The sequence below is a fragment of the Globicephala melas genome, chromosome 3 (genome assembly GCF_963455315.2).
Source record: "Globicephala melas chromosome 3, mGloMel1.2, whole genome shotgun sequence".
Taxonomy (NCBI): domain Eukaryota; kingdom Metazoa; phylum Chordata; class Mammalia; order Artiodactyla; family Delphinidae; genus Globicephala; species Globicephala melas.
In genome coordinates, this window is record NC_083316.1 from 155,465,973 (window position 1) to 155,752,739 (window position 286,767).

The window sequence follows — 286,767 nt, forward strand, 5'->3', positions numbered from 1 at the left end:
ATAGTCATATTTAGGATACAGTAATTCTGTAATGTGTTGTGTTAACAACTTAACTCTAGAATAAAGGTTAAAGGACAGAAATGTTAAAAAATAGATATAGCTATAACAATTTGTTAATGGATACACAATATTAAAAAAAGTAAATTGTGACACCAAGAAAAAAAATGTGGTGTGGGGAGTAAAGGGTAGAGCTTTTGTATGTGGATGAAGTTATGTTGTTATCAGCTTAAAATAGACCTTTATATCTAAAAGATGTTTTATATAAGCTTCGTTTTAAACACAAAGCAAAACCTACAGTTGATTCACAAAAGATAAATAAAAAGGAATCTAAGCATACTACTATAGAAAATCAATTCACAAAAGAAGATTGTAAGATAGGAAGAAAGGAACAAGGAAACTACAAACAGCCAGAAAACAATTAAGATGACATCAGTAAGTCCTTACCTATCAATACAAACTTTAAATGTAAATAGATTAAATTCTCTAATCAAAAGGCATAGAGTGGCTGAATGAATATAAAAGAGACCTAAATATATGCTGCCTATAAGACACTCACTTTAGATGTAAGGACACACACACACACACAGACTGAAAGTGAAGGGGTCAGAAAAGATACTCCGTGGAAACCAAATGAGAGCAGGTAGCTATACTTATATCAGATAAAATAGACTTTAAACTAAAATGGTAATGAGACAAAGATGGTCATTTTATAATGATAATGTGGTCAATTCATCAAGAATATATACAATCATAAATATATACACACCCAACATCAGAGCACCTAAATATATTAAGCAAATTCTGACAGATCTGAAGGGAGAAATGGACAACATTACAATAATTGTATAATAATAATAATAACAACACTTTCAACAATGGATAGGTCATCCAGGCAGATGTACCTAATAGACATATACAGAACATTCTCACTTTTTAAATGTCTTTTTAGGATAGAAGCTTTAAATTTTAACACAGTTAACGTTTCTCAATATTTTTTTAGGGTGCATGCTTTAGGTACATTGCTTTAAAAATTCCCACCACTCTGAGGTCAGGAAGTTGCTGTCCTATACCAGATTCTAAAACTTCTGCTGTTGTACTTTTCACACTTAGGTTTTAATCTACCTGGCACTGATGTTGATGTGTGGTGTGAGGTGGAGGTTAACTTTAATATTTTCCTGTTTATGTAACCAGTGGTTCCAACCCTGCTCACCAAACAATCCATCTTTTCCCACTGACCCACAGTGTTCTTGGTCACCCCCACAGGTCTACCTATGTGGGTCTGTCTCTGGGTTTTTCATTCTGCTCCACATGTTCTAGTGTTCTATCTGTCCATCCCTGTGCTAGTACCATGTTGTCTTAATTACTGCATCTTGAGGTTAATTCTTAGAACTTATATGTCTCTATAGCAAGCCAAGACCTTGAGATAGAATCTTGGCTATTTTTTAAAATTAATGTATAATTGACATACAACATTATATTAGTTTTGGGTGTACAATATACTGATTCAATATTTTTATATATTGTGAGATTATTACTACAACAATCTAGTTAACATCCATCACCATATATAGTTAACAGATTTTTTCTTTTCATGAGAACTTTCAAGATCTACCTCCTTAACAACTTTTTTTAAGCAGATAATTCTATTTATTTATTAAAAAATTTTAAATTAATGAATTAATGTTTGGCTGCATTGGGTCTTCTTTGCTGCATGCGGGCTTTCTCTAGTTGCAGTGAGCGGGGGCTACTCTTTGTTGCAGTGCTTGGGCTTCTCATTGCTGTGGCTTCTCTTGTTGTGGAGCATGGGCTCCAGGCATGTGGGCTCAGTAGTTGTGGCTCACGGGCTTAGTTGTTCTGTGGCATGTGGAATCTTCCCGGACCAGGGCTCAAACCCATGTCCCCTGCATTGGCAGGCAGATTCTTAACCACTGTGCCACCAGGGAAGTCCCTCCTTAGCAACTTTTAAATATGCAATACAGTATTATTAACTATAATCACATGGTGTACCTTATAGCCCCATGACTTATTTATTTTATAACTGGATGTTTGTACCCTTTGACTCCCTTCACCTATTTCACCGCCCCCCCCCCCCCACCTCTGGCAACTCCCAAGTGAGATCATGCAGTATTTGTCTTTCTCTGCCTGACTTATCTCACTTAGCATAATGCTCTCAGGGTCTATCCATGTTGTTGCAAACAGTAAAATTTCTTTCTTTTTTACGGCTGAATAATATTCCATTGTATATAAATACCACATTTTCTTTATCCATTCATCAGTTGATGGACACTTAGGTTGTTTCCATACCTTGGCTATTGTGAATAATGCTGCAGTGAACATGAGGGTGCATATATATATTTGAGTTAGAGTTTTCATTTTCTTTAGATAAATACCCAGAAGCGGAATTGCTGGATCATATGGTAGTTCTATTTTTAATTTTTTTGAGGAATCTCTATGCTGTTTTCCACAGCAATTGCACAAATTTACATTCTCACCAACAGCGCAAAAGGATTCTCTTTTCACCACATCTTTGCCAATACTTGTTATTTCTCGTCTTTTTGATAATTGCCATTCTAACAGGTGAGAGGTGATATCTCACTGTAGTTTTGATTTGTATTTCCCTAATGATTAGTGATGTTGAGCATCTTTTCATGTGTTTTTTTTTGGTCATCTGTCTGTCTTCTTTGGAAAAATGTCTGTTTAGATCCTCTGCCCACTTTTAAATTGGATTGTTTGTTTTTGCTATTGAGTTGTGTGAGTTCTTTATATATTTTGGACATTAACCCCTTATCAGACATATGATTTGCAAATATTTTCTCCCAATCAGTAGATTGCCTTTTCATTTTGTTGATGGTTTCCTTTGCTGTGCAGAAGCTTTTTAGTTCAATGTCGTCCCACTTGTCTATTCTTGCTTTTGTTGCCTTTGCTTTTGGTGTCAAATCCAAAAAATCATTGCTAAATCCAGTGTCAAGGAGCTCACTGTCTATGTCTTATTCTAAGAGTTTCAGGTCTTATATTTATGTCTTTAATCCATTTTGAGTTAATTTCTGTGTATGGTGTAAGACAGTGGTCCAGTTTTATTCTTTTGCATGTGGCAGTCCAGTTTTCCCAACACCATTTACTAAAGAGACTGTCCTTTCCCCATGTATATTCTCAGCTCCTTTGTCATAAATTAATTATTCCTGGGCTCTCTACACAGTTCCATTGATCTATGTGCCTGTTTTTATGCCTTTATCCTACTGTTTTGATTACTATAACTTTTACTATAGCTTGAAATCAGGGAGTGTGATGCCTCCAGCTTTGATCTTCTTTCTCAAAGATTGCTTTGGCTATTTGGTGTCTTTTGGGTTCCATACGAATTTTAGGACTGTTTGTTCTGTTTCTGTGAAAAACTCCATTGGATTTTTTAAAAAATAGGGATTACATTGAATCTATAGTTTGCTTTGGGTATGGATATTTTAATAATATTATTTTTTCAACCCATGAGCATGGACTATCTTTCCATTTATTTGTGTCTTCTTCAAATTTTTTTTCATCAGTGTGTTATTGTTTTCAGTGTACAGATCTTTCACTTTGTTGGTTAAATTTATTTCCAGGTATTTTTTTCTTTTTGGTTCAATTGTACGTGGAATTGTGTTCTTAATTTCTCTTTCAGATAGTTTGTTATTAGTATATAGAAATGCAACAAATTTCTGTATGTTGATTTTGCATCCTGCAACTTTACTAGCATCTTGGCTATTCTTGGTGCTTTGATTATTTATGTGAATTTTAGAGTCAGATTGTTTACAATCTGTTCGCACACACTTGTGCACACACACACACAATAGCATTTTGCTCAACACTGCATTAAATTTGTAGGTCAAGTTGGGGAAACTGCCATCTTAGTGTTATTGAATCTTCAAATCTATGAACATCATGTGTCTCTCCATTTGTTTAGGCCTACTTTGATGTCTTTCACAACAGTTGTATAATTTTCCTAAAGTTCTTATATATCTTTTGTTAAATTTATTCATGTGTTGTTAAAAATAATTTTGATACTGTTGCAAATGGTATCCTTGTGAAACTGCATTTATGTAAATTTTTGTTCACAGATGTATAGAAATAAATTTGCAAATGAGTCTTTTCTGTAAGTGATTTGGGGCTTTTTCTGTAGACAATCATATAACCTGAGGTGAACGAGAATTTTGTTTCTTTCTTGCAATCCCTACACCTCTACCTTTTTCCATGTCTTTCTGTGATGGATTGAGTTGGGTAGAGATGTGGTACCACACCCCATTTTTGATCTTAAGAGAGATGCCATTGTAATTTTACCACTTGGTCTGATTGTTGCTGAGGTTTTTTGGTAGATATCCCTTTTCAGGTTAAGATAGTTCCTTTTGTTTTTTGCGGTCCGTGGGCCTCTCACTGTTGTGGCCTCTCCCGCTGCAGAGCACAGGCTCCGGACACGCAGGTCCAGCGGCCGTGGCTCATGGGCCCAGCTGCTCCACGGCATGTGGGATCTTCCCGGACCGGGGCACGAGCCCGTGTCCCCTGCATCGGCAGGCGGACTCTCAACCACTGCGCCACCAGGGAAGCCCTAAGATAGTTCTTATAACTGGAAGTCCTAGTTTGCTAAGTTTTTTAAAAAAATCATGACTGGTTGTTAAAGTTTATTGATTTTGGGGGGGATATGAATTGAAATGATGATTGTGTTTTCTAGGAATTTGTCTATAACATCTAAGTTTTCAAATTGTTGTAATAACATTGTTCATAATATTATACTGCTTTAGAAAATAATCTATAATAAGGTATAGTTGATATGTAATAAACTGCATCCATTTAAAGTATACAATCCAATGAGTTTTGGAAAATATTCTATTTAAAAAAAATCATGCTGTACATTAAAAAAAATCTTATAACTGAACATTTGTACACTTTAACCAATATCTCGCCTTTTCCTCCATCTCTACAACGCCTACAAACCGTCATTCTATTCTCTGTTATTATGAGCTCAACTTAAAAAAAAAATTTTTAAGATTCCACATATAAGTGATACCATACAGTATTTGTCTTTCTCTTTCTGCCTTATTTCACGTATCATGATGCCCTCCAGCTCCTTTCATTTTGTCACAAATGGTGGGATTTCCTTCTTTCTTTTTGGCTAAATAGTATTTCATTGTATATGCATACCAAATTTATTTATCCATTCATCAGTTGGTAGACTCTTGGGTCATTTCCATGTCCTGGCTATTGTGAATAATGGTGCAATGAACATGGAGGTGCAGATATCTCTTTGAGATATCGATTTTGTTTCCTTTGGATAAATACCCAATAGTCAAGTGCTGGATCATATGGTAGTTCTATTTTTAATTTTTGAGGGTCCACCCTACTGTTTTCTACAGTGCTGCACCAATTTACATTCTGATCAACAGTGCACATCCTCACCAACATTTGTTGTCTCTTGTAGTTGGATGGTAGCCATCCTAACAGATGTGAGGTGATATCTCGTGGTTTTGATTCGTATTTTTGTGATGATTAGTGATGCTGAGCATCTTTTCATGTGTCTGTTGGCCATCTGTATGTCTTTTTTGGAAACATGTCTTCAAGTCCTTTGCCAGTTTTTAATCAGATTGTTTGTGGTTTTTTGCTCTTGAGTTGTGAATTCATTATATATTTTGGATATTAACCCCTTATCAGATATATGGTTTATAAATATTTTCTCCCATTCTGTAGGTTATCTTTTCAATTTATTGATTGTTTCATTTGCTATACAGCAGTTTCTAGTTTGATATAGTCCCACTTGTTTGTTTTTGCTTTTGTTGTTTGTGCTTTAGGTGTCACTCAAAAAATCATTTCTAAGACCAAGGAGAAATTTTCCTATGCTTTCTTCTAGGAGTTTTATGGTTTCAGGTCTTACATTTATGCCTTTAATCCATTTTGAGGTAATTATTGTGTATGATATAAGGTAGTGGTTCATTTTCATTCTTTTGCATGTGGATGTCCAGTTTTCCCAACCACACTTGTTGAAGAAACTGTCCTTTCTCTATTTTGTGTTTTTGGTGCTCTTGTCAAAGATTAGTTGACTGCAGATGTGAGAGTTTACTTCTGGGCTCTTGATTCTGTTCCACTGGTCTATATGTCTTTTTTTTAAATGCCAGTACCATTGCTGTTTCAATTACTATAGCTTTGTAACATAGTTTGAATCTTCTTATCTTTTCAATCTGTGCAGTGTTTGTAATTCTGCCATCACTTCATTCCTAATGTGGGCTATTTTTGCCATCTCCTTTTCTTGGTCAGTCTTGACAAAGGTTTGTCAAGGAAGCAACATGTAGTTTTATTTATCCTCTCTGGTTTCTCTTTACTCTTTATTCATTAATTTCTGTTCTTATCATTATTCTTTCATTCCTTATATGTTCTCTGTGTTTGGTTTGATGATTCTTTTCCTAGCTTCTGAAATTAGATGATTAACTTTTAGATTTTGGCCTTTCTTTTCTTCTACTCTAAGCTGTTAAGGCTGTTTCTTTCTCAACAGTATCCCATTGGTTTGACAGGCCATGTTTTTGATACGTTTTAGTTCTAAATATTTAAAAATTTCCATTGCAATTTTTTTAGCCCTTAAGTTATTTAGAGGTTATATCTAAATGAATGGAGCTTGTCTTTGTTTTGTTTTTGCTGAATTTTAACATTCTGGTCAGAGGCCATCAACTATGTTATGCCTTTCCTTTGAAGTTTATGGCTGCCTGCTGAATTGAACCTTTTCAAATGACCTCTGAACTTTGGTTACTATTTTCCCACAAAGCCAATTTTGTTTGCTGGTAATATAGCTGCATCAGTTTTCTTTTCGGTTATATTTGCCTTTTCTGTATTTTTCTGTTCTTTTTCTTTGAACTTTTTAATATCCTTATGTTTTAGGTGTGTTTCTAATGAAAAGCATTATTTAGATTTTTCTTGTTGTTATTCATCCCCAAATCTTTTCTGTTTGGCCAGAATACATATATGCACGTGTGCATGTATACACACACATACGTACGTTAATTCTGGGTCTGTTTCTACCACTCACACCCACAGCCATTAGTTTATGAACTGTGAGTCTTGAACTCTGTTGCTCAAAACCATTGTGTTCTTTCTTGTTTAGTGCTGTTGCTTTAGACTTATGTCCTGTACCAATCAGGGATTCCATGGGAGCTTTTCAGCCTCAGAATTATTTTAACTCCTAAAAACTTTCCTGCAGACCTCAAAGAGCTTTAGTTCCTGTGTGATAAATCTATTGATATCAAAACTGAGAAAATTTTAAATGTTTATTAATTCATTTAAAATAATAATAAGTCCATTATATGTTAATATAAATAACGTATTTTTAATGGAAAAACCCCTGTATTTTCTAAAACCAACAAAGAACAAAATGTAGAGGCAAGAGTGGCATTTATTAGTGTGCAAATCTCTTTAATACCCAGCTTCATACAGGACAGCTGAATTCTCTGCTCTGGAGTCCTGCAACCTTGGGACAATGCCACACTGGTGAGAGAGTAAGAGTGAAAGAGGCAACATGGAAACTGTCCGTACTGCTAGGTGTCTTGAAAGGGCTTCAGGGACCCACAAGTTGGTGGGACCACACTTTAAGAACCACTGCACTATAATATTTCTACTCTGATCAGCTTTTTATATTTGAGCTCTGATTAAGACTTCATTGAAAGAAACAACTCTGAAGGCAGGTTGAAAACTGCAGGGTGAAGGGGAATGCCTGAACCCCAGGCCTGGCACTCACTACTGCAATGAGGCTACTTCTGCCATCAGCCCAGATGGACCAACCTTGTGGCCTTCACCTTGGCCTTCCTGGTGACCCTCACCATAACCATCAGGTGGCTTTCACCTTGATCTTTATCATAGCCCTCGCCTTGGCCATCACTGTGGCCCTCACCTTGGCCCTCATTGTGGCCCTCACTATGGCCCTTACTTTGACCCTTACCATGACCCTCACTGTGGCCCTCACCTTGGCCTGGCCATGGCTCTAACCCTAACCCTCACCCCAGCCCTGCTCAGGCTCGGCCTCCTGCACAGCACACTTGGGGGGCTGCTGCTTCTCCTGTTGTTACAGGTTTTCTTTGTTCTAATGAGCCAGGCTGCATGCTGTCCACACTGCTCAGAGTTGGGACACAAAACACCAATTTAGGCAGCTCTGGGTCTTCTCCCGGCTTTGGTCCTCCTAGCATCTCTTCCTGACTGAGTTCTCCAGGATTCTGCTGTTCAGGCCCCCTCTCCTTGTCACGCTTGGCTCCCTCTGCCCAGGGCTGCATCTCCTGGAAGATCTCCCTTGTGGAGTTCCATGAGCAAAGCCCATTGGCTTTGTTTTCCTCTTTTAAAACTTACCTTGTTGTTATTTTTTAACTGCAAATGGGATGTGTGCCTGTTGAATACAACCTAATGGCACAGAAGCACATAGAGTGAAAAGCCTGTGTCCTCCCTTCCACCCTCCCGAAAGTCACTATAATTAGCCATCTGTGCTCACTTTCAGACAATTCTGTGCACTTACAGACATAGATTTATTTGTATGTTTGTGCCCACACACAGTGTTTTGTGTTGTACTTTTCCAAGCTTAAATGCAATTGTGTCCTCTATGTTCTGCAACTCACATTTCTGTACTGGGTACATGTGTTGTGAAGGCTAATTTCATGTGTCAACTTGAGTAGGCCACAGGGAGCCCAAACATTTGGCCCAACATGATTCTGGGAGTGTCTGTGAGGGTGTTTCTGGATGAGGTTAACCTTGAATTGGTGGACTGTATAAAGCAAGTGGCCCTCCCCAGTGTGGGTGGGCCTCATCCAATCATTTGAAGGCCTGAATAGAACATACAAGTGGAGGAAGAGGCAACTCTTCTTGTTTGGCTATTTGAGCTGGACATCAGTCTTCTGTCCTTGGACTTGGACTGGAATATTGGCTCCCCTGGGTCTCCAGTTTGCCAACTCAGATGCATATATATGTGCATGTTGGTTTTGTCTCTCTAGAAAACCCTGATACTGGTGTCTTCCCATGTCAGTGGGCGAGGACCTCTTGCATTCTTTCTATGACTGCATCCTGCGTTCGCCAGGTATGTCCTGCAATTTATTTGATTCTCCCCCCGGCAAGTGGGTTTGCTGACAATATTTTGCTGCCATGTACCACCTTGAACATCCTTGTATCTGTACTGTAGCGCACATGTGTAAGAATTCCTGCAACTCACACATGTGATAGGCATCCTTTCTGAAGTTTGTTTTTGGTATCTTCTTTTGGGCAGCCGTCATGAATTTTATTTTATTGTTATTATTTTGGCCACGCTGCACGGCTTGCAGGATCTTAGTTCCCTGATCAGGGATTGAGCCCAGGCCACTGCACTGCAAGTGTGGAGTCCTAACCACTAGACTGCCAGGGAATTCCCCATCATTAATTTGAATGTAGTCAAAATAATTATTTTCCTTTTAGGATGTCTGTTGTCTTATGTTTTGTTCAAGAAATTTTTGCATATATATGTTCTCAATTTTCTTCTAAAAACTGTGTTTTTTTTTTTTTTTTTTTGGCTGTGCCACACGGCTTGCGGGATCTTAACACCTTGACCAGGGATAAAACCCAGGCCCCAGCAGTGAAAGCGCCAGGTCTTAACCACTGGACTGCCAAGGAATTCTCATGTGTTGGTTCTTTTTTTTTTTTTTTTTTTTTTGAGGGATGTACATTTTATTGTAAATCTGAAATACTCTTCAGACAGAACACAATGTCTTCAGTCTAGGCTCTCATGGGGCTTACAGAGGAAACTGTGATTTTTGGATTAGGGGCAAGGAGAGGGACAGCACAGAGGATGAGTGCTTAGTTTGCCCAAAGGACCTCCTCACGAGTGCTCCTCAGCCAGCTTATCAGCTTTTGCCACAGCTCCTTCAATGGGTCCCACCATATAGAAGGCCTGTTCTGGGAGATGGTCATATTCACCTCCCAAAATCTGCTGGAATCCTTTGATGGCCTTCTTCAGGGGTACCACCTTCCCCATATGACTGGTAAAGACCTCAGCCACCTGGAATGGCTGAGACAAGAAACGCTGTATTTTCCATGCACGGGACACAGTTAACTTGTCTTCCTCAGAAAGTTCATCCATACCCAGGATGGCAATGATGTCCTGGAGGGATTTGTAGTCCTGTAGGATCTTTTGCACCCCACAGGCAACATCATAATGCTCATTGCCAACAATGTTGGGATGCATGATGTGAGAGGTGGAGTCCAGAGGATCCACAGCTAGATATCTGCCCAGTTCAGCAATAGCATGGGACAGCACTGTGGTAGCATCCAAATGGGCAAAGGTAGTGTCAGGGGCAGGGTCAGTCAAGTCATCAGCAGGCACGTAGATAGCCTGTACAGAGGGGATAGATCCCTTTTTGGTGGTGGTGATTCTTTCCTGCATGGTACCCATATCAGTGGCCAGGGTAGGCTGGTAACCCACTGCAGAAGGGATTCTGCCAAATAAAGCAGACATCTCTGAGCCAGCCTGGGTGAAGCAAAAGGTGTTATCAATAAACAGCAATACATCTTGACCTTCTTGGTCTCTGAAGTATTCAGCTACAGTCAGTCCAGTCAGAGCTACCCGGGCCCGAGCACCAGGCGGTTCATTCATTTGACCGTACGCCAGCGCGACCTTGCAGGTAGCATCTTTTAAGTTGATAACACCAGACTCAGTCATTTCATGGTATAAGTCATTGCCCTCATGGGTCCTCTTACCAACACCCGCAAACACAGAGTAACCACCATGGGCTTTTGCAACATTGTTGATTAACTGCATGATCAGTACTGTCTTGCCAACTCCAGAGCCACCAAAGAGCCCAATTTTGCCACGGCATAGGGAGGCAGCAGATCCCCAACGTTGATACCAGTAGCAAGAATTTCCTGCTCAGCACTCATCTCCATGAATTCAGGAGCCTCAGCATGAACAGCAGCAAATTGTTTGGTTTCGATGGGACCTCTCTCATCAATAGGTTCTCCAATGATGTTCATGATTCTATGCAAGGTCTTAGGGCCAACAAGAAGTTTGACTGGTGCACCAGAATCCAGGACTTTCTGGCCTCTAACCAAACCTTCTGTACCATCCATGGCAATGGTCCTTACCGTGCTCTCACCCAAATGCTGGGCCACCTCCCAAACCAGCCTGGTTTCCCTGCCTTGCACTTCCAGGACATTTAGGATGGGTGGCAGCCCCTCGTCAAATTGGGCGTCCACCACTGCACCAATGACCGCCACGACACGCCCAGTGGCGGTGCCCGCCTTTGGCGATAGATATGTTTGAGCAGCATAGTCTCTGGCAGGCTGGAGCGCTGCCGAAGCGGCCCGCAGTAAGAGCTGGGCTTGGGGTAGCGGTGCTGAAGGGCTGAGTCCCCGCAAGCCCTCAGAGGCTGAGGCAGCGGCACACGACCCACAAGTCCCAACATGGTGGAGCTGGGGTGGAGACTTTTAGTCAGGTTTTTAAATTCATTGCAGCTTGATTTTTTTAAATTGAAGTAAGTTTCGTATAACATAAAGTTAGCCATTTTAAAGTATACAATTTAGAGGCATTTAATACGTTCACAATGTTGTACAACCATCACATTTATGTAGATTCAAAACATTTTCATCACCTCGAAAGGAAACTCTATACCCATTAAGCAGTCACTCCCCATTCTCCTCCCCTAGACCCTGGTAACCACTAATCCACTTTCTGTCTCTGGATTCGCCTGTTCTGAACATTTCATATGAAGGAATCATATAGTTTATGGCCTTTTGTGTCTGCCTTCTCTAACTGAGCATGTTTTCAAAATTAATCCACATTGTACATGTTTCAGTATTTTATTCCTTTTTATGACTGAATAATATTCAATTGTAAGGATAGAGCACATTTTGTTTATCCATTCATCAGTTAATCAGTTGATGGACATTTGAGTTTTTTCCACTTTTTGGCTATTGTGAATAGTTGCTGTGAAAGTTTTTGTGTGAACATGCTTCAGTTTTCTTGAGTGCATACCTAGGAATGGAATTAAAGGGTCACATGGTAATTCCATGTTTAATCCACTTGAATTTTGTGTATGACACTATATTCGTTTCCTAGGGCTACTGTAATAAATTACCACAAATTGGGTGGCTTTAAAACACCAGAAATTTATTCTCCTATGGAAGTACAAAATCAAAGTGTCAGTGGGTCAAGCTCCCTCCAGAGGCTCTAGGAAGGATCCTTTCTGCCTCTTTCAGCTCCTGGTGCCCCAGGAGGTCTGGACTTGTGACTGTATCACTACAATCTCTGCCTTTGTCTTCACAAGGGCTTCTTCCTTTGAGTTCTTACATACATCATCTTCCCTCAGTGCATGTTTGCCTCTGTGTCTACATTTCCCCTTATAAGGATACTAGTTATTGGGTTGGGGCCCATCCTAATGACCTCTTGATTTGATTGCATCTGCAAAGACTCTACCTCTAAATAGCTCCCAAGCACAGATTCTGGGGGTAAGGACTTCGACATATCTTTTTCTGGGGATACCATTCATCCCATGATAGGTGCAAAGTAGTGATCTCGCTTTCATTTTTTTCAGAGAGCTGGTTGTCTAGAAAATTCTTCCCAGTCCTCTGGAGGGACATCTCAGTGTCTGAATGTGTGCAGGCCAGTTTCCAGGCTCTCTATTCTTCTCTTCTCTCCTATTCTATTCTTGAGCCACTGTCTTGTCTTGATTACTACAGCTTCCTAATTGAGCTCTCACATCCAAGAGTCAGTGATTAGAAAAATAGGGTCTGTTTCTTGCTTGGACAGCTTTCTCTGTTCTTGTGACCCTTTTATATGTGCTAACCTTGGCTCTGGCCATTGAAGGTCCAACAGTGACCACATGGAGGCCCTGGAACAGCTTTGTGGTATGCCCTAGAAATAACTTTGTCCAGAGCATGTCCAGCACAGCCCTGGGCCGAGGTGACAAGGATGTTGTATGAACTGATGCCCAGGAGAAAATAAGTTGGAGTCTTGAAGCTCTTTGGAAAGGCCAAAGATACGGGGGTTGAGCTGAAGAAACTGAGTGACTTTGTAGCAAAGCCATGGCTGTGAAAAGGTCCAGTTTCTAACCATGATAAAAGGGCAAGATTGCCAAGTTAAGTCACCCAGTTAATTGTGGCCCTTAATTTCTACTCTAGGAATTTGTGCAGCCCTAATATTAGCATTTGCAGGGAGGGAAGGCAGCTGTTGGGGGCAGGAGGCAGTTCCATAGTGGCTCCCAGGCCCCATGGTCTCTAATTTTAAACCATGAGAGGGGGAGGGAGGGCTCACAACTGTACTGCTGACACCAGTACAAGGGCACCCAGAAGTTCATTTTCCTTGGACACGTCAAAAAGATCTTCCACAAGCCTTTTCAAAGATTTGGCAAATACTTTGGGGCCAAAAAAATGTTTTTCATATACATACCCTGGCATTTATTTTAGTGGATACAGGATATATTATTAAAATCCTTGTGTTACTTTAAATTGTTTAAATTCTTTTTTTAAAACATAAATTTATTTATTTATTTATATTTATTTATTGTCTGCGTTGGGTCTCTGTTGCTGCGCGTGGGCTTTCTGTAGTTGCAGCGAGCGGGGGCTATTCTTCGTTGCAGTGCGCGGGCTTCTCATTGCGCTGGCTTCTCTTGTTGCGGAGCATGGGCTTTAGGCATGTGGGCTTCCGTAGTTGTGCCTCGCGGGCTCTAGAGCACAGGCTTAGTAGTTGTGGTGCGTGGGCTTAGTTGCTCCTCAGCATGTGGGATCTTCCTGGACCAGGTCTTGAACCCCTGTCCCCTGCATTGGCAGGCGGATTTAACCACTGCGCCACCAGGGAAGTCCCTAAATTGTTTACATTCTTATATCAGTGTTGCTTCCTGAAACTCTCAAATTACAGGATCATTTTTGGACTTTCACCCAAGTTAGTCATCACAACTGAATTCCTCTTGAACACTGTGAAAAAACTTCCAGGACTGATGAGAGAATTTCTAGAATTTAACCAATAGCATTACAATTCCCCCAGTAGGTGGCCTAAAGCGTTGCCCAGGATTTGAAGTCAATTTTAAGGATAGTTACTAATTTGAATAATAGTAACATAATTTCAAGCATGTTGTGTTTACTTTAATGTTCTGATTTGGCATTTTTTAAGATCCTGTTTTGTTTGATACGCTGTTTTGGTGGCAGAGAATGATGTACCCAGGAAGTCCGCTCTTTGCTACCTATCTCCACTGCCTTGTAGCAGTCATGGTTTCTGATGAGAAATAAGCTGTAAATCATATTGGGCTTCTCTTGTGTGTGGTGAGTTGTTTTTCTTGTGCATATATTAGTGCACTTAATGGTGTCCCACATTTCTCTAAGATTGTCTATTTTCTTCATTCTTCATTCTCCCTGTTCTTTGGATTGCATAATCTCAATCAGTCTCTATGTTCAAGTTCATGGATTCTTTCTTTTGCCATTGACATCTACCATTGGACCCCTCCAGTGTGTGTTTCATTTTATAATTTTTTTTTACTGCTGTTCTCTATTTAATGAGACATCATCATGAAACCTTCCTTTACTTCTTCCAGCATGGCTTCCTTAAGTTCTTTGAACAGTTATGATAGCTGCTGTGAAACTTTGTTAAGTACAACATCTGGTCCCTCTCACAGTTTCTGTTGTCTGTTTGTTTTTTTTTTCCTGCATATTGGTCACTTTGCTGTTCTTTGCATGTCTCATAATTTTTTCGTTGAAAGCCAGATATTTTAGGTAATATATTTTGGTAACTCTGGATACTGATTCCCCTACTTTTTCTCTGGGCTTGTTTTTGCAGTTGTTGGACCAGTTATTTGCTTAGTGATACAGCTAGACTCTTTTAGTGAGTCTGTTTCCCCGCCAGTGCAAAGCCTTTGGTGTCACTCCTCAGAGGGTGCAATTTAAGCATAAGCAAAGTCACCCTGGGATGCAGGGATTTTCAGAGGGCTCTCTGACTATCTCTTTCCTGATCCCTCCATTAAGCTGTTTCAGTTGATATCACACCCAGCTGTTGGGCTCCACTAACTGTTGGCTGACTGGTCTGCTGTTTTCAGCAATGCCCATAAACTGCTGCACAGTCTTCTGGCTAGTGTTCAGTTTTAAGGCCAGTCTCTGAGGTTTGTTCTTACCCCAGGAGGTTCTTCTTAGCTGTCTCTTTTTTTTTTTTTTTTTTTTGCCGTACACGGGCCTCTCACTGCTGTGGCCTCTCCTGCTGCGGAGCACAGGCTCCGGACGTGCAGGCTCAGCGGCGGTGGCTCACGGGCCCAGCCGCTCCGCGGCACGTGGGATCTTCCCAGACCGGGGCACGAACCTGTGCTCCCTGCATCGGCAGGCGGACTCCCAACCACTGCGCCACCAGGGAAGCCCCTTAGCTGTCTCTTTCCATGGTTCTCTCTGGTGAACTGGCTTGGTTTAGCTTTTTTCTCTTAATTAAGAGGAGCTACTGTTTTCAAGAGCACCCTGAGGCTTGAACATTCCTGCACTCTGTTTCAAATGAGGTCAGTTCCTTTGTGGAGAGCTTTGGAGCCCTCTGTGAACTGCCTTTCCCCTGGGAAGAATCTGTGAGCTAATGCTCTTGTCAACGGCAGCCTCTGGTCTTCTTGATTTGCTTCTCCTGGTGTGGAACCTCTGCTCTATGAGTGATTTGGGGTCGGGATAATCAGGACCCCCATATGTTCAGTCTACCATGCCTCCATTCAGTGAGTAGGCACTGCATAGGGGAAGGGTGCCCCCAAAATCTCAGCCACACTCACCAGGAATTTTGCTGCTTCAGCCTTGGAGCTGGAGGGAATGAGAAATGCTGGTGGCCTGCCCCCTTGGTAAGATGCCATACCCCCTGATGAGGAGCTGAAGGGAGAGGGACCCCCATCTTCTTGGCCATACCCACCCCAGGTGGAGTTCTGTCAAACAGAGCTGGGGGTCGTTTGGGTCAATCCCCTCAGACTCATCATTCTTACCAAGTTTTAGTAGATTTTCTTGAATCAACATCTCTCCTTTTGCTGTGTGCGCTGAGGACAATTTTCTGAGATTATAATTTCTTTTTATTATTATTATTAGTGTTCACCAGTTATACGTGTTTTGCTGTGGAGTGGGTCTGCAGAGCTCGTCATGCTGCTATCCCAGAAGTGGACCCTCTGAACCTTGTTTCTGAACTAAGGCTGATGCCTGTGGTTCTCAAACCTCAAGGTGTTGGAAGAGGCTTAAAACCCCTGCCACCTGACGATTGGACTGTTTTGCAGTGATGTGAATATCATGGGGTAAGAAATGGGAGATGACAAAGGAGCCTTCTCTCTATGAAGCCCCACAAGGCTTTGTAGACTTGTTTTGGAGAAATACCAGCCTCATTCCAACGTTGGATGGACGTTCAACATAGCTGTGGATGCCGATGCACCTCCCAGCATTATTTGCAAAATTATGTGATGGTTCTTTAGTCTTGGTTACGAAATCTTTTAAAGGGCACAAGAAGAATTCTTCCAGAGGCATGAGGTCCCAGGGAGAGGTAGAGCCTTTTCGCACTAGGTAATTTCTGCAGGTGACTAATATTTTGCAAGCAAAATAGCTATTTATTTCAAGTGCTCAACATTTACAGTATTCCATTGTATGATAGCATGTTATCAGATGTTAACAGAATCAAAGTTTGAAATACTAACTTGAATTTTTAAATGGATATAAAGGATGGCTGTGGGTATGCACGTAACATGATCAATCCTTGTAACTTTATGGTATTATTTTTTCACATGTGTTAAATAAGTGTATCCTCAGTAAAGTTTTCTTGTTACTATTACAATGCCCCTTAAGATTTTAGAAGTAGATGGATCCAGGGGTGTTTTCCAGCAACTACAACCCATTCCCACATTCTCAGTGGGTATGAGCTGGGTGTCCAACAATTTGACTCAATTCTGACACTAACTATCTGGAGATAGCGTCAGACCCCACAGGTTAAGGGCTTAGTCCCACAAGGCCACCCCCATTTCAGATGCCAATCGCAAGTCCAGAGCCACCCACACTTCTGACCTACTGGCTATACATCAGGGTTCCCATGACCCCCTTCTCAGGTTCAGTCATTTGCTAGAATGGTTCACAGAACTCAGGAAACACTTATGTATTTTTACTGGTTTATTATATAATAAAGGAGATCAAAGGAGGTGTGATCAATTATTAACTCCATTTCCAGACTCTCTTTCTTCTCTGGAGAATGGGGGTGGAGTGGGGTTGAAGATTTCAAGCTTCTAATCACAGCTTGATTTTTCTGGTGACCAGCCTCCATCCAGGAAGCATCCAGGAGCCCGCCAAGAGTCACCTCATGAGAACAAAAGACAGTCCTATCACCTGGGAAATTCCGAGGGATATAGGAGCTCAGTGTCAGGACCCAGGGACAAAGACCAGATATATATTTCTCATTATGCCACAGACCCTGAACTGTTTTAGCTACCCAGCTGCCCAGTACCTGACCATGAACTCTCTGATGAGGCTTGGTGGTGTGCAGACTTGGTTCTCAGTAAGATTCAGCAGTTGCTTCTGAGTCTACCAAATTAAAGTTGTTTAATCCATTAAAAATCTTTTTATGAAATTCTTTGTCATGAGGATGTGAAAACTACAATTTTGAGCATGCAGGTGTCGCCTTTCCAATAACTGCTTCTGTAGTTGGTGTCTTATTTCGGGTTGCTGTGGCCAAATACCATAGACTGGGTGGCTTATAAACAGCAGACATATATTTCTCACAGTTCTGGAGGCTGGAAGTCTGAGATCTAAGTCCTGGCAGTTTTGGTGTCTCGTGAGAGCTTGCTTCCTGGTTTATAGGCGGCCAACCTCTTACTATGTCCTCCTGTGGTGGAAGGGGCAAGGGAGCTCTCTGGGGTCTCTTTCATAAGGACACTAATCGCATTCCTGAGGGCTCCACCCTCATAACCTAATCACCTCCCAAAAGCCTCACCTCCTAATATCAACACACTGGGGGTTAGATTTCAGCATATGAATTTTGGGGGAACACAAACGTTTAGTCTGTGGCAGCTGGTTTAGCTCCCAGTGTCATGCTGTGCTGCCCCTAATTGATGGAACAACATGTAGTCTAAAAACAGCCCCCTCTGAGAGTCCATTAGGTCTGCACTGTGGACTCAGAGCTCTCTCAGATTCCATCTGGAATAAAAGGATCTCTAAATTTGTTCCTGCCTGGGTTGCCAATGAAGAAAGGCACCAAATTGCTCGTCCCAAACACACACCTGTTTGAATGGGAGTGGGCACAGCTGACTCCCCATGGGAGGGACAGCCTTCGGGGTGAGACTGAAGGTCAGGCCCCCCTGCAGGTGAAGGCCCCTTTCTCCACTCATGAGGCCACCAGACTATCTTAGGAGGGAGGCTGAGGCTGTGACTTTGCTTTCTTTGGGTTTGGCTCAGGTAGGATTTTAAAATTAAGCCAACACGTTTCCTGCACACTTGTGATATGCTAGAGATAAACATATAAGACTGCATTCAGAAAATATGCGTGATTTTAAAAGGCCTTTGCCAATGCCTTCAGCTAAGACAGTATATAACCGGTGTTGAGAGATGTGTGTGCATTGCCTTGGTGGGGCAGAAGAGCTTATAGCCTGCACCTGAGAAACAGATACAAAATCAAGGTGCACTTCCTTAAGGAGGGTCTGTCCTGGGGCATTAGGGTCCCCAGCGCCTCTGCCTTCGAGTGTCTGTTCCCCATCTGTCCCTGTCTTTCCTTTCGTATAAAAGCTTTGCAGAATTCTGAACACAGAATAACCCCTGCATTATGTCATTTTTCTTCTAAACCTCGGCCAGAAGTACCCAGATGTAGACCGGATGTAAGCATTTGAATGATGTGGCCTCTGTTTTGCCTGATGGGCATGGAGCCTTCATTGTTACAAACACCTACAATTCAATCTTACAGTGACAGAAGTGAGCTTGTATTTCATTTGGTAATTTTCCAAACAATTTACTTTGTTTGAGAAAGTAACATTTCCTTTAGATTTCTCAATTATGGCATTAATCAGCCTAAGTTTGTAATGGATGATTTTTTTTTAAAAAAGTGGCATCCAAAAATAAAAATGAGGAGGCTCCAAACTTTGGTCTTGAAATGGAAACAAAAAGGATAACCCAGTTTTGAACTATGTTTAGGAGAATGAGAGGATTGGAATCAGAGATCTTTTCCACCGTAATAACATTTTATTGTCGTTGTATGAACGTTACGAAGTAGTCTGATGTGTATTACTACAGAGAGGAGCAGACCAGGGCAACATACGGAAAAAGACAGAGATCTTCTTATCTTTATGGTGCAATTTAACACACATTAATAACATTGTGAATAAGGTTCTATTTTCAAAAACTGAATTAGGTTGTTTACATAAGGGAAATGATGTTAGTTTTTGAGGTATCTATTGTCGATACTTTACTATATGTCTATCAAGACTTTACTATCAATCTATTGTGTCTGGTGTCTATTGTCAGTACTTTACTCGGGGCAGAATCAACTTTATTTGCTCCAAATAGATTTTATTTTGATCCTGAAATATTACTGGAGAACGTTTACTTTGAAGTGGGATATCTGTATTAAAGCTAGTTGAAAAGAAAACTGGTGTTTCCATGAAAACATTGCAGCATCACTTTACAGAACGCTTTATTTAGAATCTGCATTTCCCACCCCCGCGACAGCTGGACTTTATCTCTTGCGTGGTCTTGGTGGAGTGTCTACTCTGATCCACTCTTGGGTCACCTTTGTGGGGGGGCTGTCAGTAAGGGGCGGGTGAGGAGACCTGCACCCCAGGGAACTCCCACAGCCACTTAGTTTCTTGGAACTCATTTTTGTCTTTCACTTCTTTTTTTTTTTGCTACACTGTGCAGCATGTGGGGGTCTTAGTTCCCCGACCAGGGATCAAGCCCTGCCCCCTGCTGTGGAAGTGCAGAGTCTTAACCACTAGACTGCCAGGGAAGTCCTGTCTTTCACTTCTTTTTCTTGCAAAGGAATACATGCTTGGTGTTCAAATTTTAAATAATATACAAGTACGTCAAGTTAAAACTCCCCCACTTCTAATGATAACCACAGTTATCAATTTACCAAGAGTTTTCTGGATGTTTTTCTCAGTCCTTTCGTGGTTTCTGACGTTGGAACGTGGGTGATGGTGGGCTCCGTTCCTGCCCTGGGCACGTATTTACTCCCTGGTGATGTCTCGAGGCTTCTCCACTAAAAGCCAGTCTTACCTACACCGACCCTGATGTCAAGCACGATCCATTTTATTGTTTTCTCTGCTGTCAGTTCTCCTAACATCTTGGAAAGCTGTCAATCACTGAGACAACCTTTTGTGGCCGTTGCTGAGGAAATCAGGTGCTTCATCTTCCAGATAACTGTGGTGTCTTGTGTAGCATTTTCTTGAAACCAAGTTTGGGCCTCACCATTTCTTGCACTGCACACGGTGCAATTTTGCGATAACCTCCTCTCAGTAGCACTTGTCTTGTCTCTTGGGTTTTGTAGCCGCCTTGCCGTGGGCCTGGCCCCTGGGCAGTTGGGGTCCTTGGACTGGAGAAAGCAGTCCCCTATCTTGGGGCTCACTGTGGTCCTGGCGGGGATGCTAAGCTCAGGCCTGGAGGTGACTGGCACACATCCTGGAACGAGGTCCCCAAGTGGGGACCAGGACAATTCCAGCCTTGGCCTGGGGTGTGCACTCAGATCCAAAAGGAGACAGTCCACCATGTGGATGGGAAGACAAATGGGGTGCTGATAAGCCCCTCACCCCTTTGGTCTCTCTCCTCTGGATGTGAGTGTCCCTGGAGCTCTGGCCTTGCCTCTCACAGTGCCAGCTCTCCTTGTCCCCGGGGGCCCACGGATGCCTTCTCCCAGAGGCCCGTCCAGCCCAGTACGCCCAGAGCCAGCTCCCTCTTCTTGGTGGCCCCCCCACTTCCACCTGATGAGCGAGGCCATCACCTGTGCAGAGCCAGGCCTGGTCGCTAGCCTCTCCCGCTGCCGGTCTGCATAGCTGGTGGTCAGCAGTCAGCCCAGGATATCCCTTGGGTTCCTCTCTTCCTCCTGGCCCCTCAACCCCAGGCCCCTTTCTAGTCCTGCCATGGGGAGGACATCCTGGGGCTGTTTCCGGGGTCTGCACTTCTGAGCTCAGGGTCCCAAAGGTCCTGTGGACAGACGAAGGCCCCGGGAGGTCTCTGCGGGTCCTGCGATCCTCACCTAGGCTGTCCTGCCTGGCAGGGCCTCCCTCCCTCGTGTTTCTGGCACATTCTTCTCCCCTGCTTAGCTCTGGCCTCAGCTCCTCTCTGACCCTCCCCCTGCCCCTCCTCCCCCTCCCTCAGCTTCCGGCTGCAGGTTTAGCCTCTTGTGGCCAAGGCGAGGTGGTGGGCACACCAGAAACCAACAGAGGCTCGGGGAAATGCGAGCTCCTGACTTTGGATTGTTTTTGTTTCATTTGATTACTTAATTTATTCACTGACATGATGTGTTTTAGAGTTAGGCCTGTGGATACAATTCCAGTTCATTTTTTAAACTGATGTGTATCGATGACACAATCATTTCTTTATCCATCATAATATAGGTGGGCATTAAATTCTTTCCAACGTTTCTCCACTAAAAGCCATAGTATGATTTAAAAACCCTTATCTACCTACATACGTGCAGAATTTTCACCTGGTCATCTCTCTTCAAACTTTTTGCTTTTTCACCCTGCCCCCATGACCCCACCAAGGAATTTTTAACCATTTACACGATTTTTCAAAACCAAACTCCAGATTTTATTTGGATTTCACCAGCTTTCCCATTAATGTCCCCTTTTTTTTTCTTTTTTTTGCGGTACGCGGGCCTCTCACTGAGGCAGCCTCTCCCGTTGCGGAGCACAGGCTCTGGACGCGCAGGCTCAGCGGCCATAGCTCACGGGCCCAGCCACTCCGCGGCATGTGAGATCTTCCCAGACTGGGGCACGAACCCATGTCCCCTGCATCGGCAGGCGGGTTCTCAACCACTGCGCCACCAGGGAAGCCCTAATGTCCCCTTTTTGTTCCAGGATGTTATGCAGGCTGTGGTGATACATTGAGTTGTTACATCTCCCTGGTCTTGCAGGCTGTTTGTCATTTATTCTCAGGAGAAACTTGGTTAAGCACTGTCATTTGTATAAAGATAAGCAAATCATTCTAACTTCTCTGAACCTCAGGTCTCTCTGCAGTAAAATTTTCAAAAACACCATTTTGGGGAAGATCCAATAAACTCTTGATATGAAACACTGCAAAGTGTTATTGTGTGTTTGTTTTCCATATGGGAGTTTGCATCTCCTTCATCTGTGTTATTCACAAGCTGGTCGAGCATTTAAAACATTCAGAAGGGAAATGAAATCCTCTTTCTCCCCAGAATATACAACTTCATCTTCACAATTGCACTGGAACCACAGACTTTTGACATGATCACACAGGACTTGTACATGATAACATTTGAGACACCCTGGGAGACCCACTTGGTTTTGCATTTACTCTACTCATGGGAATGTTAGCACAAGAGTCTCAGGCCAGGTAGAGAAGATAGATAGGGCCCAGGACCCTTGAAGCCTGTGGTCCCCCCAGATTGACAGGTGGGTGACTCATAGTCCAAGGTGACCTGGTGGGTGATGTTATCCACTCTCCCTGCCAAGGATGATGAGGGTGGACGATGCAGTTTCCATGGGGTGCAGCAAGTATGTGGATTGTTGAAAAATACATCGGTTGGGCACTAGGCACCTTCTCTGCAGAGATGGAGAACACCCAGGAGAGCTGACATCTTTCAAGTGCACAGTGATGTGTAGGTCCATTGGCTGTAGCTGGTGACCAGGGATCTGTCTGCAAGCAGAGTGGGGTCGGGCTGGTCCTAAGAGCAGCTGAGGCATGGAGGTAGATCACAGGACAGGGAGGGAGGACAGAAGAGGAGGAGGGTGAGCTGTGGAGGACCACAGGCAGGGAGGGGGATGGAGGGGGGTGATGAATGGGGTTACATGAAGTTATGGGGTTGGCCCCCATGGTGGGATTATTGCCCTTATGAGAAGAGGAAGAGACATCAGAGCTCACTCTCTCCGCCAAGTTGGGACACAGAGAGAACGTGCCATCTGTTTACCAGAAAGAAAGTCTGTTAGCCAACATGGAACCTGCCAATACCTTCATGTCGAACTTGCAGCCCCTAGAACTCTAAAATAAATGTCTATGTTTAAGTCCCCCAGTCTGTGGTCTTTGTTTTGGTGGCCTGAGCTGACTGAGACTTTGGGTAGCTCAGGTACTGGTCTGTGCTCAGAGCCTGGGTTTTCCCACTGGATACAGGCCTGGGTGTAGAGGGCATAGATGGGTTGAGGACGTGGTTCAGCCCCCAGGCTGCGGGTACCGGGCAGGAACATAATGCCCTGGTGCTGGCTCAGGAGCAGGGGGTGATGGTAGGCAGAGAGCAGCTCCGCCACCGCCTAACACTGGTGGGTCAGCTTCTTCCCAAGAGAGGCCCCAGGACTCTTACCAGATGGCCTTCTCTGGCTCCCCATTAGGCCCCTGCTAAGCGAAGCCCACCTTCTCTCCTCGGTGGGCCCAGCACCCCATTCACCCTGTCGCCGCACTGGAGTCATGGGGATGGGGGGCAGCCATCCTGGGGCGTGAAGCATCACGTGCCACCCACACCACCTGCCCCCGTCCTGCCTGCCCACCCCTTGGGGCTGGGTCCCTAGTCCCTGGGGAGTGAAGGTCTCAGGATGGGGTGTCAGGGACCCTCACTCCCATGTAAAGATGCCATGGACACCCAGCCAGGCCAGGTGCTGCCTGGAGTGACCAGGGATAAAGAACCCACCCCAGTCGCATGTGTGGTTAGGGTGGAGGGGCGCCGACCCTTGGGCATCTGTGCTGGGCTCCTAGCTGCTTGCCTCTACCAAGAGGCTGCAGGACTCTCAGGTGACTGGTCATCTCGGGGTGGTTCTGTTCCCCTCTGGGGGATGGTCCTGGGTGCTCCTGGGGGTGGTAATGGATCCCCCATTCTCCTTCCCTCCCTGCACTCCAGGACGCTGGTCTGAGCAGGGGTCCTCACGAGTTGGGGCCCCTGCCCTACCTGCAACATTACTGGAACACACAGGCCTCCTCCTCCCCCAGCCGCCCCGAGCCTCTGCCCTTTGCCTCCCTGGGGCCAGGGGTGAAACCAAATCTGGGGCAGTGACACCCAGGCTATTTTGGAGCTCGGCTGGGCGGGCTGGTGGCGGTGGGGGCGGGGTGGGGGCGGGCCCAGTCTCCTTCAGCTGATAGCACCCGCCTGTCCTTTTGTCCCTGTCCAGTTTGAGAACCGGCAGGAGTGCGGGCTGCTGGGTGGGAACGTTGTCGGTCCTGGGCCCTCGGAGGGAGGTGAGACCCAGCAGCCCCTGCCCCAGCATCTGAGCGCCTCGCCTGGGTGCTGCCCAGTGCCCCTGGTAGAGACAGGTGAGGAGGCAGAGAGCAAGCGGGGTGGGGGGCCATCCAGTGTCCCTGAGGACGGCTCTGCTGAAGGTCATGGCTCTGGGGGATGGAGGGACCTGGGGTAAGGTTTCAGCCAGGCGGTGCTGCTCCTGGGGTTGGGGCCATGGATTCTAGCCCCTGCCCCATTGGTGAGCTGAGTCAGACCCTCATGTGGGGAGGGAGCAGCTGGGGGAGGAGGGGGGCGTCAGAAGCACCCACCTCCTCCTTTGCCCAGTGCCCTGAGGGTCTGGCTGGCCCTGCCCCCAGCTCTGTTGAGATGGATGCCCGCTGACAGCTGGGGCTATTTTGGGCCTGTTGGCTCAGCGGAGGGGACAGCCAGAGGGCCAGTGACACCTGACTCCAGGAAAGAATTTCCCCTGGAGTTCAGGAAGCTGGAAGGCCCAGGGGTCTCAGGGAAAGGCACAGACTGCGGGAGCTTCCCTTTGAAGTCTTTTCTGGAAGGGTGTGGGGGCCACAGGGTTGGGGGCAAACTGGGGGGACAGGGCTTCTGGGAGGGGGCCGCCCAAGGTTCTGCTCTGAGGCTGTGAGCCACTTCCCACTCTGGACTCATCTGGAAAATGGCCCAAGACCCACAAGGACCCCGAGTTCTGGAAAAGCAAGGGTGGAGGGGCTGTGGGTGTGGCATGGGTCAGCCACAAGGCTCCCTGGCAGGCTTGCAAGGGGGGAGGGTCTTGGCCTCAGAGTGAAGATCCTGCCAGTGCCAAGCTGGGGCCTCCAAGGGGCTAAGGAGCCCGAGTGGGGTCCACAGGGAACTGCCTTCCCAGGTGGGCATCTGTGAGAGGAAGAGGCTTCCTTGAGAAGCTGGGGTTGAGGTCCTGGCCCAGTGTCTCCTCCTGAAACTCCTGTCCTTCCCTTGTGGCTGCAGCTCCAGTAGCCCCAGCCCCCAACATGGCAGGGGGAGGAGGGGGACACTGCAGGTGACCCTATGCCCAGAGGGGCCTTGGGTGGTCACTGCCCCACACTCAGCTTGGATGAAGGCAGCTCCAGAGTCCTGGGGCATACCTTGGGGTGCCTTGTCCCTGCTTCCCAGTGGGGATGCCTGCCTGGTATGGGGTGTCAAGGGGTGTCTTGTCTGGGTGAGCCCCCTTAGACCTCCACGGGTCTGCCGCAGTGAGGGTGGGGCATATAGGCCCTAGACAGGGAGCGCATCCCCGGTGGCTTTAGAGGTTCTTGGGGTCTCTGCCCACCCTTCTGCACCTGCTGAGAGCTGGCTCCCCCTGAGCCTGTGCAGAGATGAGACCTCCCTCCCCATCCCTGTCCTCCTGGCCCCCAGAGGCTGCCAGCTGTGGAACTGGCCCCCTGTCCCCTGCATATACTCACTTATGAGCTCAGAACAGTTGTCTCCCACAGCTGCTCTGGGTGTGGCAGGGGGAGGATGCCACGTCCTGCCTTGGGGAACCCACAGAGCAACTGTGTAATTCAGGAGGCGGTGGTGTGCTGGGAAGAGCCCAGAACTCAGGGCCCTGGGGAACTGGTGTCAAAGTAGTCTTTCCACAGAGGGACGCTGAGGCCCAGGAGGGTGTCCATGGAGGCGGGTGGCCACCTGCCCAGGTCCTTCCCAGGCCAAGAGCCCAGCCAGGCCGTGGGGGAGCTGGGGGCGGGGCAGAGGTGCTGACTGCACAGTGAGTCAGCAGCATGGTCCCAGCTCACCTCCTTGAAGGGGATTAAGGGGATTAGGTCCTAAATCACAGGATGGGGAGCTGGAGGGCCTGGGGACGTCGCCCCATTTGTCCCATGGTGGGCATCCCATGCTGATGGCCCGGCTCTTGGGGTGAAGAGAGTTAAGGCACTTGGGGACAGCCCAGGGCCCCGTGGGGTCCATTTGTGTTGGCTCTCTTTACAGAAGCCCCTGTGTAGGCAAGGCCCAGTTTCACCTCACCCACCTGTGCTGGAGGCCAGCGGTGCCCAACCTGGAGTGGGCAGAGGCCAGAGTCAGCCTGGGGCCTTTGGCATTGATGGCGCCAGCCCCATCCCTGCACAGTGTCCAGTCGGCAGAGCCACAGCCAGTGGAGCCTCAGCTAAGATCTGCAGAGTGACTACGTTACCTGCAGGAACCCCAGTTGGGCCTGGCTAGCCGGCCTGCCCATTCTCAGCCTGGAACTCCTTGCCTCTTTCTGGGGGATTCTCTGATTGTCCTCCACAGACACACCATTGACTGACTGCCCCTGCCCCTCCCCATTCCAATTCCTGGGGGAAGGAAGCAGGCACTCAGGGTGAGGAGGGGTGGGCAGCCCTGTGTGCTGGAGGAGCCCGCACCCCACAAGCTGCAGGATTTCCATTTTTTGCTCATTGATGAGCACACCCCCTCAGGGGTCCAGAGGAGGAGGGGGATCCCAGGAGAGGTGAGATGTGACCTGGCCCAGGACAGCTTCAGGCGGGACAGGCCCTGTGTAGAGGGCTCTCTGTTGTGGAATGCCCAGTGAGGAGGGCTAGGCAGCTGTGCACACAGCCTGCAGTGGAGCCCAAACGCTTGGGTGGGGGAAGTCACCGAGGTGGGAGGATGGGGAACAAAGCAGACATGCCAAACAGATGGCTCGTACGAGAGTCTGCTGGGGTGAAGAACCTGTGACCTCTGGTGTGCCTTAGAGAGAGGGGACAGGCCAGTAGTGGGCACTTACTGTGAGCTTCCACAGCCAGGCCCTGTCAGAGTGCAGAGAGTGGCCTCTCTGTGACTGGGGGAGACTAGGTAGGTTGGAGTTTCAGACTCTAGGAAGCAACAGTGTGTGGGGAGGGGACAGGACACCTACTGGCAGGTGGAGTGGCCCAGGTGGGACAGGGAAGGAAGGTCTTTGTGATGAGGTACAGCGTGGCACATGCCGCACAGGGAGGAGGGCAAGCTTGGTGCTGGTGTGGTGTTTTGGGACAGGTGCTCAGCTGGACCTTGAGTTGGGGCAGCAGGCCTGGCGCTGGGACGAGAGGGAGGAGACGCTCCTGCCAATGAAAAAGAGCCCATTTGGTGGTGGTGGGGGGGTGGGTCCAGAAAGAGGCAAATCGACACTTCTGGACCACCATACCATCTGGTGATGCTACCTGCAGGGGTGGGGTGTGTCAGGGGAGACGGCACCCGGATGGGGAAGAGGGGCCATGTGGAGGGCTTTACCCTGGATTAAGCTGGATTTTTCAGGACAGGTGAAGTGGCCATGTGGGGAAAAGGCGAGGGGCTCTAAGCACAGCAGAGTCTCATCCCCACTCTGTCCTTCCCCCTCACACCACTCGCAGGTTCCCTCACCTCCCCCGCCCCCACCACCATGGATCACTCCTCGTTCAGTGGTGCACCTCGCTTCCTAACCCGGCCCAAGGCCTTCGTGGTGTCGGTGGGCAAAGACGCCACGCTGAGCTGCCAGATCGTGGGCAACCCCACGCCGCAGGTCAGCTGGGAGAAGGACCTGCAGCAGGTGGAGGCGGGCACTCGCTTCCGCCTGGCCCAGGACGGCGACCTGTACCGCCTCACCATCTTGGACCTGGCGCTGGGTGATAGCGGGCAGTATGTATGCCGTGCGCGCAACGCCATCGGCGAAGCCTTCGCGGCGGTCGGCCTGCAGGTGGACGCCGAGGCAGCGTGCGCCGAGCAGGCACCCCACTTTCTGCTGCGGCCCACATCCATCCGCGTGCGCGAGGGAGCCGAGGCCACCTTCCGCTGCCGCGTGCGCGGTTCGCCGCCGATGTCTGTGAGCTGGGCCAAGGATGGGCGGCGCCTGGGCGCGCTGGACGCTCCCCGAGTGCGCGTGGAGGCGAGCGGCGAGGCAAGCGCGCTGCGCATCCTGGCTGCGCGGCCGCGCGACAGCGGCACTTACACGGTGCACGCGGAGAACCCGCTGGGCGCCGCTAGTGCCGCTGCCGGACTTTCAGTGGACAAGGAAACAGACGCAGACTGCCCACCTGGGGCCTCCACAGCCATGCTCCTGGCGCACCTGCAGCTGCGGCGCGAGGCCATGCGCACCGAGGGCGCCCCGGCCTCGCCACGCAGCGCCTGCACGCGCACCTGCACGGTGACTGAGGGCAAGCACGCGCGCCTCAGCTGCTTCGTGACGGGTGAGCCCAAGCCTGAGATAGTGTGGAAGAAGGATGGGCAGCTGGTGGCCGAGGGCCGGCGACATGTGGTGTATGAGGACGCGCAGGAGAACTTCGTGCTCAAGATCCTCTTCTGCAAGCAGTCAGACTGTGGCCTCTATACTTGCACGGCGTCCAACCTCGTGGGCCAGACCTACAGCTCCGTGCTAGTCGTCGTGCGAGGTGAGCTCCTGGCGCCGGGCACGAGGTCACTGTGCGCAGTGAGCACAGGCAGAGGCTCCTCCCCAGGCCTCCTGTCTTTTCCTTCCAGCGTTGGCTGCTGCTGCCATCTCCCCACCCTGTGCCTGTCTGGTAGAGGAATCCGTGGTTGGAGGTCTTGGCAGCTCTCGCTGTTCTGTTCCATTGTCTGTGTGAGAGTAACACGAGTATACAACAAAGTGCTTTGTCACTAACACCCCCTCCCTCTGGGAGATGGTCAGGGTGCCCAGTGGCTGAGCCTGCTCTCTCCAGGCTGAGGGTGACCTGGCTCTCCACCCCTCCTACAGGATGCTAAGGGGGTCTCCCTGGCAGAGCTGGAAGGAGGGCAGGAGCAAGGACAAACCTTGCACTGTCGGAGGCCTCAGGCTGGGGCTGCACCAGGGTGCAGCTTGAAGGTGGTTCTGGGTCAGTGTGCAGGCTCATGTCCAGGTCTGGGGGCTCCCCCAGGGCACCGGGGCAGCTGTTATCAACACCATCAGAATTCGCTGGAGGGCTGTTTACTCTTGTTTCCTAAGACCAGCCTCTTGAAGTGGTTGGAGTCCCACCTCCACTTTTTACCAGCTGTAGGATCTCCAGCAGGGCGCTTCAACCTTTGTGTGTGTGCCTCAGTTTCCTCGTTTTTCACACGGAAGTGCGCTCCTGGAGTTGAGCGATTCCGCAGGCCAGTACTTGTCCAGTGGCCTCACTGCTGTGTGAACCCAACCCATCCTGCCTGTCCAGGACCAGCCTAGGGGCCTGCTCAGTGGGGCTGCTTGCTGTGGCTTCACCTGCCTCATTTCTCCTTTTCTCTTCCAGACTTCTCCTTATATTTTGGGCGGGGGGCTCTTTCCTTTAAGTTCTCTTCCCTCTCCTCTGTCCTCCCTCCTTTTCTATACCCCTACCTCCCTCTGTCCCCTCCTTACAGCTCCTCTGCCCTCCCACCCACCACCCTCTGCCCCCAAAGCCCCTCCAACCCCTGTCCTGGCTCCCTGCCTCCACCCCAGCCCCTCCGTCCCTTTACCCTGCCCCCCTCCTTCCGCTCACCCTCCTCCTCGCCCCCTGACCGCCCCCTCCGTCACCCCTCCTGCCTGCCCCTCTTCCCTCTCCGCGCCCCACTCACCTGAGCTCTTTTTCTGCAGAGCCCAAGGTGCCCTTCAGAAAGCGGCTGCAGGACCTGGAGGTGCCAGAGAAAGCGTCGGCCACGTTCCAGTGTGAGGTGCCGCAGCCGCCCATGGAGACTGCGTGGTATAAGGAGGAGACGCGGCTGTGGGCCGGTGCCAAGTACCTCATCGAGGAGGCAGGCGCTGAGCGCCGGCTGACCGTGCTCAACGTCACCTCCGATGACGATGCTGTGTACATCTGCGAGACGGCAGAGGGCAGTCGCACGGTGGCCGAGCTGGCGGTGCAAGGTGGGCAGGCAGGGGGCCCAGGGACTGGGCAGGGTCCGGGTCTCACAGGAGCTGGGCAAGCGGCGTAGGTAGTGGGCGGGTGGGGTGGGCAGGACCCTGGCACGAGGGGTGCGTCAGGGAGGGGCGGGGTGGGCACTCGGGGGACAGGGGCGGGAAGGAGGTAGGGGTGGGACAGGCCTACAGGGGTCTCTCTGACCAGTTGCAGCCCTTCCCCCTCCCCTTCCCCACTGCTCCTCTGCCCACCCCAGGCAACCTCCTTCGAAAGCTCCCGAGGAAGACAGCTGGGCGAGTGGGAGACACGGCCGTGTTCTGTGTGGAGCTGGCCAAGCCAGAGGGCCCCATCCACTGGCTGTGGAACCAGAAGGAGGTGGTGGCCGGGGGCCGAGTGGCCATTACTGCCGAAGGCACGTGCCACACGCTGACCGTCTCCCAGTGTAGCCTGGACGATGCCGGTGAGGTGGCCTTTGTGGCTGGGGGCTGCCGGACATCCACCCAGTTCTGCGTGTCAGGTAAGGGCCTAGGGAGTACCTGTCACACAGAGGATACACTGCCCACAGTCCACTGGGCCCTGCTCTGAGTTGTCGCCTGTTGTGGGGAGCGCCGTGCGGGGCAGGGAATGCCTAGGTTGTAGCTCTGGTTCTCTGGGGCTCATGGTTTGTTTGACACCCTCCTCCACTGTGGTCACACTAGGCATCTGCAAAGTAGGAGTCCTGGTGGCCCCCCACCCTGTGAACCAGATTAGAAAGTGCAGGTTGTTCTAGAAGCACGGCGTGTAGGGGGTGACATCGCGGGTGTGTCCTCTTTCTGTGGCCTTTGGTGTTGAGATTGGCTCCCCCAGGATCAGCCCTTTGCTGGGGATAGGGACCCTGCACGTGGGTCTCAGCACCCTTGGAAGGGTCATTGTGCCTTGCCTCAACCATCATCCAGCCCAAGATCCCCATGGAGTCAAGGCTGAGGACTGGAAAGAGTTCCTTTCCAGGCCACATGGACAGCTCAGGGTGGCCCCTGAAGCCCGGGCACTCTTTCCACTGCAAATGGCCACACCTGAGACTGGGGTTATGGGCTCACAGCGTCCTCTTGGGCTGGCAGTCCCCTTGGGCTGAGGCCATTTCAGACCACCAGGGCAGTGCCCCTGGGGAGGGCTGGGAATTCTGTGACAACCCCTTTATCCTCCTGTGACCCTGGAGCCAGGGCCTGGGGAGGGGGCTCCCAGCTGTTGACATGGGCCCGTGCTCTGCTCAGCCCCCAGAAGGCCGCTCCTGCGTGCTCCTGAGGCCCCTGTGGTGAAGGCCAGGACAGAGAGCTCTGTGACCCTTGGCTGGTCGCCACCACCCCATGGGGACCGCCCTGTTGTTATCGATGGCTACCTGGTGGAGAAGAAGCGAGTGGGCACCTACCCCTGGAGCCGGTGCCATGAAGACGAGTGGGTGGCAGTGCCTGAGCTGACTGTGGCTGGCGTGGCCGAGGAGGGGGAATTCCAGTTCAGGGTGTCAGCTGTGAACAGCTTTGGCCACAGCCCCTACCTCGAGTTCCCGGGAACTGTACACCTGGGTAAGTGTGGAAGGCTCTGTTCTCCCCGGCACCCTGGTAGCAACCTGTGGGGCCATCTGCCCCTGAATCACCCAGACCCAGAGTGTGGCTCAGGCTTGGAGAGGCCAGAGTGACTCATGGGTCCTCCTTACGGTAGTGGGGTGGGCCCAGGGTCCTGATGCTCTTGAAGACTTTTTTGTGGGAAGGCCAGGGGACCCAAAGACAGGACTCAAGCCCCCCAGGAACCTATCTGTATCCACCAGCCCCCGGGCACTGGGCTACACAGCTGCCCTGCCACACTGGGTTTGTGGGATCTGAAGGGGATCTCGGGTGGCTGTAACTTGTCCTCACTCCACCCTGCATCTGACTTTTGCTCGCGGTCTCCATGCGCTTGTCCAGTGGACTTCCTAGCGCAGGGGTTATTTGGGCCCAGGCATTGGAGGAGAGGAGGGCAGGGGCCCAGCTCCTTCCTGAAACCCCCATCCCACAGCCCCGCAGCTGGCTGTGAAAACACCTCTGAAGGCGGTAGAGGCAGTGGAAGGCGGCGAGGTGACCTTCTCTGTGGACCTCACGACGGCCTCAGCGGGGGAGTGGTTCCTGGACGGGCAGGCCCTGAAGGCCAGCAGCGCGTACGTGATACACCGTGACGGTACCCGGCACAGCCTCACCATTCGCTTGGTGCCCGTCAGCCTGCACGGGGCCGAGCTCAAGTTCGTGGCCAATGGTATCGAGAGCAGCATCCGCATGGAGGTCCGAGGTAGGGAGACCCCATCCCCTGACCCTGGGGCCCCTCTGAGCCCCGTTTCCTCCAGGAGTGGGGGCGGGATGGGGTCCCTGGGGTCTCAGGGCTCGGAAGATCTGTCATTGCTCCTGGGGCAGGCGGGCTGCCGGATGAAGTGGGGCCAGGTGGTGGGGTGTGCAAGGTCCCCGGGTGTGAGTGGAAGAGGGGCTAAATTGTCCCCGATGGCGCCAAGCTTCAATTCTCTGTCTGTATGCCCCCCTTCCCTTCCCCTTCTCCCCTCCTCCCTCTTTGTTGATTCCTTGTACGCCACCTCTTGTCCTGTCTCCGCCTTTCTTGCCTCTCTGACTCCCCTCCACCATATCTGGCTCTTCCCCCTCTGTTCACTCTGCCTCGTTCCACTCCCCCCTGTCCACTTCCCCCTTCACCCACACCCCCTTTTTCCACCTGTCTGTGACTTCCAGCAGCCCTGGGGCTGACGACCAAGGGTCCGGCAGCAGCAGTGGCAGCACGGGAGGTGCTGGCCCGGCTGCACGAGGAGGCCCAGCTCCTGGCCGAGTTATCGGACCAGGCTGCAGCTGTGACGTGGCTCAAGGACGGACACGCACTGTCTCCAGGCCCCAAGTATGAGGTGCAGGCGTCAGCCGGGCAGCGGGCACTGCTAGTGCGGGACGTGAAGCGAGAAGACGCAGGCCTGTATGAGTGTGTCAGCCCCGGGGACCGCATCACCTACCAACTATTGGTGCAAGGTGACACCAGTGTGTGTGTGTTCATGTCCTCCCTGGGCCGCCGCCGTGGCCAGGGCCGCACATTCTGTCCCCCAGCTCTGGATGGGCTCTGGGGAACCTGGGTAGCAGGAGCCGCTGTTCTCTGTCCCCGTGGGGACGGTGGGGGATCAGGGGCTCTGCCAACCCCCTGAGGAGGGTGGGGAGTCAGATAGGCTCAGATGACCCTGTGGGGAGGGCAGGGGTGTGTGTGGGGTGCTCAGCCCATGCTATGGAGACAGTAGGGGGGTGGGATGGAGTCAGGTGACCATGTGGGGAGGGCAGGAGTCTGGGCAGCTCTGCTGACCTTGTGAGGAGGGTAGGGGGTTGGGCAGGCTCAGGTGACCCCTGAGGGTAGGGTGGGGAACCAGGGACCCTGCCAACCCAGTTGGGAGGGTAGGGGTCAGGGACTCTGCTCAGTAGGGGAGGAGCTTCCTATGAGTGGGTGGCACTTGGGTGGTTGAAAGTCAGCAGCTGAGGCTGGCCCTGTCTCTGAAGGGGCCTAGGTTGGGGCGAGGGCCAGTGTCTCCCATGATCCTGAAGGCCTGAGCCCCTTCCCCTGCTAGTGCCTGGGCACGTGTGTGGTTAGGGCTCTGTCGGCCCCCTGACCTGCCCATGGGCCCTTGTAGGCCTCACATCCTGTTTTGCACAAGGACACGGCTGGTGGCTGTGTAGACGCCATGGCCGGGGGCTCAGCCCACTTTGAATACCAAACTTCAGAGGCCCACATGTGTGTACACTGGTACAAGGATGGGGTGGAGCTTGGTCACTCCTGCCGGTACTTCTCACAGGAGGACATGGGCACTGGCTGGTGGCTACCTCAGTCACCGTGCAGGATGAGGGCACCTACTTGTGCCAAGTGGGCGAGGACTCTGTGGACTTCCGGTCGTGTGTCTGTGGTTAGTGCACTGCCTCCCAGGCTTGGTGTGTGGGGAGCAGGTCTGGCTGCATCCAGCTGTGCGGCACTTGCAAGGCCAAGCTGTCTCTCCCTTCATTTCTTCTGAGAATACTTGGGGGTAGGGGCAGTTACTTCTGAATCTGGGTGAAGAAACGACCCATGAAACTAATATATATAGGTGAAGAATGCAGGCCTGGAAAATAAAAGATAAGAAGGAAATTTAAAGCCCTTGTCCTCTTTTTAAAGATGAGGAAATGAGGCAGAGCAGACCTAGAAAGTGCTGGAAGTGTCCTTGGAAGGTTAGATTTGGATCTTGGTGAATCTGAGGCCCTGGCTCTTTCTAGAAGCCATTGAGGTCTCTTGGCAGATTCTCCAAGTCCAGTTCTGCCCCATCTTGGCCCTCAGAAGGGTCTCTGCCATGCCGCCCATGCCTCCTTCCATCTGAGCACAGGCACTGGGGCTGGGCTGCCCATCATGGAGCTCTGAGGCTGCTTCCCATCACACCCAGGAGGGGTTGGGGTACCTGGACCAACTGTGCCCATGGAGGGTTCCATGTGCAGCACCTCATCACAAAGGATCCTCATGGGGGTGGGATCCGAGGCTGCCTGGGGTCTAGAGCAAAGCTCTGTCATGGCTCCAGGACTCGGGAAACCTCACCTTGGCAGAGCCCCTGCTGTGTATCCCTCCCTGTTGCCAGAGCCCTCGGCGATGTTTGCCAAGGAGCAGCCAGCACTCAGGGAGGTACAGGCCGAGGTGGGGGCCAGTGCCACACTGAGCTGTGAGGTGGCCCAGGCCCAGACGGAGGTGACATGGTACAAGGATGGGAAGAAGCTGAGTGTGAGCTCAAAAGTGTGCATGGAGGCCAAGGGCTGCACCCGGCAGCTGGTGGTGCAGCAGGTGGGGAATAGGGACGCTGGGGAGTACAGCTGTGAGGCCAGGGGCGGAAGGTGCTCAGCTGACTCATCAGGCCCATATCAGTTATACAAATAACCCCAGAACTTAGTGGCCCAATGGAACAGTCTGTGGGCAGGAATTCAAGCAGTGCTCAGCGTGGGTGGCTCATCTCTGCTCCACCTGGTGTTGACTGGGACAGGAGGATCCAGTCTGGCCTCATTTGTGTGTCTGATGTCCCAGTCAGGGGGCTGGCTGTGATGACAGGCCTCTCTCTTCTAGTGATGTTGTCTGGGCTCATTCCTGTCTGGGACCATGCTGTTCTCTCCTCTGGGGCTATGCTCTCCTTGTGACATCTCGTTCTCAAGGCCTCTTTCTCCATGTGGGTAGCCTGAGCTCCTTCATCTTCTGGCTGGGTTCCCTTTAGGGATTAGGAGATGCTACAGGGTTTGTTAAGATTTGTTTTCACCAGTCCCAGAATATTACATTCTGTGTGTTTTATTGCACAAAGCCAGACATAAGGCCAGCCTAGTTCCAAGGAGTTGGAGAAGTAGACCTCACTGTTGATGAGAAGTCCCCTGGTTAATTGGGGACAATTTCTAACAATCTACCACAAGGACACAGGCTCTATCTGTCTAGATCTTTGCTTTCTTGAGCATAAGATAAAGATCTTTCTAAAGCTTATTGCCTCATGGTCACAAGATGGCTTCCCTAGCTCCAGCCACCATGTTCAAGGTGGGAAGAACATGTAAGGATTGTGTGTGTGTTTGTTTTTTTCCTTTTCACTGCTGTGCAGTAAATTATCACAAACTCAGTGGCTTAAAATAATGCCCATCTGTTAGTTCACAGTTCTATAGATCAGAATTCAAGATGTGGATTCTGGATTCTCTTTTCAGGGTCTCAAGGGCTGGAATCCATATGCCATCTGGCTGAGTTCTCTCAGGGTCCTTTTCCAAGCTCATCCAAGTTGCTGGCAGAATTCATTTCCTTGTGGTTCTGGGTCTAAGGCTATTTCCTGGCTGGCTGGCAGCCAGGGGCTGCTCTTAGGTCCTTTGCCACATGGCCCCTCATGTCCATTCGCTCTTATGCTCCAAATCTCTTTGGCCAGGAAGAACCCCCTCCCTTCTAAGGTCTCACCTGATTAGGTCAGGCCCAACCAGGATAATCTCCTTGTTAATGAACTCATAGTCAACTGATCTGGGACCTACATTCCTTCTGCAGAATCCCTTCACAGCAGTGCCTGGATTAGTGTTTGGTGGAATAGCTTGGAGAAGGTGCATGCATACGGTGGTGCACGGATCTTGAGGCAGTCCTACCTAGCACAGGGTGTCACCTGCTCTTTCTTCTATTCAGAGAACAGATGCTCTCTGAGGAGCCCACAGCAGATTTTCCCTATGCCTCCTAGTACTGTGTGGGTCCGATGGCCATGCCTTGCTCAGACACCTGGGAAAGTGAGTCCTAATCTTCCAGCTTCAGCAGTGGAACATTGAGGGTGGTAGAGGTGGGCATCTGGTGGTGTGGCTGGCCTGGTTCTGCTGAGGGATCTGTCCTGCGGCACTGGCCCATGCCCACATCAGGGTGGCTGTGCCCTTGTTTTGGACACTGACTTCGAGGCAGGCTGTGGAGGGATCAGAGTGAACATGGTCAGACCTCACTCCTGCCTCTTAAGAGACAGGTGACCTTAGGCAAGTCGTCAGTGTTGTGTCCCCCTGAAGTCTGTCTGGAAACTCAGAATGTGGCCTTAACTGGAAATGGGGTCTCTGCAGACAACATCAAGGAAAGGATCACAAGATGAGATGACCCTGGATTAGGGTGGGCCCTGACTCCAATGACAGGTGTCCTTTGAGAGAAAGAAGAGGGATATTCGTGATACAGATACACAGGGACATGACCAATGACAATGGAGGCAGAGATTGGGGTGATGCAGTCACAAACCCCAGGATGCCTGGAACCACCAGATTATAGCCATCCTGGTGGATGTGAGGTAGTATCTTATTGTGGTTTTGATTTGTATTTCCCTGATGACTAATGATGTTGAGCATATTCTCATATGTATTTGGCCATTTGTGTATCTTCTTTGGAGAAATGTCTATTCAGATCCTTTGCTTGTTTTTTAATTATTTATCTTTTTATTACTCAGTTGAAAGAGTTCTTCGTATATTCTGGATAGTATAGCCTTATCAGATATATGATTTGCAAATAGTTTCTTCCATTCACTTTCTTAATTGTGCCCTTTGGTGCACAAAAGTTTTAAAATTGTGATGAAATCTAGTTTATCTTCTTTGGTTGCTTGTGTGTTAGATGTCACATCTAAGAAATCGTTGCCCAATCCAAGGTCAAATAGATTGACACCTATGTTTTCTTCTAAGAGTTTTCCAATTTTAGCCCTTGTATTTAGGTCTTTGATCCATTTTGTGACAATTTTTGTGTATGGTGTGAGTTAGGGGTCCAACTTCATCCTTTCCATTGGATATCCAGTTGTCCCAGCACCATTTGTTGAAAAGAATTTTTCCCCATTGAATTTCTTTGGCATCCTTGTTGAAAGTCAATTAACCATTAATTAAATATTTACTTCTGGACTCTCAATTTTATTCCATTGATATATATGTCTACCACAGTCTTGATTATTGTAGCTTTGTGGTATGTTTTGAAATTGGGAATGTGAATTCTTTAACTTTTTTTTCAACATTGATTTGGCTATTTGAGGTCCCTTGCATTTCCACACGAATTTTAGGATCATCTTTTTAAGTTTTGCAAAAAAGGCAGCTGGTATTTTGATTGGGATTGCATCAAAATGTGTAGGTCAATTTGGGGTATATTGCCATCTTTTTATTTTATTTTAAAATTTTATTTATTTATTTTTGGCTGCATTGGGTTTTTGTTGCTGCACGTGGGCTTTCTCTAGTTGTGGCGAACAGGGGCTACCCTTCGTTGGGGTGCACAGGCTTCTCATTGCAGTGGCTTCTCTTGTTGCGGAGCACAGGCTGTAGGCATGCAGGCTTCAGTAGTTGTGGTGCTGAAGTGGGATCTTCTTGGACCAGGGATTGAACCCATGTCCCCTGCACTGGCAGGCAGATTCTTAACCACTGCACCACCAGGGATGTACCCAAATGACTGGTATCAGATTTCTTTTTTTTTTTTCAGTACGCGGGCCTCTCACTGTTGTGGCCCCTCCCTCCCGTTGTGGAGCACAGGCTCCAGACACGCAGGCTCAGCGGCCATGGCTCACGGGCCCAGCCACTCCGAAGCATGTGGGATCCTCCCAGACCGGGGCACGAACCCATGTCCCCTGCATCAGCAGGCGGACTCTCAACCACTGCACCACCAGGGAAGCCCCAGATTTCTTTTTTAATTTTATTTTTTTGGCTGCACCATGTGGCATGTGGGATCTTAGTTCCCTGACCAGGGATCACACCCGTGCCCCCTGTGGTGGAAGCGCAGAGTCTTAACCACTGGACCACCAGGGAAGTCCTCTTTGCCATCTTAACAGTGTTAGTCTCCTAATCCACAATATGAGATGACTTTCTATTTATTTTGGTCTTTTAAATTTCTTTCAATTATGTTTTATAGTTTTTAGTGTGCAGGAATTGTGCTTATTTTGTTAAGTTTGTTGCTAAGTATTTTATTCTTTTTGATGCTACTGTAAATGGAATTTTGTTAATTTCATTTTAAAATTGTTCATTACTAATGTATGGAAATAGAATTGATTTTTGTATATTGGTCTAGTATCCTGCAGCTTCTCCAAATTCATTTATTCACTCTATTAGTTCTTTTGTGGATGCCTTAGGATTTGCTATATACAAATCATGTCACCTGCAGGTAGTTTTACTTCATTTCCAGTCTGGATGCCTCTCATTTTGTTTTTGATTACTGATTAAATCTCTTTACTTGTTATAGGTCTACTCAGATGTTTTTCCATTTATTCTTGTGTTAGTTTTGATAGTTTATGTGTTTCTAGGAATTTCTCCATTTCATCTAGGTTATCTAGTTGGTGTGCAGTTGTTCATAGTATTCTCTTTTAATCCTTTTTTTTTTGGTAAGGTCTTTATTGATGTCCCCAGTTTTTTTTTTCCTGATTTTAATAATTTGAGTCTTCTATCTTTTTTCTTGGTCAGTCTAGCTAATATTTTGTCAAGTTTGTTGATCTTTTCAAAGAACCACCTTTTGGTTTCCTTGGTTCTTTCTATTGCTTTTGTGTTCTCCATTTCATTTATCTATGCTCTAATCTTTATTTTTTTCATTGTTCTAAGTTTGGGTTTAACTTAATCTTTTTCTCGTTTCTTAAGGTATGAAGTTAGGTTATTGATTCGTGATCTTTTTTTTTAAGATAGGCCTATAACTTATAGCTATGGATGGCAGGAAACTGAGCACTGCTTTCACTGCACCTCATAAGTTTTGGTATGCTGTATTTTCATTTTCATTTGTCTCAAAATATTTTCTAATTTTCCTTGTAATTATCCTTTGAGTGTGTTGTTTAATTTTGACACACTTTTTTTTTTAACATCTTTATTGGGGTATAATTGCTTTACAATTGTGTTAGTTTCTGCTTTATAACAAAGTGAATCAGTTATACATAAACATATGTTCCCATATGTCTTCCCTCTTGCGTCTCCCTCCCTCCCACCCTCCCTATCCCACCCCTCCAGGCTGTCACAAAGCACCAAGCCAATATCCCTGTGCCATGCGGCTGCTTCCCACTAGCTATCTACCTTACTACGTTTGTTAGTGTGTATATGTCCATGACTCTCTCTCGCCCTGTCACAGCTCACCCTTCCCCCTCCCCATAACATCAAGTCCGTTCTCCAGTAGGTCTGCGTCTTTATTCCTGCCTTACCCCTAGGTTCTTCATGACATTTTTTTTTCTTAAATTCCATATATATGTGTTAGCATACGGTATTTGTCTTTTTCTTTCTGACTTACTTCACTCTGTATGACAGACTCTAGGTCTATCCACCTCATTACAAATAGCTCAATTTCGTTTCTTTTTATGGATGAGTAATATTCCATTGTATATATGTGCCACATCTTCTTTATCCATTCATCCGATGATGGGCGCTTAGGTTGTTTCCATCTCTGGGCTATTGTAAATAGAGCTGCAATGAACATTTTGGTACATGACTCTTTTTGAATTTTGGTTTTCTCAGGGCATATGCCCAGTAGTGGGATTGCTGGGTCATATGGTAGTTCTATTTGTAGTTTTTTAAGGAACCTCCATACTGTTCTCCATAGTGTTTGAACCAATTCACATTCCCACCAGCAGTGCAAGAGTGTTCCCTTTTCTCCACACCCTCTCCAGCAGTTATTGTTTCTAGATTTTTTGATGATGGCCATTTTGACTGGTGTGAGATGATATCTCATTGTAGTTTTAATTTGCATTTCTCTAATGATTAATGATGTTGAGCATTCTTTCATGTGTTTGTTGGCAGTCTGTATATCTTCTTTGGAGAAATGTCTATTTAGGTCTTCTACCCATTTTTGGATTGGGTTGTTTGTTTTTTTGTTATTGAGCTGCATGAGCTGCTTGTAAATTTTGGAGATTAATCCTTTGTCGGTTGCTTCATTTGCAAATATTTTCTCCCATTCTGAGGGTTGTCTTTTGGTCTTGTTTATGGTTTCCTTTGCTGTGCAAAAGCTTTTAAGTTTCATTAGGTCCCATTTGTTATTTTTGTTTTTATTTCCATTACTCTAGGAGGTGGGTCAGAAAGGATCTTGCTGTGATTTATGTCATAGAGTGTTCTGCCTATGTTTTCCTCTAAGAGTTTGATAGTTTCTGGCCTTACATTTAGGTCTTTAATCCATTTTGAGCTTATTTTTCTGTATGGTGTTAGGGAGTGATCTAATCTCATACTTCTATGTGTACCTGTCCAGTTTTCCAAGCACCACTTATTGAAGAGGCTGTCCTTTCTCCACTGTACATTCCTGCCACCTTTATCAAAGATAAGGTGTTCATATGTGCGTGGGTTTATCTCTGGGCTTTCTATTCTGTTCCATTGATCTATCTTTCTGTTTTTGTGCCAGTACCATACTGTCTTGATTACTGTAGCTTTGTAGTATAGTCTGAAGTCAGGGAGCCTGATTCCTCCAGCTCCTTTTTTCATTCTCAAGATTGCTTTGGCTATTCGGGGTCTTTTGTGTTTCCATACAAATTGTGAAATTTTTTGTTCTAGTTCTGTGAAAAATGCCAGTGGTAGTTTGATAGGGATTGCATTGAATCTATAGATTGCTTTGGGTAGTATAGTCATTTTCACAATGTTGATTCTTCCAATCCAAGAGCATGGTATATCTCTCCATCTATTTGTATCATCTTTAATTTATTTCATCAGTGTCTTATAGTTTTCTGAGAACAAGTCTTTTTCCTCCTTAGGTAGGTTTATTCCTAGATATTTTATTCTTTTTGTTGCAATGGTAAATGAGAGTGTTTTCTTGATTTCACTTTCAGATTTTTCATCATTAGTATATAGGAATGCCAGAGATTTCTGTGCATTAATTTTGTATCCTGCCACTTTACCAAATTCATTGATTAGCTCTAGTAGTTTTCTGGCAGCATCTTTAGGATTCTCTATGTATAGTATCATGTCATCTGCAAACAGTGACAGCTTTACTTCTTCTTTTCCGATTTGGATTCCTTTTATTTCCTTTTCTTCTCTGATTGCTGTGGCTAAAACTTCCAAAACTATGTTTAAGAGTGGTGAGAGTGGGCAACCTTGTCTTGTTCCTGATCTTAGTGGAAATGCTTTCAGTTTTTCACCATTGAGGATGATGTTTGCTGTGGGCTTGTCATATATGGCCTTTATTATGTTGAGGAAAGTTCCCTCTATGCCTACTTTCTGCAGGGTTTTTATCATAAATGGGTGTTGAATTTTGTCAAAAGCTTTCTCTGCATCTATTGAGATGATCATATGGTTTTTCTCCTTCAATTTGTTAATATGGTCTATCACATTGATAGATTTGCGTATATTGAAGAATCCTTGCATTCCTGGAATAAACCCCACTTGATCATGGTGTATGATCCTTTTAATGTGCTGTTGGATTCTGTTTGCTAGTATTTTGTTGAGGATTTTTGCATCTATGTTCATCAGTGATATTGGCCTGTAGTTTTCTTTCTTTGTGACATCCTTGTCTGGTTTTGGTATCAAGGTGATCGTGACCTCGTAGAAGGAATTTGGGAGTGTTCCTCCCTCTGTTACATTTTGGAAGAGTTTGAGAAGGATAGGTGTTAGCTCTTCTCTAAATGTTTGATAGAATTCGCCTGTGAAGCCATCTGGTCCTGGGCTTTTGTTTGTTGGAAGATTTTTAATCACAGTTTCAATTTCAGTGCTTGTGATTGGTCTGTTCATATTTTCTATTTCTTCCTGATTCAGTCTTGGCAGGTTGTGCATTTCTAAGAATTTGTCCATTTCTTCCAGATTGTCCATTTTATTGGCATAGAATTGCTTGTAGTATTCTCTCATGATCTTTTTTATTTCTGCAGTGTCAGTTGTTACCTCTCCTTTTTCATTTCTAATTCTATTGATTTGAGTCTTCTCCCTTTTTTTCTTGATGAGTCTGGCTAGTGGTTTATCTATTTTGTTTATCTTCTCAAAGAACCAGCTTTTAGTTTTATTGATCTTTGCTATTGTTTCCTTCATTCCTTTTTCATTTATTTCTGATCTGATTTTTATGATTTCTTTCCTTCTGCTAGCTTTGGGGTTTTTTTTTTTGTTTTTCGTTCTCTAATTGCTTGAGGTGCAAGGTTAGGTTGTTTATTCGAGATGTTTCCTGCTTCTTAAGGTGGGCTTGTATTGCTATAAGCTTCCCCCTTAGAACTGCTCTTGCTGCATCCCATAGGTTTTGGGTCGTTGTGTCTCCATTGTCATTTGTTTCTAGGTATTTTTTTATTTCCTCTTTGATTTCTTCAGTGATCACTTCATTATTAAGTAGTGTATTGTTTAACCTCCATGTGTTTGTATTTTTTACAGATCTTTTCCTGTAATTGATATCTAGTCTCATGGTGTTGTGGTCAGAAAAGATACTTGATACAATTTCAATTTTCTTAAATTTACCAAGGCTTGATTTGTGACCCAAGATATGATCTATCCTGGAGAATGTTCCATGAGCACTTGAGAAAAATGTGTATTCTGTTGTTTTTGGATGGAGTGTCCTATAAATATCAATTAAGTCCATCTTGTTTAATGTATCATTTAAAGCTTGTGTTTCCTTAATTATTTTCATTTTGGATGATCTGTCCATGGGTGAAAGTGGGGTGTTTAAGTTCCCTACTATGAATATGTTACTGTTGATTTCCCCTTTTATGGCTGTTAGTATTTGCCTTATGTATTGAGGTGCTCCTATGTTGGGTGCATAAATATTTACAATTGTTATATCTTCTTCTTTGATCGATCCCTTGATCATTATGTAGTGTCCTTCTTTGTCTCTTTTAATAGTCCTTATTTTAAAGTCTATTTTGTCTGATATGAGAATTGCTACTGCAGTTTTCTTTTGGTTTCCATTTGCATGAAATATCTTTCTCCATCCTCTTACTTTCTGTCTGTATGTGTCTCTAGGTCTGAAGTGGGTCTCTTGTAGACAGCATATATAAGGGTCTTGTTTTTGTATCCATTCAGCCAATCTGTGTCTTTTGGTGGGAGCATTTAGTCCATTTACATTTAAGGTAATTATCGATATGTATGTTCCTATTCTCATTTTCTAAATTGTTTTGGGTTCGTTATTATAGGTCTTTTCCTTCTCTTGTGTTTCTTGTCTAGAGAAGTTCCTTTAGCATTTGTTGTAAAGCTGGTTTTGTGGTGCTGAACTCTCTCAGCTTTTGCTTGTCTGTAAAGGTTTTAATTTCTCCATCAAATCTGAATGAGATCCTTGCTGGGTAGAGTAGTCTTGGCTGCAGGTTTTTCTCCTTCATCACTTTCAGTGTGTCCTGCCACTCCCTTCTGGCTTGGAGGGTTTCTGCTGAGAGATCAGCTGTTAACCTTATGGGGATTCCCTTATGTGTTATTTGTTGTTTTTCCCTTGCTGCCTTTAATATGCTTTCTTTGTATTTAATTTTTGACAGTTTGATTAATATGTGTCTTGGCATATTTCTCCTTGTATTTATCCTGTATGGGACTCTCTGTGCTTCCTGGACTTGATTAACTATTTCCTTTCCCATATTAGGGAAGTTTTCAACTATAATCTCTTCAAATATTTTCTCAGTCCCTTTCTTTTTCTCTTCTTCTTCTGGAACCCCTATAATTCGAATGTTGGTGCATTTAATGTCCCAGAGGTCTCTGAGACTGTCCTCAGTCCTTTTCATTCTTTTTTCTTTATTCTGCTCTGCAGTAGTTATTTCCACTATTTTATCTTCCAGGTCACTTATCCATTCTTCTGCCTCAGTTATTCTGCTATTGATCCCATCTAGAGTACTTTTAATTTCATTTATTGTGTTGTTCATCGTTGCTTGTTTCATCTTTATTTCTTCTAGGTCCTTGTTAACTGTTTCTTGCATTTTGTCCATTCTATTTCCAAGATTTCGGATCATCCTTACTATCATTATTCTGAATTCCTTTTCAGGTAGACTGCCTATTTCCTCTTCATTTGTTAGGTTTGGTGCATTTTTATCTTGCTCCTTTATCTGCTGTGTGTTTTTCTGTCTTCTCATTTTGCTTATCTTACTGTGTTTGGGGTCTCCTTTTTGCAGGCTGCAAGTTCGTATTTCCCGCTGTTTTTGATGTCTGTCTCCAGTGGCTAAAGTTGGTTCAGTGGGTTGTGTAGGCTTCCTGGTGGAGGGGACTAGTGCTTGTGTTGTGGTGGATGAGGCTGGATCTTGTCTCTCTAGTGGGCAGGTTCACGTCTGGTGGTGTGTTTTGGGGTGTCTGTGGCCTTATTATGATTTTAGGCAGCCTCTTTGCTAATGGGTGGGGTTGTGTTCCTGTTTCGCTAGTTGTTTGGCATAGGTTGTCCAGCACTGTGGCTTGCTGGTCGTTGAGTGAAGCTGGGTGCTGGTGTTAAGATGGAGGTCTCTGGAAGATTTTCGCCGTTTGATATTATGTGGAGCTGGGAGGTCTCTTGTGGACCAGTGTCCTGAAGTTGGCTCTCCTACCTCAGAGCCAGAGCCCTGACTCCTGGCTGGAGCACCAAGAGCCTTTCATCCACACGGCTCAGGATAAAAGGGAGAAATAGTAGAGAGAATTAGTAGAAGTATGAGGAAAGAAAGAAGGAAAGGAAGGAAGGAAGGAAGGAAGGAAGAAAGAAAGAAAGAAAGAAGCAAAGAAGGAAAGAAGGCAAGAAGGAAAGAAAGGAGGGAGGGAGGGAGGAAGGAAGGAGGGAAAGAAGGAAAAAAAGACAGAAAGAAAGAAGATACAGTAAAAATAAAATAAAGTATAATAAAGTTATTGAATTAAAAAATACTTATTTAGAAAAGAAAAAAGGGACGGATAGAACCTTAGGACAAATGTTGGAAGCAAAGCTATACAGACAAAATCTTACACAGAAGCATACACATACACCCTCACAAAAAGAGGTAAAGGGGGAAAAATCATAAATCTTGGTCTTGGAGACCACCTCCTCAATTTGGGATGATTCGTTGTCTAAAGGAGGGAAGGAAGGAAGGAAAGAAAGAAAGAAAGAACGAAGGTAAAGTATAATAAAGTTAGTAAAATTAATTATTAAGAAAAGAAAAATTTAAAAAAAACCATGGACGGATAGAACCCTAGGACAAATGGAAGCAAGACTATACAGACAAGATCTCACACAGAAGCATACACATTCACATTCACAAAAAGAGGAAAAGGGGAAAAAATCATAGATCTTGCTCCTAAAGTCCACCTCCTCAATTTGGGATGATTGGTTGTCTATTCAGGTATTCCACAGATGCAGGGTATATCAAGTTGATTGTGGAGCTTTAATCCGCTGCTTCTGAGGCTGCTGGGAGAGATTTCCCTTTCTCTTCTTTGTTCTCACAGCTCACAGGGGCTCAGCTTTGGATTTGGCCCTGCTTCTGCGTGTAGGTCGCTGGAGGGTGTCTGTTTTTTGCTCAGACAGGACGGGGTTAAAGGAGCCGCTGATTCGGGGGCTCTGGCGCACTCAGGCCGGCGGGGAGGGAGGGGCACTGCGTGCGGGGCGGGCCTGCGGCGGCAGAGGCTGGCATGACGTTGCACCAGCCTGAGGCCCGCCGTGCGTTCTCCCGGGGAAGTTGTCCCTGGATCCCGGGAACGTGGCAGCGGCGGGCTGCACAGGCTCTGCGGAAGAGGGGTGTGGAGAGTGACCTGTGCTCGCACACAGGCCCCTTGGTGGCGGCAGCAGCAGCCTTAGCGTCTCCCGCCCGTCTCTGGGGTCCGCGCTTTTAGCTGCGGCTCGCGCCTGGCTCTGGAGCTCCTTTAAGCAGCGTTCTTAAACCCCTCTCCTCGCGCACCAGGAAACAAAGAGGGAAGAAAAAGTCTCTTGCCTCTTCGGTGGGTGCAGACTTTTCCCCGGACTCCCTCCCGGCTAGCCGTGGTGCACTAACCACTTCAGGCTATGTTCAAGCCGCCAACCCCAGTCCTCTCCCTGTGCTCCGAACGAAACCGAAACCGGAGCCTCAGCTCGCAGCCCCGCACGCCCCGGCGGGTGAGCAGACAAACCTCTCGGGCTGGTGAGTGCCAGTGGGCACCGATCCTCTGTGCGGGAATCTCCCCGCTTTGCCCTCCGCACCCGTTGCTATGCACTCCTCCGCGGCGCCTAAGCTCCCCCCTCCGCCTCCCGCAGTCTCCGCCCGTGAAGGGGCTTCCTACTGTGTGGAAACTTTTCCTCCTTCACAGCAGGTGCAGGTGCCGTCCCTATTCTTTTGTCTCTGTTTTTTCTTTTGCCCTACCCAGGTACGTGGGGAGTTTCTTGCCTTTTGGGAGGTCTGAGGTCTTCTGCCAGCCTTCAGTAGGTGTTCTGTAGGAGTTGTTCCACGTGTAGATGTATTTCTGGTGTATCTGTGGGGAGGAAGGTGATCTCCGCGTCTTACTCTTCCGCCATCTTCAAGGTCCGCCTTGACATACTTTTGAATTTTACAGTTTTCTTTCTAGTATTGCTGTCTAGTTTCATTCCATCATAATCAAAAAGATTCTTTGTATGCTTTCAGTCTTTTTAGATTTATTGAGACTTGTTTTATGGTCTAACATGTGGTCTGTGTTAGAGGATGTTCCATATGTGCTTGAGTAAAAATGTGTCTTCTGTTGCTGTTGGGTGAAGTGCCCTCTGTAAGTCAGTTAGGTCTAGTTTCTTGTATAGTGTTATTCATGTCCTATTTCCTTATTGATCTGTCTGGTTGTTCTATCCATTATTGAAAGTAGGGTACTGAAGTCTCTGACTATTCTTGGAGAACTGTCTATTTCTCCCTTTAATTTTTTAGTTTTTGTTTCATATATTTTGGAGCTCTCCTGTTAGTTGTGCTTATGTTTATAGTTGTGATATCTTCTTGATGAATTGACCCTTTTAATCAATATATAACATCCTTAATCTATATCTGTATATATTAAATATAATGTCTTGTAATGTTTTTTTCCTTTTGTTTGACAGTATAGCCACCTCAGGTCTCTATTGATTGCTATTTGTATGGAGTATCTTTTCACTTTCAACCTATTTGTATCTTTGGATCTGAAGTGAATCTCCTGTAGACAGCATTTTAAAAATTCATTTTGTATTAAGTTAATTCTTATAAGGAAGTGTTTCCTTCTGCTATTTTACTCTTTGTTTCTTATATGTCATATCTTTTTGCCATTATTTTCTCCATTATTGTCATTTATGATTAATTTATTTTTTCTAGTGTGCCATTTTTGTTACTTTCTCATTTCTTTATGTATATGCACATTCATTTTTTCTTAGTGATTACCCTGGGGATTGTCATTAACATCTAACTTTGTAATAATCAAGTTTGAAATTATATCATCTTAGTTTCAATAGAAAACCTCTGCTTCTTTACAGGTTTTGCCCCAAGCTGAATGTTGTTAATGTCACAAGTTATGTCTTCATACATAGTGTGTCCGTTAACTTTATAGTTTTATAATTATTGTTTATGCATTTGTATTTTAAGTCATATAAGAAATAAAAGGAATTATCTAAGCACCAGAAGAATGATCCAATATAAATGAGAGTTGGAACTTACAAACAAGAGCAGTATTAGAAGATCAGAAGTTCCACTCAGGAACTTCAGATGATAGAAAAACCATCTGAAAGAGTATGTCAAATAAGTCTACTTAAAATGATTAAAGATATGTATGGAAGACTAGAAAATGTAAGAAAAAGTGAAATACTAGGAAAAAGAACAGGCAGATTTAAAGAACCAAATGAAATTTCTTGAATAAGAAACACAACTTTTGTAATAACAATTCAGTGGAGGGATAAACAGCAAATTAGACATAGCTGAAGATAGAATTATTGAATTGGAAGATAGATCTGAGAAAATTACTCAGGATGAATCACAAAGAGGTAAAAAATAAGAGATAATGACAGACATAGAGAAGAGAAGTAGAAGGCCACACGTATGTCTAAAAGGACTTCTAGGAGAGACTAGAGATAATGAGGAAGAGTAATGAAAGTAATGTGGAGAAATTTAAGAAATGGTAAAAGATATGAATCCTAAACTTCAAGATTCATAAGAAATAATGGGAATTGTAAAAAAAAAAAAAAAAAAGTCACAGCTAGTGAATTCCAGAAGTCCAAAAACCAAGAGGAGATCTTAACCTCCAAAGGGAAAAAAGATTAATGGGATGATAGTTATTCTTCCTGTAGATTTTTCAACAGCAATGAAGAGCACAGAAAAGATGTTATAGTCTCCAAAGCACTGAGGGAAAATAACTGTTGATCTAGAATTCTGTATCCAGCTGAACTATCATTCAAAAGTTAAGTTAAATACAGACATTTTCAGAGAGTAAATTATCATTCGTAAAATCTCACTGAAAGAATTACCAATGAATATACTTTATAAAGAAGAAAATCAAGTCTAGAGTAGTAGAATGGGTTCTAGAGCGTGGTTCCCTACCTTTTTTTGCACCAGGGACCAGTTCTGTGGAAGATAATTTTTCCACGGACCAGGGAGGGGGGATGGTTCAAGCGGTAATGTGAGCTATGGGGGGGGGGGATGGTTCAGGTGGTAATGCAAGTGATGGTTCAGGCGGTAATGCAAGCAATGGGGGGATGGTTCAGGTGGTAATGTGAGTGATGGGGAGCAATGGGAAGCAATGGGGAGCAGCAGATGATGCTTTGCTTGCTCACCCACTGCTCACCTCCTGCTGTGAGGCCCAGCTCCTAACAGGCTGTGGACTGGTACTGGTTTGTGACCTGGGGGTTGGGGACCTCTGTTCTAGAGTAATGTGATGTCAAGCAAATAGAGTAAGTTAATAAAAAGCAGCATCTGATTCCCAAGGCCAAGGATTTGATTACACTAATGGTGACTGGCCTGCTAGAAGTTGTAGACTGCATTAACATATTAATGTTCCTGTGACTCAGGGGTATTGCCTGTTCTTGGTGACATGGTATAAGAAATTCTCCCTGAAAATACCAATGCTATGATATGCCAGCCACAAATTATGCCTCTCTTTGTTAGGGTAATTATGAGATCACAGGTGCTAAGTAGATGCCAGAGCCTGAACTGTAACATATACCAGTGTGAAAATTATTGAACTGGGAGCCTTCGGATTCTGAGAACTAACCTGTTCCCTGCTTTGTATATCTTCTGAGTGTGAAGTTCTCTGTGTTGAGAAAGCTAGGAATAGGACTGGCTTGTGGCCAAGGCATCATGGTTTTGAGATCCGGAAGGTGGGCCCTCATCCAATTCTAGAAATTTGATTGTCTCGTCTTCCTCCCTGTCCCCAGAGGCCACACTGATATTTGCCAAGGAGCATCCAGCATGCAGGGAAGTGCAGGCTGAGGTGGGGGTGAACACCATGCTAAGCTGTGAGGTAGCCCTGGCCCAGACAGAGGTGATATGGTTCAAGGAGGGAAAGAAACTGAGTTCAAGCTCAAAAGTGTGTGTGGAGGCCAAGGAAGCGCTGCACCCCGAGGCTGGTGGCGCATCAGGTGGGCAAGGTAGATGCTGGGTGAATACAGCTGAGAGGCCAGGGGCTGAAAGATCTCCTTCCACCTCAACATCACAGGTGGGTTCCTTGAGGTCCTTCTTATGTTCCTCAGCTTAATTATTAGGGAGTAGGGGTGTGTGATCATGCCACCTAAAAGTGTGTTTTCTCACAAAACTTACCACATAGCAGCTAGCGGGTATTAATTACATGCCAAGGGCCAGATTTTATGAAGTGCTTCTTGTCTTTTTACTTGTCTAAACTTCACAACCACCTCATGAAGAGGAATTCTGATTATTCCCATTTTAAGATAAGGCACAAGGAAATTCCATAACTTGCCAAAGTTCACATAGCCAGAGAATTACAGAGCCAGGATTTAGGCCCAATATTGTGAGGGCTATTTTCTCTGGTTATCAAATTACAGTTTAACAATCCCCTGCCCATATTTAAAAAAATTTTTTTTAAGAGACTATTCCACTGTCTTCCAGATTCCATGTATTTTTTTTGGACTATCTACTGTCATATATATTATGTTCCCTCAAGGGTCATTTTTTTCTTTTCCTGTTGTTTTTAAGGTATTGTTTTTGATTTTGATTTTCAGCAGTTTACATTGATGAACCTAGGTGTGATTTTCTTTGTATTCATCCTGGTTAGGGTTGCAGAGCATTTTGAGTCTGTGGAGTTTTGTCTTTCCTCAACCATAGAGTGTGGTTTCTCACATGTCTCATATGTATCTCTCTTTCTCTCCACCTCTTAATTTTTTTTCTCTCTCTGCTTTAGTCTGGATATTTTCTTTAGATCTGTCTTCCAATCCACTAATTTTCTATTCTTCTATATCTAATCTGTTGTCAAACCCATTTATAGTGTGTTTACTTTCAGTTATTGTATTTTCCAGTTTCATAATTTCCATTTGTTTAATTTCTTATAGATTCTAGACTCTGTAGTAAAATTTTTGTATTTGATATATTTTCTTTTCTTTCACATTAAAGAAATATTATCATGGTTATATCCTGGTCTGATCATCTGATATTGCTTTTCTTTGGATTTCTATTCACTCTTGTCCTTGGCATGCCAGTGAATTTTCAGTTGACTGTCAGACATCGTTTGAGAAAACTTTTTGAATATGGATGATGTTATCTTACTTCAGACAGAGGATCAGTATTTCCTTTGCTAGGGAGGGAGAGAACAACTAAGAACTTTAGTCTCTTCAAGGACTGCACTGACTCAAGGCTGCATTACCGTTTTGATCAGGGTCATCTATCTCTGGTTTGCCCCCATTCCTGGGCATAGTCCTCCAAGGATTTCTACAGAGACTTGGGGTATGGAGGGGGGTCTCTTTTCAGGCAGACACTCAACTCTAATCTCTGTCTCTGGTAATGCAAGGTGCTAAAAAGTCTGCTCTAGTTTTCAGAGGTTTTCTGCTTGGCTTCGTAGTCTCCTGGGCCATGCAGTTGTGGAGCTCATCAAACATCTTGAGGGGAATGTGGCTGAGTGTGGGGCTCAATTCTACCAGATCTCTTCTTCCTGGAGGCTTGGCTCCTCAATCTCTAACTTTATCTTTCTGCTTATACAAGGTGTACATAGCCTGACCAGGTTTCCTGTTTCGTAGTAGCAGCCCTATGCCTTTTAGTGTCATGCTGTACTAAGGAGCAGCAGTGTCCAGAGGAGAAAATCAGATGCCCAGTGTGGTTCCCTTTTACCTTCCTCACTCACTTCACATCTATCCTTCTAGGAGAGCCCTGGCCCTAGCTCTCATCTCCGTTAGAATGACTCCCCTCAGCTTTCATCAAAGCTGCCTCCCTTTTATCATTTAGCACTTCACCTAAACATTACTCCTCACCAAGATTTTCTCTGACCACCAAATCTAAGTCACTGCCAGTCCCTTCTCTCTAGCGCATCACTCTGTCTTATTTCATCACAGCATTGACCATAGCATTAAATCATTGTCATGTTTGTATGTTTGTTTGTTTTTCCTCAGTAGAAGGTAAGATCTGTAAGAACAGAGACTGTGTTACTCATGTTTCCAGCTATGGTATAGCATTCCCAGCACCACCATAGTGCCTGCAGATAATGGGCCCTCCACTGACATTAGTTGCATCAGTGATTGAATGAATGAATGAATGAATGACTGCATATACAGCATGGACTCTCTGAGATCCTATATGTATTTATACATATAGGGGATACAAGTGCACACAACCCAACCTGCCTGCCAGAGGTGACTGTCACATGGGAAAGACAATGAACTAGCTGTGACAGATGCTAGAATAACTTTGGCCACTTTCCTCCAGCCTTAGGAATTGACCTTGTGTCAGAACATCACCAGAATGTACACTTGAGATATATGTTTGTAAACACAACTCTACACCTTCCTGGGCACATGGCATCACTGGCTCCAAGGAGAAAATTTACTGAACTCTTTTAAGTTTTGGTCTCCCAGGCTGGTACCAGCTTTGTGTCTCTGACACTGTGTCTCCCTTTCTGTGCCCAGAGTCCTCTGCGGTGTTTATCAAGGGACAGCCAGCACATAAAGAGGTGCAGGCCGTGGTGGGGGCCAGCACCACACTGAGCTGCGAGGTGGCCCAGGCCCAGACGGAGGTGATGTGGTACAAGAACAGGAAGAAGCTGAATTCAAGCTCAAAAGTGCATGTGGAGGCCAAGGGCTGCACCCGGAGGCTGGTGGTGCAGCAGGTGGTCAAGGCAGATGCCGGGGAGTACAGCTGTGAGGCCGGGGGCCAGAAGGTCTCCTTCCACCTGGATGTCACAGGTCAGTCCTTGGAGGTAGTAACTTAGTCTTGTGTGGAGGTGATGGGACTGGCTTGCATCCCCTAACAGACCTGATGTTCTTCCCACTAGACTTCATCTCTTTTAGCCTTCCGTCCTCCCACCTCCCATTTTCATACCCATGGCTGGACCAAGGGAGGCTGGATGGGTAGGCTGTGAACAGAAGGGATAATGGTGTTCCTATAAACCCTGAGTGGTGTTTCCACACAGTAATGCACAGTCTTCAGTTCCCAGCATCTGCCCAGAACCTTCTGGGTATTCCTTGGTGTCTGGAACTCTGGTTCTGTCTTGCACTTGGGGTCTGAGGTAGACCAGATGTCTTTTAACTGTGGGTATGTGAATTTGCTCCTCCTGGATGTCCTGACAGCTCCTAGATGCCGTCACCTAGCAACGCATGTGGGTTCACACTAGGGAGAGATGTTTGAATTTCATGAAACCAGGACAAGGGGAAATTTCTGCCACACAGTCATACTTGGATTTATCTCAAGACTGAACTATGGATTATCAAAGTTTTAGGTGTTCTGAACACTCTTTCTTCCTTGCACGTGGATATAGAAGTTATCTGTGCATCTACATGTAACAAAATCTAGATCCATTTTTCTTGCAATATGTGTGCAAAGTAAACAGAGACCAGAGGGTTGGTCGATATGTGCCTGAGATATGCACATGTGAGGTCTGGAATTCTCTTTTCAAAGCAAATAGTGATTTCCTTTTGTTTTCTGTTAGAACATTCTATGTCAGAATTCCCTATGGAGTCTGATTTATAGATTTAGACTTGGAGAGGAATAGTAGCTTCTCCTATACCAACATGTATATATCTTTTAAGAATGGTATTTTAGAAGAATATGACAATATTTTTTCATGGCGATAAGTGTGAAAGTTTTGACAAATTGATCAGATTCTTAGAAAACTATGTAAAAAGTGACACAAGAAACATTCAACAACTCAAGTAGTCCTATAATCTTTTTTTTTTTTTGCGGTACCTGGGCCTCTCACTGTTGTGGCCTCTCCCGTTGTGGAGCACAGGCTCCGGATGCGCAGGCTCAGCGGCCATGGCTCACGGGCCTAGCTGCTCCGCGGCATGTGGGATCTTCCCAGACCGGGGCACGAACCCATGTCCCCTGCATTGTCAGGTGGACTCTTAACCACTGCGCCACCAGGGAAGCCCAGTCCTATAATCTTTTAAATAATTGGAACCATAACGATAAATCTTCTCATAGAGAAAGATCTAAGCCCAGTAGTTCCACTGGTAAGTTATATGAAATACTTTGGAAAGAAAATCCATGTTCATGGATATTCTTCTAGAGAATAGAAAGTGGAGATAAACAGTCTCTGATTTGTTTCATGTAGATAGCATAACATTGATACAAATATCTGACAAAAATATTTTAAGAATTAAAATTACAGACCAACCTATTATGGATATCAAGGCCAATATCTGAAACAAAATATTATCAAAATAAATTTAACAATATATTAAGAGGAAAATTGGTAATACACTGTGATAAAAGTCATAGTCCAGAAATGCAAGGCTGTTTAAACACTGGAAACATTAGCAAAGCAATCTGTTCATGACATGCAGAATAAAGTATTTGGAAAGATTTGGCATTATAAATACAGAAAAAAAGTTTAATAAAGTTGGCATCAATTCATGATATAAAATTCTTAACGAATTATAAATAAAACAGTTTGTAATCTGATAAATGACGCTGCAGACAAACCAGCTAATTGCACACAAAAAAGTGAAAGTTTGAAAGTTTGTCTGTGAGATAGCGAACCAGACAAGGAAGCCAACTGTTACTACTTTTAACCAACATTGTACAACAGAGATAGGAGGAAAAGAAAGTAAAAGACCTAAACGTGTGAAGAAACAAAAGTTGAATTCATGGATAATATGATTAATCCAAAGGATAAATTATGAGACTTAATAAGATAGTTGAGAATGATTACCATGTAAAAAAATCAATATGAAGAAAACACTTCTACGGCTACATAGTAGCAACAAACATCTGGAAAATGAAATTTTTAAAAGAGTTACAATAGCATCAAAAGAATCATTTTCTAATTCCAAATCTAACAAAGGGTGGTGAGAGGCTCTGTGTGTGGGGGGGAATTATTAAAAATGTTTTGAGAGACAGTTAAGAAGTTCTAAATAGTTGGGTAGAAATCCAGGGAAGAATAAAAAATGTTCAATACCAATTAAAATCCAAACAAATGTTTGTTTAGTGGGGATTTTGTAAATTCAGAAGTAAATTGCTAAGACCATGTACAGTCAATACACTATTGAAGAAGAGCAAAAAGTGAGTTATTTGCTATACCAATATCAAGATTGTTATAAAGCTATAGTAATGAATACAATAGTGTCTCATTGCAAGGATAGATACACAGACCAAGGGACCAGAGTAGTGATCTCCGACACAAATCTGCACGTGAATGGATGCCCACATTCCCCTGCTCCTTTCTTTTTAAAAAAATGTGGAATCATGCAAGGAGTAGAGACAACATGGTTTTAATAAATGACACTTAAACCATTTAACCATATAGAAAAACGATTAGGCCAGTAATTCATATCCCCCATGGTCAACTCATGTTGGGTTAAACACCACAGAATAGAAGGGAAAATCATAAAACTCTTAGATGATAACAGATGGTTTTAATTACCTCAGACTAAAGAATGATTTCTTTCTTTTTTAAAATAAATAATTAAGAAAAATTTTATTTATTATTTTTGTCTTCGTTGCTCCATGCGGGCTTTCTCTAGTTGCGGCGAGATGGGGCTACTCTTCACCGTGGTGTGCGGGCTTCTCACTGCGGTGGCTTCTCTTGTTGTTTAGCATGGGCTCTAGGTGTGAAGGCTTCAGTAGTTGTGACTCGCAGGCTCTGTAGTTGTGGCTCACGGGCTCTAGAGAGCAGGCTCAGCAGTTGTGGTGCACGGGCTTAGTTGCTCTGCGGCACGTGGGGTCTTCCCGGACCAGGGCTCGAACCTGTGTCCCCTGCATTAGCCGGTGGATTCTTAACCACTATACCACCAAGGAAGTCCCAAAGAATGACTTCGTAAAATACAAGTGCACTAACCATAATGAAAAAAATTTGACGTATTTGACTACCGTAAAACTAAATATGTGTTGATAGATTCATCAGAAGATAGCATGAAGTACTGAAAAGGCAAACCACACAGATGTGGAAGACATTTAGAACACACACACTTGTCAGTGCCTAGCATTCGTATGTATAAAAATGTCCTTAAAGTGAACATACAAATGGCAGACAGTGCTATTGAAAATAGGGCAAAAACGTTGAGCAGTGACACCACAGAAGAGCAAACACTGATGACCAAAAACATCAGAAATGGGTCTTTATTTTGAATCATCACAAAAAATGCAAAAGAGTGCCACAGGAGGTACATTTCACTCCCACCAGACTGCTGACAATGAGAGTAGGTGAGGGTAGCACTTCAGCAAACCTCATTCACTGCAGATGAGAACATGCCCTGCACTTTCCTGTGGGAAAAGACTCTGGCCTCATCTGGGAGGGATGAGGAATGCACCCATAATGACCCCACAGTTTCTGTCCTAGAAGAATTGTGCAAAGAGGAAGTTTATCAGAGTATCCGCATCAGATGCTTGTACCAAGTAACAATATGAAACACTTAAATTGTACTAGCAATTCCCACAACACAGAAAAGTGAATTCGTGGTGGGGTAGAAACCCAGTGTAAAGGTAAAAACAAAAAACCCCACCGATGATACCGTGGTTTCTTTAAAGACTTAGGTAAGGAAACATTTCTAAAAAGAACACAAATGCTCCAAACTCAAAGCGCTGAAATGGACATCGGTGACACTCTTGAAGGGAATAACTTTGATTCATTGGAGGACCCGATCACATAGTGAAAATGGGAGTCCCACAGTTGGGAATAACTTAGAAAGCTAGCAATCTGTCCTTCTCTAGTATTTCAATGCATAAAGAGTGCCTAGAGATGGAGAGAAGAGAGAGTCTACTATTGGTGAGTAGGCAAAAATATGAATTAGGTCCCCAGGAAGAACAAAAGAGTAATGGGGACCCCGGTCATTCGGGGAAAGGCGCTCAGCTTCTTTATTCCTCCGACAATGGAAAAGAAAGCCACGGGGAGGTGACAGCACTCCCCAGGGATTGCCACAAGTTGACCGTACTAAGTGTAGGCCAGGGCACCGCGCCTCACTGATTTCCATGGACTGCAGGTGCAAAGTTCCCTGCTTAGGCGTATGGAGAAGACTGTGGCCCCATCTGGGAAGGATTGGGAACACTTGCGTGTGACCCCGCAGAAGCCATGAGCAGGGGAGAAGTCTCCTCAAAAAGCGCACCCGCCCCCAACCCCCCCACCCCCCGGACCAGCTCACGTGGACCCGGGGGAGAATGCGTCACTTGTGTTACTTGTCGCTAAAAAAGGCAGGGGCACTTCTGAGGGGCACGCAGCTGGTGAAGAGCCTGGAGAAGTCTCCAGCTAGGTCCCCGCCCCACCTCCGCACCCCTCGCGCCCGCCTGTCCCATGGCTCCCCACTCAGGTCTCTTTTGCCCAGGGCTGCTTTCCTGACTGAGATGGTGTCCTTGACGCATGTATCCCTCCCTGTCCCCAGAGCCCAAGGAGGTGTTTGCCAAGGAGCAGCCAGCACGCAGTGAAGTGCAGGCCGTGGCGGGGTCCAGTGCCACGCTGAGCTGCGAGGTGGCCCAGGCCCAGACGGAGGTGACGTGGTACAAGGATGGAAAGAAGCTGAGTTCAAGCTCGAAAGTGCGTGTGGAGGCCATGGGCCGAGGGCGGCGGCTGGTGGTGCAGCAGGCGGGCAAGGCAGACGCCGGGGAGTACAGCTGCGAGGCCGGGGGCCAGAGGGTCTCCTTCCACCTGGATGTCACAGGTCAGTCCTGGAGGAGGATACTAAGCCAGCCTATTTGGAGGTGATGAGGGGACGGTCTTGCGGCCTCCCCAGACGGGTGTTCACTCGCCTGTAGCCTCCCAGTCTTCCACGTCCCACATTTATAGCTATTTTTGCCCAGGGAAGGATGGATGGAGAGTGTGGGCGTGGAAGGAACAGGAGCCATTTGTGTCCACCTGTCTCCATGCAGTAAGGCCCAGTCATGGTGTCGTAGCACCTGCCCCGAGCCTTCCTGTTGTTCCTGGTATCAGGACCCTGGCTCTCCCTAATGCTTGGGGTCTGAGGTAGGCCTGGGGATATGTGACTTTCCTCCCATGGTACGTCTTTCCTGACACCTACCGCATGCCTCATGCCAGGTCTTGGGTTGCCAGATGGGGTTTCAATTTCATTGATCGCAGATTAGTGGAGATGTTGGCCACCCAGTTCCGCTTGGAATTATCTTAGGAGTGAACTGTGGATGGTCAGATTTGAGGATACTGCGATGCCCTTCCTTCAATTTCCTGGATAGGGAAGCTCCGGTTGCCTGTAGGTAGCAGAAGATAGGCCAAGTTTGTTGTCATGATCTTGCAAAGGGAGGAAGAAAGGAGGATTGGAATAGAGTCCCCTGTGCTATTTAGGGTGATCTTCTTAAATGCAGTAGGATTTTGCCTTTGTCTTCAAACAGTTTGGATGCTGCGGGTCAGTATTCCCAATGGTGTTATATTGATGAATTTAGGAACGGAAAGGAAAACGTCGCTACTGACCCATCGGTCTGCTTTGCTAATGAGGAGTTAGTGTACTAGCAGCAGACTCTGACTGGCAAAGCAGTCTTTATTTCGTTGCATTTTCCTAAAGGTTAGTGAGTGTCGCTGCCTCGTGGCTGGAACATAGGGCAGTCTATGAAATCAGGTTACTCGTCTTCTGTGAAGAGAGCCTTCATGCTGAGTAGGGGTGGGCTGCCATTCCACATTGACTGCTAGGTGTCAACCCGTAACTGTTTGAGACCGTGTGACCGTATGATTATTTATGGGTGTGTATAGATATCCCGGATCCGAGAAGGCATTTCTGTAAAATGTGGCATTTGGAGAGTATTAGAGAGTGTTCTAAGATAAAAGCTTTGAAAAGTTGTGAAGTTTGACTAAATCCTGGACAACTGTATGAAAACTGACACAAGAAGATGTAGAAAACTCAAAGAGTTGTATGACTTGTCAGTCAGTAGGACCAATAATGAAAAATCTTCCCAAGAACTACCTGGTACTTCTCTGGTACAGTCTACAAACTATCCTGGAAAACTGTTATTCCATGCTTGTGGAGATGGTCTTAGAGATAGAAAAAGGAGATGCACTCCATAAGTCTCTTTAAATTCAGAACATGATATCGACGCATACCAGAATCACTGAAGAAAGGCAGGAAGGATGAATGAAATTCCAGACATATGTATTACAAATATCACAGCCAAAATCATAAATGAATTGTTAGCAAAAGGAATTCAGCCATGCGTCCACAGGGTGGAGTCAGTGATGAGAGTCCTAGTCCAGGATTGCACGTTGTGTTGAAGGTTGGCAAAGTTAATATATATAAAGCATGGAATTAAGAGTTTGAATGCAAAAGGATGTGGTCCTCTGAACGAGTAGAGAATCAAATGCTTGATGAAATTTGATCATCCCAAATCCAGGCAAAAAATGTGAGAAAACTGAGCACCAGTTCCTGTCATATAATTCTTAAAATACTGTGCAAAAGTGTTTTTGGGCCGCCCTGGTAGCCCAGTGGTTGAGAGTCCGCCTGTCGATGCAGGGGACACGGGTTCGTGCCCCTGTCCGGGAGGATCCCACATGCCGCGGAGTGGCTGGGCCCGTGAGCCATGGCCGCTGAGCCTGTGCGCCATGGCCGCTGAGCCTGTGCGTCCGGAGCCTGTGATCCACAACGGGAGAAGCCACAACAGTGAGAGGCCCGTGTACCGCAAAAAAAAAAAAAAAGGGCTCTTTTTTTAACGTTATAATAAAATTCCTCCAACAACAACAACAGCAACAACAAGACCAGCATCCCGCTTAACGTGTCCCTGCCAATCTTTGATGTGAGGGAGAACACACGTGGGCCTCTGTAGTCACTGAGCGGATTCAGGAAGAGCATAAAATCACTGGCAAAGGGTTTAGAAAAACTCAAGGTAGAATTTGCTGATGATGTGATTATCAACTCAGTCTGATGGATCAATTATTAGGCTGTGTACGATTGTTGAGTAAGATTAGGTTGTAAGAGAATGAACATGCAGAAGACATTTCCACAGGTAAGTCCTGGTGAGAAACGCTGGGCAAGTGAAACTTTTGTGAAAGAGTTAAAATGGCACAATTGTATCATGTTCCTAATTCCAGATCTGATAAAAGGTGCTACCAGACTATGTGGGGAAATTAGTACACATTCTTGAGAGAGAGTCAGAGGTTTCCATCGATGCAACGTAATCTGAGGAGAAAAATCAGAGATGTTGATTAACAATGAAAATCGAAGCAAATTTGTGTTTTGGGTGGTCAGATGGTAGAATAGCAGGCAGATTCCAAAGACAAGGGACAGCCAATGGGCTATTTGCTTGCAGAAACGCGGTAGGAGCCCTTCCTGGGAGCCATTGTCAAGAATGTTCGTGAGGCTATATAGTTTTCAAGATAAGGGGATCCCAGTGTGGCGATATTTACCGCATCAGAGGAACGTAGTAGTGAGGTCAGAAATAGGTCTTTGCAGCAGTATTTTCCTGCACTACCACGGACAAATCCCCCCTCCGTCTGTCTCCCAGCCCCCTCCCCGCCGTCACAATTTTATCTGTTGCTGTGCTGTGCGTTGGAGGAGTCGAGGAGGGATGTTGTCTTCATAAATAGTGGTTGGACCACTTACCCATAGGGAAAACTTAAACTGTACTGACAATTCCCAGCACACAGAAAAGTACACTCATGGTGGGTTAGAAACCTCAGTGTGAAAAGGTACAAACCAAAAGACAGTCCGGTGATACCATGGTTTCCTTAAGACCGAAGGTAAAGGAAGATTTCTTAAATGGAACACAGATGCTCCAAAATGAAAGCGTGCAATGGACATAGGTGACACTATTGAAGGGAAAAACTTTGATTCATCGGAGGACTCGATCACACAGTGAAAATGCGAGTCCCATAGCTGGGAATAACCTTGAAGGCTAGCAATCTATCCTTCTCTAGTATTTCAATGCATAAAGAGTGCCTAGAGATGAATGGAGAGAAGAGAGGGCCTACTATTGGTGAGTGGGCAAAAATTTGAATAGTTGCACCACGAAGAACAAAAGAGTAATGGGGACCCCAGTGTACGCGGAAAGGTGCTCAGCTTCTTTATTCCTCAGACAGTGGAAAAGAAAGCCACGGGGAGGTGCCAGCACTCCCCAGAGATTGCCACAAGTTGACCGTACTAAGTATAGGCCAGGGCACCAAGCCTCAGTGATTTCCATGGACTGCAGGTGCAAATTTCCCTGCTTAGGCATTTGGAGAAGACTGTGGCCCCATCTGGGAAGGTTTGGGAACACTTGCGTGAGACCCGCAGATGCTATGAGCAGGGGAGAAGTCTCTTCAAAAATCTTACCCTCCCCCCACCCTCCCACGCCCCGGACCAGCTCACGCGGACCCAGGGGAGAATGCATCTCTTGTTTTACTTGTCGCTGAGAAAGGCAGGGGCACTTCTGCAGGGCACACGGCTGGTGCAGAGCCTGGAGAAATCTCCAGCTTGGCCCCCACCCCTCCTCCGCACCCCTCGCACCCGCCTGCCCCACGGCTCTCCACTCAGGTCTCTTTTGCCTGGGGCTGCATTCGTGACTGAGATGGTGTCTTTGACCTGTGTATCCCTCCCTGTCCCCAGAGACCAAGGTGGTGTTTGCCAAGGAGCAGCCAGCACGCAGTGAAGTGCAGGCCGTGGCAGGGTCCAGTGCCACGCTGAGCTGCGAGGTGGCCCAGGCCCAGACGGAGGTGACGTGGTACAAGGATGGAAAGAAGCTGAGTTCGAGCTCCAAAGTGCGTGTGGAGGCCACGGGCCGAGGGCGGCGGCTGGTGGTGCAGCAGGCGGGCAAGGCAGACGCCGGGGAGTATAGCTGCGAGGCCGGGGGCCAGAGGGTCTCCTTCTACCTGGATGTCACAGGTCAGTCCTGGAGGAGGATACTGAGCTAGCCTATTTGGAGGTGATGAGGGGACGGTCTTGGGCCTCCACAGACGGGTGTTCACTCGCCTTTAGCCTCCCAGTCTTCCACGTCCCACATTTATAGCCATTTTTGACCTGGGGAGGATGGATGGAGAGTGTGGGCGTGGAAGGAAGAGGGGCCATTTGTGTCCACCTGTCTCCATGCGGTAAGGCCCAGTCATGGTGTCTTAGCACCTGCCCAGAGCCTTCCTGTTGTTCCTGGTATCGGGACCCTGGCTCTCTCTAATGCTTGGGGTCTCAGGCAGGCCTGGGGATATGTGACTTTCCTCCCATGGTACATCTTTCCTGACACCTACTGCATGGCTCATGCCAGGTCTCGGGTTGCCAGATGGGGTTTCAATTTCATTGATCGCAGATTAGTGGAGATGATGGCCACCAAGTCCCGCTTGGAATTATCGTAGGAGTGAACTTTGGATGATCAGATTTGAGGATACTGCGACACCCTTCCTTCAATTTCCTGGATAGGGAAGCTCCAGTTGCCTGTAGGTAGCAGAAGATAGGCCAAGTTTATTATCATGATCTTGCAAAGGGAGAAAGAAAGGAGGATTGGAATAGAGTCCCCTGTGCTGTTTAGGGTGATCTTAAATTCATTAGGATTTTGCCTTTGTCTTCAAACAGTTTTGATGCTGCGGGTCAGTATTCCCCGTGGCATTTGTGAAAGAGTTCAATGGGCACAATTGTATCATTTTTCTAATTCCAGGTCTGGTATAAGTTGCTACGAGACTATGTGGGGAAATTAGTACACATTCTTGAGAGAGAGTCAGAGGTTTCCTTGGACGGGCAGTAATCTGAAGAGAAAAATCAGAGATGTTGATTAACAATGAAAATCGAAGCAAATTTGTGTTTTGGGTGGTCGGATGGTAGAATAGCAGGAATTTTCCAAAGGCAAGGTACAGCTAATATGCTATTTGCTTGCAGAAGTGCGCTGAGAGCGCTTCCTGGGAACCGTAGTAAAGAATTATCGTGAGGCTATATAGTTTTCAAGATGAGGGGATCCCAGTGCGGCGATATTTACCGCATCAAAGGAACTTAGTAGTGAGGACAGCAAGAGCTCCTTGCAGTAGTGTTTTCCGGCACCACCAGGGACAAATTCCCCCTCCGCCCCCTACCCAGCCCCCTCCCTGCCGCCACAATTTCATCTGTTACTGTGCTCTGTGTTTTCAGAAGTTGAAGAGGGATGTTGTCTTCATAAATAGTGCTTGGACCACTTACCCATAGGGAAACATTAAACTGTACTGACAATTCACAGCACACACAAAAGTACACTCGTGGTGTGTTAGAAACCTCAGTGTGAAAAGGTACAAACGAAAACAGAGTCCGGTAATACCATGGTTTCTTTAAAGACGGAAGGTAAGGGAAGATTTCTTAAATGGAACACAAATGCTCCAAACTCAAAGGGCTGAAATGGACATCGGTGACACTCTTGAAGGGAAAAACTTTGATTCATCGGAGGACTCGATCACACGGTGAAAATGCGAGTCCCACAGCTGGGAATAACCTTGAAAGCTAGCAATCTGTCCTTCTCTAGTATTTCAATGCATAAAGAGTGCCTAGAGATGAATGGAGAGAAGAGAGAGCCTACTATTGGTGAGTAGGCAAAAATATGAACTGGGTCCCCAGGTAGAACAAAAGAGTAATGAGGACCCTGGTCATTCGGGGAAAGGCGCTCAGCTTCTTTATTCCTACAACAATGGAAAGGAAAGCCACAGGGAGGTGCCGGCACTCCCCAGAGATTGCCGCAAGTTGACCGTACTAAGTGTAGGCCAGGGCACCGAGCCTCACTGATTTCCATGGACTGCAGGTGCAAAGTTCCCTGCTTAGGCGTATGGAGAAGACTGTGGCCCGATCTGGGAAGGTTTGGGAACACTTGCGTGTGATGCCGCAGAAGCCATGAGCAGGAGAGAAGTCTCTTCCAAAGCGCACCCTCCCCCCACCCTCCCACCGCCCGGACCAGGATACCTGGACGCGGGGGAGAATGCATCACTTGTGTTACTTGTCGCTGAGAAAGGCAGGGGCACTTCTGCAGGGCACACGGCTGGTGCAGAGCCTGGAGAAGTCTCCAGCTTGGCCCCCGCCCCACCTCCGCACCCCTCGCACCCGCCTGGCACATGGCTCCCCACTCAGGTCTCCTTTGCTTGGGGCTGCCTTCCTGACTGAGATGGTGTCCTTGACCCATGTATCCCTCCCTGTCCCCAGAGCCCAAGGTGGTGTTTGCCAAGGAGCAGCCAGCACGCAGTGAAGTGCAGGCCGTGGCGGGGTCCAGTGCCACGCTGAGCTGCGAGGTGGCCCAGGCCCAGACGGAGGTGACGTGGTACAAGGATGGAAAGAAGCTGAGTTCGAGCTCCAAAGTGCGTGTGGAGGCCACGGGCCGAGGGCGGCGGCTGGTGGTGCAGCAGGCGGGCAAGGCAGACGCCGGGGAGTACAGCTGCGAGGCCGGGGGCCAGAGGGTCTCCTTCCACCTGGATGTCACAGGTCAGTCCTGGAGGAGGATACTGAGCTAGCCTATTTGGAGGTGATGAGGGGATGGTCTTGCGGCCTCCACAGATGGGTGTTCACTTGCCTGTAGCCTCCCAGTCTTCCACGTCCCACATTTATAGCCATTTTTGCCCGGGGGGAATATGGATGGAGAGTGTGGGAGTGGAAGGAAGAGGGGCCATTTGTGTCCACCTGTCTCCATGCGGTAAGGCCCAGTCACGGTGTCTTAGCACCTGCCCAGAGCCTTCCTGTTGTTCCTGGTATCGGGACCCTGGCTGTCCCTGATGCGTGGGGTCTGAGGTAGGCCTGGGGATATGTGACTTTCCTCCCATGGTACTTCTTTCCTGACACCTACCACATGGCTCATGCCGGGTCTTGGGTTGCCAGATGGGGTTTCAATTTCATTGATCCCAGATTAGTGGAGATGTTGGCCACCAAGTCCCGCTTGGAATTATCTTAGGATGAACTTTGGATGGTCAGATTTGAGGCCAATGCGACGCCCTTCCTTCAATTTCCTGGATAGGGAAGCTCCAGTTGCCCGTAGGTAGAAGAAGATAGGCCAAGTTTCTTGTCATGATCTTGCAAAGGGAGGAAGAAAGGAGGATTGGAATAGAGTCCCCTGTGCTATTTAGGGTGATCGTCTTAAATGCAGTAGGCTTTTGCCTTTATCTTCAAACAGTTTGGATGCTGCGGGTCAGTATTCCCAATGGTGTTATATTGATGAATTTAGGAACGGAAAGGAAAACGTCGCTACTGCCCCATCGGTCTGATTTGCTAATGAGGAGTTAGTGTACTAGCAGCAGACTCTGACTGGCAAAGCAGTCTTTATTTCGTTGCATTTTCCTAAAGGTTAGTGAGTGTCGCTGCCTCGTGGCTGGAACATAGGGCAGTCTATGAAATCAGGTTACTCGTCTTCTGTGAAGAGAGCCTTCATGCTGAGTAGGGGTGGGCTGCCATTCCACATTGACTCCTAGGTGCCAACCCGTAACTGTTTGAGACCGTGACACCACAGGATGATTTATGGGTGTGTATAGATATCCCAGATGCCACCAGGCATTCCTGTAAAATGTGGCATTCGGAGAATATTAGAGAGTGCTCTAAGATAAAAGCTTTGAAAAGTTGTGAAGTTTGACTAAATCCTGGACAACTGTTTGAAAACTGACACAAGAAGATGTAGAAAACTCAAAGAGTTGTATGACTTGTCAATCAGTAGGACCAATAATGAAAAATCTTCCCAAGAACTACCTGGTACTTCTCTGGTACAGTCTACAAACTATCCTGGAAAACTGTTATTCCATGCTTGTGGAGATGGTCTTAGAGATAGAAAAAGGAGATGCACTCCATAAGTCTCTTTAAATTCAGAACATAACATCGACACATACCAGAATCACTGAAGAAAGGCAGGAAGGATGAATGAAATTCCAGACGTATGTATTGCGAATATCACAGCCAAAATCATAATGAAATGTTAGCAAAAGGAGTTCAGCCATGCGTCCCCGGGGTGGAGTCAGTGATGAGAGTTGTAGTCCAGGATTGCACGTTGTGTTGAAGGTTGGCAAAGTTAATAGATATAAAGCTTAGCATTACGAGATTGAATGCAAAAGGATGTGGTCCTCTGAACGAGTAGAGAATCAAATGGTTGATGAAATTTGATCGTCCGAAATCCAGGCAAAAAGTGTGAGGAAACTGAGCACCAGTTCTTGCCATATAATTCTTAGCATATTGTACTAATGTGTTCTTTCTGTAACGTTATAATAAAATTCCTCCAACAACAACAACAGCAACAACAAGACTAGCATCCCACTTAACATGTCCCTGGAAATCTTTGATGTGAGGGAGAACACACATGGGCCTCTGTAGCCACTGAGTGGATTCAGGAGGAGCATAAAATCACTGGCAACGGGTTTAGAAAAACCCAAGGTAGAATTTGCTGATGATGTGATTATCAACTCAGACAATCCGATGGATCAATTATTAGGCTGTGTACGATTGTTGAGTAAGATTAGGGTGTAAGAGAATGAACATGCAGAAGACATTTCCACAGCTAAGTCCTGGTGAGGAACGTTGGGCAAGTGAAACTTTTGTGAAAAAGTTAAAATGGCACAATTGTATCATGTTCCTAATTCCAGATCTGATAAAAGGTGCTAGGAGACTATGTGGAGAAATTAGTACACATTCTTGAGAGAGAGTCAGAGGTTTCCATCGATGCAACGTAATCTGAGGAGAAAACTCAGAGATGTTGATTAACAATGAAAATCGAAGCAAATTTGTGTTTTGGGTGGTCGGATGGTAGAATAGCAGGCAGATTCCAAAGGCAAGGTACTGCCAATGTGCTATTTGCTTGCAGAAGCGCGGTAGGAGCCCTTCCTGGGAGCCATTGTCAAGAATGATCGTGAGGCCATATAGTTTTCAAGATAAGGGGATCCCAGTGCGGCGATATTTACCGCATCAGAGGAACGTAGTAGTGAGGTCAGAAATAGCTCTTTGCAGCAGTGGTTTCCTGCACTACCACGGACAAATCCCCCCTCCGTCTGTCTCCCAGCCCCCTCCCCGCCGTCACAATGTTATCTGTTGCTGTGCTGTGCGTTCGAGAAGTCGAGGAGGGATGTTGTCTTCATAAATAGTGGTTGGACCACTTACCCACAGGGAAAAATTAAACTGTACTGACAATTCACAGCACACACAAAAGTACACTCGTGGTGGGTTAGAAACCTCAGTGTGAAAAGGTACAAACCAAAAGACAGTCCGGTGATACTGTGGGTTCCTTAAGACCGAAGGTAAAGGAAGATTTCTTAAATGGAACACAAATGCTCCAAACTCAAACAGCTGAAAAGGACATAGGTGACACTATTGAAGGGAAAAACTTTGATTCATCGGAGGACTCGATCACACAGTGAAAATGTGAGTCCCACAGCTGGGAATAACCTTGAAGGCTAGCAATCTGTCCTTCTCTAGTATTTCAATGCATAAAGAGTGCCTAGAGATGGAAAGAAGAGAGAGCCTACTGTTGGTGAGTGGGCAAAAATTTGAATAGCTGCACCAGGAAGAACAAAAGAGTAATGGGGACCCCAGTCATACAGGGAAAGGTGCTCAGCTTCTTTATTCCTCAGACAGTGGAAAAGAAAGCCACGGGGAGGTGCCAGCACTCCCCAGAGATTGCCACAAGTTGACTGTACTAAGTGTAGGCCAGGGCACCGAGCCTCAGTGATTTCCATGGACTGCAGGTGCAACGTTCCTTGCTTAGACCTATGGAGAAGACTGTGGCCCCATCTGGGAAGCTTTGGGAACACTTGCGTGTGACCCCGCAGAAGCCATGAGCAGGGGAGAAGTCTCTTCTAAAGCGACCCTCCCCCGACCCCTCCAACCCACGGACCAACTCATGAGGACGCGGGGGAAATTCATCTCTTGTGTTAGTTGTCACTGAGAAAGGCAGGGGGACTTCTGCGGGGCACACGGCTGGTGCAGAGCCTGGAGAAGTCTCCAGCTTGGCCCCCACCCGCCTCCGCAACCCTCGCACCCGCCTGGCCCACAGCTCCCCACTCAGCTCTCTTTTGCCCAGGGCTGCCTTCCTGACTGAGATGGTGTCCTTGACCCGTGTATCCCTCCCTGTTCCCAGAGCCCAAGGAGGTGTTTGCCAAGGAGCAGCCGGCACGCAGTGAAGTGCAGGCCGTGGCGGGGTCCAGTGCCACGCTGAGCTGTGAGGTGGCCCAGGCCCAGACGGAGGTGACGTGGTACAAGGATGGAAAGAAGCTGAGTTCGAGCTCGAAAGTGCGTGTGGAGGCCACGGGCCGAGGGCGGCGGCTGGTGGTGCAGCAGACGGGCAAGGCAGACGCCGGGGAGTATAGCTGTGAGGCCGGGGGCCAGAGGGTCTCCTTCCACCTGGATGTCACAGGTCAGTCCTGGAGGAGGATACTAAGCTAGCCTATTTGGAGGTGATGAGGGGACGGTCTTGCGGCCTCCATAGACAGGTGTTCACTCGCCTGTAGCCTCCCAGTCTTCCACGTCCCACATTTATAGCCATTTTTGCCCGGGAGGAGTATGGATGGAGAGTGTGGGCGTGGAAGGAAGAGGGGCCATTTGTGTCCACCTGTTTCCATGCAATAAGGCCCAGTCACAGTGTCTTAGCACCTGCCCAGAGTCTTCCTGTTGTACCTGGTATCGGGACCCTGGCTGTCCCTGATGCTTGGGGTCTGAGGTAGGCCTGGGGATATGTGACTTTCCTCCCATGGTACTTCTTTCCTGACACCTACCACATGGCTCTTGCCGGGTCTCGAGTTGCCAGATGGGGTTTCAATTTCATTGATCGCAGATTAGTGGAGATGTTGGCCACCAAGTCCCGCTTGGAATTATTTTAGAAGTGAACTTTGGATGATCAGATTTGAGGTTTCTAGGATGCCCTTCCTTCAATTTCCTGAATAGGGAAGCTCCGGTTGCCTGTAGGTAGCAGAAGATAGGCAAAGTTTGTTGTCACGATCTTGCAAAGGGAGAAAGAAAGGAGGATTGGAATAGAGTCCCCTGTGCTGTTTAGGGTGATCTTAAATTCATTAGGATTTTGCCTTTGTCTTCAAACAGTTTTGATGCTGCGGGTCAGTATTCCCCGTGGCATTTGTGAAAGAGTTCAATGGGCACAATTGTATCATTTTTCTAATTCCAGGTCTGGTATAAGTTGCTACGAGACTATGTGGGGAAATTAGTACACATTCTTGAGAGAGAGTCAGAGGTTTCCTTGGACGGGCAGTAATCTGAAGAGAAAAATCAGAGATGTTGATTAACAATGAAAATCGAAGCAAATTTGTGTTTTGGGTGGTCGGATGGTAGAATAGCAGGAATTTTCCAAAGGCAAGGTACAGCTAATATGCTATTTGCTTGCAGAAGTGCGCTGAGAGCGCTTCCTGGGAACCGTAGTAAAGAATTATCGTGAGGCTATATAGTTTTCAAGATGAGGGGATCCCAGTGCGGCGATATTTACCGCATCAAAGGAACTTAGTAGTGAGGACAGCAAGAGCTCCTTGCAGTAGTGTTTTCCGGCACCACCAGGGACAAATTCCCCCTCCGCCCCCTACCCAGCCCCCTCCCTGCCGCCACAATTTCATCTGTTACTGTGCTCTGTGTTTTCAGAAGTTGAAGAGGGATGTTGTCTTCATAAATAGTGCTTGGACCACTTACCCATAGGGAAACATTAAACTGTACTGACAATTCACAGCACACACAAAAGTACACTCGTGGTGTGTTAGAAACCTCAGTGTGAAAAGGTACAAACGAAAACAGAGTCCGGTAATACCATGGTTTCTTTAAAGACGGAAGGTAAGGGAAGATTTCTTAAATGGAACACAAATGCTCCAAACTCAAAGGGCTGAAATGGACATCGGTGACACTCTTGAAGGGAAAAACTTTGATTCATCGGAGGACTCGATCACACGGTGAAAATGCGAGTCCCACAGCTGGGAATAACCTTGAAAGCTAGCAATCTGTCCTTCTCTAGTATTTCAATGCATAAAGAGTGCCTAGAGATGAATGGAGAGAAGAGAGAGCCTACTATTGGTGAGTAGGCAAAAATATGAACTGGGTCCCCAGGTAGAACAAAAGAGTAATGAGGACCCTGGTCATTCGGGGAAAGGCGCTCAGCTTCTTTATTCCTACAACAATGGAAAGGAAAGCCACAGGGAGGTGCCGGCACTCCCCAGAGATTGCCGCAAGTTGACCGTACTAAGTGTAGGCCAGGGCACCGAGCCTCACTGATTTCCATGGACTGCAGGTGCAAAGTTCCCTGCTTAGGCGTATGGAGAAGACTGTGGCCCGATCTGGGAAGGTTTGGGAACACTTGCGTGTGATGCCGCAGAAGCCATGAGCAGGAGAGAAGTCTCTTCCAAAGCGCACCCTCCCCCCACCCTCCCACCGCCCGGACCAGGATACCTGGACGCGGGGGAGAATGCATCACTTGTGTTACTTGTCGCTGAGAAAGGCAGGGGCACTTCTGCAGGGCACACGGCTGGTGCAGAGCCTGGAGAAGTCTCCAGCTTGGCCCCCGCCCCACCTCCGCACCCCTCGCACCCGCCTGGCACATGGCTCCCCACTCAGGTCTCCTTTGCTTGGGGCTGCCTTCCTGACTGAGATGGTGTCCTTGACCCATGTATCCCTCCCTGTCCCCAGAGCCCAAGGTGGTGTTTGCCAAGGAGCAGCCAGCACGCAGTGAAGTGCAGGCCGTGGCGGGGTCCAGTGCCACGCTGAGCTGCGAGGTGGCCCAGGCCCAGACGGAGGTGACGTGGTACAAGGATGGAAAGAAGCTGAGTTCGAGCTCCAAAGTGCGTGTGGAGGCCACGGGCCGAGGGCGGCGGCTGGTGGTGCAGCAGGCGGGCAAGGCAGACGCCGGGGAGTACAGCTGCGAGGCCGGGGGCCAGAGGGTCTCCTTCCACCTGGATGTCACAGGTCAGTCCTGGAGGAGGATACTGAGCTAGCCTATTTGGAGGTGATGAGGGGATGGTCTTGCGGCCTCCACAGATGGGTGTTCACTTGCCTGTAGCCTCCCAGTCTTCCACGTCCCACATTTATAGCCATTTTTGCCCGGGGGGAATATGGATGGAGAGTGTGGGAGTGGAAGGAAGAGGGGCCATTTGTGTCCACCTGTCTCCATGCGGTAAGGCCCAGTCACGGTGTCTTAGCACCTGCCCAGAGCCTTCCTGTTGTTCCTGGTATCGGGACCCTGGCTGTCCCTGATGCGTGGGGTCTGAGGTAGGCCTGGGGATATGTGACTTTCCTCCCATGGTACTTCTTTCCTGACACCTACCACATGGCTCATGCCGGGTCTTGGGTTGCCAGATGGGGTTTCAATTTCATTGATCCCAGATTAGTGGAGATGTTGGCCACCAAGTCCCGCTTGGAATTATCTTAGGATGAACTTTGGATGGTCAGATTTGAGGCCAATGCGACGCCCTTCCTTCAATTTCCTGGATAGGGAAGCTCCAGTTGCCCGTAGGTAGAAGAAGATAGGCCAAGTTTCTTGTCATGATCTTGCAAAGGGAGGAAGAAAGGAGGATTGGAATAGAGTCCCCTGTGCTATTTAGGGTGATCGTCTTAAATGCAGTAGGCTTTTGCCTTTGTCTTCAAACAGTTTGGATGCTGCGGGTCAGTATTCCCAATGGTGTTATATTGATGAATTTAGGAACGGAAAGGAAAACGTCGCTACTGCCCCATCGGTCTGATTTGCTAATGAGGAGTTAGTGTACTAGCAGCAGACTCTGACTGGCAAAGCAGTCTTTATTTCGTTGCATTTTCCTAAAGGTTAGTGAGTGTCGCTGCCTCGTGGCTGGAACATAGGGCAGTCTATGAAATCAGGTTACTCGTCTTCTGTGAAGAGAGCCTTCATGCTGAGTAGGGGTGGGCTGCCATTCCACATTGACTCCTAGGTGCCAACCCGTAACTGTTTGAGACCGTGACACCACAGGATGATTTATGGGTGTGTATAGATATCCCAGATGCCACCAGGCATTCCTGTAAAATGTGGCATTCGGAGAATATTAGAGAGTGCTCTAAGATAAAAGCTTTGAAAAGTTGTGAAGTTTGACTAAATCCTGGACAACTGTTTGAAAACTGACACAAGAAGATGTAGAAAACTCAAAGAGTTGTATGACTTGTCAATCAGTAGGACCAATAATGAAAAATCTTCCCAAGAACTACCTGGTACTTCTCTGGTACAGTCTACAAACTATCCTGGAAAACTGTTATTCCATGCTTGTGGAGATGGTCTTAGAGATAGAAAAAGGAGATGCACTCCATAAGTCTCTTTAAATTCAGAACATAACATCGACACATACCAGAATCACTGAAGAAAGGCAGGAAGGATGAATGAAATTCCAGACGTATGTATTGCGAATATCACAGCCAAAATCATAATGAAATGTTAGCAAAAGGAGTTCAGCCATGCGTCCCCGGGGTGGAGTCAGTGATGAGAGTTGTAGTCCAGGATTGCACGTTGTGTTGAAGGTTGGCAAAGTTAATAGATATAAAGCTTAGCATTACGAGATTGAATGCAAAAGGATGTGGTCCTCTGAACGAGTAGAGAATCAAATGGTTGATGAAATTTGATCGTCCGAAATCCAGGCAAAAAGTGTGAGGAAACTGAGCACCAGTTCTTGCCATATAATTCTTAGCATATTGTACTAATGTGTTCTTTCTGTAACGTTATAATAAAATTCCTCCAACAACAACAACAGCAACAACAAGACTAGCATCCCACTTAACATGTCCCTGGAAATCTTTGATGTGAGGGAGAACACACATGGGCCTCTGTAGCCACTGAGTGGATTCAGGAGGAGCATAAAATCACTGGCAACGGGTTTAGAAAAACCCAAGGTAGAATTTGCTGATGATGTGATTATCAACTCAGACAATCCGATGGATCAATTATTAGGCTGTGTACGATTGTTGAGTAAGATTAGGGTGTAAGAGAATGAACATGCAGAAGACATTTCCACAGCTAAGTCCTGGTGAGGAACGTTGGGCAAGTGAAACTTTTGTGAAAAAGTTAAAATGGCACAATTGTATCATGTTCCTAATTCCAGATCTGATAAAAGGTGCTAGGAGACTATGTGGAGAAATTAGTACACATTCTTGAGAGAGAGTCAGAGGTTTCCATCGATGCAACGTAATCTGAGGAGAAAACTCAGAGATGTTGATTAACAATGAAAATCGAAGCAAATTTGTGTTTTGGGTGGTCGGATGGTAGAATAGCAGGCAGATTCCAAAGGCAAGGTACTGCCAATGTGCTATTTGCTTGCAGAAGCGCGGTAGGAGCCCTTCCTGGGAGCCATTGTCAAGAATGATCGTGAGGCCATATAGTTTTCAAGATAAGGGGATCCCAGTGCGGCGATATTTACCGCATCAGAGGAACGTAGTAGTGAGGTCAGAAATAGCTCTTTGCAGCAGTGGTTTCCTGCACTACCACGGACAAATCCCCCCTCCGTCTGTCTCCCAGCCCCCTCCCCGCCGTCACAATGTTATCTGTTGCTGTGCTGTGCGTTCGAGAAGTCGAGGAGGGATGTTGTCTTCATAAATAGTGGTTGGACCACTTACCCACAGGGAAAAATTAAACTGTACTGACAATTCACAGCACACACAAAAGTACACTCGTGGTGGGTTAGAAACCTCAGTGTGAAAAGGTACAAACCAAAAGACAGTCCGGTGATACTGTGGGTTCCTTAAGACCGAAGGTAAAGGAAGATTTCTTAAATGGAACACAAATGCTCCAAACTCAAACAGCTGAAAAGGACATAGGTGACACTATTGAAGGGAAAAACTTTGATTCATCGGAGGACTCGATCACACAGTGAAAATGTGAGTCCCACAGCTGGGAATAACCTTGAAGGCTAGCAATCTGTCCTTCTCTAGTATTTCAATGCATAAAGAGTGCCTAGAGATGGAAAGAAGAGAGAGCCTACTGTTGGTGAGTGGGCAAAAATTTGAATAGCTGCACCAGGAAGAACAAAAGAGTAATGGGGACCCCAGTCATACAGGGAAAGGTGCTCAGCTTCTTTATTCCTCAGACAGTGGAAAAGAAAGCCACGGGGAGGTGCCAGCACTCCCCAGAGATTGCCACAAGTTGACTGTACTAAGTGTAGGCCAGGGCACCGAGCCTCAGTGATTTCCATGGACTGCAGGTGCAACGTTCCTTGCTTAGACCTATGGAGAAGACTGTGGCCCCATCTGGGAAGCTTTGGGAACACTTGCGTGTGACCCCGCAGAAGCCATGAGCAGGGGAGAAGTCTCTTCTAAAGCGACCCTCCCCCGACCCCTCCAACCCACGGACCAACTCATGAGGACGCGGGGGAAATTCATCTCTTGTGTTAGTTGTCACTGAGAAAGGCAGGGGGACTTCTGCGGGGCACACGGCTGGTGCAGAGCCTGGAGAAGTCTCCAGCTTGGCCCCCACCCGCCTCCGCAACCCTCGCACCCGCCTGGCCCACAGCTCCCCACTCAGCTCTCTTTTGCCCAGGGCTGCCTTCCTGACTGAGATGGTGTCCTTGACCCGTGTATCCCTCCCTGTTCCCAGAGCCCAAGGAGGTGTTTGCCAAGGAGCAGCCGGCACGCAGTGAAGTGCAGGCCGTGGCGGGGTCCAGTGCCACGCTGAGCTGTGAGGTGGCCCAGGCCCAGACGGAGGTGACGTGGTACAAGGATGGAAAGAAGCTGAGTTCGAGCTCGAAAGTGCGTGTGGAGGCCACGGGCCGAGGGCGGCGGCTGGTGGTGCAGCAGACGGGCAAGGCAGACGCCGGGGAGTATAGCTGTGAGGCCGGGGGCCAGAGGGTCTCCTTCCACCTGGATGTCACAGGTCAGTCCTGGAGGAGGATACTAAGCTAGCCTATTTGGAGGTGATGAGGGGACGGTCTTGCGGCCTCCATAGACAGGTGTTCACTCGCCTGTAGCCTCCCAGTCTTCCACGTCCCACATTTATAGCCATTTTTGCCTGGGAGGAGTATGGATGGAGAGTGTGGGCGTGGAAGGAAGAGGGGCCATTTGTGTCCACCTGTTTCCATGCAATAAGGCCCAGTCACAGTGTCTTAGCACCTGCCCAGAGTCTTCCTGTTGTACCTGGTATCGGGACCCTGGCTGTCCCTGATGCTTGGGGTCTGAGGTAGGCCTGGGGATATGTGACTTTCCTCCCATGGTACTTCTTTCCTGACACCTACCACATGGCTCTTGCCGGGTCTCGAGTTGCCAGATGGGGTTTCAATTTCATTGATCGCAGATTAGTGGAGATGTTGGCCACCAAGTCCCGCTTGGAATTATTTTAGAAGTGAACTTTGGATGATCAGATTTGAGGTTTCTAGGATGCCCTTCCTTCAATTTCCTGAATAGGGAAGCTCCGGTTGCCTGTAGGTAGCAGAAGATAGGCAAAGTTTGTTGTCACGATCTTGCAAAGGGAGAAAGAAAGGAGGATTGGAATAGAGTCCCCTGTGCTGCTTAGGGTGATCTTCTTAAATGCAGTAGGATTTTGCCTTTTCTTCAAACAGTTTGGATGCTGCGGGTCAGTTTTCCCCGGGGCGTTATATTGATGGATTTAGGAACAGAAAGGAAAACGTTGCTACTGCCCCATCGGTCTGCTTTGCTAATGAGGAGTTAGTGTACTAGCTGCAGACTCTGACTGGCAAAGCAGTCTTTATTTTGTTGCATTTTCCTAAAGGTTAGTGAGTGTCGCTGCCTCCTGGCTGGAACATAGGGCAGTCTATGAAATCAGGTTACTTGTCTTCTGTGAAGAGAGCCTTCATGCTGAGTAGGGGTGGGCTGCCATTCCACATTGACTCCTAGGTGCCAACCCGTAACTGTTTGAGACCGTGCGACCATATGATTATTTATGGGTGTGTATAGATATCCCAGATCCGAGAAGGCATTTCTGTAAAATGTGGCATTCTGAGAGTATTAGAGAGTGTTCTAAGATAAAAGCTTTGAAAAGTTGTGAAGTTTGACTAAATCCTGGACAACTGTTTGAAAACTGACACAAGAAGATGTAGAAAACTCAAAGAGCTGTATGACTTGTCAATCAGTAGGACCAATAATGAAAAATCTTCCCAAGAACTACCTAGTACTTCTCTGGTACAGTCTACAAACTATCCTGGAAAACTGTTATTCCATGCTTGTGGAGATGGTCTTAGAGATAGAAAAAGGAGATGCACTCCATGAGTCTGTTTAAATTCAGAACATAACATCGACGCATACCAGAATCGCCGAAGAAAGGCAGGAAGGATGAATGAAATTCCAGACGTATGTATTGCGAATATCACAGCCAAAATCATAAATGAATTGTTAGCAAAAGGAATTCAGCCATGCATCCACAGGGTGGAGTCAGTGATGAGAGTCCTAGTCCAGGATTGCACGTTGTGTTGAAGGTTGGCAAAGTTAATATATATAAAGCATGGAATTAAGAGATTGAATGCAAAAGGATGTGGTCCTCTGAACGAGTAGAGAATCAAATGGTTGATGAAATTTGATCATCCCAAATCCAGGCAAAAAATGTGAGAAAACTGAACACCAGTTCCTGTCATGTAATTCTTAAAATACTGTACAAAAGTGTTTTTGGGCCGCCCTGGTAGCCCAGTGTTTGAGAGTCCGCCTGTCGATGCAGAGGACACGGGTTCGTGCCCCGGTCCGGGAAGATCCCACATGCCGCGGAGCGGCTGGGCCCGTGAGCCATGGCTGCTGAGCCTGCGCATCCGGATCCTGTGATCCGCAACGGGATAGGCCACAACAGTGAGAGGCCCGTGTACCGCAAAAAAAAAGGGCTCTTTTTTTAACGTTATAATAAAATTCCTCCAACAACAACAACAGCAACAACAAGACCAGCATCCCGCTTAACGTGTCCCTGCCAATCTTTGATGTGAGGGAGAACACACGTGGGCCTCTGTAGTCACTGAGCGGATTCAGGAGGAGCATAAAATCACTGGCAACGGGTTTAGAAAAACCCAAGGTAGAATTTGCTGATGATGTGATTATCAACTCAGACAATCCGATGGATCAATTATTAGGCTGTGTACGATTGTTGAGTAAGATTAGGGTGTAAGAGAATGAACATGCAGAAGACATTTCCACAGGTAAGTCCTGGTGAGAAACGCTGGGCAAGTGAAACTTTTGTGAAAGAGTTAAAATGGCACAATTGTATCATGTTCCTAATTCCAGGTCTGATAAAACGTGCTAGGAGACTATGTGGAGAAATTAGTACACATTCTTGAGAGAGAGTCAGAGGTTTCCATCGATGCAACGTAATCTGAGGAGAAAACTCAGAGATGTTGATTAACAATGAAAATCGAAGCAAATTTGTGTTTTGGGTGGTCGGATGGTAGAATAGCAGGCAGATTCCAAAGACAAGGTACAGCCAATGTGCTATTTGCTTGCAGAAGCGCGGTAGGAGCCCTTCCTGGGAGCCGTTGTCAAGAATGATCATGAGACTATATAGTTTTCAAGATAAGGGGATCCCAGTGCGGCGATATTTACCTCATCAGAGGAACGTAGTAGTGAGGTCAGAAGTAGCTCTTTGCAGCAGTGGTTTCCTGCACTACCACGGACAAATCCCCCCTCCGTCTGTCTCCCAGCCCCCTCCCCGCCGTGACAATTTTATCTGTTGCTGTACTGTGCGTTCGAGAAGTCGAGGAGGGATGTTGTCTTCATAAATAGTGGTTGGACCACTTACCCATAGGGAAAAATTAAACTGTACTGTCAATTCACAGCACACACAAAAGTACACTCGTGGTGGGTTAGAAACCTCAGTGTGAAAAGGTACAAACCAAAAGACAGTCCGGTGATACCGTGGTTTCTTTAAAGACGGAAGGTAAGGGAAGATTTCTTAAATGGAACACAAATGCTCCAAACTCAAAGGGCTGAAATGGACATAGGTGACACCATTGAAGGGAAAAACTTTGATTCATCGGAGGACTCGATCACACAGTGAAAATGCGAGTCCCACAGCTGGGAATAACCTTGAAGGCTAGCAATCTGTCCTTCTCTAGTATTTCAATGCATAGAGATGGAAAGAAGAGAGGGCCTACTGTTGGTGAGTGGGCAAAAATATGAATAGCTGCACCAGGAAGAACAAAAGAGTAATGGGGACCCCAGTCATACAGGGAAAGGTGCTCAGCTTCTTTATTCCTCAGACAGTGGAAAAGAAAGCCACGGGGAGGTGCCAGCACTCCCCAGAGATTGCCACAAGTTGACTGTACTAAGTGTAGGCCAGGGCACCGAGCCTCAGTGATTTCCATGGACTGCAGGTGCAACGTTCCTTGCTTAGACCTATGGAGAAGACTGTGGCCCCATCTGGGAAGGTTTGGGAACACTTGCATGTGACCCCGCAGAAGCCATGAGCAGGGGAGAAGTCTCTTCTAAAGCGACCCTCCCCCGACCCCTCCAACCCACGGACCAACTCATGAGGACGCGGGGGAAATTCATCTCTTGTGTTAGTTGTCACTGAGAAAGGCAGGGGGACTTCTGCGGGGCACACGGCTGGTGCAGAGCCTGGAGAAGTCTCCAGCTTGGCCCCCACCCGCCTCCGCAACCCTCGCACCCGCCTGGCCCACAGCTCCCCACTCAGCTCTCTTTTGCCCAGGGCTGCCTTCCTGACTGAGATGGTGTCCTTGACCCGTGTATCCCTCCCTGTTCCCAGAGCCCAAGGAGGTGTTTGCCAAGGAGCAGCCGGCACGCAGTGAAGTGCAGGCCGTGGCGGGGTCCAGTGCCACGCTGAGCTGTGAGGTGGCCCAGGCCCAGACGGAGGTGACGTGGTACAAGGATGGAAAGAAGCTGAGTTCGAGCTCGAAAGTGCGTGTGGAGGCCACGGGCCGAGGGCGGCGGCTGGTGGTGCAGCAGGCGGGCAAGGCAGACGCCGGGGAGTATAGCTGTGAGGCCGGGGGCCAGAGGGTCTCCTTCCACCTGGATGTCACAGGTCAGTCCTGGAGGAGGATACTAAGCTAGCCTATTTGGAGGTGATGAGGGGACGGTCTTGTGGCCTCCATAGACAGGTGTTCACTCGCCTGTAGCCTCCCAGTCTTCCACGTCCCACATTTATAGCTATTTTTGCCCAGGGGAGTATGGATGGAGAGTGTGGGCGTGGAAGGAAGAGGGGCCATTTGTGTCCACCTGTCTCCATGCGGTAAGGCCCAGTCATGGTGTCTTAGCACCTGCCCAGAGCCTTCCTGTTGTTCCTGGTATCGGGACCCTGGCTGTCCCTGATGCTTGGGGTCTGAGGTAGGCCTAGGGATATGTGACTTTCCTCCCATGGTACGTCTTTCCTGACACCTACCGCATGGCTCATACCAGGTCTTGGGTTGCCAGATGGGGTTGCAATTTCATTGATCGCAGATTAGTGGAGATGTTGGCCACCAAGTCCCCCTTGGAATTATCTTAGGAGTGAACTTTGATGGTCAGATTTGAGGCTAATGCGACGCCCGTCCTTCAATTTCCTGGATAGGGAAGCTCCAGTTGCCCGTAGGTAGCAGAAGATAGGCCAAGTTTGTTGTCATGATCTTGCAAAGGGAGAAAGAAAGGAGGATTGGAATAGAGTCCCCTGTGCTGTTTAGGGTGATCTTAAATGCAATAGTTTTTTGCCTTTGTCTTCAAACAGTTTGGATGCTGCGGGTCAGTATTCCCCGTGGCATTTGTGAAAGAGTTCAATGGGCACAATTGTATCATTTTTCTAATTCCAGGTCTGATAAAAGTTGCTACGAGACTATGTGGGGAAATTAGTACACATTCTTGAGAGAGAGTCAGAGGTTTCCTTGGACAGGCAGTAATCTGAGGAGAAAAATCAGAGATGTTGATTAACAATGAAAATCGAAGCAAATTTGTGTTTTGGGTGGTTGGATGGTAGAATAGCAGGCAGATTCCAAAGGCAAGGTACAGCCAATGTGCTATTTGCCTGCAGAAGCGCGGTGAGAGCGCTTCCTGGGAGCCGTAGTCAAGAATGATCGTGAGGCTATATAGTTTTCAAGATAAGGGGATCCCAGTGTGGCGATATTTACCACATCAGAGGAATTTAGTAGTGAGGTCAGCAAGAGCTCCTTGCAACAGTGTTTTCCGGCACCACCAGGGACAAATCCCCCCTCCGCCCCCATCCCAGCCCCCTTCCCCGCCGCCACAATTTCATCTGTTACTGTGCTCTGTGTTCGAGAAGTTGAAGAGGGATGTTGTCTTCATAAATAGTGCTTGGACCACTTACCCATAGGGAAAAATTAAACTGTACGGACAATTCACAGCACACACAAAAGTACACTCGTGGTGGGTTAGAAACCTCAGTGTTAAAAGTAACAAACGAAAAAACAGTCCGGTGATACCATGGTTTCTTTAAAGCCGGAAGGTAAGGGAAGATTTCTTAAATGGAACACAAATGCTCCAAACTCAAAGGGCTGATATGGACATTGGTAACACTATTGAGGGGAAAAACTTTGATTCATCGGAGGACTCGATCACACAGTGAAAATGCGAGTCCCACAGTTGGGAATACCCTTGAAAGCTAGCAATCTGTCCTTCTCTAGTATTTCAATGCATAAAGGGTGCCTAGAGATGAATGGAGAGAAGAGAGGGCCTACTATTGGTGAGTGGGCAAAAATTTGAATAGTTGCACCAGGAAGAACAAAGAGTAATGGGGACCCCAGTGTACGCGGAAAGGTGCTCAGCTTCTTTATACCTCAGACAATGGAAAAGAAAGCCATGGGGAGGTGGTAGCACACCCACCAGATTGCCACAAGTTGACCGTACTAAGTGTAGGCCAGGGCACCGAGCCTCACTGATTTCCATGGACTGCAGGTGCAAAGTTCCTTGCTTAGGCGTATGGAGAAGACTGTGGCCCCATCTGGGAAGGTTTGGGAACACTTGCGTGTGACCCCGCAGAAGCCATGAGCAGGGGAGAAGTCTCTTCCAAAGCGCACCCTCCCCCCACCTTCCCACCGCTCGGACCAGCACACGTGGACCCGGGGGAGAATGCATCACTTGTGTTACTTGTCACTGAGAAAGGCAGGGGCACTTCTGCAGGGCACACGGCTGGTGCAGAGCCTGGAGAAGTCTCCAGCTTGGCCCCCACCCCACCTCCGCACCCCTCGCACCCGCCTGGCCCACGGCTCCCCACTCAGGTCTCTTTTGCCCAGGGCTGCTTTCCTGACTGAGATGGTGTCCTTGACCCATGTATCCCTCCCTGTCCCCAGAGCCCAAGGATGTGTTTGCCAAGGAGCAGCCAGCACGCGGTGAAGTGCAGGCCGTGGCAGGGTCCAGTGCCACGCTGAGCTGCGAGGTGGCCCAGGCCCAGACGGAGGTGACGTGGTACAAGGATGGAAAGAAGCTGAGTTCGAGCTCGAAAGTGCGTGTGGAGGCCACGGGCCGAGGGCGGCGGCTGGTGGTGCAGCAGGCGGGCAAGGCAGACGCCGGGGAGTACAGCTGCGAGGCCGGGGGCCAGAGGGTCTCCTTCCACCTGGATGTCACAGGTCAGTCCTGGAGGAGGATACTAAGCTAGCCTATTTGGAGGTGATGAGGGGACGGTCTTGCGGCCTCCACAGACGGGTGTTCACTCGCCTGTAGCCTCCCAGTCTTCCACGTCCCACATTTATAGCTATTTTTGCCCAGGGGGAGTATGGATGGAGAGTGTGGGCGTGGAAGGAAGAGGGGCCATTTGTGTCCACCTGTCTCCATGCGGTAAGGCCCACAGTGTCTTAGCACCTGCCCAGAGCCTTCCTGTTGTTTCTGGTATCAGGACCTTGGCTCTTCCTGATGCGTGGGGTCTGAGGTAGGCCTGGGGATATGTGACTTTCCTCCCATGGTACTTCTTTCCTGACACCAACAACATGGCTCATGCCGGATCTTGGGTTGCCAGATGGGATTTCAATTTCATTGATCACAGATTAGCAGAGATGTTGGCCACCCAGTCCCGCTTGGAATTATTTTAGAAGTGAACTTTGGATGTTCAGATTTGAGGTTTCTGCAACGCCCTTCCTTCAATTTCCTGAATAGGGAAGCTCTGGTTGCCTGTAGGTAGCAGAAGATAGGCAAATTTTATTGTCACGATCTTGCAAAGGGAGGAAGAAAGGAGGATTGGAATAGAGTCTCCTGTGCTATTTAGGGTGATCGTCTTAAATGCAGTAGGCTTTTGCCTTTGTCTTCAAACAGTTTGGATGCTGCGGGTCAGTATTCCCAATGGTGTTATATTGATGAATTTAGGAACGGAAAGGAAAACGTCGCTACTGCCCCATCGGTCTGCTTTGCTAATGAGGAGTTAGTGTACTAGCAGCAGACTCTGACTGGCAAAGCAGTCTTTATTTCGTTGCATTTTCCTAAAGGTCAGTGATTGTCGCTGCCTCGTGGCTGGAACATAGGGCAGTCTATGAAATCAGGTTACTCGTCTCCTGTGAAGAGAGCCTTCATGCTGAGTAGGGGTGGGCTGCCATTCCACATTGACTCCTAGGTGCCAAGCCGTAACTGTTTGAGACCGTGCGACCATACGATTATTTATGGGTGTGTATAGATATCCCAGATCCGAGAAGGCATTTCTGTAAAATGTGGCATTCGGAGAGTATTAGAGAGTGTTCTAAGATAAAAGCTTTGAAAAGTTGTGAAGTTTGACTAAATCCTGGACAACTGTTTGAAAACTGACACAAGAAGATGTAGAAAACTCAAAGAGTTGTATGACTTGTCAATCAGTAGGACCAATAATGAAAAATCTTCCCAAGAACTACCTGGTACTTCTCTGGTACAGTCTACAAACTATCCTGGAAAACTGTTATTCCATGCTTGTGGAGATGGTCTTAGAGATAGAAAAAGGAGATGCACTCCATAAGTCTCTTTAAATTCAGAACATAACATCGACGCATACCAGAGTCACTGAAGAAAGGCAGGAAGGATGAGTACAATTCCAGACGTATGTATTGCAAATATCACAGCCAAAATCATAAATGAATTGTTAGCAAAAGGAATTCATCCATGCGTCCACGGGGTGGAGTCAGTGATGAGAGTTGTAGTCCAGGATTGCACGTTGTGTTGAAGGTTGGCAAAGTTAATAGATATAAAGCTTAGCATTACGAGATTGAATGGAAAAGGATGTGGTCCTCTGAACGAGTAGAGAATCAAATGGTTGATGAAATTTGATCGTCCGAAATCCAGGCAAAAAGTGTGAGGAAACTGAGCACCAGTTCTTGCCATATAATTCTTAAAATACTGTACAAAAGTGTTTTTGGACCACTCTGGTAGCTCAGTGTTTGATAGTCTGCCTGTCGATGCAGGGGACACGGGTTCGTGCCCCGGTCCGGGAAGATCCCACATGCCGTGGAGCGGCTGGGCCCGTGAGCCATGGCCGCTGAGCCTGCGCGTCCGGAGCCTGTGATCCGCAACGGGATAGGCCACAACAGTGAGAGGCCCGTGTACCGCAAAAAAAAAAAAAAAAAAAAAAAGGGCTCTTTTTTTAACGTTATAATAAAATTCCTCCAACTACAACAACAGCAACAACAAGACCAGCATCCCACTTAACGTGTCCCTGGAAATCTTTGATGTGAGGGAGAACACACGTGGGCCTCTGTAGTCACTGAGCGGATTCAGGAGGAGCATAAAATCACTGGCAAAGGGTTTAGAAAAACTCAAGGTAGAATTTGCTGATGATGTGATTATCAACTCAGACAATCCGACGGATCAATTATTAGGCTGTCTACGATTGTTGAGTAAGATTAGGGTGTAAGATAATGAACATGCAGAAGACATTTCCACAGCTATGTCCTGGCTAGAAACGCTTGGCAAGTGAAACTTTTGTGAAGGAGTTAAACTGGCACAATTGTATCATGTTCCTAATTCCAGGTCTGATAAAAGGTGCTATGAGACTATGTGGGGAAATTAGTATACATTCTTGAGAGAGAGTCAGAGGTTTGCATCGACGGAGAGTAATCCGAGGAGAAAAATCAAAGATGTTGATTAACAATGAAAATCGAAGCAAATTTGTGTTTTGGGTGGTCAGATGGTAGAATAGCAGGCAGATTCCAAAGGCAAGGTACAGCCAATGTGCTATTTGCTTGCAGAAGCACTGTGGGAGCACTTCCTGGGAGCCGTTGTCAAGAATGATCGTGAGGCTATATAGTTTTCAAGATAAGGGGATCCCAGTGTGGCGATATTTACCGCATCAGAGGAACGTAGTAGTGAGGTCAGAAATAGCTCTTTGCAGCAGTGGTTTCCTGCACTACCACGGACAAATCCCCCCTCCGTCTGTCTCCCAGCCCCCTCCCCGCCGTCACAATTTTATCTGTTGCTGTGCTGTGCGTTCGAGAAGTCGAGGAGGGATGTTGTCTTCATAAATAGTGGTTCGACCACTTATCCATAGGGAAAACTTAAACTGTACTGACAATTCACAGCACACACAAAAGTACACTCGTGGTGGGTTAGAAACCTCAGTGTGAAAAGGTACAAACCAAAAGACAGTCCGGTGATACCGTGGTTTCCTTAAGACCGAAGGTAAAGGAAGATTTCCTAAATGGAACACAAATGCTCCAAACTGAAAGCGTGAAATGGACATTGGTGACACTATTGAAGGGAAAAATTTTGATTCATCGGAGGACTCGATCACACAGTGAAAATGGGAGTCCCACAGTTGGGAATAACCTTGACAGCTAGCAATCTGTCCTTCTTTAGTGTTTCAATGTATCAAGAGTGCCTAGAGGTGAATGGAGAGAAGAGAGGGCCTACTGTTGGTGAGTGGGCAAAAATTTGAATAGTTGCACCAGGAAGAACAAAAGAGTAATGGGGACCCCAGTGTACGTGGAAAGGTGCTCAGCTTCTTTATACCTCAGATAATGGAAAAGAAAGCCATGGGGAGGTGGTAGCACACCCACCAGATTGCCACAAGTTGACCGTACTAAGTGTAGGCCAAGACACCGAGCCTCAGTGATTTCCAGGGACTGCAGGTGCAAAGTTCCTTGCTTAGACGTATGGAGAAGACTGTGGCCCCATCTGGGAAGCTTTGGGAACACTTGCGTGTGACCCCGCAGAAGCCATGAGCAGGGGAGAAGTCTCTTCCAAAGCTCATCCTCCCCCCACCCTCCCACCGCCCGGACCAGGATACGTGGACGCGGGGGAGAATGCATCACTTGTGTTACTTGTCGCTGAGAAAGGCAGGGGCACTTCTGCGGGGCACACGGCTGGTGCAGAGCCTGGAGAAGTCTCCAGCTTGGCCCCCACCCCACCTCCACACCCCTCGCACCCGCCTGGCCCACGGCTCCCCACTCAGGTCTCTTTTGCCCAGGGCTGCTTTCCTGACTGAGATGGTGTCCTTGACCCATGTATCCCTCCCTGTCCCCAGAGCCCAAGGTGGTGTTTGCCAAGGAGCAGCCAGCACGCGGTGAAGTGCAGGCCGTGGCGGGGTCCAGTGCCACGCTGAGCTGCGAGGTGGCCCAGGCCCAGACGGAGGTGACGTGGTACAAGGATGGAAAGAAGCTGAGTTCGAGCTCGAAAGTGCGTGTGGAGGCCACGGGCCGAGGGCGGCGGCTGGTGGTGCAGCAGGCGGGCAAGGCAGACGCCGGGGAGTACAGCTGCGAGGCCGGGGGCCAGAGGGTCTCCTTCCACCTGGATGTCACAGGTCAGTCCTGGAGGAGGATACTAAGCTAGCCTATTTGGAGGTGATGAGGGGACGGTCTTGCGGCCTCCACAGACGGGTGTTCACTCGCCTGTAGCCTCCCAGTCTTCCACGTCCCACATTTATAGCTATTTTTGCCCAGGGGGAGTATGGATGGAGAGTGTGGGCGTGGAAGGAAGAGGGGCCATTTGTGTCCACCTGTCTCCATGCGGTAAGGCCCAGTCACAGTGTCTTAGCACCTGCCCAGAGTCTTCCTGTTGTTCCTGGTATCGGGACCCTGGCTGTCCCTGATGCGTGGGGTCTGAGGTAGGCCTGGGGATATGTGACTTTCCTCCCATGGTACTTCTTTCCTGACATGTAGCACATGGCTCTTGCCGGGTCTCGGGTTGCCAGATGGGGTTTCAATTTCATTGATCACAGATTAGTAGAGATGTGGCCACCAAGTCTTGCTTGGAATTATTTTAGAAGTGAACTTTGGATGGTCAGATTTGAGGTTTCTGCAATGCCCTTCCTTCAATTTCCTGAATAGGGACGCTCCAGTTGCCTGTAGGTAGCAGAAGATAGGCGAAGTTTGTTGTCACGATCTTGCAAAGGGAGGAAGAAAGGAGGATTGGAATAGAGTCCCCTGTGCTATTTAGGGTGATCGTCTTAAATGCAGTAGGATTTTGTCTTTGTCTTCAAACTGTTTGGATGCTGCGGGTCAGTATTCCCAATGGTGTTATATTGATGAATTTAGGAACGGAAAGGAAAACGTCGCTACTGACCCATCAGTCTGCTTTGCTAATGAGCAGTTAGTGTACTAGCAGCAGACTCTGACTGGCAAAGCAGTCTTTATTTCGTTGCATTTTCCTAAAGGTCAGTGAGTGTCGCTGCCTCGTGGCTGGAACATAGGGCAGTCTATGAAATCAGGTTACTCGTCTCCTGTGAAGAGAGCCTTCATGCTGAGTAGGGGTGGGCTGCCATTCCACATTGAATCCTAGGTGCCAAGCCGTAACTGTTTGAGACCGTGCGACCATACGATTATTTATGGGTGTGTATAGATATCCCAGATCCGAGAAGGCATTTCTGTAAAATGTGGCATTCGGAGAATATTAGAGAGTGCTCTAAGATAAAAGCTTTGAAAAGTTGTGAAGTTTGACTAAATCCTGGACAACTGTTTGAAAACTGACACAAGAAGATGTAGAAAACTCAAAGAGTTGTATGACTTGTCAGTCAGTAGGACCAATAATGAAAAATCTTCCCAAGAACTACCTGGTACTTCTCTGGTACAGTCTACAAACTATCCTGGAAAACTGTTATTCCATGCTTGTGGAGATGGTCTTAGAGATAGAAAAAGGAGATTCACTCCATGAGTCTCTTTAAATTCAGAACATAACATTGACGCATACCAGAATCGCTGAAGAAAGGCAGGAAGGATGAATGAAATTCCAGACGTATGTATTGCGAATATCACAGCCAAAATCATAAATGAAATGTTAGCAAAAGGAATTCTGCCATGCATCCACGCGGTGGAGATCAGTGATGAGAGTCCTAGTCCAGGATTGCACGTTGGCCTGAATGTTGGCATCATTAATATATATAAAGCTTGGCATTAAGAGATTGAATGCAAAAGGATGTGGTCCTCTGAACGAATAGAGAATCAAATGCTTGATGAAATTTGATCTTCCGAAATCCAGGCAAAAAGTGTAAGAAAACTGAGCACCAGTTCTTGCCATATAATTCTTAGCATATTGTACAAAAGTGTTCTTTTGTAACGTTATAATAAAATTCCTCCAACAGCAACAACAGCAACAACAAGAGCAGCATCCCACTTAACGTGTCCCTGCCAATCTTTGATGTGAGGGAGAACACATGTGGGCCTCTCTAGCCACTGAGCGGATTCAGGAGGAGCATAAAATCACTGGCAAAGGGTTTAGAAAAACTCAAGGTAGAATTTGCTGATGGTGTGATTATCAACTCAGACAATGCGATGGATCAATCATTAGGCTGTGTATGATTGTTGAGTAAGATTAGGGTGTAAGATAATGAACATGCAGAAGACATTTCCACAGCTATGTCCTGGCTAGAAACGCTTGGCAAGTGAAACTTTTGTGAAAGAGTTAAAATGGCACAATTGTATCATGTTCCTAATTCCAGATCTGATAAAAGGTGCTAGGAGACTATGTGGGGAAATTAGCACACATTCTTGAGAGAGAGTCAGAGGTTTCCATCGATGGAACGTAATCTGAGGAGAAAAATCAGCGATGTTGATTAACAATGAAAATCGAAGCAAATTTGTGTTTTGGGTGGTCAGATGGTAGAATAGCAGGCAGATTCCAAAGACAAGGTACTGCCAACATGCTATTTGCTTGCAGAAGCGTGGTGAGAGTGCTTCCTGGGAACCGTAGTCAAGAATTATTGTGAGGCTATATAGTTTTCAAGATAAGGGGATCCCAGTGCGGCGATATTTACCGCATCAGAGGAACGTAGTAGTGAGGTCAGAAGTAGCTCTTTGCAGCAGTGGTTTCCTGCACTACCATGGAGAAATCCCCCCTCCGTCTGTCTCCCAGCCCCCTCCCCGCCGTCACAATTTTATCTGTTGCTGTGCTGTGCGTTCGAGAAGTCGAGGAGGGATGTTGTCTTCATAAATAGTGGTTGGACCACTTACCCACAGGGAAAAATTAAACTGTACTGACAATTCACAGCACACACAAAAGTACACTCGTGGTGGGTTAGAAACCTCAGTGTGAAAAGGTACAAACCAAAAGACAGTCCGGTGATACCGTGGTTTCTTTAAAGACGGAAGGTAAGGGAAGATTTCCTAAACGGAACACAAATGCTCCAAACTCAAAGGGCTGTAATGGACATCGGTGACACTACTGAAGGGAATAACTTTGATTCTTTGGAGGACTCGATCACATAGTGAAAATGGGAGTCCCACGGTTGGGAGTAACCTTGAAAGCTAGCAATCTGTCCTTCTCTAGTATTTCAATGCATAAAGAGTGCTTAGAGATGGAGAGAAGACAGAGCCTACTGTTGGTGAGTGGGCAAAAATTTGAATAGTGTCACCACGAAGAACAAAAGAGTAATGGGGACCCCAGTCATACGGGGAAAGGTTCACAGCTTCTTTATTCCTCAGACATTGGAAAAAAAAGCCACAGGGAGGTGCCAGCACTCCCCAGAGATTGCCACAAGTTGACCGTACTAAGTGTAGGCCAGGGCACCGAGCCTCAGTGATTTCCATGGACTGCAGGTGCAAAGTTCCCTGCTTAGGCGTATGGAGAGGACTGTGGCCCCATCTGGGAAGTTTTGGGAACACTTGCGTGTGACCCTCAGATGCTATGAGCATGGGAGAAGTCTCTTCAAAAAGCGCACCCTCCCCCCAGCCCCCCACTCCCCGGACCAGCTCTCGCGGACACGGGGGAGAATGCATCACTTGTTTTACTTGTCGCTGAGAAAGGCAGGGGCACTTCTGCAGGGCACACGGCTGGTGCAGAGCCTGGAGAAATCTCCAGCTTGGCCCCCGCCCCACCTCCGCACCCCTCGCACCCGCCTGCCCCACGGCTCTCCACTCAGGTCTCTTTTGCCCAGGGCTGCCTTCCTGACTGAGATGGTGTCCTTGACCCATGTATCCCTCCCTTCCCCCAGAGCCCAAGGAGGTGTTTGCCAAGGAGCAGCCAGCACTCAGTGAAGTGCAGGCTGTGGCAGGGTCCAGTGCCACGCTGAGCTGCGAGGTGGCCCAGGCCCAGACGGAGGTGACGTGGTACAAGGATGGAAAGAAGCTGAGTTCGAGCTCGAAAGTGCGTGTGGAGGCCACGGGCCGAGGGCGGCGGCTGGTGGTGCAGCAGGCGGGCAAGGCAGACGCCGGGGAGTACAGCTGCGAGGCCGGGGGCCAGAGGGTCTCCTTCCACCTGGATGTCACAGGTCAGTCCTGGAGGAGGATACTAAGCTAGCCTGTTTGGAGGTGATGAAGGGATGGTCTTGCGGCCTGACAGACGGTGTTCACCCTCCTGTAGCCTCCCAGTCTTCCACGTCCCACGTTTATAGCCATTTTTGCCAGGGGAAGGATGGATGGAGAGGGTGGGTGTGGAAGTAAGAGGGGCCCTTTGTGTCCACCTGTTTCCATGCATGAAGGCCCAGTCACATTGTCTTAGCACGTGCCTAGAGACTTCCTCTTGTTCCTGGCTCTCCCTGAGGCATGGCGTCTTAGGTCAGCCTGGGGATATGTGGCTTTCCTCTCATCATATATCTATCATAACACCTACAACATGTCCTCATCCGGCAGCTCATGCCGCGTCTTAGTTTGTCAGATGGGGTTTCAACTTCCTTGATCCCGGATTAGTGGAGATACTGGTCCACAATCCAGCTTGGAATTATCTTAGGAGTGAACTTTTGATGATCAGATTCATGTTTCTGGGATGCCCTTCCTTCCTTTTCCTGGATAGGGAAGCTCCGGTTGCCTGTAGGTAGCAGAAGATAGGCCCAAGTTTTGTCACGATCTTGTAAAGGGAGGAAGAAAGGAGGAATGGTATAAAGTGACCTGTGCTATGTAGGGTGATCTTCTTAAATGCAATAGGATTTTGTCTTTGTCTTCAAACTGTTTGGATGATGTGGGTCGCTATTCCCCATGGCCTTGTTTTGATGAATTTAGGAACGGAAAGGAAAAATTCGCTTCTGCCCCATCAGTCTGCTTTGCTAATGAGGAGTTAGTGTACCAGCTGCTGTCTCTGACGGGCGAAGTAGTCTTTATTTCGTTGCATTTTCCGAAAGGTTAGTGAGTGTCTCTGCCTCGTGGCTGGAAGAATGGGCAGTCTAAGAAGTCAGGTTACTCATCTTCTGTGCAGAGAGCCTTCATGCTGAGTAGGGGTGGGCTGCCAATCCACATTGACTCCTAGGTGCCAACCCATAACTGTTTGAGACCGTGACACCATAGGATGATTTATGGATGTCTATAGGTATCCCAGATCCGACCAGGCATTTCTGTAAAATGTGGCATTTGGAGAATATTAGAGAGTGTTTTTAAATAAAAGCTTTGAAAAGTTGTGAAATTTGACTAAATCCTGGCCAGCTGTATGAAAACTGACACAAGAAGATATAGAAATCTCAAAGAGTTGTATGACTCTTCAATCAGTAGGAAGAATAGTGAAAAATATTCTCAAGAACTACCTCGTAGTTCTCTGGTACACTCTCCAAAATATCCTGAAAAACTATTATTCCATGCTTACGGAGATGGTCTTAGAGACAGAAGAAGGAGATGCACTCCATAACTTTCTTTATGCAAAGAATATGACGTAGGTACCAGAACCACACAAGAAAGGCAGGAAGAATGAGTGAAATTCCAGACGTATCTATTGTGGTTATCAAAGCCCAAATCATAAATTAAGTGTTAGTAAAAGGAATTCAATCATGTATGCAGGGGGTAGAGATCAGTTATGAAAGTCATAGTCTAGGATTGCACCTTGGGTTGAATGTTGGCAACATTAATAGATGTAAGGCTTGACATTAAGAGATTAAATGCAAAAAATGTGATCATCTCAATGAGCACAGAATCAAATATTTGATTAAATTTAAATGTCCTATATCGAGGCAAAAATTTGATAAAATGGAGCATCAGTTCCTTCCATAATATTCTTAGCAAATTGTATAAAAGTGTTCTTTTTTTATATTGTAAAATACATATACAATAGTAGCAACAGCAACATCCCAGTTAATGGGTATCTGGAGACCCTGATGTGAGTGACAGTACACTGACTAACCACTGAGTCAAGTATGAAGGATCATAAAATCACTGGCAAGAGTTTTCGTGAATCTAAAGTTGGAATATGCTGATGATGTGATTATCAATTCAGAGAACCTCCAAAATTATTTTTTGACTGTGTACGATTCTTGAGTAGGATTCGTGTTTAAAGAAGTCAATATGCAGAAAACATTTCTAAATCTAAGTTCATGGAAACATGGATTGTTGGGTGTATCCTGGAGGGAGAGAGGCAGTTCTTTTATATCATGGGTTGTTTTCCATGTAATAATCCTTAGTCACATTTTCCTAGCTTGTTCAGACTCCATTGGTGGTCTTTGGTGTCTGTCACTCTGGGTCTACCTATTGCATAGGACTGAGGTAGACGAGATATCTGTCCACTGGGGTTTTTGTGGCAGATCATCTAGATCCTTACCAAGAACACTTGAGGTTCCTGTTAGTAAGAGATGTTTCAATTCATTGAAGCAGAATAAGGGAAAATGTTGGTCACACAATAATACTTGGAATTATTTCATGGCTGAATTTTGTATTATAAAGTTTCAGGTGTCCTGGGACAGCAATTTTCACATTGATAAGTAAGCTCTCTGAACACAGATGGAGCAAAATATAGATCCATATTTTGCTGCAATGTGAATACAAAATTCACAAAGAACAGAGGATTACAAATTGATCAATTCCTAGAAACTATGGCAAAACTCACACAATGGAAAATAGACAAGTTGTACAGCCGATAATCATTTTTTTAAACATCTCTATTGGAGTATAATTGCTTTACAATGGTGTGTTAGTTTCTGCTTTATAACAAAGTGAATCAGCTATACATATACATATATCCCCATATCTCCTCCCTCTTGCGTTTCCCTGCCATCCTCCCTATCCCACCCCTCTAGGTGGTCACAAAGCACCGAGCTGATCTCCTTGTGCTATGCGGCTGCTTCCCACTAGCTATCTATTTTACATCTGGTAATGTATATATGACCATGCCACTCTCTCACTTCGTCCCAGCTTACCCTTCCCCCTCCCCATGTCCTCAAGACCATTCTCTATGTCTGCGTCTTTATTCCTGTCCTGCCCCAAGGTTCTTCAGAACCTTTTTTTTTTTTTTAGATTCCATATATATGTGTTAGCATATGGTATTTGTTTTTCTCTTTCTGACTACTTCACTCTGTATGACAGACTCCAGGTCCATCCACCTCACTACAAAAAACTCAATTTCGTTTCTTTTTGTGGCTGAGTAATATTCCATTGTATATATGTGCCACATCTTCTTTATCTATTCATGTTGATGGACACTTAGGTTGTTTCCATGTCCTGGCTATTGTAAATAGAGTTGCAATGAACATTGTAGTACATGACTCTTTTTTTTGGGGGGTGGGTACACGGGCCTCTCACTGTTGTGGCCTCTTCCGTTGCAGAGCACAGGCTTCGGACGCGCAGGCTCCGCGGCCATGGCTCACAGGCCCAGCCGCTCTGCGGCATGTGGGATCTTCCCGGACTGGGGCACGAGCCCGTGTCCCCTGCATCGGCAGGCGGACTCCCAACCACTGCGCCACCAGGGAAGCCCTGCATGACTGTTTTTGAATTATGGTTTGCTCAGGGTATATACCAGGTAGTGGGATTGCTGGGTCATATGGTAGTTCTATTTTTAGTTTTTAAGGGACCTCCATACTGTTCTCCATAGTGGCTGTATCAATTTACATTCCCACCAACAGTGCAAGAGGGTTCTCTTTTCTCCACACCCTCTCCAGCATTCATTGTTTGTAGATTTTTTGATGATGGTCATTCTGACTGGTGTGAGGTGATACCTCATTGTAGTTGTGATTTGCATTTCTCTAATGATTAGTGATGTTGAACATCCTTTCGTTTGTTTGTTGGCAATCTGTATATCTTGTTTGGAGAAATGTCTATTTAGGTCTTCTGCCCATGTTTGGATTGGGTTGTTTGTTTTTTTGATATTGAGCTGCATGAGCTGCTTGTAAATTTTGGAGATTAATCCTTTGTCAGTTGCTTCATTTGCAAATATGTTCTCCCATGCTGAGGGTTGTGTTTTCGTCTTGTTTATGGTTTCCTTTGCTCTGCAAAAGCTTCTAAGTTTCGTTAGGTCCCATTTGTTTACTTTTGTTTTTATTTCCATTTCTCTAGGAGGTGGGTCGAAAAGGATCTTGTTGTGATTTATGTTATAGAGTGTTCTGCCTTTGTTTTCCTCTAAGAGTTTTATAGTGTCTGGCCTTACATTTAGGTCTTTAATCCATTTGGAGTTTATTTTTGTGTATGGTGTTAGGGAGTGTTCTAATTTCATACTTTTACATGTACCTGTCCAGCTTTCCCAGCACTGCTTATTGAAGAGGCTGTCTTTCCTCCACTGTATATTCTTGCCTCTTTTATCAAAGATAAGGTGACCATATGTGCACGGGTTTATCTCTGTGCTTTCTATCCTGTTCCATTGATCTATATTTCTGTTTTCATGTCAGTACCATACTGTCTTGATTACTGTAGCTTTGTAGTATAGTCTGAAGTCCAGGAGCCTGATTCCTCCAACTCTGTTTTTCTTTCTCAAGATTGCTTTGGGTATTTGGGGTCTTTTATGTTTCTATACAAATTGTGAAATTTTTTGTTCTACTTCTGTAAAAAATGCCATTGGTAGTTTGATAGGGATTGCATTGAATCTGTAGATTGCTTTGGGTAGTATAGTCATTTTCTCAATGTTGATTCTTCCAGTCCAGGAACATGGTCTATCTCTCCATCTGTTTGTATTATCTTTAATTTCTTTCATCAGTGTCTTATAGTTTTCTGCATACAGGTCTTTTGTCTCCTTAGGTAGGTTTATTGCTAGGTATTTTATTCTTTTTGTTGCAATGGTAAATGGGAGTGTTTCCTTAATTTCTCTTTCAGATTTTTCATCATTAGTGTATAGGAATGCAAGAGATTTCTGTGCATTAATTTTGTATCCTGCTACTTTACCAAAGTCATTGATTAGATCTAGTAGTTTTCTGGTAGCATCTTTAGGATTCTCTATGTATAGTATAATATCACCTGCAAACAGTGACAGCTTTACTTCTTCTTTTCCGATTTGGATTCCTTTTATTTCTTTTTCTTCTCTGATTCCTGTGGCTAAAACTTCCAATACTATGTTGAATAAGAGTGGTGAGAGTGGACAACCTTGTCTTGTCCCTGATCTTAGAGGAAATGCTTTCAGTTTTTCACCATTGAGAATGATGTTGGCTGTGTGTTTGTCATATATGGCCTTTATTATGTTGAGGTAAGTTCCCTCTATGCCTACTTTCTGGAGGGTTTTTATTATAAATGGGTGTTGAATTTTGTCGAAAGCTTTTTCTGCCAGCTGATAGTCTTTTAAATAAATGGAACCATAATAAATAATCTCACAGCAGAAATCTAAACCCACTCACTCCACTGTTAAATTGTGCTGAGTATTCTGGAATGCAATTATTCCATGTTCATACAGATTCTTCTGTAGTATTGATAAATGGAATACACTCTCTAATTCATTTTATGTGTAGAACATATCATTGATACCAAAATCTGATAAGGTAAATATGAAGAAGTAACACAGTTTAATTTATTGATGATATCAAGGCTAATATCTTCAACAAAATAGTAGCAAACTGAATTCAACAGGTTATCAAGAGGAAAATACACTCTGAGAACAGTCCTATTGCAGGAGTGCAAGGTTTATCTAACACAAGGAACAGTAGAAAATGTATAGAAAGATTGACGTCAAGAAAATAAAAGAAAAATGATACTATTTCCCCAATAAATGGAGATTAAAAATACTCAATGAAATATAACATCATATATCCAGGAGAAATATTTGATAAAATTTAGCATCAATTCCTGCCATAAAATTCTTACCAAAGTATAAATAAAATGTTCTTCTTTCATTTAATAATTGGTAGTGTAGAGAAAACTAGCTAACATCGCACATAAAGTGAAACTTGAAAGCATTGCCTTTGAAGTAGGGAACAAGACAAGGAAACCAATTTTCACCACTGTAATGCTACATTTATAGCACAGTAAGGAGGGAAATTGGAACTCACAGATGATATGATTATCAGTTTAGAAAATCTAGAAACATTAATTACTACACTTAGTAAGAGAGTTGCGAAACATTACCGCATACAAAAATAATATAGAGGGCTTCCCTGGTGGCGCAGTGGTTGAGAGTCCACCTGCCGATGCAGGGGACGTGGGTTCATGCTCTGGTCCGGGAAGATCCCACATGCCGCGGAGCAGCTGGACCCGTGAGCCATGGCCACTGAGCCTGCGTGTGCGGAGCCTGTGCTCTGCAATGGGAGAGGCCACAACAGTGAGAGGCCCATGTACCAAAAAAAAAATACAGAAAACAGTTCTATAGCTATATACCAGAAACAAGAAACTGGAAAATGAAATTTTCAGAGTTACAATAACATTAGATGGGTCATTTTACCGGTTCCAAGTCTAAGAAAGGATCTTGAGACACTTTGTGGGAGAAATGATTAGACATTGTAGAGAGGCAGGCAAAAAGATACAAATAAATGGATACGAATCTATGGAAGACCTAGAAGTGTTCAATTCCCATTAAACCCCAAATAATAGGTCTTTTGGGTGTGAGAATATTGACAAGTTGATTGCAAAAGCCAGTCAAAGAACAGAATGAGGACATTTGCTCTAACCTAAATCAAGACTTTTATTTTAAGTTACAGCAGTTTGGACAAGTGGGTCTCAGTGCAGAGATAGATAAATAGCCCAAGGGACTGGAATGGTGAGTTCACGCTGAGGTGGAGAGAAAGGAGGGTCTTTTCATAAATGGTACTAAGACCATTAACTATATGGAAAAATAAAATAACACTGGAATCTACCTCCTAGAACACAAAGAACCAACTCCAGGCAGGTTAGAGACCTCTGTATGAAAGGTAGAACAAGCTTTTATCAGATAATAGAGGTTATTTAATGACCTCAGGATAATGAAGGATTTTTAAACAGAACATAAATGCAGAAACCACAAAGGACAAATTGATATATCTGCCTGTAACAGACTTAATTAAATAACTTAATTTCACCAGAAACATCATAAAGGAATGAAAAGGTAGAGCATGAAAATGGGGAGGACAGGTAAACACACATAAGCATCAACACTCTATAGCATTTATTTATATAAAGAGCTCCTAAATGAATATGGAAAAAACAGACAATGCTAATTTTGAAACTTGTGGAAAACTTGAACAGTGACACCACAGAAGAGTAAACCACAGAATGACCAAAAAATTCATAAAGATTCTTCACTTTGTGAATCATCAGGACCATGCAATAGACAGCCAGATGGTGTAAATTCACTCCCACCAGGTTGCCAACAGTCGACAATACTGAGAATAGGCAAGAGGGTGGAGTCTCAGGAACTCTCATTCACTGCAGATGAGAACATGACCTGCACAACTGTATGGGAAAGACTCTGGCCTCATCTAGGAAGGCTGAGGAATGCATGACTCTACGGCTCCTCTCCTAGAGGATTTGTGCAGGGGAGAAGTCTTTCCCAGCTTCTCACCGGAACAGCCTACATAGATCAGGAGAACGTAGAAATAAAGTGTGTCACTTGTTGCTGAGAAGGTGGTGGAGCTTCTCTAGGTCACACAGCTGGTGCAAAGCCTGGAGAAGTTTCCTGTCTTCCTGCCTTCCTGTTTAGTCGTTCTTTCCACAGTGCTGCATCTTGACTTAGATGGTATCTTTGACCCTATGCATCCCTCCCTGTCCCCAGAGCCCAAGGTGGTGTTTGCCAAGGAGCAGCCAGCACGCAGTGAAGTGCAGGCCGTGGCGGGGTCCAGTGCCACGCTGAGCTGCGAGGTGGCCCAGGCCCAGACGGAGGTGACGTGGTACAAGGATGGAAAGAAGCTGAGTTCGAGCTCGAAAGTGTGTGTGGAAGCCAAGGGCTGCACCCGGCAGCTGGTGGTGCAGCAGGCAGGGAAGGTGGATGCTGGAGAGTACAGCTGTGAAGCTAGGGGCCAGAGGGTCTCCTTTCACCTGGATGTCACAGGTCAGTTATTTGGGAGGGATGCTAAATTAGCCCTTTATGGAGATGTGACTGGCTTACAGCTGTGACAGACCCAGTGGTCTTTCCATCACATTTAATCTCTTTACATCTCCCATCTCCCCACCTCCCACTTTCATGCTTGTGCTTGATCCCAGGGACACTGGATGGGAAGGGTGTGTATGGAAGGAAGAGTGTCCCCTCTTGTGCACCATGAGTGGTGTTTCCATGTTGTAACGTTCCAGGTGATCTTTGGTGTCCAGGACCCTGGCTCCATCTTGCCCTTGGGGTCTCGAGTAGACCAGATGTCTCTCACCTCAGGATATGTGAATGTACTTTTGGATGTTCTAGCAGCATCCAGATTCCCTCACCCAGCACCATGCGAGGATTCGCCCTAATCAGAGACGTTTGTATTTCTTTGAACCTGATAAGGGGAAGTTTCAGGCACATAATCATACTTGGCATTACCTCAAGTCTGAATTTTGGATCAGCAAAGTTTTAGTTGTCTTGGGACACTCTTCCTTCCTTGCACATGGTTGTAGAAGTTATGTATGTACCCAAATGTTGCAAAATATAGGTTCCTGTTCTGTTGCAATGTCTGTGCAAAGTAAACCAAGAGAAGAGGGTTGGTAGATATATGTCTTTGATATGCACCTCTGAGATATGGCACATTCATCTGAAAGCAAATTTTGGTTTCCTTTTGTCTTTCAATTAGTATATTCTGTGTCAGTATTTCCCTTGGAGTTTGATATATAAATTTAGAAATGGAGAGTAGTAAGGAGCTTTTCTTACACTAGCATGCTTTGTTAAAGATGAGGTATGGTAGTAGCAGCCACTGACTGGTAAAGTGGTATTTATTTCATATCATTTCCTAATGACTCTTGTGTGTGTCTGTACCTTCTGGGCTGGTTCACAGAGATGTCTGCGAACTAACTTTAGTTCCCTTTTGTTAAGAGAGGTTAACCTCAAATAGAGATGGGCTGTGGTCCTGCATTGACTCCTAAGTGCCACCACATAACAGTTTGATATCGTATTAGTATATAATGATTCATAGGTGTATATAGATACCAAGAAACCCACTATGAATCATTTGACATTATTATAATAAAACACGATATTATTTCACACAAGTAAATCTGAAAAGTTTTGAAATAGTGGCCAATTCTTAGAAAATTATACCAAAACTTACGCAAGAAGAAATTAACAACTTGAACAGTCTAATAACCTTTTAACTAAATGGAAACATAATAAAAGAATCTTCTCATAGAACAAGATTAAGCTCAGTGGCTCTACTGGCAATTTATATAGAATATTCTGGAAAGAAATTATTCCATATTCATTGAGATTCTTTAAGAGAATGGAAAAGGGATATACATGTATTTTTGTATTTTTTTACATCTTTATTGGAGTATAATTGCTTTACAATGGTGTGTTAGTTTCTGCTTTATAACAAAGTGAATCAGTTATACATACACATATGTTCCCATATCTCTTCCCTCTTGCATCTCCCTCCCTCCCACCCTCCCTATCCCACCCCTCTAGGTGGTCACAAAGCACCGAGCTGATCTCCCTGTGCTATGCGGCTGCTTCCCACTAGCTATCTATTTCACATTTGGTAGTGTATATATGTCCATGCCACTCTCTCACTTCGTCCCAGCTTACCCTTCCTGCTTCCAGTGTTCTCAAGTCCATTCTCTAGTAGGTCTGTGTCTTTATTCCTGTCTTACCCCTAGGTTCTTCGTGACATTTTTTTTTCTTAAATTCCATATATATGTGTTAGCATATGGTATTTGTCTTTCTCTTTCTGACTTACTTCACTCTGTATGACAGACTCTAGGTCCATCCACCTCATTACAAATAGCTCAATTTCATTTCTTTTTATGGCTGAGTAATATTCCATGTATATATGTGCCACATCTTCCTTATCCATTCATCTGATGATGGACACTTAGGTTGTTTCCATGTCCTGGCTATTGTAAATAGAGCTGCAATGAACATTTAGGTACATGACTCTTTTTGAATTATGGTTTTCTCAGGGTATATGCCCAGTAGTGGAATTGCTGGGTCATATGGTAGTTCTATTTGTAGTTTTTTAAGGAACCTCCATACTGTTCTCCATAGTGGCTGTACCAATTCACATTCCCACCAGCAGTGCAAGAGTGTTCCCTTTTCTCCACACCCTCTCCAGCATTTATTGTTTCTAGATTTTTTGATGAGGGCCATTCTGACTGGTGTGAGATGATGTCTCATTGTAGTTTTGATTTGCATTTCTCTAATGATTAATGATGTTGAGCATTCTTTCATGTGTTTGTTGGCAGTCTGTATATCTTCTTTGGAGAAATGTCTATTTAGGTTTTCTGCCCATTTTTGGATTGGGTTTTTGTTTTTTTGTTATTGAGCTGCATGAGCTGCTTGTAAATTTTGGAGATTAATCCTTTGTCGGTTGCTTCATTTGCAAATATTTTCTCCCATTCTGAGGGTTGTCTTTTGGTCTTGTTTATGGTTTCCTTTGCTGTGCAAAAGCTTTGAAGGGGATATACATATATATATGTATATATGGAGATATACATATATATGGATATATATGGATATGTGTGTGTGTATATATATATATATATATATATATATATATGCTCTTTAACTCATTTTATGTAGCTAGCATATAGCATCGATACCAAAATCTGACAAAGAAAGTATAAAGAATTGAAATTACAGGCCAATCTTTTATGGATGTCAATATCAAAATCCTATACAAAGTATTGGCAAAGTGAGTGGAGCCATGCATGAAAAGCACAATACACTCAGATCTTAATCCAGGAATGCAAGGTGGTTCAACATCAGAACATAAGAAAAATCAATACAATCTATAATGTTAAGAAACTAAAAGAGAAAAAGCATGTTTTTACCTAGAAGAATGCAGAATAAAAATGCTTGATAAATTTTTTACATCCTATTCAGAATAAGAGTTTTATGAAATGTAGTAGCATGTATTCATGTTAATAAACTTCTTAATAAACTAGTAATAAAAGGATAGTTTCTTAATTTGATACAGGGTGCTAAAGAAAACCACAGCAAACATCACACTTATAGGGAAACCTTGAAAGCTTTTCTTTTTAACTGGAGCATTTCAAGTGGCTCCACTATCAGAACTCGTGTCCAACATTGTACAGCCTATAAGGAGGAATATAAAGCAATAAAATTTAGATAAAGTAAAAGTGGACTTCACCGATGATAAGATTATTAACGCAGAAGGTAGAAAAGGAAGAATTTTTAGAGTTAGTAAGGAAGTTAAGGAAGACTGCCACATACGAAATACACAGAAAACGCTTCTATGTTGATGTACTAGCAACAAAGAGTCAGAAAAGGATATTTTAAGACAATTATAATAGCATCAAAAGTATCATGCTTCTAATTCCATGTCTAATAAAATATGTTTAAGGCTTCTGAGGAGGATATTATTAAATACTTTAGGGAGACAGTGCTAAATGAATGGTGGGATATGCATGGAAGACACAAAGATGTCCACTCCTAATCAAAACCCAAAGAAAAGTCCTTTTGTGGGTGTGTCAAAATTGACTAGTTGATTCCAAGAGTCAAGTGGAACCGAAGCACTCATAAAGTGAGAGCATTTCATCTGCAAGATACCAAACTTGTTATAAAGCTACAGTAGTGAAGACAACTGGGTTTCAATGCAGGGATAAATACACAGAACAAAGGAACAGAATAGTGAGCTCTGAAACAGCCCCACACATAACCAGACTCCCCCATCCCTTTTCTGTTTTTTAACTCTGTAGTGCTAGTGTGTGGTATAGAGAAAGGATGGTCTTTTCATAAACTGTGCTAATACCATGTAACTGTATACATATATCTCTATTTTTATATCTATTCCTCTATAATAAAAATGGACATCTCCCTCGCAGCACACACAAACACCAACTCCAGGTGGGTTAGAGACTCCAATGTGAAAGATAAAGCAAGCTCTTAGCAGCTAATATAGATTATTTAATGACCTGAGGGTAATAAAAGATTTCTTAAATAGGATATAAATGCATTAATCACAAGGGACAAATTGACATACTTGCCTGTATTAAAACTAAGAACTATATCAACAGAAGACACATAAAAGATGACAAAACAAGTGACAAAGATGGAGAAGTTATTTACACACCCATAATTCTCAAAGTTCTAACATAAATATATAAAGAGTTCCTGAAAATGAATAAGGAAAAGACAGACAATGCTACTGCTAACTGGGCAAAAGCCTTGCAATGACACTACAGAAGGGCAAACACCAAAAGCCAAAAAGATCAGAAATGGTGCTCCACTCTAAATCATCAGGACCATGCAAAAGAGAGCTCAGGAAGTACAACTACCAGACTGCCAACAGCTGACAACAGCATGGAGCCTCAGGAACTCTCCTGCGCTGTGGGTGGGAACGTGCTCTGCTCAGTTGTGTGGGAAAGACTCTGCATCCTCTAGGAAGGTTGAGGTGTGCATGCCTCCTGATCCCACAGTTCCTTTCCTAGAGGAATATGTGCATGGAAGAAATCTTTCACAAAGTCCCCACTTGGAACAACATGCACAGATCAGTGGTAGAATGTATAGATAAATTGTGGGTACTTGTTGCACAACTAGCCCAGAGCCTGGAGAAGTTTCCAGCCCCCCTTCCCATCTGTCCAGGCCTTTTTTCCCTAGTGCTGCCTTCTTAACTGAGATGGTGTTTTTGCCTCTCTGCATCCCTCCCTGTCCCCAGAGCCTATGGTGGTGTTTGCCAAGGAGCAGCCGGCACGCAGTGAAGTGCAGGCCGTGGCGGGGTCCAGTGCCACGCTGAGCTGCGAGGTGGCCCAGGCCCAGACGGAGGTGACGTGGTACAAGGATGGAAAGAAGCTGAGTTCGAGCTCGAAAGTGCGTGTGGAGGCCACGGGCCGAGGGCGGTGGCTGGTGGTGCAGCAGGCGGGCAAGGCAGACGCCGGGGAGTACAGCTGCGAGGCCGGGGGCCAGAGGGTCTCCTTCCACCTGGATGTCACAGGTGGGTGCCAGGGTTGGGTGTAGAGGCTGAGCACCTGACAAATTGGGGGAAATTAGCACATCTCCAGCAGGGTGGGGGACATGTGTGTGTTGGGCCTGTGCTGGGTTCTCCTCTGATGCAGTCAGCCCCGGGGCGCTGTCCACTGGGAAGGTCCTTGAGTTGTGGGATGCTTGCCACAGCCCCTGGTCCGGGACACTCTTGGCATCTGCTTCCCCAGGTTCCTGCATCTCTCCATCACATCCCCACCTCTCCCAGCATGAAACCTGCCACAGGCTTTCTCAGTCATCTGCAGGCTGCTAAGGCCTGTAGTCTGCTGAAATGGCCATTCTTTGTCTGTCGTTGGCAAGGGGCACTGTTCCCATATTAAGTCTTCGTGGGCAGCTGTGGAGCCCAGTCCTGCTCTGAGGAGCTTCTGGCCTTGGATGCCCCTGCCCCCATTGGGTCTGGAGTCCCCGTCTCTGGCCTTGGGGCCCTGACCGTCCAGATGCATTGAGGTCAGCCCATTGTGTCGGCCTCTGCTCAGATGCCCATCCTATCCTGGGTCTGAGCCAAGCTGGTTTGTTGCCTGCTCCCGTCCCTCCTGGCTGCCGATGACATCACTGGGTTTCAGTGTCCTGAGGTGGCTGACACTGTCCCCGTCCCCAGCTGTGGCCCTTGCCCCCAATCCAGCAGCCAGTGTGGTCCTTCCAAGTGCTCCCCTGGGTCAGCTCTCACAGGGATGCTCTTGGGTCCCCACCCAGGGCCTTCCCCTTCCCCCTTCTCTGCCTTGGCTTTGCCCCCATGCTGGGCTGCTGGAGGCTCTCAGGCTGTTTCATCCCTCTCCGTCTTTGCCTGGTCTCTCCACTCCGCATGGGGGTTCTTCTACCGAGACCGTCCTCCTCTGCCTCCCTTCCTGGCCCTGCTCCCCACTGCTCTTCTGGAATTTTGGCCCAGCCCCCAGGCTGTGTCAGGGTCACTGTGTGCCTTACTTTCCCTGCATTAGCTGCTCATGGGGCCCATCTTCCCTTGGGGGTGGGGGCAGGGATCCTCGACTCTCAGCTTTTGGTGGGACAGAGCTTGTGGCCCCAGGTGGTCCCTCCTGGCTGCCCTGCACTGCCCCTGTGAGCCGGGATGGTGCCTGGCACAGAGTGTGGCCCTGTTGCATTCACTGTCTGGCTTGCTCAGCAGAGAGGCAGCAGTGGAGAGCTGGACCGCCCGGGCACTTTCATTTCAAGTCTTCTCCCACCACGTGGCCTGGAGGGGGGACGGGACCCAGGCCAGGGATGCGAGGGTCTCCCCTCTAATGCTTGTTGGTCACCCCCCGCCCCCGCCCCCCAGAGCCGGAACTTGAGCCCCCGACCCTGGAGAGACCCAGACGCAGGGAACCTCTGGTGGTCAGGGAACACGAGGACATCGTCCTGACAGCCACGCTGGCCGCACCCTCTGTGGCTGCGGTGACTTGGCTCAAGGATGGTGTGGAGATTCGCAGCAGCAAGCGGCACGAGACGGCCAGCCTGGGGGACACCCACACCCTGACCGTGCGTGGCGCGCAGATCCTGGACAGTGCCGTCTACTGCTGCCGCCTGGGCGCAGAGGAGCAGGACTTCCCGGTGCAAGTGGAAGGTGAGTGGGGCCACGGGGAGGCCGTCTGGGAACCCCTTGTTTGCAGCGTCCTGGAGTGGAGACTGGGTGAGGCTCAGGGCACACAACCGGGCAGCTCAGAGCTGGTCCTATGGCCCGAGCCCCACCAGGCTGACGTCCCCTCCCTTCCCCTCCCCCAGAGGTGGCTGCCAAGTTCTGCCGTCCCCTGGAGCCCGTGAGCGGGGAGCTGGGCGGCACAGTGAAGCTGGTCTGCGAGCTGAGCCCGGCACAGGCCCAGGTGGTGTGGCGCCGTGGGAACACGCAACTCCGGGCCGGCAAACGCTTCCAGATGGCGGCTGCGGGACTTCAGCGCTCGCTCACTGTGTCGGACCTGCGGGCGGAAGATGCGGGGGAGTACGTGTGCGAGAGCCGCGACGACCACACCAGCGCCATGCTCAGCGTGAGCGGTATGCGGATGCCGGGCACAGGGGCTGGGCCGCCCAGGTGGGTGGGTGGCTTGACGGAGCATTCCAGGGCTGCTTCCCGAAGAGGTGTCCTTCCGCGGCGTCTGCTAGGTGGGGGCCCCTGCCCCTCCTAACCGCCTCTCAAGTGGAGCTCTTGTCAGCAGTCCCCCGCGTGGTCAAGTTCACGTCTGGGCTGAGCGCAGTGGTTGCGGAGGAGGGCTGCGAGGCCACCTTCCAGTGCGTGGTGACTCCCAGCGACGTGGCGGTGACGTGGTTCCGGGATGACGTCAAGCTACAGTCCAGCGAGAAGTTTCTCATATCGCAGAAGGGTGCCAGCCACAGCCTGACTATCCTGGGCCTGGCCCTGGAGGATGCCGGCCAGATCACCGCGGAGGCTGAGGGCATCAAGACCGTGGCTGCCCTCCGGGTCCGAGGTGCGTGTGTGGGGCAGGAAGGACGCACCGGCTCCTCGCAGCAGGCGTCTCCTAATGGGCTGGTCCCAAGGTGGCATCCTGCTGCTGGCCTGTATCCAGCTCATCTGGCTGACTTCAGAGGACACAGGGTTTGTCAGCTGCAGAGAGAAGAGTAGGGTCAGACCGAGGGGCCAGGCACCTGCTCTAAAGGGGAGATGGTAAACTCCTGTAGGGCACACCTGGTTGGGGAGTGGGTGGAGGCTCAGACACTCCAGGGAGTCATCCTAGAGGAGACGATCCTTGCTGAGCCCAAAGGATGGCAAGGTGGGAGAGACTGGAGTGGGCAGCCAGTGCAAGCAGATGCAGACGATGGGGGGGCGCTTTGCTCGCTGAAGCCAGATTGCATGGGGGAGGGCCAGCACGTTACCTGAGAGTAAGTGGGAGCCGAGCCATCTCAGGTTCTTGATTAAGGGAGTAACGTGGCCAGATGCGCTTCTGCGGAGATCGTGGCACAGCCCGAGACTGGGAGAGTCACTCTAGCGTTTCTCTTCCTTAATGTGACGCATCCAGGGCCTAGTTAAAGCAGAGACTGTGGTGCAGCCGGCCTGGGAGCTCAGAGTCGGCCTGTCTCAGTGGCTCCCTGTGTCCCAATGCTCCTGGCCACCGGCCACACTTAGGAGTTCCAGGCCCTGGTGGGGGATGGCAGGAGTTGTTCAGAGCAGGGGAGCAGGAGGTGGGAGGGGGACTGGGAAAGGAGAAGCCCCCCTGAAGTGTGGTTTCCTTCCACAAAATTGTGCCTGTGCATGTGTGCAGCTGGGCCCTGAGTATGGCCAAGGCCTTGCCTAGCTTGGAGTCAGAATGTGGTGGAAGGCAGCTCTGCTGGCTGGGGGTTGGGGCAGGGTCCCTCTGCCCTGCTTTCCTGAGAGTGGCAGTGGCTGTAATGACCTCCCTCTCCTGTGACTCCAGAGGCCCCAGTGTTGTTCAAAAAAAAGCTGGAGCCACAGACTGTGGAAGAGTGGAGCTCGGTGACCATGGAGGTGGAGCTGACGCGGCCATGGCCGGAGGTCAAGTGGACACGCAACGCCGCGGCCCTGGTGGCAGGCGAGAATGTGGAGATACACGCCGAGGGCTCAAGTCACCGCTTGGTTCTCCGCAGTGTGGGTTTCGCTGACCGTGGTTTCTACGGCTGCGAGACAGCGGACGATAAGACGCAGGCCAAGCTGACTGTGGAAAGTGAGCAGCTAAGGGGGCTTGGCCTAGGGGTTGGGCATCGAGGAGTTGGGGAGGGTAGGGAATCTCCCCCTGGGGGCAGGGCCCTGGAAAAGGGGGAAAAGGGAAAGATGGAGGAAGGGGTGGACCTTCACTTGCAGGGGCCAGGGAGGTGGGGAAGGGAGTGAAGGAGGGGGCAGGCATCCACCTGGAGGGGCAGGCCTCCCCTTCCAGAGCACCTTGAGGCTCCCTGGGGAAGTGATGGGGGCTGGACCGAGGGCCAGGGTCTTGCTACAGTGGCTCATCCTTCCCCTTGTTCGTCCCATAGTGCGCCAGGTCCGGCTTGTGCGGGGCCTGCAGACAGTGGAGGTGCAGGAGCAGGGCACAGCCACAATGGAAGTAGAGCTGTCTCATGCTGATGTGGAGGGCAGCTGGACTCGAGATGGCCTTCGGCTGCAGCCGGGACCCACGTGCCAGCTGGTGGTGCACGGCCCCACCCATATCCTTACGCTGTCTGGGCTGCAGAGGCAGGACAGTGGCCTGGTTTCCTTCAGGGCGGAGGGCGTGCACACATCTGCACGGCTGGTGGTCACTGGTAGGTGGACATAGGTGGGGCGGAACTCACTCCAGAGCACCTGCCCCTGTCCCCAAGGTGGCCCAGGGAGGCAGCTATGGGCAGGGATATGGAATCCTGGAGGAGCGGGGGGCTCATTCCTTCTTTTTTTTTTTTGCGGTACGCGGGCCTCTCACTGTTGTGGCCTCTCCCGTTGCGGAGCATAGGCTCCGGACGCGCAGGCTCAGCGGCCGTGGCTCACGGGCCCAGCCACTCCGCGGCGTGTGGGGTCTTCCCGGACCGGGACACGAACCCGTGTCCCGTCCATCGGCAGGCGGACTGTCAACCACTGCGCCACCAGGGAAGCCTGGGGCTCATTCCGTTAACCAGCTGAATGATTCCAACCAGCTCAGGCCCTGTCCCCGCCCAGAGGCCCTGCTTCTCACCACTCCCGTCCTGTCTTTCCAGAGCTGCCTGTGAAGTTCAGCCGCCCTCTGCAGGACGTGGTGGCCACGGAAAAGGACAAGGTGGTCCTGGACTGTGAGCTCTCACGCCCCAATGTGGATGTGCGCTGGTTGAAGGTGCCTGGGAACTTGGACTCCTCTGCCCCCTCTTACCTCTCACCATGGGTGGGCGGGAATGGGACCACTCTGCTGGGCAGTTCCAGCACTTAACCTGGCCTCGTTCCTCCACAGGACGGTGTGGAGCTGCGGGGGAGCAAGACGGTGGGCATGGGGGCCCAGGGGGCCTGCAGGAGTCTCGTCATTTACCGATGTGAGCTTGGGGACCAGGGCGTGTACGTGTGTGATGCCCACGATGCTCAGAGCTCGGCCTCCCTGAAGGTGCAAGGTGAGGGCTGGATGGGTGGGTGCAAGCACCTCCTGGCCCCCCACTGCGTCACCCAGCAAGTGCTTGGCCCTCTGGCTCTGCTCTTGCCCCACCCATCCTGTACTCCCTCAGCAAGCTGGGGTGTGGGGTAGCAGTCAGATAGCTCTGCGTGTCAGGATGTAGCAGGGCCTGCTTCTTGCCCCAGGCCGAAATGTCCAGATCGTGAGGCCTCTGGAGGATGTGGAAGTGATGGAGAGGGAGGGTGCCACCTTCTCCTGCGAGGTCTCCCACGATGAGGTGCCTGCCCAGTGGTTCCGGGAGGGCAGCAAGCTTCGGCCCAGTGACAATGTGCGGATCCGCCAGGAAGGTGAGATGAGGACAGTGGGTGGGCTTCAGCAGGGCTTCTCCTCCTTCCCGCCCCCAGGCCACCCCTCCCTTTAGTGCTGAGTGGCCTTTGTTCCCAGGAAGGACATATACTCTCATCTATCGGAGGGTCCTGGTGGAAGATGCAGGGGAAATCAAATTTGTAGCACAACGGGCAGAATCACGAGCCCAGCTCCGAGTAAAAGGTAATGGCGGCTCAGGGCAGGGCATGGGCTGGACAGCGTGTGTGTGAACAAGCGTGTGCACTGAGTCTCACAGGGCTGAAAGGCCAGCTGTCCCTGTCCTGGGGTCCCTCCTGGAATGAGGACAGCAGTGATCCAGGAGGCGGGAAAGAGGGTATTCCCTCCTTGGCAGAAAGAAAGTGGTCTAGGGGAGGCAGCCTTGGGGTCTCCTTCTTTGTGTAAAACGGAGGTACCAATGAATTCTCCTTCCTGGGACTGCAGCAGGTGCTGGAGAGAACAGGTGTGAGGCCCTGGCAGGAAGTAAGCACACAAGGCTCTACCTGGTGGCCTTGATGACAGTCAAAGTGGCTGCGGGGCATGAGGGAGAAAGGGTCTAGAAACAGGTAGGGGGCAGGGGTGTGGGACATTTGGATGCATAGGGTGAGGGCAGGGTGCAAGGGATTCGGGGGCGTGCAGGATGAGGGTGGGGCTGTGTGGCGAGGGGACGGGCGGGGTGGGGGAGTGGGGCAGGCATGCGCGTGATGAGGCCCACTGGACGATAGCGGGTGTGGGTGTGTGCCCAGTGTCCTTGTGGTCAGATGTGAGTAGCGAGTCCCAGACTAGCCCGAGGGCAACGCTCGGCCTAGCTATCTGCTGGCTCTGGTGGGCGGGCCGGCATAGGCTGTTTAGCCTGAGCATGATGTCCCAGTCCGGCCGGTTGGAAGATGCACAGCCACAGCACCCAGCCCTGGGTGTTCGGGGTCACTGTGCACCTGCCCTGACCCTGCTGGGTGTACCCACAGAGCTGCCAGTATCCATCCTACGCCCACTGCGGGACAAGATCGCAATAGAGAAGCACCGCGGTGTGCTCGAGTGCCAGATGTCGAGGGCCAGTGCCCGGGTGCGGTGGTTCAAGGGCAGCGTGGAACTGCAGCCTGGGGCCAAGTATGAGATGGTCAGTGACGGCCTCTACCGCCAGCTAGTCATCAACGCCGTCCAGCCTGAGGACGAGGACACTTACACCTGTGATGCTGGCGACGTTAAGACCAGTGCCCAGTTCTTTGTGGAAGGTTCGGGCAGGGCTGGGTGGGCAGCTGTTCCTTTTTTCCGCCAGGGGAGGTGTTACAGCCTGTGGCACTCAGAGGTGGCCAGGTCTGAGAAGGACCTGACTGGGCGCGTTGGGTCACCCCAGGGAGGAAGTGAGCATGCCTGAGAGGGTTTGTTCCCAGGAAGTAACACCAGCCCTGCAGGAGGGGTGGCTGGTGGTGCTCCCCCGGGACTGCCCCAGTGACTGGCCGCTCGCCCACAGAGAAATCCATCACTATCGTGCGGGGCCTGCAGGATGTGACGGTGATGGAGCCCGCCCCTGCCTGGTTCGAGTGTGAGACCTCCATCCCCTCGGTGCGGCCGCCTAAGTGGCTCCTGGGGAAGACAGTGCTGCAGGCAGGGGCTGACGTGGGAATGGAACAGGAGGGCACGGTGCACCGGCTGACGCTGCGGCGTACCTGCTCCACCATGACCGGGCCGGTGCACTTCACCATTGGCAAATCACGCTCCACCGCCTGCCTAGTCGTCTCAGGTAAAAGTGTGCTGCCTGGCAGGTTGGCTGCAGATGGAGAGCGGGCAGGGCAGGGGCAGGTGTTATGGCCTTGTGGTCTGGCCTACTTTACGCAGTGCTTCCCTCTTTCCTTCCGCCACAGACATTCCCATGGTGCTCACGCGGCCACTAGAGCCCAAGGTGGGGCGCGAGCTGCAGTCGGTAGTCCTGTCCTGTGACTTCAAGCCATCCCCCAAGACCGTGCAGTGGTACAAGGAGGAGACACCCCTGGTGCCATCTGACAAGTTCAAGATGAGGCTGGAGGGCCACATGGCAGAGCTGTGCGTCCTGCGGCTCAGCCCCGCGGATGCTGGTGTCTACCGCTGCCAGGCCGGCAGTGCCCAGAGCAGCGCTGAGGTTACTGTGGAAGGTACAGAGCGAGGGGGCACAGGGCCACCAGAGGGTCTCTAGGGGAGGCGGTGATGGCGGTCGTGCTGAGCTGCCTGGTGTGCTCCTGGCAGTGCGGGAGGTGACGGTGACGCAGCCACTGCAGGACTTGGAGGTCACGGAGGAGGGCTGTGCCTGCTTCTCCTGCGAGCTGTCCCACGAGGACGAGGAGGTGGAGTGGTCGCTCAATGGGACGCCACTGTATAACGACAGCTTACACGAGATTACCCATGAGGGCCGCCGCCACACGCTGGTGCTGAAGCAGGTCCAACGGGCTGACACGGGCACCGTATGCGCCTGCTCGCCCAAGGTTATGGCCTCGGCCCACCTGGAGGTCAAAGGTGAGGTGTCCTTGTGGGGTCTCTGGGGACCCCTGGGATGTGCACCTGGCACCCCGAGGGCCAGAGGTGGCAGCTCGTCCCCTCAGTCGCCCACACCTTCCCTGCAGGGAAGCCGGTGGTGTTCCTGAAGGCGTTGGACGACATGTCCGTGGAAGAGTGGGGCATGCTGGCCTTGCGGTGCGAGGTCTCTGACCACCAGGCTCGTGTGGTGTGGCGAAAGGATGGCATGGAGTTGGGCCCCAGTGACAAGTATGAATTCCTGTACACAGCGGGCACTCGGGGACTCACGGTGCACAACCTGAGCAGGGACGATGCTGGCCTGTACACCTGCGATGTGGGCACTGATGAGACCCGTGCCCATGTCAGCGTGCACGGTGCGTGCTGCGGGGGCTCCAGATGGCGGGGCCAGGGCACTGGGGGCGGGGCTCTGGGCCTGGGGGTGCCTCCGCCTGGGGGGCCCACCCAACCCTCCGAGACCAGGGGCTGCTCTGCTGAGCCTGGAGAGGTCAGGGCAGGCTCCTAGGAGGCCCAGGTGCAGGCAGGTGGGCCAGGGATGATGGGCAACAGAGCAAAGCTTGGGAGACCAGACTGGCTCTGCTTGATAGAGTCCCAAGGTGTAAAGGATTCCACAGAGGCTGGAAACATTCGCTCTGCACCAGGGGATGTGTACAGGCAGGCACAGGGGCCACACAGGGGCGGTCAGGAGAGCCTCCTGGAGTGGGCGAGTGGGAGAGCCCAAGATGTCAGGCAGGGGGTGCCCCAGTAGGGCTCTCAGGCCGTGGCACAGCCTGGTGAAGGTGGCTGTGGGCAGGCCACAGGCTTTTCACATGCTCCTGCCAATCGGGGCCTGGTTCCCCAACTATAGGGTGGATGCCTGACGTCCTGGGTACATCACTGTCCTGGCTCCACTCCCGTAGTCCTGCTCTCTCTTGTGTGCATGGCAGGCCTGCTGCCCTGTGATCCCGTGGCTGGTCCCTGATGGTCTGGCCAGTGTTTGATGAGACAGGAAAGGGACAGGAAAGGGAGGGCGGTGTGGTGAGTTTGTCCTAGAGCTGGATTGCCTGTTCATTTGGGGTGCCTGTTCTTCTTCTGGAGCATAGAAGCTGGTGACACCTGTGTGCGGCGCTTATTCTCTCCACATTGTTCCATAGCAAATGTGAAGGTGGCCACCCTGGTCATAACGCATAGCTATCAGCCATCCAAACACCAAGGTGTGGACAGCTGGAGGCCAAGAGGACATTCACTGAGAGGGGCAGCAGGCCCTCTGGGAGTGGGATTGGGGACGGTGGGCTGGTCTTGTCCCTCCTGGGGTGTGGACTGGGGCTGCTACAGGCTTGACGGTGCCTGTCTCGAGGGGCAGACTTCCGTGGGCCTGGCTGGCGTGACGGCTGTCTCCTCTGGCCCACAGACCTGCACGTGGGCATCACCAAGAGGCTGAAGACAGTGGAGGTGACGGAGGGCGAGAGCTGCAGCTTTGAGTGCGTCCTGTCCCATGAGAACACTAGCGATGTTGCTGTGTGGATGGTTGGTGGGAAAACGGTGGGCAGCTCTGGCCGCTTCCGGGCCACACGCCAGGGCCGCAAGTATACGCTGGCCATCCGAGATGCTCTGCTGAGTGACGCCGGGGAGGTGGTCTTCTCTGTGCGGGGCCTCACCTCCAAGGCCTCGCTCATCATCAGAGGTGGGTGATGGCGGCAGTGGGAACCGACTGGCCGGGGCAGGTTGGGGGTCTGTCTCTAGGGGCTGGTTTGGGAGCTGCTGAGCCTGGGCCCTCCCCAGGCAGCCTGGAGCAGGGGCCTTGGGCTTGGAAGCCGGAAGGGGGTGCCTCTGGGGACTGTCTCCCCAGCCCCTGGTTGGCACCTGAAGGCATCTGTCAGAGTACCGGGGGCTTCTGGTCATCCAGGGGGCTTCCTTTCTAGGATGAGGTTCTGGAGGCTTGGGGCAGAAGCAGGGTTTCTGATCTTCAGTCCGTGATTCGACTGCTGTGGGAGCTCCCAGGGTGCATGACTCGTGAAGCCAGGGAAGTTGCCATTGGCATTTCTGAGCTCCTACTTCCAGCATGAGTACTTGGCGCCAGTGGGTAAAGCTCAGCCCACAGGCAGCGCTGGCCCATGGCCGTGCTTTGAGTCACAGGACTCTGAACTGTGCTGAGAACATAAGATTCTGTGGTCTAATCTTTCTCCCTCCCGGGGTCCTTCCCTGGTATTCCAGGGCTCTGAGGCCCCTGGGTCTGAGGTTCCAGAGTTGGAAGTTTTAGAGCTGTAGATTCTGTGGTCCCAACCTTCAGAGCCTGAAGGTTCCTGAATGCCTGCCTTGCCCTCACCCCAGGCATGGCTAGGGCTGTGGCCGTGGGTAGAGCTGCGGCCATGCTTCTTGGGCCACTATCTCTGTTCTTTTCAGAGAGGCCAGTTGACATTACGAAGCCACTGGAAGACCAGCGGGCCATGCTGGGTGAGGATGTGGTGCTGAGGTGTGAGCTGTCACGGGAGGGGTCCCCAGTGCGCTGGCTGAAGGATGGGAAAGCCATTCGTAAGAGTCGGAAGTATGAGCTTCTCATCGAAGGCACTCGAGCCATGCTGGTCATCCATGCAGCCTCACTCAAAGATTCTGGCGAGTACACGTGTGAGACGGAGTCTTCCAAAAGCACAGCCAGCCTCCGAGTGGAAGGTAACCCCCATGAGAGACCCTGGGACAGCCCCTGTGGCTTCTCTTTCCAGGCAGGAATGGAGGGGCGCCCAGCAGGGAAGGGGCTTGCTCAGGTCCCTGAGGTTCTGTGGGTGGGCCAGGAGAACCACCTGTGATGGGAGTGATTTCCTGTCCTGAGGGCCTACATGGGGTCTGCACAGGCCTCTCCCTCCCATCCATTCTCCCACAGAAAAGCCAAACCGGTTCACGGAGGAGCTGGCTGACCTGCAGGTAGAGGAGAAGGGCACAGCTGTGTTTGCCTGCAAGACGGAGCGCCCCGCGGCCTCAGTGACCTGGCGCAAGGGCCTCACAGAGCTGCAAACCTCAGAGAAGCATGCTCCCAGCCAGGAGGGCGTGACCTTGAGGCTCACCATCAGCGCCCTGGAGAAGGCGGACAGTGACACTTACACCTGTGACATTGGCCAGGCCCAGTCCCAGGCTCGGCTCCTGGTGAAAGGTTAGGCCCGGTCACCGTGCTGCTGCTCTCATTTGCACACTGTATTTCAAGGCCCATGGTGTGCTCAGGTGTAAGCTTTGTTTCAAGTAGACTTGGAGATGGGAAGAGATCAGAACTCTGCCTGGCCCTAGACAAACCCAGCCTTGGTTTCCCCATCTCCAAGGGGAGTTGTCCTGGGTGGTCCTGTCTCTGGCCCTCCCAGCTGGGCCTTGTGTAAATGAGTCAGCAGCCCTCATTTATTTGTGCCTCCATTTGCTGGATGAATGTTTCTGGAACCCTTCCAGCGTGTGCCCCTGCACGAGCTCTGCATGTACGTACATGCAGATGTACCGCCTCTGCTCCTGTGGAAGGAGACTTGCTCGGGGAGATTTTCAGGTTGGAGCAGCAGTTTTCACCTGGCAGGCAGGGTGAGGGTTATCACTCTCCCACTTCACAGATAGGGAGACTGGGCCTTTACTCGGGGTTGTTGGCTGGTTCAGGGTTGTAGGACAAGTAGACATCAGGGCAGGGTTGAGCCCAGCCCTCCAGATCCCAGGGCCAGTGTCCAGGGTGAAGTCAGGGGGAGGTCCTTCCTGGGGGGTCTCTCCACAGAAAAAAAACCCAAAAGAATAACAAAGAAGCCTCACTCTTGATTTCTTTCTCTTTTTCAGTGAAATACAGTGAATCCACTGAGCTCAGTGAAAACATTTTGGTAGCGCAGTAGAAGCACCGCTATCTAATGAAGTATTGGGTTGGCCAAAAAGTTCGTTCAGGTTTTTCCGTAAGATGCTACCAAAAACCCGAACGAACTTTTTGGCCAACCCAGTAGATGTTCATACTTTAAAAAAGTCAGAGTGTCCCATGATAACAACATATGGTCTTTAAAAACATTTAAAACACACAGACTTGTACCAGGCTAATAGTGTCAGCCAGAGCCTTTTCTTTGTGTATCAGTTCACGAATCAGAATTCCGTATCTCTTTTTGCGTACATCGCCCTCCTGATGTGCTATCTATGCTTTCTGGTGTGCAATAGCTTCAAGACACCTGTGAATGCAGAAGGAATCTGGCGGCCAATCTACCTCTATATTTATAACTTCTTCCTAAGGTTTTACCATACCTAAGACAACAGCAAAACATTTTTTTCTAGCGATTCACGTTGTCAGTCCTCCAATGCATTCGATTTAAATGTTATCATAGCCATGCATCTTTTTTCACACTCGTTTCTTCTGTTAATACAAAATTTAATTGCGTTAAGTGATTTCTGTGACAGGCATAACTGGCCTAGACAGGTTAGGGAGCACAGCTTCATGGAGGGGCCTTACAGTGGGTCACCTTGTGTGCTCTGCAGAAGGACCCCAGAGGTGGATTGGGGCTCACTGATGGATCTAAAACAAATACTTTTGGACAGTTCAACTCGGACCCACTTACCTTTTTATGTTTTGTCATTCGGAGCCCGTTAGAGTCATTTGCTCGATCTCTGTCGGGAGCCCACCCCAGGTCTTGGGAGCACCCTGTTTCCCTTGGCAGCTAGCCAGAGGGTCACTGACATGCCCGTTTGTGTCCCTGCAGGCCAGAAAGTGCTCATCACGGAGGACCTGAAGGACTTGGAGGTGCAGGAGGGCTCCTCGGCCACCTTCTGCTGCCGTATCTCCCCTGCCGACTACAAGCCCGTCCACTGGTTCTTGGACAAAACCCCACTGTCTGCCAGCAAACTCAGTGAGATCAAGGTCCAGCCAGGTGGCTACCATGTACTTACCCTGCGGCAGCTGGCCCTCAAGGACTCAGGCACCATCCATTTTGAGGCAGGCGACCAGCGGACCTCAGCTGCCTTGCAGGTCATAGGTAGGCTGCATGTGCCCAGTGCTGTCGTGGGGGCCAGTCTGTGTGACTAAGCATGCAACCTCAAGACAGTGGCTTGGCCACATGCTGGATGAGGCCCTGGGGCTTACAGAGAAGGCACCATGGACTTCCCATGGGCTGGGGCCTTTGATCCCAGGGAGCGGGGCTTGGGAGGCTGAGTGGCGCTATTTCAAGATGCGTTGTTGCACATGGTATGCAGAGGTGAGCTCAAGGTCAGTGTAGAGGCTGGGCCCACCCCTCTGGTATGTGGAGCCACACAGAGCCTGTCCTGTTCTCCCAGCAGCCCTGTCTGCAGCCCAGACTGAGGGGGACAGGTGGGCACTGACCAGGAGTGTTACCTGGTCTGCAGTGAGACCTGGGGCTTTTCCTGCAGGAGCCCACAAGTGTCATATGCATCCCTCTCTGTCTTCAGAGAAGCCAGGTGTTTTCTCCCGGGAGCTCACAGATGCCACAGTCATGGAGGGGGAAGATCTGACCCTGGTCTGTGAGACTGCTGCTTTAGACAACCCTGTGTGCTGGACCAAGGACGGGAAGGCCCTGCGGCCGTCGGCCCGGTGCCGTCTGAGCTATGAGGGCCGCCGAGCCCAACTGGTCATCACTGACACCACCCTTCAGGACGGTGGGCGCTACAAGTGTGAGGCTGGCGGTGCCTGGAGCAGCTCCGTTGTCAGGGTCCATGGTGAGCCCCTGGAGGGGGGTGCTGGGCAGCCTCCAGCCGCACTCTGGGCACCCCTGTTTCTTGTCTTGCTAAGGGCAAGGGGGACTCCGGGACTCTATCTGACCCTGTCTATCTCTGCCCTCTATGTGTGTGTGTGTGTGTGGGGGGTGGTGCTGTTCTGAGACTCCTTCTGTCCACCTGTATCTTTCCAGCAGTTCATCCATCTTGCTCTGCTCCCTACTGCCCATCTCTGGGTCTCTGCTGGTCCTGATAGCATCCCTCACCCTCTCTTGGTCTTCTGACCAGCAATCTCTTTTTTACTTCATTCCCAACTTTGTTTTGTGTTCTGACGTCGCCGTGTCTCCCTTCTCCCGGCTTGGCTCATCTCCATCTGTCTCAGTCAGCTTGGGTTCCGGGTAACAAATACCACAGACTGAGTAGCATAAAAAAAACATGTCTCCCGGTTTATTGTCTCCCAGTTCTGGAGACTAGAAGTCTGAGATCAAGGTGTTGGCAGGCCTGGCTTCTCCTGAGGCCTTTCTCCTTGGCGTGTAGATAGCTGTCTTCTCCCTGTGTCTTCACAGTCATCCCTCTGTGTGTGTCTGTGTCCTAATCTCCTTTTCTTGTAAGGACACCAATACTGTGGGATTAAGACCCACCCTAGTGACGTAATTTTACCTCAGTCTTCTCTTTAAAGACCCCCATCTCCAAATACGGCCCCATTCTGGGTCCTGAGGGTTAGGGCTCCAACAGATGAATTTGGGGGACACAATGTAGCCCATAACACTCCACCCTTCTCTGTTTCCTGCTGTTTGGCTCACCCTCCTGGAGAGGCAGAGATCTTGAGGTCACCGTCACTAGCCCCCAATGTAGACAGTGAGGTGGGCCTGCCTGCACCCTGCAGCTGCTGCTCTCAGCCATGCTTGACCACAGGGGAGACCCCTGTAGGAGGCAGCGGGGTGAGGGCTGAGCTGAGCTCATGCCTGTCCACAGCTCAGCCAGTGCGGTTCGAAGAGGGGCTGAAAGACGTGGAGGTACTGGAGGGTGGTGCTGCCACACTACACTGCATGCTGTCATCGGTGGCCATGCCCGTGGAGTGGCGTCATGGAGATGAGGTTGTGCAGCCTGGAGGCAAGTACAGCCTGCGGCAGGAGGGTACCATGCTGGAACTGCTCATCCGGGACCTGCGGCCTCAGGACAGCGGGCAGTACTCCTGCTGCTTCAGGGACCAGATAACATCGGCCAGGCTAACCGTACAGGGTAAGTATACTTACTCACTCTGCCCATGTGACCCTATGTGGTTCCATACAGCCCCTTTCATCCTTTGTGGGGGGATGAAGATGATGTCTGTGTCCATCGGACCTTGTTGCAGCCCTACCTGCTGAGTTCATAGGAAGACTGAGAAGCAAGGAGGCCACGGAAGGGACCACGGCCACGCTGCGCTGTGAGCTGAGCAAGGCAGCCCCTGTGGAGTGGAGGAAGGGGCCTGAGACCCTCAGAGCTGGAGACAGAGTGAGCCTGAGGCAGGATGGAGCCGTGTGTGAGCTGGAGATCCGTGGCCTGACCGTGGAGGATGCTGGGGAGTACTCGTGTGTGTGCGGGCAGGAGAAGACATCAGCCACGCTCACAGTCAGGGGTAAAGACCACATGTGACCACGTGGACTGGCATTTGGTGGCTGCCCATCACCTCTCTGCTCTCAGTTTCCTTTTCTACTCTGCTGTCTCACTATCCTTCTCCTTCCATAATTCTTTCATTGTCCCTGTCATGTTCCCTGTCTGCTGTGTGGCACATGTACAGGTTGGACCTTTAAATGTCACAGTCCACAGTGTGTACTGGGCACACCCAGCAGGTGGTCCATGTCCAGTTAGGTTTTGTATCTTCTATGAACTATCCACGTCCTGTTTCTTCTGCGTGTTCAGAGAGCGTGATAGTGTTTGTGTGTTTCTGACCATCTCCAGGCCTGCCTGCCAAGTTCACAAAGGGTCTGAGGAAGGAAGAGGCCATGGAAGGGGCCACGGCCATGCTGCACTGTGAGCTGAGCAAGGCAGCCCCTGTGGAGTGGAGGAAGGGGCCCGAGACCCTCAGAGCTGGAGACAGAGTGAGCCTGAGACAGGACGGAGCCGTGTGTGAGCTGGAGATCCGTGACCTGGTTGTGGCAGATGCCGGGGAGTACTTGTGCGTGTGCGGGCAAGAGAGAACAGCGGCCAGGCTGACTGTCAGGGGTAAAGACTGTGTGTGGCCACGTGGAGCAGTGGCTTCGTGTCTGAGGGCTTGATCATATCCTTGAGCTCTGCCCTGTCTGTGTACAGTCTTTCTCTTCTGTGTGCATCTCCTGCATTCCTGCAGCACGAGTCTCCCAGCACCTGCTTCTGTGAGGCTCGTCTCAGATAAAGAGCAGAGAATGTGGTCCTCCCTGCTCTCAGGGGCTCATGCCTGAGGGAGAGAAGGAGGGCACCCACACAGTACAAGAGTGGAAGTATGGTCCTCTTGAGGGGGCATGCCAAGAGAGAAGCTAGGAAGTCGATCAAAGCGTGGCCCTCGAGGGTGGGATGTCAAACGGGGTGTCAAGAGGTAGAAGCTGGGACATGCATGCTGGGCCATGGGAGAGTCATGATGGGAGGTCCTAGGTTCTGTTGTCCAGCTCCTGGTGGTTAGGAGAGGTGAGGCTGGGTGTAGGGATAGGGTGGAGGTGAAGAGGGTATGGACAGTGCTTGACTGTGGAAGGAGAGGAAGGAGGGGCAGGAAGAGCTGCACAGAGGCGCAGAGCCAGAGTCAGGAAGGGCAGGTAGACACCCATGCTGGCGTTGGGGTTCCTGTCTGGCATCTGTGGCAGGTAAGCTGGCTCTAGGCAACTGCCACAGAAGGGGCTCCATCAGGCGTGGCGTGGTGACCTGTGGCTGGGACACGGGATGAGAGGTCACAGTTTGAGGGTGGGGCACAGTCAGCTAGAGCAGGAGGGCTGGCCCATGTGTTTAGGGGCCAGTAGGGCCACTTCCTTTGTGGGGTGGAAGACGGCCAGCTGGGTGGATGTCCTTGAAGTGAGGTAGTGGGAGTCCCCTTGCATCAGAGCAGCCCACTGTGGGCATTTTGCCTGGTGTCTCCTTGGGGCCCCCCTTCCAACGAGTGCTTGTGTGGCCAGCATGGTGTCTGTGGCCCATTCCTTGTCTGCAAGCTCCAGAGTCCATCAGTCTATGTGTCCGTCTGACCTTCCCCAGGCCTGACCAGCCAATTCAAAAAAGTTATGAAGCGTGAGCAGGCCATGGGAGGAGCCATGTCCACATTCGTGCTGTGCTGTGAGCTGAGCAAGGCAGCCCCATGCAGTGGTGGAAGGGGCCTGAGACCCTCAGAGATGAGGACTCAGGACGGGGCTTTGCTGTGGTGTGGCTCGTGGCCTGGCAATAGGTCAGCTCCCTGTGTTGGGGGTCCAGGTCCTCAGGGGCCTGCCCTAGTGAGGGCCTAGGCACTTCCTGTGGGGGTAGCAGATGGGACAGAGGATGAGGCCACCCACCATGTCCTAAGAGGGTCCTGTGAGCAACATTGATGAAGGGGCCTGGGGGCATCTCAGCGCAGAAGGAAGGACAGCTCTGTAGGTGCACAGGGGCCTCACATCCTGGGCCCTGTTGGGCCATGCTCACAAGACAAGGTGGACCCTGAAGAGGGTTCTGGAGGCTGGGCAGGGCCGTCATGTGCACAGATACGCAGATCTTTGGGGAGAGGCCAGGCCACCATGCCACCTTGAACTTCATGAATGGAGTGCAGCGTCTCCAGCACAGAGACACTGGGCACTCATGCTGTTCAGACCCACCAGGAGACCACAGGGGATGTGGGCCTGGAGGCCTATCTCACAGTCAAGAGCAGCTTGCACTGCACGAGGCACCACCAGTGGCCAAGGAGCGGAGGACCCAAGTTGACCAGCTGCAAGCAGCCCAAGAGAGCTGCTTTTAAGAGTATGCAGGTCCCAAGGACACCTACTCCAGGACGACAGGCCAGGAGGAGGGTGGCTTTGGCTTCCCTTATAGCTGTGGTGTTCCTAGCTCTGTCAGTCCTGTTCAGGCCCAGTCACGCTGGGGCTCTGGCCCCAGCAGCAGCAGGAGTTGACAAGGCGGGAGCGCTGGTGCAAACTTGTGGGAAAGTTTAGGTAGCTCTCTTTGTGTCTCCGTCCCCAGATATATCCCTCAAGATCATAAAATTGCTAAGAAATGAGGCCTGGAGGGGGCCACAGCCATGGTGTGGTGTAAGCTGGGCAGCCTGGCATGTAGAGTGGGGGAAGGGGTCTGGGCCCTTGAATCTGGCATCAGATACACTCTGAGGCAGGATGGGCCATGGAAGATGCTGAGAGGACATCCCTTCTGATTACTGTCCCTTTCCATCCATCCTGTGGGCACTGTGGCCATTTCTATGTGTCTGTCCATGTCATGAGGTCCTCACTGAGGATTCCATTTCCTTGCTGGTTTGTATCTAGATGGGCTCAGCCTAGTCTGTCCTCTGCCCCCATGCACTGCCACCTACCCATGTGTCTGTGGGTCCAAGCTTTTATTCCTTATTTGCTCCAAAGTGTGAGTGTTTTATTGTCAAGTGTCCACATCCTGATCTCCCGAAATTCTCCAGAGAGTCTGATGTTTTCTGTGTCACTCTGACCCTGCCCAGCCCTGCCCACCAAATTCACAAAGGGTCTGAGGAAGGAGGAGGCCACAGAAGGGACCACGGCCACACTGCGCTGCGAGCTGAGCAAGACGGCCCCCGTGGAGTGGAGGAAGGGACCCGAGATCCTCAGAGCCGGGGACAGAGTGAGCCTGAAGCAGGACGGGGCCGTGTGTGAGCTGGAGATCCGTGGCCTGGCTGTGGCGGACACTGGGGAGTACTCGTGTGTGTGCGGGCAGGAGAGGACCTCAGCCACGCTCACTGTCAGGGGTAAAGACCACGTGAGGCCAAATGGACTTGTTTCCATGTCACCACCTCCCCTGTTGGATCCTGTGGCTTTCTGTATCTTTTCAACTGGATTCCCCCAGCTGTCTCATGGCTCCTGTTTCCCTGTCCAGTAGATGTCATGTCCAGTGCTTTGTGTTCTCTGTTCCCTCTGGGGCATTTGCCTCCATCACCATCTGTGCATTTGTCCACTTGTTCATACTGTGCTCTTTTGCAGTTTGTGTGGTTTTTGTGGTGTCCTGGACACAGAGTCCCCTGAGAGAGTCTGATGTTCTCAGTGACTTCTTAGCTTTCCTCAGCCCCGCCTGCCAAGTTCACAAAGGGTCTGAGGAATGAAGAGGCCACAGAAGGGACCATGGACATACTGTGCCGTGAGCTGAGCAGGATGGCCCCTGTGGATTGGAGGAAGGGCCCCGAGACCCTCTGAGATGGAAATAGAGGGAGCCTGAGGCAGGGTGGGGCCATGTGGGAGCTGGAGATCATGGCCTGGCTATGATGGATGCTGGGGAGTACTTGTGTGTATGCGGGCAGGAGAGGACCTTGGCCATGCCCACTGTCAGGGGTAAAGACCACGTGTGATCAAGCAGAGCCATATTTTGGTGTTCAGTTATTGACTTCATTGCCTCCATCTGCATTCATTCCACGTTCTCTCCCTGTCTCGGTGCCACCTTTTTTCCATAAGGCAGTGGAATCCCTTCCACCTTCCTGGGCTGTTGTGTGAACCAGAAGAAACCAGCAATTAAGCCACTTCCCACCCCTCGTGTCACCACTGGTACTGTCCTGTTGTCCTGTTGGAGTCTGTGTCTTTTCCTCCATCCTGTCACATTCTGCCCCCAAACTTCTCCAGAGAATCCGATGGTCTCCATGTCATTCTGACCCTTCTCAGCCCTGCCTGCTAGGTTAATACAAAGTATTAGGCCTGAGGAGTCCACAGAAGGGGCTGGGCTGAGGGAAGCCACCAACCACAGTGTGTCCTCGGCACACCCAGCACATGGCCCATGTGTGCTTGGGTTTTGTGCTTCCTCTGTGTTGTTCGCATCCTGCCTTTTGTGTGTGCTCACAGAGTGTGATTGTGTGTGTGTCTTTCTGACCAGCCCTGCCTGCCAAGTTCACAAAGGGTCTGAAGAATGAAGAAGCCATGGAAGGGGCTACAGCCACCCTGCACTGTGAGCTGAGCAAGGCGGCCCCTGTGGAGTGGAGGAAGGGGCCCGAGACCCTCAAACCTGGGGACAGAGTGAGCCTGAAGCAGGATGGGGCCAAGTGTGAGCTGCAGATACATGGCCTGGTTGTGGCGGACTCCGGGGAGTACTCGTGTGTGTGCGGGCAGGAGAGGACTTCTGCCACACTGGCCATCAGGGGTAAAGACTGCATGTGGCCACCTGAATGACTTCTCTCTGCCATCTGTTCTGTGCTCTCCCAACGTCACTGTCGTCTTAGGGTTACAGTCACCGTCTGTCTGATCCATCTCACAAAACGCACTGGCCAGCCCTGTCTAGACCTTGCGGGTACAGACCCAAGGGGCAGGTGGTGTGAGGACACCCCCAGGGAGGCATCATGGTCCAGGAGAGCTGCTCTGGGCCACTGGCACGTGGCTGGGGCTGTGGGTATGCATGGGGTCTCGACCTCAGGTGTGGAGTGGAGTCATTCATGTTAGTGACGGATGTGCACAGAAAGACTGAGGTGCAGCATTGAGGGGCTCAGGGAGCAGGTGGCCAGACAGGCCAGGCCCTCCTGTGTGTGGTAACAGCATTTGATTGACCTTGGAGATTGTATGGAGGCTCTGAAGAGCTCTGTCTCAGAAAGCTTGGGCTGTATAACAAATACCACATATAGGTGACTTAACAGCACACATTTATTGTTTCACAGTCCTGGAGGCTGGAAGTCCAAGACCAAGGTGTCTGCAGGGTTGGTTTCTTTTGAGGCTTCTCTGCTTGGCTTGTAGACAGCTGTGTTCTCCCTTTGTCCTCACCTGGGCATCCTCTGTGTGTTCCTGTGTTCTAATCTCCTCTTCTTATAAGGACACTTATAAGTCAGATTGAATTAGTACCCCCCCCGCCCGTGACCCCATTCTATTCTTAATTACCTCTATAAAGACCTTATTTCCAAATAAATTCACATTCTGAGTTCTTGGGGGTTAAGGCTTCAACATATGAATTTGAGGGGAGACATGATTCAGTCCATAATACTCTGTCATCTTGTCCCCCAAAATGCATGTTCTTTTCACATGCAGAGTACATTTACCTCATCCCCCAAACCCAAAAGTTTTAACCCATTCCAGTGTCAAGCTAAGTCAAAAATCTAATCTAAATCTCATCTAAATCAAGTATGTGTGAGACTAGAGTTATGATTCATCCTGAGGCAAAATTCCTCTCCAGCTGTGAACCTGTGAAATCAGACAAGTTATACGTTTCCAAAACACTTCAGTGGAACAGGCATGGGATAGATATTCCCATTGCAAAAGAGAGAAATAGGAAAGAAGAAAGAGGCCACTGGTTTCACAGAAACCCAGCATCTAGTAGGACAGATTCTGTTAGATTTTAAGGCTGGAGAATGATCCTCTGGCTCAATGCTCTGTCTCTGGGCCCACCAGAGTGGTGACCTCACCCCCTTGGCCCTGGACAGAGGTGGCCTGGCCCTCTGGGACCATGGATGCAGTGGCATCCCTGCTGACCTCTGAATTGCCATTGGGGTTATTCTTCCCAACTTTGAAGGATAGCACATGTTCCCAGCCGGATAGCTGTATTGACCCATCCTATAGAAATCCCAGCTTCCATCATTTTGTCCCTTCCGTGTCTGATTAAGTCATGGCTGGCAGGGTTTCTGCTGATATAAAATTCTCAAAAGCCTTGTTGGTCTTCTTTACAATTCACAGGAGTCCAAGCTTTCAGACAAGAGCCTTCCACACAGCCTTCCTGGATAATTCCATCTCTAGTCCTGACTTTGCTGAGGTGGCTGATTGGATCCAGGACTCACACTCATAATCTCTTTACTGAATGGTTTTCCAGCCACACCCTTGGTATTCTCTCTAGAACAGGCATTCTCATTTTTTTGCAATTTCAGGGGGCTGGAAAATTTCTAAATCCTCAACTTTTGGTTTCCGTTTGCTTAAATACTTCCTTCTTTGACATAACTCAGTTTTCTCTCACATTTTACCATAAGCAACAAGGAACAATCAGTCTGCGTCTTCAATGCTTGGCTTACGAGTCGCCTCAGCTAAATATCCAAGTTCACTTGTAAGTTCTACCTTCCACAAAACTCTGGGACACGTTTCAGCCAAATTCTTTGCTGCTTATTAAAGGATTGCCTTTCTTCCAGTTTCCAATAACACATTTCTCATTTCCATCTGAGGCCTCACCAGAAGCACCTTTAGCATTAATATTTCTACCCATAATCTCTTCAAGGCAATCTAGATTTATCTAACATGCACCTCAGAACTCTTCCAGTTGCGACCCATCACCCAGTTCCAAGGCTACTTCCATAATTTTAGGTATTTGTTACAGTAGCGACCCACTCCTGATACCAAAATCTGAATGGCTTAACAACATAACAGTGGCTTTAAACATCAGAAAAATTTTTCCTCCCAGTCCTAGGAGTTGGAAGTCTGAGATCAAGGTGTGGGCAAGGCTGGTTTCCCTCGAGACCTCTCTCCTTGGCTTGTAGACGGCCATCTTCTCTCCATGTCCTCACATGGTCATCCCTCTGTGTGTGTGTCTGTGTCCTAATATCCTCTCCTTACAAGAACACCAGTCATGTTGGGTTAGGTTCCACCTCAGTGACTTCCTTTTTCCTCAGTCACCTCTTTAAAGACCACATCCCCCAATACATCTACATTCTGTGGTCCTGGGGGTTAGGGCTCCAACATATGATTTCTGAGGGACACGATTCACCCCACAACAGGTTGTAACCAGGGTGGGCTCTGGTCAGCTATAACTTGTGAAGCTCACACTCTTCCTGGAGTTGGTATGGAGGAGAAGACTGCAGGTTGGAGGGCTTGGGGCATGGTTAGAATAGCTAGCTAGAATCCATTAGGGTCTAGGAGACCTGAGCTAGGAGAGTGCAAGTCCAGTGGGGTAAGGAAAGGAATGTGCGAGGTGGATGAGGTGGGGCCTGGTGTGGGCAGGGAAGGCATGCAGTGAGCCCAGATGTGGGCAGTGCTTGGATTGACACTCTACCTGGGGTGGGGAGCACAACTGAGGGATGTCAGTGGGGCACTTGATGTCATGACTGGAAGGTGCCTTCTGGGGGTTCTCCCAGGAGAGATGTACATTGCATTGTTGCATGTATGAGCTGGCAGAGCCTGGTTCGTACTCTGGGTGCAGACGAGGTCAGCGCTTAGACAGTGTGAATGGGTATAGGTAGGACAGATGCACTCTGAGAAGACAAGAGGCCTGGATGGAACCAGTCCCCTGCCACCCTGCACCTCACTGGGAAAGATGCAAGATGATCACACTGTCATATATGCATTGGTCTGTCTCTTCACATGTCCTCCACATTGCTGCTTCTGTTCTCATCCTGAATGTTCCGGTCATACGCCCAGTCCTTTTGAGGGGTTGATGGTTTCTGTCCATCTAACCCTCTGCAGCCCTACCTGCTCGGTTCATCCAAGATCTGAAGACCAAGGAGGCCACAGAAGGGGCCACTGCCATACTTCACTGTGAGCTGAGCAAGGAAGCCCCGGTGGAGTGGAGGAAGGGGCCCAAGGCCCTCAGAGCTGGGGACAGAGTGAGGCTGAGGCAGGACGGAGCCATGTGTGAGATGGAGATCTGTGGCCTGGTTGTGGCAGATGCTGGGGAGTACTCATGCGTGTGTGGGCAGGAGAAAACCTCAGCCATGCTCACCATCAGGGGTAAAGACCCGTGTGGCCAAGCAGAGCTGTCTTTTGGTGTCCAGTTATTGACTTCCTGGTTTCCCCCTGCACTCATCCCATCCACCCTTCTTGTCTCAGTGTCACCCTCTTCCTATAACTCCATAGAATTCCTTCCTCCTTCCTGGGCTGTTGTGTGAACCATGAGAAACCAGCTCTGAGCTACTTCCTACCCCTCGTGTCACTGCAGGTTCTGTCCTGCTGTCCTGTTGGAGTCTGTTTTATCCTCTGTCCTGTCATGTCTCCAAAGTTCTCCTGAGACTCTGATGTTCTGTGTTCATCTGACCCTGCCCAGCCCTACCTGCTGAGTTCATAGGAAGACTGAGAAGCAAGGAGGCCACAGAAGGGACCACGGCCACGCTGCACTGTGAGCTGAGCAAGGAAGCTGCTGTGGAGTGGAAGAAGGGACCTGAGACCCTCAGAACTGGAGACAGAGTGAGCCTGAGGCAGGACAGAGCTGTGTGTGAGCTGGAGATCCGTGGCCTGACCGTGGAGGATGCTGGGGAGTACTCGTGCATGTGTGGGCAGGAGAGGACATCAGCCACACTCACCGTCAGGGGTAAAGACCACATGTGACTACGTGGACTGGCATTTGGTGGCTGCCCATCACCTCTCTGCTCTCAGTTTCCTTTTCTACCCAGCTATCTCACTATCCTTTTCCTTCCATAATTCTTTTATTGTCCCTGTCATGGTCCTTGTCTGTTGTGTGGCACATGTACAGATTGGACCTGTAAAAGTCACAGTCCACAGTGTGTACTGGGCACACCCATCAGGTGGTCGGTGTCCAGTTGGGTTTTGTGTCCTCTCTGTACTGTGCACATCCTGATTCTTCTGTGTGTTCAGAGAGCGTGATAGTATTTGTTTCTGACCATCTCCAGGCCTTCCTGCCAAGTTCACAAAGGGTCTGAGGAAGGAAGAGGCCACGGAAGGGGCCATGGTCATGCTGCACTGTGAACTGAGTAAGGCAGCCCCTGTGGAATGGAGGAAGGGGCTCGAGACCCTCAGAGCCGGGGACAGAGTGAGCCTGAGGCAGGACGGGGCCGTGTGTGAGCTGGAGATCCATGGCCTGACTGTGGAGGATGCTGGGGAGTACTCGTGTGTGTGCGGGCAGGAGAAGACATCAGCCACGCTCACCGTCAGGGGTAAAGACCACATGTGACCACGTGGACTGGCATTTGGTGGCTGCCCATCACCTCTCTGCTCTCAGTTTCCTTTTCTACCCTGCTCTCTCACTATCCTGTTCCTGTCCTTCCATAATTCTTTTGTTGTCCCCATCATGTTCCCTGTCTGTTATGTGGCACATGTACAGGTTGGACCTTTAAATGTCACAGTCCAGTATTTACCGGGCACACCCAGCAGGTGGTCCGTGTCCAGTTAGGTTTTGTATCTTCTATGAACTATCCACGTCCTGTTTCTTCTGCGTGTTCAGAGAACGTGATAGTGTTTGTGTGTTTCTGACCATCTCCAGGCCTGCCTGCCAAGTTCACAAAGGGTCTGAGGAAGGAAGAGGCCATGGAAGGGGCCACGGCCATGCTGCGCTGTGAGCTGAGCAAGGCAGACCCTGTGGAGTGGAGGAAGGGGCCCGAGACCCTCAGAGCTGGAGACAGAGTGAGCCTGAGGCAGGACGGGGCCGTGTGTGAGCTGGAGATCCGTGACCTGGTTGTGGCAGATGCCGGGGAGTACTCATGCGTGTGTGGTCAGGAAAAAACCTCAGCCACGCTCACTATCAGGGGTAAAGACCCATGTGGCCCAGCAGAGCTGTGTTTTGTTGTCCAATTATTGACTTCATGGCATCCCCCTGTACTCATCCCACCTACCCTCCTCACCTCAGTGCCACACTCTTCCCATAACTCCACGGAATTCCTTCCCCCTCCCGGGCTGTTGTGTGAACCACGAGAAACCAGCATCTAAACTACTTTCCACCCCTTGTGTCGCTGCAGGTTCTGTCCTATTATCCTGTAGGAGTATGTGTCTTTTCCTCTGGTCTGTCATGTGCTGCCTTTGAAGTTCTCCCATGACTCTGATGTCTGTGTCTGTCTGATCATCCTCAGCTCTACCTACTGAGTTCATAAGAAGATTGAGTAGCAAGGAGGCCACGGAAGGCACCACGGCCACGCTGCACTGTGAGCTGAGCAAGGAAGCCACTGTGGAGTGGAAGAAGGGACCTGAGACCCTCAGAGCTGGAGACAGAGTGAGCCTGAGGCAGGATGGAGCCGTGTGTGAGCTGGAGATCCGTGGCCTGACCGTGGAGGATGCTGGGGAGTACTCGTGTGTGTGCGGGCAGGAGAAGACATCAGCCACGCTCACCGTCAGGGGTAAAGACCACATGTGACCACGTGGACTGGCGTTTGGTGGCTGCCCATCACCTCTCTGCTCTCAGTTTCCTTTTCTACTGTTGTGTCTCACTATCCTTTTCCTTCCATAATTCTTTTGTTGTCCCTGTCATGGTCCTTGTCTGTTGTGTGGCACATGTACAGGTTGGACCTTTAAGAGTCATAGTCCACCGTGTGTACTGGGTACACCCATCAGGTGGTCAATGTCCAGTTGGGTTTTGTGTCCTGTATGTACTGTGCATGTCCTGTTTCTTCTGTGTGTTCAGAGAGGGTGATAGTGTTTGTGTGTTTCTGACCATCTCCAGGCCTGCCTGCCAAGTTCACAAAGGGTATGAAGAAGGAAGAGGCCATGGAAGGGGCCACAGCCATGCTGCGCTGTGAGCTGAGCAAGGCAGCCCCTGTGAAGTGGAGGAAGGGGCCTGAGACCCTCAGAGCTGGAGACAGAGTGAGCCTGAGGCAGGACGGGGCCGTGTGTGAGCTGGAGATCCGTGACCTGGTTGTGGCAGATGCCGGGGAGTACTCGTGTGTGTGTGGTCAGGAGAAAACCTCATCCACACTCACTGTCAGGGGTAAAGACCCATGTGGCCAAGCAGAGCTGTGTTTTGTTGTCCAATTATTGACTTCATGGCATCACCCTGCACTTATCCTCCCTACCGTCCTCGTTTCAGTGCCACCCTCTTCCCATAACTCCACAGAATTCCTTCTTTCTTCTGGGCTGTTGTGTGAACCACGAGCAACCAGCATCTGAGCTACTTTCCACCCCTTATGTCACTGCACGTTCTGTCCTGTTTCCTGTTAGTGTCTGTGTCTTTTACTCCATCCAGGCATGTGCTGTTCCCCAGTAATCTCCGGAGAATCTGATGTTCCCCACACCGTCCAACCCTCTCTAGCCCTGCCCAGCAGATTCGTACAAACATGTGGGCTGAGGAGTCTGCGGAAGGTGTCACAGCCACACGTTGAACGGACTGGGCCGAGGGAAGCCCCAGTCCACAGCGTGTGCTTGGCACACCCAGCACATTGCCCGTGTCCAGTTGTGTTTTGTGTCTTCTCTGTGATGTCCACATCCCGTCTAATCTGTGCCTTTAGAGAGTGCTATAGTGTTTGTGTCTTTCTGACTTTCCCAGCCCTTCCCACCAAGTTCACAAAGGGTCTGAGGAAGGAGGAGGCCACAGAGGGGGCCACGGCCACACTGCACTGCGAGCTGAGCAAGGCAGCCCTTGTGGAGTGGAGGAAGGGGCCTGAGACCCTCAGAGCTGGAGACAGAGTGAGCCTGAGGCAGGATGGAGCCGTGTGTGAGCTGGAGATCCGTGGCCTGACCGTGGAGGATGCTGGGGAGTACTCGTGTGTGTGCGGGCAGGAGAGGACATCAGCCACGCTCACCGTCAGGGGTATAGACCACATGTGACCCCGTGGACTGGCATTTGGTGGCTGCCCATCACCTCTCTGCTCTCAGTTTCCTTTTCTACCCTGCTCTCTCACTATCCTGTTCCTTTTCCTTCCATAATTCTTCTCTTTTTTTTTTCAAAGTCCCCCTTGGTTTGTTTGTTTTTTTAACACCTTTATTGGAGTATAATTGCTTTACAATGTGTGTTAGTTTCTGCTTTATAACAAAGTGAATTAGTTATACATATACATATGTTCCAATATCTCTTCCCTCTTGCGTCTCCCTCCTTCCCACCCTCCCTATCCCACCCCTCTAGGTGGTCACAAAGCACCGAGCTGATCTCCCTGTGCAATGTGGCTGCTTCCCACTAGCTATCTATTTTTCCATAATTCTTTTATTGTGCCTGTCATGTTCCCTGTCTGTTGTGTGACACAAGTACAGGTTGGACCTTTAAATGTCACAGTCCACAGTGTGTACTGGGCACACCCATCAGGGGATCTATGTCCAGTTGGGTTTTGTGTCCTGTATGTACTGTGCATGTCCTGTTTCTTCTGTGTGTTCAGAGAGGGTGATAGTGTTTGTGTGTTTCTGACCATCTCCAGGCCTGCCTGCCAAGTTCACAAAGGGTCTGAGGAAGGAAGAGGCCATGGAAGGGGCCACGGCCATAATGCGCTGTGAGCTGAACAAGGCAGCCCCCGTGGAGTGGATGAAGGGGCCCGAGACCCTCAGAGCCAGGGACAGAGTGAGCCTGAGGCAGGACGGGGCCGTGTGTGAGCTGGAGATCCGTGACCTGGTTGTGGCAGATGCCGGGGAGTACTCGTGTGTGTGTGGTCAGGAGAAAACCTCATCCACACTCACTGTCAGGGGTAAAGACCCATGTGGCCAAGCAGAGCTGTGTTTTGTTGTCCAATTATTGACTTCATGGCATCACCCTGCACTTATCCTCCCTACCGTCCTCGTTTCAGTGCCACCCTCTTCCCATAACTCCACAGAATTCCTTCTTTCTTCTGGGCTGTTGTGTGAACCACGAGCAACCAGCATCTGAGCTACTTTCCACCCCTTATGTCACTGCACGTTCTGTCCTGTTTCCTGTTAGTGTCTGTGTCTTTTACTCCATCCAGGCATGTGCTGTTCCCCAGTAATCTCTGGAGAATCTGATGTTCCCCACACCGTCCAACCCTCTCTAGCCCTGCCCAGCAGATTCGTACAAACATGTGGGCTGAGGAGTCTGCGGAAGGTGTCACAGCCACACGTTGAACGGACTGGGCCGAGGGAAGCCCCAGTCCACAGCGTGTGCTTGGCACACCCAGCACATTGCCCGTGTCCAGTTGTGTTTTGTGTCTTCTCTGTGATGTCCACATCCCGTCTAATCTGTGCCTTTAGAGAGTGCTATAGTGTTTGTGTCTTTCTGACTTTCCCAGCCCTTCCCACCAAGTTCACAAAGGGTCTGAGGAAGGAGGAGGCCACAGAGGGGGCCACGGCCACACTGCACTGCGAGCTGAGCAAGGCAGCCCCTGTGGAGTGGAGGAAGGGGCCTGAGACCCTCAGAGCTGGAGACAGAGTGAGCCTGAGGCAGGATGGAGCCGTGTGTGAGCTGGAGATCCGTGGCCTGACCGTGGAGGATGCTGGGGAGTACTCGTGTGTGTGCGGGCAGGAGAGGACATCAGCCACGCTCACCGTCAGGGGTATAGACCACATGTGACCCCGTGGACTGGCATTTGGTGGCTGCCCATCACCTCTCTGCTCTCAGTTTCCTTTTCTACCCTGCTCTCTCACTATCCTGTTCCTTTTCCTTCCATAATTCTTCTCTTTTTTTTTTCAAAGTCCCCCTTGGTTTGTTTTTTTTTTTAACACCTTTATTGGAGTATAATTGCTTTACAATGTGTGTTAGTTTCTGCTTTATAACAAAGTGAATTAGTTATACATATACATATGTTCCAATATCTCTTCCCTCTTGCGTCTCCCTCCTTCCCACCCTCCCTATCCCACCCCTCTAGGTGGTCACAAAGCACCGAGCTGATCTCCCTGTGCTATGCGGCTGCTTCCCACTAGCTATCTATTTTTCCATAATTCTTTTATTGTGCCTGTCATGTTCCCTGTCTGTTGTGTGACACAAGTACAGGTTGGACCTTTAAATGTCACAGTCCACAGTGTGTACTGGGCACACCCATCAGGGGATCTGTGTCCAGTTGGGTTTTGTGTCCTGTATGTACTGTGCATGTCCTGTTTCTTCTGTGTGTTCAGAGAGGGTGATAGTGTTTGTGTGTTTCTGACCATCTCCAGGCCTGCCTGCCAAGTTCACAAAGGGTCTGAGGAAGGAAGAGGCCATGGAAGGGGCCACGGCCATTATGCGCTGTGAGCTGAGCAAGGCAGCCCCTGTGAAGTGGATGAAGGGGCCCGAGACCCTCAGAGCTGGAGACAGAGTGAGCCTGAGGCAGGATGGAGCCGTGTGTGAGCTGGAGATCCGTGGCCTGACCGTGGAGGATGCTGGGGAGTACTCGTGTGTGTGTGGGCAGGAGAAGACATCAGCCACACTCACCGTCAGGGGTAAAGACCACATGTGACCACGTGGACTGGTGTTTGGTGGCTGCCCATCACCTCTGTGCTCTCAGTTTCCTTTTGTACTATTGTGTCTCACTATCCTTTTCCTTCCATAATTCTTTTATTGTGCCTGTCATGGTCCCTGTCTGTTGTGTGGCACATGTACAGGTTGGACCTGTAAAAGTCACAGTCCACAGTGTGTACTGGGCACACCCATCAGGTGGTCGGTGTCCAGTTGGGTTTTGTGTCCTCTCTGTACTGTGCACATCCTGATTCTTCTTTGTGTTCAGAGAGCGTGATAGTGTTTGTTTCTGACCATCTCCAGGCCTTCCTGCCAAGTTCACAAAGGGTCTGAGGAAGGAAGAGGCCACGGAAGGGGCCAAGGTCATGCTGCACTGTGAACTGAGTAAGGCAGACCCTGTGGAATGGAGGAAGGGGCCTGAGACCCTCAGAGCTGGAGACAGAGTGAGCCTGAGGCAGGATGGAGCCGTGTGTGAGCTGGAGATCCATGGCCTGACTGTGGAGGATGCTGGGGAGTACTCGTGTGTGTGCGGGCAGGAGAAGACATCAGCCACGCTCACCGTCAGGGGTAAAGACCACATGTGACCGCGTGGACTGGCATTTGGTGGCTGCCCATCACCTCTCTGCTCTCAGTTTCCTTTTCTACCCTGCTCTCTCACTATCCTGTTCCTGTCCTTCCATAATTCTTTTGTTGTCCTCATCATGTTCCCTGTCTGTTATGTGGCACATGTACAGGTTGGACCTTTAAATGTCACAGTCCGGTATTTACTGTGCACACCCAGCAGGTGGTCCGTGTCCAGTTAGGTTTTGTATCTTCTATGAACTATCCACGTCCTGTTTCTTCTGTGTGTTCAGAGAGCGTGATAGTGTTTGTGTGTTTCTGACCATCTCCAGGCCTGCCTGCCAAGTTCACAAAGGGTCTGAGGAAGGAAGAGGCCATGGAAGGGGCCACGGCCATGCTGTGCTGTGAGCTGAGCAAGGCAGCCCCTGTGGAGTGGAGGAAGGGGCCCGAGACCCTCAAACCTGGGGACAGAGTGAGCCTGAGGCAGGACGGGGCCGTGTGTGAGCTGGAGATTCATGGCCTGGTTATGGCGGATGCTGGGGAGTACTCTTGTGTGTGCGGGCAGGAGAGGACCTCTGCCACGCTGACCATTAGGGGTAAAGATGGCCTTGTGGACTTACTTGGGAGCCTGTACTTGTGCCCTTGTCTCTTGTGCCCACACTGGCCCCCCATGAGTGCTTGCCTCCTCTGTGCCATGTGCAGTTTCTTTATGTCACCCTTGTGCTCCCCCGTTAGAGCTCTGTTCAGTGTCCTTGGGTCTGCGTACTGATCTCCAGCCAAATGACCTCACGTGGCTTACGCTTGCCGTAGGGAAAGAACTCCCACCTTATTCCCCTCCCTCCACCCGTCATAATGCAGTCAACTTTCTCCTTATACCCCAAAGCCTCTAGTCAGGATCTCACAGTCATGGCCCCGCCCTAGGGGTCCAAGGAGATCCCCCTGCCCCCACCTTGATGACCTGGAGAGATACAGGCCTGTCTGTGGGCTTCCTGGGTGGAGATCAGCATGAGAATAGCCTGGGTCAGATCCAGAGCTGCTCTCATAGCCCCCAGTTCAGTCCCTCCTTCCCCTTAGAGTGGACCCAGGCCCATGACTCCACTTCTACCCACAGCCTTCAGGAGCCCGTGGCATTGGGTGCTTTGGGCAGGTCGGGCAGCTGGGGTAAAGCCACAGGCCACAACTGGCCTAGGCCCTGGGTGGGTCTGACTGGGTTTTGGGGTGCCAGTCTCCTGGCTCGTTGTCTGGGCACCAGCCTCGGGGCTGACCTTCTCTCTCCCCTCCACCCCCTGACCCCCACCCCACAGCCCCACAGGTGGTGTTCAGGAAGCCACTGCAGAGCCTGCAGGCTGAGGAGGGCACCTCAGCCAGCCTGCGGTGTGAGCTGTCTGAGCCTAGCGCCGCTGTGGTCTGGAGTAAGGGTGGCCTGGAGCTGCAGGCTGACGAGCGCTGGGAGCCACAGCAGCGGGGCCACGTGGCGGAGCTGGTGTTTCGGGACTTGCGCCGGGAGGACACTGGAGAATACACCTGCACCTGTGGCTCCCAGGCCACCAGTGCCACCCTCACCGTCACAGGTGGGCCCCGAGGCTGGCCCCACGTACTGTGGGAGATTGTCAGGGCCGCACCTCCGCCCTGGAGGTGACATGGGCTCACGCGTGCAACGCGGGGCAGACCTGGCCTGAAGCTCTTCCCCCCGCTACCCCTCCGCCTTAGCTGCACGCCTTTGGGCCCCGCTGCCCTCATAGCTGCTCCTGCACCTGCCCTCATATTCTCCCTCACCCCTGTAGTTGCACCCGTGAGGTTCCTTCGGGAGCTGCAGGCCCAGGAGGTAGACGAGGGTGCAACTGCACACCTGCGCTGTGAACTGAGCCGGGCAGGTGCCAGCGTGGAGTGGCGCAAGGGCTACCTGCAGCTCTTCCCCTGTGCCAAGTACCAGATGGTGCTGGAGGGCACAGCCGCTGAGCTGCTGGTGCACGGTGCTGAGCAGGAGGATGCCGGCCCCTACACCTGCGACACAGGCCACGCACAGAGCACTGCCAGCCTCTCTGTCCGCGGTGAGCTTCCCAGGGCCCCTGGCCTCCCCGGGCCCCTCAGCCCCCATGGAGCTGGCAGGCGCCTTGAGTAGCAGCCCTAAGAGCCCCTCCCTGACCCCCCAGCCCCTAGGCCCACGTTTAAGACGGAGCTGCAGAGTGCAGAGCAGGAGGCGGGTGGTGTGGCCCGGCTGTGCTGCCAGCTGAATGACTCAGAGCCTGGGGCCCCCGTGCTGTGGCTCAAGGAGGGTGTGGAACTGCAAGGGAGTCCCAAGTATGAGATGCGATGCAAGGGGGCCACGTGTGAGCTGCTGATCCACGGACTTGAGGCCAAGGACACGGGCGAGTACACCTGCATGGTGGGCAGCCAGAAAACCTTGGCCTCCCTCACAGTCAAAGGTGAGCCCTCCCTGCCACACCCACTCCCCACATAGCTGCCTTGGGGGCACACCTGGCCCACCACGGTACCCCCTCTTGCCGGGTGCTGTTCTGGGGTGGCTGTAAGACCCCTGGGGTTACAAGCTTTCTCTGCACCACTCTGGAGCTGGCGCCCCTAGAAAAGAGCGTCGACGGTGAGGAAACCGTAGCCCTAAACACTGCCCTGCCTCCCGCCCCTGCCAGCAGGTGGGGCAGCCTGGCCTGGGCCTCCCTCTGTGAGCTCCTGCCTGTCTGTCCTGAAGGTCTTGCCTCCCTGGTGTCCCAGCCAGGGCAGGGCTGGCCACAGGTGAGGGAAGGAACAAAAGCAGCCCACCACCCCACAGTCCCTTGCCCGCTTCCTCCAGACAGAGGTGCCCCCAGCCCAAGCTCTGTCCCCAGTAGCTCAGTGTCGTGGTAGGGAGCTGTGTTGTGAGCCAGCTGGGTGATGGATCTCACGTGGGGCAGATAGAGGCTGTGTGGCAGGAGAAGAGCATGAGAGTGCCTGGGAGGGCTTCCTGGAGGTGAGTTGGGGCGGGGGGCATGGGAGCTTGGCCCAGGTGCTCTGACCTGGCTGGTAAAGGCCCCCTTTGCCCACACTCCAGAGCCCGAGGTGACCATTGTGCGGGGCCTGGTTGACACCGAGGTGCAGGCCGACGGGGAAGCAGAGTTCAGCTGTGAAGTGTCGCGGGCTGGGTTCGTGGATGTGGAGTGGCGCCTCCAGGGCCTGCCACTTCAGAGCAGTGAGGTGACAGAAGTGGCCGTGCGGGGGGGCCGCACCCACACACTGCGGCTGAAGAGCGTGACTCCCGAGGATGCGGGCACTGTCTCCTTCCGCGTGGGCCTCCACACGTCCTCTGCCCAGCTCACCGTCACAGGTAGCAGGAGCTGGGCCTCACTGCTCACTGCGCTTGGGGCCAGAACATCCAGGTCCTCCTTGGGCCAGGCCCTGTCAAGGGACAGTGATAGATGACAAGGTTTCCTGCCTTTGAGGGTGGGGAACTGGTGGTGAATGAGTGATTCTGGGGTGACCCAAGATGTTGGGGTAGAGTGGTGCCCAGTGTGCTTGTCTTCGGGGATTGGGGCAGGGGTGCTGGGGGCAGACCCTGGGGACTGGGAGGTGCTCCTGATGGTGGGGGAGGGGCATCCCAGACACAGAGGCTGATGCCATGCCTCTACCCCACCCCCAACCCATGCAGCCCGTGAGGTGACCATCCTGGAGTCCCTGCAGGATGTGCAGCTCAGCGAGGGCCAGGACGCCCACTTCCAGTGCCGACTGTCAAGGGCCTTGGGCCAGGAGGCCCACTGGGCCCTGGGAGGGGTGCCCCTGCAGGCCAACGAGATGAACGACATCACGGTGGAGCATGGCACACTCCACTTGCTCACCCTGCACAAGGTGGTGTTCCCCAGACCTGCCTGTGCCCCGCAATGCATCCAGGGGCCTTCCCACCCCCCAGGGGTGGGAGAGGGAAGGTTTCAACTCCAGTGGAAATGGGCTGGGGACTTGCAAAGTAGGGGTGGTTAAATGGCACTGCTGGGCTGATGCCCCCATCTCTGCTTCCACAGGTGACCCCTGAAGATGCCGGAACCATCAGTTTCCAAGTGGGCTCATGTCGCTCAGAGGCCCAGCTGAAGGTCACAGGTGGGCAGCCCCCTCCTACACCCAGCCTTCCTGCTTGTAGGTGTCCATGTTTCCCTACTCAAGGAACTGTTGGCAGGTGGTAAGGCCAGAAACCTGAGCCTTCCAGCAGTGATCTTGCTGTGGGGTGACAGTTTTCCACTCTTGACCACTAAAGCCACTGGAGGTGGGCTAGTGAAGATCAGCCTGAGAAATTCTGGTGTATGTTGGGTCCTTGTGTGGGATCAGTGCTGTGTGTAGGAGGGGAGATGGGGAGTCTGGCTGCTGGGGACCTGGGCCCTGAGATGGAGGCAGGGCCTTCTGGACTTGTACCCTCCATATAGCTACTCCTTGTGATGCAGGTTTGTGTGCTCTTGTCCACATTTACACACACCTGCATACCTGACAGGCTCCCAGATGTTGATACAATAGCACACCTGTGACACGTGAGTGGTTTGGGGCATAGTGTACCTGAGCCCAGACATGCAAGTAGGATTTAAGGACCTTCAACTTGTTATACCTTGTCCCCAGAGTTAGTCACCTCTGGATACCTGGCCATGAGAGACTCTCCCTTGCTGTCCTACTCCTGGTTCTCATACTGGTCCTGTCCATCTACCATCCACTGGCCATTCAACCCATCCACCATTTACCCATCCATCTATGCATGCATGCATCCATCCACCCCTCTATTCCATCCATCCTTCGATCCATCCGTCCATCCATTTATTCAGCATCCATCCATTCATCCACCATCCATCGTCCATCCATCCATCCACCCACCATTATCTACCATCAATACATTTATCCATCCACCATCTATCCATCATTAATTCATCCGTCTATCTGTCCATCGAGCCACCATCTCCCCATGCATCTAGCATCTACCCATCTGTCCACCATCTGTCCACCATCAATCATCCATCCATCCACCATCCATCCATCTAACCATCATTCTACTACCATCCATCCCTATGTCCATCCATTCATCCATCTGTCCACCATCTACCCATTCATCCGCCTATCCATCCGTTTATCCATCTACCATTCAGCCATCCCAGCCAGCCATCATTTATCCATTATCTGTCCATCCATCCACCATCCATTCACCCATCCATCCACTCACCCATCCATCCACTCATCCATCCACTGTCTGTCCATCATATATTTACTATCTACCTCGAGAGGGGCCATTTGCAGCTCTCGCCTCAGTGAGTCCCCAGTCTGCTGGGGGAGTTGTACATGGAGACAGTGTGTCCTGAGTCCCAGGTGTCCCCACCTCGAGTCTTCATGTGGCCTGTGGGGCTGGGAAAGTCTCCAGAGTGCAGTGCCCTCAAGTTGAGTGATGGGAAGGGGCAGTATCCTGTGTGTCCTGAGCAGAGTCAGGCCAGGAGGGGCCTCATGTATTCATCAGAGTGGGTGTCTGTGAGAGGCAGCATGGAGCTGGGTTGGGTCTTGCAGATCCCACTGAGGGAAGTGCCTTGGCCCCTCTCAACCCGGTGTCCCCAGCTGGGGCAAACTGGCTCATGTACAGACAGCAGCTATGGCTTCAGACAGAGAGCCATGAGCATGAGCTTGTGCAGATGGGTGGTTGGTGGGATACAGGGAAGCTTGGGAACTGTGCTGAAGATGGGAATGGGGAGCTGGTGGAGCAGGTTGGGGATACAGTTAGATGTGTGCTCTTGGGAGAACATGGAGGGGCTGGTGTGGGCCTTGGACTAGAGAGTTGATTGTGCATGCCTAGGAGGGACGTGGAGGGCTTCTGAGGGAGAGCCTGGCTGGGGCGGGTGTGCAGGCATCTGGGAAACCCCCTGGGCTCACGCCCTGCTGTGTGACAGGTCAGGGGGAAATTGCCATTTTGCATTAGGGCCCCAGAATCTTAGGGCCAAAGGGACCTTAGGGGACATCTGGACAAATGGCCCTCTGGGGATGGGAGAAGCATCTGCTTCCACACTCCCAGGAAGGAAGGCTCACTTCCTGAGCAGACCCCCTCCATCTCAGAGAGGTGAACCCCATGACCTCTCTTCTCTATCCCACACCGAACCCCATAAAGATGGCAGCCATGAGACTTGGGGCTTGTCAATTCTACCTTCTGAAAAGGGTGAGATGCAGGTCATTGGTCTCCTTTGATGAAACCGAACATGTTCTGAAGGGGGCTGTGAGGTGCAGGGGGGCTGAGCTGGCTTTCCACAGGCTATGGGTGGTCTTCGTGTCTCATTCTGTGAACAAGGTGTGCCAGCTGGCCTGGGTAGATTTCTAGACCCCAGCCCCAGGCTGCCTCCAGCATGGTGGACCTCAGGGTGGCCCCAGCTCCCCTCCTTTCACCCTCTTGCACAGAGGCAGCACCGTGCCTGGTACGTGGCTTACAGAACGTGGACGTCTTTGCGGGGGAGGTGGCCACGTTCTCCTGTGAGGTGTCCCGTGCGGGTGGGCCGGAGGCCCACTGGTGGCTGGATGGGACCCTGCTGCAGGACGGCCCCCAGAGTGCCATCTCCGTGCGTGATGGGACCTTCCATTCTCTCACGCTCTCAGGCCTGGGGGTCGCTGACTCAGGCACCATCACCTTCCGGGCAGGGCCCTTGGTCTCCAGGGCCAAGTTGTTGGTCAAAGGTACCAGCCGATGGAACCCTGCCCTATGCTGGAGCTTCTGCCCCTGCTGCCCCTGCACGCTTCCTGCGGGCTCCCAGGGTGGGAATTCAGGGACTGGCCTCCAGCACGCAGACTGGGCATCTCTCCGTGTGTACCATGAGTGCGCACTGTGGGCAGGCTGCAGTCCCACCTGGGGGATGAGAAAGAAGGCTGGACTCAGCAGTGAAACTGGAGGCCGACCCCATTCCCACCTGCTTATAGGGCCCTGGGCACGGCTGCCCACCTGGCCACCACTCTGCGGTTGCCCCTCCCTCAGTCACATGCCCAGAGAGCAGCCTAGAGGTGCAGGCAGCTTTCCCAGCCCCGGGCATGGCCTGCACTGTCCTTGCTTGTAGCTGCTTCCTGTGCTGTTGGCTTGGTCAGGGTCTTGCACCTTTACTGGGAAAGAGCTAGTCCTTGGGGAGGGTAGTGGGCTTCCAGGGAACCCCCTCAGCCCCCCTCCCAGTGAGGGCACTGGGCACTTCTGGCACAGCAGCCCAGTGTGGCTTCGACTGGCATATTTGTCAACTGGCTTCCTCCGTGCTCTTGCAGAATAAATGTGGACATTTGCCCAGGTCAGAGGGACAAACCGTTTGTTGATAGGATTTCAGCAGATGGGGATGGGATGGGAGCCCTGAGGGGGTGAGCGACAAGGCCCCTGGAGAAGGGATAAGTCAGGCTGGGGGTGCCAAGTGCCCCTCGGAGCTGTGGAGCCCGAACGGGCCCAAGGGCTTTCAGGAGTGGTTGTTGTGTCCTACTGGGGCAACATGTGCCCTGGGCTAGAGGAAGCGAGGGCTCAGGGGAAACAGTGGCTAGGAGAGGCCCAGTGGATGGAGACTGAGCCAACAGTCTGCTGTGGGCGGGGGTGTATGGGGGCAAGGTTTGCCCTACATGGAGGGCCCTGGGTCACCGGGGTGAGTCCCCCTTCTACCACAGCCCTGCTTTTGCTTGCCTCCGAGTCGCTGATGCTGACTGCAGAGGGTGGGTGGGCCGCAGTCACACTGCTCCAGCTGATGCGTGCCTGGCCTGTCGGCCGACAGATCCCACAGTGGAAGTGGTCAGTGCCATGCAGGACCTGGCAGTGGAGGAGGGTGGCCCGGCTGAACTCCTCTGCCAGTACTCACGGCCCGTGCAGGCCACGTGGACGAAGGACGAGCAGGAGGTGTGCGCTGATGGGCGCCGTGTCATCATAGAGCAGGACTGGACCGTGGCCAGGCTGTCCTTCAGGCCGGCCTTGCCCTGCGACAGCGGCATCTATACTTGTGAGGCCGCGGGCACCCGCGTGGTGGCCCTGCTGCAAGTGCAAGGTGAGGCCGTCTGGTGGGCAGCCCCAGGCCCAGCACAGCCATGGTGCTGCTCGCGTGGAGCCATAGTGGTGAAATGGCAGGCAGGGACAGCGTGCTAGAAAGGTGGGACCCCAGTAAGCATATCCTAGGCTCTGAGCCTACCCACCCAGACCCCTCCTCCTCCCCAGGCAGCCTGACAGGACAGCACAGCTAGAAAACACAAGGGCAGAGGCTGCTTGAAGAATCTGTATCCAGCACAGCCTGTCGGGGAGGGGTGGAGGTAGAGGCAGGCAGGGAGGCAGCTTCCAGGCACGCAGGCGGGTGGGCAGGCCTGGGACCTGTGTGGCCATAGACGGGGCTGTGTCCTAGAGCAGAGGAGGGCCACTGGCTGAGCTCCACGAATACTGAGCTCAGACCCCAGCTCTGCCCCTTCCCGGGCTGGTCACTCAGAGGACGCCCTGAGCCCCACTTCCCTACCTGCAACACAGCCAGGATACCCTATGGGGGGCCAGGGAGGGGAGACAATGGGCTGCAGCTCTGCAGGGGCGGAGGTGCCATTTGGCTGAAGCCACTGTCTAGTGGGGAAAACCTGAAATGTTCCCGGTGGTGAGTGAGCTGGCGGCTGGCAGGCAGTGGTCAAGGGGCCATCCAAGCTGGCAAGAGCAGGTGGGACCTGGTCTGGGCCACTGGCTGCCTGAGGTCGCTCACACCCCATTCACACACTAGTTCAATAACTTAAGTTTTTAAACACTATTTTTTTGGCCCCTGGGGGCACAGCAGTGAACAGACAAAACTCTCTCCCTTCAGGGGGTGACATTCCTGTGGGAGCTGAAGGAAAATGTGAGAAGAGCTGTGGGGAGGGGCTGCAGTGTGGACCTGGGCCTGAAGGAGGCAGCGGGGGTGGGGGCTTGTGGACATCTGGGGCAGAGCCTTCAGGCCTCAGGCAGGGAGTAGAGGACAAAATGCAGAGAAGCAGGAGATGTGGCAGGAGGGAGGCCTCAGGGGCTCACCACTGCTGCTTTAATATCTGGGCTTTTATAGAAATAAAGCAGCCTTGATCCTTGGATAGCAGCTAAGGTGGGTGAACTCCAGCGCTGATTGCAGGCCCAGCCTTCTCCCTGTCCCCGACCCATCTCATCGCGGCCAAGAGCAGCTGCAGCCCTGATGGGACTGGTCGCAGCCGTCCAAGCACAGTGGAGATGTGGGATGCACTCCTAGGTCCCCGTTAGTTCTGTCAGTTCTGACCTAGGGAGGAAAGGAGCCAGGGTTATGGGGGGGAGTCTGGTCTGTGATGTGAGCAGACCAGGGCCAGGAGGGTGGCAAGGAGAGGGATGTGGATGGGCCCCGTGGGTCCTCTGCTCTGAGATGCCCTCCCCTCTTAACTCCTCGGGGACCCCTGTCCAGAGTGGGCACCCCTGCCTGAGGGGTGTGTGGACTCTGTGGACGAGCTAGGAGGGAGCATCAGGGCTTTGTGCTGGTTCCATTCGGGGTGCATACCCCAGACAGCAGCTGGGGCTGTGGACCTGGAGCTTCGGCCAGGCTGCCACCCCCTCGGTGACCGCAGTGGCTCCTTGCTGTCGTGTGGGTCAAGGCCAGACCTCCCCAGCATCCTGTACAGCCTTGGGTGATGTGGTGCTCCTTTCCTGCCTGCCCTTACCCCTGCCTATCGCCCCCCACCTTGTTTTACATCCTTCACCCCACTGGCTTGGCTCCCTGCTACCCCCCTGCCACGAATCCCTTTTCAGTCCCATCTTGGTGTCCCCTCCTATTTCTTCCCTTGCCTGGACACCTCCCCTACCCATCCTCAGAGATCCACCTCATTCAGGAAGCCCCCGTGGACTTTGAAGCCCACTGGATCACCTTGGGTCCAGGTGGCCTGTCATGGGAATTGACTCTTGGAGGTGGCAAGCCCTTGGGGACCAGGCATTGAGCTGGATCTGGGGCTTGGCGTGCCCAGACCTGACATCATGGCTTCCAGGAAAAATGCATAGCTGCTTATGACTGACCCCTGGGCTGTATGTACAAGAGGATTAGGTCAGGCTGAAAACTGGGGCAGAGGTCTGTCTGATCTGAGTGAGTGAGGGGAGAGCCCGACAGGTCTGCCAGCCTGGCTGGGGGAGGAAAGGAATGGAGCACTTTTCCAGAGCCCCATGCTGCAGCAAAGCTGAGAGGCCTAAACCTCCGTCTGGGTTTGAGCCCGGCTGTGGCTGCCAGTGAACTTTCAGGCTGTGAACATTCGTGAGGCTTCTCACATGTGAGGTGGGGAGGACCCTCCTTCCCAGCCGCAGGTCTGGTGAGGGCATGGGGATGGGCAGGGCCTCGGGAAGACGCCCCCCACCTGACTGCATTCTCTTAGGCCCTTTGTCCTGACGGGGGCTCTTCCACGTGACTCTTGGGGGTGCTGGGCTGGAGAAGCCCTGAGAACGCCCTGATCCACCTTCTTTCTGCAGCCAAGAACACTGTGGTGAGAGGCCTGGAAAACGTGGAGGCACCTGAGGGCGGTGAGGCGCTGTTCGAGTGCCTCCTGTCCCAGCCGGAGGTGGCCGCCCACACCTGGCTGCTGGATGATGAGCCGGTGCGCACCTCTGAGAACGCCGAGGTGGTTTACTTTGAGAACGGCCTGCGGCACCTGCTGCTGCTCAAAAACCTGCGGCCTCGAGACAGCTGCCGGGTGACCTTCCTGGCGGGGGACGTGGTGACATCTGCGTTCCTCACAGTCCGGGGTTAGAGTTGTGGGGTCGGGAGGGTGGTCTGGGTCCAAGGGCGGAGGGTGGTTCTCTGCGATCCCTCCCACTGATACCCCACTGCAAGAGTGTGGGAGGGTGGGGATGTAGGGGGGCGGTCAGTCGCTGAGACCCCTCCCATGGGATCACCCACTGCAGGGATGCTGGGGGTGGAGCTGGGACCACAGGCTGTGTGTGAGTCTCTCAGACCCATCCTACCAAATACCACACGCTGCAGGGGGCGGGGGTGGGTGGGCTAGGGCCACTGTGTGGGAACTTGGGACTCTTCCACCTCTCCCACCAGATACCGGATACCTCACTGCTTGGGTGCAGGGGGAGGGGCTGAGGCCAGGGATGCAGGAGGCATGAGCCTCTTGGAACCCTCCCACGAGCACGAGATATCACACTGTGGGGTGCGAGGGGAGTGGGATCCTAGGAGGGGGCATAGGTTACTGAGACCCCTCTCACTGGATATTTGGCTGTGGGTAGTAGGCCAGGGCTGGGGCAGCAGGGGGGCGTGGGTCTCAGAGACTCCTCCCACTGGGTACCCAGCTGCTTGGTCAGGGGTGGAGTGCGGGGTTGGAGGGGGAAGCTGGGGCCTCTGGGAAGGGCATCGATTTCTGAGACTTGCCTACAGGAGCACGGGGTGGTAACCTTGGGGACGTTGATCTCTGAGGCCACTCCCACCTGAGGCTGGTGCCCTTCTCTTCTCGGGGGCGACGGGAGGGGGTGGCATGGGTGTCTCCGAGCCCCGCCCCGCCACAGGCCACCCCTTGGCCCCTGAGCTCACACTGCCACCCCGCCCCGCAGGCTGGCGCTTGGAGGTCTTGGAGGCACCCCGGGACGCAGCCGTGCTGGCCGGGGGGCGTGCCAGCTTCAGCTGCACGCTCAGCGAGACAGTGCCGGTGGGTGAGGCGACCTGGTACATAAACGGAGCCTCGGTGCAGCCTGACGACGCAGACTGGACAGTCACCGCCGAAGGCAGCCACCACACCCTGCTGCTGCACCGGGCCCGGCTGCACCACGCCGGCGAGGTCACCTTCGCCGCCCGTGATGCCGTGGCCTCTGCGAGGCTCACTGTGCTGGGTGGGTGGCTTGGGTCTGCCTGCTGCAGCTCGGGTCCAGGGCTCTCGGGGAGACAGGTCGGGGGGCAGGAGGTTTCAGCTTCAGAGGCTGCTGGGGGCTCTCCGTGGCCCCCCACGCTCGGTGGCCTCTGGGCACACAGTCTTCCTGTGACTTAAACGCTCCATCCTCGCCCCTTCAGAAAGGCCGGGCTGTAGGGCACAGCTGCTCACAGGACTGTGAGGGGTGGACCATACTGTGCCCCACCAGCAGACCCCAGGGTGGGCGGGGCTGCGGGTGCTGACTGCCAGCCGCTGCACTGACCTTGTGCCTCCTGCCCGCCCCCGCAGGCCTCCCCGATCCCCCAGAGGACGCCGAGGTGGTGGGGCGCAGTGGCAGCTCCGTGACACTGTCTTGGGTGGCTCCCACGAATGACGGCGGAGGCGGTCTCTGTGGCTATCGGGTAGAGGTGAAGGCAGCGGCCACAGGAGAGTGGCAGCTGTGCCACGAGCTGGTGCCCGGGCCCGAGTGCCTGGTGGATGGCCTGGTCCCCGGGGAGACCTACCGCTTCCGTGTGGCCGCAGTGGGCGCGGCAGGCGCTGGGGAGCCTGTGTACCTGCCCCAGACAGTGAGGCTTGGTGAGTTGCTGCCTTGGTCCTGGTTTATAAGGGTGGGGGTCCAGCCTGGAGACCTCAAGGCCTCTCTAAGCTGGGGGTCCCTGCCCACGTCCTTACTGATGCACCCCTCCTGTTCCTGACTACTTCTCCCAGCAGAGCCCCAGGAGCCCACGCCTGCACCCCCTGCCCCTGAGAGCCGGCAGGTGGCAGCTGGGGAGGACTTGTGTCTGGAGTGTGAGGTGGCCGAGGCTGGTGAGGTCATCTGGCTGAAGGGAACAGAGCGCATCCAGCCCAGTGGGCGCTTCCAGCTTCTCAGCCGGGGTCGACAGCAGACGCTGTTGATTCGGGACTTCTCAGCGGAGGACCAGGGCGAGTATCGCTGTGCCCCTGCACGGGACCCTGTCTCTGTGGCGGCTGCTGCCTTCCAGGGTATGTCTTCCAGGGCCCAGCGTGCCCAGTGGAGGGAGGAGCCCTGGGATGTGGAGTGGGCCAGCCCTTTTGCTCACTGGTTCTCTCGGGGAACTGCAGGAGGTCCTCCTGAGGACACTGCCTCACACCAAGAGAGACTGAGGCCCGGGGTGGGGAGATGCACAGATCCCTGTGGCTCAGCCTCCTGTCAGAACCCACATCATTGGCATCTGAGGTCACATCGCTCTCTGAGTGGGATCCTGGCCAATGCAGCCCTTGGTGCCCACTGCTGGTTCCTTAAAGCGTTGGATCCCTACACTCTGAGCCCCCTGCACTCTGAGCCCCCTGCACTCTGAGACCCCTGCACTCTGAGGCCCCTGCACTCTGAGGTCCCTGCACTCTGAGCTCCCCTGCACTCTGAGCCCCCTGCACTCTGAGCCCCCTGCACTCTGAGCCCCCTGCACTCTGAGCTCCCCTGCACTCTGAGCCCCCTGCACTCTGAGCCCCCTGCACTCTGAGCTCCCCTGCACTCTGAGGCCCCTGCACTCTGAGCTCCCTGCACTCTGAGGCCCCTGCACTCTGAGGCCCCTGCACTCTGAGCTCCCTGCACTCTGAGGCCCCTGCACTCTGAGCCCCCTGCACTCTGAGCTCCCTGCACTCTGAGGCCCCTGCACTCTGAGCCCCCTCCACTCTGAGCCCCCTGCACTCTGAGCCCCCTACACTCTCAGCTTCCCTCCACTGTCAGCTCCCCTCCACTCTGAGCCCCCTACACCTGCACTGACCCTGGCCTGGTGTTCCCTGTGGTCATCCCCTCCTGTGCAGGAGGAAGACTGAGGTCTGGGTTGATCAGGGGATGCTGAGGCCTAGAGAGGGCCATTCAGAGCCTCGAAAACCTTGTACGCAGGGTGCATCAGAACTCTTGGGGGCCCAGGCAGGCAGCAGAGGCCTATAAGGGGAACCGTGGTCAGTAGCTAAGGCCGGCCTGGGGTTATGGCTCTGTCCCTGCCTGACTGACCCGTTTCCTGCCCTCCTCAGTGGTGCTGACCCCAGAATCTGGAGATGAGGTCCCCACACAGCCCAGCCTGCCCCCTGAGGCGGCCCAGGAAGGCGACCTGCATCTCCTGTGGGAGGCCCTGGCCCGGAAGCGCCGCATGAGCCGAGAGCCTACGCTGGACTCCATCAGCGAGCTGCCCGAGGAGGACGGACGCCCTCAGCGCCTGCGGCAGGAGGTAGAGCAGGAGGCTCCCGACCTCTCTGAGGACTCTTCCACGGCTGACGAGCTGGCACGCACCGGCGAGGCTGACCTCTCACACACCAGCTCTGACGACGAGTCCCGTGCGGGCACTCCTTCCCTGGTGACCTACCTCAAGAAGGCTGGGAGGGCCAGTGCCTCACCACTGGCCAGCAAGGTGAGTCTCCAGCTTGACCTACAAGGAGAGGCCTGGGTCTCTTAGATCTTTGCCACTCTGTCATTCATCCACACATCATCTCTCCGCTCTTGTCCGTCGGTCCATCCACCATCCGTTTATCCTTTCTTCCATCCACCCACCATCTGCCCATCTGTTGGTCATTCATCTACCCATCCAGCGACCATCCACCTACCCATCCATCCACCTGGCTGTTAAAACTTCTTTTCTGAAGAGCTGGAACCTATCTCTCCTTGGTATTTCTCACAACTCTGTCCTGCTCTGGGGAAAGCAGTTTTAGGGAGGGTGGGCTTGCTTTTTGGAAGCAACAGAAGCCATCAGGCATTTGGCCTCAGTGAAGGTAGTGCAGTTGACAGCAGGGAGCAGGCAGCAGGCATGCAGGAGCAAGGCGTGGAGCTGGGGCAGGAGACCTGGGCTCTGCTTCCCCCTGCCCTGTGTGTGTCCCTACACGATCCTTTCCCTGTCCCGGGCCTCAGGTGCCCCACCTTATCTGTGCACACAGGTTGAGGCCACAGCCGCCCCTTCTGGGAAGCCACAAAAGCAGCAGGAGAAGCCAGCTTCAGTACCCCCACCACCAGGAGACCTGAGCGTTGGGGACTTGGGTGACCTATCCGTGGACAAGGCAGCAGTGAAGATCCAGGCTGCTTTCAAGGGTTATAAGGTCCGGAAGGAGATACAGCAGCAGGAGGGGCCTGTGTTCTGCCACACGTTTGGGGACACCGTGGCACAGGTGGGAGATGTCCTGCGTCTGGAGTGTGTAGTGTCCAGCAAGACAGATGTGCATGCCCACTGGCTGAAGGACGGTGTGCAGCTGACTGATGGCCGGCACCACCACATTGACCAGCTTGGGGATGGCACCTGCTCTCTGCTGGTCACTAGCCTGGGCCGGGCCGACGCTGGTCACTACACCTGTCAGGTGAGCAACAAGTTTGGCCGTGTGGCCCACAGTGCCTGTGTGGTGGTCAGTGGGATGGAGAGTGAGACCGAGAGTTCCTCCGGGAGTGAGCTGGATGACAACTTCCGCCGGGCCGCCCGGCGGCTGCACCGCCTGTTCCGCACCAAGGGCCCAGCAGAGGTTTCAGACGAGGAGATCTTCAGCGCTGACAAGGGCAAGGCAGAGCCCGAGGAGCCTGGGGACTGGCAGACATACCGCGAAGATGAACAGTCCATCTGCATCCGCTTCGAGACGCTTGCCGAGGCCCGCCGGGCAGCCACCTGCTTCCGGGACATGTTTGGCACGCTGGACAACAGAGTGGACATCAGCCTGTCAGAGCAGGGGCTGCATGGGGTGGAGATGCGCATTGGCAAGGTGGCCCCCACCCCTGCAGCGCCTCCGGAGCCAGTACTGGCCGCAGAGGCAGGTGAGTCTGCAAGCTGCCTGGGTCAGGGGTGGGGGGAGAGGAAGAGCGAAAGCGGCAGCGGTGACCAGTGTCAGCTGAAAACTCAAGGAGGTTTAGCTGAAGGGGCTTTAGCTTCTGGCTGTTCGCACATGCAGCCCACTGAGCTGGGAGGAGCCCTGACTTTGGGGTTAGACAGAGCTCAACTGAAGTCCCCGCTCTGCCTGCTACTGATTAGCCTCTCGGAGCCTCAGAGTTCTGTTCTGTGAAATGGATTCGGGAATACTGACACCCTAGAGTTTAGGGTTATTTTTCCCCCGTGAGGGTTTCAGATATAATCTGTACAAAAGGCGGGGTTCCACATAGTCCAGTGTGAACCCCATTTCCCACTCCAGCAACTAAAGTTAATTAAAAAGTCATTTCACTGTTTACTCGCATCTCCCTAGGAACAGCAAAGGGAGTATCGTTAAAAACCCACAGCATCATTCCTCCTCTTTAATCCTGAGCTACTAGCGTGCTTCCAATCCCAGACAACCAACCTTGGTCTTCCCTTTACTTCCCCTTCTTCCCCATTTCCTGTCTGCTATCTCTCTGGCCTCATGGTAGCTTGGGAACCAGGCTAATGAAGAGAGGGTTCTTCTAGAGCATGGGGAGGAGGGACAGTTGGCAGAGACAGAATTCTGTTTAGCCGCCCATTCTGTGAGCGCTCATGTGAATGGGTGCTGTGCAGATGACGTACATTGAACTGCTGGCAGCTGGGGCAACTTGGGGGAGCCTGAGGCTAACGTGTCGTATGCCCTGCCCGTCCCTCCCAGCCCCGGTGTTCCTGACCGAGCTACAGAATCAGGAGGTGCTGGATGGGTACCCCGTGAGCTTTGACTGTGTGGTGACAGGCCAGCCCGTGCCCAGTGTGCGCTGGTTCAAGGACGGGAGGGTGCTGGAGGAGAATGACCACTACATGATCAGTGAGGACCAGCAGGGCGGCCACCAGCTCATCATCACAGCTGTGGTGCCAGCAGACATGGGTGTCTACCGCTGCCTGGCTGAGAACAGCGTGGGTGTGTCCTCTACCAAAGCGGAGCTCCGCGTGGACCGTGAGTGCATGCTCGGGTCTGATGGGTCAGGGTGGGATCCTGGCTGGGAGAGGCAGTGCTGGAGACCATTGGCCTCAGGCCAGGCAGGATTTGGGGCTGGAATGTCTGTGGACGATGGAGTGTTCTCTTGGAGCCCCCTTGAGAGGTGGCTGGGCTGGGGAGGAACCTGGAAAGGTTTGGAGGTACCCCATGGGCGCAGTGGGTGGTTAATGGCACTGTGGCACAATAAGAAATATATATTTGGTCTTTGTCCCTGATTCCTGGCGGGCCTAGACAGCTTCAGCACAAATATATCCATCTGATTTTTGACAAAAATGCAAAAGCAATTAAATGGAGTAAGGATAGAATTTCAGATTCAAGGATGGAATTTCAAATGATGCTGGAGTAATTTGAACACTTGTAGTCAAAAATATGAACTTTGACCTTATGTGAAAATTAGCTCAAAATGGATTAAATACTTAAATGTAAAATATGAAGCTATAAAACTTCTAGAAAAAAGTAGGAGGAGATCCTCAGGACCTAGGGCTAGGAAAAGACTGCTTAGACTTGACCCATAAAAGGAAAAATTGGTAAACTGGACCTCCTCAGAGTTCAAACCTTTTGCTTTGAGAAAGACCAGGTGTTGAGGATGAAAAGCTATGGGTTGGGAGAAAATACCTGCAAATCACATATCTTATAAAGGACTAAAAAATATGTAAAGGAAAGCTCAAAATTAAACAATAAAATTTTTTTAAAAATCCACTTAGAATAGGAGCAAAAGACCTTTCCATACATTTCAAGGGAGAGGACATACAGAAGGCAAATAAGCACACGGAAGATGTGCCTGTTTTTATTTCCACTTCCCTGATGGGATCTCCCGTGCATTGCTGGTGAGAGTGTAAAGTGGTGCAGCCACTCTGAAAAACAGTTTGCAGTTGCTCACAAAACTATGTAGCTACTGTATGATCTAACAATTGCCTTTTTTGGTATTTATCCCAGAGAAATAAAAACTCAAATTCATAATAAAACCTGTGCCCAAATACTCATAGCAACTTTATTCCCAATAGCCAAAAACTGGTAATGACCCAACTGTCAAACTGTGGTATGGCTATTCTATGGAATACTACTTGGCAAGGAAAAGGAACAAATTATTAACATGTGCAACAATTATGATAAAATTTCATTTTATTGCATAAAGTTAAACAAACACACATATACTCAGTGGACTTCATGTGAAACTTGTGAAATCTGAACAAGATCGAGGGGTCATAGCAATGTCACCTTTTATAGCTATGAGACAAGTTAACATTGCTGGAAACTGGGTGAAGAGTAAATGGGATCTCTGTATTATCTCTTAGAACAGCATGAGAATCTATAATTCTGTCAACAAAAAGGAAAATAAAACTATTAAATATAACAAGTCTAGTATCTTAAATAAGACGAGATTTTCTATAATTACCTAAGTAGTTCCATTTCCAAGCTCTTTATTTTGCTATGTAGGTCTAGATTTCTATCTCGTAACACTTTCTTTCTGCCTGAAGGACATCTTTTAGCAATTTCTGTAGTGTGGGTATATCTGAAAAATGTCTTTATTTTGCTTTTCTTGAGGATATTTTTGCTAGGACAATTTTTTCTTTCCATACTTTAAAGATGTTTCTCCACCATCTATTAGCTTGCATTCTTTCCAATGAGAAATATGATGTCGTTCTTATCTTTGTTTCTCTGTACATAACTTATCTTTTCTATTGGGATTTAAAAGTTTTTAGATATTTGCACACCATAACATTCACCATTTAAAAATGTATAGTTCCGTGGTTTTTAATATATTCACAAGGTTATGCTACCATCTAACTCCGGAACATTTTCATCATCCCAGAAAGAAACCCCATACCTATTGACGGTCACTCCCCATTCCCCCTCCCCCAGCCCCTGGCAACCACTAATCTGTTTTCTGTCTGTGTGGGTTTGCCTATTCTGAATTTTCCATGTAAATGGAATTATACAATATGTGACTTTTTTATGTCTGGTTTTTTTTTTTTTTTTTTTTTTTGCGGTACGCGGGCCTCTCACTGTTGCGGCCTCTCCCGTTGCGGAGCACAGGCTCCGGACACGCAGGCTCAGCGGCCATGGCTCATGGGCCTAGCTGCTCCGCGGCATGTGGGATCTTCCCGGACCTGGGCACGAACCCGTGTCCCCTGCATCAGCAGGCGGACTCTCAACCACTGCGCCACCAGGGAAGCCCTACTGAGCTTGTTTCCAACGTCTATCCATGTAATAAATATCAGTGCTCCATTCCTTTTTATGGCTGAAAAATATTTCACTGTATATGGATGATTTATCCATTCATTGGATGATGTTTATCCATTGGTTTATGGCTACTGTGAATAATGCTGCTATGAACATTCATGTGCAAGTTTTTGTGTGGACATACGTTTTCATTTCTCTTGGATCTATACCTAGGAGTGGAATTGCTGTGTCAGGTGGTAAACTCTATGTTTAACTTTTAGAAGAACTGACAAACTCTTTTACACAGAGGCTGCACCATTTTACATTTCTGCCAGCAGTGTACAAAGGTTCCAATTTCCCTACATCTTTGCCAGCACTTGTTTTTGTTCATCTTTTCAATTATAGCCGTCCTAATGGATGTGAAGTGGTATCTCATTGTGGTTTTGATTTGCGTTTCCCTACTGACTAATGATATTGAGCATCTTTTCATGTGCTTATTGGCCATTTGTGTATCTTTTATTGGAGAAATCCTTTGTCCATTTTAAAATTAGATTCTTTGTTTTTTAAATTTTGAGTTGTAAGAGTTTTTTGTATATTCTGGGTACTATCGATAGATCCTTATCAGGTATATGATTTTCTTTTTCTTTTTTTTTTTTGTAATAGATCTTTATTGGAGTACAGTTGCTTCACAATACTGTGTTAGTTTATGATTTACTACAAAGTGAATCAGCCACATGCATACATATATCCCCATAACCCCTCCCTCTTGAGTCTCCCTCCCACCCTCCCTATCCCACCTCTCTAGGTCATTGCAAAGCACCGAGCTGATCTCCCAGCAGCTATGCTGCTGCTTCCCACTAGCTATCTATTTTACATTCGGTAGTGTACATATGTCGATGCTACTCTCACTTTGCCCCAGCTTCCCGTGCCCCACTCCGTGTCCTCAAGTCCATTCTCTATGTCTACATCTTTATTCCTGTCCTGCCACTAGGTTCATCAGTACCATTATTTTCTTTTTTAGATTCCATATATGTGTTAGCATACGGTATTTGTTTTTCTCTCTCTGACTTACTTCACTCTGTAAGACAGACTCTAGGTCCATCCACCTCACTGCAAATAATTCAATTTCGTTTCTTTTTATGGCTGAGTAATATTCCATTGTATATATGTGCCACATCTTCTTTATCCATTCATCTGTCGATGGGCATTTAGGTTGTTTCCATGTCCTGGCTATTGTAAATAGTGCTGCAATGAACATTGGGGTGCATGTGTCTTTTTGAATTATGGTTTCCTCAGGGTATATGCCCAGTAGTGGGATTGCTGGGTCATACAGTAGCTCTATTTTTAGTTTTATAAGGAACCTCCCTACTGTTCTCCATAGTGGCTGTACCAATCTACATTCCCACCAACAGTGCAGGAGGGTTCCTTTTTCACCACACCCTTTCCAGCATTTATTGTTTCTAGACTTTTTGGTAATGGCCATTCTGACTGGTGTGAGGTGATACCTCATTGTATTTTTGATTTGCATTTCTCTAATAATTAGTGATGTTGAGCATCTTTTCATGTGCCTCATGGCCATCTGTATGTCTTCTTTGGTGAAATGTCTATTTAAGTCTTCCACCCATTTTTTAATTGAATTATTTGGTTTTTTGATATTGAGCTCCATGAGCTGTTTGTATATTTTGGAGATTAATCCTTTGTCCATTGTTTCATTTGCAAATACTTTCTCCCATTCTGAGGGTTGTCTTCTCATCTTGTTTATGGTTTCCTTTGCTGTGCAAAAGCTTTTAAGTTTAATTAGGTCCCATTTGTTTATTTTTGTTTTTATTTCCATTACTCTAGGTGGGTCAAAAAAGATCTTGCTGTGGTTTATGTCAGAGAGTGTTTTCCCTATGTTTTCCTCTAAGAGTTTTATAGTGTCTGGTCTTACATTTAGGTCTTTAATCCATTTTGAGTTTATTTTTGTGTATGGTGTTAGGGAGTGTTCTAATTTCATTCTTTTACATGTAGCTGTCCAGTTTTCCCAGCACCACTTATTGAAGAGACTGTCTTTTCTCATTGTATGTTCTTGCCTCCTTTATCGTAAATTAGGTGATCATATGTGTGTGGGTTTATCTCTGGGCTTTCTCTCCTGTACCATTGATCTATATTTCGGTTTTTGTGCCAGTATGATACTGCCTTGATTACTGTAGCTTTGTGGTATAGTTTGAAGTCAGGGACCCTGATTCCTCCAGCTCTGTTTTTCTTTCTCAATATTGCTTTGGCTATTCGGGATCTTTTGTGTTTCCATACGAATTGTAAAATTTTTTGTTCTTATTCTATGAAGAATGCTATTGGTAGGTAGTTTGATAGGGATTGCATTGAATCTGTAGATTGCTTTGGGTAGTATTTTGACAATAGTGACAAATTTTGACAATATTGATTCTTCCAATCCAAGAACATGGTATATTTCTCCACCTGTTTATGTCATCTTTGATTTCTTTCATCAGTGTTTTATAGTTTTCTGAGAACAAGTCTTTTTCCTCCTTAGGTAGGTTTATTCCTAGGTATTTTATTCTTTTTGTTGTGATGGTAAGTGGGATTGTTTCCTTAATTTCTCTTTCTGATTTTTTGTTGTTATTGTATAGGAGTGCCAGAGATTTCTGTGCATTAATTTTGTATCCTGCTACTTTACCAAATTTATTGATTAGTTCTAGTAGTTTTCTGGTGGCAGCTTTAGGATTCTCTATGTATAATATCATGCCATCTGCAGTGACAATTTTACTTTTTCTTTTCCAATTTGTATTCCTTTTATTTCTTTTTCTTCTCTGATTGCTGTGGCTAGGACTTCCAAAACTATGTTGAATATGAGTGGCGAGAGTGGACATCCTTGTCTTGTTCCTGATCTTAGTGGAAATGCTTTCAGTTTTTCACCATTGAGTATAATGTTTGCTGTGGGTTTGTCTTATATGGCCTTTATTATGTTGAAGTAGGTTCCCTCTATGCCCATTTTCTGGAGAGTTTTTATTATAAATAGGTGTGGGATTTTGTCAAAAGCTTTTTCTGCATCTATTGAGATGATCATATGGTATTTATTCCTTAATTTGTTAATATGGTGTATCACATTGATTTGCGTATATTGAAGAATCCTTGAATTCCTGGGATATATCCCACTTGATAATGGTGTATGATCCTTTTAATATGTTGTTGGATGCTGTTTGCTAGTATTTTTTCAGGATTTTTGCATCTATGTTCATCAGTGATACTGGTCTATAATTTTCTTTTTTTGTGATATCTTTTTCTGGTTTTGGTATCAGGGTGATGGTGGCTTTGTACAATGAATTTGGGAGTGTTCCTCCTTCTGCAATTTTTTGGAAGAGTTTGAGAAGGATCAGTGTTAGCTCCTCTCTAAATGTATGATAGAATTCGCCTGTGAAGCCATCTGGTCCTGGGCTTTTGTTTGTCGGAAGATTTTTAATCACAGTTTCAATTTCATTACTTGTGATAGGTCTGTTTATATTTTCTAATTCTTCCTGGTTCAGTCATGGAAAATTGTACCTTTCCAAGAATTTGTCCATTTCTTGGTTGTCCATTTTATTGGCATATAGTTGTTTGTAATAGTCTCCTATAATCCTTTGTATTTCTGCGGTGTCAGTTGTGATTTCTCTTTTTTCATTTCTAATTTTATTGATTTGTGTCCTCTCCCTTTTTTTCTTGATGAGTCTGGCTAAGGGTTTATCAATTTTGTTTATCTTCTCAAAGAACCAGCTTTTAGTTTTATTGATCTTTGCTATTGTTTTCTTCATTTCTATTTCATTTATTTCTGCTCTGATCTTTGTGATTTCTTTCCTTCTACTGACTTTGGGTTTTCTTTGTTCTTCCTTCTCTAGTTGCTTTAGGTTAGGGTTAGATTGTTTATTCGAGATTTTTCTTGTTTCTTGAGGTGAGATTGAATTGCCATAAACTTCCCTCTTAGAACTGCTTTTGCTGTGTCCCATAGGTTTTGGGTGGTTGTATTTGTGTTGCCATTTGTTTCTATGTATTTTTTAATTTCTTCTTTGATTTCTTCAGTGATCTCTTGGTTATTTAGTAGTGCACTGTTTAGCCTCCATGTATTTGTGGTTTTTACAATTTTTTCCTGTAATTGATTTTCAATCTCATAGCGTTGTGGTCAGAAAAGATGCTTGATATGATTTCAATTTTCTTAAATTTCCCAAGGCTTGATTTGTGACCCAAGATGTGATCTATCCTGGAGAATGTTCCATGTGCCCTTGAGAAGAAAGTGTATTCTGCAACTTTTGGGTAGAATGTTCTATAAATATCAATTAAATCTATCTGGTCTGCTGTGTCAGTTAAAGCTTGTGTTTCCTTATTTATTTTCTGTTTGGATGATCTGTCTATTGGTGTAAGTGAGGTGTTAAAGTCCCCTACTAAAACTGTGTTACTGTCGATTTCCCCTTTCATGGTTGTTAGTATTTGCCTTACGTATGGAGGTGCTCCTATGTTGGGTGCATAAACATTTACAATTGTTATATCATCTTCTTGGATTGATCCCTTGATCATTATGTAGTGTCCTTCCTTATCTCTTATAACAGTCTTTATTTTAAAGTCTATTTTATCTGATATGAGTATTGCTACTCCAGTTTTCTTTTGATTTACATTTGCATGGAATATCTATTTTGATCCCTTCACTTTCAGTCTGTATGTGTCCCTAGGTCTGAAGTGGGTCTCTTATAGACAGCATATATATGGGTCTTGTTTTTGTATCTGTTCAGCCAGTCTGTGTCTTTTGGTTGGGGCATATAATCCATTTACATTCAAGGTTATTATCCATATGTATGTTCCTATTACCATTTTCTTAGTTGTTTTGGGTTTGTTTTTGTGGGTCTTTTTCTTCTCTTGTGTTTCCTGCCTAGAGAAGTTTCTTTAGCTTTTGTTGTAAAGCTGATTTGGTGGTGCTGAATTCTTTTAGCTTTTGCTTGTCTGAAAAGCTTTTGATTTCTCTGTTGAATCTGAATGAGATCCTTGATGGGTAGAGTAATCTTGGTTGTAGGTTTTTCTCTTTCATCACTTTAAGTATATCCTGCCACTGCCTTCTGGCCTGTAGGGTTTCTGCTGAAAAATCTGCTGTTAACCTTATGGGGATTCCTTTGTATGTTATTTTTTGTTTTTCCCTTTTAATATTTTTTCTTTGAATTTAATTTTTAGTTTGATTAATATATGTCTTGGTGTGTTTCTCCTAGAGTTTATCCTGTATGGGACTCTCTGTGCTTCCTGGACTTGGGTGACTATTTCCTTTCCCATGTTAGGGTAGTTTTCCACTATAATCTCTTCAAATATTTTCTCAGACTCCTTCTTTTTCTCTTCTTCTTCTGGGACCCCTATAATGCGAATGTTGGTGTGTTTAGTGTTGTCCCAGAGATCTCTGAGATTGTCTTCAATTCTTTTCATTCTTTTTTCTTTATTCTGCTCCTCGACAGTTATTTCCACCATTCTGTCATCCAGCTCACTTATTCATTCTTCTGCCTCAGTTATTCTGTTATTGATTGCTTCTAGTGTATTTCTCATTTCAGTTATTTTGTTGTTCATCTGTTTGTTTGTTCTTTAGTTCTTGTAGATCTTTGTTAAACATTTCTTGTATTTTCTCAATCCATGGCTCCATTCTATTTCCAAGATCCTGGATCATCTTTACTATCATTACTCTGAATTCTTTTTCAGGTAGATTCCCTATTTCCTCTTCATTTATTTGGTCTTGGAGGTTTTTACCTTGCCCCTTCATCCATGACATATTTTTCTTGCTATCTCTTTTTTTTTTTTTTTATGAGTGGGATTGTGTTCCTGTCTTACTGGTTTTTTGGCCTCAGGCTTCCAACACTGAAGTCTGTAGGCTGTTGGGTAGAGCTGGGTCTTGTTGCTGAGAGGAGGACCTCCGGGAGACCTCACTCTGATGCATATTTCCTGGGGTCTGAGTTCCTCTGTTAGTCCAGTGGTTCGGACTCAGACCTCCCACCACAGGAGCTTCAGCCCAACCCCCATCTTGTGAATCCAAGATCCCGCAAGCCACACAGGACAGCAAAAAAAAAAAAAAAAGAACAATAATAAAGTAAAAAATAAAATTAGATTAGGAAACTAACAGATATGTTAGAAAAAATATAAAAATAAAAATATAGATAAAACAATAACTGGAAGGTAAAACAGAATCACAGTAGTAAAAAAGAGGAGGAGAAAAAATAAAAGGTGGAAAAGGCCTTGGCTATGGAGGGCAGGGCCTAAGCAGGGTCGAGGTTTAGGCAGTGGGTGGGGCCTATGCCTAGGACCCAGAAGGCTGGAAAAGGCCCTGAGGGTTGTGGGGTGTGGGGCTTAGGCTCAACAGAACAGAAGGGGCCCAGGCATATCTCCCACCTCTGGTCTCAGAGGGTGGGGGATCCCACCTTGGAGCCCAGCAGGCTTCCTTGGTTTGAGTGGGTGGGGCAAATGCCCTCTGCTCCTTTCCTGCTCCTCTAGTCCCAGAGGGCCCCTCCCACCTTCCTCTCCTGATCTCCCAGGCCTCCCTCCTACATCCCCAGGACCAACCTTGTCTGGAGGGGACCTCTGAGGGCGTAGGACCTGGCCCGAGAGCTGGGCAGACTTCCCCAGCCGATTGGGCAGGGGAAACGCTGGGCCCGCTCCCCTCTGATCCAAGCCCCCACGGGTCCCTTCAGGCATGGAAACCCCTCCCTCCCCTCTCAGCCACCCCTCACGGGCACTGGCCCTGTCCAGCCTCCACTTCTCCTCCCCCTCAGTCCCCTCATGTCCTGCCAGTTTGCTTGGGGGTTCTTCCTGTCTCCTTGGGCATCGGGGTCCCCCACCAGCATCAAGCACGTGCCCTAGTTTTCTCAGATATATGATTTTCAAATCTTTTCTCCCATTCTGTGGGTTGTCTTGTCACTTTCTTGATTGTTCTTTGATGCACAAAAGTTTTAAATTTTGATGGAGTATAGTTTATCTACTTTTTCTTTGGTTTCTTGTGCTTTACTTGTCACGTCTAAGAAACCACTGTCTAATCCAAAGTTATAAAGATTTACACTTATGATTTCTTCTCTCATATTTAGTTAGGTCTTTGGTACATTTTGAGTTCATATTTGTATATGGTGTGAGGTAAGGGCCCCAATTCATTTTTTTCCTGTGGAAATCCAGTTGTCCCACCACTATTTGTTGAAAAGACTATTTTCCCTCATAAAATTGTCTTGGAACTCTTGTCAGAAACGAATTTCTATTAAATGTGTAGGTTTATTTCTGACTCGCAATTCTATTCCATTCATCCAGATGTCTGTCATTATGCCATTACCACACTGTTTTGAATATTGTAGCCGTGTATAATACTGTTTTGAAATTTTTAACTGTGAGTCTGCCAACTTGGTTCTTCTTCAAGATTTTTGACCATCCTGAGTCTCTTGCATTTTCTTATGAATTTTAGGATCAGCTTGTCAATTTCTGCAACCATGATCTCTGGATACTTTTTAAGATTTTTTTTTGTCATTGGTTTTGAGTAATTTGATTATAGTCTTTGGTGCAATTGTCTTTATTTATGTTCCTTGTGCAGTTAATTGAGCTTCTTGGATTTTGGGTTAATAGTTTTCATTAAGTTTGAAATTTGGGGGAGGCATTATTTCTTCAAATATTTTTTCTTTCCCCCTTCATTTGGGAGCTTAAGTTACAAATCATCGAGCCACTTGAAGTTGTACTATAGCTTACTAATAATCCTTTTCCATTTTTATTAATAAAATTCTTCTTTCTCTATGCATTTCATTTTTCATAGTTTCTATTGCTATGTTTTTATGGTCACTGTTCTTTTGTAGTATCTAATCTGCTATCAATCCCATCCATTGTATTGTTTATCTCTAGAAGTTCTACTTGAGTCTTTTTTATATGTTCTATATCTCATCTTAACTTTTCAAACACATGGAATACAGTTCTAATACCTGTGCTCATGTCCTTATCTCCCAGTTCTAATATCTGTGTCAAATCTGACTTGGTTTTGACAATTGATTATTCTACACATCATAGGTTGTGTGTTTCCTGCCTCCTTGCATGTCGGACAGTCTGGGCTGAATGCCTGATAGTGTGAATTTAACCCTGTTGGGAGCTGGATATTTTGGTTTCTGCAGGTCTTCTTGAGCAACACAGCGTGTTACTTGGAAGCAGCTCGATCCTTTTGGGTCTGGCTTGTGTGATTTGTTATGTGGGGCCAAGGCAGTGCTCAGTCCAAAGCTGATCATCTTCGTCTGCTGAAGTGAGAGTGTTCCTGAGTACTCAACCTGATGCCCTGTGCATTAAGAAAGTTTCTAATCTAACTGCAAACAGACATTATTCCAGCCCTTGTGCTCCTCTGGTGCTACTTCCTCTAGTCCTTTCAGATGGCTCTTTCCTGTGTGCATGTGCCAGTCAGTGCTCTGTGGCATCCTCGAGGGAGGGGGCCCTCTCTCTGTGCAGCTTTCTCTTCTCTGGTTTTCTGTTCCATGGGCACAGGCTGCCTTTGTCTCTCAGGACATCAGCTCTGTCTCCTCAACTCAGGGTCTGCCTGGCTCTGCCTCAGTTTCCTTTTCCCGTAAACTTAAGTCAGGAAGCTGGGGCAATTATAGGGCTCACCATTGTTTCCTATCTCTAATACATCACTGTCCTTCATTCATCTTAACCATTCTGATGATTCTGTACCCAATTCCAATGTGTGGGTTTTTTTCTTTCCCACAAAAAGAAATTCTCTGAGACACCAGCCAAGTGTCCTACAGTTCAACTCAATTCTGACACCATCCACCTGGAAATAGCATCAGATCCCATAGGTTAAGGGCTCAGTCCCACAAGGCTGCCTCCCCCACCACTTCAGATATCAACTGCAAGTCCAGGTTGTCACCTGTGCTTCTGGCCTACATGCTATAAATTAGAGGTTCCAATGACCCCCTTCCTTGGGTTTTAATAATTTGCTAAAGTGGCTCACAGAACTCAGAGAAACATTTCACTTACTAGATCAGTGCTTTATTATAAAAGGGTAAAACTCAGGAGCAGCCAGGTGGAAGAGATGTATAGGCAAGGCGCGTGGGAAGGGGCAGGGCCAAGCATGCCACTTTCCCCCAGTGTCCATGTGTTTACCAGCCGGGAAGCTCTCCGAACCCTATCCTTTTGGGTTTTTATGGAGACGTCATTACACAGGCACAACTGATTAAATCATTGACCACTGGTGATTAGAAAAAAATATTTTATTGGAGTATAGTTGCTTTACAGTGTTGTGTTAGTTTCTGCTGTACAGCAAAGTGAATCAGCTATACATATACACATATCCCCTCTTTTTTGGGTTTCCTTCCCATTTAGGTCACCGCAGAGCATTGAGTAGAGTTCCCTGTGCTGTGCAGTAGGTTCTCCTTAGTTATCTATTTTACATATAGTATCAGTAGTGTGTATATGTCAATCCCAATCTCCCAATTCATCCCACCCTCCCTTTCCCCCTTGGTATCCATAGGTTTGCTCTCTACGTCTGTGTCTCTATTTTGGCTTTGTAAATAAGATCATCTATACAGTTTTTTCAGATTCCACATATATGCGTTATATACGATATTTGTTTTTCTCTTTCTGGCTTACTTCACTCTGTATGACAGTCTCTAGGTCCATCCACGTCTCTACAAATGACTCAATTTCGTTCCTGTTTATGGCCGAGTGATATTCCATTGTATATATGTACCACATCTTCTTTATCCACTCCTCTGTTCATGGACATTTAGGTTGTCTCCATGTCCTGGCTATTGTAAATAGTGCTGCAATGAACATTGGGGTGCATGTGTCTTTTTGAATTATGGTTTTCTCAGGGTATATGCCCAGTAGTGGGATTGCTGGGTCACATGATAGTTCTATTTTTAGTTTTTTAAGGAACCTCCATACTGTTCTCCATAGTGGCTGTATCAATTTACATTCCCACCAAAAGTGTAGGAGGGTTCCCTTTTCTCCACACCCTCTCCAGCATTTATTGTTTGTGGATTTTGTGATGCAGGCCATTCTGACAGGTATGAGGTGAAAACTACCTCATTGTAGTTTTGATTTGCATTTCTCAATGATTAGTGATGTTGAGCATCTATTCATGTGCCTCTTGGCCATCTGTATGTCTTCTTTGGTGAAATGTCTATTTAGGTCTTCTGCCCATTTTTTGATTGGGTTGTTTGTTTTTTTGATATTGAGCTGCATGAGCTGTTTGTATATTTGGGGGATTAATCCTTTGTCAGTTGCTTCGTTTGCAAATATGTTCTCCCTTTCTGAGTGTTGTCTTTTCGTCTTGTTTATGGTTTCCTTTGCTGCGCAAAAGCTTTGAAGTTTCATTAGGTCCCATTTGTTTATTTTTGTTTTTATTTTCATTACTCTAGGAGGTGGGTCAAAAAAGATCTTGCTGTGATTTATGTCAAAGAGTGTTCTGCCTGTGTTTTCCTCTAAGAGTCTTATAGTGTCTGGCCTTACATTTAGATCTTTAATTCATTTTTAATTTATTTTTGTGTATGGTGTTAGGGAGTGTTCTAATTTCACTCTTTTACGTGTAGCTGCCCAGTTTTCCCAGCACCATTTATTGAAGAGGCTGTCTTTTCTCCATTGTATATTCTGGCCTCCTTTGTCATAGATTAGTTGACCATAGGTGCATGAGTTTATCTCTGGGCTTTCTCTCCTGTACCATTGATCTATATTGCTGTGTTTGCACTAGTACCATACTGTCTTGACTACCGTAGCCCTGTAGTATAGTCTGAAGTCAGGGAGCCCGATTCCTCCAGCTCCGTTTTTTTTCTTTTCTCAAGATTGCTTTTGCTCTTCAAGGTCTTTTGTGTTTCCATACAAGTTGTAAAATTTTTTGTTCTACTGTGAAAAATGCCATTGATAATTTGATAAGGATTGCATTGAACCTGTAGATTGCTTTGTGTAGTATAGTTATTTTGACAATATTGATTCTTCCGGTCTGAGAACATGGTACATGTCTCCATCTGTTTGTGTCGTCTTTGATTTCTTTATCAGCATCTTATAGTTTTTGGTGTACAGGTCTTTTGCCTCCTTAGGTAGGTTTATTCCTAGGATTGAACTCAATCTCCAGCCCCTCTCCCCTCCCTGGATGTCAGGGGGTCTCAACCTTCTAGGCACATGGTTGGTTACCCCGGCAATCAGCCCCCATCCTTAGGGGCTTTTGGAAAATCACTTCATTAACATAAAAAACCCCACCTCTGTGCCTCTCCTCACTTAGGAAATTCCAAGGGTTTAGGAGCTCTGAGTCAGGAACAGGAGGAAGACCAAACACATATTTCTTATTATAAATCACAACATCACAACCATTGTTTTGTGTATTGTGTTTGTTTTCCTTTGGTTGTTTCAGGGGGCCAGTGTCTTAGTTCAGGCTGTTATAACAAAGTACCATAGACTGTGCAGCTTAAATAACAGAAATTTATTGCTTAAAGTTGTGGAGACTGGAAGTCTGAAATCAGGGTGCTAGCATGATTGGGTGCTGGTGAGAGCCCTCTTCCGAATTGCAGATGGCCATCCTCTCACTGTGTTCTCACACGGGGGAAGGGGGAAGGGGTCTCTTCTTATAAGGGCACTAATCCCATTCATTAGGCTCCACCCTCATGACCTCATCTAAGCCTGATCACCTCAAAAAGATCCCATCTTCAAACACTGTCATGTTGAGGGTTAGGACTTCAGCATATGAATTTTGGGGGGACACAACATTCAGACCTTAGCAGAGGGTAAATCCAGCCCCTCTTCTCCATTGTGGCTAGAAGTTGAAGTCCCAGCTGTTGGTTTTGAGGCCTGTGTTATCCTTGTTCCTTAGTTGGCTGGAACTGGAAGATGCTGTTGTTGCCACTGTCTGCTATTTATGAAGCCCAGTATTTATAATTTGTTGGGTCTTGTAGTTAGTTATAGGCCTGGAAACATGGGCTGGTAACAGCCTGGGGACAAGGAGGGGCCATAGGGTAGCTGTGTCCCCCATGCCTTCTGACTCAGAAGTGTGAGTGGCTCCCAGGAATGGCTGCGCAGTGAGAATCAGGTAGCCTCTGGGGTGGGGCCCGTTCCCCAGGCAGATGGGGTGCAGGCCTCGCTTCAGCTCCACCCTTCATCCTCAGTGACCAGCACCGACTACGAAACTGCTGTGGATGCCACGGAAACCTCGTCCTATTTCAGCGCCCAAGGCTACCTGTCCAGGTAGAGGGTCGTGCAGGGGTGGTCCTGGGCCCTTTGCGGGGGGTGGCAATGCTGGCTTGGACTGACAGAATCCAAATCCTGGAGCCTTCAACCAGGCCACGGCAGTCTCTGTCCAGGAAAGAGGAGACCTCAAAAGCCATCCATGCTTGACCCTGGTCCCCTCCTGTCCTGGACCCCTCACTGGTCCATCTCACATCTGCCCCTTCTTGGTTCTCCCTGCCAGCTGGGAGCAGGAGGGCACGGAGTCTACCCCAGAGGAGGGGCAGCTGCCGCAGGTCGTGGAGGACCTGAAAGACCTCCAGGTGGCCCCCGGCACGTGTCTGGCCAAGTTCCAGCTCAAGGTGAAAGGTAAGGGGGAGAGAGATGAAGGGAAAGGAGCTGCCTCCCACCAGAGGGAGGGTTAGGGTTAGGGTTAGATCACCCAGGGGTCTGTGAGGGCCTTTGGAGGGCATGGTGTCCACTGGGCTGTGGCCCTGTGCTAACCACTCCCCCTGCGGCCCCAGGCTACCCCACTCCTCGACTGTACTGGTTCAAAGATGGGCAGCCCCTGACTGCATCTGCACACATCTGCATGACGGACAGGAAGACACTGCACACCCTGGAGATTGTCTCGGTCACCAGCGAGGATGCTGGCCAGTACTCGGCCTACATCAGCAACACCGTGGGTGCTGCTTATTCGTCTGCTCGGCTGCTGGTCCGAGGTGGGTGCTCAGGGATGCAGCAGAGCTTGGTGTCCACACCCAGGTTGATGTCCACCTATAAACCATGCTGTGGCAAGCCTGGGAGCTAGGGCCCAGTGGTCACTGGCCCTGTGTGCAAAAGTCACAGGTGGCCAGAAGCTGGCTCCCAGAGAACATGGGCCCTTAGAGGGCGTGGGGCCCATGAAAAACTGACCAGCAAGCAGGGTAGCTAGCTGGTGGAGTAGGCCCAGGCAAGCATGGAGCCCTCCGTAGACTGTGGAGGAAGAGGCAGGTAGTAATTGGGGGAGTAGAGGTCTTAACTTCCTTATTTTCCAAAGTTCTGAGCACTGCAAGGTGATTCCAAGTCTTGCCCAAATCTGCCCTGGTCTAGGGACCCAACACTGCCCGTGGCATTGCTTCAGTTGTGGCGTTCTGAGCACAAGCATCCCCAAGTTAGTTTCAGAGCAACGCCCCAGACTCCTGGGCCGGCATGGGTAACATTCCATCTGGTCCGTGGGGACTGAGTGAATTCCATGTCTGCACGGCCAGGTTTAGGAAAGGTGCTGTGTGCAGGAATGGGCGGGGCCACCCTCGGGACTCACACCCTGCTAGGCAGGCCCACTCAGGGGAGGGGGCACCTTGGTGCTGTAGACCTGACTTCTGTGCTTTCTTCAGGCCCCAATGAACCGGAAGAGAAGCCAGCATTCGGTGAGCCGACTCCAGAGGGCAGAGGGAGGGAGGGTGGGGTGGACCCTGGGGACAGGTTCCGTGAGGGTGCGTGAGGGGGACGACCCCGTGGAATTGGGGCTCTGCACTGTTTACCACCAACCGCCCCATGTCTCTCCAGATGTACACCAACAGCTGGTGCCACCCCGATTCCTGGAGAAGTTCACCTCCAAGAAGGTGAAGAAGGGCTCCAGCATCACCTTCTCAGTGAAGGTTGAAGGTGAGATGTCCTGCCTCCCTGTCCCACTCAGGAGAGCCCCCAGGGAGGTCCCCCCCCTGCACCCACTCAGGACCCTCCTAGGGAGGCTCAGAGGTGACCCCTGCCTCTCAGAGCCACCCTCTTGGTGTGGGGAGACTGTCCACCATCTACTCCCGCCTGCAGGAGACCCGCTCCCAGCTGTGCATTGGCTGCGGGAGGAGGCTGAGCAGGGTGTGCTGTGGATCGGCTGCCACACGCCGGGCTACACAGTGGCCAGCTCTGCCCAGCAGCACAGCCTGGTCCTTCTGGATGTGGACCGACAGCACCAGGGCACCTACACCTGCATCGCCACAAACACTGCTGGCCAAGCCCTCTGTTCCGCAAGCTTGCACGTCTCTGGCTGTGAGTGGGCATGAGTGACCCAGCCAGGAGTGGGAGAGGGGCAGTGTGGGTAGTGTGCAGCCTCAGAGCTCATGGGCCAGCTCCCACACCCTACACTGTGGGCTCCATTCAGCTAGCTGAGACTCTCCTAGAAGCCCCCCGCCGCCCTGAGTGGTTTCTTCCTGGGTCACTCTCAGCTCTTCCCAGGGCGGGTGAGTCAAGTGCAGACCCCATTCCCATCCCTACCAGTGGTGGGATGACTGTGGGCCAAGCTGGAACACTGGGCACAGTCTTCCTCGGGGCTCCAGATGACAGGGCCAAGGCCCCCTGGGGGGTGGTCCAGGCATCCCTGGCAGGGGTCCCGATCAGAATCAGAGCTCAAGGGTATGAGGTGTCATCCTGGTCGCTCACCCTGTTCTCCTGACAGTACCTAAGGAGGCTGGGGCAGCAGAGGAGCAGGCCGGGGTGAAGGAGGCCCTCATCTCCACCTTCCTGCAGGGGTGAGTGAGGGGCTGCTCAAGAGGCAGAGGGGCCAGGAGTGAGGTCCCGGGAGTGTGGGTCCTGGGAGTGCAGGAGTACAGGTCCTGGGAGAGTGGGTCCTGGGAGTGCAGGTCCTGGGAGTGTGGGTCCTGGGAGTGCAGGTCCTGGGTGAGTGGGGTCCTGGTCCTGGTGGGGGGCAGTGCTGCTGCTAGGAGGGAGCCCCATCGCAGATCCCAGCCCAGCTCTGGCCCTCTTGGGCCATGTGGCTTGGGTCCCCATTGTAAAGAGAGGACTTCCCCAGGGCCCCGACTGTGGCATCAAGGCCCACTGCCCCCAGACCCTCTTTTCTGTCAGGCCCTTCAGGATACCTCCTCCCCCTTTAGGACCCAACTTGTTTCTGAGCAGATGTTGCAACCTTCAGGTTTCACTGACCTCGCTGGGCAGAGGAAAGGTACGGGCTGAGTGGGCACACGTCTGTGCAGGGTGGGGGACAGGGGGTGTGGAGGAGGCTGCCCCGCTGGCAGGCCCCAGGACCGTGTGGCCCTAGGAACACCTGCTTGCCTGGCTCTGGGCTGGGCCTCCCTGCCCTCTTATGGGCCTAATTCTGAGCTTTGGTTGGTCTCCGGGCCATTTCTGACCCTCGAGGATGTGGAAGCTCGCGGGGGCCCCTGGGCTGGGCCAGCCCTTGGCTTAGAGCTCACGTCCAGGGGGCTGTATGGGTGCCTAGGAGCAGGCAGCTGCCGAGTCAGGGCTGGCATGGGGGCAGTTCGGGGAGGCGGGTGCTGGATATGCTGCCGACAGGGCCCCCACTTTGTCAGGGCTTCTCCCCCTGCCCCCAAGCTGGGTCCCCCTATTCCCAGCCTCTAAGTGTGCCTGCCCCCTGACATGTCCAGCTGCTTCCTGGCCACCTGCACAGGGCCCCAGCACCTTGGCATATTTAAAAAATTGTTTTATGGAGAATACTGAGTCTGCACAGAAGTCGAGAGAAGGGAGCCGTGCACCCCACGTACCCATTGCCCACCTTTGGGATCACTTCTCCACTGACCTGCTTTGTTAATTTACCCAGCCCTCCCTTCCCTGTGCTGCCCCCATCCCAAGCCGCCCTCATTCCCCCGTAACCCCAGCAACTGCTCCCAGCCCCTTACACCTGCAAAGGATCCCACTTCCATCAAGGTCGACCTGAAGCCATCAAACCACAGCTGCCAGGGGTCTGGCCCCCCCAGCCCTCGGGCCACAATTTGGGGTCCTGCCCCCTGCCTTCAGTGTCCAGGACCTGCCCTCGTATTATACTGCCTGGCTGAGGTCCTTGTGATCTCTGTCCCTTCTGAGCCCCTTCCCAGACCAGCGGCCAAGTGGCCAACAGAAATGGAAGTTTGGCACAAACCCCACTGGGGACCCCACAGCTCCAAGCTCCAACCCCAGCCTGACCATTTACCCAGCTTTGCCCTCAGCTGCACCTGCCCACCGCCTTGCAACCATGCTGGCTACCTGCTGTCCCCTGACTGCCTGCTCTCCCCACAGCCACCTGCTGCCCCCACTGTCATGCCTGAGTTTGTGGTCCCCTAAGTCACACCTTGGCTCAGTTACCCTTGAGCCAAAGAGACCCCTAGTTGTGGTCAGCCTTCCCTGCTTCTGGCAGCTCTGGCCCAAGTCTATGCGTCCCTGGGCTACTCTGACCCCCAAGCCCAGGATGGGCCTGGAGGCGGTGTTCGGGCACATCTGTGGAGCACACGGCTGGCTGAGCTAGGGTCTGGCCCCCAGGAGAGCTTCCGTCATCAGAGGCCTGCGGCCACCTGTCCTTGGCTGAGGTGGGCACGGAGGAGTTCCTGAAGAAGCTCACGTCGCAGATCACAGAGATGGTGTCGGCCAAGATCACACAGGGTAAGGGTAGCTGGCGATGGAGTGAAGTCCAGGGGTGGCCGTGACTGAGCCCCCAGGACTGGGGCCCCTCCTCACCTGAACGCCCTGTAGACCCATGGGAGGGCGGCATGGGGGGCAGGCCCTTCGAAGGCATCATGTGCCCTGTGTCCCCCAGCCACGCTGCAGGTGCCTGGAGGTGACAGCGATGAGGAGTCCAAGACGCCGTCCGCATCCCCCCGGCATGGCCGGTCACGCCCCTCTTCCAGCGTCCAGGAGTCATCCTCAGAGTCCGAGGATGGAGACTACCGGGGAGAGGTGCATGGGCAGGCGAGGGGTGGGGCAGGGTGGGCAAGGGGGTATGAGAGTGTCAGGGACAGGGTGAAGGTGGAGTTGGTGTAGGGGGCCGGGGGAGCTGGGGCAGAGGAGGTGGGCACACACCTGAGGGGCCAATATCACCACTGCGACCCAGGACACCCCCAGCACCCCAGAGGTTCCTCCTTGTCTCTTTGGGGTGGGCCACCTGGCACCCCCGGTAGGATTTCCATCAGTAGAGATGGGTTGAGCCTGTTCTAGAACTTCATGGAATCTCAGGATGGCTGCTTCTTCTCCACTGAATTCCAGAGGCCTTGTAGCCTGGGGCCTTAGGAGGCCCACTGGCCCCTCTCCAGGTCTGACTCAGTGACTTCCCCCCCAGATCTTTGACATTTATGTGGTCACGGCTGACTACCTGCCCCTGGGGGCTGAGCAGGACGCCATCTCGCTGCGGGAGGGCCAGTACGTGGAGGTACTGGACTCGGCGCACCCGCTGCGCTGGCTTGTGCGTACCAAACCCACCAAGTCCAGCCTCTCTCGGCAAGGCTGGGTGTCTCCTGCCTACCTGGACAAGCGGCTCAAGGTACCTGGATGGCTGGAAGGGTGGTCCTGGGGTTGTACCCCCGTTCCCCATGAAGGCGGGAGCCTCGCCCTGGAAGGACAGGCTAGTGCTCAAGCTGTCTATGACCCTCTCCTGTCTCTCACCAGCTGTCACCTGAGTGGGGGCCAGCTGAGGCCCCTGAGTTCCCCGGGGAGGCTGTGTCGGAGGATGAGTACAAGACGAGGCTGAGGTGAGGGGCCACCGGCAGGAACTGTGGGAAGTTGGGTTCCTGTGGGGGGCCTCCAGGATGCTAATTACACCCAAGTCCCCTGGGGCTTGCCTCTACCTGGCGGGACCTTGCCTGGAAACTCCGTGTGGTGGGGCTGCCTGGTGTGTGAGGGTGCCCTCCCTCCACCAGCTTGCCAGGCCCATTCTGAAAGTGGGCAGCAGGATGCACGTGACTTGGAAGTGCCCGGTTCAGCAGCTAAGCTCCTGGGTCTTCCCCTCATGGCTGTCTCCCCACCCAGCTCCATAATCCAGGAGCTGCTGAGCTCGGAGCAGGCCTTTGTGGGCAAGCTGCAGTTCCTGCAGAACCACCACATGCAGTACCTGGACCACTGCCCCCACGTGCCCACGGCCGTGGCCAGCCAGAAGGCAGTCATCTTCCGAAATGTGCAGGACATCAGTCACTTCCATAGCAGGTGGGCATGCAGGGTGGGCCTCAAGGCTATTCCCCGGTCTGTGTGTACATGCATGTATACACACACATGCTTAGACACACACTTGGACACACTGTTCACATGTGTAGATACATGTGTGCACACACAAGTCATACATGCACAAGACACACGCCTACACACACGGACACACACCACACATGTGCATACACACGTGGATGCTCACACTTGCACATGTGTGTACCGACAGGGCTGTACCTCAGGAGAGTGGGCAGGAGTCGAGAAGAGACAGAACCTTTGATGACTCGATTCACCCACTGGTGCACCACACTCCTGTACACACATGTCCCCAGGAACACAGGCATGTGCACCTGGCTTATCCCCGGAAGTGCCTGTGACACACCTACCCACTGCAACCCAAGTACACAGACATACCCCAGAAATTTGTGCACACATGTACATGGGCACACACAAGTACACGTGCATACCTGCACACTCACACACAGCCTTTCACATGTGGGCATACATGTACATGGCACACACACGAATACATGTACACCCACAGACACGTACTCCCTTACATGCTTGCACACCTGCACATAAGTGCACGCTCTGCAATACCACATATGCATGGCCCTCACAGCCCAGAACACTCACTGTCATCCACAGGAGCCCAGCCCTGGGAAGGAGCCTGTTTCTTCCCAAACCTGAGGGTTTGGGGCTGGGTTGTGGGTCGTGGGTGAGGGTCCTGATGTCAGCCCTCACCTGACCACTGTTCCCCTCCATGGCAGTTTCTCACAGGAGCTGCATAGCTGTGACACGGATGACGACGTGGCCATGTGCTTCATCAAGAACCAGGCAGCCTTTGAGAAGTATCTGGAGTTCCTGGTGGGCCGAGTGCAGGCTGAGTCGGCGATGGTCAGCACGGCCGTGCAGGAGTTCTACAAGGTGCTCCTCTGCCCGTCAGCCCTGCCTCCACTCGCCAGGCTTGATGCTGGCTTCCAGATCTTAGATCATCTTCCCTGACCCTGCTCAGGCCCCACTTCAGCCTGCCCAGGCCCCCTGGCCCCTAGCTTAGAAAAGCGGGCAGGGTCACCCCCCCCAACCCCAAGCTTTGCTCACCTGTTAGACAGTGACACCGGCCATCACCTGGGGCAGTGGTGGGGCCCACCTGCGGAGGAGGGTCTGTGTGTGGGACCCTGATCCACCAGCTCTGGGGCTCTGGGGACATAAGCCATCTGGAGGCTGTGCCCCCCCGCCCTGAACCCAGCCCTGCGATTTCCACAGAAATACACTGAGGAGGTGCTGTCAGCCGCAGATCCTTCGCAGCCACCCCCGCCGTCCCTGCAGCACTTCCTGGAGCAGCCGGTGGAACGAGTCCAGCAGTACCAGGCCCTCCTCAAGGTAGGCACGGCCGGCCAGGGGCTGCGGGGCCACCCCCATGCCCAGCCACCCCAGGTCTCGCCCTGACCCGCAGTCTCCCCCAGGAGCTGATCCGCAACAAGGCGCGGAATGGACAGAACTGTGCACTGCTGGAGCAGGCCTACGCAGTGGTGTCGGCCCTGCCGCAGCGTGCCGAGAACCAGCTGCACGTGTCGCTCATGGAGAACTACCCGGGCACCCTGGAGGCTCTAGGCGAGCCCATCCGCCAGGTCTGGGGCTAGGGGTGCAGTGGAGGGCCTGGGCAGGTGGCCAGGGCTTGTGGAGGGCTGGACTCCAGGCTGGGCATGGCTGACCACAGGCTCACCGCTCTCCCAGGGCCACTTCATTGTGTGGGAGGGGACACCGGGTGCGCGGATGCCGTGGAAGGGCCACCACCGGCATGTCTTCCTGTTCCGCCACCACCTGGTGGTCTGCAAGCCCAAGCGGGACTCGCGCACTGACACCTTCAGCTACGTCTTCCGGAACATGATGAAGGTTTGCAGGGTGCCAGCGGAGCCTGGGTGGGCAGAGGGAGGCCATGCAGGATGTGTGGGCAGGTGGAGGCTGCTGGCCGGTCCTGCAGCCCAGTCCTGGGTGACCATGGCTCAGCCTGCATCCGGGCAGTCAGCCTGCATCCTCCCCCCACAGCTGAGCAGCATCGACCTGAACGACAAGGTGGAGGGCGATGACCGTGCCTTCGAGGTTTGGCATGAGCGGGAGGACTCAGTACGCAAGTACCTGCTGCAGGCGCGGACGGTCATCACCAAGAACTCCTGGGTGAAGGAGATCTGTGGCATCCAGCAGCGCCTGGCCCTGCCCGTGTGGCGTGAGTGCCTGGGCTCATGAGGCGAGGCTGGATGGGAGGCTGAACCTTTCAGCCTGGCGGTCTGGCTTGCGGGCACCTAGGTTGGCAGGTCCTGAGCCCTGGCGCCCTGCCCCTACCTGGGCAGGCACAAGGGAAGGGGCTCGATTCTGGGGCAAGTGGCTCTCTCTACCTTGGTTAGCCCAGCCTCTCGGGAGCCCTTAATCAGAGTGTAGGGCTGGCCCTGACCAGAATTGAGGGGAGCCTCGAGGTTCACTGGGGGCTTTCCAGCACAAGGCAGGTGCCCAGACTGTGTTAGGAATGTGAAGGGCCCGGAAGTTCCTCACTTAGAACAGGAGAGAGGATCCCATTTCAACATGCCCTCTTTTTCCACAGTCCCTACCACTCCCCAGTATACAGCCAACCTGTGTCGCTCATCCTAATGCCCATCCAGGCCCTAGTGTGGGACTATGGATAAAGGCTCACAAGGGGTGGTATCTGTTGCAACCACATCCTTGGTCATGGGGCTCTGGCCCTGCCAGGTGTGCACCTGAGGGGACGGGTGGGTGCTCCAGGCCCTGTGTATGTATCCCCAGGCCCCCCGGAATTTGAAGAGGAGCTGGCCGACTGCACGGCTGAGCTGGGCGAGACAGTCAAACTAGCCTGCCGTGTGACGGGCACACCCAAGCCCATCGTGAGCTGGTACAAAGGTAGGCCTTTGGGGGCCGGTGGATACTGATCTTGCAACAAGCAAGAGCTGCCCAGAGGGAATCAGGCTGGGCAGGGGACCAGGGATCCAGGGTGGGGTTGGCTGAGGGGCTGGACACAAGAGACAGGCCTCCTGTTCCAGTCTCCTGCTCCTGAATCAAAGACAGGCTGGCCAGTGTGCACGGGTGGGTGAGGTGGGACAGAGGCGGAGGCTGCTTAGGTATGCATCGTGTTTCTGACGCAGTGACTCTGCCCACCACCGAATCTCACTCATTAGCTCTCTCATTTGCCATGTTTGTGCTGAGTGCCCAGGTACCATTCCAGGTGCAGGGAAGGTGCAGTGAACAGGCAGATCAACCTTGTCCAAGGAGGCTGACCTTCTAGGGGAGTAGACAGATGACAAGCACATAGACAAATGTGTAATATTTGTGACCAGCCAGAGAAATAAGGCAGAGTGAAGGGCAGAGAGTAGTCATCATGCAGACATGTTGGAGGAACTCCAAATAGGCAGTGAGGCTCCAGGAGGACAGGGGAGGGGGAGGCACTGAGGCAGGTGTAGTGGGGAATGAGGCTGGGGAATGCTGGGCCTTGAGGGCTGCCGTGTGGGTCTCAGATTTGACTCTGTGTGTGATGGGAGCTGCAAAGTTTGGGGGTCCCCAGGAACACTGAGGTCAGGAGCCCAAGACCATTCTCACTGGACACGAACTGCAAGGTTGGGGGTCCCATAACCGCCTTCAGGTTCAGTGATTCACTAGGACTCACAGAACTCAGCAGAGCCGTTCCTCTCAGGGTTCTGGTTTACTGCAGTAAAAGGGAAGAGGCACATGGGGTGGGGTCCAGTTGGGGATCCAGGTATGGTCCAGATGTCCCCCCCGTGGAGTTGTGTGGACATGCCTGTTCCTGTCAGTACAGATGTGTGCCATCACACGGAGTGTGGCCAACCAGGGACGCTCACTTGTTGAGCCTTGTTGTCCAGGGTTTCTGTTGGGGCATTCACGTAGGCTGACCACCTGCATGGCTGACCTCAATCTCTGGCCCCTCTGAGGTCAAGCTGATGCAGTATGGCCTAAAGCCCCCACCCTAAATCACAGTGTGGCATAGACCACCTGGCGTGGTCCAGGTTCCCAGGTAAACCAAGATACTCTTATTAGGCCTCACCTGGCTGGCAGGTAGGTCTCCTCCGGGCTGGCAGGTAAATCCTGAATCCTTAGTTCAGTCCCAGTAGCCAAGTCCAGTCCTGGTTTTGGAGGAGCTGTCCCAGGGAAGTCAGTCCTCCTGTCCTGCTTGTTCACAGCCAGCTGGGGCATTTGTTCACCCACGAATGGCTAAGAATGGGGCTGGAGAAGACATGCAGGAGCACTTTGCTGGGACATGAAAGAGAGACCGTCCCAGTCCCACTGTCAGAGCTTCAGGCCAGAGTCAGTGGAGCAGCAGCTGGTCCCCCGCAGCAGCCAGGGGATCATGCTTCTGGAGTCTGTGGGGTCCTGGGGTCTGTGGAGCTCCCTTCCCAGCTGCCTCACAGAACCCATATGTAGTGCAGCTCCATTTCCCTGCCATCCCTTCTCACACCCCAAACTTGCACCTGTGACGATGTGTCCAGAGAGACAAAGCCATTCCATGAAAGTTATTTAGAAGTAAGAATGAGCCCCTCAGCCGCCACCTTTCAGCTGGGCTGCCCCCAGGAAAGTGTGCCCGCCGGGCTGCATCTGAGGGGAATGAGGGATGCACCATGCCCAGGAACAGTCAGAGTGGGATCCCAGGTTCCCAGCTGTATCGAGACAATCCACTGACCATTACCCTGTGAGCAGCTTGCAGGCTTTGACCCCTCTGAGGACAGCTGTGTCCAGTGAGTAGAGGAGGCGAGGGACAGTCAGATGGTCAATTCATGCTGGGCAGCTTATGTGAGAGACAACACAGGTTCTCAAACCGCAGGTGGTCCAGGCAGCGTACACAGCCGTGTGGTGTGGCCAGAGCTGGCCGTTCACCGACCTAAAGCAGCATCTCAGTTGGAAACACCACAGATGGCCCTGAGAGGCACCCATCTGCCAGATGGGGGGGTCCACCCCAAGTGATGTGCACCTCCCTCATCTCAGAGCCTCTCTCGGCAGTCCCCTGTCTGGCATGCACTGGAACTCAGTGCCACGTGCAATGCAACGGCTCCACACAGGAACCCTGGTGGGAGCCCTATCAGTGGCCTCACTTTGCCTCCATGGTTCATGGACCCAAGGAAGGGTGTCTTCAACCCACCTGTCTATAGCCTGTTAAGTGTCAAACCACATAGCCAGGGCATTCACAACATCTCAAGGTCAGTGAGCACATAACCTTTGCCAGGAAAAGTAGCATCTGGCAGGAGAAATCAGACTCACCAGCCAGCAAAATGTCATTCATTTGGCAGAAGCTTGAGTGTCGGGGGTGAGGGCCAAGTCCTGATCCGCGCCCCCCCCCCCCCGGGAGGGCAGCCAGCAGGGAGCAGAGAGCACCAGCGATGTGTATTAGAGATCATGCCCATGCGAATGCAGGGACCTCTGGTCTTGGTCCTTGCATGCCAGCAGGAAGGAAAAGCGGGTGGCTGCAATGCCCAGGACTCCCACCAGGAGCTGTCAGCCTGCACAGCAGACCCTATTACAGCCACCCTGTCCAAGCCAGCTGGAGTCACAGGACCGGTGACTGGATTGGGCTGGTGACGATCTCCTGCCAGCCACCACTCTCTCTGGCTGTTGATTTTGGACTCGGCCTCTCTCGTTAGCTTGGCTCCTTTCACATCACCCAGGAGGCCTGGAACTTCCTTTCTCCTCCTGGGGTTCTGTTGGCAATCTTGGGAAGTGACGGGTTGCTGGGCTGGACCTGGTTACATGCTCTATAGCCACCTATCCAAGTGTAGGGTGTCCCCACCCTTGTGTGGAGCAGGGAATTCCAAACAGAGGTAGAAGCCACAGTCACAGCACCCTGACTTGACCCCAAGGTGACATTACTTTTCCTGCTCTCTGGGAACCTTGCTCACATCCCATCAGTGGAATCAGATGCCTGTGTCCAGCAGAGCCATCAAAATCTAAGTTCTCCCCCTGCCTCAGGTGCCTGGCATATCAGATGCGCATGTAGGGCCTCTGGTCCCTCTGGGCACAGGGAGATGAAGGCCCACTTCTGATTTTTTTTTTTTTTTTTTTTTTTTTTACGGTACGCGGGCCTCTCACTGTTGCGGCCTCTCCCGTTGCGGAGCACAGGCTCCGGATGCGCAGGCTCAGCGGCCATGGCTCACGGGCCCAGCCGCTCCGCGGCATGTGGGATCTTCCCGGACCGGGGCACGAACCCGTGTCCCCTGCATCGGCAGGCGGACTCTCAACCACTGTGCCACCAGGGAAGCCCCATCTTCTGATTATTTTTCTTTTAAACAGGGGTGAAGGTGGAGGACGAGGAAGGGGCCAGGGATGGAACAAGACACACTTCCATAGCTCAGTAATATCCAGTGTTTTGGGCTCATTCAAAGCCCTAAACGGGCAGCAAGATTGTCACTACTGATCCCATCTGTTTTAGCTTCAGGGACCGCTTGACTTAGAAACCACATCACATTGTTCTCAGGGGCTCTGTGCCCCTTGCCTGGCTGGGGTTTAACTTGCATGGTGGTGACCTTTTGGATGGGGTCCACTTAGCAGGGGTTTCCACTGGCCCAGAGCCATGGTAACACCTCCCATCCTCTTTCTGGGTCTTCCCATAAGGGCTGAGTGGGTTTTCCAAGGAGGCAGGGCCACCTGTCAGGAAGCACTTACATCTCTTTGGATCACCTTCTCCAGTGTGTCACCAGCATTCTAGACACCATCCAGGTGCCACGAGCCCATGTGCCAGCTATTGATGGTTCCCTGTAGAGGTTTGTCTATATCAGGGAGTTGTCCCGAGCCAGGGTTCACAGCAGACACTGAGGTCCTTTACTGTTAACTCTAAAAGAATGCTGCACGTGTTTGGTGCCCACGCCTCTCATCCCTGAGTTCTAGCCCTGCTCCTACCTGCATACTGCCCATCAGGATTGGTGATGGCTCTCTCTTCGCACCCGGTGTAGGTGTGTGTTTCTGTGACTGGGGTAAGAAGGGAATGGAACCTTCCTGGGACTCAGCATGGGTTCTAATATTTGTTGGGAAGTGGGGCTGGCCTGAGGCTGAACCAGCAGTGTCCCCGCTGCAAGGCAAGAGTACATCCACCAAGGCACTATTCAAGTGTCTGTCTCTGAGCCCACTTCTCAGTGCTCAGATTGCAGCCACTTGCTCAGTTTCTCTCCATTCACAGCAAATAGCTGTTTCCTGCCCAGCTGACCATGAAGTGTGGTCAGTATGTTCACCACTGATTCCTGCGGACCTCCCTCATGTTCTGTTAACTGGCCCACGGGCCACTTTCTTTCTCTTTTGGGATGCTGTGTCTCTGACAGGTATCCCTTCCTTGCTGCCAAAATTGCAGATCAGAAACTGTGAGATGTTTCTTGGCTTGCAAGCTAGCAAGCCAGCCTACCAGCCAGATACAAACAAAAGACACAAGACCCCAGGTCAGAGACAAAGGCTGTTTCTCACAGCAAAAGCAGCATGGGTTGCCCATGCCTTGATCTCCACATCCAGGGACCAGCTGTCAGCTTCATGCAGTGGGTTGTATCACAAGAGAGAACCCCCAAGTTTTAGGAGATGCTGAGCTTTTCTGGGGCTCCTGGCACATCTTCCCATACTTCCCTCCAGAGCAAGAAGTGACTTATGGCCCTGGAAGACAAGCAAATGTCTCATAGGGAAGAAAGGTGAGGGCTTGTTCCTGCTGCCCTGGATGGCTCCTGGGGTGTCAGTGCTGGTGGTAGGTGTCTTTGCCCAGAGGATCTGACTGTGCAGGAATCCCAGAAGTCCATGGAGAATTGTCTTCTGACAGCAAGATGAAGACTGAGATTTGACCACAGATTGACAGTGTCACCGGTAGCCTTGTCAAGGGCTGTTTTGTGTGCGAGGTGAAAGCCAAGAGGTGTGGGTTTGGGAAAGGATGGAAAGGGAAGCACCTGGAGACAGAGAGTGAGAACAACTCTTTCCTGGAATTATCATACAGGGGCACAGAGAAATGAGGTGGTAGCTGGAGGCTTTTGGGGGGATATATTTTTAAATTGTTTCTTAAGGTTCCCTGTGAATCAGAAGTCAAGGTGCTGCTTATGAACTGTTATAACTTAAACAACCTTGTTCAGAAAGTACAGCGTTATTGGAAAGTGTTCATCTATGAAATTTTACATATTTATGGAGGAAAGAATTCTTTGTAGTGAAAGATGCACATCTCACCATCCCTCTCCCAGATAAGAAACGTTACAGCTGGACATGTTAGATGGGCATTTGGATGAGGGTGATTAAAGAACTGGGTGGGGGCTTCCCTGGTGGCGCAGTGGTTGAGAGTCCGCCTGCCGATGCAGGGGACACGGGTTCGTGCCCTGGTCCGGGAAGGTCCCACATGCCGCGGAGCGGCTGGGCCCGTGAGCCATGGCCGCTGAGCCTGCGCGTCCAGAGCCTGTGCTCCACAGCGGGAGAGGCCACAACAGTGAGAGGCCCGCGTACCACAAAAAAAAAAAAGAAAGAAATGGGTAGTGTCCAAGTATGTCTACCAGGTGGGGTCAGTACCTTGGAGGCCCCTGGATAGTTGCAGAATCATTGGTGAGGTGATTGAGGGTCTGGTTATCAGAAGGAGATGTCCTCTCCTTGGGTTTGGGTCCTCCAGCCCGGCCCCTGCCTCCAGCTAAGAGCCTGCCTTTAAGAGGCTACACTGTGCCCAGTGAGGTCTGGGGAAGTAGATGGGGGGCGGTGCGCCACGTCTCCATCCAGGGCTCCAGGTCAGCTTCGCTGGCTAGACCCCTGGCAGGGAACCCACACTGGCTCTTGTGTTTCAGGGGCAGCCTCCTCCATCAAACCCTGCGACTGTGACCCCCAGGCAGGCCCAGTCTCTTGTCCCTGATGGGGTTCCCTCTGTGACGGCCCTCCTCTCCTTTCCAGATGGGAAGCCAGTGGACGTGGACCCTCATCACATCCTCATTGAAGACCCTGATGGCTCGTGTGCCCTCATCCTGGACAACCTGACTGGTGTCGACTCTGGCCAGTACATGTGCTTTGCAGCCAGTGCTGCTGGCAATGCCAGCTCCCTGGGCAAGATCTTGGTGCAAGGTGAGCCCTGGGGGGAAGGCCAGAGTGTGAGTGCCCAGGCCCCACCCTCTGGGCATTGGAAGGGTATCAGCCCTCATGGGGGGGGGCACGGGCCTGTGGATGGAGCTGGCAGGGGGTGGGTGTGAACATCTTACTGAGGTCGGGGGACTCGCTGGTGGGCATGGGGTCCTGCTCTGTCATGGTGTCTCTCTCTGTCTCTGTCTCTCTCTGTATCTCTATGTCTCTATCTGTCCATCTCTCTGCCTCCATCTCTTTTTTGTTTCTTTCTCTGTATTTCTGTATCCATTTCTGTGTCTCTCTCATTCTATCTGTCTCTGTCTCTCTCTGTCTTTTTGTCTCCCTGTATCTCTGTTCCTCTGTCTGCATCTCTTTGTTTCTGTGTCTCTCTCTATCTGTCTATCTCTTTCTCTCTGTGTCTCTGTCTCTTTCTCCATCTCTCAATCTCTGTCTCTCTCCCCTCTCCCCACATTCCCTGGACCCTGCAGTCCCGCCTCGGTTTGTGAACAAGGTCCGGGCAGTGCCCTTTGTGGAAGGAGAAGATGCCCAGATCACCTGCACCATCGAAGGTGTCCCACACCCTCAGATCAGGTGGGCCAGGCAGCTTGGGGCCAGGGTGGAGGTGGGCAGGTGGGCCTGCCCTGGGGCCATCCTGCCTGCCTGAAAAATGAGGATGGGCAGCCCGTTCGCTGGGTTGGGGTAGGCTGGACACAGAACCTCAGCCTTTCCGATGAGAAGTGGGCGTGATGGGGCTGCAGCACGTTCTGAACACAGCTCTAGCTGCAGCGAGGAGGACAGAGGATGTTGGGTGGGTGGCATCCAAGAGGGATGTAAGGGATGTCCTCTGTAAGGACATCTGGATCTGCAGGGTGGGTGAGGGGAGGGTCCTCAGCATGGGGCACCTGGGGAGACCCCACCTGACCACCCCCGGGGTTGGCTTTAGGTGGTACAAGGATGGGGCCCTGCTGACCCCTGGGGGCAAATACCAGACCCTGAGTGAGCCCCGCAGCGGCCTGCTGGTGTTGGAGATCCGGGCAGCTGGCAAGGAGGACCTGGGCCTCTATGAGTGTGAGGTGAGGAGGGTGGGCCCAGGGTGAGGGGGCTGAGGGCACCTGTCTTGGGGATCCTGCCTGGTTACCACCATTCCTGACCACAATGAGAGAGGGGACAGCAGACCACTGTCACCCACCATCCATGACGAGGGGACACCAGGCCACCGTCACCCACTGCCCATGATGAGGGGACAGCAGGCCACTGTCACCCATTGTCCATGATGAGGGGACAGCAGGCTACTGTCACCCACTGTCCATGTTGAGAAGACAGGGACTGAGGAAGCGGGCCCTGGGTGGAGCCCCCTCAGTCCTCGTGGCCCGGGGGGAACTGGCAATGGTCTGGGGAAGGTGTGTGCTGGCTGTGGTTCTTCCTGGCTCCTAGCTACTGCTGCTGCCGGCAGCCTTCATGGGGGAAGTGTGGGGCCTGCTCCGCATGGCAACTCTCAGGGAAAAAAATGGACCCATGTCAGCTCTGGACCTGTGCTGTCCATTTCGGTCACTGTTGTCCACACACAGTGATTTAAATTTAAATCAGTTAAAGTTAACTCTAGGTGAAGATTCACTTCTATTTCAAGTACTCAGAGCCCACGTGGCCACTACACTGGACAGAGCAGATAGTGTCCCCACCATCACAGGAAGCTCCTGGTCAGTGCTGGGGACACAGTGGCTCGCCCGGTACCCTTTTCCCTGTGGTCAGGCTCTGCAGCTCTAGGAACAGCCGTGGTGGGCCCCCCATGCTACAGCTGGCCTGTACGGCCTCCAAGAGACTGCCCAGGCCCCCTGGGGAGCCAACGGGCTCTAAGTGAGCCTCTGCTGTCTGTCCTGCAGTTGGTGAACCGGCTGGGCTCCAAACGGGGCGGCGCGGAGCTGTTCATGCAGAGCCCGGCGCTGCAGGCCCGAGAACAGCACCACGTGGAGCAGCTCGCTGCCGTGGAAGGTGAGTGCTTCCTCTGCCAGTCTCGGCCTGGGCTGGACCCGCCATATGCCTGGGCAGCGCCAGGTGGGGTGAAACCGTCAGCGCCTCTAATCAGAGCACACTTCCTGGATGAGGGGAAGCAAGCACGGAGGAGGGGATTCAGAGGCTGAGGGGCAAGCACTGGTTGCCAGTTCCTGACTGGAGCAGCATGTATGTGGGCCGGAGGAGGGTGGGCTGTGAACCCAGAGCCTGGGGAAGGCTGGAGGGGCAGTCCGAGGGGCTGGGGGGGGGGCCTAAGCCCTGCTCACCATCCCTGGGGGAATAACAAGTGCATACAAAGCCCAGACCTGGGTCCTGAGCAGCCGGCCAGGCAGTGGTCGGAGGGGTATTATAGGATGGGTGGCAGGGATGGTAAGAGGGACGGCTCCACAGAAGCAGGCTGCTGGATCCCAACTTGGCTCCTGGGAGAGGGAACAGGTGTCAGGGGCCTGATCCTTCCACACCGGGTGGGGCTGGCTGAGGAAAAGAGAGAATGCCGTGGCTTGGCCTCCCTGGCCTGGCCTGGGCCAGGCTGCGAGGGGTCTGGGCTGCAGAATGGGCCTCATCAGGGAGCCGTGTGCTCCCGGGCAGGAGGTGAAGGGTGGCAAGATGCCTCACTCCTCCACTCACGCTTGGCTCCAGGGTCCCAGCTGGGCCCAGCCCGGGGATGGCCCAGGGCAGGCAGCAGCCCCAGGGAGAGTTTCTCCCAGTCTGAACCGCCTCACCCGGAAGGGGCTGCCAGGACAGATGTTGAGCCTCCCATCCTCGGGGGCATGCAAGCAGAAGCTGCACTAGAAAAGCTGGTGGAGCTGCAGCTCTCACAGTAGGATGGGCTGGGAGCTATGTGTCCTCCCAAGTCCTGAAAGTTGGCTTCTCTGACGCCTGGAGCCACCGGATCAATCCCTCCCAGGGCCCAACGTGCAGGGGCTGCTGTCTGTCTGGACCCTCACAGAGTCGGCCACCTGGCGCCAGGAGCTCAGCCTTGGGGCCTTTGACGCCCTCTAGGGACTCTTCCTTCCCTCGTGGGCAGGGATCCTGTTCCTCAAGCCCCAAAGGGCACTGGTCCAGCCGGTTCCCATCAGAGGGCCCCATGGCATCTGCCGGCACCTCTATCCTGCCCTGTGGCATCTTACGTCGGACAGAGCAGGGCTCAGCATGCACCTCAGCACACCCTCTCGACTGGTGACAAGCACGTCCTACAGAGCTATTTACTTCATTGTCATGATGGGTCTCTGTCAAGGTCCCGTGGACACAGGGTGTGGAGGACGGGCGGCCTACCTGTGCCGGAAATGGCCTTCGTGCCTCATGAGGAGAGGCCAGTCTTCACAGACCCTGGAATTGGAGCCCGCTGCCTCCTGCTTCCTAACCCTATCCTGCCGCTTCATCATTAACCCGGTGGTTCTGCAGCCAGAACGGGCCCTGGCTGGCCCTGTGGGGTGGGGCGCTGCCCTTTCGCTTGTGAAACTGCGCAGGGCCAGGAGCCGCACTTTGCACAGCTGCACCCCTTCCACAGCCAGTACTCACTGGAGCCCAGAGCCCACCTGGTGGCAGGTTAGGTCAGGAACAAAGGTGCCAGGAATGTAGCAGTCCACAGGTGCCCTAGCCACCCCCCCCAAAAGCAACAGAATGAGGCCCCTGTCAGGGAGGGTGAGGCAAGGAGCCCCGGATCTCTCACTGCTTGGCCTACAGACCACAACAAGTTGGTGCTCTCTGGGCCCGACTAAGTCTAAACACACAGGATATTTTGTCTGGATCCCATTCTCTCTTCCAGTGGACTCGCCTCTCTCCAGGAGGCAGCTTGCACAAGCACATACGGGCACACACACGTGTGCATGCAGACACACACATTAGCATGGACACACACAAACACGCACAGTAAATGTGGCTCCCAAGTGCCATACAGACACAGCTGGTACATTTCCTTCACGTTCATCTAACTGGAGACGAGGTTAAGATACCCACAGTCATCTAAGGGAAGTTCTTTTTCTACGTGGCACTGCAACAGAGCAGAAAATCCCATCGACCAGGGACTAGGAGGCTGTGCGCCCTAGGCCATGCCACTGGACTTTTTTGAGGCTCCCCCTCAATTTTCCCCACAGGATGGCGAGAGGGACTGTTGAGATGTATGGGTGCTGGTAGCTGGTGGGCTGCCTGCTATCCAGCTGGGCAAGGCTGGGAGAGGCATCTCTGTGCCAAGCCCCACCCTGTCCAAAAGCTACAGAGGAAGAGGCCTCGAGATGGTGGGGAGTAGTTGCTGCCAGGTCCCCAATGGGTCCCGCCCTGTCCCTGGGACGTGGGTCCCCTATCAGCAAAATGGGAACCACAGGCCGTATCCTGCTGGCTCCAGCGAGGAGGAAAGCTAGGAAAGTCAAGAGACAGTTGAATTTGTGGGGTGCTCCTATGGGAAGACCTAGGTTTCCCTGCTCACTCAGAGCTCAGGACCCTGCTCAGGCATCCTCAGGTCACTCCCAGAGGGACTTCTGTGGTCTCAAGCCACAGGACTCAGATGTGCTACCTCTAGGACTCCGGAGTCGTTCTGCCCTGGAGAGACGCCCTTTGGTCTTTAGATTTTTTTGTGAAATAGGCACCAGCCACCCCGGTCCCAGTTTGGCTATCAGCCACAGGCCATTCCTTTTCCCTCTCTAGGCCTCGGTTTCTATGAAAAGTGGAACTTCAGGCCTGACAAGTTCACAGGGCTCCCTGGGCACATGGGCTGAAGGAAAAGCTAGGATTTCTGTGTGGGCAGCCTAGACAGAGCCCTTACTCTCCTTGAAGCTCCTGCAAGAACCCCTCAAGAGGGATTCTTCCCTCACGTGGGACACACTGTTATCACAACTCCTCATTCCCCAGCCACTCAAGGCAGGCATTATCACCTCCATTTCAAAGATGAGGGACCTGGGACTCTAAGCTGAGACATCGCTACCAGGGCCACACAGTCAGGCAGGGTTTGGATCCAGTTTCCTAAGCTGAGCAGGTTACTACCCTGCCATGCCACTCAGATAGCTCAGCCCCCAAACACCGGCTGATCTGTAACCCTCGCTATTCCGACTGTTTTCTTTGTAGTCACTGAGCAGGAGACTAAAGTCCCCAAGAAAACCGTCATCATGTAAGTGCAGGCGTGTTCCTAACCTTCCTTCTGACTGCAGTGCTCCCTGCATGCCCACTAACCTCCCTGGACCGTGCCTGTGGAGCTTGGCCCCTTGCTTGTCTGACTGCTTTGCCCACATGGCCTTTGTTCACCACGCAGACTGCCAGCACCTCGCAGATACTCCCAGGGCATTCACCTCCCCCCGGGCCCTTGGCTACCTTCACACTTCAAAGCTGTCTCTTCCAGGGTCTAAGTACCCTTTTCATGGCCTCGTTGCCTCAGCAGGGTAGACTTACTCTGTGTACGTCACAGTGGCTCACCCAGGGCTTGGACCCAGAATCATGCCAGTTAGCAGGGAGCAGGGACTGAAAGCTGCTTCCCCCAGTGTACTAGAGGCAGAATGGTACCCTAGGATGCCCTAGGGCATTGTCCAATGGAACTTTCTGTGATGATGGAAATAATCTGTATTTACACAGCCCCCTACAGCAGCTACCAGCCGCGTGTGGCTACTTGTCTAGTGTGACTGAAGAACTAGATTTTAAAATTTATTCGACTTTCAACACTTTGAATTTAATTAAAATAGCATAACCATAGTGAACAGCACAGCTCTAGGGCCCTCAGAGGTCCCCAAACTCAGCCCTCACACTAGGAAGATGGGGACACTGAGGTTCAGGGAAGAGAGGAGGCTTGCTGAGGGTGGCTCACAATTGGAAGCCAGCCGAGAACTCATTTCCTCAGTGCCACACCCACTGTCCCATCCTCCATCCTTCAGTGCCTTCAAGGCTGAGGAAGAGCCACGCACGTTGTTGATCATTAAATAATACAAGAGGTCCAGAGCTAGGTGAACCCACAGAAGGCAGGATTGGTTTTGACCTGGATAATCTGGAAGGACTTCCAGCAGGAGATGTGTGACGCAGATGGGTGGAAGAGCTTGTAAAATCCAGGAGGAAGAAAGACTATGATTTCCTAAAGCCAGGGGACGGGGAGGCTCCAGGATGGGGAACCTCTTAATTCCCCATAGGCATAAGACCTCCTATAGGTGCCTGCAGGTGGTGATATCGCTGGAGAATCCCATCTTGATAAGCTCCTGGGTTAGCCCTTCCGTGACTTTCTCCCTTCTCCCCCAAAGCAGATTGCCACCTCACAATAGATGGGTCTGCCTGGGGCAGAAGTAAGTCCCATCCCTGGAGGCATGCAACCATGCCAGGGCTTTACACAGATCACCTCTGCATTGCATCTATGAGGGGAGCATTGTGATTCACATTCTACGGAAGACAAAATGAAGGAGCAGAGATGGGGCCGGGCAGCCCCGCTGAGGAGGCATTAGGGTGTCCTCGTGCTTATGGGAGGCTGGACTAGGTAACTCCCGAGGCATCCTGAAGTCCAGTCTATTCCAGGCTTAGGGAGGTAGCAACCCTCACGCTGCAAGGAAGCGTGTACCCCTTCATCTTGAGGGATGGAGAGAGGCAACTGCCTGGCGCAGCATCCCAGCAAGGGAACGCCACACACTGCGCCTGCGACACGATGAGGGGCTCTAGGGAGCCAAGGGGTACCAGAAGGAAATGGGAGGGAGACCCCTGCCGCCAGGCAGCCTCAAGTGCTGTGCCGGTGGCCTCAGAGCAGGGTGCCTACCTGCCCTCGTGGGGGCAGCAGTGAGCGGAGCATGGGGGTGCATTTAGGAGGAGTGAGCCAGCTGTCCAGTTCCGCTGGACTCACTGTCTTGGCTCAGCAAATCAGGCAGTGTGAGGCCAGCAGATGGGGCCTTGCCCAGGTTTGGGCAGTCTCTGAGCCAGGGACAAGCCTAGTGCCACTGAGTCTTGCGTGAAGCAGGAAGGCAGGCCTGTGGCCCTGAGTAGGCCACATCTCCGTGCCTCAGCTTCCCCGTGAGTTAAGGGGGCATGGCATTTCCCCTTTACCGGGTGAGGGCCGGAGGAGGCAGGATCCGTACTTGCTATGTACCCCAAGGTGTGGCCACACATCTCTGGGCCCATGCCTGGGAGTAACTGCTCCTGTATGGAGCTGGGAGTTAGACAAAAGCAAAGCTGAACAAGAGACAGACAAAGTCCTAGTCATTGCAGGCAGCTGGTGACAGCACTGAGTTGTCGCCATATGCATGCCGGGTCCCTCTGCCTGAGCCCGCGAGGACATGCAGGTCCTGGGGCCCAGGAGAGCTGTGTGTTACTAAACGTGTTCCTGCTCCCTGCCTATTACTCACTGCACCCTCAGCACCTGGCAAGGTCAGGCGTACTGGTTGGCATAGGAAGGCCTGGGCTGACTGGTGGGCTTCTGACTCTTGGCTCTGGGCAAGTTTCGAGCCCTTTTCAGCCTTGTCTGCACCTGTAAAAGGGGGTCAGACCCATCCACCAGAATTGCTGCAAGGTCCCTGGCCAGCGCCCCATGCACACTCACGTGCAAATGGACTTGAGTTCTATCTTCTCTTCCCCTTCCATCCCCCTCCTGTTTTGGGAAATGGAGCCCAAGAGGGAGGCGGACTTGTCTGAGGTCACACAGCCCACGACTGGCCAAGCCATGCCTAGAGCCAGGTGTCCTTGCCGGGCCTCCCATCCCCAGACCTGGAGGCCATGAGCACGGGCCACGGGTCAAGACTCTGACATTCCTCCTGCGCCTGCGGCCTCAGCTGCCCAGCCTGTCCCTAACCGAGGATCACTGAGGCACCTGCCGTCTGAGAGCCCCTCTAACCCCCACCACCCTCCTGCCGTGTTACAAAGCACAAAGCACTGATGGGCTCAACAAGGAGGGCTGTGTGACTTGCACCCCTTCATTAGCTCTGTAAGGAGGGCTGGTGTCTCCAAAATAAGACAGCCGTAAACAAGGAGGGGAGATTGACACATGACATTACAAACCAGTCTGGGGTTTGGAGGTACCTGCGTGATACAGCATGGGCCTCCCCTGATGCCTCAACCCTCATTTTGAGATCTGTATACTAGAGCCTGAGGTTGGCCAGATGAGACTCTGTGCTTTGTTTCTTTGGTTCTCTGGATGGGGATCTGGAGGTCCGGCTTAAGCCCATGTGTAGGAGTTAGTTTATGCAGTTTCGCCACTTGCTTGCTTGTACATTAACCTGATCTCTCTCGCCGGCCCCCGAATGTGCTGATGGCAAGGGCACTGGGTGAGGCTGTGGGTCTCTGTGCCTATCTCCTCTCGGCCCTCTCCCCACAGAGAGGAGACGATTACCACTGTGGTGAAGAGCCCCCGTGGCCGACGCCAGTCCCCCAGCAAGTCTCCCTCCCACTCCTATCACCCTGCCAGCCTGCCCAAGCCAGGCCTGTTGGCCCCTGAGCTGCTGCCCTCGCCAGGAGCCAGCCAATCCTGCAGGCCCGAGGCAGAGCCAGGCTGGAGGCCCACTGTGCCCACTCTGTACGTGACGGAGCCCGAGGCCCACGTGTCAGCCCTGCCTGGGGACGCTGGGCCCCAGCCCAAATGGGTGGAGGTCGAGGAGACCATTGAAGTTCGGGTGAAGAAGACTGGCTCGACGGGCACGTCTCTGGCCAGAGAGACGCCTGGCAGCTTGGAGGGGCTTCTCTCCACACTGCCTGGCAGGATGCCTGGAGGAGACCCCAATACAAACAACTCCAACAACAAGCTGTTGACCCAGGAGCCCCCAGCCATGGCCAGTGTTGGCGAGCCCCTAGTCTTCCATGTGGAAACGGGGCCAGGGACCCCTGAGCTTTCCCCTCCCTGGGCTGCTGAAGAGGAGGCACCCCTGGAGGAGACGGAGGAAAGAGGTACCTACCAGATAGAAGAGCCCCTGAGTGCCGATGGTCTTCAGAGCCGGGACCCCAAGATCCTCACACACAACGGCCGTGCACTCACGCTGGCTGACCTGGAGGATTACGTGCCCCAGGAAGGGGAGACCTTTGGCTGCAGCGGCCCCATGCCCAGTGCTTCCGATGACCCGCCCTGCGAAATCTCAGTGCTTCAGAGAGAGATCAGCGAGCCCACCGTGGGGCAGCCCGTCCTGCTCAACGTGGGGCTCCCGCCAGGTTCCCGAACCTCCCCTGGCTTCTTCACACGTACGCCCAGCTCCCGGGAGGCGTTTCCATCAGGGCCGCAGGACCTTGGCTCCAGGGGCATCTCCTTCTGCTTTCAGGAGGCCCGGGCTGGAGGTACCATGTCCCGGAAGCCGTCCTTCTGCACTCAGGTTCAGCGCTCTGTGGACAGTGGCCAGAGCAGCTTCAAAACGGAGGTTTCCACCCAGACGGTCAGCTTTGGGACAGTGGGGGAGACTGTCACCCTGCACATTTGCCCGGATGAGGACGTGGACCCTAGCCCCTCCCAGGGCTGAGGCCAGGACCATCAGGAGCTGGGTGGCTAGGATTGAGACGAGAAACTCTTGGGGCTGGGACACCCCTGACTAAGCTGCCGTGGTTGCATGGGGCAGCAGAAAGAGGCAAATGGCTTTGGGGCTGAGGACCCTGCCTGGCACCAGCATCAACTCACCTCACAGCTGCCCTGGGTTTTCAATTCAGGAGAGAGTCCCAGAGCTGGCACCCCTCGGACACGTGTGCTCTGACCCTGCCCTGGCTCTCCAACAACTCAGGACACCTCCCGCCCCTTCCTCCCTGGGTGCTTCCTACCTCACAGGACTCGGTCTTCAGCTGAGGACATTGCACACATCTGTGATCTCAGAGTGTACCGAAGCTGCTCTGAGAGCACTGGCCGGAGTGACTCGCAGACTGCAGCTCTGGGTTCGGGGGCTCCAGACACAGGGAAGGCACTTGGGCATCTTTCCTGCTCCGTTCATGAGGCAGTGGCTGCCACATGGGCCCTGTCTGCCCAGTGGCCAGGCCTGGCACAGCCCTGCCTCTCACCCAGGCTGGGGGTTCCAGCCTCCCTCTCGATAGGGGGCTTCCCCCAAGCCACATCTTACCCGTGAACGTTTTTTCTTGGCCTCCAGGAGGGCTGTGTGGGGCCCAGCTCTACAGACCCTCCTAGGCCTTTTCTACAGGGTGGACCAGGGTCTCTGTGTGGGAGCAGCCCCCGTCAGTCGGCCCTGATGATGCTAATAAACTGGTTCCTTGCACTGTCTTTGCTCTGCTCTTTTTTGCTTCTCCACCTGGTGACTCCGATGACTCGGGAGGGAGGGGCCCTCCTGGCCTGGCCCTGGAGACCAACCAGTGGACAGCCCAGGCCCTTTCCGTTGACAGCCCTAGGTGGACCCTCAGCATCGACCTGTGGGTCCTGGCTAGTCCTGGGGATCCTGGGTGGAGACGTGATAGTTGGCCTGTCCGGCTTGCTCACATGTGGGCTAAGGGGCTGGTGACAGGTGCACAGTGTGGCTGGGGCAGTGCAGAGTGGTTGCTCCTGCTGGGGGCCTCCTGTGCAGCTGGGTCCTTTGTCAGGACAGACATGGGGGTGTGATGTGTCAGGGGTCCTGATGACCTCCTTGGAGTGGGGAAGGACAGGATGGTTGCCCCAACGCCATAGAGGGCAAACGGATGGCAGCCTGCCCAGTTGCCTCTTCAGCCTGGTGGGCCCTAGGATACAGAAGATCAACAGGAGAGAGGCTCTGGGGCAGGGGAGAGCTCCATAAAGGGGGACCTTCTAGAAATGGAGTGGTGGGCATCTCTGAATGGCCACACGGGATGGCAGCCAGGTGGAGGAGGGAGCTGCACTGAAGGCTGAGGGCAGGAAGCAGAGACACAGGAGGGTCTGAAGGTCCCCGGGGCTGGCACCAGGTGAGACTGTAATGGTCTGGGTCAGGCCAGGCTGCAGGTGGAAGGGAGAAAGCTGCTGGGTGGAGGACAGGGGCTGCCCTGGGAGGGCAGGAATGCAGCCTACCCTCTGAGGAGTTCATGGCTCCTAATCTGGCATCTGGCTGTCCCTAGCTTCCCTAGACTGTGCGGCTGGGTCCACTTGAGCCTGGGTGACCCAGTACCCTAGGATCCAGAGTGGGCTACAGAGCAAGACCAGCCCCAGGATGAAGGGATGAGACTAGCTGAGACTGAGGGGCCACCCAGAGTGATGGGTGGGAGTCCAGGCCCAGCTGCCCCTATAGGAACTGACATTCTGTGAGGGCATGTGTGTAACACCCTGCGGGTGGACCAGCCCTGAGCTTGCTGCCTGGAGTGCCATCTCCCCTGGCACAGTCTCGGGATCTCTTCTTCTCTCAGGGGCCTCCACCTTCGGCCCTTCCTGCACCCAATGTGTGGCTGGAGCAGGAAGGTGGGAAGGGTTGGCTGGGGTTGGCTCATCTGGGCAGTGTCCCACTCCCCGGGCTCAGGCCAACCCTTACTCCTATGCGTGGACCTGCCTCTCCTACAGATGCTGCCATCGCACCCCCAGGTGCTCTGGGGCAAGTGGACCAGGAGAGCACATCCTTCCAGAGGACACTGATGTGCCCTGAGGCTCCGGGACCCACCACAGGGGAACATACCAGCCCCGGCCCCAGACCTGGGGGGCCACCTGAACTCCAGGAGGCCGGCCAGAATCCCCCAGGAGTGGAGGCTGGGGATGCATCCGGTGAGGCCTGGCAGCAGGCTGAAGGCAAAGTACCACCTGCTTCCAGGACCACCCTCCACCCCTAACCTCCCCTCCATTCTGACACCAGCCTTGGTTAATTTGGGTGCCCATCCCATGGGGGTGAACTAGCAGAGCCTGGGGACCCCCGACATTCTGATGGTTCCATATGTTGGGGACCCTGGACAAGGCCCACCCCTCACTCAGCCTGTGAAACTAGAGGGGTGGATGGGTTCTGGGAGGTCCTTCCCACCCTGAGCATGTCTGTCCCAGGAGCCAAAGGCCTCCTGTGGTCAGCCCTCAGGGGACAGCTTGGGTACCCTGTGCTCCTGGGAAGGTGAGGAGGAAGAGGGAACAGAGAGTGAGAGGAGGAGGAGGGGAGAGATTAGGGAAAGAGGTAGAGAAGGGGAGGGGGGAGAGGAGAGGAGGGGGGAGAGGAGAGGAGGGGGAGAGGAGGGGAGGGGGGAGAGGAGGGGAGGGGGGAGAGGAGGGGAGGGGGAGAGGAGGGGAGGGGGAGAGGAGGGGAGGGGGGAGAGGAGGGAAAGGGGGAGAGAAGGGGAGGGGAGAGGGGAGGGGAGGGGGGAGAGGAGAAGGAGGGAGACCAGGAGGACAAGGGGAATAGGAAGGAACAGTAAGTGAGCAGTGCCCCAGGCAGACCAGACCCCTGGAATGTGCTGTGGGGCCCCTCCCCCCAGCCCAGGGGGCTGAAGTGCACTTGCATGGCTGGAGCTCTAGGTTTGCGGTCACGGATCCTGTGCTCTTGGAGCCCCTACTCTGGCTGTCCTCCCCTCCTCTGGGCCCTGGAAGTCGATGCAGAGGCAAGTCATGAGGGATTGTCTCCAGCCCTATCCCAGGCTCCATCTCACTGGGCCCCTTGCCTCCCACCAGGCGAGCCCCAGAAGGTGCCGCAACGTCTCCCCCACGAGGGCCTGGAGCAGAACTCTCGGGCACACGCTGAGGTCCAGGAACGTGTGGTGCCCATCCGGTAACTTCCCCAGCTGGCTGGGGCATGAGGGGACATCCTGGGGGCAGGGTCGGGCACGGGGACAGGAGAGGAAGGAGTGGAATCCCAGCACCCCTGCACTCTCCATTCCAGCCCCACCCTAAGCCCAAGGTTAGGGCAGGGAGGAGAGGCCACCCCTGGAGCAAGGGAAGTTGGGGGAGCTCCCTTCTCACCCAGGGCTGGGGCCCCTTTCTGTACATCCCCTCCCAAAGAGTCTGCTGCAGCCCCCATCTTATCTTGAAGCTCTGCCTCCCATACCCCAAAAGTGGAAGGGTGGGGCAGACAGCTAACTCCACTCCATGGCCCCAGGATGGAGGGCGCTGCCTGCCCCAGGGCAGGTGCAACGGAGCTCTGGGACATCCACAGCCACGTGTTCACAGAGACCAAGCACAGGACGTATGTGTACCAGGCCAGCGACATGTATGCCACAAGTAGGTGGGGGCCCGGCACTTTACACGTGTGCCCACCATGCCCTGGGCAAGGGGGGACATTTGCATGGAGGGGCCTGCAAAGCCACCTGGCATGGCCCAGCCTTACTGTGGCCAGGGCCCCTGCTCCCCCTCTCCCTGTGTCCCCTCAGAAGGCATCACTGGGAGGGGAGATGCAGGCAGCAGTGACCTTTTCCCCACTCAGAGTTAGCATATTCTGTGCAGCCTGCCCTCAGAGAGCCGAGGTTGAAGCAGGAGAGACAGGGGTTAGACTGAAGGAAGCACTTCCGGACCATCAGGGGCCTGGGGGGAGTCAGGATGGGGTCACCTTCACTTGGGAGGCAGGTGGGCTCTTTCACCCTGGGGTATATCTCGGGGCCTCTCTGCCCACCTAGGGTACCAGGACACACCTGGGGTTACCGCCAGCCCACCTGGGTCTGGGTCTCTGTGAAAGTAGGCCGGGGATCAAAGATTTCAACACAGGACAGGCTGTGGTGGGACAGAGCCAGGCTCCTTCCCAACGGCTCCCTCCCCTACCCCCAGGGCCCCCATCCATGCAGGTCACCATTGAGGATGTGCATGCCCAGAGGGGCAGCGTGGCGCAATTCCAGGCTGTCATTGAGGGCAACCCGCAGCCCACGGTGACCTGGTATAAGGTAGGGACAGGCCAGGGTTGGGGGCCTGCCGGTGGGAGGGGGAGTGTGTGAAACCCCACTGGACTGGACACAGCACTCACTGAAGGTCATGCTGGGCCGTGGTGCTGGGGTCACCCATGGTGGGCTGATGGCCTCCCTGCCCTCCTGTGTCTCCAGGACGGTGCCCAGCTGGTGGATGGCCCCCGGCTCAGCCAGCAGCAGGAAGGGACCACGTACTCCCTGGTACTAAGGGATGTGGCCCAGCATGACGCTGGTGTCTACACATGCCTGGCCCACAACGCTGGCGGCCAGGTGCTATGCAAGGCAGAGCTGCTGGTCCATGGGGGTGAGTGGGGGACCCCTTCCCAGGCCTGTCTTGGCTCCACGCAGGCGTGTGGGGCTGTGGGTATGGGGGTCCTGTGAGCTCCCACAGGCTCGGGCACTATAAATTCGGGGGACAGAGAGACGGGGTGGTCATCTTTGCTCACACCTACAGCTTCCCCCTCCCTGGCTACAGGCGACAGTGAGCAAAGCTCTAGGAGGAAACTACACTCCTTCTACGAGGTCAAGGAGGAAATTGGAAGGTATTGCCCGCCCCCCATCCCAGCCCCAAGAGCCTCACCCGCTGGACCCCCACCCCCTAAGACCCTCATCCGCAGCCTCCCGGAGTTCCTACCCCAGAGTTTCCATCCAGGAGCTCCCAGCCCTCCCCCCCACTGCACCCCTACAATCCCCACTTCAGCACTAGCAGAAGCCCACCCTGCCCCCCGGAACCCCGCCTCCACCGAGTACCAGCCTCCTCCAGCCCTCACCTTCTGGAGCCCCTGCCTCCTGCGAACCCTACCTCTTTCCGGAGCCCCTGCCCGCAGAGTACCTGCTGCCCCACACCTGCCGGGAATTCCGCCCCCTCCAGTACCCACTGCCCCAGCCCCTGCTCTCCCGGAACCTCCCTTCTCAGGAGCTTTGCCCCCTTCCAAACCCCGTCCCCCAGGAACCCCACCCCCAACGCGCTGTACCCTCCTCCCAGGGGTGTGTTCGGCTTCGTGAAGAGGGTGCAGCACAAGGGCAACCAGATGTCCTGCGCCGCCAAGTTCATTCCCCTGCGGAGCAGGACACGTGTCCAGGCTTATCGGGAGCGGGACATCCTAGCAGGGCTGAGCCACCCGCTGGTCACTGCACTGCTGGACCAGTTTGAGACCCGAAAGACCCTGATCCTCATCCTGGAGCTGTATCCTGTCTCACCCCAAGGGTGCAAGGTGGTGGGGGGAGGGGGATGTGCCCCAGACACACAGGGGTCCGGAGGGCTGCGTGGGGCCTGTGGTTTTGGTGATCCCAGCCCTGCCTGCCTCATGGGGGCAGCCGGTAACGCTGGCGTCTCGATGCTTTGTGACTAACCCCCTCCCCGACCCCGAACACATTGCACAGACCTCATAGCTCCTAGGCCTTTGGGCCAGGAATTTGGGCAGGGCTGCGTCCAGAAGGTCCGAGACGTGCGCCTGTGGGCTCCTCCCGCTGTCCACGTTGCCTTTCCAGCAGGAAGTTTGGACTTCTTACCTGGCTCCTGCAGGCCCCAAGCGCTGACGCTGCTTCGGATGCCTACCCATGCTCCGAGGAGGGGCACACACCCCACCGGATCCACCTGCCACACTCGCGGCCCAGCTGAGGGTCTCTGAATGCCGTGTGTGCTCACCACACCCCCACCTCCCCAGTCAGCGTCCCCTGCGGGGGGAGGGGGCACACGTGGGCTCTGTGCAGAGGGGAGAGGATACCTCCACTCCCACTCTGCTGCTGCCCACTGGCCTCAGCCCCTCTACTTGGGGCATCTTGTCCCTCACATCCTCCTCATCTGCAAGCACTAGCCTCCCTAGAATAGCTCCCCCCGCCCCCCACCCCGAGATAAGACTCCCCCCAGGTGGTGTGAGGCCATGAGCGTTCCAGACCCTAGAGCTTTCCTTGACAGTCCCAGGTGCTCGTCGGAGGAACTGCTGGACCGCCTGTTCAAGAAGAGCGTGGTGACAGAGGCCGAGGTGACTGTGCTGCCTGGGCTGCCCACCCAGCTTCAGGGCAGCCTGCATGCCTGGCCAGGCCTCCTGCTTCCCCTGCCCAGACCACCTGTCCCTCAGACTAGCTCCCCAGCATAGTACTGCCCACCTCAGAGACCTTCTAGGGTATTCCAGGGCCTCACAGGGTGTTGCAGCTCCTGTCGGGCTTTCAGAGCCCTCCCGTGCCCGGGGCTCGCTTCTTCCCCACCCCAGACTGCACTGAACTAGCTGGCCGGGCCTCGCCTGCTCTCCCAGTCGCCTCTTGCTTTGCACAGGCTGCTTCACACACCCAAACCTGCCCCGCCTTGGGGCTCAGAGGAATCCCCCAGCTCCAGGGGTCCGTGAGGCTTTGCATGTGACCTGCCCTGCGGGACCACCGTCCCAGGCTCAGGTCTGGAGGGAATTGGAGGCAGTGTGGGTGGGAGCAGGCAGGGAGGTAAGTAGAGGGGGTTCTCGAGGCTGGCTCACCTGAGCACCAGCCTTTGCTGCAGGTCAAGGTCTACATCCAGCAGCTGGTGGAGGGGCTGCACTACCTGCACGGCCAGGGCATCCTCCACCTGGACATAAAGGTATGTGGCTCCCTGGCGCCCCCAGAGCCCCGTGAGGGGCAGGTGGGAGCCTGGAGCCTATAGGCTGAGAGGGTGCAGGCCCAACACATCCAAATTTCCTGTCAGGATTTCCTCGCCTCTGGGGACAGGGAGCTCAGTATGCTATGACGGCCCCTTCAGGTGGGGTGCAGGTCCGATGCAGCAGAAGCTGTCCCCAAATGGCACTGAAACCTGTCCCCGGGGCTGCCCACTACCCCATGCTGGCCTCACCATCCTTGTGGGGCAGCCCCTCAAAGACCCTTGAGTGTCCTCCCCAGGCCCAGCAGCCCTGGGAGTCGCTTCCTTAGGGTACGGCCTCACCCACTCCCGTCTCTGCCCGACAGCCCCCCAACATCCTGATGGTGCACCCTGCTCGGGAAGACATTAAAATCTGCGATTTTGGCTTTGCCCAAAAAATCACCCCGGCAGAGCCGCAGTACAGCAGATACGGCTCCCCTGAGTTCGTGGCCCCCGAGATCATCGAGCAGACCCCTGTGAGCGAGGCCTCCGACATCTGGTGAGTGGGGGGCACCCGCTCTCTGCCTCCTCCTCCCCCTCACCAGGCCAGGTCTGGGGTGACTCACGGCGGTGGTTTTTTTCCTGCAGGGCCATGGGGGTCATCTCCTACCTCAGGTGAGCAGACCCCGGCTCCTGTCGGCTGTCTCCTCCAAAGCCGGCCCAGACCCCTCCTCAGCAGGCCCACGGGAAGCTGTTGAACTGCTGGCTGCTCCTCAGATCAGAGACCCGAGACCTAAGGGGCAACTATCTTGGGAACATGCAGTCAGCCAACTCCGATAAGGGGTTTCTGCCAAGTGCTTTTCACACACACCCTGTCACAGAGGAGCTCTGCTGGGTCACAGGGCAGAGCACTGAGCTATTTCCCTAAAGGGTATAGGTAATTTGTCCAGAGCCCCCTTATAACAGTTATTGCTGCCCTGAGGACGCTGGTGGTGTAGACTGAGCCTGGATTTCCTCTACAGGTGGAGCCCTGATCCCTCCACCCCCGGCTAAGGCCAGGTGCCCCCTCCAGACTGACCCTTGATCTCTGCCCCAGGCTGAGCCTGGATCCCTACCCCAGCCTGACCCTTGATCCCTATCCCAGACCAAGCCTGGATCCTCACCCCAGCCTGGGACCAGATACCCACTCCAGGCTTAGCCTGGATCCCAGCTCCAAGCTGAGCCTGGATCTCTGGGCAAAGCTGAGACATATGCTGGAATTCTCAGGGCTGGATGACAGTGGTGTTCAGAGGCATCTCTAGTCAGGGCTGGGAGCCCCCGGCCACCACCATCCCCATGAGACCCAGCACTCCCTGTCCTGGCACCCTGCCTCCCATGGACCCAGAAATTGAGGTCACGACTGAAGGCTAGTCATGTCTCTGCTTTCAGTCTGACCTGCTCGTCCCCATTTGCTGGCGAGAGTGACCGAGCAACCCTTCTGAATGTCCTGGAAGGGCGGGTGTCCTGGAGTAGCCCCATGGCCTCCCACCTCAGTGAGGATGCCCAGGACTTCATCAAGGCTGCTCTGCAGAAGGCCGTGGAGTGAGTACACACGCCCTTCCCTCTGCCTGAGGTCCTCATGCTTGCCCCAGTGACCACTTGGACCGATCCCGCCCTTCCTCTCTCCACAGGGCCCGGCCCAGCGCCGCCAAGTGCCTTGCCCACCCTTGGTTCCTGGTGAGTAGGCTAAACGCGGGCTGGCCTGGCTCACGGGGAGGGAAACTGAGGCCAAGAGGAATGGGGGCCTGCCTGGGCCACAGGGTGCACCAGGGTCTCCCCGCAACATGCCTCTCTCGCCTGGGCTCCCCCAGAAGTCTGTGCCTGCGGAGGAGGCCCACTTCATCAACACCAAGCAGCTGAAGTTCCTCCTGGCCCGCAGCCGCTGGCAGGTGAGCTGTGCTGCCCTGTGGAGGGGGTGAGGGGGTGGGGTGTGGAGGGGGTGGGAGGCCAGAGAGGGGAATGAGGCCCAGAGAGCTGGCTGGCTGTGTGTGCCCCTTCTGGGTCTGGGAGAGCAGGGAAGTGGGGCTGGGCATCCTTCATTTCAGGTCTTTGCTACCTGAGACACCGGGGTGAGGTGGGGCAACATGCAACACCCCTGCCAAGATGGGGACACACTGGCAGAGCCCTGGGCCCACGTCTTTTAATGCCCACCATTTCCTGAGCACCCCTCTGGGCCCACCGAGAGCTGGGAAGGCAGCGGGCAGCCAGCTGACGACCCCCTGTCCTCCACAACCCCAGCGCTCCCTGATGAGCTACAAGTCCATCCTGGTGATGCGTTCCATCCCGGAGCTGCTCCAGGGCCCGCCCGACAGCCCATCCCTCGGGGTGGCCCGGCACCTGCGTGGTGATGTCAGTGCCTCCTCCAGCAGCTCTTCCTCCTCCGACAACGAGCTGGCACCGTTCGCCCGGGCCAAGTCGCTGCCCCCCTCCCCGGTGACCCACTCCCCACTGCTGCACCCCCGGGGCTTCCTGCGGCCTTCCGCCAGCCTGCCTGAGGAGGCCGAGGCCTGCCCACCCGCCACAGCGTCGCCCCAGGGTGCACATCCACCAGCTGCCCTGGGCTGTGTGCCCCGGCAGAGTGTCATCCGAAGCCTGTTCTACCAGCAGGTGGGGGAGGGCCCAGAGCTAGGGGGCCTGTCCGCAGGCAGCAGACGGCACCCCGCCCGGCGGCGGCACCTTCTCAAGGGTGGCTACTTCTCGGGCGTCCTGCCCGGCCTTCGAGAGCCACTGTTGGAGCACCGTGCGCTGGAGGAGGAGGCTGCCAGGGAGGAGCAGGCCACCCTGATGGCCGAAGCACCCTCCTTTGAGACCTCCCTGCGGATGCCCAGTGCAAGCACCCAGGAGGCCTCTGGCTTCAGCCGCTCCCTGGACCTTGACGGGCGGAACACAGCCAGCCCCTCTGCCAAGGCCTGCAGCAAGGGGCAGTGTTCCGCTCTGGGCCCCTCGAGCCTTCAGGGGGCCCACGGAGAGAGCATGCCGGGAGGGGATGCACGTGCCAGGGAGAAGGAGCATCCAGAGGGGCCCCTGCAGGGGCTGAGGCTACTTCCGTCCACCGGTGGTGATGGGTGCTCCGCTCAGCAAGAGGGGTCATTGCAGGACAGCTGTGGAGGGCAGGCTGCCCCTTTAGTTCAACCCCAGAGGAGTCCTGCCCCCCAGGACTGTGGCAGCCCTGCTGCTTTGGCACCACAACCTCCTGGCTCCTTTCCTCCAGGGCACTGCACAGAGCCGCTCTTGACATCCCCGAGCCCTTTCTTCTCAGGAAAGCCACAGGCCTCCCCCTCCCCAGCCCAAGCAAGCCCCCAGTCAGACTCTGAGAGAGGGCTGAAGGACACCCCTCTTGCCGGGAGGCCTGATCCACCCAAACCCCCAGAGCCAGCCTCCCATATGGGCATGGAGCCCGGCCCCTCCCTGGACATTGAAAGCCTGTCCCAGGAGACAGAGGGCCTGTCCCAGTCTTCGCCCAGTCCACAGCGGCCTCGGAAGCTGGCGACCACACGGAAGTTCTCCCTGGGATTCCAAGGGGGCTACGCAGGGGTGGTGGGCTACGGCACCTTTGCCTTTGGTGGGGATGCCGGTGGCATGCTGGGTCAGGGGCCCCTGTGGGCCAGAATGTCCTGGGCTGCCTGTCAGTCCTCGGAAGAGGAGGAGGCAGGGGCCGAGAGCCCACCACCCCAGGCCAGCACAGTGCCTCTACCTGAGGGTGGCAGGGCCCTCCCGAGGGCCTCCCAGGAGGTGAGCTCACGGGAAGACTTAAGTGGGGGCTCTCAGGTGTCGCTCGTACAGATCCAGGACCTGTCCAGGGACCTGGAAGCGGCTGACACTGTGTCTCTGGACATCTCGGAGGTGGATCCTGCCTACCTCAATTTGTCTGACCTGTACGACATCAAATACCTCCCATTTGAGTTCATGATCTTCAAGAAGGTCCCCAAGCCTGTGGAGCCAGAGCTGCCACCCTCCCCTGAGTCTGAGGCTGGGGAGGAGCTGGCTGAGCTCCCAGAGGCCGCATGGCCGGGCATTCTGGGCCCGCCAGCAAGCCTGGAGATCACAGAGGAGCCAGAGGACATGGAGGCCCTGCTCGGGGAGGCTGCTGGTGGCAGGAAGCGCAAGTGGTCACCCCCTTCCAGCAGGCTCTTCCACTTCCCCGGGAGGCAATCACTGCTGGAGGAGTCCACAGAGCTGGGGCTACGCCAGAGAGTGAGGGCCTCGGTGGCCCACATCTCCCGCCTCCTGAGGGGCAGGCCTGAAGGTTACTACCCCCACCCTGCCCCAGGACTGGGCACATCCATGTTCCCCGCTCTGCACCTTGGGTCTCCTTGTCCAATAGGACAGCTCAGGAGCTCACCTGAGTGATGCAGGAAGCCCTCCCCTGTCCCGGTGCTGCCCATACCTCCCGGGACACAGTGGCTTGTTTTCGAGGTCACCTTTGCAGCTTCGATCCCTCCCCATGTGCATGTGAGGCCCAGCTGTAATTCAACTGCAGTTACACCCCTGCGGAAGTAGGAACCAGACCAGCCCTCCCTGATCCTTGACCCCTGGGCCCTCAGCCACGCCTCCCCAGGCACCTGTGGCCCCTTGAGCTGCTGCCCTTACCTGCCCGTGGTGGCCCTGCCTAGGATGGGCTGATGCTGATGGGGTAGGGAGGGTGGTGCCCTCTGCAGCAGATGTAGCTCGTTTTCAATAAGACCCCCTGGGATCTGGGCTTTTCTGCCACATGGGAATCCCACAGTTGGCCACAAGGGGCCCCAGAGCCTTCCTCCCATGCTCCCAGAGGAGCCAGGCCCCTAACGTGTGACCTCTCATGGCCACTTCCGTACTGCAGGTCTGGAGAAGGAGGGCCCCCCCAGGAAGAAGGCAGGCCTAGCTTCCTTCCGCCTATCAGGCCTGAAGAGCAGGGACCGAGGTGGGTACACTGCCCAGGGGCTGGTCCCCCACTGCAGCCCAAGGGACCTTACTGTGGGGAAAGGGAATCCTTCCAAGACTGCATGGCGGGGGGAAGCTCACACGCATGGGATCTTGAGTACACAGAGGGACTCTGGCGCCCCAGCAATCACGGCCCTGCAGTCCTGGAAGCCTTCCTGGAGTAGGCGCTAGTGTTGGAGATGAGCCGCTTGGGGGTGGGGCTCATCTGTATATCCCCACGGCGGAGTCCAGGCCTTGCTCTCAGGCTTAGGGTCACCTCTGAAAGCTCACCTCCCCTCCCTTCCCCAGCACCATCGTTCCTAAGGGAGCTCTCGGATGAGATGGTGGTCCTGGGCCAATCTGTGACTCTGGCCTGCCAGGTGTCGGCCCAGCCAGTTGTACAGGCCACCTGGAGTAAAGGTAAAGAGCTCTCCTGAGGCTGAGGGGTGGGGAGGCAGGGGGTGCTCCTTTAGGGCATTACTCTCATTGTACAGAGGGAAACTGAGGCTCAGAGAGGGTGTGGGCCCCGGGTGTGACCATGAGGCAGGGCACCTGTGGGGAGCTTCTCTCGAGGTCCACTCTATCCTGCTGCAGACGGGGCTCTTCTCGAGAGCAGCAGCCGCCTCCTCATCTCCTCCACGCTCAAGAACTTCCAGCTGCTGACCATCCTGGTGGTGACTGCCGAGGACCTGGGCGTGTACACGTGCAGCGTGCGCAATGCTCTGGGGACGGCGGCCACCACAGCCATTCTCCGGAAGGCAGGTGCGTGGGCCGAGCAGGGCCCAAGGAATGTGACGCTCCCCACCCAGGCATCCACATCCTGGCACTACCAGGGCCTGGAGGGGTCACAGAAGGCAGTAGCCGGCTCTGCAGACCGGGACTCCCGGGAGGGGACGCAGGAGGCAGCCGGGAGGGGATGCAGGGTGACACAGCTGGCCGGGCCCTCTCCCTGACACCTCTTTGGGTGCTCCTCTCCTTGCATTTCCCACGGTACCTCCCTCCCTGTGTCTCCAGCAAATGCAGGAAGAGGCGGCTTTCCATTTTGTATCTCTATTATAGTCAAACCAGGTTCTCAAAACACAGCGCTGGGGTGTGTTTCTGGGGGAGCCAAGACAGAGGCTGCAGGCCTAGCTCTCAGACCTCTGACCTGGTCCCCAGAGGGGGCTAACCCCCACAAGCCCTGCACCACAGCCCAGCAAAATAGAGGCCCCTCTGACTAGAGGCTGGGATTGGTGGCGGGCTGTGAGCAAGGGCCATTCCATGGGGTTCCTGGACAGGCACCTGTGGAAGGGGAGCCTGGCGGGGTTGGGTAGGGCAGACACTTCCTGAGGCCCCTCGGAGGAGAGGCGCTGAGCCCCTCCTACTAGTCAGCATTGGAAGGGACCTCTGAATGAACTGGACCAAGTGAGGGTGGGCTCAGGGGCCTGGCAGCAGTGTGCAGGAGGATGAGGCAGGGCTGGCTGGGGCTCAGAGCTTCATTAGAGAACCCCTGGGAGCCCACCTCAGATTGCTGTCTGTGGGCCCTGCAGAGCGCCCCTCTTCCTCCCCACGCCCGGACATCGGGGAGGTGTATGCGGACGGGGTGCTGCTGGTCTGGAAGCCTGTGGAGTCATATGGCCCTGTGACCTATATTGTGCAGTGCAGCCTGGAAGGTATGGGGCCACTCCTGAATCCTCACATCCTGGGGGGCCCCGGGGTCGCTGTGGGGGCACCGTGGGGAAGCACCTGGCTGCTCTGCACCCCTGGGTGGCCTGCGTGGGCCTCTCCACCCTGACATGGAGTGGGGAGGCCTTGGGCTGCCTCTCACCCACTCCTGTGTGGCCCAGGCGGCAGCTGGAGCACGCTGGCCTCAGACATCTTTGACTGCTGCTACCTCACTGGCAAGCTTTCTCGGGGCGGGGTGTACACCTTCCGGACGGCCTGTGTCAGCAAGGCGGGCATGGGCCCCTACAGCAGCCCCTCGGAGCAGGTCCTCCTGGGAGGGCCCAGCCACCTGGGTGAGCCACTCTGCAGGACTCTACGGAATGCGCCCTGCCACTTCAGTGAGTCACACGCTCACTTGGGATCGTTGGTTCTGCCTGCTAGGCCCCCCACCCACAAATGGCCTGAGGAATGAGAGGTCAGAGTGTTCGGGGGTTCAAAGAGGGAAGGGGTGATGGGAGAAAAGGCTGGGGGAGATGGGGCTGCAGGGGTGCCTTCCACCAGTCATCGGCTTCCCCTTCCCACAGCCTCTGAAGAGGAGAGCGGTGCCTCAGGGCCAGCCCAGCCGCTCCCCAGCAAGCAGACCTTCGCCTTCCAGACACAGATCCGAAGGTACGGGCCCTCCAGGGAGAGCGCGTGGCAGCGTCACGGCCCCACTAGCTCTTCATGCTCCCACCCCAGCCCCATCTTCTCTCCCCTCTGATCACTTCCACCTGCATTTGCCTCAGTGCATCTGCCACCCCCTCCTGGACCTTCCCCCTGGGCTTGCTTCTCTGAGATTGGGGTCCGGCCTGGGCCACCCGGCGGGCTGGCCCCTCACCAGCCTGGCCCGTGCTTCCTCCTTAGGGGCCGCTTCAGCGTGGTGCGGCAGTGCCGGGAGAAGGCCAGTGGACGCATGCTGGCTGCCAAGATCGTGCCCTGCCACCCCGAGGACAGGACTGCCGTGCTGCGGGAATACGAGGCCCTCAAGGGCTTGCGCCACCCCCACCTGGCACAGCTGCAGGCTGCCTACCTCAGCCCCCGACATCTGGTCCTCATCTTGGAGCTGTGCTCTGGGCCTGAGCTGCTCCCTTGTCTGGCCGAGAGGTGAGAGGGCGGGGCCTGGCCTGGATTCGGGGCTCAGGACCTGGCCGCCAGCACTGTGGTCCACCTCTGGCCCACCTCCGGGGCCCGCCTGCACCGGCCAGCTGACCAGCGTGGCTCAGCAGAGCTGGGCCTTCCCTCCTAAGCCCAGCAGGGAAGTCTGGTGCTTCCCCGTGGCCCCTCGGCTGTGGACAAAGCCTGGGTGCCCCTCCCCACATGCCCCCTAACTGGCCCTCTGCCCCCAGGTCCTCCTACTCGGAATCAGAGGTGAAGGACTATCTGTGGCAGATGCTAAGTGCTGCCCAGTACCTGCACGCCCAGGGTATCCTGCATCTAGACCTCAGGTCCGAGAACATGATTGTCACAGAGTACAACCTGCTCAAGGTTATCGACTTTGGAAACGCCCAGATCTCCGCCCAGGAGAGGGTCCTGCCCTCGGAGAGGTTCAAGGATTACATGGAGACCATGGGTGCGCAGGGCGCAGACACCAAGCCTGATCTGGGGGAGGGGGGTGCCAGGAGCAAGCCCTTCCCCCAGCCCTGTCTCCCTGCCTGCCCCACTGCAAACACCCAGCCCCTCACCTGTGACCCCCACCCATGCTGTCCCCAGCTCCGGAGCTCCTAGAGGGCCAGGGTGCCCTTGCACAGACCGACATCTGGGCCATAGGTGTCACGGCCTTCATTATGTAAGTCTCCACATGCCCTGTGGACTGGGAGGGCTGGCTGGAAGGGCAGGCCTGGGGTACACTGAGGGTGACCCCAGGCCCCTGTGACTCCCATCCATTGAGCATGACCTCAGTCACTTGACCCCCACCCATTCAGGTTGAGCGCTGAGTACCCGGTGAGCGGCGAGGGAATGCGAGACCTGCAGAAAGGGCTGCGCAAGGGGCTCATCCAGCTGAGCCGCTGCTACGCGGGGCTGTCCGGGGGCGCTGTGGCCTTCCTCCGAAGCACGCTGTGCGCGCACCCCTGGTAGGCACCCCCACCTACCCTGCCTGGCCCATCCCCCTATGACCTGACCTGCCCGTCGTGGGCGGGGGCACGGCTAACGCCACCCTCCCGCGCGCTCCAGGGGCCGCCCATGTGCGTCCAGCTGCCTGCAGTGCCCGTGGCTGACCGAGGAGGGCCCCGCCAGCTCCCAGCCTGCGGCCGTGACCTTCCCCACCGCAAGTCTGCGCGCGTTCGTGAGAGAACGCGAGAAGAGGCGGGCGGTGCTGTACAAAAAACACAACCTGGCCCAGGTGCGCTGAACGCCTGGCCCTGCGGGACCGCACCTCTCAGTCTTTCAGGACTCCCTTCATATGCATACACACATCAATAAAAAGCAGAACTGGATGAGGCGCTCTCTGTTTCATTATTTTGTTTGGGGGAGGGGGTGAGGGCCCTGCCACCTTCCTGGTGTTTGGCGGAGGGCAGAATTGCCCTTCTCTGTCCCGGCTGTGTGCCCGCAAAGACTTCATCAAGACTAGAGCCCTCTGAACCAGTTCAATGTGGAGGCAGCTCCATGCTTTTGCGGGTGTGTGCGTTTCTACTAACCGTGTCAGTGCTGCATCAGACATGGACACAAGCCCAGGTAGTTGGCCGGGAAAACCTGATTGTGGGCACGTATCAAGGATTCCGACTTGCTCCACCACAGCACCATTCCTGGGGTGGGGGAGGAGCTGAAGCTGGAGCGTGTGGACAGCAGACACTACCCTCTTAGTTCTCAGCGAGTCTCACGGACGTGGTGACAGAGACATGCTGGTGAATCCAGCCCTCCTTGCTTTCCTCATCTCCAGACAACGGTGTCCGCACACTGGACATCCATCCCTTAGATCTTACTTGAACACAAAACACTTCATCTAAAAACCAAACATCTCCAAAAGTGAACTGCCTCCCCGCCCAGCTCCCCGCCCCCACCACACACACACACATTAACCTTCTGCAGACTCAGTAAACATGGCCACTCAACCAATCCTTAAGCCCAACTGCCTAGGTCCTGGGCACTGTGACCTTACATTGCCACGTCAGCAGCTGACCCCACTCCATCCCCTCATTGGCTCACCTGGCAAGGCAGGAATGGAGGTGGGAAGGGAGCCAAGGTGGGCGCAGGCTCTGTGCTCTCTTGGGCTGGTAGGGTTCTGCTGTTAGCAGAGAGGCTTCTCCCTTAGCTCTTCCCATCTGCATTCCTCCCAACCCCCCCACCCCACCAACGTGGCTCCATTAACAGCCCCACCCCACTCTCCTATCCTCTGTGCTCTACCTATTCATCCCTCCCTCTCTCTTAACCCCTGGCAACCACTGAAAGGATTTTTGTTTTTCTTTTTCTTTTTAACTATCTCCATAGTTTTGCCTATTCCAGAATGTCATATGGTTGGAATCATACGGTATGTAGACTTTTCAGATTGGCTTTTTTCACTTAGTAATAATTTAAGGCTCCTCCAGTTGTTTCATGGCTTGATAATTTTTTTCTTCAATTTTATTTTTGTAGTAAGAAATTTATCATCTTAAGTGTTTTAAGAGTACAGTTCAGTAGTTATATATTCATGATGATTGCAACCATCACCACCATTCATCCCCAGAACTCTTTTCATCTCATAAAACTGAAATTTTATATCCATTGAACACTAACTCACCATTCTCCCCTCTCCTCAGCCCCTGGCACCCACCATTCTACTTTCTGTCTCTATGAATTTGACTACTCTAGGTATCTCATATAAGTGGAATCATACAGTGTTTGTCCTTTTGTGACTGGCTTATTCACTTAGCATAATGTCCTCAAGATCCATCCATGTTATAGCATACGGCGGAATTTCCTTCCTTTTGAAGGCTGAATAATAATACTCCATTGTATGTATATACCACATTTCACTTATCCATTGATGTACACTTGGGTTGCTTCCATGTTTTAGCTAGTGTGAATGTTGCTGCTATGAACGTGGTGTACATTTATCTCTTCTAGACCCTGCTTTCAATCTTTTTGATTATATACCCAGAAGTGGAATATGGTAATTACATTTTTAATTTTTTGAGGGAACTCCCTAGGGTTTTCCACATTGGTTGTATCATTTTACTTTCCCTCCAACAGTACAGAAGGTTTTCAGCTTCTCTACATCCTCATCAACATCTGCTGTTTTCTGTTTTTTTTTTTTTTTTTTTGATAGTAGGCCATTCTAATAGGTGTGAGGTAGTATCTCATCATAGTTTTGATTTGCATTTCCCTAGTGATCAGTGATACTGAGCACCTTTTCATGAATTTATTGGCCATTTGTATATCTTCTTTGGAGAAATAATCTATTCAACTCCTTTGCCCATATTTGAATCACGTGGTTTGTGTTGTTGTTGAGTTTTAGGAATTTTTTATATCTTTTGGATATTAATTCTTTAGATGTATGATTTGCAAATATTCTCTTCCATTCTGTGGATTGCCAATTTACCTTGTTGATATTATCATTTGATACACAAATTTTAAAAGATTTACCTAAAGTCCAGTTTGTCTTTTGTTGCTTACAACTTTTGTACCCTAGTGAATAAATAATTACCAAGTTCAATGACAAGAAGATTTCACCCTAAATGTTTTCTCCTAAGAGTTTTATAGTTTTAGGTCTTTCACTTAGGTCTTAGGTCCATTTTGAGTTAACTTTTGTATATGGTGTTCAGTAAGGGTCCAACTTCATTCTTTTGCATGAGGATATCCAGTTTTCCCAGCATCATTTGTTGGAAAGACTGTCCTTTCCCCATTGAATGGTCTTGGCACCCTTGTCAAAAATCATTTGACTATATATGAAAGAGTCTATTTCTGGGCTCTCTATTTTAATCCATTGGTGTATGTGTCTGTCTTTATGCCAGTACTACACTGTTCTGATTACTGTAGATTTTCAGTAAGTTTTGAAACCAGGAAGTGTGAATCCTCTAGCTCTGTTCTTTTTCAAGATTGCATTACCTATTGGGGTCCCTTAACTGCCATTGGATTTTAGGATAGGTTTTCTTATTTTCTGCAAAAAAAAAATGTCATTGGGATACTGATAGGGATTGAATCGAATCTGTCAATTGCTTTGGGCATTATTGACATTTAAAAAATATTAGATCATTCAATCGATGAACATTGGATATGTTTCCAGTTATTTATGTCTTCTCTATTTCAACAAGGTTTTTTTAGTTTTCATTGTACAGTCTTTCACCTGCTTGATAAAGTTTATTCCTAAGTATTTTATTCTTTTTGATGCCACTGAAAACTGAATGTTTCCATAATTTTCTTTTCAGATTTTTCATTGTTACTGTATAGAAATGCAACAGATTGTTGTGTGTTGACTTTGTATCCTGCTACTTTGCTGAATTCATGTATTAGCTCTAACAGATCTTTTTGTGGAATCTTTAGGGTTCCTTACATATAAGATCTTATCATTTTCAAACAGAGATAATTTTATTTCTTTCTTTCCAATTTGGATTAATTTTATTTATTTTGCTTACCTAATTGCTCTGGCTAGAGCTTCTAGTACCATGTTGAATAGAAGTGGTGAAAGTGGGAATCCTTGTCTTGTTCCTGATCTTAGAGGGAAAAACTTTCAGTCTTTCATCATTGAGTATGATGTTCACTGTGGGTTTTTCATACATCACTGTTATTATGTTGAGGTAGTTTCCTTCTATTCCTACTTTGTTGTTGTTGGCCTTTTTTTTTATCATGAAAAGGTGTTGAATTTTGTCAAATGGTTTTTCTGCATTAAGATGATCACATGTTTTTCCTCCCTACATTATTTTAATTTAGAGAGGAATCAATTTATGAATGTTAAACCATCCTTTCATTCCAGGAATGAGTCCCACTTGGTCTAGTGTATCATCCTTTTAATGTACTGTTGAATTCAGTTTGCTAGTATCTTGCTGAGGATTATTGCATCGGTATTCCTCAGGGATATTGGTCTGTAGCGCTCTTGTGGTGCTTTTGTCTGCCTTTTATATCAAGTTAATGCTGGCCTCATAGAATAAGTTTGAGAGTGTTCTCTCCTCTTGATTTTTTGGAAGTTCATGGAGAATTTGTCTTAATCCTTCTTTAAATGTATGCTAGCATTCACCAGTGAAGCCTTGTGGTTCTGTTTTTGTTTTTTTTCTTCCTTCAGAGGTTTTTGATTACTGATTCAACCTCCTTACTAGTTACAGGTCTGATCAGATTTTCTAGTTCTTCATGATTCAGTAGGTTGTGTGTTTCTAGGAATTTATCTATTTTTCTAGATCATCCAGCTTGTTTTGTACAATTATTCATAGTATCTTATAATCCTTTTAATTTCTTTGGTATCATTTGTAATGTCCCCTCTTCATTTCTGATTTTTTGTCTTCACTCTTTATTTTCTTAGTCTATCTTAGGGTTTCTCAATTTTATCTTTTTTTTAAGTCTTTATTTCATTTTTTTCTATTGTTTTTATATTCTCTATCTCATTGATTTTTGCTCTTATTTCCTCCCTTCTTCTAGCTTGAGGTTTAGTTTGATCTTCATTTTCTAACACTTTAAGGAGAAAATATAGGTTGTTGATTTGAGAGCGTCATTCTTTTTTAGTGTAAGTGTTCACACCTATAAACCTCCCCCTTGGCACTGCTTTTGCTGCATTCCATATGTTTTGGTATGTTGCATTTACATTTTCATTTGTCTCAAGATATTTTCTCATTTCACTTTTGATTCCTTTTTTGACCCATTGGTTGTTTAAGAATGTTTTGTTCAATTTCCATGTATTTGTGGATTTTCCAGTTTTTCTCTTTCTTCTACTATTGATTTCTAATTTTATTCCTTTGTGATTGGAAAAGACACTTTGCATGATTTCAGTCTTTAAAAAAATTTAAGACTGGTTTTATAGCCTAACATGTGATCTATCCTGGAGAATTTTCCATGTGCACATGAGAAATAAGTGTATTCTACTCCTGTTGTGTGGAGTATTCTCTCTCTATATATATCTGTTATGTGCAGTTGGTCTACAGTATCATTCATGCTTACTATTTCCTTATTGAGCTTTTGTCCGGCTATCCATTATTGAAACTGCGGTATTAAAGTTTTCTACTACTCTTGTAGATTTGCCTATTTCTCCCTTCAATTATGTCAGTGTTTCCTTCATAGACTTAGAATTTCTGCTGTTTGGTGTATGTACATTTACAATTCTTACATCTTGGTGAATTAAGTTTTTCTTCATTATATGATGTTCTTTTTTGTCTCTTGTGAAGGTTTTCGAATTAAATTCTATTTTGTCTGTTATTAGTATAGCCACCCCTGCTCCTTTTTGGTTAGTACTTGATGGACCATCCTTTTCCATCCTTTCACATTTCACTTCTGTACATTTGTAGATCTAAAGTGAGTCTCCGGTTGACAGCAAGAGTCAAATCCAGTTGTTGTATCCATTCAGTTGATCTATGTCTTTTTATAGAGAAGTGTAACCCATGTTCATTTAAAGTAATTAATGATAGAGAGGACTTATTATTGACATTTTGCTATTTGTTTTCTGGTATTGTATTGTAATATTTCTGTTATTTGTATTGTAGTTTTTTGTCCCTCATTTCCTCTCTTTCTTCCTTTCTTTGTGTTTCATTAATTTTTATAGTGAAAAAAATTCACTATAACAACTGTGAAAAAATGAGAAGTGATTCCCGTCTCATTTATTTTTTGTGTATTCTAAGAATATTTTATTTATACGTGTGATTGGGATTACATAAAACAGTTTAAAGTTATAACATCTACTTTAAGCTGATAACAACTTAATTTAAATAACATACAAGAAATCTACACCTTTACAGTCCCACCCCCATTTTATGATATTGATTTCACAAATTATATCTCTCTATATTGTACCCATTAAGATAAATGTACAATTATTTTTATATTTATCTTTTAGATCCTATAAAAGAATTGGAAGTGGAGTTATGAACTAGAATTATGATAATACAGATTTTAATATTTGTCCATATTATCTTTACCACATAACTCATTACTTTTGTATGGCTTCAAGTTACTGTCTAGTGTCCTTTCATTTTAACTTGAAGGACTTCCTTTAGCATTCTTGTAGGGCAGGTCTAGTGGTAATAAATGCCATCAGCCTTTGTTTATCTGGAAATGTCAAAAGTTCTCCATTTTTGACTGACAGTTTTTCTGGATACTGTATTTTGTGTTTTAACACTTTGAATATATCATACTACTGTTTTCTGAACTGCAAAATTTCTGCTGAGAAATCTGCCTATAATCTTATAAAGACTCCCTTTACATGATGGGTAGCTTTTCTTTTACTGCTATCAAGACTCTCTTTTTGTCTTTGACATTTGACATGTCTTGGTGTGAGTTTTTGCGGGTTTATCTTAGATTGAATTTGTTGAACTTTTTGAATTTGTATGTCTGTTTCTTTCCTCAAATTTTGGCTGTTTTCAGTTGCTATTTCTTCAAATAATGTCTGTTCGTTTCTCTCTCTCTTCTTTATTGGAACTCCAGTAGTGTGAATGTTAGTCCACCTGATGGTGTCCTACAAGTTCCTTAGGCTCTGTTCAGGTTCTTTGTTCTTGTTTCCTCCCTTTTTGCTCCTGATTAGATCATTTTAAATGATCTGTCTTTAACTTTACTGATTCTCTCTTCTGCCTGTTCAAGTATGCAGTTGAACCCCTCTAGTAAATTTTTTCAAATCATTTATTGTGTTCTTTACCTCCAGAATTTCTGTTACATTCTTTTTTATAATTTCTGTCTCTTTGTTGGTATTCTCATTTTGTTCATGCATCATTTTCCTGACTTTGTTTAGTCAACTATCTGTGTTCTCTTTTAACTCATTGAACATCTTTAAGACAGTTGATTTAAATTCTTTATCTAGTAACTCAGAGACCTATGTTTCTTTAGAGTCAGTTTCTGGAGATTAATTTTGTTTCCTTGAATGGGCTATGTTTCCCTTTTCTTTGTGTGCTTTGTGATCTTTTGTTGAGATTTGGGCATGTAAAAATAGTCACCTCTCCAAGTCTTTATGGACAGACTTCATAAAAGGGTAGACCTTTACTTATCAGCTTGGCATAGAGGCCAGGTGCTTTTAAACCTTTTCTGGGGTTGCTGTTTTCTTTTGTTCCAGTTCCTGGTAAATACAGTTGCTTTTAAATGCCTTTGATTACCTAATATTTTCTCCCCTGTGTCTTCTCAGAATCCTAGCATTTCTCTTGTGTTCCTCTGCCTATACTCTCTTGCCCCAGGGCACACATGTAACTATAGACTTCTTGCAGCTCTAAGGGACCACAGTGTCAACTACTTCTTTCAGCAACCTCCAACCAGGTATCTAACTATGCCACCATTTCCTTCAGTACTTCAAGTCAGTATAGACAGAAACCACTCCCTCAGGCAGCCCCCAGACAAGCGAGAATGTTGCAAGCCATTTCCAGTGTTTTCTTTTTAATCCAAAGGGAGGAGCTGGGAATAGAGCAGGTTCCATTTGATTGAGTTGTCCTGTGCCAGAAAAGGGAAGAGGCAAGGGTAAGAAAATGCCACAAAATGTCCTTTTTATGGATTTCTTCACATTGTCTACATAGACAATCAAGTCATTTGAGATGAGGGCCAGTTTTATTTTTTCTTATCTGTACACTTTTTTTTAAACATATTTATTGGAGTATAATTGCTTTATATTGTGTTAGTTTCTGCTGTGTAACAAAATAAATCAACTATATGTACACATATATCCCTATATATCCTCCCTCTTGCATCTCCCTCCCACCCTCGCTATCCCACCCCTCTAGGTGGTCACAAAGCACTGAGCTGATCTCCCTGTGCGATGCTGCTGCTTCCCACTAGCTATCTATTTTACACTTGGTAGTGTATATATGTCAATGCCACTCTCTCACTTCGTCCCAGCTTACCCTTCCCCCTCCCCGTGTCCTCAAGTCCATTCTCTAGTAGGTCTGCATCTTTATTCCTGTCCTTCCCCTGGGTTTGTCAGACCATTTCTTTTTTATTTTTAGATTCCATATATATGTGTTAACATATGGTATTTGTTTTTCTCTTTCTGACTTACTTCTCTCTGTATGACACATTCTAGGTCCATACACCTCACTACAAATAACTCAATTTTGTTTCTTTTTATGGCTGAGTAATATTCCCTTGTATATATGTGCCACAGCTTCTTTATCCATTCATCTGTCGATGGACACTTAGGTTGCTTCCATGTCCTGGCTATTGTAAATAGTACTGCAATGAACATTTTGGTACATTTCTCTTTTTGAATTATGGTTTTCTCAGGGTACATGCCCAGTAGTGGGATTGTTGGGTCGTATGTTAGCTCTATTTTTAGTTTATGAAGAACCTCATACTGTTCTCCATAGTGGCTGTACCAATTTACATTCCCACCAACAGTGCAAGAGGGTTCCCTATTCTCCACACGCTCTCCAGCACTTATTGTTTGTAGATTTTTTGATGATGACCATTCTGAACGGTGTGAGGTGATAACTCATTGTAGTTTTGATTTGCATTTCTGTAACAATTAGCTATGTTGAGCATCCTCTCATGTGTTTGTTAGCAATCTGTATATCTTCTTTGGAGAAATGTCTATTTAGGTCTTATGCCCATTTTTGGATTGGGTTGTTTGTTTTTTGGACATTGAGCTGCATGAGCTGCTTGTATATTTCAGAGATTAATCCTTTGTCAGTTGCTTCATTTGCAAATATTTTCTCCCATTCTGAGGGTTGTGTTTTCCTCTTGTTTATGGTTTCCTTTGCTGTGCAAAAGCTTTTAAGTTTCATTAGGTCCCATTTGTTTATTTTTGTTTTTATTTCCATTTCTCTTTGAGGTGGGTCAAAAAGGATCTTGCTGTGATTTATGTCATAGAGTGTTCTGCCTATGTTTTCCTCTAAGAGTTTTATAGTCTCTGCCCTGACATTTAGGTCTTTAATACATTTTGAGTTTATTTTTGTGTATGGTGTGAGGGAGTGTTTTATTTTCATTCTTTTACATGAGGCTGTCCAGTTTTCTGAGCACCATTATTGAAGAAGCTGTCTTTTCTCCATTGTATATTATTGCCTCCTTTATCAAAGATAAGGTGACCATATGTGTATGGTTTTATCTCTGGGCTTTCTATCCTGTTCCATTGATCTATATTTCTATTTTTGTGCCAGTACCATACTGTCTTGATTACTGTAGCTGTGTTTTACAGTCTGAAGTCCAGGAGCCTGATTCCTCCAGCTCCGTTTTTCTTTCTCAAGGTTGCTTTGGCTATTCAGGGTCTTTTGTGGTTCCATATAAAACGTTTTGTGAAAATTTTGTTCTAATTCTGTGAAAAACGCCATTGGTAGTTTGATAGGGATTGCATTGAATCTGTAGATTGCTTTGGGTAGTATAGTCATTTTCACAATGTTGATTCTTCCAATCCAAGAACATGGTATATCTCTCCATCTGTTTGTATAGTCTTTAATTTCTTTCATCAGTGTCTTATAGTTTTCTGCATACAGGTCTTTTGTCTCCTTAGGTAGGTTTATTCCTAGGTATTTTATTCTTTTTCTTGCAATGGTAAATGGGAGGGTTTCGTTAATTTCTCTTTCAGATTTTTCATCATTAGTGTATAGGAATGCAAGAGATTTCTGTGCATTAATTTTCTATCCTGCTACTTTACGAAATTCATTGATTAGCTTTAGTAGTTGTCTGGTAGCATCTTTAAGATTCTCTATGTATAGTATCATGTCATCTGCAAACAGTGACAGTTTTACTTCTTTTCCGATTTGGATGCATTTTATTTCTTTTTCTTCTCTGATTGCTGTGGCTAAAACTTCCAAAACTATGTTGAATAATAGTGGTGAGAATGGGCAACCTTGTCTTGTCCCTTATCTTAGAGGAAATCCTTTCAGTTTTTCACCATTGAGAACAAAGTTGGCTGTGGGTTTTTCATATATGGCCTTTATTATGTTGAGGTAAGTTCCCTCTATGCCTACTTTCTGCAGGGTTTTTATCATAAATGGGTGTTGAATATTGTCAAAAGCTTTTTTCATCATTGAGATGATCATATGGTTTTTCTCCTTCAAGTTGTTAATATGGTTTATCACATTGATTGATTTGCATATATTGAAGAATCCTTGAATTCCTGGGATAAACCCCACTAGATCATGGTGTATGATCCTTTTAATGTGCTGTTGGATTCTGTTTGCTAGTATTTTGTTGAGGATTTTGGCATTTATGTTCATCAGTGATATTGGCCTGTAGTTTTCTTTTTTTGTGACATCTTTGTCTGGTTTTGGTATCAGGGTGATGGTGGCCTTGTAGAATGAGTTTGGGAGTGTTCCTCCATCTGTTATATTTTGGAAGAGTTTGAGAAGGATAGGTGTTAGTTCTTCTCTAAATGTTTGATAGTATTTGCCTGTGAAGCCTTCTGGCCCTGGGCCTTTGTTTGTTGGAAGAATTTTTATCACAGTTTCAATTTCAGTGCTTGTGATTGGTCTGTTCATATTTTCTATTTCTTCCTGGTTCAGTCTCGGAAGGTTGTGCTTTTCTAAGAATTTGTCCATTTCTTCCTGGTTGTCCATTTTATTGGCTTATAGTTGCTTGTAGTAATCTCTCATGATACTTTGTATTTCTGCAGTGTCAGTTGTTACTTCTCCTTTTCCATTTCTAATTCTGTTGATTTGAGTCTTCTCCCTTTCTTTCTTGATGAGTCTGGCTAATGGTTTATCAATTTTGTTTATCTTCTTAAAGAACCAGCTTTTAGTTTTATTGATCTTTGCAACTGTTGCCTACATTTCTTTTTCATTTATTTCTGACCTGATCTTTATTATTTCCTTCTTTCTGCTAACTCCGGGTTATTTTTGTCCTTCTTTCTCTAATTGCTTTAGGTGCAAGGTGAGGTTGTTTATTTGAGATGCTTCTTGTTTCTTGAGGTAGGATTGTATTGCTATAAACTTCCCTCTCAGAACTGCTTTTGCTGCATCCCATAGGTTTTGGGTCATCATGTTTTGATTGTCATTTGTTTCTAGGTATTTTTTGATTTCCTCTTTGATTTCTTCAGTGATCTCTTGGTTATTTAGTAGTGTATTGTTTAGGCTCCATGTGTTTGTATTTTTTACGTTTTTTTTTTTCTGTAATTGATATCTAGTCTTATAGCATTGTGGTCAGAATAGATACTTGATACAATTTCAATTTTCTTACATTTACTAAGGCTTGATTTGTGACCCTAGATATGATCTATCCTGGAGAATGTTCCATGAGCACTTGAGAAGAAAGTGTATTCTGTTTTTTTGGATGGAATGTCCTATAAATATCAATGAAGTCCATCTTATTTAATGTGTCATTTAAAGCTTGTGTTTCCTTATTTATTTTCATTTGGGATGATCTGTCTATTGGTGAAAGTGGGGTGTTAAAAGTCCCTACTATTATTGTGTTACTGTTGATTTCCCCTTTTATGGCTCTTAGCATTTACCTTATGTATTGAAGTGCTCCTCTGTTGGGTGCATAAATATTTACAATTATATCTTCTTCTTGGATTGATCCCTTCATCATTATGTAGTGTCCTTCTTTGTATCTTGCAGTAGTCTTTATTTTAGAATCTTTTTTGTCTGATATGAGAATTGCTACTCCAGCTTTCTTTTGATTTCCATTTGCATGGAATATCTTTTTCCATCCCCCCACTTTCAGTCTGTATGTCTCCCTAGGTCTGAATTGGGTCTTTTGTAGACAGCACATGTACAGGTCTTGTTTTTGTATCCATTCAGCCAGTCTATTTCTTTTGGTTGGAGCATTGAATACATTTACATTTAAGGTAATTATTGATATGTATGTTCCCATTACCATTTTCTTAATTGTTTTAGGTTTGTTATTGTAGGTCTTTTCCTTCTCTTGTGTTCTCTGCCTAGAGAATTTCCATTAGCATTTGTTGTAAAGCTGGTTTGGTGGTGCTGAATTCTCTCAGCTTTTGCTTGTCTGTAAAGTTTTTAATTTCTCCATCGAATCTGAATGAGATCCTTGCTGGGTAGAGTAATCTTGGTTGTAGGTTTTTCCCTTTCATCACTTTAAATACGTCCTGCCACTCCCTTCTGGCTTGCAGAGTTTCTGCTGAAAGATCGGTTGTTGGGCTTCCCTGGTGGTGCAGTGGTTGAGAGTCTGCCTGCTGATGCAGGGGACATGGGTTCGTGCCCCGGTCAGGGAAGATCCCACATGCCACGGAGCGGCTAGGCCCGTGAGCCATGGCTGCTGAGCCTGCACGTCCGGAGAGGCCACAACAGTGAGAGGCCCATGTACCGCAAAAAAAAAAAAAAGAGAAAAAAAAAAAGATCAGCTGTTAACCTTATTGAGATTCCACTGTATGTTACATGTTGCTTTTCCCTTGCTGCTTTTAATATTTTTTCTTTGTATTTAATCTTTGATAGTTTGATGAATATGTGTGTTGGCGTGTTTCTCCTTGGATTTATCCTGTATGGGACTCTGCGCTTCCCAGACTTGAATAACTATTTCCTTTCCCATGTTAGGGAAGTTTTCAACTATAATCTCTTCAAATATTTTCCCAGACCCTTTCTTTTTCTCTTCTTCTTCTGGTGCCCCTATAAACCAAATGTTGTTGCATTTAACATTGTCCCAGAGGTCTCTCAGACTGTACTCAATTCTTTTCATTCTTTTTTCTTTATTCTGCTCTGCGGTCATTATTTCCACTATTTTATCCTCCAGGTCACTTATCTGTTCTTCTACCTCAGTTATTCTGCTATTGATTCCTTCTAGAGAATTTTAAATTTCTTTTATTGTGTTGTTCATCATTTTTTGTTTACTCTTTAGCTCTTCCAGGTCCTTGTTAAACATTTCTTTTATTTTCTTCATTCTATTTCCATGATTTTGGATCATCTTTACTATCATTACTCTGAATTCTTTTTCAGGTAGACTGCCTATTTCCTCTTCATTTGTTTGTTCTGGTGGGTTTTTACTTTGCTCCTTCAACTGCTGCATATTTCTCTGGCTTCTCATTTTGTTTAACTTACTGTGTTTGGGGTCTCCTTTTCACAGACTGCAGGATTGTAGTTCTCATTGTTTTCGGTGTCTGTCCCCAGTGGGTGAGATTGGTTCAGTGGCTTGTGTTGGCTTCCTGGTGGAGGGAACTGGTGCCTGTGTTCTGGTTGGTGGGCTGTATCTTGTCTTTCTGTTGGGCAGGACTGCATCTGATGGTGTGTTTTGGGGTGTCAGCAACTGTATTATTATTTTAGACAGCCTCTCTGCTAATGGGTGGGTTTGTGTTCCTGTCTTGCTAGTTGTTTGGCATAGGGTGTCCAGCACTGTAGCTTGCTGGTTGTTGAGTGGAGTTGGGTCTTAGCATAGAGATGGATATCTCTGGGAGAGCTTCCGCCGTTTGATAGTACATGGAGCTGAGAGGTCTCTGGTGAGCCAATGTCCTGAACTCATCTCTCCCACCTCAGAGGCACAGGCCTGACACCCGGCCAGAGCACCAAGACCCTGTCAGCCACACAGCTCAGAAGAAAAGGGAGAAAAAAAGAAAGAAAATAAAAAGAAATAAAGTTATTAAAATAGAAAATTTTAAAAATTATTGAAAATAAAAAAATTAAAAAGTAATTTAAAAAAAGAAAGAAAGAAAGAAGAGAGCAACCAAACCATAAATCAAATCCACCAATGATCAGAAGTGCTAAAAATTATATTAAAAAACAAAACCAAAAACAGACAGACAGAACCCTTGGACAAATGGTAAAAGCAAAGATATACAGACAAAATCACACAAAGAAGCATACACATACACTCTTACAAAAAGAGAAAAAGGAACAAATATACATATTTATATATATATAAAAAGGAAGAGAGAAACCAAATCAATAAACAAATCTACCAATGATAATAAACTCTAAATACTAAACTAAGAAAAACCTAAAACTAGAAACCAGTCAGTTGCATACAGCAAACCCCAAGTCTACAGTTGTTCCCAAAGTCCACTGCCTCAATTTTGGGATGATTCATTGTCTATTCAGGTATTCTGCAGATGCAGCGTTCATCAAGTTGATCGTGGAGATTTAATCTGCTGCTCCTGAGGCTGCTGGGAGAAATTTCCCTTTCTCTTCTTTGTTCACACAGCTCCTGGGGTTCAGCTTTGGATTGGCCCCACCTCTGTGTGTAGGTCACCTGAGGGCGTCTGTTCCCGCCCAGACAGTATGGGGTTAAAGTAGCAGCTGATTAGGAGGCTCTGGCTCACTCAGGCACGGGGGTGGGGGGTGGGGGTGGGGTACGGAATTCCGGGCGAGCCTGGGGCGGCAGAGGCCAGCTTGACGTTTCAACAGCCTGAGGTGCACCGTGTGTTCTCCTGGGGAAGTTGTCCCTGGATCACAGGACCCTGGCAGTGGCGGGCTGCACAGGCTCCCGGGAGGGGAGGTGTGGGTAGTGACCTGTGCTTGTACACAGGCTTCTTGGTGGCTGCAGCAGCAGCCTTGGTGTTTCATGACCATCTCCGTGTCCACGCTGATAGCCGCGACTCGTGTCTGTCTCTGGAGCTCGTTTAGGTGGTGCTCTGAATTCCCTCTTCTCGCACACCCTGAAACAATGGTGTCTTGCCTCTTAGGCAGTTCCAAGCATTTTCCTGGACTCCCTCCTGGCTAGCTGTGGTGCACTAGCTCCCTTCAGGCTGTGTTCACGCAGCCAACCCCAGTCCTCTCCCTTGGGATCTGACCTCTGAAGCCTGAGCCTCATCTCCCAGCCCCCACCCATCCCGGCAAGTGAGCAGACAAGCCTCTCAGACTGGTGAGTGCTGGTTGGCACTGATCCTCTGTGCAGAAATCTCTCTGCTTTGTCCTCTGCACCCATGTTGCTGCGCTCTCCTCCATGGCTCCAAAGCTTCCCCTCCACCACCGCTCCCCTCCATCCCCCCCATCTCTGCCAGTGGAGGGGCTTCCTAGTGTGTGGAAACCTTTCCTCCTTCACAGCTCCCTCCCAGTGGTGCAGGTCCCGTCCCTATTCTTTTGTCTCTGTTTATTCTTTTTTCTTTTGCCCTACCCAGGTACGTGGGGAGTTTCTTGCCTTTTGGGAAGTCTCAGGTCTTCTGCCAGCGTTCTGTATGTGTTCTGTAGGAGTTGTTCCACATGTAGATGTATTTCTGATGTATTTGTGGGGAGGAAGGTGATCTTCATGTCTTACTCCTCCGCCATCTTGAAGGTCTCCCCTGGCCAAGTGACATTCTTGGCCAACTAGACTTCAGGTCCTGCAAAAGAGCCTCTGTGAAATATTCAAGTTCCGTGGGGAGTAAAAATGAGAAATAGGAGAGATATTTGGGACAAATGCAGAGACTGGGTTGAGCAGAAGGTACAGCAGGAAGCAAGATGCTTTCTCACCAGGATATTTATAATCTCAAGATATTGATTTATCTAGGTCTCTTGAAGGGAAACAGACAAAACTGTTATGCAGACAACACAGCTCTTGGTGACCATCCATGGCCACAATCATTGGGAACCCTAAAAATGCTTGCTTTAGGGTAATTTCTCCCTGACCACTAATAAAGGAGATAGAGCATAGATGACTTTCTTTGCATACCAGCTGTTTAAGTACTCAATTTGCAGGCAAATAGAGTATGTGTAACTTATGATTATGCTTTGTCTCCTGCATTCTCCTTGCTAACAGCCTTGGGGCCCGGGGCTGGCCCGGGATAAGTTTTAAAGAAAAACATGAACTCTCTCCTTTATGAAGCCATTAGAAGGTGTCAGACTGCTCAAGCTCCTCAGATAACAGTGTTCTTAGAGCCAGGATCAGACCCTCATGGTGAACACTTTCTGCCCTTGTTTACCTCCTTATTAGCCATAAGATTTGTGATGGTTTGAACAAACAAATTAAATTTTGAGATTTTGTGGAAAGAGCAGTTAAACAGTCTTTAGAGGATTATTGATAACGAAGGAGCATGTTTTGCTCCAAAGTATTGCAAATGGTTGTTTTCTAATCATTCAAGAAAAATTTACCCAAAATAATAGAAGGAATATTGGTATAAGTTCTTATTTACTTAGAACATTTAAAATATAAAACTGACTTTTAAAATAGAATCTCAAATTTATTCCCATCTCCCATGAATATGAGTTAGTAATTAACTCTACAAAGATGTGACTGCTGGAAGAAACTGTGATACCTCAGTTATCAAAGATATCCAGAAAAAAAGAGTTCTGATGTAGCAAGAGCTGTAATCATATTAAATAAAAAGGCAATCATGATTATCTGTTAACTTTCATTACTACATTATAAATTTAAATATATTTTATTATAGAAGAGGGAAATAATTTTTCCTCTACCCTTCTTAGTTCTTGGCTGAGACCACCCTGTAATAAAAGACAGATTAACAGAAGAAAAAAAAAACTAATTACATATGTATGTATGTATGGGAGCCCCACAAAAATATGAGATTCAAAAGGCAGCCAGGATTTGAGGCTATATACCATCCTGAGCTAAAGAAAGGGACAGGGTCTGGGGCTTCTAGGTGGGAAGGCAATTGATGAGAAGGTGAGAAGAGCAAACAAAGTTGCCTTGCCATGCAGATAAGACTCTCAGGTGTAAAGTTGTCTCTGGTAGTAGCTCTCTTTCTGGTACAGGCACCGTTTCTAAAGTAAATGTCCCTCACAAAAGGGTAACTTCTATTTTGTTTTCAGAACATCTATGTAAGCTGTTTCACAAAGTTATCAGTTCAGCATAATCCTTATGCCAAAGAGGCATATTTTGGGTGGCCCATTCTGCTCCCCTTTATTTCCACTGTCGACTGAAAACAATGCGCAACGTGAGAGTTGTGAGTTAAGTTTTATTTGGGGCATAATGAAGATTATAGCCTGGGAGACAGCATTTCTGATAGCTCTGAGAAACTGCTCTGAAGAGCTAGTGGGGGAAGGTCAGTATATATGTGATTTTGGTGAAGGGAGAGTACATGCAATCAAGCACAAAATTTTTGCAGAAGGTTGCTATTAGTCATAAGGAGCAGACGTCACCATGAAGGATTTTAGTGTTTTCTAGATATGAGGAGATGCAAGAATTGGGCTCATAAAATCTTCTCCTGAAAATATCTATCTGAAGACCTGTTCTGCCAGTTTTTCCTAGAGCACAGAGTGCCTCATTCCTGGCCTCCACCCAGAATTCCTTTCAGGGGGTGTTGAAGGTCAGCAGCTACAGCAGCTCATGATTTAATCCTTGTAGAGGTAAATGGCAAGTGCCAATTGCAAGTGCCAACTTGTAGTTGACACCACATTTGAAACTTCCCCAATGAAGTTTCACTGTCCAGAGCTGAGTTGTTAGGTTGTTTCACCTCAATGAACTGGTTTCTTAGTCCTGGGAATAGATCAGTTCAGTTAAACAGTGTGTCTCATTTCAGGAGCGGGTATTGCTGGTGAGCTCCCAAAGCTATGCCTCTAGTGCAAGCAATCAAGTATTTAATAAGAGGTATTTCTATTGAAAGAAAACAAACCCCCCCACAAAATTAATGGTTGGAGCAAATTATAAATCCAGTTTCTGAGTCCTGAGGACAGCCAATCGAGAAGATTTCTAGATGTTGGACTCAAAGCATGTTTTGCAGTTTGAATGTATCCAATGATGTCATTGGATGTTCCAGTGAACATCCTGAGTGTGCCACACAGCAACAGGCAAGGTTGTCTACATGTATTCTGCCATGGAGGTTTCTCTGAAGTTTATATCAAGTCATCCAGCTTCTGTTTGCAGGGCTTCGGGAAAAGGGCAGTTTTTAAAGTGATTCCAAGTCAAAATGGTGGAAGATAATTGGAAATGTAAGTTTGGAGAGTTGTAGTCAAATATTGGAGAGAACTAGAAATCAGGATCCGGTCCAGTTTATAGGTAGATAGGTAGATAACAAAACCTCAAAGGCAATGAATAAGACTAGAATCAGATAACAATGGCAGTGTGTTATAGTTTTCTACTGAAACATGATTTTCTTCTCTACAATCACCCCATTTCTACCATAGATAACCAAAGTAAGACAAATTTGTTTGTAAATTTGTTTGCAAAGTTTCCAACATGGCTGGATTATTTACGTAAGTGCAGCAAGAATAGTGATGACTATACAGGCTCTTTTAAAGTCTGCTTTGCTGGACCTTTTCATAAACAATCTCAGATTGGACTCTTAAAAGTCTCTTGAGGCTAAGAAGCCAAGCCAAGACTCACCATCAGACTTCTCTTGCAATACCTACAAATTTGGGTGAATTCTTCTCTTCTTGAGACCCCCCAAATATCCTGAGGTTCCTAGGGCTGCCAGGAAGTGGCCTTCTTTATTCACCTGGTAAGGCTTCCAGGAACCCTGTAAGCAAGGCCCCAGGGAGTTTCCAAGGGGCTTTATTGGCTCTATAAAGTCAACCTTAGTTTCTTAAAGCTGTTGGATCATATCTGAGTTTATGTGCATTCTCAAATATGACATTCTAATCAATGCCTTGGTAATATAACCAGTGTTTTCCATTGTGTCCTGATACAGGAGGACAGATTCTTATTGAACTTATGCAAATAACTTCATTGCCACAAAAATAAGAATACTCAATAAGAGTTTCTGAATTCTAGGGGGGTGTCAGGTAGGGAAAAAAAATGAATGTTTCAATTCCATTTACAATGGTATAATTTACAAAATTACCGTAAGTTAAAAAATTGCTTAAGAGAAAAAGTTTCTGTAAATTTGGAAAAACAAAAAATTAAAGAACCAGTGATGTTTTCAAGAAAAAGACAGGAAAATTATAATCATTCTCATTAGTTCATTCAGTCACATTTAATTAATTCTCATTGATCTTGATCTTCAGTTACCAGTTTTATAAATCCATCAGTGTCTCCATTAGAGTTCTGTAAATTCTTTCCCAGTTCAATGATATCTGAAAGTTATCAGAACTTGTCAAAATTCTTTCCAAGAATCTCTTTGAAGACAAGCACTTTTGCAAGCATATGAATAAAACAATAACTGTCAATAAATGACAAAGGAACTTTAAAAAGACCATGGTTAAAAATCTGATGAAAGTTCATTACATTGCAATTGATAAGGAAATTTGATTATTTCTGTGACATACATTTTAGGATAATAACCACAATTATGACATATAACACTATACCAGGACACATCAGATTTCTAGGAATTCATACAATTTCTGGAATACATATTAATAACATACATCCATACAAATATAACCTAAAGAAGTTTTAGCATCACTTATTTGACAATGCTTCCCATATAATTTAATATATCAAATAGACTGAATTAGTTTAATCTGTCTTTTTTATAAGGAGAGAGAAAAAGTCTTTTGAGTTATTTCAGGGTCCCTCTGGGAAAATCTCAAAGTTAGTCCAATGTCAAAAAGACTTCATTAAGAATTTGATTTGGGGGTGTTTGTTAAAAATATCAAAAGGCCATTCTGACAGGTGTGAGGTGATACCTCACTGTAGTTTTGATTTGCATTTCTCTAATAATTAGTGATGTTGAGCATCTTTTCATGTGTCTTTTGGCCATCTGTATGTGTTCTTTGTAGAAATGTCTATTTAGGTCTTCCACCCATTTTTTGATTGGGTTGTTTGGTTTTTGATATTGAGCTGCATGAGCTATTTGTATATTTTAGAGATTAATCCCTTGCTGGTCACATCATTTGCAAATATTTTCTCTCATTCTGTGGGTTGTCTTTTCATTTTGTTTATGGTATCCTTTGCTGTGCAAAAGCTTTTAAGTTTAATTGGGTCCCATTTGTTTATTTTTGTTTTTATTTCCATTACTCTGGGAGATGGATCAGAAAAGATCTTACTGCGATTTATGTCAAAGAGTGTTCTGCCTATGTTTTCCTATAAGAGTTTTATAGTATCCAGCCTTACATTTAAGTCTTTAATCCATTTTGAGTTTATTTTTATGTATGGTGCTAGTGAGTGTTCTAATTTCATTCTTTTACATGTAGCTGTCAAGTTTTCCCAGCACCATTATTGTAGAGACTGTCTTTTCTCCATTGTATATTCTTGCTTCCTTTGGCATAGATTAATTGACCATAGATTTATTTCTGGGCTTTCTATCCTTTTCCATTGATCCATATTTCTGTTTTTGTGTCAGTATCATACTGTTTTGATGACTGTAACATTGTAGTATAGTCTGAAGTCAGGGAGCCTGTTCCTCCAGTTCCATTTTTCTTTCTCAAGATTGCTTTGGCTATCTGGGTCCTTTTTTGTCTTCATACAAATTGTGAAATGTTCTTCTACTTCTGTGAAAAATGTCATTGGTAATTTGATAGGGATTGCATTAACTCTCTAGATTGCTTTGTGTAGTAAAGTCATATTGACAATATTGATTCCTTCAGTCCAAGAACATGGTATATCTCTCCATCTGTTTGTGTCCTCTTTGATTTCTTTCATCAGCATCTTATAGTTTTTTGAGTATAGGTCTTTTGCCTCCTTAAGTAGGTTTACTCCTATTGTTTTTGTTGTGATGGTAAATGGAATTGTTTCCTTAATTTCCTTTCTGATCTTTCATTTTTAGTGTATAGGAATGCTAATGATTTCTGTGTATCAATTCTGTATCCTGCAACTTTACCAAATTCATTGATGAGCTCTAGTAGTTTTCTGGTCGTGTCTTTAGGATTTTCTATGTGTAGTATAATTTCTTCTGCAAACAGAGGAAATTTTTACTTTTACTTCATCTTTTTTTTTACTTTTACTTCATCTGGTTTTACTTCATTTTTTCCAATTTGAATTCCTTTTATTTCTTTTTTCTTCTCTGATTGCCATGGTTAGGACTTCCAAAACTATGTTGAATAAAAGTGGTGAGAGTGGACATTCTTGTCTTGTTCCTGATCTTGGAGGAAATGCTTTCAGTTTTTCACCATTGAGAATGATGTTAGCTGTGGGTTTGCCATATATGGCTTTTATTATGTTGAGGTAAGTTCCCTCTATGCCCGCTTTCTGGAGAGTTTTTATTATAAATGGGTGTTGAATTTTGTCAAAACTTTTTCTGCATCTATTGAGATAATCATATGGTTTTTATTCTTCAGTTTGTTAATGTGGTGTATCACATTAATTGCTCTGCATGTATTGAAAAATCCTTGCATCCCTGAGATAAATCCCACTTGATCATAATGTGTTGTTGTATTTGGTGTACTAGTATTTTGTTGAGGATTTTTGCATCTATGTTCGTCAGTGATAATTGGCCTGTAATTTTCTTAGTTTGTGGCATCTTTGTCTGGTTTTAGTATCAGGCTGATGGTGGCCTTGTAGAATAAGCTTGGAAGTGTTTCTTCCACTGCAATTTTTGGAAGAGTTTTAGAAGGATATGTGTTAACTCTTCTCTAAATGTTTGAGAGAATTCACCTGTGAAGAAACAACTTTTGTTTGTTGGGAGTTTTTAAATCAGTTTCAATTTCAGTACTTGTGATTGGTCTGTTCATATTTTCTATTTCTTCCTGAGAAGAATTTGTCTATTTCTTCCAGGTTGTCTATTTTATTGGCATATAGTTGCTTGTAGTAGTCTCTTAGATCCTTTGTATTTCTCTGGTGTCTGTTGTAGCTTCTCTTTTATGAATAATTTTATTGATTTGAGCCCTCTCCTTTTCTTTTTCTTGATGAGTCTGGCTAAGTTTTGTCAATTTTGTTTATCTTTTCAAAGAAACAACTTTTAGTTTCATTGATCATTGCTATTGTTTTCTTCATTTCTGTTTCATTATTTCTGCTCTGAACTTTATGATTTCTTTCCTTTATCTAACTTCAGGTTTTATTTGTTCTTCTTTCTCTAGTTGCTTTAGGTGTAAGGTTCAGTTGTTTATTTGTGACTTTTCTTGTTTCCTGAGGTAAGATTGTATTGCTATAAACTTCCCTCTTAGAACTGCTTTTGCTGCATCTCCTAGGTTTTGGATTGCTGTGTTTTCATTGTCATTTGTCTCTAGGTATTTTTTTATTCCTTCTTTGATTTCATCAGTGATCCATTGGTTGTTTAGTAGCATATTGTTTAGCCTCCACATGTTTGTGTTTATTACGGGTTTTTTTCCCCTATACATGATTTGTAATCTCATAGCATTGTGGTTGGAAAAGATGCTTGATATGATTTCAATTTTCTTAAATATACTGGGGCTTGATTTTTGGTCAAAGATGCAATCTATCATGGACAATGTTCCATGTAGACTTGAGAAGAATGTGTATTCTGCTCCTTTTGGGCGCAAAGTCCTAGAGATATCAATTAAGTCCATCTGGTCTAATGTATCATTTAAGGCTTGTGTTTCCTTATTGATTTTCTGTCTGGATGATCTGTCCATTGGTGTAAGTGGAGTGTTAAAGTCCCTCTCTATTACCATGTTACTGTCAATTTCCCCTTTTATGGCTGTTAGCATTTTCCTTACATATTGAGGAGCTCCTATGTTAGGTGCATGTATATTTACAATTGTTATATCCTCTTCTTGGATTGATCCCTTGATAATTATGTAGTGCCATTCCTTGTCTCTTGTATCAGTCTCTAAAGTTTATTTTGTCTGATATGAGTATTGCTACTCCAGCTTTCTTTTGATTTCCATTTGTGTGGAATATCTTTTTCTATCTCCTCACTTTCAGTCTTTATGTGTCCCTAGGTCTGAAGTGGGTCTCTTGTAGATGGCATATATATGGGTCTTGTTTTGGTATCCATTCAGCCAGTCTGTGTCCTTTGGTTGGAGCATTTAACCCATTTACATTTAAGGTAATTGTCAATATGTATGTTCTTATCACCATTTTGTTAATTGTTTTGGATTTGTTTTTGTAGGTCTTTTTTCTTCCTTCCTCTTTTGTTCTCTTCTCTTGTGAATTGTTGACTAATATTAGTATTGTGTTTGCTTCCTTTTTCTTTTGTGTGTGTGTATCTATTGTAGATTTTCAGTTTGTGTTTACCATGAGGTTTTGATATAGCAGTCTATATATAAACAAGATTATTTTAAGTTGCTGTTCTTTTAATTTCAAATGCATTTTCAATATCCCGTACTGTGCTCTCTTCTTCTCACAATTGCCAGGTTTGATATCATATTTCTGTAGATTTGTTAATATAGGATGCTTGTGAAGGATACAAGCAGGCAGACAAGAGATTTCTACCCTGAGAACTAAGTGGGCTACATTTTTATAATCAAAGAAAAAGTGGGGAGGGAAAGAAGACCACTTTCCTCCTCTTCCTTTGTAAAGATGTTGCAGGAAATGGGGCACAAGAGGATGGTTATGTCCCAGGTCTCAGTCAAGTTCCTGGAACAGACTGCCAAGTGAGGGTCCTTGGCTTTATGCAGGAAAGAATTCAAGAGTGAACCATAGTAAAGTGAAGGCAGGTTTATTGAAAGAGATACACATTCCATAGGCAGAATATAGTCTGTCTCAGAAGGTGAGAGCAGCTCTGAAATATGGGTGGTTAGTTTTGATGGACTGGGTAATTTCATAGACTAAGGAGTGGGAAGATTATTTCAACTATTTTGGAGAAGGGGTGGGGATTTCCAGGAATTCGGCTACTGCCCATTTTTTGGCTTTTATGGTCAGGCTTGGAAATGTCATGGTGCCTGTGGGTGTGTCATTTGCATGCTAATGTATTACAATGAGTGTATAATGGGGCTCAAGCTCTACAGGAAGTCAAATCTTCTGCCATTCTGGGCCTAATCAGTTCTATCCTCTTTTTCTCAATGGCTGTGTCATTCTTTAAGGGTTGTGCCCTGCCCTCTTCCCTTCTGTCTCATTTTGAAGTTCTCCAGATTTTATTCAGGATCTATTTTGAGGCTTTGTGCTTTCTGATTAAGGTCTTGTTCTGTCTGTGAGTACTTTTGTCACTTCAACCTGACTTTTTTGAAATCACTCTGTTCTAACTGTAACTGCACTAGCCTTTGGCTGGATTCTTTTTGGAACAGGCTCTGTTCCCTAGTGGAACTGCGCTATTAAGCATTTGACCTGACTTCTTTGAAATTAGGCCATTCCACTAGAGCTGTGCTGAGCAGCTTTTGGGCCTGAATACTCAGGACTAGGTAGTTCCCTTAGAATTGGCTGGAATTAGGCCTACAGGGTGTTTAAGCTATTTGAATTGCTGAAGCTTCTTGAGCTGTGGAGGATGTTTAAAATTTATTATTTTACTCTAGAGAAAAATCTCTGAGAAATGACATCCAGTTATCAAAATATTTTATGGATGCTCTTCCTACAAGGGAGGGCTGATTTTATGCTTAAAAACTGCAGTCCTTCCTCATGCACAACTCTAACTAAATGGACCGACCTAACCAAAGGCAATTTAGAGCATCAATGGCCAATATGGGGAACTTTTGAAATCCCCAAATTTCCTTTGTTAAAAACTGAATTGGACAACGATAGCTCTAAAACTTCCCAAACTGAATTGAATGCTTATTTCGACTGGTGTTTTGAGGCTTCCAAATATTATCAGGAGCCTAAAATTGCCTCTCTGCAAAATAAGATTTTAAAATTAACTGAGGTAAACAAATGATTAAAGAAAAATAAAATGGCTTCCAAAGCCTCATGTTCCTTTTCCCTCAGCTTCTTTGTCTTAGGCTCCACCTCTGGTGCTATCTTTTTCTTCCCTTGGCTTCTCATGGTCAGGCCCTGCCTCTGGCCCCTCCTTCCTCCTTCCCTTCTATACCACTTGCACCTCCTCTATACCCTCAGTTCCCTCATACTAATTATTTCACTGAACTTCCCTTTTTCCCTGAAACTTTCCCCACCTCCTTTCCTTTAAGCTATCAGAACCTATCTTGTTAAAATTAAGCCTTCTGAACATCCAGAGTCTAAATTCTTAATTTCTTATATTCCCTGGACTAAAGCTGAACTGTGAGCCATAGTCAAAGATTTTCCCAAAGTAGCAAATAATCTTGTAGATTGGCTGTGGAATTTAATATAGTCATTCAAACTTACCAGCCTGGTTTCTCTGACTTATACCAGCTAATTACCATGCTTGTTGGTGAAGACCAGGCCAAGTATCGGTTGAAAACCACTAATTGGGAAAATCCTGAAAGGTCTCCAGGATTGCAACTGGGAGACCAGCACCCTAACTTACTATATAATCAGGCTGGAGCAATTGATAGGCAATTTCATGAAGCAATTCCTAAGGCTTTTCCAAAACCTGTTGATTGAAACAAAATTCACACACAAATCTGACAAACCTATTCATGACTATTATAATCAACTTCAGATTATTTTTAAAGAAAATTCTGGTTTTCCTTCAGATGTTGATTCCACCTCGGTAGGTTTTAACTGTTTATTAGTGAGCTGAACAGGAATCTTTCCCTTCCAGTAAAAAGGATTAGAATGGAATGGGAAACAATGTCCACTCCAGATTTAGTTAATCTGGCAAACAAGCCCTCTCACACTCTAGATGATTTACCTATAATAAAGACACTAAAATTCTTAATCTTCAACTCTGGCAAATGAAGGCCACTAAATGAAACCAAAATCCTCCTAGTTTCTGCTATTATTCCAAAGATCCAGGACACTGGAAAAGAGACTGTTACAAATTTAAGTGCTTCAGGTACCTTCAGGCCTCTAACTAGCCTTTCCAACGTCCTCCTAATTCTCAATCCTGAGGCTCTGAGGAACTACAGAGGCTCTTCCCAATCTTTCCTCTTAATCAGAGAAACATTTGTCCAGATTGGGGATCAATCTCTTCCCAGTCCTAATTGACACCACAATGCAATTTTAGAATATTTCCACCACCCCAGAAAGAAACTCCTGCCCACGTGCAGCCAATCCCTGTTTCTACTCCAGCTCCAGGCAAACACCAAGCTACTTTGTGTCTCTACAGATTTTATGGCTGGTTTAAAAAAATAATCTTCATTATTTTACTTTGCTCACAACTGCGTCTCAATAAATACAGTAAAACGACATTTAAAAAAAATGACGCAGCCCCTGCCTCAGAGTACTAACAGTTCAAATAGTGGAAGTCTCTAATGAACCTCAAAATGTTCCTGTCTATGAATCTACCCACTTGTTTAGGCCCTTTAAGAGATAATACACCCTTTTTTCATTAGTTCCTTTGCTTCTACACATTTATTAGCCTGAGACTTTAGAGAAATATGCCAAAACTTCTTTCTTACAAAAGGGGGAAATAATTCTAGAATTTGACAGTAGATCATAAAAGCAGCCAACCAGGTGAATTAAATTTCCCTTTGACAGCTTTCATTTGGTCCATCTCTGAGTGTACTAAGGTTGGTTCTGGAAACGTTGATCATTTGTTCCAAAATCTTCAACTGATATTGGCAAAATTCACTGCACACCTCTCATCAAGGTTCAAATAGATCTCTCAAATAATCAATAACCTATAGTAAAGAAGCCCTTCAAGGTATAAAGCCCATAATAGAATATTACAGGGCTCAAGGCCTTGTTATCCGTTGTACGAGTACCTGTAATAGTCCTATTTTACCTGTGAGCAGATACCTAAGGGCAGAAGGGGAGGTTCGTCCAGGACCTTCAAGCAACAAGCAACACTATTATCTCTTGAAACCCTGTAGTTTCTAACCCTCATACACTACTAACATCCATTCCCATTGTAAGCAAATTCTTTACTGTAATGGTGCCAAGCATCACATGGTAATGGAGAACAACCTGGGAAGAAAATAACATACAATTCTAACAATAACACTGATATTCAGGAAAGTCCAGAATGGCTCAACAAAGAAATTACAAGATGGAAGCAGAGAATGCAGGAAACGACAGAGGAGAAAGGAAGACTGGAGCTCTCAAATGTATGGATGCAACAAGCTGTTAGAGATAAAGTGAGCCAATTAAAGACATTGGCCAGAACATGCTGAAGATGATCCGTTTTCTTAACCTTGTTAGAGGTCACCCAGATGATGGAAACTCAGAAGTAGAGGGAAAGAGAGCAAAAAATGGTGTTTGCCCTGTTCCTCCATCGGAAGTCAATCAGAAAGGTATCACTGATGACGGTAACACACATGGCCCTTTAGGTAGTCCCAAAAGAGAAAAAGAACTATCCAGAGAATTGTTGGAAGAAAACCAAGGGATTGAAGAGCTTATAAGACAAGTAACAAGTCTCCAAACTGAGAGAGCACCTTTGCAGCTTGAAAATTCACAGCTTGAAACTGAGGTTCAGAAGCTCCAGCTGAAGCTTCAAAATCAGCCTGAATTACAAGAAGAAGATGTCACACAAATTGAGAGAAAGTCAAATGAGGAGGCAACACACTCTGTAGAAACTGAGAAGAAATTTCCCAAAGTGTGCAGGAGCCTGAACTCCACATGTCAGATCAGCAACTCTACAAGAAGTTGACTAAAGACATGAGCACAGAATTTGAGAGAACCACTTCCTCCTATCAAAAGAAGAAACTCTTGTATGAGAAAAGAGTTCAGGAAAGCAGGATGGTAGTTCTGTTGATGGAGAGAAAGCTCCACAAGCTGAGGAAAGAGAATGCTCATCCAGGGAAACGCTGGCTAAATTCAAGTCCAAGTTCTCAAGTGGGCCTTATGCTCCCGCTGCTCCACCTACAGCCCACAGAGGCCCAGAAGGAAAAGGAGGTCCCCTGGGTCCCCAGGAGAGAGAAGGGTCATGCTGAGAGCACTCTGGAACCCAGAGCCACCTGCAGGTTTGGCTCAACTTCACAGCAGCCAGGCCCTGGACATCCTCAACCACAGCAGAACACCTGCCTGTGCTTTCTTCCCTAAAGTCATTTTGATTCCTCTCCTTAGTTTACTTTCTATTATTTAATTGATGCTGCAAAAGTTCTTATTGAAGTTTGATATAGTATTATAATTGTAAGATAGTGTTTTTAAAATAAAAAATTGTTTAATATAATTCATATGAGTACATAGTTCCAGGTCATGAGACCCTCTAGAAATACATAAGTCTTTATTAAATTTTAATAAAGAATTGTTATTTACTACAATCATCAGTGAAATTTGACATGGTAGAGATGTTTGAACAATAGAAACCAATTTGTATGATAATAGCTGTTACTATAAATGTATATATAAATTTACCTGAATAAAATTTTTTTTTACCCACGCCACACAGCTTGTGGGATCTTAGTTCCCCAGCCAGGGATGGAAATCGGGCCCCCAGCAGTGGAAGCACAGAGTCCTAACCACTTGACTGCCAGGAAATTCCCAAATAAAATTTGATAGGTTTTTAAAAAACGAGGCAAAAAAAGAAATGCAAACAACAACAGCATTCAAACTTCATAATGTTCTTATTAGTTTAACCCTTACATTCATAGATTAATTTAGGGCAGTTGACATTTTGCTATCATATGTTTTTTCTTGTATTTTTTATATTTTGTTATTTTGTTTAAATAATATTTGCTGTTTAACTATTTATAAATTTTTTTTCCAGTCAAAATAAAGATTTCCCTTAATGACACACACACATACACAAGGACAATGCAGATACAAGGCACCATAGTTATGTAACTATATGAAAAAATTGTAAATTAAAGCAGCCTTAAGTATTTTTTATACTTTATTGTTTTGTTTAACATAGTGTTCTTTAAAATTTTCTAAATTTTATGCAGTCAGAATAAAAAATTTCCCCTGATGACAGACACATGCACACACAAAAGCACAATACAACTACAAAACTCTTTTACTAACAGGTAAAACTAAAGTGAGCCATACATCTTGAAAAATAAATTATAAATAAAAGGAGAAAGAAAAAATTGCACCCACACTATTTTAATATACCTAAAATTTCCTAAATTATACACATTCAAAGAGAGTTTCCTGATGAATCAGACAGAATTCCAACAAGAAGCACTTCATGCCAGTGGTGTAGGTGAAGAGGCTGTAATGGAAGTGCATGTTCCTAATCTTCAGATGGATAAGGGACTGGACGAGGGACACTGAGGTCCCCAGACACTAGCAATGGGAGAGCAGTCCCCACCTATGGGCCTGGAAGGTGGGGGTAAAAGAAGCATCAGCTGATTCCAGTGAGGAGATGTCCAGGAGCGCAGGAAAGCTGCCCCACCATCTCTCTATTTTCCTCCCATTTACTGCCTGATCATAGGCAGCCAGTCACCGAGAGGGCCTGGGGTGGGGCTGCCAGGAAGAGAGAGTCTCCTGGGACAGCACAGGCCAGACCAGACAAAGGCCCAGAACCCATGGAGAATAAGCAGGACACTTGACTTATTCCATCTAAAGTGTGTGTGCATTTATTGCCTTCATTCAAATCCATTTATTTAATAAATATTTGTTGAGCTTCCAAGATGTGTTTGGTGTTGTTCTAGGCACTTGAGAGGCAGCAATGGAAAAACCAACCTAAAGTGGCCTGTGGACCCCCAGAACTTATTGTAGAGAGGGGTAAAGTCAGAATAAAAAAATAAATAGATAAAATAAGCTATGATAATTTGTCCTTTGCAGACCTTCACAGGAAGGCAAGGGGGCATCAGTCACAATGGTTTAACACCCAGAAGATGACATTTACCTGGGAGTAAAGATAAGAAGAGACAAGTGGTAGTAGCTGTAGCTCTCTATTTGTTTGGAATCAGTCTGCAGTTCCCATTCTTTGAGGTCTGCTGATTTAATCCTGTACCCAATCTCTAGTTCATTAATTATTGCTGGAGTCCACAATTCCATTTCCTTGGTTACTGTTGGTTTCTGCTAATGTGTATATGAGGTGAAACTTATTGCTAAAAGAGAATCTTGGGAGCCAAAAATCTTAGGTATTGGTTTGTCTCCAAATAAGCCCAAAGACCTAGCTAAATCTCTGGCATTCCTATACACTAATGATGAAGAATCTGAAAGTGAAATTAAGAAAACACTCCCATTTACCATTGCAACAAAAAGAATAAAGTATCTAGGAATAAACCTACCTAAGGAGACAAAAGACCTGTATGCAGAAAATTATAAGACACTGATGGAAGAAATTAAAGATGATACAAATAGATGGAGAGATATACCATGTTCTTGGATTGGAAGAATCAACATTGTGAAAATGACTCTACTACCCAAAGCAATCTACAGATTCAATGCAATCCCTATCAAACTACCAATGGCATTTTTCACAGAACTAGAACAAAAAATTTCACAATTTGTATGGAAACATGAAAGACCCCGAATAGCCAAAACAATCATGAGAACAAAAAATGGAGCTGGAGGAATCAGGCTCCCTGACTTCAGACTATACTACAAAGCTACAGTAATCAAGACAGTATGGTACTGGCACAAAAACAGAAATATAGATCAATGGAACAGGATAGAAAGCCCAGAGATAAACCCGTGCATATATGGTCACCTTATCTTTGATAAAGGAGACAGGAATGTACAGTGGAGAAAGGAGAGCCTCTTCAATAAGTGGTGCTTGGAAAACTGGACAGGTACATGTAGAAGTATGAGATTAGAACACTCCCTAACAACATACACAAAACTAAGCTTAAAATGGATTAAAGACCTAAATGTAAGGCCAGACACTATCAAACTTTTAGAGGAAAACATAGGCAGAACACTCTATGACATAAATCACAGCAAGATCTTTTTTGACCCACCTTCTAGAGAAATGGAAATAAAAACAAAAATAAACAAATGAGACCTAATGAAACTTCAAAGCTTTTGCACAGCAAAGGAAACCATAAACAAGACCAAAAGACAACCCTCAGAATGGGAGAAAATATTTGCAAATGAAGCAACTGACAAAGGATTAATCTCCAAAATATACAAGCAGCTCACGCAGCTCAATAACAAAAAAACAAAGAGCCCAATCCAAAAATGGGCAGAAGACCTAAACAGACATTTCTCCAAAGAAGATATACAGATTGCCAAGAAACACATGAAAGAATGCTCAACGTTATTAATCGTTAGAGAAATGCAAATCAAAACTACAATGAGATATCATCTCACACCTGTGAGAATGGTCATCATCAAAAAATCTAGAAACAATAAATGCTGGAGAGGGTGTGGAGAAAAGGGAACACTCTTGCACTGCTGGTGGGAATGTGAATTGGTACAGCCACTATGGAGAACAGTATGGAGGTTCCTTAAAAAACTACAAATAGAACTACCATATGACCCAGCAATCCCACTACTGGACATATACCCTGAGAAAACCATAATTCAAAAAGAGTCATGTACCAAAATGTTCATTGCAGCTCTATTTAGAATAGCCAGGACATGGAAGCAACCTAGGTGTCCATCATCGGATGAATGGATAAAGAAGATGTGGCACATATATACAATGGAATATTACTCAGCCATAAAAAGAAACGAAATTGAGTTATTTGTAGTGAGATGGATGGACCTAGAGTCTGTCATACAGAGTGAAGTAAGTCAGAAAGAGTAAGACAAATACCGTATGCTAACACATATATATGGAATCTAAGAAAAAAAACGTCATGAAGAACCTAGGGGTAAGATGGGAATAAAGACACAGACCTACTAGAGAATGGACTTGAGGATATGGGGAGGGGGAAGGGTAAGCTGTGACAAAGTGAGAGAGTGGCATGGACATATATACACTACCAAACGTAAAATAGCCAGTGGGAAGCAGCCGCATAGCACAGGGAGATCAGCTCGGTGCTTTGTGACCACCTAGAGGGGTGGGATAGGGAGGGTGGGAGGGAGGGAGACGCAAGAGGGAAGAGATATGGGAACATATGTATATGTATAACTGATTCACTTTGTTATAAAGCAGAAACTAACACACCATTGTAAAGCAATTATACTCCAATAAAAATGTTAAAAAGAGGGAAAAGAGTAAGAGCCACTATATCAAGAAAGGGTCTACAGATATAGATATTAAAAAGGTAATAATAGAATATTATAATAGACATTTATATATTAAAAAAATCAACTACCCAAACTCAGTCCAAAAATGTATAGATAAAGTGAATAGATAAATGTATTCATTCATTAAATAAACTGAATTTGTAATTTAAAACTTTCCTACAAAGAAAACTCAGCCCCAAGTGGCTTCCCTGTAAATTCTACCAAACATTTAAAGAGAAAATAATACCAATTCTGCACAAATTCTTTGTGATAGTTGATGAAGAGACAATGCCTGCCAATTTATTCTATGAGGCCAGCATTACTCTGACACAAAAAGAAAACAAAGATATAATCAGAAAAGAAAACTACAGACCAATACCCCCAACACATATAGTTGCAAACATTCTTAATAATGTATCAGCAAATTACATCCAATAATGCATAAAAATTAAAATACATCATGACCCCATGAGATTTCTTCCGGGAATAAAAGGCTGGCTTAACTTCAAAATCAATAATTCATCACATTAACAGATGGAAGGAAAAGAAACGAAAAGAAAAAGAAAAACCATACAGTCATCTCAAACACAATTTTTTTTTACATAATCCATCATTATTCCCAATAAAACTCTCAGCAGGCTACAAGAAAATTTACTTCACCAGGTAAAGGATATCTATGAAAAACCTACAGCTCTTATCACATCTAGTGCTGAAAGACTGAACACTTTTTCTCAAATATCAGATACAAGACAAAGATGCCTGTTGTCACCACTTACATTCAGTGTTGTATTGGAGGTACTAGCCAGTGCAACAAGAAAAGAAAAAGAAACAGAAGTCATCCAGGTAGGAAAAGAAGTAAAACTGTCTTTATTTGCAAATGATATGATGGTCTATGCAGAAAATCCAACAGAATATCCAAAAACCTACTTGAACTAATAAATGAGTCAGAAAGATTATAGGAAACAAGATCAAAATTTTAAAAATCAATTGTATTTTTTTTGGCCATGCCACATGGCTTGTGGGCTCTTAGTTCCCCAACTAGGGACTGAACCCTTGTCCTCGGCAATGAAAGCACAGAGTCCCAATCACTGGACCGCCAGGGAATTCCCAATTGTGTTTTTGTAAGCTAGGAAACAACCGTAAATTGACATTTAAAAAACCATACCACTTACAACAACATCAAAAAATGTTAAATACATAAGAATAAAAAGATGTGTAAGACTTGGACATTAAAAACTAACACAAACATTGCTGAGAAAAATTGAAGAGAACCTAAACAGATAAAGAGATACATCTTATTCATGGACCAGAAATCTTCTCCCTAAATTGACCTATAATTTCAATGCAATTCCATCAAAACCTTTTCAAGCTTTTTGTCTGGAAGCTGACAAGCTGATTCTTAATTCATACAGAAATGAAAAGGACTTATAACACCCAAAACAACTTATAAAAAGAGGTCTAAATTTATCTGACTCCAAAATTTATTATAAAGCTGTAATAATCAAGACAGTATGATATTGGTATATAGATAACCTTAAAAATCAATGGAATAGAATAGATAGTCTAGAAATAGACCCACATATATATAGTCAACTGATCTTTGACATGGGAGAAAGGATAGTCCTTCCAGGAAAATGTGCTGGAATAACTGGATAAAATATATCCTCCCAAACTTTGAATCTATAATCCACATCATATGCAAAATTTAACTCAAAACATGTCATAAAACTAATGTCAAGCCTAGAACTATAAAGCATAGAACTCTCAAAACTCTATAAGAAAACAAACACCCAATTTTTTAAATTAGCAAAAGATTTAAACAGACACACTCCAAGGATGAGACACAGAGACACATGACAAGAGGCTCATGGTTAGTCATTCTGGAAGTGGAAATTAAAACCACAATGCAGTACCATGCCACAAATATTAGAATGCCTAAAATGTAGAAGACAGACCCTACCAGGTGTTGGCAAGATGTGAAACTACCAGAACTCTCATACACTGCAGTTCAGAATGTGAAATGGGTCAACAACTTTTGAAAACACTGATAGTTTCTTTAAAAGTTAAACATATGTCTAACAGAAATCCCAGGCATTCCACTCCTTGGAATTCATCCTAGAGAAAGGAAAGCATAGGTATACACAAAGACTCACAAACATTTATAGCCGCTATATTTGTAATAGCCTAACACTTGGAATCCACCCAAATGTCTGTCCACAGGTGAATGGATAAACAAATCTTGGTATCCACAATAGCAGTAAAAGTCAGTAAACTTCTGATAAACGCTGCAACATGGATGAATCTTGGAACAATCATCTGAGTAAAAGAAAGCCAACTAAAACTTGTATGCACAGAAGGATTTTATTTATAAAGAAATTTAGAAAATGCAAACTAATCAATATGGGGGGAAAAGGCAGATCAGTTTTTCCTTAGGGAGGCCTGGAGATTGGGGGTGGGGGTGACGTTGTGGTTTCTAATAAATATATATTCAGTCTTCATCCTCATTCCTTACACAGAGCTCCTGAAATCCTTGCAATTGTCGTAATGAGGGCCATAAAGGTGTATTCTGTTGCTCACAACAAGTCCCTGCCAACCCCACACTTGAGTTTATGTTAATGAGGTGACTTTTGGAAAACCCCTTAAGGATGGGGGCTGGTTGCCAGAGGAACCAACCCATGATTAGACAGTTGGAACTCTCAGTCCCACTGCCTGATTTCCAGAGAGAGACTGGAGGGTGAATCAATCACCAAAGGCCTGTGACTTAATCAACCATACTCATGTAATAAAGCCTCCATAAAAACCCAAAAGTACTGGGTTTGAAGAGCTTTCAGGTCAGTGGAAGTGTGGAGATTTGAGGAGAGTGGCAGGCATAGAGAGGGCATGGGAGCTCCATGCCTTTTCCCACAAACCACGCCCTATGCATCTCTTCCATCTGGCTGTTCCTGAGTTACATCCTTTAACAATAAACTAGTAATCTACTAAGTAAAATGTTTCTCTGAGTTCTGTGAGCCACTCTAGCAAATTAATCAAACCCAAGGAGAGAGTCATGGGAACCTCTGATCTACAGCCTACTGGTGAGAAGCACAGGTGACAATGTAGACTTGCAATTGGCACCTGAAGTTAGGGGGCAGTCTTTTAGGACTGAGCCCTTAACCTGTGAGGCCTGATGCTACCTCCAAGTAGATAGTGTAGGAATTGAGTTAATTGCTTGGTGGTTTTGGAAAACACACACATCGTAGGGGGTCTAAAGGGAGGGATAATGAAGGGGCAAGAAGAAACTTGAGAATGGTAAATACCTTCAGTATCTTAATTGTGGTGACAGTTTCACAGGTATATATGTATGTTGTCAGAAAGTGTATTTCAAATGTGCAGTTTACTGTAGTCAGTCACACCTCAATAAAGTGGTGACAACAGTAGTGAAAGCCCACATAACATATGAAAGGAGGTGAGTATGTGTACTGAGGCTCGGTGGAGGAGCCAGCTCACTGGAAGGGGGGAATAGAGAAAGCTTCAAATCAGACCTGGGATTCTCCAGCTTCTTGCTCTTGAGCTTGGGCAACTCAGGCAGTCTCCTTATGCCTCCATTTCTCCATGCATGAAGCATGCATGAAAATGAAGACTCACATCTTCTGGGTCAGCTGTGAGCATGAGGCAGACAGAGCAGGAAAGATGCTGGTCATCAGGCCTCTGACAAATGTTTGAAACAATTAATAGTGGAGGGATGGTGATGGCAAACACAAAACCTGCCTTTGACAGTTTTGTATATTATACTCACATGTTCAACCCACCTACTCTGCTCTCAGGTAAGAACTATTATGACTGCTGTGTCAGTCAGTTCAGGCTGCATAACAAATACCACAGACTGGGCAGTTTAAACAACAGACATTTATTCTCTCACAGTCCTGGAGACTAGAAGTCTAAAGTCAAGGTGTAGGCAGGGCTGGCGTCTCCTGAGGCCTCTCTCCTTGGCCTGTAGATGATCATCTCCTCTCTATGTCTTCATATGGTCAAACTTTTGTGTGTCTGTGTCCTAATCTCCTCTTCTTATAAGGACATCAGTCATATAAGATTAAGGCCCACCCCAATGACCTTATTTCAACTTAATCACCTCTTAAAGACCCTGTCTCCAAATAGAGTCACACTCTGAGGTCCTGGGGGTTGGAACTCCGACATATGAATTTGAGGGGTCACAATTTAGTCAATAACAACAGCCATGTTGTAGACAAGCAAACTCATGTCCAGACCTGTTGTAACTTGCAGGAGGCTTTGCAGAAAGTGACCAACAGGCTAGAATTTGACTTTTGGGCAGATGCTGATCGGGTGCTTGAGATGACCATGGCAGGGGCCATTCCTGGCCCCACGTGGATAGCTTGGCATTCTCCCCCTCCTGGTAGTGTAGGGACTTGAGTCAAAAAGGGGAGAATGGCCGACCTCCCCCAATGGAAGGAGTCAGGGAGGGGGTTTGGGTGGGTAAGCAGAGGCCAAAAGAAGTAAGCCCAGCTGGGCACTCCCCAGCAAATCAGGTGCCAGGGTGAAGGGTCCCACTTAAGCACCCAGACACTGCTCCAGGTTTGCACCTCCTCCTTTTCACCCCTGGGAACCCAGTTACCTGCATCTGGCATGGGACCCCCCCAGGTGGGTCCTGCTGATAAAAAGAAACAATTGCAACCAGTGGAGAGGCAGGGGTTGTGGTACACTTCCTTGAATTCAGCAACAACTGAGATCTACAGCATCCATCACCACTCAGGCAGAATGTGGATGAAGACAGGGACAGGCCTTTGTAAATATATACACCACTTCTTTATCCATTCACCCACTGACAGACACTTATGTGGTCTCCATGTCTTGGCTATTGTAAATAAGGCTGTTATGAACATGGGGATACAAATCTCTCTCCAACACAGTGTTTTCATTTCCTTAGAATATATTCTTAGAAGTGGAATTTCTGGATGACATGGCAGTTCTATTTTTAATATTTTGAGGAACCTCTATACTGGTTTCCATACTAGCTGCACTAATTTATAACCCCACCAACAGTACAGATGGGTTCCCTTTTCTTCACACCCTCACTAGCACTTGTTATCTCTTGTCTTTCTATGATAGTTATTCTAACAGGTGTGAGAGGATTCCTCATTGTGGTTTTGATTTGTATTTCTCTGATGATTAGCAATGCTGTATATCTTTTCATATACCTGTAGGCCATTTTTATGTCTTTGGAAAAACGTCTATTCAGTTCCTTCACCCACTTTTTTTTTTTTTTTTTTTTTTTCAGTACGTGGGCCTCTCACTGTTGTGGCCTCTCCCATTGCGGAGCACAGGTTCTGGACGCGCAGGCTCAGTGGCCATGGCTCACGAGCATGTGGGATCCTCCCGGACCGGGGCACGAACCGGTGTCCCCTGCATCGGCAGGCGGACTCTCAACCACTGCGCTACCAGGGAAGCCCACTATTGAGCTGTTTCATCAGCCTTTAAAAAGAAGGAAATCCTGCCATTTGTGACAATATGGATGGACCTGGAGGACATTATGCTAAGTGAAATAAGCCAAACACGGAAGGACAAATACTCCATGATCCTTCTTATATGAGGCATATAAAAGAGTCAAACATATATCAGTAAACAATATAATGATGGCTATGAGGTGATGGGGGACAGGGAAATGGGGAGTTGCTCTTCAATAGCTATAAAGTTTCAGTTACACAAGATGAGTAATTCCAGAAATCTGCTGTCCAACATAGTGCCTGCCATTAACAGTACAAACAATATACTTAACTGTGCACCTTAAAATCTATTAAGAGTGTAGATCTCATGTTATTTGTTCTTACCACAATTTTAAACACACACATACAACAAAGGGACAGAAGGAAACTTTTGGTTGTGATGGATATGTCTATTACCTTGACTGTGGTGATGGCTTCAGGGATGTAGGCATATGTCCAAACTCACCAGATTGTATACATTAATTATGTGCAGTTTTTGTATATCAATTTTACCTCAGTAAAGTTAAGGGGTAGAATGTATTTGACCACAGGATCCTTTCTTCATGTAATACCTAATAAATATCTCCAGAACCTGGTTTTCTGAGAATCTTCCCATGGGAAACATGGCCTCATCCAACAAAGAGGCATTTTACTTTCTTGAACAGTGAAATGAAGGACAGTGCTTGAAGTACATACATCTTGGCAGAATTACTAAAATCTAGTGCAGTCAGCTGAAAATGGAGAGTCAGATTTGGTGGTGATGTCCATGACCGGAAAAAAAGGAAGGATGAGGAGGTCTACTGGGGACATTTTGATTATGAAGGTCAATGGAACAGCCTCTAAGGTCAACTGCCTTACTAACGAACTGTGTGATGCTGGACAAGTGACGGAACCTCTCTGAGCCTTAGCAGCCTCATCCATAAAAAGGGAAGAAAAATTAGAAATTACTTATTGGGAAGTTGTAGAATCCAATAAGATAAGCTGAGTAAAACTGTGCATGAAACATAATAAGAATTCAATCACTATAAATTATTATGACTTTATGATCACCCAAGGGGGGACATCCCCAACTATTGGGTATATAAATCTGATACTCAGGGGAAATGTGAGTTAAAATTGTGCAAATCATAAGGATGTGCCTTCTCTTTTCTCATGCCCTGTGTGTCTATCCATGACCATCATACGGCAACGGTGTCCCCCTCATTCCAAATTCCAGTATGGCTCCCATCCCCATGAAATAACCCAACATATATGCCTGGGCAGGGAACTCTATTTCTTTGAGGCCCATGACATTCTGTTTTTCTGCTTTCCATTTTCAGCTCCTTATTACTCTCAACTGCCGGCCTTCTCCACATCCTTTTCATGCATTATCTATTTTGCCACCTGGTTTACACTTTTCTTAACCTATGGATTCTTCTATGCAATTTCATTCTATCCCTTGTTTACTTTGTTCAATCATTTCTTCATCATCTGATATGTTTTTACTTTTGGAGTATATGATAGGTTCCTTCACCAAGCCCAACATGCCTCAAATCAATTGCATCATTTTGTATCTTCTATTTGAGGTCATCACCATCAACCCAGTCACTCAAGCTAAAAAGGTTGAAGTCACTCTTGCCACATTTCTGTCCTTCATTCATTTACAACATCAAGTAAACAACCAACCGCACTCACTTTATCTCCAAAGTATATGGGTATATATAAATATTAAATGCACAACTATAAAGCAATACAGACACATGTAAACATACGGTTTAAATGTATAAATTACATATTCAAACTCTCCTTCCTCTGTCACTACCCCAGTTCAAGTCCTATCTTTTCTCAACTGAACTTCTTAAAGTCTCCCTGATCACCTCCCTGACCCTGGCTTTATCCCCTTCAAATCCACCTTCCACAGAATCTAAAACACAAATCTGAGACATAACTTCCTCACTGACATAATTCAATCACATCTCATTGACCACAAAGGAGTTAAGGTCCCTGGCCCTGGCCCTAAGAACCTTCCTTGCAGCCCTGGGCACATCCCCAGCCACTTCCTTCATCACAATTCAGGGCTGCAGGGCTCTCAATTCCATGGATCAATGAACTTGAGGAGAAAAAAAGTAAACTTTTCAAGTTCACTAACCTGTAATAACATCTAGCATTTCTTTGGTTACGGTTGTCAGCAACAAACTGCAATAAGGTTAGCAATACCTGTGACTTTGTCACCCACAGAAACCATAGACATTTTCATACATGATTTAAAATATAGTTCCTACTGGTATCTAAAAATATCATTCACACATATTTCTGCTGCAAATCATGGTGATAGGCCTGAAATTCACTGCACATGACAGTCTTTCTGTCTTTGGGGGCACATGCAACACAGCAGGCCAGCCATGGGCAGAGCTGTGCCCACCAGATGTGAAGTTCCATGTTCTCAATTGCATGGCAAGTCTATGCTTTCTGATGTCCCCTTTCTACAAAGTTCTTTGTCCACATATTTGAAAACAGAGTTTTGTAAATACTTGGAAACACCTCAGGACTCTGAAAAGTTATTTCTGTCTTGATGGCATCAACATTGCGCCATGAACCTGCCATGCTTTTCTTTATCACACAGTACTGATGATGTTGATGGAGTCAGAGATGAACTCTTCGATCTCAGGACTGAATTCTTACTGCTACTGGTTCAACATTTGTAACCATCAAATCAAAATATGAACATGATGGATAGCCAACATGACATGAGCATGGATTGTCAAAATGACCTTCCCACACACAGCTTAATGTTCTTCTTCAAACTAAGCAGCAACTGTTTTCACAATCTTTTAAAATATGAATTTTAAATTGCCTACATATTAAATGTATCACCTTGCTGTTTAATGAGTTAACCAAAAGCCCATATATTATCATATTACAAAAGCTTTGAGAATGTATTGCTGGTGAGAATGTATCTCAGTGCAACTGGTTTCTCTTAAAATATCATGTATTTTATTTTAGGCACTTAAATGCCTTTAAGCACTTTAGGCACTTTTTTGGAAAAGGGTCTATGGGCTTCATCTCAATGCCAAAGGGTCCATCAGGCAGATGGATGGGAGCCCGCATGACTCCACCTGGTAGCCATAATCTCCCACCTTTGCTCAGCTGGTTCTCTCTAGAACGGGGACTTTCTATTGCAGAGAGGGTTCCTGGACCCTCTTCCCCACCTGGAACAGAGCACTACTTCTCTGTCCCCATGATATCCTGTTACATACCCCGTGCTGCTGCACATAAAACAATGTGTTCTAATAATCACTTTGTCAACCTTGTCCTTTATTTCGGGACAGCCTTGGGGGCTGGGACAACCTGTTCTTTCTTCTTCATCTTTGAACATTCAACACCCAGACCAAGCCTGTCATATTGTAGGTGCTGGGTGTTTGAGGACAAAAGGGTGCTCTGTTCCAACAGAGATACAGAGCAAAGAACACCACAGCTTCCTGGAAGTGTATGAAGTACTAACAGTAACAGAAGGACACCCAAGTCTGATTGGGGCAGTGAAGGAAGGCCTGACTGAGTCAGAGATTTTGAGCTAAAACTGGGGGAATTGTCTTAGTCCATTCAGGCTGCTGTAATAAAAAAACTACGGCCTGCATATAGCTTATAAACAACAGATATTCATTTTTCATTTCTCACAGTTCTGGAGGCTGGAAGTTCAGCATGGTTGGGTTCTGGTGAGGACTTTCATCTGAGATGCAGATAGTTGACTTTTCACTGTGTCTTCACATGGTGGAAGCTACAAGGGATCTCTCTGGAGCCTTTTTTATAATGGCACTAATCCCATTCATAAGGACACTGCCCTCATGATCTAGTCATCTCTCAAAGACCCCACTCCTAACATCATCACCTTGTGGGTTAAGGTTTCAACATATGTGTTTTGGGGAGACACAAACATTCAGACCACAGCAAGGATGGTTAGTAATATATCATTCTGACAAGCAAAGTTGGGCCATCCATGTAAAAAAGGCAGCATGTGAATCAGGTGTGGGGGCATGAAAGGGAGGCACGCACATCCCAGATGTGGCCAGAGATCAAACCAGTTGGACAGCCTCAGAGACAGGCTGTAAAGAAAGGACAGGGGACACTATGCCAAAGGAACAAACTTCATTCCATAAGACTTGCATTTTTGAATATCCCTTCTCGGCTATGTGGATTAATTGGATGAGGGCTAAATCAAGGACAGGAAATTCAAAAGGATATTACATTAACACAGCAGGATCAAAAGCTCCCCAGATGAGATGGGGAGCTTTGGGAGATGGCACTCGGATACAGATCCAGCCACAAGTCCTCCCATTGCCTGAGTATCCACCCAGAGGGATGCTGAGCCAAGAGAGAGTGAAGGGGCAGTTGCCACACATTGAACAGCTGTGCTTTAGGAAACTGTATCTTTTTTTTGTTTTTATTTTTAGCTGTGTTGGGTCTTCGTTGCTGTGCGCGGACTTTCTCTAGTTGCCGCGAGCAGGGGCTACTCTTCGTGGTAGTGCGCAGCCTTCTCATTGTCGTGGCTTTTCTTGTTGCGGAGCACGGGCTCTAGGTGCACAGGCTTCAGTAGTTGTGGCATGCGGGCTCAGTTGTTGTGGCTCATGGGCTCTAGAGAGCAGGCTCAGTAGTTGTGGTACACAGGCTTAGTTGCTCCGCGGCATGTGGGATCATCCCGGGCCAGGGATCGAACCCGTGTTCCCTGCATTGGCAGGTGGATTCTTAGCCATTGCACCACCAGGGAAGCCAGAAACTGTATCTTTATAGCATGTGTGATGGTTAATTTTAGTTGTTAACTTGTCTGGGCCATGGTGCTCAGATATTTGGTCCAATATCATTTTGGATGTTTCTGTGAAGGTGCTTTTAGATGAGATTAACAATCGAATCAATAGACTTTGAGTAAAGCAGATTACTCTCCCCAGTGCAAGTGGGACTTGTCCAATCAGTTGAAGTCCTGAATAGAATATAAAGGCTGACTTTCTCCAAGCAAGGGAGAATTCTCCAGCAGACTGTCTTCAGAATCCATGCACGGTGTCAGCTCTTCCTGATTCTACAACACAAGGCCTTTGGACTCAAACTGCAACTCTTTCCTGAGTCTCCAACTGGCAAGCCTTCTTCTTCAGACTTTGGACTCACCAAGCTTCCATAATCTCATGAACAACTTCCTTAAAATAAATCTCATATAGATGTAGATGTAGGTGTAGGTGTAGATGTCTATAACTACACATGTCCTATTGGTTCTATTTCTCTGGAGAAACCTCATGTGGCACACATTCTCCAAAGAGAAAGAAGCAACACTTCCACTCACTCATTCTATAAAATGAACACAGAAGAAGACAACTGATTAGACACAGTAAATGACATAGGACATAGCCAAGAATGAGCAAGGGCTCTGTGTGGTGACAACTATTAATAACCCCTGCTCTGTGGATGATGACCTGCAGAACTAAGACGACTTCTCCATTTTCACAGCTCTTTATCTTCTGTAAAGAGTTTTGTGGATGGTGAAACAGGAGTATCAAAATAAGGCTTGCTCCCCATGGGCGTGGATCCCTAGCTGGGGGTCCTGGGGCATGATGGTAACATGCTTGGCAGGGTTGGTGCACAGGCCGGTGTCAGAGGAGGCCCTCAGGTCAGACCCACAGACCCCTGTCACGTGCCTGAGGGATCAAGAATCTTTCTCTAGGTCAGACCCATAAGCAGGAAGATGTGAGACCCAGCTTGGATCAGTGGTCCATGCAAGCAAGTGATCTGTGTGAGGCCGACCTGAGGGGATCTTCTGACACTGGCCTGAGTGCCAGCTTCACCAAGTATATGACCTGTATGTCTGACCTCGTGAAAAGTTCTTGTTTTGAATCTCTACAGTCAGGGATAGCCCAACCTGAGTTGTCTCTTTTGAGGAAACCAAACTTTAGTCAGGATCCTCTGAGGCCTGTTCTCAACCAGACCATGTCCCTGGCCTTCCAGTCCATTTTTAGCAAGAATTCAGCTAAGCCAGTCTATCAATAATCCCCCTACCTTTGATCCCTAACCAAGGTCCTCTTAGTAATTTTCCATTGTCTACCTCACCCCACCCACCTGTTGGCTGTAAACCCCCACTTATATTCAGTGCCAGGTTCAATCCCTCTCACCTACTACAATAGTCTTAAATTAAGTTTTCCTTGCCTGTTTAACTAATTCAGTGCAAGTTTTCTTTTACATTTTTACAACACATCTAAAATTGTCTTTCAGCTCCCTATCTGGGATACAAACATCCCAAGAAGATGAGACTTTTCTTTACCAGCACACGCATGATTGCCAATGCTAGATGCATCTTCATAGTTAAAACTGACACATCTTCTCATGTTTAACTGACACTGGTTAGGACTGTCACTATTGCTTTTGACCCAAAGGAGGAAAACAAACCCAGATGGTCTGACTGGGAGAAAGGCAGACAAACATTGTAATTGGCAGTCAGATACAGATCCAGCCACAAGTCGTCCCATTGCCTGAGTATTCACCCAATGCAGACTAGGAAGATTGTCTGAAGCCAGACTGCACAGGAGTCGCTTATACATTTTGTGACTTCGGATAAATCTTTAATCTCTTATGTGCTTTAGATTCCTTATCTGTAAGAGTTATAATCAGCAATCGTGTGTTCTGTAGAGTTGTTGAGAGGGTGAAATGAGCTCATCTAAGTGACAAGGTTGAAAGAGCACCTGACACTTTGAATTGCCAATGTGCAATTCTTCTCTTGGTGGAATGGGTGAGTATCTGGGACCTAAGACAGACAGGGAAGACGTTTCTAACTTGTGGAACCACCTAATGATGAAAGGGCTGATTTGTGAGGACGTGAGCTCCTTGCCCCAGGCAGCATTCTACCAAGAAGATTTCTTGTCAACTTCTTCAGGAGGCTGTGGAAGGAAGATCAAAACGGAGTATCACTAAGACAGCTCTCTAAAATAGAGCCAGGAATCCACTGAGGAAGTAAGACTTATGCACATCTCAACCTGGATAGAATCTGATCTTTTGACCACTTATTGTCCTAACAAAGGCATCCAGAACATCTACCAGAAACTCAAGACACTCCTCAGACCTTTACCCTAAAATAACTCATGATTCCTTAGGGACAAATACATCCTGACTTTTGCTCTTGTCAAGCAACTTTAACAATCTGTGGCTTTTGTCCTTATAAGCCCCTGACTTTCTCTTCCCCAGAACAGTCTTTTGGTTTTACCAAATCTGTGTCTCCCAAATTGCAATTCTCAAGACCCTAAATAAGCCTTTTTTTTCTTCTTCTTCTTCAACAAGATAGAAGATGTTTATGGTGTCTTTCTATGTCTCAGCCACTTTTGTGGAAGTCAATCATTGCAGGCAAGCTTTGAACGAGGTAATGACATTTGGCTCTCCCTTTCTTAAAAACGAAGAGCTCGCCACAGCTGAAAAAAAAAAACGTGTTGGCCTTCATTGGGCCAGTTGCGCCTATAAAGAAGCCAGGATGTGTCACTTGCTGACCTCGTCCCCAAAATTCATCCTCTGGCTGAGCTTTAGAAATTAATCAGTTAATAAAATATGTCTAACTGAAAGAAGAGTGTTACTTTATTTTTAAACTGAAATGTAAAGTTAAAATATGAAACTGACTTACGTCATTTTCCTTTCTAACTGTCCGTAACGTTAACCGGGCCACAGTTTCGTTTTTCTAAATCCGGGTATAAATTGTGAATCTAAGAGCAAAAAACATCCTGTGGCATCCTTTCCTCCGGAAAGGACGCCAAGTCTAAAGGACGGCATTTGGCAAGGAAATCGGACCTTGAGTTTGTGGTTTTCAATCTGGTCCGATGGCTGCTTATAAAGTAAGGTGATAAGTACGTGGCTGTTAGTATTTCTGCGTTTGGCGTATAGGAGTGTGTAAGCGTTGATCTTGTGGGTTAGTGGTATCTCAGAGGAAACCTGGGTGTTCCTAAGTGGTCACGCGGTTCGCCACTCTCCAGCGAACATGGTCGGACGTCAGCCCTTGAGTATGAACTGTGGTGGCCTCGTGGCCGACGCGGAGGTTGTGTCCACGTTTGGTCAGTGGGAGCACGTTTTCCTGGCTGCCCGGCCGGCTGCACTGGCCGGAGCGTCTCCCCTAGGGCTTATCCATAGCAGAGCCACCACTGGTCAAACTTCAAGGGGAGAGGAGGAACCCCACGTTGAAGCACCCTGGGTGTGCTTAACGTGATAAGAGTTGCAGCAAAATGTTTTTTGTTTAAAGACAGCACGTTAGGGTTTGGAAATTTACGCATGTTTAGTGGCTTATGTTCTGGGAGTTAATTCATTCTCAGCTGAGTAGGTCGCCTTCAGTTCACAACACAAAATAACGTAACTGAACCTAGACTGCGGTTCGTGCTGGCTAATTTGTATTTTCGGTCAAGTCGGGACTACTTTTGCATCTAGGCTTTGTCTGGTAGGGACTAGACAAAGTGATCTTTGTCTAGTGATCCGCACGCGTCGTCTAAGGGGCTTCTGACCCGACGGCGGGCTGCCAGTGTGAATGCGCAGGCCAGGGGAGGGCCGCCATGGTGAATCCAAACTTGGCTGGATGGATCTAGGATTTTTATAATCTTAATGAAATTTATGAAATTGGAAGTGGGGTTTGAAAAGGATATTTATCCACCAAAGGCAGAAGCAGCCTATTCAATCTGTCGATCCGGAAGCCGGGAAATCGAGACTGGGGGTCTTGGGCTGGCTGACTTCACCGTGACAGTCGCTGAAAACTGGAAGCGCCGCCTCAGCTACTGTTCACTGTGGGTGAAGCCAGTGAAAAACAAAACAGTCAGAAGCAGAAGACACAGCCAAGGACTGTGTTTAGAGCTATTTTTACATTTCACATTAGGAATTTTGCACACAAAATGTCGTCTGGGATAGGTTTTATATATAAGCAGGGGAATTTGGCTTTTTAAAGGTCATATTGAAATCCAGCCTCCTGAAAGGTCTGGTGAAGATTTTGGCGCCGTGTCAATATGTAGTGTCTATGTGAGGGAGGGGATCTGAGGGTGCAAGACTCAGGCAGAGTATGCGTATGGTTGGGCATGCATACAGCAGCTGTATTCTGCGAGAAAGAAAATAGTAAAAGAACCAGTTAGTAACTTACCGTATCAACACTATGACACATTTTGCATTCCAATAACTAGGTGTCTTGGTTTGAATCCGGGAAGTCAAATCACTTGGGCTGACAAATCATTGATGTGCTAGGGAAGAAAAGTCACTAATAATCAGAACTTATTGTGGACGTTGGGACAATTGTCCCCCAGATACAGGCCGAAAAGAACTCCAGGTGTGGGCTAACCCTGACTCCGTTCAAAATAAACTTCTTTGTCTAGGTCAGATGTATAGGTTCTGCAGAGAGGAAGATGTGAGACCCAGCAGTCAAGGCATGGGATTTATTGGCCCATCAAAGCAAATGCTGTCATTTCTCCTCTAGCTGCCAGCAAGCAGAAGGGGCGGAGAAGCCACCTGCAGGCCAACCTGTGAGCTGGGGGATGGTTGGGCTTGGCTCTGTCTGTATCCAACCATAACCAAGCATGGGAAAGAAAAAGGAGTTACTGTGACATTTCCCTCTGCTGATGCATGTATGCCATCTCTCTGGCCTGGGGTGGTTTCCCTGGTTACAGTGAACCCTTCCTAGGAAATCTGGAGGACAGCGACAGTGGGGGGGTGGGGGGGGCATGGTGGTTGTTTTATACTAAGCTTTCTTAACCAACATAGTTGAGGGTACCCCCATGCTCCAGGTTAGAAGCCAGGAAGAAATTGTAGGGAAAACAGTAATGCTTAACCTTGATGACACTTCAAATGTGAGTTGTGCCGACATTTCTTGGCCACCAGGAATGAAGGTGATCGGAGGGTTTGTGTTACTAGCAAGAGATTCACAGCTGGAGTAGGACTCCCCTGGTGCCTGGAGGGTGGATTCGAGTGGGTTAATATAATTTATGAAGCAAACACTAGGAAATGTGCCCATGCTGTTCTTGACTCCAGGAACATCCTTGCCTTTCCCTTTTATCAACACACAGCTCTTTTTATTCCCCATTGAAAATTTTCCTGACATTTCTAGACATGAGGCAGGAGCCTCTTCTGAACACTGGAAGTTCCACGCTCCACTGGGGACCATGCAACGGAGGAGTAATTGCTTTTAAACTCTTCCTTCTGCTGAGTGACCATTCACACCCCAGCCTCCCACTGGACTGTGAGATTAGTGCAACGCAAATTGTCATTTATACATCTGTGTTTCTCACCCACCACGCTGAACACCCTGACAGGCAAAGAACAGGGAGCCCCTGCAATTGTTTGGAGGGAGCCCGGACAGGTACGACCAGAGAGCACTTGGACCTTTCCTGGCCCGTCTCACTCTATGCCCTGTACAGGAATCCAACAAGCCGCCAAGGGTCATGTCAGCACTTCTCTGCTTTTAGAGACTGACAAGTCAATTCATTGAGCAATGCAGGGTATTCCTGGCCATTTAGTTAGTTGGAGTCCTAGTTTGCATGGTTATTCCTTTCTCTAGGCAGGAAATAAAAAACCCTTCTCCAGTTACTTAGAGCAGAGCCCTGGAACAAATATCTTAATTGATAAAGTTTCTAGCTTCCTACCATTTCTTGATCTCTCAAACACATAGTAGAATACGCACCAATTTCTCTACTTTATCGTTCTTGGCATAATCATAATGCAAATTGTACACCCACAGGACAAGAGTTGTAACGTTAAATAATACTACATTTCCTGTGACTGGGTGGCACTGCTAATTTGCTAATGTTAAATTAGCAAAATCAACCGTTAGTCCATGGAAAAGAGACTGCTATGCAAGCAGGGCAAAAAGAAAAGTTGAAATGTGTGTGGAAGTGTAGAGAGGGCATGAAATGGAGGGGTGATAGAGCTGGCAGACAATGTTCACAAAAGTGGCCCGCTGAAAAAAGAAAGAGGACGCAGCAGATCAGATGAAGATGGCAGTTTTTTTGTCTAAGGCAAGATAAAAATAGCTTGTTCTTATCAATTACTAGGAGGAAATATGGAGCAACATATTCTGAGAAGCCGGGAATGTTGGCTCTTAACCAAGAAAGTAATTAAATGTAAAAATAAACGTGTGTGTGTGTTAATGATCAGATTGCCTCTGAGGCTGTCAACCCACCCTCTGCTGGTTTTCAGCCCAGTATGCCTTGGGAGAATGCAGGCTGTCTGCAGGCAGGAGCAGCTGACCAGGCAGGAGCCCCTGACAGACAGGAGCAGCTAAGCCAACCGGTGCAAGTTTGGCTTCCAAGCTGCTGCCTCTGATTCCTCTCAAGCTTCAAACCAAGTTACAAAGGACAGTTTGCTCATTTCACAGTTTGGGGAGAATTTTGTTTTCCTTGACGCTAAGTATTAACCATGAACTTCTTGACAGTGTGCCAGAAAGTGAGCTATTATTTGGTGTGAATCCCATACATGCAGGTAGCCTGTCTTTCTCAGCCAGGAAACTAACGAATTTCATGGTTTTCCCTTGTCATATTTCAACCAATTTCATGGTTTTCCCTTGTCATATTTCAACCAATTTCATGGTTTTCCCTTGTCATATTTCGGCCTTTCACTCCGTCTCCAGTCCCTCCTATAAACAGAAGATGTGGGGGTTCCAACCTCTAGTGTTCTAGCTGTTGGATGTTCAGATGCCTCAAGGGAGCCTGGTCTAAATCCTCAACATGCAAAATCATACTCGGATTGTTACAAAGCAGCTTCACATACAACCCAGTAAAGTTGGTAATATTATCCCTACTTTTACCAAGACCTAGAAGTTTGGAGGAGAGGGGAAGGGGGTGGGTGGACCATGGTCAGAGAGAACCCAATCTTGAAGGCCTGTGTTCCAGGCCCTGTGTGTGGCCAGAGAAATGAAGCCTGGGTCTCCTACCAAGAACAGCTCTCCTCCACACATATACAGTAGCTCCCTATTTCATCACGGCAGCTAAGAGTTCATCAAATATGAGTACCAAGCTGACCTTGAGTATGTGACTTCAAGGCCCTCCAACCTTCTGGGTCTTCACTTCCTCATCTATAAACAAAGTGGATTTTGTGAATGTCACCTTAGGCTCTGACATTTCATTTATTCATTTAAGCCTCTTTGATGTGGCAGGCACCAGGGACAGAGCAGCAAACAAAACATGCCAAAAAATAATAACTTTTTTAAAAGCCCTGCTCTTATCCTCTAGATGGGAACTTCAATAATTGAATTAAGTTTGTTCATAAGTAAACTATCAGGTGGTGTTAAGTGCTGTGAAAATGCACAGAAGGGAAGGAGATGGAAAACAAGGAAGGCAGGAGTTTCAGTGGGAAGGTCATGGAAGGCCGTACTGATGGCACCTGGGCACACATCTGAAGGAAGTGACCCCAAAGTCTGCCAGAAGGATCTAGAGCAGAAGAGAACTTGGGATTCCATAGGATCTAAGGCTGGTCCAATAGGATCTGCTCCTGGTCCCCAAGGCTATGACAAAGCCTCACTTGTCCCCACTGCCTTGTCATCTAATCAGCCTAATTAACCCTTGTTGAATCTTGCAGGCTGGCCTGACATTCTTGCTGTCCCTGGCAAATCAGGCAGGCTTCGCGGATGAAGGAACCAAATATCCCAGTGTAAACCTAAGTCTCAGACTGGGAGGTCCCCTCACCAGGGCTGTCCCCTCTGCCCGGGCAGGGATGTGCAGTGGAGCCAGGCCTCCAAGGAGGCTGCATATGTGTCTCCCCACCTTCCCTCATCCCCCAACCCCTTAGTCTTTCTGTACTTCTTTGCAGGTGTGTAGCACCCACCTCTCAGCTCCCTGGCCACCACTGAATCCCTGGTCCAGGGAATGGGAGGTCTGAAGGCATAAGTTTATCATAAGTAAAATGAAAGGGTTGAGGGCAGACAGGGCCAGCCGTGCCAGGACAGGAGCAGTCCCAATCCCTGCTTGAAATCTCATGCCCAGGATGATGGCAAGGTGAGTATGGTGGGTTGTGGGCTCAGGGTCTCAGAGGCCAGGGCCAGGGGTGGGGGACTGACCTCTCTCTTGGGATCAGGTCCACAGTGGCCAGTGGGCGGAGAGTTCAAGGGGTGGTGTCTTGTGTGGCGGGGGCTGGGTGCAGATGGGTTCCTGCTGAGATCACTGGGGTGAGGTGGGGTAAGGCTCGGGATGAAGGGATGGGGGTCAGTGGCTGGGATGGAAGGTGTCTGGACTGTAGTGAAGACCAGGTCGGCCTTGCGTCTCATGGTGCATGTCAACAGCCAAGGATGATCCTATCAGGCCCTTGTAGAGTAGGGGAAGCAGAGAGCCACCTCCAGGACAAAGGTATTCAGAACTCTTTGCGGACCTCAGGGCTTCTCCATGGAAGCTTGACCAACCACCACCACAATTCCAGCTCAGGATCTGGCCCTCCCTCCTTGGCTAGGCATAGCAGGTTCTGGTAGACCTGAGGGCATGAGATGGGAGCCTGGAAGAGTCTCCTGAACCTCTCTCCTTGGGCCAGTCCCCTCCAGAAATGCTCGAAGGACTGGTAGCCAAATGGTAGAGCCCGCATTCAGTCCGGTGTCTGGACTCCTGCTCCAGAATAAGTCTGTTGTGTGGCATCTCTCAGATTCTAAGTCTTGCTGTTTTTTTTTTTAATTGATTGATTAATTGCTTTTAACTTTTTTGTTTCACTTTAACGAGGAAACAATGGAGCATGGCAACAATGGAAGCTTTGACAAAGAGCCCTTGAGTCTAGCTTCTTGTCTCCTCACCTTTTCCCAGCTTTCTGAATCCTGAGGCCTTTCGACCTGCTGACATTTCACTCCTTGTGACGGTTAATTTTATCTGTCAATTTGCCATGGTGCCCAGATATTTGGTCAAACACCGGTTTAGATTTGCTATGAAGGTATTTTTTTCACGATATGATTGACATTTAAATCAGTAGACTTTGAGTAAAGCAGATGACTCTCCATAATGTGGGTGGGCCTCATCCAATCAGTTGAAGGCCTTAAGAACAAAGACTAAGATTCCCCAGGGAAGAGAGAATTCTGCCTCCAGATGGCCTTTGGACTTGGATTCTTCCCTGGGTCTCCAGGCTACTGGTCTACCCTGTAGATTTCAGACTTAACAGCCCCACAATCAAACAAGTCATTTCCTTAAAATAACTCTGTCTCTCTCTCTCTCTCTACACACACACACACACACACACACACACACACACACACACACACACACTTGGTCATTTTTTTCTTTTCCAGTCGGGTCCACATCACTCAGCCATCAGAGCAGGGTTTTAAGTCCATTGGGATTTGGAAATTAAAAACCAGTTTACAGCCAAAATATATGTCCAAATGCTTGATTGAGAAATGTATAATCAAAGTGTTAGTGCTCTGTCTCTAGGGGCCCTGGGCAACGTTCCCCCTCCACTCCTGTGGTCTCATGTGACCTGTGACAGCCTGGTTAATATTGGTCCCCAGCCCTTGCTTCTGTGTCTGCCCATTGCTCTAATCCTAAACTCCACGAGGCCTGGAGAACCCTTGGCATAGTGACATGCAATAGTCACACAAATAAAATTAAAATGTCTCCCCATCCTAGTCTTGTAGTGCCAGCCTGTGCGTCTTTCACTACAGCCATTAACTTTCAGCCTGGTACAACACTCCAGGATTTTTATGCCAAGTTCATGGGCTTGTCCTGGAGATCCACAAGCAGACTAGACTTTCCCTCAATGGCATTGTTTCTGGGACCTTTCCTCTTCCTTTCTTCCCTGCTGTAAAATAATAAGAAGTACGTATATTGGGCTTCCCTGGTGGCGCAGCGGTTAAGAATCTGCCTGCCAATGCCGGGGACACGGGTTCAATCCCTGGACCGGGAAGATCCCACATGCCGTGGAGCAACTAAGCCCGTGAGCCACAACTACTGAGCCTGCACTCTAGAGCGCACGCACTGCAACTACTGAACCCACTCGCCGCAGCTACTGAAACCCATGCGCCTAGAGCCCATGCTCCGCAACAAGAGAAGCCACCACAGTGGGAAGCCCGCGCATCGCAACAAAGAGTAGCCCCCACTCGCCGCAATTAGAGAAAGCCCGCGTGCAACAAAGAAGACCCAATGCAGCCAAAAATAAATAAATTTATATTAAAAAAAGAAATATGTATATTGATCTTTGCTCCACATTCCTGACCCCTGTAAATAGAGGTGCTAGGAGAATTTTTAGTTCTAACATTTAGTCTTTGACTCAAATTCCTGACACAGAACTCCTAAATCCCTTGGAATTTCCTGGGTGATAGGAATATCTTTTGTTCTAATGAGGCTACTCTGGGTGGGCTCCTGGATGGGGGCTGGTCACCAGAAAGACAAAATCATCATTAGAAACTTGGAACTTTCAGTCTCATGCCCCATTCTCCAGAGAGGGGAGAGGGGCTGAAAATGGAGTTAATGATCTATCATGGCTACATGACAAAGCTGCCATTAAAATCCCAATAGTAGAGGTTGGCAAGCTTCTGGATTGGTGAACACATCCAAGTACCCGGAGGGTGGTACATCCCAACTCTATGAGGATAGAAGCTCCTGCTCTTGGGACCCTTCTGGACCTTGCCCCATGTACCTCTTCATCTGTGTCCTTTATCACATCCTTTATTATATAATAAAAAAGTAAATATAAGTGTTTCCTGAGTTCTATAAGCTGTTCTAGCAAACGTTTGAATGGGAACCTCTGATTTACAGCCAAGACAGACAGAAGTTGTGGGTAATGTGGGGGCCCTATTATTTGTAAGTGGCATCTAAAGTGGGAGCAATCTTGTGAGACAATGCGCTTCGTTTGTGTGGTCTGCACCAACTCCAGTTAGTGTCAGAATTGAATTAAATTTTAGGACACCCCTCTGGTGTCACAGAGAATCACTTGGTGTGGGGAAAACCCTCACATAACTGGTGTCAGACGTGTTGAGTGTAGTAGTCGTGGAGAATAAAGAGAGATACACAGGGAATGTTTTTCCCCACTCACCCACCATTCTTTTGCACTCACTTTCTGGAGCTCTGAATCAGTCCTGTGCATCAGAGTGCCTAGGGAATGGTTCACCATTTCATGAGCGCTGTGCTCAGGTGATTTGCAATGTCATTGTGCACCTTTCTTCTCATTTCATCCTGCTGCGCTTGATGAGTAGCAGTTAGTGAAACCCCCTCTGATCAATTTAGAAATATATACAATATATACATAGATAAATATATATTATAGACGGAATGTTTGTGTGTCCCCAAAAATCTTATGTTGAAATCCTAACCCCCAGTGTGATGGTGTTTGTAGAAGGGACCTTTGGGAGGTGATTAGGTCATGGGGTGGAACCCTCATGAATGGGATTAGTGCCCTTATTAAAGAGCAACTCACTGAGCTCTGTCACTCCTCCACCACATGAGAACACAGCAAATAGATGGCCATCAATGGAAGTGGCCGCTCTCTAGAACCCAAATCTGCCAGCAAGTTGACACTGGACTCCCAGCCTCCAGAACTGTGAGAAGTAAATGTCTTTTATAAGTTGCATAGTCTATGGTATTTTTGTTATAGCAGCCCAGGTGGACTAAGACAATACATAAATATATATATATTTATATATATTTCTCATGTTATATATATGTAGATCAGTATCTCAATTTACTTATATAAATATTTTATAATATTCTCAATATGTATTTTATATGTAAATTATCTCTACATAAATTCTACATATATATAAATTATCTCTATATAAATTCTATGCATATATACATATATAAATTCTCTCTATATATAAATTTTTCCTCTCTCTCTCTAGATATATATATAAATTCTCTCTATGCACATGTATAAATAAATTCCCTGTATATATATTTAAAAATTCCCTCTCTATATAAATGTTATATATATAATTTCTATATATATGTAAAAATTCTATATATATAAATTCTCTATATATATGTAAATTTTCTATATATATACATATGTAAATTATATATATATAAATTCTTTCTCTTTATATATATACATATATGTGTATATATATATATATATATATATATATATAAAATCTAGTGGGAATTTCAAGAGAAATCTGCCTTGTTCATGGTTAAGTTGAACAGGCTGATGTTCTCGCATCCAAACACACAAGGGGCTCTCTGCTGATGCCCTGAGCTGCACCTGCCCTATTTGTTGCAGGCAGATTAGGCTGGTTTGCTCCACAGAAGGCAGGACACCTAAGGCCAGTTGCCAGCAAGTCCTTAAAGATGGTGAGGGCCTTGAGTGAGCAGCTGCCTAAGGGATTCCTGTGCCCATGGACAGCAGATGTGAGGAACTGTTTCCCAAGCAGACACTGATCTCCTTCCTGTGAGCCAGAAGGAGGCAAATCTCTTGTCACACAAATCCAAAGCAGGTTTCCATTACTTTATAGGCAGATGGAATCTAGGGTTCCCCAAATGACCTAACAAGCAGATCTAATGGTTTCATGTCAGATATAATGAAAACACCACCTGAGGACACTCAGTGCCTGAGACCAAGTGAAACCTGGATCTCTCCTGATTAGGATGAAACCAGAATGGGGAAAATACCACCACCTGGAGTATGTAGGTGGAACACTGAGCCCTTTGCAGCACGCATTCTAACCTCTCAACAACTTTGCATGTAAGCATCAGGGTCTCACTCGTACAGATAAAGAACCCAAGAGAGCCAGGCTTCACGACAGTCTAGCTCTAGAGCCAGAACGCTCGACCTCAAATCTACTTACTTCAGCCCTGAGCACCCACCCACCACTGGCCATGCTGCTCTATGTGATCCCAAAATGCATCCTGGTACTGCTGCAAATGCATAAGTAGTATGAGATGGAGCTCCCAATACCACAGGTGAGATGTTTTCAGGCAACACTTTCCTCATGCAAAAATTATGGCAATTTTTTCCGTTCCATGCATTCTCAATGAGGGCAATATCCCTCCCATGGGGGCAAAAATTGATTCTTGGGGCTGAAATCAGATACACAGTGGGTTGTGGCCCTCCAAAGGCCCAGTGCATAAACAGATACCCAGTGTATCTGTGGTGTGAAAATTTCATGGAGATGGGGACAGTTAGAAAAAACATAATGTCTAAAAAGTCTTAGGGGGGCGAAGATGAAATAAAGACTGAGAAGCACCACCTTATCCTATTACTTCTTTTCCCCTGTGAGTCCAAGCTGGAATGCAATGTTTCTCAGAGTGGATTCCGGGGACCTAGGAGCATGCATGAGGCGATTCAGAACCTGGGTCCCACTACAGACCTACTAGATCAGTTCCATGGGAGGGGGCAGGAATCTTCATTTTTAATAAACTCTTATATCAGTCAGCTTGGGCTGCAAAACACATATTAAAGATTGGATGGTTTAAACAACAGGCATTTATTATTTCACAGTCCTGGAGGCTGAAAGTTTGAGATCAAGGTGTGGGAGGGCAGGTTTCTCCTGAGGCCTCTTTCCTTGGCTTGTAGACGGCCATCTTCTCCCTGTGTCCTCAAATAGTTGTCCCTCTGTGTGTGTCTGTGTCTTAATCTCCTCTTATTATAAGAACAGGAGTCATATTAGATTACGGCCTACCCATATTACCTCATTTCACCTTAATCACCCTTTAAAGGCCCCATATCCAAATGTAGTCATATTCTGAGGTCCTAGGGATTGGGGCTTCAACACGTGGATTTGGGGGGACACAGTCAGCCCATAACAGTTCTCAGACTGCTTCTCATGCCCCTGAAAGTTTAAAATCTGCTCTGAGGGGTGGGGAGAAAGATGCTGCCGTCATCTGCCAGGATGAGCATGTGGGGTCACCTGTTCACTCAACAATGTTTATTGACACCCCCCAAAATGTGGAATACAGAGGAATGAATGAATTATGAAAATGAAACCTGGACTGGGGACACCCTCAATGAACCTATGATTTCGAGAACGAGGGCAATCCCAGTAACGTGAGGTGTGTCTCAGAGCCAGGGCTGGAGGTCCCTTTGTCCAGAAAGCTCCCTCAGGGAGGGCACAGCCCTGGTATCTCTGATGGCTGCAGTATTTATGGTGGGGACTGCTATTCATGGTTAATCAGCTTCCTCTATCCAGCCATGGTCCCCACGGTATTGACTAAGGGTACAGTGTCATAAGGCTTGATTTGGGGACAGTGTGTATACAAAGTCAGAGAAGCCAGGGAAAGGCATTTCAGATGGAAGGAACAGAAGAAACAAACATGCAGGACCAGAGTAGTTATGTGTGTCGGCGTTGCCTTGGTCTCCTCATCTGTGAAATGGGGGCTTTAGGTACATATGCCCTCCTCAAAAGATGGCCAAGAGGATTGGTGCTAATATACCCTGTTTAGTGGGTTGAATGGTGACTCCCCAAAATGACACATCCATGAGTCTGGGAAGATGACTTTATTTAGAATAAGGGTCTTTTCAGATATAATTAGATGAGGATCTTGAGATGAGATGACCCTGGATTAGGGTGGGCCTTGAATCCAATGACAAGTGTCCTTATAAGAAAAGAGAGGAGACACGTGGAGATGGCCACATGATGACAGAAGCAGAGTTTGGGGTGACTGGGCCGCAGCCTGGGAATACTGGGGCCATCAGAAGCCGGAAGAGTCAGGAAGGATCCTCCCCTGCAATCTCTGAGGGAGCACCATCTCTCTACCTGACATGCCCCCTCCCAATCTCCTTCCTGTCCTGTTGAGCCGCATGTTGCTTCTGGCACATAAGCCAGTAAAACCAACCACAGAATGAGATGAGACTGAGTGTTCCGGACCTCCCGAAGTGTCCCTCCTTGCCCACTCCCCTCATGCAGAATTTCCCAGATGTAGGTGACAGCTCATTCGCGGCTTCTCAAATCCATTTAGTGGATAGTGATCAACAGATTTCTAAACGGAATAGAATAGAAAACAAGATGTTTCAAACACAGAAATGAGATGACGCTACAGGAACTTTTCATGCATGGACTGGACTATAGTAGCTTCCTCCATTTGGGACAGTTCTACAGGGTTGCCCAGCCCCAGAGCTCAGAGGAGATGTGGTGATGCTTCCAGCCTGATCTCCATCCCCACCATGTTGTGCCCACAGTGTCCCTGGGGAAACCACATGCATGGACTTCAGAATCAGCTTCCCAGGGGAAACCCAAGACATGGGTCAAGGAGAAGAATCTTGAAAAGCCAGTCTTGTGGCAAAGTACACTGTGCCACCTTTATTTTACTGAGATAAAATATACATAACATTTACCATTTTAACCATTTTAAGTATACAGCTCAGCGGCATTAAGTACATTTACATTGTTGTACAACCATCACTCCATCCATCTCCAGAACATTTTCATCTTCCCAAACTGAAACTCTACACCCATTTAAAAATGACTCCCATCCATCCCTGAGCCCCTGGATCTCTCTGTGTCTATGAGTTTGACTGCTCTAGGGACCTCATTCATACACACGGAATCACACAGTATTTGTCCTTTTGTGACTGGCTTATTCAACTCAACATACTGTTCTCAAGGTTCACCTCTAGCATGTGTCAAAATTTCCTTCCTTTCAAAGACGAATGACATTCCACTGTGTGAGAAAGCCTGGGACCCCTCTTAATCCAAACCAAGTCTACTAAGTAATGGCCAGATGCTGTGGGAGACCACTGCTGGTCCCTTAGGTCAGCAAGGGGAACAGGTCTGTCCACGAATGAACTTCACTGCATGCAAAGTTCAGGTACCTCCAAGGGCCAAGTGCTTCTAAAGGATAAACCAAGTGCAAGGCAGGGAATGACCTGGGGACTCTCAATGCCTATCAGCCTGTAGGTCCTTAGGGAGGGGAGGTAGGAGTTCCAGACTGAGGGGAGGCAGGAGAAGTGTGTGCAGCGGACACTCGCAGAGCAGGGAGGACAGCAAGAACCTGGAGCTGGGGATCCCTGAGCAACTGTGGGGAGAGTGAGGATGTGGTGGAGAAAGTGCTGGGAGGGGGGCCCAGAAAGGCCTTTGAAGGTTCTCCTGAAGCATCAGGAGACTGTGGAAGGGCTGGTGGGGAGTGGGATGCTCCATTGGCCCTATGGAGAAAGGAGCACGAGAGCGACGCAGGAGCCTATTCTAGGGGTCCAACGAGAAGGGATGCAGGCCCCAACTGTGTCTATAGGAGGGCAGACTCATAATAGAATTGATGCAGCAGAATTGTTTATGTTTTTTTTTTCCTAAAAGAGCACACTAAAGTTGCAAAGAGAAGTGCGACATAATAAGAAATATATATTGGTCTCTGCCCCTCAGGTTTTGGCACAGAGCTCCTAAAACCCTGAGACCTTCCTGTAATGACAGGGGTAAAGGTGTTAATGAGGTGACTTTTGGAAAGCACCTAGGATAGAGTCCGGTTGCCAGGGGAACCAACCATGTGATTGGAACTTTTAGCTGCACCCTTGACCTAAGGGGAGAGGGGCTAGAGGTTGAATCAATCACCAATGGCCAATGATTTAATCAAATCATGCCTATGTAATGATGCCTTCATAAAAACCCAAAAGAGAGAGCTCAGAGAGCTTCCGGGATAGTGATGTCAATGAAAAAATAGTCAACTTTATTCAAGCCAACCTGAGGATTATAACCCAAGAGACAGTCTCTCAGAAAGCTCTGAGGACAGTTCTTCCCGTTAGCAGTCAAGCACAGTTTCTGAGACAAAAGGTTATATGTCAAATGACATATTAACAGTTTACACAGTCCAGATCTGCAGGTACAAAGCAAGTAGTGGCTCATCATGACCCCTTACGAGATTAAGAAGGAATGTTATCTCCTAAGGAGGTCTGGTTAATGCAGGTGCACAATACACACTAAATGGGATGGAGGAGGCCCAAAGGGGCAGAGAACAAATTTTATGTTTAAATTTCTCTTGTCTTCCACAAAGTACGAATTTTATTTCATCAGTGAACACATCCACATGCCATGCCAGGAGGTAGGTGCACCCCAAATTCTATGGGGACAGAAGTTCCTGCACTTGGGACATTTCCAGAGTTCAGAACAGCCTAGTGTTTCCTAGAGCCAGGATTATTCGCAAACCTAAGAGATTCCCAGGGAAATGACTTGTGTTTAGGCAGGCATGCAAAGTTGACACAGGGCAGACAGCTCAGGTTGAAGAAGGCAATAAGCTGAGGCCTGAAATCTCCCCGTTAAGAAGAATACAGCTGAGCAGAATGAGCATCACTGTCTGAGACCCTCAGGATCATACTGGGAAGCTCTGGGTTTTCTGCCCGGTGCTCTCCCTTCTGCGTGATTCCCGCTCCTCAGAACATCTCCAGGAAAGAAAGAGTTATTGAGTTCCAGCCTTCCCATGTCTCTCAGTCTTGAGAGGGGAGTGGGGTGTGACTGCTTCTTTCGGGGTGATGAAAATGTTTTGGAACTAGATTGAGGTGGTGGTTGCACAACATCGTGAATGTGCTAAATGCCACTGAATTGTTCACTTTTAAACGGCTCACTTTACGTTACGGGAATTAGGCCTCATACACACATACACAAACATTACTGCCATCCCGTACTCCAGAGATCAGCTTGGGGACATTTACAGGATGACCAATTTGCCACGAATCTTCATGTCTTTGGTTTTTTAAAAAGCCCCCTTTTGCACAGGCTGGTGAGTTGCCTTGTGTTCCTAGATTTCTTAGCTAGGAAAGAGGCTAGCAACAGGCACCTACAAACTTCTCAGGCTCTGTCGAAATTCAGAATCAGCCAACATACATCCCAAGCGAGGGGAAGATTCTGGAAGAGCTCAGACACTTGTGTGACCAGGGACTGGAAATCAGCAGAACAGAGGAAGGTTGCCTGGACGGCAGTTTCTGCATCCTAGTAGAAACAATTGTGGCCCTTCTGCACAAAAGACCATCTTGTTAGCTCACACATTTTCTGGCCTTACCTTTCTCTCCCCTTAATTTGCCTCCCTCGTCCCAACAGGGCACATGGACTCCACAGGCAGTACTGGGCCAAGACTCCAGGAGACTGGATTAGGTCTCACCTCTGAGGTCATTTGTGCCATACTTCCTTCAGGCCATGGCCGCTTTGAAGGGCCAGCTCTACCTAGTTAGGGTTCTTAGTTGTATAATTTACAACGTGATGGGGAAAAGAAGGCAAGTGAGTGAAAGAAGGAAAGGTTTTCTTTAGACCTGAGTATTTTATGCTGAGTTTGATGAAGAGTAGACAGTTGTGGGTAAATATGACAGGTAAGGAAGATGAGGTAAGTGTAGTGAACTGCAGGAAACTTAGCAAGCCCTGTTTGTTCAGATTCTTGTCAGAGTCCCTTCATCTTTGGAGATAAGGATGCTCCTTTCCTCTGGGTATTGGGAGGATCTCAAGTGAGGATTTATGGCCTATGGGAGAAGGGTGAGGTGGGGGGAGGTCAGAGTGACCTTCCTTCTTCTGCCATTTTCTCAAACTCCTCAGCTTAAGATATTCAATATGCCAAGGTGCCATGTTCAGCTGTAGTGTGTCCTGAACCCCATCACAAGCTAACAGAAAGTTTTGTGTCCTAGATGGGGTCATTAAAAGAAGCATTGGCGGTAAAGGTCTGCGTGAAGCAGTAGGAGGGTGGAGCCCACACTGAGCCAAGCTCTTTCCCAGGGGTGACTTCTGCCCAGGTGCTCGGTGCCTGCTGCAGACCAGAGGGCCCTGGGCCACAGAAGGTATCCCTCAGACGGGGCCCCCGGGAGACCTGTTCCATGCCCCTGATACAACATATCCACGTGTGCCTCCGACCCCACACAGCATTCTCACAGAGGACTAAGGCACAAAACGTGCTTCCATGGCCCAGGTCCAAAGTGCCTGCTGTGGCCAATGGTGATAGGCACCTTTGCTACTTAAGGGCCAGGGCCATTGCCAGCTCGTGCACCAACCTTGACTCCCAGACTTCAGTTGCGCAGAGGCAAGAAAGGATAAGGGCAGAAGAAAGAGGAAACGATATATCATAGCTCTTCTCCTGGCTACGTGAGTAGCTCTGAAAAGAGCCTTTGGTGTTGCAGCAGGACGGCCTAGATACTGGGCAAGACACCATCCTGCTCAATGGGCTCGTGGCCTAGCAGCTTGTTGAGCTCCTGGCCGCTGCGGATGGCCAACAGCAGGCGGCGCGCACCTCCCTGCTTTGACAACCAGACTTCTCTGAGTCAAGCGCCGGCCGGTAGCTTTTATACTCGGGGAGTACGCTGCCGCATGCTGCGACCACCAATAGGATAAAGGCGCTCTGCAGTTTCGCAGCCCCACTGGCTCCTCTGCTACCAGCCCTGTGGCTTGTCCAATCAGACGAGACCTGAAAAGTCGCTTCATTTGCATACGGGCCGGGAGCCAGGGCGCAGAACGCAGTGTTGTGCTTTGTGCGCTCGTGTACGCGCTTCGTTGCCGACCGTACTGTCTACGCGGGCCCGAGGGCTGCCCGGTTGCCTCTGCCGGCTGGAAGGCAGGGGAATGGGCATTTTGGCTAGGCCGCACTCCTCAGATCCCTATTCACGCTCCGGTTTCCTCCGATGCTGGTGGCCCCTACGGGACAGGGGGAGCGCGAGACGCCCCGCCGGGCTGCGGCCGAGAGTGGCCTTCCAGGAGCCGCAGAAACACCGAACCGACGACAGGCTGGTCTTGCCCAAGAATGTCGCCTTTACTGGTGGGCGCCAGACCCCGGGAGGTGGCGGAACGCGTGGATGGCCAGATCTCCGCAGAGGTGCGGTCAGCCCTGAGCTCAGCCTAGCCCCGGGTCAAGGTGCCGGGGAAGCCCCCGCAGACCTGCTAGCTCTCCAGAGGCAGACGAGTGGTGTCCAGCAGCCTAAGCGTGAGGATGAAATCTTTACAATTAACGAAGAAAGGAGTCTGTGGCAAAAGCAACCAGGAGAGGTTGCTCGTGCGGAGGAAGAGACACCATTCTGGGTCACTGAACGAAATCAGTGGTTGATACAAGATGTGGGATTGAGAAATTTTACAAAAGGAGAGTCTTCTACTGACAAATACCAGACGTGAGAAGTCTTTGTATCTATGACCAATGTGTTGGGTTTTCTGTTGACTTCTTTTCAAATCTGCCTACTCTTTGTTTTTCACAAAACAACCCGAGCAACCTCTCGTGGCTGCCTTTTCCGCAGACTCCTTTCTTCCTTAATTGTTACCGTGGCCTGTGAAAGTTTAATTCTGACTGATTGACTTACTCGATCATTTGTTGTATTGATGACAATGTTTAATGCACATCTTTTCATTTCTAAATAGTTTTACAAATACTTGAAGACTTGTTTGTCTAGTAGAAGTGGCACATCCTTCTTCAGGAACGAAGGTTTAATTAACCCCTAGAGTCCAAAAGGTTATCTTTAAAAAAAAAAAGCCTTAAGGATTTTTGTCTCATTTAAATTATCCGTCTCCAAATTGACTAAGATTCAATTAGGAAATGAAGCACCTCAACTTCGTACCACCTGACTTGAAGAGGAGTCGGGGTGCCTCTGCGGCACCCCCAGAGTGCTTCCCTCTGTCCAGCATGATACCTGTGGGAACCTCACTTTCTGAGTAAGTTCAGCTGTTACCTAGTTTGTGGCATTTCATCCCCTCGCAGGCACCAGCCTTCCCTTGAGAAAACACTAGGTGTGCACTGAGGCCATTTTTGAACATGGTGAAAACAGTTGGCTCCACTCCTCCCACACCCGAGGGAGAATGAAGCACAGAGGTCCAGGGCAGAGGGCTTCGAAGCTGCCATCACTGGAGCTCGATAAACAAGTAAAAAGAAATGAAGACACTCCAAGGTGGGAGGGCACAGCCTCCGGAAGTCTCAAAATGAGAATCTGGAGGAAGGTCCCCTCAAATTTGAATGAGGTGGATGGCCAGACACCCACTGAGTCTGTAAGATCGAACCAATGTGCTTGCACATTAAAATAAGAAAAGTATTCTTTGTTCATATATAGGGGCCTCCAACTTTTTCCAGCATGCATACCACCTTAACGTTCCCAAACTTCTAAGGCTCCTTTCACACACACCAGACACCCAGATTTGATAGGGAGCTAGTTACAGAACTAGCTAGCTACTACAGAAACGCCAAAGTGACCTGAAGTACCCTGGAATCTAACTTCCTTCCCTAACGTCAAGTCCTGAGTTAGGGTGGTCTCAGGATGACCAAAGAATCTCCCCTTCCCATTTTCCACCCCACAGTGCTGTGTGTCACCTTGGTTCTTTACCTTTTGTTTGTTGCTATTCCCCACTCCAACAGGATTCCCCACTCCGGTAGGAAACTACCCTAATGGGTTCCATTTATAAGTTTGAAGCATTCTTCCATGAAGTGTTCTATGTGCACACGTTTAGGTAAACAGTGCTGTTTTATACTTCACTTTGTTTGCAGCATGGTGCCACAGCTCTGTGCCCTAAGCTCCACTATGTCTCTATGTGCCAAGCTCCTCTGTATCTCTGGGCTTCAGCATACTCTATAGCCTCCATCCCCCGTTTGACCTTCCACCTCCCCCGTTGAGGGGCACTGGCTCGTCTTCCCCACCCCCAAGACAATGGTGCTGAGGATGCCTGAGGGTGCATCCCCCTGTGGGCCTGGAGAGGACTAAGGAACACCTGTGAGTGGGTCACTGGGTCCAGGGTCACCATGCCCTAAATCTGATGACACCTGGCAGCAGTGCTGCAGAACGCAGCAGCAGTGCACGGGACAAATGGTGGCAGCTTTCCCATCTCCAACAGCCCAACAGTGTGAGTCATTACTTTTATGGACATGTGATTGCTCCAAAAACTAAGGAGTTTGAGCATCTCCTCCTGGGTTTCTGAGCCCTCTGGTTCCTCTTACGCACTTGCTTGTCCACACCTCTGCCGTGTTATTTTACTCCAGTCACTTTTGGCTCTTCACAATTTGCAGGAGCTCCTTGCAGTTTCAGTACGAACCACATTGGTCTGGGCACTGCAGACATCTTCTACTGCTCCGCCTATCTGTGCTGACTCTGGCCATGGGACACTTGGTTGAGTAGAGGAGGCATTTTTATAAGCCCAACCATCTCACCTGAGAAAACCATTCCCAACACCAGATAGTCCTCAGCCTGTCAGCTGGTGGCAGAAAAGTAATGGCAGCATTCTCATCAAACCGCTGTGGGTATAATTCTTGTGTTCCTTGACCCCCACCCCCACCCCCGTCCCCCATGGCAGGGCAGCGCTAGGGGGACATCCTACCAACAACGGCAAGAGAATGGGCATCAATCCATAGGTCTGCACAGAGGTCAGCCTCAGGACTGGCCATAGCCATGAGGTCTGTCCCACCCTCCCCAGCAGGTCATACCCTGGGAAAAAGCTACATCTGCATCAAGGACATTGTCAGCAGACCAGCTTCCCTGGCGTTCTCTGCACCTCTTGGACATGAAAATCAGGTTGGGGCACCCCTGTGCCCATGTCATGTTGGCAGAAACAGTTCTACTGCACTGCTCCCCATGCTGGTATCCCCCATATCCACCTTTCTGCTACCTCAGTAACAGGGACCTGGGTCACCTCGAGCTTCTTGAGGCTGCAGACAAGATTCAGTAGCCGTCCTGTGCACATTACCCCATGGAACCATGCTGGTGTCCCTTTGGCACGCCAACCCAGGGCTGGAATTGCCATGTCATATGGTAGCACACAATGTACTGTCTAGTCAACTACTGGAAGTGACCTCTGAGCCCTCCCTGATAGAAGGATCTGAGTGCCTGGGGCCATGGGATACACTGGTGTCTGGAAGAGGAACGTTATTCCACAGAGCACAAGGGCCCACAATAGAGAGGCCACTGTGACCAGTCAGCAGGGAGCAGAGGGTGGGAGATGACTTCAGTGAGGAAATGGCAGGGATCGGTACAGCCCAGCAGGCAACACAGAACTTTCACCACTGGACATTCAGAGGAGCTGCTAAGTGAGAAGCCAAATCTTACTGGAATCAAAGGCCATCCATGCTGGAGACATTCCTGGCCTGCTGGACACAGGCCGGCAGCTCCTTCCTGTGTCCCCACTGCATCTCAAACTAGAGCCAGGGAGGGGGCCAGAGGCACCCCTAGTGTTACCCCTGATCTGAGGAGTCAGGATTATTTATGAGCGCCACTTGGCCAAGGTCCAACAGCTTGCCAAGAGGATGACCCCTTAACTCTCCCATACACAACCAGGCAGCTTTTCCCACCCCTCTGCTCGTCATTCTTATGTAGAGAGTATGTGAGAGAAAGGGAGACACAGCTCATGCGCTGAGAATTCTACCCACATACCGTCAGAAAGCAAGCAACTCCATGCTGGTATCAGAACCTCCCGTCTCTCCCCAGCACTGGGCACCCAGGGGGGTACCACCTTTCTGGCCTGCACCCCAGCCCTGTCTACACATCAGTCTCCAGGCAGCCAACTGAGAGCAGAACGGACAGGCCTCCCAGCAGCTCTCTGCAGAGGAGGAAAGCGGGTAGCTGGATCTCCAGCTGTGGGAAACTGGGGCAGCTCCCCAATTTCACTCGGCAGAAGCAGGAGGTGGAGGGCTCATCAGGGAGAAGTCCAACCCACAGACCCCTGACATGGGGCAGTCAGGCACAGCGCCTCCTCAGAGACCAGCCAGGGCATGGAGAGAAGATAGATGGGAGGAGGGACGCCAAGCAAACTGGTTGAAGCGAGCCCTCTTTAGTGGGCTCTGTAAGCGCTGGCTACCAGCCAGGCAGGCCGCCCCCAAGCTCACAGAAACACAAGAGGCCACCAGCACCAAAGGCCAGTGACTCCCATCTTGAGAGGCTTCGTCCAGAAACGGGCCATCGATCATAAAGCTGCTCTTTTGGGAATGACTCACAGCCCCAACCACCATCCTTAACACCTGTGTCAATTCTTGGACCCCCTTGACCTTGTCACTTTGCGCTGCTGCAGTTTCGTCTTTTGGAGGAATCTACACAATGACACTACTAAGAGGTTTTGCTAAATTCGTCCAGCAGAGGAAATATGAAGAGAAGCCAGAGGTACGGGGAAATGAAACACCAAGGCGAGGCCTGGGGATGGCCTGAGCCTGGGACTGCTCCTCCTGCCCCAGGAAAAGTCCTGGGTCAGTGGAGGGACAGGCAGGTGGACAGGGCAGATAGAGGGTGATGCTAAGGCAGGCTCCGGGGAAAACCACTGGCATCCAAGGGATGGAAGATGGAGAAGAGAAATGAGAGCCGGCTGAGTAGACACCCTCGGAGGCAGAGCAGGGACAGAGCCTGGAGGATATGGCCAGCAAGGGTCTGCACTGCCCCTGACACACAGACTCCATGAGGACCTCAAGGTTCTCATGTTTCTGTGGATAGACCTCAAGCTGTAGGTGTAGGTTTGTGCAACATATGCTGTTGGAGGACCGCAAGCAGAGGTGACAGGTCTGATCTGCCCGCCCTCCCCACCCAGGCACCCTGAACACTCCTTTCCCTTGACACTCACCCCAAATTTAATCTTAACTGCTATGCCCAATGCATGGGTGGGGGTCTGTGGGCCTGGGTGTGCATGTCTGGTGGAGCAGCCCCGTTACAGGCTGCATTTAAATGGGGCAGGTGTCAGGTCTGGACAGCCCAGGCCTCCTGGAGATGACGACCACAGCTCATGGAGACCCCGGCAAATCTGACAAGACTTGGGGCAGCGAAAAGAGCTTTATGGAGTTGGGATACACTTAGGTTAACTTACCCCCAATACAGATCTCTACAGTGAAATGTTTATAGCCTAGAAACATGAACACCTAGAGGAAAAGGGAACACAAACACTCTTCTGAGGAGCACTGTCTTCAGCAACTCAAGGTGGGCACTTAGAGTTCGCAGCCCACATCTACACCTAGGAGAAGACACTCAGGGTTGGGGTGTCTTGAAGGATGACAGGGGGGTCCAGAAGGAGGCGGATGGAGGAGCTGCTTCAGGCCAGGGATGGAACGAGCTTCCTCTGCCCGGTGCCTGGGCAAGCAGCACATCACTGCATGGGAAGAGAGAGAAGGAGTGAGGGAGCTTCTATCCTGGAAGCCAGGTGACTGGAGAACCCAGCCCCACCAGACCCACACGTCTCCTCACCCACAGTCACCACCCACTTGGAGCTGATTAACCAGTATTGCCAGAAGTGAAATGACACCTCTCAGCTCAGAGGAGGTAAGACAGAGGCTGCTGGCTCCCGGCTCAGACTCAGGGTTGCAAAGAGCCCAGAATCTCCAGATTTAGGCAAAGCCTCAGGGCACAGTGTAAAGGACATTCAGGATGAGGGCATGGCAACCACCATCCTCGCCAGGATCCCTGCCTCTCCTGACCTCAGAGCCATCTCCTACGTGTAGAGCCCCAGGACAGGGCAGGGGCCCAGTGCTTCAATATTGGGATGCAAGTCCCCCCTCTCTGCAAATGTTTCTTCCCACATGGAAGCTGGAGAGTCTCCTGGATTACTCATTCCTGAAATTCAGCCCCAAATGGAAGCCAGGCAGCGGTCTAAAGGCTTCTCTCTTGGTAAGCTACCACCTTGCTAATTCTTGCATCTGTGCCCGCTCTGCACTCCCCTGGCCACCAGGACAGGGTGCCCACCTGGAGCAGCATACTGAGGCCCAGGTTGCGGTGCCTCCTCTCCAGCTCCGACACAGCTTGCAGCAGGGACCTGAACCTCTCCGCTGGGTCCTCATCCTCGTCGTCCAGGGACCCTTCCTCTTTCTCTGCTTCCTGCAGGAAGCGCCCCTCCTCCTCAGCAAAGAAGGCCCGAAGCTTCTTGTAGTCAGTCAGGGCCTTCTTCCTCCGGTCCATCACATGTCCCTACAGGATGGGTGGGTGGCAGGGAGGGATACCCGTGTCCTCGGGCTACCCCAAGACACCGCCCCCCACCGCCCCACCACCGACCACCTCAAGGGAGGAGAGTCCCCTGACCGCCCTGCCAAATAGGGTCAGGGGTACACAGCCACGTTTCCTTGTTCACATGGACTCCAACCCCACCCCACTTGCCTTCCACACAGCAGCGGCGGACTCAGCCTGGCCATGCAGGTCCCGAGCATCGTTCAGATCTTTCCTCATGATCTCCACAGATCCCTTGTTCTCCTGGAAAGAGATGCTGGTTATGGGGTGTGTGGCCACTTCTGAAGGTCTGGGGCCCACCTAAGCCCAGTCCAGAGGGACACTGCACCACCAGAATCCCCTGACGGTCCAGAGGCCTCAGTTCATGGTCTTGGCCCACCAGACACCTCAAAACCCTGCAGGCACCAGAGAGGGTGGTCTTAGTGACCCACTATGCTCTCTCCAGTCTGAGAGAAATATTTGTGCTAAGAATCCAACAGGGTAACTGTACACAAGACCATCCATTGGGGTCCCTAGTGTTACTGTCCCCAGCGTAGGGATGGAGGGTGGTCTCTTTGGGGTGAGGATGGCCACACCCAGGGCCTGCCCAGCTCCATGCACTGACTGGATAGGTGGGGTCCTTCACCAGGAGGAAAGAACAACACCAATCCCCTGGCCACATGCTCTAGCCCCAAGCAAGCCCCTGGATGCTACACTCCACTGTTTACCCAGGAGACCCCAGGACCCAACCCCTGACACATGTACCCTCAAACGTGCTACTCTCTCCCCTCTGGTGGGCAGGGACCACACTGTTTCCACTCCAGGGGCCTGGCTGTCTTTATTCTCTAAGAAATAAAGTTGAGCCCACCACACACACAGCGGGTCCCTGGGATCCCCAGACCCCAGCTGTGACCAGACTCTCCGATGGCAGGTTCCGACCCAGAATCAAGTGCCACATGTAACGGATGAAAGCACAGTGGAAAAGGTTCCAGAACAAAGTAGGTTAAGGGACTCGAGAGAAGACGGAATGGGAGGGGGGCGCACAGGACTCCAGAGGGGCCGATAGCCTCAGGCCCCGTCCCCTAAGAGGGGACTTTGCTCGTGGGGGCAGGGCTACCATAGCGTGACGTCACGCCAGGGGCAGGGCAGTAACACAAAAGGGGCAAGGCATGGGGGCGGGGCCCACAGCAGGACTGTCTGCCCCTGCGGGGTGGGGCAGGCCAGTACAACACTGAGAAGGCGGCAGGGGCATCCTGGGGGGAAGCGGGGGACGATGGGGAGAAAGGGCACTGTCCAGGGATGGGGAAAGGGGGACTGGATACCTTCCTAAGGTAGGGTAGTGGAGAGGAAGCAACTTCTGGGGGTAGGGAATGGGGGAACAAGGCACCGTCCAGGGATGGGAGAAAGGGTTCTGCGCACCGTACAGAGGAAGGAAGCAAAAGGGACAGGGCAACAACTGGGGTATTGGGGGGGGGTGTCAGAGCACCGTCCAAAAGGTGGAGATTGGGGACCAGGGCGCCATCCGGATAATACGGAGGGGGAACAGGGCGCAGTCTGGGGATGGGAAGGGGGACAGGGCACCCTCCGGGGAAGGGCAGCGCATGGGACGCCGCCCGCGCGCACCTTGCCGCGCAGCGCCTTCCTCCAGCGGGGCTCCCACTCGGGCGGCTCGGGCCCCGCGGCCATGCGGCAAGCGGCGCACAGCGGGCCCCCGTCGGCTCGGCACAGCAGCTGCAGCGCCGCCTCAGAGGCCGGGCCGTCGCGCGCGGGCGCCGCGGCAGCCTCCTCGAGCGCGAGCAGGCGGCGGCTGAGCGGCGGGCGGCCGGGCTCCACAGCGCGCTGCCAGCAGTCGTCGGCGCACTCGGGACAAGGGAAGGGCCCGTCCTCCTCCGCCCAGAATCGCACCACGCACGCCCGGCAGAAGCGATGGCCGCAGTCGGCGCGCACCGGCTCGCGAGGCGCGCGCTGGCACAGGGCGCAGGCGGCCTCGGCTGGGCCCGCGGGAAGCGCCAGGGCAGCGGCGGCGGGGCCCTCGAGGAGGGCGCAGACAGGGACGCGGACCGGGGAGCACAGGTGGCTGGGCTGGCGAGGCCGGAGACACGGGGGAAAGCCGGGGACCGGGACGCAGGAAAAGCGCGGCCGGAGAGCCGGGGACGGGGATGTGCGGACGGGGATGGAGAGCAGGGACGAAGGACAAGAATGGCGACTGGGATAGCTGGGCGCCCGGCGCAGGGTCCTGGCAGGCGTGTGCTCCACGCAGGGTCCTGGCAGTGGTGTACTCCAGTCTCCCGGGTCCTGACAGGCCGCTACACTCCGCCTGGGTCCTGGCAGCGATGTACAGTCTCTCCGCCCCCCCGCCCCGCCCAGCTAACAGTGACGCGCTTCAGTCTCCCGCCCGCGGGCCGACCCACGTCCTTGCACGCTGAAATCTTACAGGGATTGTCACTTCTCCCATAAGTGACTCGTGTGCGAAAGGGAAACAGTTTTATTTGAAAAGTCCATTTTAAACGTCTTTTTTGTAAGCTGCTAGGACCTGAGCTGCAAGCACCTCCTCCGGGCGCAACGCCCACGCGGGGTGGGGACTGGGCTGGAATACGGCCTGCGTGGGACGCTTCCTGGGCACCCTCCCACGTGAAATCGTTCTGTATGCACCGAACCGCGTGTGCCTTCCCCGCGTGCGTAGGTCCGGCGTGGACTCTCAGAGGAACACGTCTTGTGAGGGCCACCCCACGTGGGTGGCCAACGTCCTACCTGGAGCAAAGGCTTTAGGTCCCCAGTTCGCCCCTGAGCCTCAGGCACGGGGAATCCAGCGGCGAGGAAACTCATTGATTCAGAGTGAAGACTTGTGATAAGACCCAGGGCTACCAGTCTCCAGGTCCATACCAGGAAATTCGTTAGCATTTCTTTAAAGACAAAAAAGGTTTAGGGAAGGAGCGGTCTGGTGGTTTGTTTTTGGTTTTTTGTTGTTTTAACCAAGCACTTGGTTTTAAAAAAATGCAATTTTTAATTTTTTAGAAGTGAATCTGGGGCTTCCCTGGTGGCGCAGTGGTTGAGAGTCCTCCTGCCGATGCAGGGGACACGGGTTCGTGCCCCGCCGCGAAGATCCCACAAGCCGCGGAGCGGCTAGGCCCGTGAGCCATGGCCGGTGAGCCTGCGCGTCCGTAGCCTGTGCTCCGCAACGGGAGAGGCCACAACAGTGAGCGGCCCGCGTACCGCAAAAAAAAGAAAAAAAAAAAGTGAATCTGTTATTCCGCATAAGTGCAAAATCTTTCTAGGTATTGCTCTTTGGTTTTGTGGGGACTTTTTTTGTTTTTTTTTAAATCTGATGTTGACTTAACAAAAAACACGTAAAAGTTAAGTTTTATTCAGGCACCTTACTGAGGCCTGTAGCCAGGAAATAGCTGTTGACTGAAGAAAATGCACAACCTAGACGTTGAGGGTTATATTTTATTTGGCAGACTTGCTAAGGACCTAAGCCAGGAAGAGAGCCTCTCAGGAGCCAGGTATTATAGGAGTTTTGGCAACAAAAACCAGGTTGGAACAACAAAAGATTACTGTTGAAGAAAACCGGGGGCTTCCCTGGTGGCGCACTGGTTGAGAGTCCGCCTGCCGATGTAGGGGACAGGGGTTCATGCCCCAGTCCGGGAAGATCCCACATGACGCGGAGCGGCCGGGCCGTGAGCCATGGCCGCTGAGCCTGCGCGTCCGGAGCCTGTGCTCCGCAACGGGAGAGGCCACAGCAGTGAGAGGCCCGCGTATCGCAAAACAAACAAACAAACAAAAAAACCAGACATCTTAAATTAATGAATTTAGTGCTTTTTTTTTAATGTATGGGAAGATACAATAGTCTGGGCTTATTGGAATCATTCCTTTGATAGGGACCTTAACCATCTAGGGCCAGTACCCTGTTTTTCTCCTTTCTGAATCCCCTCAGGGTGCACAGTTGGGGTGGCTGTGGTGCCACAACATCCTTTGTTTACTAATAAGGCAAGCTGGTTGTCTTTATCCACACAGCCTCTCCTTACCTCTGAAGGGACTGGTCCAAAGAGGTAGTGGAGGAGCCAGTATATATTAGAATTGTTTTGGCTGGGAAATACTTGTAGTCAAGCATACATTTTGATAAAAGATTACTGCTAATCACAAGGAACAGATAATCTCAAGTTACTGATTTTAGTGCTTTTCTATCTATGGGAAGATGCAAGAATATGGGGTCATTGAAAGTATTCCTTAGATATGCATTTTAACTGTCTGGGGGCCTGGTAAATCCAAAGTGCAGAATGTTTCATCATTTTTTCCCCCATCTTGAATTCCCCTCAGGGCACACTGTTAGTGGGCGACTGTAGTGGGTTGCAACTTACCTCTTTCTATAACAGGGTGATGAGTGACACTCTATTCTCTTTGTTTACACTGGCATAGACTTGAAAATGCACTAAATGAGCGGTTGGAAGTGTGACTGGAAAACAGGTTAGTTCTGTGGAGCAATTGTTAGAAGGAGGAAAGCACTTCAGGCCGAGCCTAGCTGATTTGTTGGGTAGACTAGGAACACAGTGGAGAGAAAAGTGGGGGAAAAGAAAAAGAAAATCAATGAGCAAAGGCCATGATAATTCAGTGAGTGTGAAAAATAATCAGGCACAACCATTAAAGGCAAATAACCAAACTAGGAAGATGTCAGCCACAAATATACAAAGAGTTCATACAATTCGGAACTGAAAAGTACAACGGAAAAATACCCCCTGCCCCATGGAATTTGTCAGCTCACAGAGAAAATGCAAATGCTGAATAGACATGAGAAAAAATACACACTCTAACCAGTTACCAAGAAATAGAAACATAAAGTGAGACCTTTTTTTTTCACTATTAAGTTGGGAGACCCTGTTACTAAACCAAACCTGGGTCCATTCATCCATGTCGCAGCAAAGCCAATCAGTCTGCTGACACTGAGTTGTGGTGAAGGAAAGTATGCAGGGTGCCAAGCAAGGAGAATGGGCAGCTCATGCTCAAAAAGCCCAGACTCCCCAGTGGATTTTAGGGAAAGGTTTTTAAAGGCAGCATTTGGGGTAAGCAGCTGGGGGACTTTCTTCTGACTGGCTGGTGATGAGATAACAAGGGGATATTTCAGAAATCCTAAACATCTGGTTCCAACACTGGTTCCAACCAGTCTTGGGTCTACCTGCTTGTCAGCATGTAGTCACCATCCTCCACTGGGTGGGGGTCTTAGTTTCTGCAGAACAACTCAAGAATTTGCATCAGATTATTATTATGTCCCTTGAGGAGGAAATAGGACTCTGTTTTATTGCTGAACTATTTTTCAAGCTCTCTTGCTTAATGCTTTTCCTTTGTTTCTGCATTCCATCACTTCCCTAATTAGAGCCTGAGTCTGCTCCTCCAAACTCAGGGAAGGCCTAGGACACTAATGCCTTTTTCTACAAACAAGGAATGGGGGATATGGAGGGGATTTTGTACCTGGGAAGTCCCTCCTGCTGGGTTTCAACCAAAAAAACCTGATTTTGCAGATATTGCTTCTGGGAGACAATGTAGCAGTATGTGTTAAGGATCTTCAGATTTTTCATAACCTTTGGAATTCCTTTTCTCAAAATATGTTCTATAAAAATAACCCAAAGTGGAAATAAATCGTCATTTGCTTTGGTCTGGAGAAGTGTTTGTCATATCACTATTTGGGAGGGGGGGAAGCTTAAAGTCCAATAATAGGGGAATGACTCAGCAAATTATAGCAGCCATCAATTTGAAGATGTATGCATGAAAGATTTTTGGAAATGAGGAATGACAAACATTGTTAGAACCCATCCATGACCTGCTCCCAACTCCAATGTGTGGATTTTTCCCCACAACAGGCAATTCTCTGTGTTTACAATTTAACTTAATTTTGACACTCCTGGAGATAGCATCAAACCCCACAGGTTAAGGGCTCAGTGATACAAGACTGCCCTCCTGCAACTTCAGTTGCCACTCACAAATCCAAGCATCACCTGTGATACTATAGTATCACAAATGTCTATAGACCAGAGGGTCTCATCACAGTATCACACTATCCTTCGTTAAGACCAGCAGAATCAAAATTGTGTTGTGCAGAATTCCCATTTTCCAAGACAGACTCAAACTGGCATTTTCCCTCCAGCTTCCTTTGTACCCTCCAGGAGAGAGACAAGGAATGGGAGAAGAGAGGGCAAAGAAGAGATGTGCATTCTCTCCCTCATCTGCTTCTTGAACCATCCAGAGAACTGAAGACTCCCACTTTCAGGTCAGAGGCAGAATAAGAGTGAGTGATGGTCTGAATTATTGCTCAGAATAACATTTCATAAATACCACCGATACAGTAGGACACTTGGCAGGCTCTGAGCATCTTGATGCTGACATCAAAGACATCAAAGAACTAAATAAGGGACTTCCCTGGTGGCGCAGTGGTTAAGAATCTACCTGCCAATGCAGCGGACAAGGGTTCAGTTCCTGGTCTGGGAAGATCCCACATGCCATGGAGCAACTAAGGCTGAGTGCCACAACTACTGGGCCTGTGCTGTAGAGCCCACGAGCCACAACTACAGAGCCCCTGTGCCACAACTACTGAAGCCCACGGACCTAGAGCCCGTGCTCTGCAACGAAGAGTAGCCCCTGCCTGCCACAACTAGAGAAAGCCTGCATGCAGCAATGAAGACCCAACGCAGCTGAAAATAAATAAATTAATTAATTAATTAATTTAAAAAACCCCAAAGCTTTATTTTAAAAAAAGAACTAAATAAGAGAATGCCTCACCATGAAAGGGCAGAATTCCCGGTTTTGCTGGTTTTGAACCATATTCCATATTTCTCAATATTGTATTTTAAATAGGTTAGTATAAAGTTTTGAGATTAAATTAGTAACAATGAAAAAATCTGAATATTTTCTATAAGTGTGACAAAGTAGTTTTTTTTTTAAGGTAACAAAAAAATAGACCACTAGAAGAGAAATAAAGGATTCTAAGGGTAGCAGAATATACTACCCCAAAATGTGTCACTTTGGCATAAAGATTATTTTGAGCTGGAGGCAAATGAGGATCAACAGTTGCAGAAAGATGCCTTCCCAGAGTTTCCTTAACTGACTAAAAGCAGAAACTTCTGAAAAATGAAAACCGCCATAAGTGCCCTCTCGGGGAAGTCTTCTGGCTGTGAAGATGATGGAAAGTCAGGGCCAAGATGGACCTGCACTAATGACACTTGTCTTCCATTGGTTTCCCCCCAAATATTTACCTTCCCATAGCTTGACACCCCTGGAAGCCTAAAACCCTTTTCCTTTCTCTTGTCACTTCTCTACAGGTTTATTTGTTAAGATGCTGTATAAGCCCAAGTTCTAACCTGAGATTTCTTCCGTGTGACGTGCACCATATGCATTAATAAACTATTTTTCTCTTGTTGATCCGATGGGTTGTTTGTTTGTTTGTTTGTTTTTGTCAGTCTAATTATGGGGTCTCAGCCAATGAAACTAAGATGAGAAGAGAGAAAAGTTTTTCTCTCCTTAAGTTTTCATTAAAGGAAGTTGTAATCGCACATCAACCTAATGATTTGATGTGTGTTTTATTGCATTTCGAGTTACCCTATTTTAAGTTCTGTTTTCACAAACCAAACAAAAGGGGATGGTAAAGAGATCTTCAACTATGGGTGTAGGAGAAATGATTGAAGAGCTGAGGGTGTTGAGATTAAGAAGATACAACTCTGGAAATTTCATGTCTGGCATGTGGAAAAAGAATAGAAAGCAATTTTTATTTCTCAGAAAAGACAGAAATAGGACTAAGAAATACAACTTACTAGGAGGCAAATTTGAAGTCGTTATGTTTATGATATTGTGATGTATAATAAGAAATATATATTTGGCCTTCCTCCCTATTCCTAGCACAGAGCTCCTAAAACCCTGGGAATTTCCTAAGTGATGAGAATCATAAAGTTGTCCTGATATTCAAAACGAACCTCTGTCAGTGACATCACGGTTTGTGTTAATGAGGTAACTTTTGGAAAGTTCTTGAGGATGGGAGCAGGTTGCCAGGGGAACCAATCTAGTAAGAGAGGGTTGGAAGTTTTAGTCCCACCCTCCATAAAAACCCAGAAGGATGGGGTTTGGAGAGCTTCCAGATCGATGAACACCTGGAGATTTGGAGAGGGTGGCATGCCCAGAGAGGGCATGGAAGCTCTGTGCCCTTTCCCCATACCTTGCCCTGTGCATCTCTTGTACCTGGCTGTTCCCAAGTTATATCCTTTTATGATAAACTGGTGATTAGTAAGTAACATGTTTCTCAGAGTTCTGTGAACTGCTCTAGCAAAGTAATCAAACCCAAGGAGGAAGACAAGGAAACTTCTGATCTATAGTGGGGTCAGTCAGAAGCACAGGTGACAACCTGAACTTTCAATTGGAGTCTGAATTGGGGACAGGCTTGTAGAACTGAGCCCTTAACCTGTGAGACTTGATGCTATCTCCAGTTAGGTAGTGACAGAATTGAGTTAACTGCCTGTGAGAAAAACACAAACATCAGAATTGATGTCAGATTTGGAATGATATTCCTCCAAATTTTCCATGTTCTAATGAAAAAAAAAATCACAGAGTGTTAAAGCTGAGATTGGTGTTCAGGATGGTTCAGTCCATCCCATGTCTGACCTAAAGAGGCTGAAAGCCACACACGTCAGGGTGGTACCTCCACAAAACTACCAGACTGCCTTAAATAAGGACTCTTTCATATTTTCATTTGTATTTTTCTGCTTCAAAGAAAATTATTGTCTCATTTTAGAACTGAAGAGGGAAAAAAATCAGGATGGGGTATTTGTTGGTTTCCAACAAATTAAACGTATTGAAAGGAAAAAGGTGAGTGGCAAATATAAATTGCAATTATGGTATTATCTGTGAGAATAGTTTTCCAGACTTTTCTAGATTTTCATAATAATATGCTTGAAAACTTGTTTCTAAACATGTATTTATTCCTGATACATTTAAAGCTGTATCCACTCTAAAGTACAGCTAAGCTCTATCACATATATTCTTTTAGGTGGTATTTCTTTTTATTAGGATCTAAATATTTTTAATTCCCCATATGATCTCTTTTTTAACCCAGATATTATCTAGCTATATATTACTTAGTTTCCAAATATACAGAATTTGTAACTACAATTTGGTTAATAATTTATACTTTACTACACTACAGATGTAGAACACAAGAGTTTGGAATTTAATGAGCTCTCCTCTATGACTGAATGGATGGGTTATTTTTGCAAATGGTCCCTGTGTGCTCAAAAGGAAAGTGGGTCCTCTGCTTGCTGGTTATAGTTCCAAAATCTTGAGGTTATTAATTGTGTTATTGAGCTCTTCAATATCACTGCTTAGTGGGCTTCCCTGAGGGCGCAGTGGTTAAAAATCCACCTGCCAATGTAGGGGACACGGGTTTGAGCCCTGGTCCAGGAAGATCCCACATACTGCAGAGCAACTAGACCCATACGCCACAACTACTGAGCCTGCACTCTAGAGCCCGCAAGCCGCAACTACTGAGCCCGCTTGCCTAGAGCCCATGCTCTGCAATAAGAGAAGCCACCTCAATGAGAAGCCCACGCATCACAACAAAGATCAGCCCCTACCTGCTGCAACTAGAGAAAGCCCGCGTGCAGCGACGAATACCCAACACAGCCAAAAAGTAAATTAATTAATTTAAAAAAATATATCACTGCTTAGTTTGTATTTGATTTCTCAGTGTCTGTGTGTGATAGGTGTTAAAAATCTGTGACAATGGTGATTTACCCATTTCCACATGGATTGCAATTAGCTGGTATTTTGAAGTGATATGAAGTGCATTTATGCTTAAGATGATTATGTTGACTTGATCTAGTGTTCACTGTATCAGAATGTAATGTCCATCTTTGTCATTTATGATCATTTTTACCTCAAATTATACTTTTTTTAGATCCTAAGATATAAACATGGTAGAAAATGAGAAATATCAGAAATACCTAGAAATCATTTATACTGAAATTACTACATCAAAATGCGTGGGACCCAAATAAGCCATACTTAAAGGAAAGGTTTCTTTAAGCTCATTTATGGGGGTGGAGGCTGGGGAGAGGAACTAACCATTTGTTAGGGATCGAATTGAGTCCAGCAAAAAGATGAAAAGAAGTGTTGAAGTCTGTTAACCGGAAACAAATAGACTGTCAGTATTTCTCCAGCAAAGATAAGTTTATTCGGGATCAGCAGAGAATTGCAACTTGGGGTCTGCAACCATGGTGAGCCTCATGCAAATCCCCACATGGCAAGGGAAGGAGAACACTTTTATAGAGAGGAAAAGAAAGTTGGGAGGGCCACAGTAAACAAAGAGTTCTTGTCTTCATTGGCTGAGTGCTTGCCAGAAAAGAGGAGCATTCTTTCTTCTTCCTATTGGGCTCTGCTGTCATTGCAGCACATGAGAGCTCCCTCTTCTGGTCTCCAAACTCTATTTAGGAAACCCAGCAGGACTCTGCGGGGCCTTCCCAGAGACAGACACCAGCTGACCCCTGTGTCCCCTGCCTCTTGTTTGTAAAAAAGCTTTAGCTTCCTAGGCCTCCCCCGACTTTCAAAGAACAAATTTAATCAGAGAAATGAGAAAATGCAGAAACAAAGGAAAACAGTTAAGCAAGACAAAATAATAGTTTGGCCATAAAACAAAGTCAAGAACCTTTAGTTCCTCCCCAAGTCCAGGTTGTCATCTATGCTTCCGAGCCACCGACTATAGATCAGAGGTTTTCATACCCTCCTCCTTGGGTTCCATTAATTTGCTAGAGTGGCTCACAGAATACAGAGAAACATTTTACCTACTACATCACTGGTTTATCATAAAAGCATATAACTTGGGAACAGCCAGGTGGAAGAGATGAATAGGGCAAGATATGGGGAAAGAGTACAGAGCTTTTATGCCCTCTCTGAGCAAACCACTCTCTCCAAATCTCCAGGTGTTCACTGACCTGGAAGCTCTCCAAACCCCATCCTTTTGAGTTTTTATGGAGGCTTCATTACATAGTCATGATTGATTAAATCATTGGCCATTGATAATGGATTCAACCTCTAGCCCCTCTCCCCTCCTGGGAGGTCAGGGTGGGACTGAAACTTCCAACCCCATCTCACTAGGTTGGTTCCCCTGGCAACCTGCCCCCATCCTCAAGGACTTTCCAAAAGTCACCTCATTAACACAGTCTGGTGTCATCGACAGAGGTTCATTTTGAATATCAAGATACCTTTATGATTCTCATCACTTAGGAAATTCCAAGGGTTTTAGGAGCTCTGTGCTATGAATAGGGAGAAAGACCAAATATATATTTCTTATTATACATCACAATACCACACCTTCAAAATATTTCCACTACTTCATTAGACTTTTGTAAAAAGTGCACTGGAAAGCAGGCAAGCAAGGAAAATGGGCATAACAGGGAAGATATTGGGGAATATAAGTAAATAAACAAGAGATGATCGTTACACAGACCAATGATGGTAAGGAGCCTTGAGCTGTGAAGTATGATTAGTAATTTATTGTACAAATAGCAAAATATAAATAATAATTGAATATTGTACTATACACTTAAAATCTTTTGAGAGGGTAATTTCATGTGTTTTTTACCAAAATAAAATAAATAAAATTTGGAATTTCTTCCTGGATTTTTTAAAATCTCAATTGCATTGTTCAAGCCTGTTCTTGCTTAACTAAAATAAGTCAAATGAATGACTACTCCCTTATCTCACGGGGTTCTCAAATCTAGGACGAAAAAAAATGGGCCAGTTTGCATCAGCTCAAGTAAATACCAGTGTAATACTTTAATAAAATGGCACAAGTTAATTTTCTAGGAAGTGAAATCTATTTCATCTTGATGCGTCAGGACCAAAAGTGACAGAAACTAATTTGAACCATAGAATTGAAAATGCAGGAGGTACCTTCCTTGGCTCCTCATCTCGGTCCACTAGGGTTGCTATCATACTATAGACTGGGTGGATTAAAAGCAACAGACACTTATTTCTCATAATTCTGGAGGCTGGGAGTTCAGTGTCAAGGTGCTGGAAAATTTGGGTTCTGGGGAGAGCCCACTTTCTGATTCATTGATTGATGACTTCTCACTGTGTCCTCAGATAACAGAAGGGGCAAGGGGGCGCTCTTTTATAAAGGCACTAATCCCATTCCTGAGGGCACCACCCTCACGACGTAATTACCTCCCAAACGCCCCACCTCCTAATACCATCACCCTGGGATTTCAACATGAATTTTGGCGGGGAGTGCTATTCACACCACAGCACTCCTGAAAGGGTGTTGTGCCATCCAGCTCTCATCCAGCAGAGCTCTAATGGCCAAATGTCTTCAGGATATATGCCACGTCTTCTCTCCAAGCTCTTCCTTCTAGTGGAGTCCCCAGGCAGGTGTCTCCTATTGGCAGCCTTCAGCTTCTACTACAATCAATCTGAGCCTAGCAAACTGTGCTGTTGTGATCTATAATAAGAAATATATATTTGGTCTTCCTCCTTCTCCTGGTACAGAGCTCCTGAAACCACTGGCATTTCCTATAATAAAAGCAATAAAGGTGTCATTTGTTCTGTTAATGAGGTGACTTTTGGAAAGGCCCTAAGGGTGGGAGCTGGTTGCCAGGGGAACCAATCATGTAATCAAGGGATTGGAACTTGCAGTACCACCCCCTGACCTCCAGGGAGTGAAGAGGGGCTGGAGATTGAATCAGCTGCCAATGTCCAATAATTTAATCAATTATGCCTATGTAATGGAGGCTCCAAAACAGCCAGAAGGACTGGTTCCAGGGAGCTTCTGGGTTGGTAGAAATTTGGGGAGAGTGGCACAAGCAGAGAGGGCATGGAAGCTGGAGCCCTTTCCCCGGGCCTTGCCCTGGGCATCTCTTCCACCTGGCTGTTCCTAAGTTACGTCCTCTAATAATAAACCAGTAATCTAGGAAGTGAAATGCTTCTCTGCGTTCTGTGAGCTGCTCTAGCAAATTAATCAAACCCAAGGAGGGGGTCATGGGAACCTCTGATTCGGTGGGACAGAAGCACAGAAGACAACTGGACTTGTCACTGGCATCTGAAGAGTGTGTGGTGGGGGGCAGTCTTGTCGGACTGAACCCTTAATCTGTGGGATCTGATGCTATCTCCAGGTAGACGTCAGAATTGAGTAGATTGGGTAGATGTCCAGGTGTCAGAATTGAGTTGAATTGTAAGACACCCAGCTGGTGTTGCAGAATTGCTTGGTGGTATGGAGAACCAATCCCACCCCACGTTGGAACTGGAGTCAGAATCCTTTTGTAAACAAGAGCTCCTCTCTTCCAAATGCCTCAACCAACGCTTAGAGTTGGTGTCATGCTGGTCACTGAGATTGTCGCCATGCCCAGGGAAATGGTCTGAGTGATCAAATCTCCTGTTCAGGGCTGGGACCAGCACCAGCCAGAGAAAGGCAGTAAATTCTGGGCAAGCCCGACCACACGGAGCCACAGATTAGCCAGGAGGCCAAGGGAAGAAAGAGAGGAGATGAGTAAGAGAACACTGGAAGGCCTACGAAGTCACCTGCTAGGCTGTGGAGTTGACGGGCTTGGAGATGACCTCACAACTCCAGGAGATAACCCAGGTGAGGAGAGACCACTATCCATGCCCAGGAGCCAGGACCAGAGCCCGTATCACTGCCAGGATGCTCCTGGAGAACATGCTAGCTGCAACCTCCACCCTCCAGGAGAAGGGAATAACTTTTGTAAAATTAATGATTAAACTTACAGATAGCAAATGTTGTTTCTTTTAATGCTCCAGTATTAAAAACAAACTTTGGACAATGTTTTAACTTTTTCAACTCAAAAATCATGTCAAAACTAAAGACTCAATTTAATGTTTTAATTGCAAATATAGTGCTAACTTTTTTAGATATTTTAGTCAAAACTTTTAAATAATTCAATGTCCTAAAAATTCCAAATATCCCAACGATATTTCTAAGCTTAAAGCAATAGTAAGAATATTTCTAGGGGCTTGAGTCACTATATACAACTCATATAAAGTTATTCCATCATCCCAACCTAAGCAAATAGGAGTTTCTTTTCCAGGGCTCTGAAGGGAATGAACGATAGGGCACTGAAGGGAATGTTTCCTAGAGATCAGAAACAATTCACCAAGGAGCACCACGCCTTTCATATGTGAACTCACCAATCCAGAGCCCACACCCTAAGCATCTCCTCTCACATTCATGGGCACTGTCCACCTGCCCTCATCACCCCAGGGCAGGTACCACACAACTAGGGACAGGCCCTATGCCCCAAGCCAGCTGAAATTACTCAAACCAGGCAATCCTGAGTCTGCTTGCCCTACCTTATCTTGCCTTTCCTGTAGAAAAAACAAGGGTCTTTCTCAAGATTTCCCCTCGCTCCCCCTGCTTCCTAGCAGACCCTGCTGTTTCTCAGTGTGGCCTGGCCCTGTGAGGTGTGTTGTGCCCCTCCTCTTGGGAACTGTGAGTACAACAGCCATCTTTTCAATGGCAGTCATGTCTTGATCTGTTGGCCTCACTATACCTGAATAACAACAGTAATAAGTTTTTTAATTGGCTGTATTTTAAAAGTGAGACAAAGCCAAGAGCAAGAGGCAGCCGTGGGAGACAAGTTCCTAATTATGGGTGGACATCAGTGGCTGTGTGCAGAGCCAGGGCTTACACAGAAGGGGAATGTGACCAGGTTCCGTAATATCCCCATGCTCAGATGCCGGGTTGCAAGGGAGGCTAAGAGTAAGTTTATCTGTCATTTTTCCAGGAGCAACAGCACCCAGCCCCTTTCTAGAATCTGAGGAAGTTGCAAAAAGCATTAAAACTGCTTACTTCTAAGGCAAAACCAATTCTTGGTTGTGGAGAAACAAAGCCATGTAAATAAAGTGAATATCAATCTACAGGGGAAAGGTTGAGTTCAATAGAATGTATGCTGGGCAGCCAGGAGTTATGCAGTCATGGAAAAGATTTAGAGCTTTCCCAGAAAATCTGAAGGGAGGCCTTAAGAAAGACTAGGTAAACCTATGCATATCAAAATCACATATTGTGAAACAATTACACAAAAACAATACCTGTATAACTAATAAGGAAGAATTCATGGAAAGTTGTTACTCTACATGGGGAAGGGAAGTGGAATGAGAAGCAGGGGGACAGGCAGGTGGTAGCATATGCCCTTTGATAAACCCATGCAGGTGTGGGTACCTGGAATAGGAGTTTAAAATAGCCAACCAAAGGCACCACCCAACACAGCCACTGGACACTGTACTCCCAGCCTGCCTGGAAAATCATTTTTCGAGCCCATTCCACATTGGAAAATATTACAGGAGGTTATTGCTTCTCTAGAAAAGAGAGTCTGCGCTTAGGTATGAGGACTTATTTGGTGTTCCAGCATAGGACTCTGGGAAGGATGCTGTACACAGAATCTAAGGCTGCAGACAACACCAAAAGAAGATGAGCCTGGGGTCTCGGGTCCTGACTCGAAGGAGTCTCTAAGGGAGACCTGGTGGTGAGCTCATTACCATAACCAGGCCTGTGATTAAAGAGTTCCAAACTCGAACCCATCATCGCCGCTCCGCTCCCCACCCCCAGCTCTTCCCCTCCTAAAGTGTGGGGAAAGCTCCGTCCCTCCCAAAATTCTGGACAGTCCCCCTCCCCGCCAAGACAGCGAAAGAAAAGCCAAGGGCACTCGGAAAACCCCCACAAGTCACTTGATACCGCGCGCGGGTGGCCTCAGAACAGCCAGTCGCTTTGCTAGCGTCTCCATTTCACGCCCAAGGACCCGGATGCGGCGCGCTCGATGAGGGTCCTTGGGCATGACCCAGACGCGAAGGGCAGGGATGGTGCACAGGAGGGTGACCGCAGAGCCCCCACCCACCCAGGCCGTCCTGACGCTGGGATCCTGCGCGA

The 286,767-nt window shown here is 49.0% G+C and overlaps 2 protein-coding genes and 1 pseudogene across 2 annotated transcripts; 1 reads left to right on the plus strand and 2 right to left on the minus strand.

The window, feature by feature from the left end:
* Positions 1 to 9,832: 9,832 nt before the first annotated feature.
* On the minus strand, positions 9,833 to 11,414 carry LOC115846262 (ATP synthase subunit beta, mitochondrial pseudogene; annotated as a pseudogene).
* Positions 11,415 to 27,668: 16,254 nt separating this feature from the next.
* On the plus strand, positions 27,669 to 197,136 carry OBSCN (obscurin, cytoskeletal calmodulin and titin-interacting RhoGEF). The gene is given in 103 exon segments (XM_070045296.1): positions 27,669 to 28,653; positions 29,808 to 30,077; positions 30,326 to 30,586; positions 31,320 to 31,628; positions 32,098 to 32,364; positions 32,811 to 33,095; positions 52,402 to 52,677; positions 67,868 to 68,143; positions 74,297 to 74,572; positions 78,392 to 78,667; positions 80,922 to 81,197; positions 85,043 to 85,318; positions 88,943 to 89,218; positions 96,799 to 97,074; positions 101,822 to 102,097; positions 103,415 to 103,699; positions 103,858 to 104,124; positions 104,286 to 104,555; positions 105,501 to 105,767; positions 106,072 to 106,338; positions 106,765 to 106,877; positions 106,992 to 107,145; positions 107,330 to 107,491; positions 107,589 to 107,693; positions 108,473 to 108,739; positions 108,979 to 109,248; positions 109,370 to 109,636; positions 109,728 to 109,994; positions 110,102 to 110,368; positions 111,403 to 111,675; positions 112,395 to 112,661; positions 112,870 to 113,136; positions 114,686 to 114,958; positions 115,389 to 115,655; positions 116,628 to 116,894; positions 117,007 to 117,270; positions 117,594 to 117,857; positions 120,283 to 120,546; positions 121,656 to 121,919; positions 125,144 to 125,407; positions 125,721 to 125,984; positions 126,304 to 126,567; positions 126,894 to 127,157; positions 127,477 to 127,740; positions 128,064 to 128,327; positions 128,883 to 129,146; positions 129,745 to 130,008; positions 130,564 to 130,827; positions 131,426 to 131,689; positions 132,009 to 132,272; positions 132,599 to 132,862; positions 133,571 to 133,837; positions 134,051 to 134,317; positions 134,420 to 134,692; positions 135,313 to 135,585; positions 135,907 to 136,103; positions 136,274 to 136,349; positions 142,687 to 142,959; positions 143,770 to 144,045; positions 144,372 to 144,659; positions 144,792 to 145,067; positions 146,082 to 146,455; positions 146,976 to 147,834; positions 148,626 to 148,904; positions 163,208 to 163,286; positions 163,510 to 163,634; positions 163,790 to 163,987; positions 164,642 to 164,674; positions 164,814 to 164,912; positions 165,075 to 165,293; positions 165,700 to 165,772; positions 166,136 to 166,203; positions 167,514 to 167,633; positions 167,788 to 167,927; positions 168,307 to 168,507; positions 168,633 to 168,715; positions 168,993 to 169,166; positions 169,934 to 170,090; positions 170,430 to 170,546; positions 170,630 to 170,794; positions 170,901 to 171,059; positions 171,213 to 171,390; positions 171,963 to 172,076; positions 178,065 to 178,232; positions 178,718 to 178,820; positions 179,173 to 179,302; positions 180,110 to 180,218; positions 189,610 to 189,807; positions 190,693 to 190,789; positions 191,117 to 191,238; positions 191,779 to 191,891; positions 192,048 to 192,216; positions 192,388 to 192,454; positions 192,898 to 193,098; positions 193,837 to 193,897; positions 194,404 to 194,481; positions 194,844 to 195,016; positions 195,106 to 195,132; positions 195,886 to 196,038; positions 196,128 to 196,173; positions 196,308 to 196,385; positions 196,735 to 196,921; positions 196,924 to 197,136. Coding segments are annotated over 103 exon segments (22,755 nt in total). The 3' UTR covers positions 196,992 to 197,136.
* A 72,568-nt stretch (positions 197,137 to 269,704) lies between these two features.
* On the minus strand, positions 269,705 to 273,318 carry RNF187 (ring finger protein 187). Its single transcript, XM_060295536.1, has 5 exons — positions 273,275 to 273,318; positions 272,487 to 273,180; positions 271,035 to 271,127; positions 270,627 to 270,848; positions 269,705 to 270,036 (listed from the first exon to the last, which is right to left on the minus strand). The coding sequence occupies exons 1-5, from the start codon at positions 273,316 to 273,318 to the stop codon at positions 270,034 to 270,036; spliced, it is 1,056 nt and encodes a 351-aa protein (XP_060151519.1). The 3' UTR covers positions 269,705 to 270,033.
* Positions 273,319 to 286,767: the final 13,449 nt, after the last annotated feature.

Coding starts and splice junctions, on each gene's coding strand:
- RNF187 (XM_060295536.1), bottom strand. CDS start 273,318: ATGGGAGAAGTGACAATCCCTGTAAGATTTCAGCGTGCAAGGAC. Junction 271,128..272,486: donor GGAAGGCGCTGCGCGGCAAG/GTGCGCGCGGGC, acceptor ATCTCTTTCCAG/GAGAACAAGGGATCTGTGGA. Junction 270,849..271,034: donor CCGCCGCTGCTGTGTGGAAG/GCAAGTGGGGTG, acceptor CCCATCCTGTAG/GGACATGTGATGGACCGGAG.